This window comes from Lepus europaeus, chromosome 3 (assembly GCF_033115175.1).
Source record: "Lepus europaeus isolate LE1 chromosome 3, mLepTim1.pri, whole genome shotgun sequence".
Taxonomy (NCBI): domain Eukaryota; kingdom Metazoa; phylum Chordata; class Mammalia; order Lagomorpha; family Leporidae; genus Lepus; species Lepus europaeus.
The window spans coordinates 102,974,350-103,262,707 of NC_084829.1; the positions used below are offsets into that span (position 1 = coordinate 102,974,350).

At 41.3% G+C, this 288,358-nt stretch overlaps 3 protein-coding genes across 4 annotated transcripts; 1 reads left to right on the top strand and 2 right to left on the bottom strand.

Moving 5' to 3' along the window:
* Nucleotides 1-762: 762 nt before the first annotated feature.
* On the top strand, nt 763-121,951 carry LIN28B (lin-28 homolog B). The gene is made up of 4 exons (XM_062187640.1): nt 763-796; nt 8,498-8,685; nt 79,890-80,074; nt 121,582-121,951. Exons 1-4 carry the CDS (start codon nt 763-765, stop codon nt 121,949-121,951), a joined length of 777 nt encoding a protein of 258 aa, XP_062043624.1.
* A 14,642-nt stretch (nt 121,952-136,593) lies between these two features.
* On the bottom strand, nt 136,594-174,396 carry BVES (blood vessel epicardial substance). Its single transcript, XM_062186557.1, has 8 exons — nt 174,194-174,396; nt 169,403-169,639; nt 166,543-166,667; nt 164,846-165,033; nt 164,003-164,111; nt 155,493-155,660; nt 154,451-154,592; nt 136,594-140,284 (listed from the first exon to the last, which is right to left on the bottom strand). Exons 2-8 carry the CDS (start codon nt 169,629-169,631, stop codon nt 140,160-140,162), a joined length of 1,086 nt encoding a protein of 361 aa, XP_062042541.1. The 5' UTR covers nt 169,632-169,639; nt 174,194-174,396; the 3' UTR covers nt 136,594-140,159.
* Nucleotides 174,397-203,267: 28,871 nt separating this feature from the next.
* On the bottom strand, nt 203,268-232,025 carry POPDC3 (popeye domain containing 3). 2 transcript variants are annotated; one of them, XM_062187641.1, is made up of 5 exons: nt 231,908-232,025; nt 230,817-230,920; nt 208,619-209,351; nt 207,111-207,219; nt 203,268-203,993 (listed from the first exon to the last, which is right to left on the bottom strand). In XM_062187641.1, exons 3-5 carry the CDS (start codon nt 209,101-209,103, stop codon nt 203,712-203,714), a joined length of 876 nt encoding a protein of 291 aa, XP_062043625.1. In that variant the 5' UTR covers nt 209,104-209,351; nt 230,817-230,920; nt 231,908-232,025; the 3' UTR covers nt 203,268-203,711. The 2 variants fall into 2 exon arrangements, with proteins under 2 accessions (XP_062043625.1, XP_062043626.1); XM_062187642.1 differs by lacking the exon at nt 230,817-230,920.
* Between the last annotated feature and the right edge of the window lie 56,333 nt (nt 232,026-288,358).

The window sequence follows — 288,358 nt, forward strand, 5'->3', positions numbered from 1 at the left end:
CTTAGTAACTGTAACCCAAAGGTAAAAATGATAATTCAGTGCCTTCAAGATATTCTCATCCAGTTGTTGTTACTAGGTGGCCTGTTCATTGTAATTTTTATTGTGTTGTAACATCTGTCAGCAGCAATATCAGAAACAATATTAGAAACATCAGTACTTAAATTTTAAAATGAAAATTGTTTTTGCTTTATAAAATATGAATTAATGTGTACTAGATTATCTTTAAAAATACTTAGTGATCACTATAGCTTTTTCTTAAAAAACATTTAAATACAACAGAAAGGCCCAATATCAATGGTAACAGTACCATAATTAGATGCCCATGAAGTATTTCCTAAAGTATATCTGAAGAGATACAATCAAGTAAGTTCACCAAGAAACAATATTGAAGGCTAGATAGATTAGTATTATGGGTGGAAAAATAATGGGATTCTTGAATTACAGTGTAAAATTAAAAACTTAAAAGTTGCCTTGCTGATGAAATTGGCATCTTTTGACTACATCTTAACAGACTTGTTTTAAATGTTTTTTTAAACTGAAGTCTTTTAATAGAAATCAAAGACAAGTTTATGCCAATTGCTTATCTAATTTTGCTAGGTGAGTTTTAAATTGTGAAAATAAGTTTACAAGTCACTTCACAGAGTCAAAACCTGGGCATTTTATTGCTTTCTAATGAGCCATTAAGCTGAAGAAGAGGCAATTAAATAGGCAAATAATGTAGTACTGACTTGAGCTCTCTGATTTTAGGTTCTTCAGAAGACGATGAGGTCATTCAACCAGGTTTCATCAGCCCCAGGTTAGTCTTTTTTTTTGTTTTTTGATAAATATTTCACTTACCTTATGTTTTAAAGATCACTATAAGCATCTGGGAGAACTTGGTAGCCCTCAAGATTTTTCCATCCTGATTTTCCATTTTGGCAAGATGGTCCTACTGTACGCCATCCAGATTACTGCATCTGTAAAGCTAAATTCCCACCAGAATTGTGTGGATAACGTCTTCTAATTAATTCCTTTCCCCTCTGATTTTAGCAGTATTGGACTTTGTAGTTCCCATCTATAACTCCAGGAACATAGAAAATAGATGAAACAAAAGTATTCATAGCTTGTTCATTTTTGTAATTCCCAAAGTAAAATAGGCATTAGTGAATATATCTTGAATTAAATTAAAAATAGAGGCTTGGTGCCATTTTTAAATAATTCACCATAACATAAATACCACAATGTTTTAGAAATTTTTGGTGGAATTTCTCTAATCCAGGAATCTCCATTTATGTTGCTTTTCATGAACATGTATCAAAATTTGTTCTTCATTATCATACTACAAAAACTGAATCATTTGAACTTCTTCACATTTTAATCTTAGACTTTTCACATATATTTTCCTCTGTCACTGGAATGAACTTAGGTAACTTTTTTGAGTAATCGTTTTATTTAATAATGTACTAACTACCCTGATAGCATTTAATAATGTCTTGGCTCAGCTCTTGACTAGCAACAAAACACACCTAAGAGCTATGATGTGCCAATGTTTATGCACAAGTAAAATGATGTCATTCTGTTATTAAAGTTAGTAGATACAGGATTGTGGATAGCAGGAGGTTAGGAATAAAGATTAAAATGTTTAATGAGAAAACCATGAAAGATTAGCATTTGACACTTTACTATATTTTTTGAGTGAATCCTTTAACGTGGAGATGATGCTCTAATGAGTATCCTAACAATGAAGATTCTCAAAAGTCATTACAATATTATAATACGCCTGGCAGATTCCCTTGATTATTGATACTGGTTTTTCTCTTGGGGCAAACTGGTAACAGTGTAGAGACCTTTTTCTTTTCTGTTGGGAAATAATGTTAACACCAATGTGTTAAGTGACTGCAATAAAGTTTCATGTCTGTGTTTCCTTGTGATTAAAAAAAGGGGGTTGGAGGGGAAAGGCACCTCTTTGACCAAAAGAAAGGTTGTTTCAGGAGATTACATTTTAAATTGAAAGTTTCCACGTGAACAGGTCCAGTCTCCTCATTTTGTAGGTGAGGAAACTTGGGCTCTTCGAAGCTTAGTGATTATCCCAGGGCCACAAGCTTGGTAAGTGGGACCAGAACCCTGGCCTCCAGTAATTTCTAGCTGAATTCCTTTTCTCCACAGATTGGCTTCTCAGATAGGCATCTTTAAAACTGAAGATTTCCCCCTCATTTGTCTCATCCTTTAGTCTTCCTCTCTTCTTTTCCTTCCTAATTCTGATATACCTGTGCTCTACCAGCAAAGAAACCCAAAGTGTAAATATTGAAACAAAATGCCTGACCATCCCCACTTTTATTTCAGTTGATTATTTCTTTTGATATTATTATGGTTTAAAGAACACACTTTTATTCATTGCTTTGGAGGATGAAAAAGGAATTCTGTGTTTACATAGTGTCTTTTCCACAGACTCAGAATATTAACTGCAAAAAGATCTTTAAATTATGGAACATATATGTTCCAAGTAGTTCAGCTGAAAAATACCGACTTTCATTTGTCAAATAAAACAAGAGGTTTTCTTTTGTGTTATTGTGAGCAAAGTAAAACTTATACTAAATGATTTTTCTAACGAAATTTTCTAATAAAATCATTTGAGGAATTTGTTGAGTAGAGTTTGTAAAATATTTGAGATTAATCATAAAATTTTAATTTTTCCTTTTACTTGGGAGAGAAGTATATTAATAAAATAGGGTTATTTTTGCTATTCCAGCTTCTTTTAAAAAATGATACTTTATACAAATGGTGGGCTTAAAATAACCTCCCTTTTCTGAATTATTTTTGTTGCTCTCAATACTTTGCTGAAACATAACTGACCAAAAAAGAAGGAAGCATTTACAAATGGTTGTTTTATTTTACTCTTTTGAAATGTAAAGGTAATCTTCCCGGGAAACTTAAAATTTACGTTAATTCGTTCCTAAGTTTCCAGTTTTGCTGTTATTTCTGGGGGAAATGTGTCAAGAAGGTATTTAAGGAAAAACTCAAGAAATTTTATAACTGCATACAATTTTAGAAGTGGAACAACGGCGTTAACCAGAGCATGTTTGTCCACGGATTTAGAAATTAAATGAGATGAGAACGGAATTTTGCGTTTCGGGAGCTAAAACAAAGCGCCCCCACATTCCGACGGGCCGGTACCCTAAGACCTGCGCCCGGGCGGGGACCCCTTTCGTGGGGCCTCCACGTACTGAGAAGTGGAGAAGGCGGCCAGCCGATGGCCTGCAGCTCGCCCGACGTGCGCGCCCGCCGCTTTTGCGCGGGAAAGATCGCGCGGGGGGCCGAGGGGGTTCCCGAAAATCGTCGCGCCCGCACGGCCACCCCCGCCCGCCGACGGCCCCCTGACCCTCAGGCTCCAGGCGACGTTTCCGTGCCTTCCCGATAGGACGGCGCCGGGGTCCGTTTGCAGACGGCTCCATTTTGGGCAGGGCCTGGTGGGGGCGGGAGCGGTCATTTCCTGGGGTCCTCCAGCTTCTCTCCCTGGGACCACACTTACCTTACTCTGAGGAGCTTCTCGCATCTCCTAGATCAAGGGGTCAAACTCTAAATGACACATGTCTGGCAGTACAATACACGCGGAGGGTCTGCGCCTAGTGTTTTTGCCATCGTAGCTGAAGGCAAGGGTTCCTTTTGTTTGTGCTTGGGGACAAGATGACAGATATAAAATCCCTCCTAATGAGTTTGAAATCACCGGCCTCCCTCGGAAGGGTCTGGACCTCCACGGAGGGGGTGGTGATGCGATGACTAAAGGGAGAGGTGAGTGAAGAGAGGTGAGAGGAAGTTGTAGGGACGGAGGTGCACGCTGAGCGCGAGTTCGCGGGGCTGCCCCGGCCGGCGGCGCTGGCGTGCAGCTCCGACCCCAGCTGCGGGGAGCAGAGGGCGGCTCGGACGGCGGCTCGGCGCGGTGCCGCTGCTCCTCCTCCCAAGTTTAAGAAGAACCGAAGCATTGTTTCTGCTTTAATAGAAGTCACTCGTTGCTTGTAGTTGAAAGCAGCGGTGGTAGGCTCCCCGCATTGTACTGTTGGGGGCTGGGGGCGGGGGCAGGCTGAGAAAATGCGTAATGTGTACCTGTTTTTCAAACGGGGGGAAACCTGATTGTGCGAACCACGGGCCTCCTGGATCTGCACCACCACCATCCCCCCGCCCCCGAGTCTTTGTAGCTACTTGAACTCATTTTAAAGACATTCTGAAAGAACTATGATAAATCAAGCTATAAAACATTGAGTTTTCACAGGTACAAACCATGCGTTTTGAGTCAAACACAGATCTTTGTGGCACTAAAAACAAGTAGGAAATGAGAAAAAAATTAAAACCAGAAGACTTCAGGAAGGTGACAAATTGGAAAGCATTCTGGGAGACTCAGGACCATTTTATGTGGAAGAAGCACTCTGCGAGCTTTAAGAGCTTATGAGCGGTTTATAAAAGGATCTTAGGCTCAAAAGATTTGGGAACAGGGCAGAAAAAGATGAATGTATTTAAAAGAAGCGCCATATCCGTGAATTGGGACTGATGGTTTCTGCGTCTTCCTCCTTCCTCCTCCCTCTGCTCTCCCCTCGCCTCTTTTCCCCCTCTCGTTTTACCCTTCCCACCCCCAAGGTATGTAAATGCATTTGCCTGAAATTCTTTGTGAATGAATTTTGGAGGATTTCTCAGGGTTCCCAGTTGGAAAAAGCCTTCCACACAACTTGAAAGGCTGATGTCCCTCTCAGGAAATGAATGAGTCGATAACCTCTGACACCAGTGACCAGTCCAGTGAACCCTACCTTAATTCCACTAATACTGGAGGCCCCCAATCAGGCAAGACTTTGAGTCTCCTAACTGTGCCATCCAGCATAGCTCAGTTATGAACCCTCACACTCTTTCATTTGCGTGGTGATAGGTTCGAATTTCATCAGACTTAATAGTGATTCTGAAACCACCCACTTACTGGCTCTGATTTTATAGTGAGTAAACTTCTCTGATTAAAAACAAACTTATTAAAGATAAAATGGTGCTTACCATAAATATTTAACAAAACCAAGCTATGCTGGCTTGTGAGATTATTATAATTACATAAATAACAACCGGTCACCTCAATTTACATGAAAATCTTTCAAATTATGTTTCTGATATGCGATGTTCATTTTTAAATATAATTTTTATTAAAACTAGTTTTTCATATGACATGAAATGTTTAACCTGTAATGCTTTTGTTAAAGGTACTTCCTTAGAAGTTTATGTAATCTGTAATAGTAATAATCAGTGTCTGTTAAAATAATGCCTTGTAGGTTTTGTTAGCAAATAATTTCTTCAGAGTTCAGAGCTTTTGTTGTATTTCCTAAATCATTTGTATTTTTAGTTTTTCTTTCCTCCTCACCCTCTGTTACCAAGGTTATTCCTTCCAAAATAAATGGAATGAAAAAGCTTGCCCTTTTCCCTGAGAATCAACAGAAAGAAACAGATGAAAAAAATCTTTCCGAATTGATCAGTTTTGATTGATGCCTTTATCACAAACAGCTGAAAATAACTTCTCCTCTTGAATACATCCATTTCTTTCAGACCTGAGCCAATTAGTTTGAATTTCGGTTTAGTTGTTGAGTCTGGGGAGGAGGTGCAACCAGGGGTGTGTGTGTATGTGAGAGAGATAGAATGAGTGTGTGTGTGTGTGTGTGTGTGTGGTGATTTCTGAGGAGGAGGTGCAACCAGGGATGTGTGTGTGTGTGTGTTGATTTCTGGGGAGAAGGTGCAACCAGGGGCGTGTGTGTGTGTGTATCTGTGGTGATTTCTGGGGAGAAGGTGCATCCAGGTGTGTGTGTGTGTGTGTGGTGATTTCTGGGGAGGAGGTGCAACCAGGGGTGTGTGTGTGAGAGAATGAGTGTGTGTGTGTGTGTGGTGCTTTCTGGGAGGAGGTACAACCAGGGGTGTGTGTGTGAGAGAGAGAGAGAGAGAGAATGAGTGAGTGTGTGGTAATTTCTGTGCCTTTTCGGTTCGGATCGCCCCCGTTTGAGGTGCAACTAGGGGTGTACGTGTGTGTGTGTGTGTGTGTGTCTGTGGTGATTTCTGTGCCTTTTCCTTTCGCCCCCGTTGGAGTCCCAGAGAGGCAGAGCTGGAGAGCCTGCAGACTCGGTCGCCGGCGGGGAGGGGTGGCGGGCACGGTGGGGGAGGGTCAGCCCGGCAGCTTCGCCGAGGGGAAGTGGTATTTGTACAGTTAGTTTTTCCGTAAACTGCTTGTTTAAGAAAACGGGGAGGGTGGGGGTAGGGGACAAGGACTGCTGACACCTTTTAGGGCTCAAAACAGAGATGTTTCATGTTTTCAACGGAAAAAAAAAAAGCGTCTGGAGCTGGAGTGTGTTTACTGTGGTGTTCGGTGAGGCCGGTAATCTTGTCAGTATCTAGTTAGTAACCAACAATGTTCTGAACTGGGTAAACAGAAGAGAGGGGTGGAGGGCGGGGAAGGGACGAGCCTAATCCGTTACTGCGCGTTCGATTATCCGGCTCTGCCGCGGCGGGCAGTGGACCCCCCAAACGTGAGGGGGTTCGGGGACCAGCACCCCTCCCCCGCCCGCCCGCCCCGTCCGCTCGTGGGGAACAATCGCGCCTGATTGAGGTTCACTCCATGGAAGGCTGGAGAACCGGGCTGCTATTTAGGAAGTCGTTAATCACATCTCCTCCCCCGGAAAGAGATGGCGGGGAAACCTGTGAAGTCCAATTCCTTCCCAACCCCTCCTCTCCCTCCCACCCCCGACCCCCGCCGCAAAACGTCCAGAAATGATAAACCCAAACGCAAGGGGATGGCGCTTCCCCCCCCCCCCCGTAGCATTTTTCTTTTAAATTGGAATAAAAAAAAAAAATCAGGGTGCACAATTCAGGTAATTGTGTGTTTTTGCTCTCGCTTTTTATTGTGTGGGGGGAAGGGAGGGAGGTGTGTGTCACCTTTATTAAAAGTTTCATGGGAATGTAATTAGGTTTCCTTCGATTTTGTACAAATCCTAAGAAGCAAAGACGCGGGGAGCATGCCGGGCAGGCTTGCCGCCGCGGAGGGGCTGCGAGCTTCGGGGAGAACCGCCCCACGCGCCGCCGGGTGCGGGCGACCCCCTCCCCCACGAGCCGCTGCGCCGGGCTGGGGTGTCGGGCACGCGCGTGCACACGCGGGGCCGTGCCGGTCTCCTAAACCGGCGATTCACCGGGACCCTCCATTGTGTTTATGTGGAAGCACGAAATCGGCATTCTGATTTATCGTGAGGAAGCGTCCCAAATTGTCTTTCAAGATAACGTGTCTGGGTTTTTTTTTTTTTTCCGCGTTCATTCATAAATTATTTTGATGTCAGCACAGATGAAATGGCGATTGGTTATCTCTTCCTCTTGCCAGCCCCTTAAGGATCCGAGGTGAAATTAGTAGCAAGAAAGCATGTAATTGACAAAGTCACGTGTGCTCAGGGGGCCAGAAACTGGAGAGAGAAGAGGAAAAAAAAATCAAAAGAAGGAAAGCACATTAGACCATGCGAGCTAAATTTGTGATCGCACAAAATCAAGATGTTAGATTGATGCAGAAGATCACTCCGTTCCAAAGGGAAAGTTTTCATCTCACGAGTTTGGAGCTGAGGGCCCGTGGGGCAACATGGCCGAAGGTTAATTTTCTTTTCTATTGTTTTACTGTGATTTTCTTTCTTCTTTCCTCTCCCCTCAACCCCCTCGCCCACCCTTCCTTGCCCGTCCCCCCCTTCCTCTTTTACCCCAATACTGAGCATTACCTCCCTGCCCCCCATTGCGCTGAGGGGCTTTCTGCAAACCTATTGTTATAGATCTCCAAAAATGTTTTGTACCGCCCACCCTGATTCACAACTTGAAAAGCTTTCAGGGGGCTATTGTTTGAATTGTGTGAGTGTGATTAAGCGCAGTTTCAGTTAGTGAGCCCTAGAAAACTTTCATACACCTGCCCCCTCCCCCCTTCCACCCCAACTTTAATTGAAAGTTATGGTGAGGGGGGGAGGGGAGGGGAACGCACATTGCAAATAAGCCTGGATTCACGGCCGCCGCATGTGCATTAACTGGTAGTGCTAACCATCTTCCCGATTTCTCTTTCCTCCTCGTGCCCGACGGAGGGACTGACTGGGCTACAAATCTGTCTTTGTAAATGGGATCAGTGTGAAATCAGCAGTATGCGAGCCAAGTATGGAATGCCGTACTGTAGTATCTGGCTGAAAAGCGGAGTTAAATGAAAAAGTACGCGCGTATGTACAGAAACGTGGAAGTTGGCGTGATCGATAGAACAGTGTGGCTTCCCCCTCCCCCGCTTCCCTTTTAACCCTTTTCGTGTTAGACATTTTCTGTAGAAGAAAAGGAGGCAGACCATTTATTGGTGTGTTTTCTGTCTTTCCTCCCTCTTCCTGCGCCCCCCCCCCCAGCAGTTTTCTTTTTAATCCGCTCGTTGAATGGGCACAGTATGAGAAAATACACTAACTGACTTTTTTTTTTTTTTTTTTTTTTTTGTCCTGTTCCGTCTCAGGCGGGGCAAGCAGAGGTGGCGGAGAAGAACTCGGGAAGCTGCCGGAGCCGGCAGAGGAGGAATCCCAGGTTTTGCACGGAACTGGCCACTGTAAGTGGTTCAATGTGCGCATGGGATTTGGATTCATCTCCATGATAAACCGAGAGGGAAGCCCCTTGGATATTCCAGTCGATGTGTTTGTACACCAAGTAAGGCAAACTTTTTCCCCCCCTCTTACCTTTTTCCGGGTTGAGTTGATCTGCAGTGAAGTCAATAGATAGGCAATAATGTGTCCTTGTGTATACTGAGAGACAAAAACCTTCCTCTGAAATCACGAGGTGATCCAGTTTTGGGCAGACTTGTGTGAGCCCCTTCCTAGGTATCTTTCCCTAAACAGAAAATGAAGCCTTTGAAATTCCACTCTTTGGAATGGGGTTGATTTTGCTAGCGTTTCCCCCTCCCTCCATTCCTCAGCAAAATTGCCTTCCTGCAGCTTCCGGTGTTATCGGTTACAATATTCCGTCGCCCATGGCGCGTGGATGGGTGGGAAAATGAATGAAGAAACAGTGATCACTTTAAAGTTTAAAAAAAAAAAAGGAAAAGCAAATTGTTGTTGTACGAAATGGTATAGGTCCCCTTATTTTAGTTACCTCCAGGCACAGCAGCTCCTTCTGTTATCATCACTGCTTGCTCTGTAGTCATTTGTAGATTCCGATCAAAATTTGATTTCATAGTATAATAAAATAAAGCACTTGTTGGCCCAGGATGGATTTGAAGAAATGCCGCCGAGGATGCTTGATAACCACACATTTTAGAAATAGGCTCCACAGAGCGTTGGTCCAAGGATTCTGTCTCTTTAAGAGACTGAATTAAAAAAAAAAAAAAAAAAAACATGTGGCCAAGGGCGGCTCTGGCTTGTGTGTTTAAAATTTGACTGCTATCCTGGGTAAATTTCCACCATTGCTTGTGTTGGGTTGTAGTTTGTTCAGTTACTTAAATACCAAATACTGTCATTGCCTCCTCCTGTATTCGAATTCTGCCCCAAACGTAATGAATTAATAATCTCTTCCCCTTCCATTCCTTCCTATTGCTTAATCTCTTTACAGTTAAAAAAGATATTTATAGTTTGCAAGCCTGATTGTTTCATCCACAGAAGCTAAGGAAATGTATATTCTCTGTAGTGAATTCAGAGTTAGAAATAAAGAGGCTTAGGAGTAAAGAGGTTTATTTTGGCTTGACATCTAAGTTAAAAAGAAGTGAATGAATGGCTTTAATAATACAGGTTGATTGACAGAGATGAATGCCTGAAATGCTTAGTATCTATGCATGAACATTGTGTATTTTATTTGATTTTGTGTTACGTATTCCTGGTAATATTTGCGCCCTCCCTCCCCAACCCAGCCCTGCTAAGGAATATCATCTTCAAATTAAGTGTATAAACAATAGAAACATATGAAACCGTTCTGTTTTGATCTGTTGTCCTGTGGTGCTTGGTAGCTGCCTGACCTTGCTGGGCGGTGTGTGTTCCTTTTCCAAAAGCCTGGCCGTCATTATTGGCTGTTTACATGCGGCAGGATCAGCATAATCTGTGAATTGATACAGGGTTTAAACACATAAATATGAGTCCACTTACAGGCTACTGGGTTTTATGCTTCCTATTTTGTGTTGTAAAATGAAGCTACATTTTCTGAATTTTCTTCTTTCTCCTCAGACTGAATAACTAAAATCATTGACAAATCCATTTTCTCTCTGGCTCTTGCTTTCCCCTTTGAACCTTCTTTAGGTTGTTAAATTGTTCTTTACGATCTCATAAATTTGTTTTATAGATGAATGAAAAAAATAGCACTTTTCTTCTTTGTCTGATCACACCTTGTTATAATTTGTTTTTTTATGTTTACCTTTAAAATATTAAAATATTAGATATTTTATTAATGCTAATATTTAGAACCACAAGACACCAGGTTTAGCCTGTTTAACACTTATATGTCGATAAATATATCTGCTGAATTAAAAATACATTGCTGGTGACTTTTTTTTAATATATAGCTAACAGTTTCTAGATTATAAATATTGGTTTTTGATATTTGGCTTGCCTTGATCTTTTACACATCACTTATGTAAGAAAAGGAGAATCTTAAATGATGCCTAGTTATGGTTTTCTGTCATACTTTGACATTTGTGTAAATTCCATATAAACTGTATGAATAATTGTTTGAAGAGGAAAGGAACCCTACTGATTTAGCCAGGCAGCTACAAGTAATAATTAGGATATATGTAGTAGTATCATGTGAGCATCCCCTTGCAGTCAGGTTGAAATTCAGGTCCATTTTATGAACTTCTAAAGACATTACTATTTTAGTTGCCATTTTTACTATTTGTACATTTTTTGAAAACATACCAGGTTTTGTGTATATATTACTTTTTAAAATTATGTCTGTGTACTACTTTGTTATCAAAGGAAATGCCTTATAGATATTAGGAATTTTAAATGATCAACTGGATCAGTATAAACTCTAAATACTTTAAATATATGTCATCTTTTTTTTGAGTGTTAGAATTACATGTCATTCGATTTTTTTTAAGTATTCTTAAACACATTTTAATACTATATGATTGAGGAAATAGGAAAAAATATTGATTTTAACTTTTTGAAAAAATAATTAGAAAGTTATACAAGGCGTTCAGATTTTTTTTCTCTTTTAAAAATATTGACTGCTAAAAATTAACAATTCATTTGTTACAAAGTAGAAGACTAGTGTGTGTTCGAATAGAACTGCACATTTGTAGTTGCATAACTGTATTTAAAATTAGTCAGCATTAACATGACCAGACTTTCTTGTCCTTTCTTTGATGTTACCAAATCCTCAAGTTTAAACACATGCCCAGGTGCTGTACTTTCCCTATCTTTAGAGGTGTTGATAGATAACAGTAAGAGTCTACCATTTGTGGGTGGTGTGTGGCCATTGCTGGTTTAAAGTGATAGTCTTCATATGATTTTCTAAAGTTAATTTGTACTTTACATGATAATATTTCTATGGCTTGGAAACAAATAGTGTTTTGACCCTTGTTAGTGGTGAAATATTGAATTCAATATGAATAGTTTTACAAGTTAGCAAAAATATGTGTTACACTAGTGAATTTTGTTACATTTCACTGTTTTTGAGATGTTCCTTAAAGTATTTAAGTGGATTTTGATTGTGACTTGGTTTGTAAAATAGGTTAACTCTTCAGGGATGTCTTAAGACTCCAGTGCAAAACGTGGAAATTTGTCTCAGTTGAAGTAACTGTGTGTGTGTGTGTATGTGTGTTTAGTATATGTTTGTAAATCTAAGTTCTTAACTAAGGTGATTTCATCAATTAGGATATAGCTGCTTTGTGTCAATGATTAATACTTGTTTTTTCTAAAATTAGTAACAATAAAACACATCTGTAGCCATGGTTAGATTGTAGGAAAGCTTATTTAAACTGCCTAGGAAAAAGTCACTGGCAATTTTTAAAATATTATGAATTTTTAATAGGACTTACCTTGATGGCACTTTAGAGGAAATGCATAGTAACTGGATATTAGATCTTTTTTAGACAAGGACAGTAACAACCTGTTGATGTTTGTTATCATCTAAATTTTTTTTTCAATAGATTTCTATGCTTAAATTCATTATCATAGCTTCACCTAAGAAGATAAAGTGATTGTTTGAATTTTATTTTGTTTGTGGTGGTACAGAATCCCTTTTCCTTACTGCCCTATCTTCAGTTTATTAGCATAATAATAACTTCACATAATGAGTTTATATATGTATAGAATTATTTGCCATGAAAAGTGATGCATTTCATTTATTTAATAATTTATGCATGATTTCTTTTCCAAAGACAGTAATTTCAAAAGAGCCACAGTGAAACTATTATTACTCAGTAGGTTTGAATATTTATTAATAATTTGGTTTTGAAATCTTTATTTATCTTTGAATGTTGGCATTTTCTTTTTAGGCTTTTTATTTCTCATTTATTTTGAGTTTTATGAATAATCAAAATGTGCAATATTGAAGAGTTTATATATTTTATGTTCTTTTTATTTTATTTAGGAAATATCTCAAGGAGTAATGGAAATAGAATAAATAATTATTGCAATTGAGATAAATTTAAAGTATTAATAACTGTAATATGAAAACATTTGGGTATGACTATTTAAATGTATGAAAATGTTGAGGAGTATACACAGTTCAATCACTTGATTGAGCATAGAGATCATATCTGTGTTTTCAATAATAAGTATATAACTTATGACAAGTTTATCCCTGTATGTTCATATGTAAGGATTTACCATAATATTTCATTGCTTATTAATTAGATGTATTTACTTCTATCTTAGTTTAGCATGATAGCATTTTTCAAAATAGAATATAAGTGATTATTATTGTCAGGGCCATTTAAAATCCCAGCTAAAAATATTCAGAAAGAGAAATCTCAGAAAATTAAGAATATAGGCCGGCGTCGTGGCTTAACAGGCTAATCCTCCACCTTGCTGCACCAGCACACCAGGATCTAGTCCCAGTTGGGGCGCTGTATTCTGTCCCAGTTGCCCCTCTTCCAGGCCAGCTCTCTGGTATGGCCCAGGAAGGCAGAGGAGGATGGCCCAAGTCTTTGGGCCCTGCACCCGCATGGGAGAACAGGAGAAGCACCTGGCTTCTGGCTTCGGATCAGCGTGATGCACCGGTCGCAGTGCGCTGGCTGCAGCGGCCATTGGAGGGTGAACCAACGGCAAAAAGAAAGACCTTTCACTCTCTCTCTCTCTCTCACTGTCCACTCTGCCTGTCAAAAAAAAGAGAGAGAAGAAAATTAAGAATATAATCATGAGCCGGCGCCGCGGCTCACTGGGCTAATCCTCCGCCTTGCGGCGCCGGCACACCGGGTTCTAGTCCCGGTCGGGGCACCGATCCTGTCCTGGTTGCCCCTCTTCCAGGCCAGCTCTCTGCTGTGGCCAGGGAGTGCAGTGGAGGATGGCCCAAGTGCTTGGGCCCTGCACCCCATGGGAGACCAGGAGAAGCACCTGGCTCCTGCCATCGGATCAGCGCGGTGCGCCGCCCGCAGCATGCCTACCGCGGCGGCCATTGGAGGGTGAACCAACGGCAAAGGAAGACCTTTCTTTTTTTTTTTTTTTTTTCTTTTATTTTTTTTGACAGGCAGAGTGGACAGTGAGAGAGAGACAGAGAGAAAGGTCTTCCTTTTGCCGTTGGTTCACCCTCCAATGGCCGCCGCGGTAGCGCGCTGCGGCCGGCGCACCGCGCTGTTCCGATGGCAGGAGCCAGGTGCTTCTCCTGGTCTCCCATGGGGTGCAGAGCCCAAACACTTGGGCCATCCTCCACTGCACTCCCTGGCCACAGCAGAGAGCTGGCCTGGAAGAGGGGCAACCGGGACAGGACCGGTGCCCCGACCGGGACTAGAACCCGGTGTGCCGGCGCCGCAAGGCGGAGGATTAGCCTGTTGAGCCACAGCGCCGGCCTTTTTTTTTTTTTTTATTTTTTTTGACAGGCAGAGTGGACAGTGAGAGAGAGACAGAGAGAAAGGTCTTCTTTTTTTTTTTTTTTTTTTTTTTTATTTTTTTTGACAAGGAAGACCTTTCTCTCTGTCTCTCTCTCACTGTCCACTCTGCCTGTCAAAAAAAAAAAAAAAAAAAAAAAAGAATATAATCATGAACTGTTACAGCTCATTTATACAATGGATTATATATTTTAATATTTTTAAAATAGTTTCTTATATACCATATTTTTAAGATTTTTTTGCCCAGGTGATATTCAAAAGACTCCCAAACCAAATGCTCTAAAGCTGTTTAATCATAAAACCACATTTGTAAAATATTTCAATCAAAATTTTATGACTTTATTGTAGCCCTAAAGATATTGCTTACTTCCCTTTTGATTTTCAAATGATAACACATCTTCCAAACTCTTTTTTTGGTACTAATTAAAAGATATTCCCCCCATAAATTTAAACTCGAAGTGAAAATTGGTATGTATCTTAGACATAGTTATTGCTATACATCTTCAATATTTTTGTCTCTCTTCTTTTTAAGACTTCAATTTTTTCCAAGCAGTTTAGGTTCACAGAATTAAGAAGAAAAGTACAGAGATTTCCCTTACAGCGCCCCTTAATGTACAGATGCATAGCCTCCCCCACTGTCACCATCCACTGCCAGGGTAGTACATTTATTAAAATTGTTGAAACTATAGTTGTCTGTAATCACCTGAAGTCCATAGTTTACATTAGGGTTAGCTCTTAGTGTTGCATACCTTATGTATGTATGTATATTTGAGAGGCAGCAAGAGAAGGAAAGGTAGAGAGAGAAAGAGAAGGAGAGGGAGAAGAGAGAGAAGAGAGAGAAAGCTCCCATTTGCTGGTTGCCTGCCACAGCCAAGATTGGGCTAGGCCAAAGCCAGGAGTGGGGAACTCAGTCCAGTTCTCTGACTTGGGTGGGAACCATCGATTTTTGCCCCTGAGGGTCTACATCAGGAGGAAGCTGGAGTCAGGTCCTGGAGCCAATCCTCAAATCCAGGTACTGTAATGTGGGTCTAGGAGTGCCTTAACGCATCTTAACTGCTAAGCCAAATGGCTGCCCCTCTTACTTATTTTTGATTATTTTTAAAGACATTTATATGAAATGAAGGCAAGAAATCAAAGAATTATTTTCTAAATAAATATGTAAGCGGCAAACCACTTAGCACTTATTCAGTTTTATATCTTCAACCTCTCTTTAACTTATTTCGGAGTTCTTGGGCTTTGTGAGAAGTTAAAAATCTGTTAAGCTAAACTTATGATGGTAGGTCAAAAGTGAGAACTTCATTGTAGTTTTTGTTACTTTTGGGCAGCAGTGAAACTTTTTATTTGGATTTGGTTTAATTCTTCCTATTCAGAAATTACAGAAATATGGCAGATAATTTTGTATATCTTAACTGAGCTGTGCTTTTGATATGGTGATTAACTTAAAAGTTGCTAGTTAAAAATAGGATATGTTATTTTATTTCTAAATCAAATGTAACCTAAATAAAGTGAAGACATTTCTAACAAATCTGAAAGTTATCCTAAATGTGATATTCTATAGACTTGATTTGCAGCTAAACAGGAAATAAGTATTTGTGTCATTATCAAAGTTGTTACTACTTCTTCACATCTTGAAATATTTTCTCCTCAATTTTAAGTGACAGGAAATTTACCTGTGGCACCACACCCTATACAGTGAGTAACTTGCATAAGTTAAGGAAACTTAAATGACTCATATTCCTTTCTAAAAATAATTTGGTTATAACATCTTCCAACATCATAAAAGTTGATAACAGTATTATGTCTAAGCTAGAACTTTGCAGATTAATGGGGTGTATTGGAAACGATATTGAAATGAGTAGTCTATTGAAGGAGTTACAAAAGTGGTTTTTTTGAGTTTTGATACATCAGGATTCATCTTATTTAGCAACAAATCCAAGGACTATGATAATTGCTTCCCCTTAATATGTTAATATTTGGCAATTTGACAGTGCCTTCTAAATAAGATTTACAGATAATTGGTAGATTTAGTCTTATGTTGTCAGCTGAAAATTGGAATAATAATAACTAAATTTTAGGTTGTTTTGATGAATAAAGATAAATGCCATATGAACTGCCTAGTAAGTATTTGTTGAATAAACTAAAATGTAAACTGACCTTCCTTTGTCAGAATAAAATCATGGACATTTCCCATGGTATATACTCAGAATGGAAAAATATATTGGTTTGTTCTTTTATGAACTTTCCTTGTAATTGGACAGAATGTGTAGTACATCAGTAGCTTAGTTTTCATTGCTGTCTACTCTGAATTATTTATTTTATTTTATTTTATTTATTTTTTATTTTTTGATAGGAAGAGTGGACAGTGAGAGAGAGAGAGAGAGAGACAGAAAGAAAAGTCTTCCTTTACTGTTGGTCCACCCTCCAATGGCTGCTGCAGCTGGCGCACTGCGCTGATCTGAAGTGAGGAGCCAGGTGCTTCTCCTGGTCTCCCATGTGGGTGCAGGGCCCAAGGACTTGTGCACTCCCGGGCCACAGCAGAGAGCTGAACTGGAAGAGGGGCTACTGGGACAGAATCCGGCACCCCGACCGGGACTAGAACCCGGTGTGCTGGCGCCGTAGGCGGAGGATTAGCCTATTGAGCCACGGTGCCAGCCTACTCTGAGGTTTTTAATTACAGTTTTATGGTCTAAAATATTGCTTAATGTTGTTTAAAATATCAGTATATAGACTGAGGCTTGGAAATGATTTTGCTGTATAGATATTTTTGTTTTATTTAATAGTTTGTTGTACCATGAAATATTTGTTTATGTATTCAGGTATAATTATCAAGTTTGTGTATTTTTCATTATAGGCTAAGGAAAAAATTCTGTTTTTTAAACAAAAATGTTATTTATTTTTACTTTATTTGAAAGGCAAAGGGAGTGACACACACAGATGGAGGGAGATCCTCCCATTTGCTGGTTCACTGTCCAAATGTCCACAAAAGCCAGGGCTGACCCAGGTCAAAGCCAGGAGCCAGTAAATCAATCCAGTTCTTCCATAAGAGTCTTCCACAGGGACCAAGTACTTGTACCATCACTGTTGCCCCCAACCCTCCAGGGTGCACATTAGCTGGAAGCTGGATCAGAAACAAAATGGTGTCCCAAACTAGGCCCTCTGATATGGGATGTGGGCATGGCAAGCATCGAGTTAACTGCTATGCCAAGCACTACCACCCAAAAACATAGTTTTAAGTGGACCTGCTGTGATAACATTACCTATTGCTCTATTCATAATTATTTAATCTTTGCAGGATTGGAATGTGTGAATATGTTATGGCATGGTGTATAGACTCAGGTCAAATAAATCCAGTATTCAAATACCAATTTACTAGAAGTATGTGGGGAAAGCAGATTACTTTGTCAGTATCTTAAATGTCCTATAAAAAGACTGACAAAAATAGCATTCACTTTCTATAGGGTTATTATGAGGATTAAATATTACACATGTAGGGGTTGGCACTGTGGGGTAGCAGGTAAAGCTGCCACCTGCAGTGCTGTCATTCCATACGGGCACCTGTTCATCACCCAGCTGCTCCACTTCTCATCTTGCTCTCTGCTATGACCTGGGAAAGCAGTAGAAAATGGCCTAAGTGCTTGGATCCTGGCATTCATGTGAGAGACCTGGAAGAAGCTCCAGACTCCTACCTTTGGGTTGGCCCAGCTCTGGCCATTGCAGCAATTTGGGGAGTAAACCAACGAATGGAAGATCTCTCTCTTCTCTCTCTCTGCCTCTGCCTCTACCTCTCTGTAACTCTGCCTTTTAAATAAATAAAAATCCAGATTTTTTTTTTAATTACATGTGTAAAGCACTTAACAAAGAGCTTGGCAGATAGCAAGGATTCACTTTGACAGACAGCAAGAACTTAAGAGTTTGTTGTACATAGTTACTCCTGCAAAAGAGAAGTTGTGTGGTTTGGTGAGAGAAGTAATGTTGGAGATGGGGCTTTGGATTTGGCTTTTACTGTTGGGGACTTTACTTTGGCTCATAACTTTGTCATAGCTTCAGTGTTCTAATAACTATAATGTGGTCAGTGTAATATCTTTCCTCTTGTCTTGGAGGGCTGAGGTAAGGGTTTGTTGAACTAATACTTGTGAAAGTAAGTTAAACACTATAACAGTCTTGGGTTTGAGTCTCAGTCTTTATTTTGAACAGTTTATTTTTTATTTAAATATTTATTTATTTACTTGAGGGGCATAGCCACAGAGAGAGGGAGAGACAGAGAAGTCTTCCATCCACTGGTTTACTCCCGAAAGGGCCACAACAGCTGGGGCTGGACCAGGCCAAAGCCAGGAGCTAGGAGCTTCCTCCCAGTCTCCTATGTAGGTGCAGGGGCCCAAGCACTTGGGGCATCTTCTACTGCTTTCCCAGGCCATCAACAGGGAACTGGATTGGAAGTGGAGCAGCCAGGACTTGAACAGGGGCCCATATGGGATGCCAGTGCAACAGGCAGATGCCCAACCTACTACACCACAGTGCCAGCCTCAAGCAGTTTGTTTATATTAATACTATCACCACATAAATGGTTGCCAGAATTTTAAAAAGATAATAGGCTGATATGATTTATTTTATTGTCTTTTTGCCTTATCAGTGTTAGTGAGGTATTATGTTTACAATAAAACTCAGCACATAAGTATATATAGTTAGGTGAATTTTGACTAGTTATATAACCACCAGTGCCATCATGATAGAAAACATCATCCCCAGCTCAAAAAGTTCTGGTTCTGTCTTCGTTGTTGAGTTGTGATAACTGTGCAGTTAATTGGTTTGTCATATTTATTGTTTCCTTCTAATTGTGTGTCATTAGACATGGGCTATAGTCCAGTATTTATCAAATAAGATCCACATTTGTGGGCCGGCGCTGTGGCTCATTAGGCTAATCCTCCACCTGCGGCGCTGGCACCCCGGGTTCTAGTCCCAGTTGGGGTGCCGGATTCTGTCCCGGTTGATCCTCTTCCAGTCCAGCTCTCTGCTGTGGCCCAGGAAGGCAGTAGAGGATGGCCCAAGTGCTTGGGCCCTGCACCCAAGTGGGAGACTAGGAGGAAGCACCTGGCTCCTGGCTTTGGATCAGCGCTGGCTGTAGCAGCCACTTGAGGGGTGAACCAACGGAAAAAGGAAGACCTTTCTCTGTGCCTCTCTTTCTCACTGTCTAACTCTGCCTGTCAAAAAAAATTTTTTAAAAAATCCACATTTGTTTCCAGCAGTTCTGGGCTTGGAGATTTGTATCCCATCAATCTTTAATTTTAATTTCATTTATCCTTATGGTACTTTTTCATAAAATACACTCACTGCTTAGCTAAAGGACATAATTATTTTTATTGATATTCATTTTTCTTATAGGAAATATTTTTTGAATTTTTGTCTGAACCATATTTTTATATAAACATTCTTAGAGGTGGGAATCAACAAGATGGCTCATTGTAGACAAGTGTTAATTTTTAAGAAACTGGTTACTCTAGAAAAAGTGTGGTTAAATAATTTACCCAACTAATGCTTATTTGTTACATACTCTGTGTGAAGCATTGTATTGGATGAAGCATTCTGCTCTCCAGCTCCCTATATATTTTTTAGTTTTTCATTTCAACAACTTTTTTTTAAAGATTTATTTATTTATTTGAAAGTCAGAGTTACACCAAGAGAGAAGGAGAGGCAGAGATAGAAGTCTTCCATCTGCTGGTTAACTCTCCAGTTGGGTGCAACTGCCGGAGCTGGGCCGATCTGAAGCCAGGAGCTTCTTCTCTGTCTCCGACTCAGGTGCAGGAGCCCAAGGACCTGGGCCATCTTCTACTGCTTTCCCAGGCCATAGCAGAGAGCTGGATAGGAAGTAGAGCAGCTGGGACTCGAACCAGTGCCCATTTGGGATGCTAGCACTGCAGGCGGTGGCTTTACCTGCTACGCCACAGCCCTGGCCGCTTAACGTAGTTTTTAATAAGATTTCTTCAGGTATTTCTCATTCTTTAAATACAAAACATAAAATCAAAAGATAATTGTTCCTAGGTACTACCATTTTCTTTTTATAGATTTAATTATATAGCCTCTATCCACTTAATTTGGGGATACCTATGATAGAAATATTTTCCAGCCAGCGCTGCGGCTCACTGGGCTAATCCTCCGCCTTGCGGCGCCAGCACAGCGGGTTCTAGTCCCGGTCGGGGCACCAGATTCTGTCCTGGTTGCCCCTCTTCCAGGCCAGCTCTCTGCTGTGGCCAGGGAGTGCAGTGGAGGATGGCTCAAGTGCTTGGGCCCTGCACCCCATGGGAGACCAGGAGAAGCACCTGGCTCCTGCCATCGGATCAGCGCAGTGTGCCGGCCGCAGCGCGCCAGCCGCGGCGGCCATGGGAGGGTGAACCAACGGCAAAAGGAAGACCTCTCTCTCTGTCTCTCTCTCTAAAAAAAAAAGAAAAGAAATATTTTCCAGCTAAATTTGAGCTAATTTTAGTGATTTCTCAACAGTGTTAACATCTATGTTTTTCAGATTTCATGCAGAAAACTGCCTCTGCCAGTGCTTAGAATCCTACTAATTTATTATGCTATTAATAATGTACTTAATTTTTACCAGCTGCTTTAAATCTTTTGTTTAGGTCTATTTTTTAAAAGCAAAAGTTGTTTAAATTTGTTACTTTTGTTAATCTTAAAGGTAGACTTTGCTTTAAAATGTTGTACATTCAATTTGCTAATTACTGTTTTTTGTTTAGTTTATTGGGCTATATGAAAAAAAGGATGCCATGTTAAGTTCAAATTACCTTTACTTTGGCCAGGATTTGTTGCTGTTCTTTGCTTTTTCTAAGCTGTGTGAGCAATTCTCAAGGCCATTAGACATAGTGACCAGGAAGTTCTCAGACTGTATCATGCCTAAATTATTTTACCTGAACTTTTTTTCATTCAAATGAGTTATTTTTAAGTTTGTAACAAAAGTTTGGTGATATAGGTTATATCTTTATGTACTTTATAAATCATTGATATGTTGTAAAGTTTAGGATGAATTATATCAACTTTTTTTTTCCAAAGTATGGTTTTAAAACACATGATTTTGCTTATAATTAGAAACACTGGAGCTTGGAAATTATTTATATTTTCAGCAGTGTCTTTAAATAGATAAAATGGTATTAAAGAAACATACCCCCACACACTTTAGTGTAAGCCATACGTTTAAAAAAGATGAATGAGTGTTTTTCAGGTTTTTTTTGAAGTTCAGTAAATTTTTTTTTAAATTTTACCAAGGATAAAAAGCTTTACTCTTTCAGGATTGGTTAAAACTATGCATCAGAAATTTAATTACCCCTCCCCCCCCCCAAAAAAAAGAAATTCAATCACAGTAAATTTTGAGCTAATCAAAAATTTTATTTTTGAACTAATCAAAATTTTTGGTTGAATAGTAAATCTAGGGATAGTTGGATTTGCATGTTTGCCCCTTTCACTGTTTCTTCCTCCTGCCATTGAAGAATTTTGAATGGTGAGGAATTTGCGCCCTTTGGCTCAGGTTGCAGGCCCACTTGATCAAGCCAGAGAAGCCAGGCCAAACTATTCATTGCTTATCTTTTCTGTGGGCTACTTGCAAGTCCTGCTTTCTCTTCTGGGAGGTGGGGGTGGGGGTTGGCAAAAAGCAACAGAAAAACTAAAAAAAAACTTATTTTGAACTTTATCAAACCTGAGGTATAGAAATGAACATGATAATTGATGCTTTGCTGGGATTCCACATGGGTTGATTTAATTATCTTTAGAAATTTTGAATTACACTGCATTGCAACTTATCCGATGTGTATAATTTTACTTAAATACATATTGTTCTGTGTAATTTTATAAAAGTATTTTGTTGGTATGGTGTTATGATAATCTCCCTTGGTTTGAGATTTTACACTTTCAAAGTGTGGTGATTACTTTTAAGTAAATTGAATTAGTTAATTTGAATCAGATCTATAAAAACGCCCAAAGTGTTTTATTTTGGTGTTCTTATTTTCTAACATTTATGCTGAAACTTAAAACTTGGCCTGAATCAATAATAACACAAGTTTATGAGCTGTACCAATAACAGCTTAAGGACTTTACATCTAGACCCAGGTTTAAACAAACACAAAACACTTTGTTCTTATCTCAGTATCCCTTAAAAGTATACAGCTCTGGTTCAGGACCTCGAGACCACCCAGCACCCTGGACACTGGATACTCCTATTTATTCAAGAGGCTTGTGAAGTGCCTGTGTGCCAGTGGGGGATGGTGTGTATCTGTGTAGGGAATCACAGTTAGGTGATTTTACCCCCAGCAAAAGCAGCAATATTGTTTATAAATTGAAATAAGTCCTGGGCAGAATTTTCTAGTTGTAAAACCTAACTTACATTCAACACTTGTTGTTTTATCTTTGTACTGGTTGCAGTCTTCACATTTCTGATACTTTCAGAAAGTTAAGTGGGCCCCTATTTACCATTAACCTCCATCCATTACAGCTTTTTGGCCTGCAGGCCCCACCCATTGGCTTTGGATAGCTAATACCAAGCTTTTGTTTCTTTCTGTAGAAAGGAAAGGAAAGAAAACTTCATTACTGAAGTCATGTGACTTCCCTTTTACTTCACAGATAGGGCTGAAGTAAATCTCGGAATGAATGAGATGTCACAGTGTTACATGTTTAGGAAATATTTATTGAAATGTGCCTCTTAATTCATGTGTTTAATTCCTTAAGAATTTGGTTTGGAATGGCTATCTTTTCTTTTACATCCATGGTGTGTTTAAAAGGCAAAAAAGTTTATTACTAAGTAGAGTTTTGAAAAGAATCCTTATCTTTACATCTACACCATGGTAACTTCTTGGTGTGTGTATTTTTCATCAGTTATCTTTTAACATCATTTGAAGTTTCTAAACTGTAGCTTATTTCTCAGAACTGATATTGTGAAGGAAGTCAGGGTGATAGTAGGAACGGCTTTAGCAAGAAAAAATTGCTGGTAGAGAAAAAAGAAACTTGTTACAGGACTGCATGTAAATATGAGAAGGGATCAATTAGATATATTTGTTCTTGCTCCTCTTCCCACCTCTTAATAATGATTAACATAGTGTAATGAGCTGTTTGGGAGAAAGCAGTATCCAACTTTTACAATATTTTTATCAACCGACTTAATACTTACAAAGTTAAATGAGTATAAATGTTGGATCCTTTGTTCTAAAATTATATAATTTACTATGAACTATTAAATATTTAATCTTTAAGTTATTCTAATTTGTCCTTAAGCTACTTTTCAGACATTTAAGCTCTATTCAGTAACAGTATTGGTATCTGCAAATAAATTACATGTTTAAAACAATATAAGTTTCAAAGGAAGTATCCTCTCTGTCGCTGATTTTTAACACATACTGATTTTGGGCTTATGGTATTTCCATGCAAGGAACTCTTTTGAAGGACAGCTAAGAAAAATGCTATTTTAAAGTTGATTATACGTTTTTATTTAATGCATCTTATTTTAATAAAATGTTCCAGAATATTGTTATACTTAAAAATATGTTCCTTGCATTTTCACTCTTAAAGATCTTAAAAAGCAACACTGTGTGATTATATAATTTTGTGATAAATCTGATATAAATTGGTTAACTAGATTTGTAAGTATCTTATAATCCTTTAGGGTGAATATGAGAGAAATAAAGCACTTAACTTTTAGGAATGTTTTTTATAAGTTGTTTTACCTGTAAAAGTTGAATGAAAGATCTGTTGAGCTACATAGAAAGACTTCTTAAATTTCTGTTAATACAGTGGGAAATTCTCAAAACTAGGATCTGATATGAAGTCTGTAATTAATGTGCTGGTCCATGTTTTCATTAACAATTAACATTTATAGTAGATGATCTAATTTTTTGTGTTCTTTACAATTGAATGTTTCAGCTTCTGTTTACTTAATACAGTTTTATTTTTTGAATGATATTTTAATTAGTGTTTATCATGAAAATGTTGCTTTTGAGAAAGGCTTAGAATACTAAATATTTGAATCTATGATTCCCATTCTTTTACCATGTGGTTAGCAAGGTATTAATAAAGTACTAACATTTATTGTGAAATAATTCTTTTAGTAACCTAGTGTCACTGTTGAGTTTAAAATAAAGATTAACAAACAAGCAAAAGCCTACTTTTAAAAAGTTAGTACAGGTCCTAACTTATAAAGGAACATTCCTTTATAACTATGTTTTCTTTAACTCTTGTTGGTAAAAGTCATTTTCAAAATGAACGTGTTGCCTTAAAGTATCTTCATTTTTGTCACATGTAAAAGGCTCATTGTGGCTAGGGGGAGGCATGTAACACCATGATGTGTTTATTGTCCCTTGTTTTCATGTGGGTTATTATATACAAATATAAGGTTGATGAATGATTTGGTTTCTGAATTTTCTTTCTTAAACCTAATAGTAAATAGAAAATAATTTTTATGTTGTTGGAATATATGAAGAAGTAATTAAATGTTTCTGCTTCTGTTCATTAGGGTTGGATATAAGATATTCTGATATTAAAAAAAATCTTAATGTGCTACTTGGGAAATTATTTTGTTCGGTGATGGCTGCTTTTCCACCCTCTTTGCCTTTAGTTTTGAAAATATTTGCTCACTATTAAACCATTGGTAGTCTTAAAGATAATTCAGAATTCAGTGTTCAATAGATTTTTAGAAATCTAATAAGACATGCGATAAGATGTTCAGAGTGAGATTTTAATAAAATAGAATTCTTTATTTTGATTTATATTTTTAAATTTTCAGCTATAAATTGCAAAAAAGAAATTACCCAAATCGCTACTTCATTATGGTGTTCCTAAGTTATCCACCAGGAATGATCACATCCCTAAGTGATCTTTCTTTAGTCCCCTTTTTTTCTCTTCCCCCATCGCCCTACCCCCACCTAGGGAAGGAAGCCTGAGGCTCCAGCTCTAGAGATACCAGGAAAAACCACTCACTCAGCAAGCAGAAAGCGTGCCTGCAGCGCAAATGTCATTCCTTAGAGAACAGCTTCATGGGGAAGAAGTTAATGACAGATAAGTGTTTTAGAGTTTATTTTGAATTAGTTTAGAATTTATTTTTGATACAGTTGGGTATTGCCATCCTTATGAAAAAGGAAGTCTACTCTATGTGCAGACATTAGCAAAGTGAAATCAAGTCACTTTCCATTTTTGTCTTTTTAGTTATATGAATTTAAATCTTTTATACTTTTTCGCAGACTATTGTTGTTGATTTTCCTAATAATGACAGGGTTATGTTCTTATCAAGAGCATGAGATGGTTAAGTAATTTTTAAGTTTCTACACATTTGCTGATCCTACACCAATTTCTGAAGAAAATATATATGAGAATCTGTTTAGCTTATTTTTACCTAGAAGGCTGACCCATAAAATAGGCTAACAAGGTAAAACAGTTAATACTGATAGACCTATGAATGCTTTCTTAAAAATGTTTGTTTATGTATTTGAAAGGCAGAGCTAGAGAGAGAAAGAAATTTATATGGGATGTGGGCATCCCAAGCTGGGACTTAACCTGCTTTACCACAGTGCCGGCCCTAGAAATGTTTTTCTTAAGATATACTTCCGTGATCCAATTTTTATTTTTATTTTTGAAAAGATTTATTTATTTATTTGAAAGGCAGAGTGACAGAGAAACAAATACAAAGACTATCTTCTGTCTGCTGGTTCACTTTCCAAATGGATACAGCAGCCAGGTCTGGGCCAGGCTAAACCAGGATCAAGGAACTACATCTTAGTCTTGGGTCACCTTCCACTGCCTTCCACAAAGCAGGCAAGACACAAACACCAGCACTCCAATACAGGATGCCAGCACTGGCCCCTAGTTTAATTTTTTTTTAAATTTTATTTATTTTCATTTTATTTGAAAGGCAGAGATAAAGTCAAAGAGACAGAGAGATCTTCCATTCTCTGGTTTACTTCCGAAATGCCTGCAGGGCTGGGCCAGGCTGCAAGCCCATCTGGGTCTCCCATTTGGGTAACAAGGACCTAAGCCATCCATCACCTGCTGCTTCCCAGGTTGTGCATTAGCAGGAAGCTGGAATCTGAAGCAGACCTGCAGCCTCGACTCAGACCCAGTGCACTTTTCTGATATGGGATACAGAAATGTCTTTTTTTTTTTTTTTTTTTACAGGCAGAGTGGACAGTGAGAGAGAGAGAGAGAGAGAGAGAAAGGTCTTCATTTTGCTGTTGGTTCACCCTCCAATGGCCGCCATGGCCAGCGCGCTGCACCGGCGCACTGCACCAATCCGAAGCCAGGAGCCAGGCGCCTCTCCTGGTCTCCCATGCAGGTGCAGGGCCTGAGAACCTGGGCCATCCTCCACTGCCTTCCCGGGCCACAGCAAAGAGCTGGCCTGGAAGAGGGGCAACTGGGACAGAATCTGGCGCCCCGACCGGGACTAGAACCCCGTGTGCCGGCGCCACAGGCGGAGGATTAGCCTATTGAGCCGTGACGCCGGCCCAGAAATGTCTTTCTTTAAGATCTGTTTATTTTATTTGAAGATTTTATTTATTTATTTATTTTTAAGATTTATTTGAAAGTCAGAGTTAGAGAGAGAGGCAGAGCCAAAGAGAGAGAGAGAGAGAGAAAGAAGTAGGTCTTCCATCGCTGGTTCATTCCCCAGATGAATGGCCAGAGCAATGGCCAGAGCTGAGCTGATCCGAAGCCAGGAGCCAGGAGCTTATTCCAGGTTTCCCATGTGGGTGTAGGGGCCCAAGGATTTGGGCCATCTTCTACTGCCTTCCCAGGCCATAGCAGAGAACTGGATCGGAAGCAGAGCAGCTGGAACTCGAACCGGCTCCCATATGGGATGCCGGCACTGCAGGCAGTGGCTTTACCCACTACGCCACAGCACCAGCCCCCAGACATGTCTTATCCCCATACCCACTCCTAGAAATGTTTTGTTTCCTTGCTATTGTTCACCTCTCCCCCAAGAGCAAGATAAAACAGATTCAGTGACATAAACATTACATAGTGTAATATTGCTGAAAGGCCCATGTTTCTTCAACTGTGTGGTAGCTATATTTACTATTATTTCTTCAGCTTAAAGGGTGACCTCTATATTTAGCTCCACATGCATTTGGTTGAGCCTGTAATACTTGAGCCTAGTTTTAAAAACTTAAGCAATTGTGGTCATAAGACCCTTACAAACAGGACTTCAGAAGTCATGGTTTAGATCTGAAAGACAATAAAAACGAATATCACATGATATTTATGCTTCGTGGAGTGAACTAAAAATATTTTGAAATTTTTGAAAATTTTTTGTTGAATGGGCAAGTAAAAATAGTACTAAGTAGATTTCAGGTAATATAAAAATTGAAAAAGTTTGTAAGTAATCTTCTGAGTAATTTTTAAAATATATCTAGTTTATAATCCTATATTCCTCCCTATTGGTCTCAAACCCTGTCCAGACTAACATTGATATTTACTTTGTTTTAGCTGCCCGTAACGTTAAGTTCTCATAGCTGCCAGTCCATTGGCATAGGTCTCAGTTTTCCAGCATTTGTTCCCACTGATCATCCAAGGCACTTCTGGTGTAACTCTCCTCTACCAAGGCCTCTAACTCAGGAAAACTCTTATGCTACAGCCAGTCAATATTAGAGTAATAATCGTAAACGTGTTGAAGTTCATGGAAAATGAGATCAAAAGATAATTTTATTTCAGTGCAAAAAAAATTTGAAATCCATACATGCAAGTAGTGTCACATAACTTACATAGAGGCCGGTGCCGTGGCTCAATAGGCTAATCCTCCGCCTTGCGGCGCCTGCACACCGGGTTCTAGTCCCGGTCGGTGTGCCGGATTCTGTCCCGGTTGCCAGCTCTCTGCTGTGGCCCGGAGTACAGTGGAGGATGGCCCAAGTGCTTGGGCCCTGCACCCCATGGGAGACCAGGAGAAGCACCTGGCTCCTGCCTTTGGATCAGCGCGGTGCACTGGTCGCAGCGGCCATTGGAAGGTGAACCAACGGCAAACGAAGACCTTTCTCTCTGTCTCTCTCTTTCACTGTCCACTCTGCTGTCAAAAAAAAAAAAAAGCATAACTTACATAGAATACATAGAGTTATGTCAAGTGCTGTGCATCTTATATCAATTAAATTACTACAACTCTAATTGTATGATTATTGTCCTACTTTTCTTTTTAAAGATTTATTTTATTTATTTGAAAGACAGAGTTACAGAGAAAGGTAGAGACAGAGAGAGAGAGGTCTTCCATCCGCTGGTTCACTCCCCAGATGGCAGCAACAGCCGGAGTTGCACCAATCCAAAGCCAGGAGCCAGGAGCTTCTTCCAGGTCTCCCACGTGGGTGCAGGGGCCCAAGGACCTGGGTCATCTTCTAGTGCTTTCCCAGGCCTTAGCAGAGAGCTGGATGGGAAAGGAGCAGTTGGGAATAGAACCGTCGCCCATTTGGGATGCCGGTGCTTCAGGCCAAGGCTTTAACCCACTGCACCACAGCGCCGGTCCCGATTATTGTCCTACTTTTACAGATGAAAAAAAGATCATAGAGTGAATGTCACTTTGAGGCAACTAAGCCAGCCGTGTGATTCCAGACCAGAGTTCTTAAATTTGGGTTACAGCCACACTTAGGTGTTTTGAGATTATATGAACATGCTTTGTGCTCAGTGCTGTAGATCTGGTTTTTAACAAAAAGCAAGGTTGGATTCTGACCTAATGAGCTTAAAGAACCAGGCGACTGACGTCTGATCACACGTAAGAAAGAAGAAGTGACTGCCTGCCTTGTGACAGAGCAGGTTAAGCCTGCAATGCTGGCATACCATATGGGCACTGGTTCGATACCTGGCTGCTCCTCTTCTGATCCAGCTCCCTGCTGATGCACCTGGGAAAACAGCAGGAGATGACCCAGGTGCTTGGGCCCTTGCACCCATTTGGGAGACCCAGAGGAAGCTCTGGGCTTCTGACTTTGGCCTGGCCCAGTCCTGGCCATTGCAGCCATTTAGGGAGTGAACCAAGAATAGGATGAATCTCTCCTCTCCCTATTCCTCCTCTCCTTATTCCTCCCCTCCCCTATAACTCTGCCTTTCAAACAAAACAGAAATCTTTATAAAAAAAAGAAGACTGCTGTGAGTTCAGTGAAGAAAAGATACACAGGACTATGTGTAATGATGAGAGATCTGACCTATTCTTGGGCTGGGAAATCTTCAGGGCAGTAGTTCTATGATGAGGGATGATCACTGAGTAGGCAGAGAGTAAGGGAAAACCAGGAAAAGAGTGTTCTAACAAGGAAGGATTTGTGTTTACAGGCTTTGAGGCAGGAGAGAAAATGGAACTTTACAAAGACAAGTAATATCTTTGTTTTTTAAAAATTTATTTTTATTTATTTGAAAGAAAGGCAGAGAGAGAGAGGGCTTCCATCCGCTGATTCACTCCCCAAATGGCTGCAATGGCAAGAGCCGAGCCAATCTGAAGCTGGGAGCCAGGAGTTTCTTCCCAGTCTCCCACTTGGATGCAAGCACCCTAGTACTTGGACCATCCTCTGCTGCTTTTCCAGGGGCATTAGCAGAGAGCTAGAATGGAAGTGGAGCAGCTGGGACTCAAACCAGTGCCCATAAGCAATACCGGCACTGCAGGCCAAGGCTTTAACCTGCTGCGCCACATTGCCGGCCCCAAGACTAATAATATCTGATCGCAGTCTTTGAGAGTTTAAGTTACGTGTGTATGTGCATGCACAGACATGTAGCTAATGGCTGCCACAGAATAGGCGCTAGAGTAACAGCGTTGTAGTAGGAGTTACTCATGCTTTGGGTAGCAGAGATGACAGTACAGAGGAAGAGACCATTTGAGACAGACCTTGGAAATACCTAGGAATTTGTTGGCCCGAAAAGACTTTCTGTAGGATGAATGTGCAAGAATGTGGGGAGGTGAAAGAGCCTCTTGGAAAGGCCAGGGTGAGGGAGCTTCATAGGTGGAGGGAGCAGGGCAAAGATCAGTGGAGGAGGAGCAGTTGAAGGTGAAGCTGCTGTCAAGATGGGCCAATTTGTGGACTGGCAGCTTCAACCTTTGTAGTGGTCGACAACCTGGACATTAATGTTTATGAATTATCACCCAAAAGCTTCATTGGCAGTTTGATTTTTAGCCAGACAGCTAAGCTCTTCATGATCTAATCAGATCAACTTTCCCAATCCATTCTTTCTACCCGTAGTTCTTATTTAAATTGTTTGCTTTGACAGGAAGTAACTGCAGTTTTGTAAACATGCCCTATACTTTTTTTTGCCTCTTCCCTTTGCTGGGGCAGTACTGCTTTCTCCCCAGATCCTTCCTGCATTACATTTGGAAGTTACACCATGCTTCAGAACCCAGCCCCAGAGGCAGAGCCCTTGTTACCCCAGGCCTTTCCTCATCTTGTAGCTAGAGTTGTTCTCTTCTGTCTTGTAAATTCCACAACCTTATAAATAATGAGTCACTTGTCACAGACTATCTGATGTTTTGTTTTATTTCCTTGTTTATGCTACTAAATTATAAACTCTTCAGTGAAAATTGTTTTACCAAATTTTGTATTACTATAAGATGTGTTTTTCTTATGATTCCTACTTTAAAAGGATTTCTTGAACAATGAGTACATTAGCACTTTTTTTTCCTGTCTTCCACTGGATAAAATGGTAAGGATTATAAGAAACTAGCTGGATTCATATTGTCCAAGAAAGCATATGTGAACTCTCACGAAAATCTTTTTCACTTCTCTTTTAAGATAACTCTTGCATGTTCATTATGCATTAAGTGGTGTATGCTAAACTCTATCTGAAGGCCCAGGAAGCTTTTGGACTTCTTGTTTTTAACAGAAAAGATAGTGGCGTCTGTTACGTTTATCACTACTTTACTGTTAAGTCTAAAGTATCTGCAGTTTATTGGTGGGGAGGTAGTTACCTGTCTAGTTCTCTTTTTAGATGCAGAAAACATGTACTGGTAGATTATTCTAATTCTTTTTAAAGTTTCAATTATTTGATAGAGAAAGAGAGAAGAGGGGGAGAGCACGTGTTCCCGTCAGTTAACTCACTCCCTCAGTGACTAGGGGGCTGGGCCAAGACTGAAGCCAGGGTCCTGGAACTCAGTCCACATCCACGTCTCCCATATGTATGGTAGGAACTCAGATACCTCAGCCTCCTAGGGTCTGTGCCAGCAGGCACTTCAGTCAGGAGTCAGAGGTGGATAATAGACCCAGGCACTCCATTGTAGGAGATGTGGGTCTGTGAACTAGTATCTTAACCATGAGGCCATACCCTTACCGTTGAGAGTTAATGTGTTTTAAGTGTCTAAGTCCAGTGACTACAGGGAATTAAAGGTTTCCTGACTATCCTTTGTAGCAGCTACTGTTGATTGCACACCCAGCTCTTCCCTTCTAAAGATCAGAATCCCAGTTGTTTTGATCATGTATCCATATCTACCCACAAATCCCTTGTGAAAGGTGCCTGACTTCATCTGTAACACTGGAGTGGCTCCTCATCAGTCTCCTGTCAACTATTGTAAATCCAGGAGCAGGAATCAAATTCCCCACATGGCTGAAAGGAAGGCCAAAGTCAGGAGCTGGGAACTCTCCCAGGATCTCACACATGGGAATGAAATAAGCAGATCATCATCTGCTGCCCTCTCAGGTGCATTAGTAGGAAGCTGGATTGGAAATGGAGCGGCCAGACTGGAACCAGCACTCCAGTTTGTATGAGATACCTGTGCTGCAATCAGCAATTTAACTTGCTGCACCACAGTGATGGCCCCTGTTTCTGACTTTTGACTCTTCTTTATTGCTCATGTCCAGTCAGTAACTAAGTTCTCCTATTTTAAAATATTGAAATGCCACACAGCTTCATATCACCTGTACTTGAGATCTTAATAATCAGAGTAGAATCTTGACTGGCTGCTCTAGGGTCTCTGTGTAGACAAATGAGAACCTGAAAATTAGACAAATAAGATAAAGGAGTATTGAGATTAAAGGCAGGCACATGATAGGACTTGATACCAGTGTCTTCCAGTAATGAGCAGATAGATCGCTTTCCAAAGGGAACCTGATGACAGCTAGTCAGGGTTTAAGCTCCATCAATTCATTCAGCATATAATTAATTGGACACCTAATGTGTGAGATTCAAGGAACAATGAACAAAAAGGAGTTAGTGAAATTACCTGCCCTCATGTACCAATTCCCACCCCCTCATCTCTTTTTTGTCATTTTCTTTAAATTTTTTATTTAATTTTTTTTTCTTTTTTTTGAAAGGCAGGGAGAGAGACATCTTCTGTCTGCTGGTTCACTCCCCAAATGCCCACAGTAGTTAGGACTGGGCCAGGATGAAGCCAGGAGGCTGGAACTCATCCCAGGTCTCCCACATGGGTGGTAGGGACCCAATAAATTGACCCATCGTCTGCTGTCTCCTGTGGTGTACATCAGCAGGAAGCTGTATCAAAAGTGGAATAGCCAGATGCTCAGATAGGTGATGCAGACATCCCAAACAATGATTTACTTCTGTGCCAAACACCCACCCATCTTTTTTTTCCTATCTCTAATGTGAAAAATAGAAGAAACTAACAATCTTTAGTACAAAATGCAGCATCTTTTAAAAAAATCTCATATTAGCATTTGAAGTCTAGAAGATAGTATCAGAAGAATTCAATTACGAGGGGCATAAAATAGAAACATGTTTTATTTGGGGGAAAATAAAATAAAAATAATATATAATATCATATAAAATATATATGTGATGTCATGTATATAAAAATAATATATATATGATCACATCGAGAGAGAGAGAGATCATCCATCCCTGAGTTTATTCCCCAAATGCCTACAGTAACCAGGACCCAACTGGGACTGAAGCAAAGAGTACAGAACTCCATCAGGTCTCGTTTGAGTGGCAGAGACCCAAGGATTTGAGCCATCACTTGCTTTCTCCCATGGTGCACATTATCAAGAAGCTGGAATTGGGGGTGGAGCAGGGTCTCAAACCCAGGCACTCAGATATGGAATGTGGGCATCCTAATCAACAGCTTAACCTTTGTGCCACAGCACCTGCCCAACATTTTTATTTTCAAGATGTACTGTATTGTTCTTTTTATAAATGTAGCACATATTGATTGTAGGAAATTTGGAGGCAAAGAAAGAATATAAAAACAGTAGTAAAAATCAACCATTATTCCATCATCCAGTGATAACTAGTGGTTACTGTGTGTATTTTCTTTTATTCTTTTTCTCTTTATAATTTAAAAACAAATGCTGTTTCTGAATTACTTTATTTATGCTAGTTGCTTACAACTTTTTGCATAAATGAAGAAAATACCTTTCAGTTTCATTTGTTAAATGATGTCCAGTTACAAATTATTGTATTAATCAAATATAATAAGAAAAGAGGTATGTTTGGAAAATGAGAAAAGAACATATGTACTATGCACTTAAATACAGTTGCTGTCTGAATCTGTTGAAGTGTATTTGAAGAGTGTACTTTTTGAAAATAAGAGTAAATCTAATTATATTTTTTCTTAATTTAATCTGCTTTACTGTAACCTGCATATGTAAGCCATTAAAAAAAATGAGTATGTCTTTTGGGAAGTTTTGTCACCTGGCTAAAGAGAAAAGCTATAGAACTATGTTATTTTGCCTTTATCTACATATGAAAAATATAAAAAGGATTGGCCTATTTTATATAAAATTTAGGTCATCATTAAATCTTTAGCTAATTTTTGTTTTATATGTAAGTTAATGTTTTATTCTAAGTAATATGGAATTTAATTCTTCTGTTTGGAAATTACGTTTTGTTTAATATTCTATAATTTATGTGTCTTAAATTTAACAAAATGGCATGCAATAATGTCAAAATTTGTAGGTTTTTTTACAAGTTTGGATAAATCTATATATGTAGTATATGTATAATGTAATCAAAAGCATATTAAAGCATACCTTTTGCATATTGAATTAAATATAAAGCATATCAAGTACCATTTACAGTTGAGAGAAGTGCAGTTTTATTTCTCTGAGAAAGCAAGAGGTTTTGTCGGGCTGTAGAACAGGAGGAGGAAAGCCTTCCAGGGAGGAAAAAGGAGGTCAGTGTTAAGAGACAGAAACAGCCCTTTGACTTTCAAAGTTTTGTGTGATGGAGGAGTTCCCAGGAGTCTCACTCAACTTTATCTTCCTAAACTGATTTCAGAGATGCAAAAATGTACATATTCATTTTATAACCAGGATATCAAATACTAACTGAAATTAAAGAAGCAAATGTACTTAAGTTCTGCCTTACTAATGTTAATAGGAGAAAAAATGGTCGTTATACCCTCTTTAAACATGTTTTTCTCTGTAAAGATCAGTTCATTCTGTGCTCATCCACATAATTTTTAGTTGTCACTCATATGTCTTTTCTATACACCGAGATTTCCTCCCTGCACAAAAGCTGAATTAATCTTTTCATATCTTTTCTGCTTAAATTGTTAAATACCTTATTCATCTTCTCAAAACAGCCACTATGAATACACCTTATTTATTAATAATTTATTTCCCTTATATTTTAAAATGTATGCCAAATACTGTCATCTTATATTATTTTTCATCTACTTGAAGGTGGAGAGGAAAGAGAGAAGAAAAAGAGAGAAAGGAGGGAGAGAAAGTATGAATGAATTAATATCTTCTATCTGCCTGCTGGTTTACTCCCCAGGTTTGGGCCCAGGGGGAAGTCGGGAGCTCGGATCTCCATCTATCCAAGTCTCTCATGTGGTTTGCAGGGGCTCAACCATCACCTACCTGCTGCCTCCCAGAAAGCCATGTTGGAAGTGGAGTAGGCTGGACTCGAACCAGGCACTCCAGTATGGGATTTGGGCATTCCAACAGGCAGCTTAACCTTCTGTGCCACAATGCCTGCCTATTCTTAAAGTAGTGCCAGGCAGAATTGAGGCTGGATACCACAAGTTGTAGAATATTTTGTTTTAGCTAATAAAAATACAGCACCACAAAAGATGCAGAACACAGCTTCCATGTTGTAAATTCACCTTAGTGTTGGTTTCCTTTGTGTTATTTCCTGCCTTTACTGAGAAACTACCATGTAAAAAGTCTTCCCACTCAGTTTTGCTCCTCTCACCACTTTGTCTCAACTCCCACCCCAACTCCCTCTTCCTGGTATAAAAAGCTTCTGTAGGAAATTGATAATCTTTGTCTTTGTGCTTCAAAGTCTTTAACACATGGAGCTAGCTGTTAAGAGAAATTGACCAGGTTCCTGTGATCCTTGTCAGTTTCTCTGATCAATTTTACTTTACTGGAGAAGCTGTGCTTAACAGAAGAAAAGTAACATAAAATTGCAGTCTCGTATCCATTGCTGCTCAGCTTGTACCCTTTTATTATATGAACTTTTAATTCTACACTTTCCGCTGTCTCATTTTTGTAGAGACTGAAGAGCTATTTTCATGTAATTCATATACCCTCAGTGAGTCCAATGAATTCAGTTGATTGCACAATTCAATTTGTAAAGCTGTTGGCTACTCAAAAGACAATAATTACAAATTATGAGTAGTATGAGTATATTTGTTACTTTTTCAGCTCTTTGTTGACTTCCCAGCAAAAACAAAGGAAAAGCAATTCCAACATGCTTTTAAAATGGAATTATGCTGTTATAGAAACTAAAGCAAAGAGATGTAGAAAAACAAAGGAGAGTTATTTGTTGCTGTTTTTATAGGCGTGTTTCTTTAAACAGGTCCAGCACTGTTATACTTAGATACAGAGTTAAAGGAATTTGTCATTAGGTCATGGACAAGTTTAAGCAGCCAAATTAGCCTGAAAATAAGATAGTAAGAGCTGATAGAATTTTGCAAAATGACCAGGATGTATTTGGAATATTATTTAGGCATTACATGTAGGTATTTGTATGTACTTGTAATACATATAGACAAGATTATCAGAAGGAATTAATGTGATTGACGTTTACTGGTGAGATTGAATGTTGGCTAATGCTCCACAGCATGTTTTGCAAACAAGTTCAAGTAGTTCTGTAGTGTATGAGAATTCATTTTAGAATTCAGAAATTCTTTTAAGCAAAATCAACCTGTTTTTTCTTCATTTTAATATATGATTTCTCCATGTCTTTTTATACTATGGTATACTGTCAATCTCCAAGGAAGGAAAATAAGATGTAGTATTTTCCATACTTATTAAACATTAACACTCCCCTCCCCTTTTTACCTACTTTTAAAAAAACATTTATTTATTTATTTGACGGAGGTAGAAGGAGAGACAGGAAGAAAGATCTTTCATCTGCTGGTACACTCCCCAAATGGTTGCAGTGGCCGGGGCTGAGTCAGGAGCTTCCCCAGGGGTCTCTAATGTGGAGAGCAGGGGCCCAAGTACTTGGGCCATCTTCTACTGCTTTTTCCAGGATACTAGCAGAGAGCTGGATTGGAAGTGGAGCAGCCAGGAATTGAACCAGCACCCATAGGGGATGCCAGCGTTGCAAGTGATCACAACACCAGCCCCTATAAAAATTTTTTAAAGCAAACTTGTTTTCTGATCAAATTAAGATGTTTACTAAAATAGGATAGTGTGGTGGTTAAGAATTTGGCCTTTGGGATTATACTAGGTGTGAATCCTGGCTCTGTCCTTTCTGGTATGATCTCAGGTGCCCATATGGGTTCCCAGCACTGCAGGCTGGGGCTTTAACCCTCTGTGCCACAGCGCCAGCCCCTATTTATCAAATTTATATCATTACTGTTTAGCTCATAATTAAGTTAAAAATTTAAAGGTTCTAGAAGCATCCTCAAAGCATAATTAACAATATGTTTTTGTTTTACAAAACCAGAGACATAAATAAGATTCAGAGCATCTAGAAAAGCCAGGAAGAGTGTAGTTCACCATATATAAGTAGTGTAACAGATGAGCTAAAATCAAGCGAGTAATTAGAAAACATCAACCTTGCATCTGCCTTTTTTTTTTTTTTATCATCTATTTATTTATTTGAAAGGCAGAGGGAGAGAAAAAGACAAAGAAGACAGAGATGTTCCATTTCCTGGTTCACTCCCTCAAATTTCTGTAACAATCAGTTCTGGACTAGGCCAAAGTCAGAAGCCAGGAACTCCAACTAGGTGTACCGCATTGGTGGCAGGGAAACAAGTACTTGGGCCACCATGCTAGCAGGAAGCAGGAGCAGAAGGGGATTAACCGGCACTCAAACCTTCACTCCAATATGGGATGCAGGCATCCCAAGTGGCAACCTACTAGGAGATTGGACATCTTAAAATAGGAATGAAGATAGTTTAAGACTGCCAAATGGCGGTGGTGTTATAGGGAAGCTGAAATTTGGCCTTAATCTTCAATCTGTCAGATTAAAACAAAAACAGTAAGTGATACACATTCCTGTTTCACTAGCAACTTTTGAGAATGGCCAGTGGCTGGCTTTTCTTGAGTAGCAGCCAAATTTGCGTGAAGACAGCTCTCCCAGTTATTTAACAGGATAGTGTCAGGTTACTCTCGGGGCTAGTCTTGGTGCACTACAGCAGTGCCTCTCAAGCTTTTTTTTTTTTTTTTTTTTTTAAAGTTTCTGGTCTGTGGCAGACCAAATACTTGTGTGCAAATGCCTATTCTCAGTTTATGTATTTGTCATGATCCAAGGATGACCATCTCACTGACCTGCACTGTACTGGAGTGTCATTTCTTCTACCCAGCTCCCAAATTGAAGATGTCCTAGCTTGAACAACAGCCTAAAGTTTCTCCTACTGAGGGCACTATCTTTTATTTCATAAATAGAAAAGAAAGGTGATTTAAAAATTATAAATAGCTTCTCTGAATCAATGTTTATAAATTTAAAATATATGCTTGGGGCCGGTGTTGTGGAGTAGGTTAAGCCACTACCTGCAACACTGGCATCCCATATGAGCATTGATTTGAGTCCTCACTGCTCCAGTTCTGATCCAGCTGCCTGCTAATGCTCTTGGGAAAACAGCATAAGATGATCCAAATGCTTGGACACCTGCTTCCCACGTGAGAGACCTGGTTGGAAGTTCAGTATCCTAGCTTTGGCCTATCATAGCCTAGCCCTGGCTGGCCATTGCAGCCATTTGGAGAGTGAACCAGCAGTTGGAAGATCTGTTTTCTCTCTCTTTCTGTAATGCTGCCATTCAAATAAATAAATATATCTAGTCTTAATTTATTTCCATTTTATTTGAAAAGCATAGTGAGAGAGACATATTTTCCATTCACTGGTTCACTCTCCAAATGCCCACAGCTGTGAGGACTGGGCCAGGCTGAAGCTAAGTGCCTAGAACCAAGTCTGGATCTCTCATGTGGATAGTAGAGACTGAGTATTTGAGCCCTTACTGCTGCCTGCCAGGGTACCCAGCAAGCAGGAAGCCAAATCAGAAACAGAGGAGAAAGACCTCAAACCTGGCACTCCAATATGGCATGCAGACATCACAAGCAGTATGTTAACCATTGTACCAATGATAGATCATCTTAACCTGCCCCCAGTAATTATAATTTTGGGCCCATTAAACTTATTTTTTTCCAATAGATGACTTGGCCATAAATTTTTAATAATTGATCTTGAAAAAAAATTGTGTGTATGTTATGAAAACTTACTGATATGAAGGATATAGCACACAATTTACAAATGATAATGGATATACAATATCCCTTATAAATTCCAGATAGCCAATTAACTTTCATGAATGCTTTTGTTGATTTTTTCTGAATTATTGTATTTCTAGCCAAACTCACAATATTTTGATACACAAAAGAAAAACAATAGGGGCCAGCATTGTGGTGTAATGGGTTAAGCCTCTCCCTGTGATGCCAGCATCCCATCTGGGTGCCCATTTGAGGCCTGGCTGTTTCACTTCCGATCCATACCTAGGAAAGCAATGGAAAATGGCCCAAGTTCTAGAGCCCCTGTGCCATCATGGGCGACCCAGATGAAGTTTCTGGCTCCTAGATTTGGCCTGGTCCATCCTCAACCGTTGCAGCCATTTGGGAAGTGAACTAGCAGATGGAAAGATCTCCTTGTCTGTCTCTCCCTCTCTCTGTCTGTAACTCTGCCTTTCAAATAAATAAATCTTTTTCTTAAAAAAGAAAAACAACACAGATTTATGCCAGAACTTTGAGACTGAGCATTTTTTTCTGAATTTATTAGCAATTTTTTAAAAAAGATTTTATTTATTTATCTGAGAGGTAGAATTACAGACAGAGAGAGGGAGAGACAGAGAGAAAGGTCTTCCATCCACTATTTCACTCCCCTAAATGATCGCAGTGGCCAGAACTGGGCTGAGCTGAAGCCAGGAGCTTCCTCCCGGTCTCTCACATGGGCGCAGGGGCCCAGTGACTTCGGCCATCTTCTGCTGCTTTCCCAGGCCATTGCAGAGAGCTAGGACTAGAACCGGCACCCATATGGGATGCCAGCACCGTAGGCGGAGGCTTAGCCCACTACACCATAGTGCTGGCCTCACAACATTTTCTTAATTTGGAGGCTATTTACAATGTAATGGCTTAGATGACACATTGTTCAATTTAATGTGTGTTAAAATTTTCTCAGTCACTTTTCCTAAATGTTTAGTTAGTCAAGAAAACAAAGCAAGCCAAGACTTGCACCATTTGCCAATTTCCATGCTATAAATACTTCTACCGTGGCCAGTTTCAAGCTGTTCATGTGATGTCAGTGAGTATGGATTTGGGAAGAAAATGCACAGCAAGTAACAGTAAGGTAGAGAGAAAAATCTTTTCCTCTTACACTTCTTAATTCTTTGACTGAGATTCTGTTAGTGCGACCAAGAGAAGACAGAATAACAAGAGAAAAACCTACTAATTTATGTGCTACAGGAGGCTTTGTAAGGAAATAAATACATCAGGAAATAATTAGATGTGTTTTTATAGTGGATGTGATGACCAGTGGAAAGTTGTAGAAAGATAGGGGGCCGGCTCTGTGGCACAGAGGGTTAAAGCCCTGGCCTGCAGTGCCAGCATCCCATATGGGCTGGCCTTTGGGGTCGTTTGGGGAGTGAACCAGCAGAATGGAAGACTTTTCTCTCTCTGTAACTCTTTCAAATAAATAATTCTTTTTTTAAAAAAAAAAAAAGAAGAAAAGATATTATTGGATAAAGGAGTACAAGCTAAGCATGGTAAGCTAGGGGACACATAGCAAGACCTGTTTGTTCATAGTTCTGTTAAAGCTTTATTATTGTCCTTTGGTGAATTATAGGAGTTCTTTATGTGTTATTGAGTGTCCATACCTTGCTGTGGGCTTTTCATTATGTACATGTTCAGAAAATATCTTGCCCCAGTCTGTGGCTTGTCTTTTTTACTTTCTTTATGGTGTCTTTGAATGAACAGAAGTTTTAATTTTTCATTAAAGTCCAGGTTGTTAAATTTTTTTTTTCATGGTTAGTGTTTCGTTGTTGTTGTTGTTGTGGTCCTGTTTAAGATATCTTTATGGATAGGATTAAGTGTTAAAGGGATCACATAAATAAGACCAAGTGTCTGCTGATAATAACTGATAGAATTAAAAAGGAGAGAAGATCCAACATGGGAAGCAGGACACACAACAGACTCATAGAAGGACAAATACCCTAAACAGCACTCTTGTCTCAGAATTAGCCTTTAAGGCATTCGGATCTGATTAGAGCATTTCAGGCATGGAAAGCCAAGACACTGTGGCAACAAATGACCTACATGAAAGACTCTGTGAGTGAGATCCCGGTGGAAAGAAGTGGCCGTCATAGAAGGAGGTACCTTTCTCTGAAGGGAAGTGAAAACTTCCACTTTAAGTTCTGGTCTAAATAATGTCGGAGTTTGTGAACTCAAGAGACTTCCATAGCCTTGGCAGCTCATAAAAAGAGCCAGGTACTCTGATGTAGGATGCTGGTGTTTTAACTGCTAGACTAAATGTCCACTTGTGAACAGTTGATTTTTTCAATATTGCCTTTGGATCTTGCAACCTGGCTGAATTTTCTTATTCTAATAATTTATAGATTTCAAAGGTTTTTTCTTGTGTATAAGACCTTGTAATTTTCAAATAGTAGTAATTTTGTTTATTTCATCTTAACTCCTATTTTTATTGTTTTCCTTCACTTATTAGGACATTGGCTAACAGCAATAATAGTATACTTGTCAATGGAAAAAATGTTTAATAACCGATCATTAAGCATAATGTTAGCTGTAGGATTTTTGTAAATATATCAAATTATATTGGTTCCCTTTTATCCCTGGATTTCTGGTATGTTTTTATTATCAAACAGATACCTTAACAATGCTTTTTCTGCATATGTAATTTTTAAAAAATTTATTAGAGACAGAGTAAAAGAGAGAGAGCACACTGTCATCCATTGAATTGTTCCCCAAATGCCCACAGTGGCCAGGGGACTGAAACTGAGAGCCAAATCTCTCACATGCATGATAGGGACCCAATTTCTTGAGTCATTATTGCTTTCTCCCAGGGTCCACATTACCTAGAATCAGGAGCCCCAGTGAAGAATTGAACCCAGGTACTCCATTGTGGATACTAATCACTAAGCCAAACACTTAGCTCCTGGTATTCTCTTTTGTTACTATGATAACTTGTTTTGATTGGTTTTCAAACATAAAAGCTGACATGACTTTCCAGGAGAAAATCATACTTGGTTATGATGCACCACTGTACTTTAAAAAGTTAACAGAAAAATGTAATTGAAAGATAAGTTAATTTTTATACCAAAATGTTTGAATTCTCTGCATAGTTTTTTCATACTATACATTGTCCACGAACTTTTTGAAGATCTTTCATACTACTTTCATACTTATATGTCATCGGATCTAATTTGCCAATATTTTCTTTAGAATATTTATGTCCATGTTTATGACATAATTGTTAATTTTCTTTGCTGTTTTCTATCATATTTTATTATAAAAGTAAGTTCTAATAATAAGATTCATTAGTCTTTCCTCTTTCCTTGAAAGCGTTTTTGTGAGATTTGTATTATTTTGTCATTAACTGTTTGGAAGAATTCACTAGTATAGCCATATGGTCTGGAGTTTTCTTTGCAGAAAGATTTTAAATTATTGATTCAGTATTTTAAATAGATGATTGTTTAGATTTTTTAAAATTTTCATGTCAGTGTTTCCAAGTGGCATTTTAAATGAATTTCTGTATTTCATATACATTTTAAAATTTATTGTGGAAAATAGCACCTAATTGTCACCTCTCATTTTCCTCATAATTTTTGCATGATATGCAGTGATGTTTCTCACTTTGATTACTTATATTAGAAATTTCTGTTTCCTCTGTTTGGGATAATCTTGTGAGGATATATTTTTTTTTAAAGATTGATTTATTTGAGAGGCAGAGTTACAGAGAGAGAGAGGGAGAGAAACAGAGAAAGATCTTCCATCTGCTGGTTCACTCCCACAAGTGGTGCAATGGCCAGAGCCACACCAATCCAAAGCCAGGAGCCAGGAGCTTCTTCTGGGTCTCCCATGTTGGTGCAGGGGCCCAAGGATTTGGGCCATTCTCTACTGCTTTCCTAGGCCACAGCAGAGAGCTGGATCGGAAATGGAGCAGCCAGGTCTCAATCAGCGCTCATAAGGGATGCCAGCACTGCTGGTGGCAGCTTTACCTGTTGTGCCACAGTGCCAGCCCTGTAGAGTTTGTGTTGATTTTGTTGATTTTTTTCCTAATGCATGTCTTCTTTCCGTTCCATCGATTTCTGTTCTTGTTTATTTCCTTTTTTTCCAGTTTCTGATTGTTTAATTTATTCTTTCTCAGCTTCTTGAGATGAAATTTAAGATTATGGGCTTTTAATTTTTCTTTCCTATAAATATATTTAAAGTTCTGCATTGCTCTCTGAAGTTACTGCATTTCATCTTGGCTGTGTCATGTTTTTATTACCATTCAGTTCAAAATGTTTTCTGATTTTCATGGTGATTTTTTTCTTTGACACATGGGCTATTTGGAAGTATGAGGTATCTTCAGAAATGGTATTTAAAATTCATATTATGAAAAAACTAAGCATGATTTCAAAAGTTCTTTGTGCCAAAATAAACTTAAATTTTAATTAGATTTTTTCAAAGACTTTTTAAAGTACTCGTATGTTGAATTTATAATTATTTGTAGATTTTGTTTGTAGTTTTCTCTAATAGACTTACCTTTAATTCCACAGTGATCAGTGAATATGTTCTATATAATTTTATTTTTTTAAAGATTTATTTATTTGAAAGGCAGAATTACAACAAGGCAGAAAGAGAGAGAGAGGTCTCCCATCTGCTGGTTCACTCCCCAAATGACCACAATGGCCAGAGCTGTGCCGACCCAAAGCCAGGAGCTTCTTCCGGGTCTCCCCTGTGAGTGCAGGGTCCCAAGGACTTTTACCTTCTTCCATTGCTTTCCCAGGCCATAGCAGAGAGCTGGTTTGGAAGTGGAGCAGCTGGGACTTGAACTAGCACTCCTATGGGATGCTGGCATTGCAGGCGGCGGCTTTACCTGCTGCGCCACAGCACCGGCCCCTGTTCTATGTACTTTTAGTCCTTTCAGATTCACTGTGACCTGATTTGTGACTTAGGAAGTGGTCTATTGTATAAATACTTGAATTTGTATTCTGCAGTTTAGAGAGATAGTATTTTATATATCCTCTAAGACAAGCTGTATAATCATGCTGTTCAAATCTATATCCTTCCTGATTTGTTTTTTACTAAAAACATGTGTTAACATTTCCAACAACAATTAAGGACGTTTTCTTTTTTTTTTTTTTTAGTTGCATCACTTCTGGTTCTGGTTTTAAGCCATGTTACTAGGTCTGTACACATTAAGATTGTTATGTCTTCCTTTTCAACTAATACTGAAAGAATTTTTAGATTATTATTATTTTTCATTTTAAAGGCAAAGAGAGAGAAACAAAGACCATCCATCTGCTGGTTCACTCTCCAAATGCCTGCAAGGCTGGGCTAGGCCAAAGCCAGGAGATGGGAACTTAATTCAGATCTCCCACATTGGTGGCAGGAACCCTGGTACTTGAGCCATCGTCACTGCCTGTCTATATTAGGATGCTAGCGTCTTGAGCGTGATTTGGGTATCAAACCCAAGCACTGTGATATGGAAAGTGAGCATCTTAACTAGTGTCTTACTTGCTAGGCTAAACAACTCTCTTTTGAGTTCCGTGACTGTTCATTTGGATATGTCTGTGTGCGTCTTTGAAGAGAAGTCTGGGTTCCAGTCATAGATTTGGGAGTAATCAGATTTTGGTAGTGGTGAAACTGAAGTGGATAGCATTGCACAAGCAGAAGATGTAGGGTTAAAAGAAAAAGATCCAGAAAACACCAGCATTGATGACATATCTATGGTCTTTTATTGAGGTTTGGATCCACAAGAAAATTGTCTTTTTTTTTTTTAAATAGAAATAGGGGACAAATATGCATGTGTTTATAATACGGAAAAAATTTTACTTCATGATAGATAGGAATATATTGAAATGTTCATGGAAAATACAATTAAAATTATTTGGGTATAAAAATGTTTTGAGATCCATGAATATTAGGGGTCTTCATAAAGTTTGTGGGAAAGGTATGTTACAGAAAAACTGGGTTTAAAGTATTTTTGCATCAAAATTAATTTATATTTTGATGTCCATTTGGGGACTGAGTCTTTTCTGCAGTGGTTAAGACATTGCTTAGAATGCTCATATCCTATAAATGAGCGTCTCCGTCCTTTCTGTGCTCTGGATTCCAGTTTGCTGCTAATCCACAACCTGGGAAACAGCAGATGATGGCCCAAGTGTTAGGTCCCAGCCATCCATATGGGAGAATTGGATGGAGTTCCTAGCTCCTGACTTTGGCCTTACCCAGAGAGATCTCCCACCTGCTTGTTCACTCCTCCCCAAATGGCTGCAATGGCTGTAGCTGGGCTGACTCGAAGCCAGGAGCCAGGAGCTTTTTCCAGGTCTCCCACATGGTGCTGCTTTCCCAGGCCTTAGCAGAGAGCTGAATAGGAAGTGGAACAGCCAGGACTTGAACTGGTGCGCATATGGGATGCCAGCACTGCAGATGGTGGCCTTACCTGTTACACCACAGCACTGACCCCATTTGTCTAATAAATTTTTAAACATTTCCAGCTTTTTACTAACTGTCCCTTGTATAAGGAAACATATGAAAGACAACAAGGATTATAAAAGCATATGACAAACTAAATATAAACTAAAAATTAAAAATTAGGGTCATCATTGTGGTGCAAAAGATTAAGCAATCCCATATGGTTGTCTTGGCTGTTCCACTTCCAATCCAACTCTCTGCTAGTGCACCTGAGAAAGCAGTGGAGGATGGCACATGTGCTTAGGCCCCTGGAATCACATGGGAGACCCAGATGGAGTTCCAGGCTCCTGGCTTTGGCCTGGCCCAGTCTTAGTGGATGGAGGATCCCTCTTTCTCTGTCCCTCCCCATTTGTCTGTAACTCTGCCTTTCAAATAAATAACATTTTCAAAAAAATTTATAAAAATTCTGCTAAAAATAGTTTAGCTGAAGCCAAACTAAAAGTAACTTCAGCTTAGATAGTGAAAGATTTCTTAGATAATATTGTTTTGAGTCAGTATTAAAAATAACTACACACACACAAGAAAGATAACTGAATCCAACAAAATAAAGTTTTTAAATTTGTTGCAATGAGGGACAGAGCACATACAGAATCTTGGAGCATCTCACAAGAGGGTGTTAGGGGGCCCGGTGCTGTGGTGCAGTGGGTAAAGCCTCCGCCTCCAGTGCCAGCATCCCATATGGGTACTGGTTCAAGTCCAGGCTGCTCCACTTCTAATCCAGCTCTCTGCTAGGGCCTGGGAAAGCAGTAGAAGATGGCCCAAGTCCTTGGGCTCCTGCACCCGTGTGGGAGACCCAGAAGCTCCTGGCTCTGGCTTCAGGTCAGCGCAGTTCCAGCCGTTGCAGCCAGTTGGGGAGTGAACCAGTGAATGGAAGACCTTTCTTTCTCTCTGCCTCTCCTTCTCTCTCTGTGTAACTCTGACTTTCAAATAAATAAATAAATCTTAAAAAAAAACACAATAGGATGTTAGGAAGGATTTGACTAATTAAGATGTGAGTTTATGTTGGATGATCTGGGAGAGGTGATTTGGGGGAGTGTCAAGGGAACAGGCTTGTGCAGGATTGTGCTGTCAAAAAGCAGGGGAATGGATGGGTGTTTGGTGTAGTGGTTAAGAGACCCATACCCCATGCTGATGTGCCCGAGTTTGAGTTCTGGCTCTGCTTCTGATTCCATCTGTCTGCTCATGTGCTTCCTGGGAGGCAGCAGGCGATGGCTCCAGGTTTTGGGTCCCTTTCACCTTGGTGGGAGACCTAGATTGGAATTCCTGGCTCTGTGACCTAGGCTTGGCCCCGTTTTGGCTGTTGCATGTATTTTGGGAGTGAACCACTGGATGAGAGTTCCCTTTTTCTCTCTGCCTGTCTCTCATATAAATATAAATAAGTAAAAATTTAAAGAAAAAAAAGAAAGCAGGAATAGTCCTATGATTGGATATTGTAATAATTCTTACTCAGAAAGCAAGCGGAATGCACCAGGGCTGAAACAGGAATTGTTAAAAAAGCAGCCGTATTAGGAAAGGGGAGTGCTTGGTTTTTTTGGTTTAGACAATGTTCTTGTTTTTGTGTCTGTGCAGACAAGGTCACAGAGTAGCTTTTTTTAATGTTGGTATTCTCTGAAATTATTTATGTTCATCAGGCGAACACCCTGACCTAACTGATAGTGCCAGGCCAGCTCCTTGCTGTCAGGGGCTGCTTTGTGTTTCTCAGGATGTGAGGGTGATAAGGGAAGGAGAATTGAGCAAACACTTGGTGGCAGAGACAAGTGTTGGGTGGTGTTAGGAAGTGCTCTGGTGGTTCTCTCATGAGATACAGCATGGAGAGTCACTAAGGGAAGTTTGGAGGAGTAGTAAGATAAGAAACAAACAATTGGTGCATGGTTTTAATTGATAAACTCAGAATATTGTTCAGGTAGTTTCTTTTTTTAAATATTTATTTGAAAAGCAGAGTTACAGAGAGAGAGGAAAAATAAGTCTTCCATCTACTGCTCCACTCCCCAAGAGACTGTAATGGTCAGGGCCAGGACAGGTAGGACAGGAGCCTGGAACTCCATCCAGGTCTCCCACGTGGGTGGCAGGGACCCAGGCACTTGAGCCATCTTCTGCTGTTTTCCTTGGCACATTAGCAGGGAGCTGGATGGGAAGTAGAGCAGTTGGGACTGGAACCAGTGCCCATGTGGGATGCCAACATTGCAGGTGGCGAACTTAATCCACTGTGCCACAATGCTGGACCTCAGGTTCTTGAATCAGGTTGTGATGTGATGAGGTTAATGAACCTAGCTGTCTTCTAAAAATTTTCAGGATCTAAAAATTATTTTATCGAACATTTTCTTATGTAAATCTCTACTTCAGATGACTTTGTTTTTCTTAAAAGTACTCATTTACATACATTTTTACATTGTTTTTGTAGTTTTATGCTCTGAAATATGTGTATATCAGAATATTGTGACTTACATATATTGAGAGGATGGAGTAAAACAATAAAAAATTCTGAGCCCTCAATAGTGACAACATTGAACTATGTCTATATACAGTTTCTTAGATGATGAATTATCAGTATCAAAAGTATATAATAACTGTCAACTTAATCTCTGTGAGATATCCTGAAAGTTGCTATAATGACCTAACTGCTAAAATGAGAAAATGTTGTTCAGGTTGAAATGTCTGACATTTGGTAGAGAATGATGGTAAGGATAGAATTTCTAATGTTCAGTTTATACTCATGCTGAAATAAAAATTCATAATCCGCACGTGGCTCGTTTCATATCCCTTAAAAATTAGCCTGAGTACATTAGTTGAAGGCTGGCACTTCTGGATGTGATTTCCAGCATCCCCATTAGTGTTGCTGGTACTGATCAGAAGGAGCAGAGAAGCCTTTCATCCTTAATTTATTCCCTTGTGCCTTTTTGATGAGGTTGTCTTCTTTTAGATGCTTTTGAAAAAACACTGTCTTAATTTATACATGGTAATAAACTGAGGAGAGAGAGTTTCCATTATTGGAGAAGTGTGATTGTTGGGATACTGTTTTAAGTTTATGTTAATAAATTTAAAAACTTGTGTTATCAATTTGTTTTAATCATAAATATAATAGTTTTAGAGAGAATAGATAACACCAATCAAATCATACTGTTACAGACTGTTAAAGTATACACACTTACTGATGGTCCTCTTCCCCACTTAATGCTGTATAATTGTTCAGACCTGGTTAATGCCACTCTTAGGATCATTGGTTACTATCCTCACCCTGTCTTTTATGACCTTGTCTAAATATGATCAGAGTCGGCGAACTTGGAAGGCTTCCATAGCCTTGGCAACTCATGACGAGAACCTAGGGTGGTTACTGGCGCCATAAACTAGAGTGTCAATTTGTTAAGTCAACAACAGGAGTCACTGTGCACTTGCTCCTCATGTGGGATCTCTGTCCTTAATGTGCTGTACATTGTGATTTAATGCTATAACTAGTACTCAAACAGTATGTTTCACTTTGTGTTTCTATGTGGGTGCAAACTGTTGAAATCTTTACTTAATATATACTAAATTGATCTTCTGTATATAAAGAGAATTGAAAATGAATCTTGATGTGAATGGAAGGGGAGAGGGAGCGGGAGAGGGGAGGGTTGCGGGTGGGAGGGAAGTTATGGGAGGGGGAAGCCATTGTAATCCATAAACTATACATTGGAAATTTATATTCATTAAATAAAAGTTAAAAAAATTTAGGTCTTTTTTTTTTTTTTCCATGATATCTTGGCTTTCCATGCCTACTATACTCTCATGGGCTCTTCAGCCAGATCCGATTGCCTTGAGGGCTGATTCTGAGGCCAGAGTGTTGTTTAGGACATCTGCCATTCTATGAGTCTGCTGTGTATCCCGCTTCCCATGTTGGATCTTTCTCTCCCTTTTTGATTCTATCAGTTAGTATTAGCAGACACTTGTCTTGTTTGTGTGATCCCTTTGACTCTTAGACCTATCAGAGCCATCAATTGTGAGCTGAAATTGATCACTTGGACTAGTGCGATGGCATTGGTACATGCCACCTTGGGGGATTGTGTTGGAATCCCCTGGCACATTTCTAACTCCACCATTTGCGGCAAGTCCGATTGAGCATGTTCTAAATTGTACATCTCCTCCCTCTCTTTTTCCACTCTTAAATTTAACAGGGATCACTTTTCAGTTAAAATTTAAACACCTAAGAATAATTGTGTGATAATTACAGAGTTCAACCACTAGTACTAGAACAACAACAACAACAACAAATACTAAAAAGGATAAAGTATTACATTGTACATCTAGAGTCAGGACAAGAGCTGATCAGGTGAATGATCTCTGTGAGTGAGATCCCAGTGGAAAGAACGGGGCCATCAAAGAAGGAGGTACCTTTCTCCGAAGGGAGGAGAGAACTTCCACTTTGACTATGACCCTATCGGAATAAGATCAAAGTCAGCGAACTCTAAAGGCTTCCATAGCCATAGCCATGACTAGAGCCTAGGGAGATTACTGACGCCATGAACAGGAGTGTCAAATTGTTAAGTCAGCAACAGGAGTCACTGTGCACTTACACCCCATGTGGGATCTGTCCTTAACATGTTGTCTAATGTGAAGTGATGCTATAACTAGTACTGAAACAGTATTTTTTATACTTTGTGTTTCTGTGTGGGTACAAACTGATGAGGTCTTCACTAATTATATACTGAATCGATCTACTGTATATAAAGAGAATTGGAAATAAAAAAAAAAAACCTGGTGTTAAATTGGAAATGGCATAGAAAATTAATTAATTTTTAAAAAAAACTATTATGTAGGATCTCTGTCTTTAATGTGCTGTACATTGTTATTTAATGCTATAATTAGTACTCCAATGGTAGTTTTTTCACTTTATGTTGCTATATGGGGGCAAACTGTTGAAATCTTTACCTAATATGTACTAAACTGATCTTCTGTATATAAAGAGAATTGAAAATGAATCTTTATGTGATTGGAAGGGAAGAGGGAGCGAGAAAGGGGAGGGTTGCCGGTGGGAGGGAAGTTATGGGAGGGGGGAAGCCATTGTAACCCATAAGCTGTACTTTGGAAATTTATATTCATTAAATAAAAGTTAAAAAAAAAAGTTAAAATAATTTAAAAAAATAAAATATACACACTTAATTCATGACCCATGTTTTTAAAAAGTGCCTCATGTTAAATAACCCCATATGGAAAAGTCCTTTTAGGAATAATTGAAGTTGCTTGCAGTAGAATTTAACTTACCATATTAAGACTATATTTGACTCATAAAGCATGAAGTTCAAACTAAAAGAGGGATATAAAATTAGTTCACGTTTTATTATTTCACTTAGATTTTTCAGTGTTAAACTCTTAGTGTAGCTAAGTTTAGCTATATGTTTAGCTCATTGTTTTAAATTAAGAGAGATGGAGGGAGGGAGAAAGAGAATATCATTATGTTCTTAGAATTGTATCTATGAATGACATTGAATCTGTTAAAAACTAATTAAAAATTAAAATAAAAAAATTAAAGAAACATACATACAATAGTAAGCAAATTATTTTAAAAATTTATTTTAAAAATTTCTTGAACTTCACCACTTACATCTAACTGCCTTTTCCTCTCCAAACTTGCCATCTGCATCATGTTAAAATTGCTTGTATAAAAAGTTAATTTCCTCTTGTCCATACATTTCCTCTTAGAATCCAATATCATTAATCATTCACTGATATGACAATGTCAATTTTTATAACCTATTATAAAAATAATGATTGCTCTCTATTTAGTATGTGAATTCTTTAGTTCATATATATTTAATTCCATAAATATAGTTTACCTAACTCATTGGCAGTCTTATACATTTGAATAAAGTGAATAGATCATGTATAAATTAAAAATATGTATATCTGAAAACTAGGATATGCCAGATACTTTGTTGAATATTGTGGATAACCTGTATCTTTGTCATTTTAACTGTATTTTATTATTAATTAGACTTAAGTAGCTTGTTCAGAAATGGAAAGTCAAATTGCAATGTGAGAAAATTACAAGACATTGGCAAAGAGTTGCAGTATGAAGAACCCTTGTGAATTAATAAGACAGATCAAACATCCTTGTAGGACATGGACAAATAACAAAAACTTAGAAATTCAAGAAAATATAAATATAGAAATTAAAGAAATATAATTCAAAATATCATTTATTAGGTGAAAATTTGACACAGTTATTATGTTACTAATGATGTATAATGTTGGCAGTGTTGTGGAGATATAGCAGTCACACATACCTCTGGCAGAGGTATATGGATAAAAGTGTCTTGAGTAGAATTTGGCTGTCTATTGTCAAAAACATGTAAATAAGGGGCCGGCACTGTGGCGTAGTGGGTAAAGCTGCTGCCTGCCATGCCGGTGCCCCCCATATGGGAACCAGTTGGAGACCTGGCTGCCCCACTTCTGATCCAGCTCTCTGGTATGGCCTGGGAAAGCAGTAGAAAGGCCCAAAGTCCTTGGGGCCCTGCACCCACGTGGGAGACCTGGAAGAAGATCCTGGCTCCTGACTTTGATCGATGCAGCCATTGTAGCTATCTGGGGCGTGAACCAGCAGATGGAAGACTTTCTCTCTCTCTCTGTGTAACTGTGATTTTCAAGTAAAATAAACAAATCTTTATTTAAAAAATGAAAATAACATAGATATACAAAGATATATATTCAGCAATTTTATAAAAAAAACAAATGTTTATCATTAGGTGATTTATTAAGTTAGGAGCATCAGTGTAGTGGAATACTGTGTAGTCAATTTAAACAAATGAAATTTTGACCTTAGATTGTTGACTGATGTTCAGAAATTCACTTGATTTCCTTGGTGATATGTTGAGAACTACTGAGAGAGGAAAAGACTGAACATATTGCGATTCTGTTTCAACCACAGAGGCTTTGTCTTTTTTTTTTTTTTTAAGATTTTATTTATTTATTTATTTGAAAGGCACAGTCACAGAGAAAGAAGAGAGATCTTCTACCCGCAGGTTCACTCCCCAAATGGCCGCAATGGCCGGGCTGGGCCAGCCAAAGCTAGGAGCTAGGAGCTTCTTCCAGGTCTCCTATGTGGATAGAGGGGCCCAAGGATTTGGGCCATCTCCCACTGCTTTTCCAAGCACATTAGCAGGGAGCTTGATCTGAAATAGAGCTGCCAAGACTCATCTTATGTGGGCACTGCACACGGCGGCTTAACCCACTCTGCCACAGAGCCAGCCCCTTCTATTTGTCTTTTACATAGAAGTTTTAAATACGAGTTTACCTGGAAAAAGGGCAAGGGTGGGGAAATATTTGGCTTCTAAAACCATGATCTTAAAATGTTCATTGCAGTGGGAAGATTTTCATGTTACCTGACAAAAAGAGAAAAAGTAGAGTGCAAAACATTGGATATAGCAGGAGCCCAGTGTTGTAGAAAAAGTTATATCTCGGGACTGGCCGTGGCTTACTTGGTTAATCCTCCACCTGAGGCACTGGCATCCCATATGGGCACCGGGTTCTAGTCCCGGTTACTCCTCTTCCAGTAGTCCAGCTCTCTGCTGTGGCCCGGGAAGGCAGTGGAGGATGGCCCAGGTGCTTGGGCGCCTGCACCTGTGTCGGAGACCAGGAGGAAGCACCTGGCTCCTGGCTTTGGATTGGCATGGCTCTGGCCATAGTGGCCACAGAAGGAAGACCTTTCTGTTTGTCTCTCTCACTGTCTAACTCTATCCGTCAAATAAAAACAAAAACAAAACACAAAGCAGTCATTATATCCCTAAAAAAAAAAAAATTACATCTTTATTTGTCTATATATATGATAAAAGGTAATAGTAGTAACAAATTTTCTTTTAAAAAAAGATAATGGAGCTGGCATTGTGGCACATAGGGCTAAATTACCATCTCCATTGCTGGCATCCGGGACGTTCCACCTCTAATCCAGCTCTCTGCTAATGTGCCTGGAAGAGCAGTAGAAGATGGTCCAAGACGATGGGGCTCTGCATCCACATGAGAGACCTAAAAGAAGCTTTTGGCTCCTGGCTTTGGTCTGGCCCAGTCCTGGCTGTTGTGGCCGTTTGATGAATGAACCAATGGTTGGATGATCTCTTTCTCTCTCTCTTGTTCTCGCTCTCACTCTTACTCTCTCTCTTCTTCTCTCGCTGTAACACTGCCTTACAAATAAAATAATAAACATTTAAAACATTGTAAAAGGTCTTAGTGGTGTGGTGAGATTTTAGATGATTTTACCCTTTTTTTTTTGGGGGGGGGGTGGGGGGACAGGCAGAGTGGATAGTGAGAGAGAGAGACAGAGTGTAAGGTCTTCCTTTTTGCCGTTGGTTCACCCTCCAATGGCTGCTGCGGCCGGCGCACTGCGACTGGTGCATCGCGCTGATCCTAAGCCAGGAGCCAGGTGCTTCTCCTGGCCTCCCATGCGGGTGCAGGGCCCAAAGACTTGGGCCATCCTCCACTGCCTTCCTGGGCCATAGCAGAGAGCTGGCCTGGAAGAGGGGCAACCGGGATAGAATCCGGCACCCCAACCGGGACTAGAACCCGGTGTGCCGGCGCCGCAAGGCCGAGGATTAGCCTGTTAAGCCACGGTGCTGGCCCCCTGTTTTTATTATTTGTAATTTTCTAAAGTAAGCAGCTGCTACTTATTATAAGGGTAAAAAGCAGTCACAGTCACTTAAAAATACTTTTACGTGCAGAGATCCCTTGTGATGCTGGTTTGGTCAGAACTCATTTCACCCTTACAGGGCAACTGTTCAGGAGACCTTTATCTAACAAATAACTGTGTTGTAACTTTTTTCTTCTTGCACTAATGTTTTTAATTTAAGAGGTAAAATTATTTATTAAAAGACCATGAAAAGGGCTGGTGCTGTGGCTCACTTTGCTAATCCTCCGCCTGAGGCTCCAACACCCCCGGTTCTAGTCCCGATTGGGGCGCTGGATTCTGTCCCTTTTGCTCCTCTTCTAGCCCAGCTCTCTGCTGTGGCCCCAGAAGGCAGTGGCAGATGGCCCAAGTGCTTGGACCCTGCACCCGTATGGGACCAGGAGGAAGCACCTGGCTCCTGACTTTGGATCGGCACAGCACGCTAGCCATAGCGGCCATTTGGGGGGTGAGCCAACGGAAAAAGGTAGACCTTTCTCTCTCTCTAACTCTGCCTTCTGCCTGTCCAAAAAAAAAAAAAAAAAAAAAAAAAGAGCATGAAAAGAGAAGAAGTAGAACTTGGATTAAAAATATTTATTAAACTTAAAAAAATAGAAAATGCTTCCTTAACCTAGTATAATAAAGGCCAAGTATAAGATTTACTATATTCCAGACACAGTTATATTAATTTAGCTAATTCTTTTCTTTGTTTTAAAGTTAGTTTTTTATTTGGAAGGCATAATTACAGAGGAAAAGGCAGAGACAGATCTTCCATCCACTGGTCCACTCTTCAAATGGCCACAACAGCCGGGGCTGGGCCAAACCAAAATCAGGAGCTTCTGAGTCTCTCACAATAAGTGACAGTGGCCTAAGCACGTGGGCCATCCTGGGCTTTCCCAGGAGCATTATCAAGGAGCTTGATACTAAACAGAACAGTTGGGACTTGAATCAGCACTTCTAAGAGTTGCTGCATTGCAGGCGTAAGCTTAATCCCCTATACCACAATTCTGGCCCCAACTCATCTAATTCTTAGAACAACACTATGTTAGATATTACTGTTACATACAGAGAGCTTAAATAATACCATCAAGGTCATGCTACTATTTTAAACTCCCCAAAAGTTTGGCTGTTGTGTTTAAAGCGTTCTGTCTCTTTGACTACAATTTATAATCCTAATTTCATTCAATGTCAGAAGTAGTTCCCGGATGGTAGGTGAGGAAACATAAATATATTGATATGTATGTTTCTATTTTACTGGTATTTTCTGGGGTTGTTTCTTTTAAGATCTCTTCTGAGCCGGTGCCGTGGCTTAACAGGCTAATCCTCCGCCTTGCGGCACCGGCACACCGGGTTCTAGTCCCTGTTGGGGCGCCAGATTCTATCCCGGTTGCCCCTCTTCCAGGCCAGCTCTCTGCTATGGCCCGGGAAGGCAGTGGAGGATGGCCCAAGTCCTTGGGCCCTGCACCCGCATGGGAGACCAGGAGAAGCACCTGGCTCCTGGCTTTGGATCAGCGAGATGCACCGTCCGCAGTGGCCATTGGAGGGTGAACCAACGGCAAAAAGGAAGACCTTTCTCTCTGTCTCTCTCTCTCACAATCCACTTTGCCTGTCAAAAAAAAAAAAAAAAGATCTCTTCTGTTTGAAGTCTTTGACTTGGTGCTGCTATTATTTCACTCATTGCCACTGTAGTATGCAAATAGTAAACAAGAGGAGAATTTTGGTTAATCAGAGATACCCATTCTTGTTCAAATGTTTTAGAAGCCTGTCTGTGGTAGATACTATGTATTTATTTTTTAAAGCAAGCTGAGTGTAACTATGCGCAGTATCTACATGCTATGCCTATGGAATACATATAAGTTATTTGTCTTTGGGCTGTAAAAGAGCATACTTCTTTTATATTTGAGGATGGCATTTTTTTGGGCATTTATATCCTAATCCAAACTTCCCATGGTCAGCAGTGTCCACACCTGACTTACTTATGGTGGTAACTGACAGTACTGAACCAGCCATGTATTCTCTTACCCATGACCTGTGGCTTTCGCAGAGCTGGTAGAAAAAGCTAGTAGGGAAGAGTTCATTTAGAAGTTAGTAATCCCCATGTATTTGTGTATGCTCTTTTTCCAACACTAGCTACTGCATTTCTGAAGTACTGTTCAGGTTTGATGAGTGTCAGAAAAAAACTTAGAATTATACAGGAAAAGAGACATGTAAAAACAGTGAAAATGATTAGTAAGGTTAATGAAATATGAACAAATAGAGAACATACAGAAAATATCATAGAAATGAAAACAGTATGGAAGGATTATGAGTTAATTAAGGAGATATTCTGATATCTCTAGGAATAAATGAGCCCTTCTCTAGGATTTTCTTGATATTAGAAAAAAAATCTTTTTCCCTAGGTCATATATTAGAGGAGGAAGAAAGAAAGTACAGTAAAATCATAAATTAATGCAGGTTGAGAAGCAATGACTTGAATAGCCCTTGTCTTGACTGTCGAGGAACAATTTTTTTTGTTTGTTTTCTTCATACTATTTGTTGAACTCTTAACATAGAGTTAATCATACATGTGTACAGTCAGTTGAAAATATATCTCAGTAAAAAATAAGAGTGAGAATAAGAGAGGGAGGAGGAAGTTTGTAACTGTAAAGCTGTTTAGTTCTGCATACATTCCTACAGACCTACTTCTAAGGATACAGTTTAAAATTTTGCTTGGGACCCCAAATATCATGAATCTGGGTGATAAAAATGTCATCCTAAGTGTTAAAGTGATCATTCTAAATGTTAAAGTGAATATATAGATAGGATTAAGTGTTAAAGTAATCATATAAATAGGATCAAATGTCTGGTAATAAAAATAGATAGAATTAAAAAGGAGACAATGTTCCAACACAGGAAGCAATCCACACAGCATACTCATAGAATGACAATTGCTTTAAGCAGCACTCTGACCTCAGAATCATCCCTTAAGGCATCCTGGTCTGGCTGAAAAGCCTCTGAGAACATTTCAGGCATGGAAAGCCAAGACAATGTGGCAAAAAATATTCTACATGAAGGATCTCTGTGAGTGAGACCCCAGCAGAAAGAAGTGGCCATCAAAGAAGGATGTACTTTTCCTTGAAGGGTGGAGAGAACTTCTATTTTGCTTATGGCCTTATCTAAATACTAACGAAGTTTGTGGATTCAAAAGGCTTCCATAGCCTAGGCCACTCATGTCAAGAGCCTCAGGTGGTCACTGACATCCTACAAAAGAGTGTTCATAGTTAAATTAACAACAGGAGTCACTGTGCACTAACTTCCCATGCAGGACCTCTGTCCTCAATGTGTTGTATTATGAGAGTTAACTGTAAAACTTGTTCTCAGTTTTTATGTGTGTGTGTATGTGCACATGTGTGCAAATTTTCAAAATCTTTACTTAGTATAGAGTTGATCTTCAGTGTATAGAGTTAATTGAAAATGAATCTTAATGGATAATGAGACTGGGAATGGGAAAGGGAGGAGGAGGAGGTATGGGAGTATGGGTCCCATACAGGGCAGGTATGGTGGGAAGAATCACTATATTCCTAAGTTGTACTTATGAAATTTGTATCCCTTAAATAGAAAGTTTCTTTGGGAAAAAATAAATTAATTAATGAAGGCCTTGTTGAAAATTAGAATTCTTCTTTTCTGTCTGGTTATTTGGAACTGTTTGTAGTAATATGATAGGCCTGGGCCATTGCCTTACATGTATCCAATGACTTACTCTGTCAAAGAATTAGAGCAGAGTTGTGGAACTTGTTTCATGCCTGGAAAGATTCCCTGGGGCTTTGTGACCCCTCTGTGATCATTGGAGCAATCTGGGCACTTGAAGAGATCTGATTTTGTTTTAGAGGAGGGAAGTTTGTTCATTTTTTACCCAACCTTGCAATAGTCACAAGGGTTTTCTCCCATGGCATATAACATCCTACACAGATTTTAAGAGAAAGGTGTTCAGGTGGATAAAAACATTTCGATACAATATGACATAGTCACTACCTGTGTTGTCTTACATTATTAGGATTGAACAGTGGAGAGATGGAATTTATTTTCAAACCTGCTTTGTAGAGAATCTCAGATTATGACATAATTCTAGAACTATACTGTGCAAGATGGTAATCACTTATCCCATATGGCTATTTAAATTGAAATTAATGAACAAATAAAGTGTTTAACTTTTCATTTGCACTGGCAGTATTTTTTTTAAGATTTATTTATTTTATTTGAAAGGCAGAGTTACAGAGAGGCAGAGGCAGAGAGTGAGGTCTTCCATCCACTGGTTCACTCCCCAGATGGCCATGACTGCCAGAGCTGCGTTGATAGGAAGCCAGGGGCCAGGAGATTCTAATGGGTCTCCCAAGTGGGTACAGGGGCCCAAGGACTTGGGCCATCTTCACTGCTTTCCCAGGCCAGAGCAGAGAGCTGGATCAGAAATGGAGCAGCCAGGTTTCGAACTAGTGCTCATATGGGATGCCGGCACTGCAGGCAGCGGCTTTACTTGCTACACCACAGTGCTGGCTCCCGCAATGACAGTATTTCTAATGTTCAGTAACCACGTGGCTGGTTAGTAGTTACCACCTTGGACAGAGCAAGTATAGGACATTTCTGTCTATCATTGCATAAAGTTCTATTGATCAGCACTCCTCTGCAGCATATCTTCTCAGGAAGTCATCAATACTGACTCATTGATGGCTTTTAAAGTGTAGGTTTATTGAAGAAACACTGTTGTGGTTTTTTTTTTTTTTTAAATTGAACAGATGTTCTTATAACTTTGACAGTATATTGCAATGACACAGATTTGTGAGTTAGCTAACTATACTACTATAGCGGAAAGTTTCATTCAGGTTAATCAGTAGTAGAAGCTACTCAGCCTGTGAAGCTGGGCTTGTGGGTAATAGCATGGTAGTAAAAAGGATTCTAACTTTGAAGTCAGGAAGCATGTAATCGTGTCTTAGCTTGTCACTAGCCAGTTATAAGACTTTGGGCATGTTAATCTGTGATTTAATTTCTTCTTCTCTAGATTGCAGATTTAAATGCCATCCTTTTTAAAAATCCCTTCTGTCAGGGTGGGCATTTGGCACAGACACCACTTGGGTCACCCACATCCCCTATTCCAGATCAGATTGTCTGGCTCAGCCCTGGCTCCTCTGTTCCCAATCCAGCTTCCTGCTAATACACACCCTGGAAGACAACGGATAATTCAAGGACTTGGGTCCTTTCCACACACATGGGAGACCCAGATGGAGTTCTGAACTCCTGATTTTGGTCTGCCCAGCTATTGTGGGCATTTTGAGGGAATGATCCAACAGTTGGAAGATATTGCTCTGGCTCTCCATGTTTCAAATAAAATGAAAATAAGTAAATAATAGTATGAAACAAAATTTCCTCTTGTTATAATAGTTAATTCTGGGCATTTTATCCCACCAAGTACAACTGTTAAAAAAGACCTATGAATAGGGCCAGCGCTGTGGCGTAGTGGGTAAAGCCACTGCCTGTAGTGCCAGCATCCTATATGGGCACTCCACTTCTAATCTGGCTCTCTGCTATGGCCTGGGAAAGCAGTAGAAGATGGCCCAAGTCCTTGGGCCCCTGTACCCACGTGGGAGACCCGGAAGAAGCTCTTGGCTCCTGGCTTCAGATCAGCACAGCTCCAGCCATTGCAGACAATTAGGGAGAGAACCAGCAAATGGAAGACTCTCTCTCTCTCTCTCTCTCTCTCTCTCTCTCTCTCTCTCTCTCTCCCTCTTTCTCCCCCCTCCTTCCCTCCCTCCCTCCCTCTCTCTCCCTTTCCCTTCCCCCCCCTCCCTCTCTCCTTCTCTCCCTTCCCTGCCCCCGCCTCTCCTTCTCTCTCTGTATAACTCTGACTTTCAAATAAATCTAAAAAAAAAAGATCTATGATTTTAAATGACAAAGATAATACAAAGAGAAGGAAAAAAATGTTGATCAAATTACTAAGAGAATCATACCCTTATGAAAATCAGTTTAAGATAGAGCAGTTAACTCTGGAAACCATAAACCACTGCCCAAGAATACAAGAAGGACTCTGTTGGTCTTAAATTGTAGCAGCGTAGGGCCAGAGCTGTGGCAAAGCAGTAAAGCTGCCACCTGCAGTGCCGGCATCCCATATGGACACCAGTTCAAGTCCCCTCTGCTCCACTTCCAATCCAGCTCTCAGCTATGGCCTGGAAAAGCAGTGGAAGATGGCCCAAATCCTTGGGCCTCTGCACCCATGTGGGAGACCTGGAGGAAGCTCCTGACTCCTGGCTTCAGATTGGCACAGCTCCAGCCATCACGGCCATCTGGGGAGTGAACCATTGGATAGAAGACCTCTCTCTCTCTCTGCCTCTCTGTAACTCTGCCTTTCCAAAAAAGAAAAAGACTTCAAGAATTTAAAAAAGACCTATAAAAAATTGTAGCAGCTTTTCATAAATACTGTTTTCATCATATTCACTTATGCATAAAATTCTTTACTTACTTTGGAATCCTATTTTAGTATTACTTCTGTTCCCTAGCCCTGAGACCTTCAGCAAATTACATAACCTACTGCTTCAGTTTTCCTATTAGATGAATGAAATAATGTAGTCTGTTGTCATGTCAGAGAAAAAGACATGATTATAACAATAGGGGAGTTCTGTCTCTTGTGTACCAGATATTATGAAAACAGAAAGAGGGGCCAGGGCTGTGGCGCAGCAGGTTAAAGCCATGGCCTGCAGCACTGGCAACCAATATGGGTGCCAGTTCAAGTCCCTGCTGCTCCACTTCTAATCTAGCTCCCTGCGCCTGGGAAAGCAGTGGAAGGTGGTCCAAGTGCTTGGGCCTCTGTACCCATGTAGGAGACCCAGAAGAAGCTGCTGGCTCTTGACTTCAGCCTGGTCTAGCCCCAGCTGTTGGGGCCATTTGGAGAGTGAACCAGAGATGGAAAATCTCTGTCTCTTTCTCTTTCTCTGTTATCTCTGCCTTTCAAATAAATAAATAAATAAATAAATCTTCAAAAAAAAGAATTAAGCCTTGGAATATTTGCAGGATGTAGAAAATAATGATCAACAAGAATTTAAACTTCACCTTGAACACTGTGGAAATGCATTCAAAAGATTTTGAGCCAGTATGTTTGAGTGGTGGCTACATGAAGAAATGGGGAGCAGATGAGCACATTGTGCTGAAGAGTGATCACTGTAGCAACAATGTGGAGAATGGATTAAAGGCTGAGACACCAGTGGGAAGCTAGTCGTACACTGTGGAATGGTGAAGAATTGTACTGGGAACTTGAAGGAAGGAAACAGATTCTGCAGTTAAGGAAGTAAAATCAGTATTAACTGAACTTGGTGGCCAGTTGAAATGGGAATAAAGGAGATGGAGGTTTCTGTCTCAAGCATTGGAATTGTGGCTTTTCACTGGGAAAGGAACACATTAAGAAAAATTGACTTGAGAGGTAAGCAGTGTGTGAGATCAAGTCGGAGCCCGACTTCCTAGTTCAAATCCTGACTGCCGTGTGTTAGCTCTGTGGCCCTGGGCGTGTTGCTGCTTTGTGCCTCAGAGTCCTACATCAGCTTCATTTGTACATGGGCTAACAGGCTGGAAATTCATAAAACAGTTACTGGTGTACAAGACACTGGGTGTGCTTGCTGTTACTCTTAGTGGAGGATATGAATTAGTTATATTTTAGATGTAATGAGAAAGAGTCATGGGGAAATACATGTAAGCAATGAAATACACAAGGCCTCGGAGCTGCTTGGTAGAGAAGGCTGGGCTGGAGGAATGAAGTTATAAGGTATGGGAGTTAATGAATAGCAGATGAAACCAAGGAAATATTGAAAATACCCTAGAGGAAGTGGGTACAGTGGGAAGGCGGCCAAGAGGGAACACTAGTGAACCGTAATTTAAGAGTTGAGGAAAACAAGGGGGAGTGGACAGACATGAGGAAGAGAGTTAGGCCTTTGGGTCCCAGATAGCAGGGGGAGTGAGGGAGTAAGTGATGATATGAAATGCGTAAAGCTGATGAGTGTGATAAAGAGTGAAAAATTCACTGAACTTGTATCACAGAGTTCACAGGATGACCTTAGAACATTTTGGTTTTATAGAGATTTGGGGACACATGTCACATTACCAAGGACTGAGGGATAAACAGGTGAAAGGGTCTCCTCCACTAAGATTTCATTTTTTATTTAATTTTACAAAGTATAATTGAAAAAATATAGTTAAAAAATCAAATAAAAGGAAAAAATAAAATATTCCTGCGCCCTCTTCCTCTTCCTTTACTCCCTATTTTTTGATACAAACAACCAAATTTAAAGTGTGTCTCTGTTTCTTTAGGAATTACTGTCATGTTTCATACTGTTAGTTTTCTTTTTCTCACCAGATACTATCTGTACCCTTTACTATAGAAGATAAGAATTTAGATTATTTATTACATCGCCTTTTCTGCTATTCCTCTAAAAAATGTTTAGCACATTTGGATAAATAATAGTTTATTGCTATATAAATATTATTCACAGTAGAATTACAGTATACTGTGATTGCTTTTCATTTATTAATAAGAATAGCCATTGCAGATAAAGTTGCTTTTTTCTTTGAATTCTCTGTATGTATCATCTTCAACAGAATGGGAAATCTGTTTTCAATGACATCTGCCATTTCTTTTTCTTTTTTTTTTTTTCTTGTTGGAGAGTCCTTGCTGTAGCTTGCCGCAGTCTTGCTTGGTCTAAATAGTAAATTACTTAATTTTCATTTTATTTTAAAGGCAGAGAGAGGGAGGGAGAAAGAGAGAAATCTTCCATCCACTGATTCACTCACCATGTGACAACAACAGCCCAGGTTGGGCCAGACTGAAGCCAGGAGTCCAGGTCTCAATCCAGGTTTCCCACATGTGTGGTAGGGCCTTAAGTATTTGAGCCATCACCTGCTGCCTCCTAGGGTGCACATTAACAAGAAGTTGGTATTGGAAGCAAAGCCAAGTTTACTTCCCAAAAGGCCACAATAGCCACAGCTGAGCCAACAAAGAGCCAGGAGCCAGGAGCTTCCTTAGGGTCTCCCAGGTGGATGCAGGGGCTCAAGGACTCAGACCATCTTCCACTGCTTTCCCAGGTGCATTAGCAGGGAGCTGGATAGGAGTAGAGCAACTGGGATTTGAACCGTATTGGATGGTGGTGCTGCAGGTGGCAGCTTAATTTGCAGCACCATAACACTGGGCCTCCTGCCTTACCCCCACCAAGCGGAATCTTAACTGATACACCAAATGCCCCCTCTTGTTTTCACATTGCTTAAAGTCAAAAAGTTTAGATTTTTTTTTAAAAGATTTATTTTATTTATTTGAAAGACAGAGTTAAAAAGGAAACTTGTTGAAGTGAAATGGACACTATGAGAAACAATGACTTGATCAACCCTTGTCCTGACTGTTGATGAACAACTTAATACTTTATCCCTTTTAGTATTTTGTTGTTGTTGTTCTACTTAGTGCTATTGGTTGAACTCTTTAACTAACACACAATTATTCTTAGGTGTTTAAATTTAACTGCAAAGTGATCCCTGTTAAATACAAGAGTAGGAATAAGAAAGGGAAGAGATGTTTAGCACATGCTCAATCAGAATTGCCCCGAATGGTAGAGTTAGAAACGTGCCTGGGGATTCCAGTTCAATCCCAACAAGGTGGCATGTACCAATGCCATCTCACTAGTCAAAGTGATCAGTTTCAGTTCATAATTGATCATAATGATAGGATTAAGAGTCAAAGGGATCACATAAACAAGACTAGTGTCTGCTAATACTAACTGATAGAATTAAAAAGGAGAGAACGATCCAACATGGGAAGCAGGATACACAGCAGACTCATAGAATGGCAGATGTCCTAAACAGCACTCTGACCTCAGAATCAGCCCTTAAGGCATTCGGATCTGGCTAAAAAGCCCATGAGAGTATTTCAGGCATGGAAAGCCAAGACACTCTGGCAAAACAAACAAACAAACAAACAAAAAAACAACTGAAAGATCTCTGTGAGTGAGATCCCAGCAGAAAGAATGGGCCATCAAAGAAGGAGGTACCTTTCTCTGAAGGGAGGAGAAAACTTACACTTTGACTATGGCCTTGTCTAAATAAGATTGGAGTTGGTGAACTCAAAAAGCTTCCATAGCCTTGACAACTCATGACAAGAGCCTAGGGTGATTACTGACACCATAAACAAGAGTGTCAATTATTAAATCAACAACAAGAGTCACTGTGCACTTACTCCCCATGTGGGATCTCTGTCCTTACTGTGTTGTACTATGTGAATCAATGGTATAACTAGTACGCAAACAGTACTTTACACTTTGTGTTTCTGTGTGGGTGCAAACTGTTGAAATCTTTACTTAATATATACTAAATTGATCTTCTGTATATAAAGATAATTGAAAATGAATTTTGATGTGAATGGGATGGGAGAGGGAGCAGGAGATGGGAGGGTTGCAGGTGGGAGGGAAGTTATTGGAGGGGAAAGCTATTGTAATCCATAAACTGTACTTTGGAAATTTATATTTATTAAATAAAAATTTTAAAAAAGAAAAAAACAATTAAAAAAAAGAGTTACAGAGAGAGGTAGAGACAGAGAGAAAGGTCTTCCATCCACTGGTTCACTACCCAGATGGCCACAACGGCCGGAGCTGCGCCAATCCAAAGCCAGGAGCCAGGAGCTTCCTCTGGGTCTCCCAAATGGGTACAGGGGCCCAAGGACTTGGGCCATCTTCTACTGCTTTCTCAGGCCATAGCAGAGAGCTGGATCAGAAGAGGAGCAGCCGGGACTAGAACCGGCACCCATATGGGATGCCAGCACTTCAGGTCAGGGCTTTAAACCACTGTGCCACAGCGCCAACCCCTAGATGTGTTTTTATTACTTGTGCAGCTTGAGAAGTTCCTGTTATTTCCTTAACCTGCAGGTAAAGTGGTTACACTTGTTGATTCATTTATTGATAGTGTTCAATATATTATCATATGCATGCCAGTCTTAATACTTTATAAAGATAAGAATGATGATATCTTTAGGCTGGCGCTGTGGCTCACTTGGCTAATCCTCTGTCTGTGGCGCCGGTACCCTGGGTTCTAGTCCCAGTTGGGGCGTCGGGTTCTGTCCCGGTTGCTCCTCTTCCAGTCCAGTTCTCTGCTGTGGCCTGGGAAGGCAGTGGAGGATGGCTCAAGTGCTTAGCCCTGCACCCGCGTGGGAGACCAGGGGGAAGCACCTGGCTCCTAGCTTTGGATCGGCGCAGCACGCTGGCCTTAGCAGCCATTTGGGGGGTGAACCAACAGAAGGAAGACCTTTCTCTCTGTCTAACTCTGCCTGTCAAAAAAAAAAAAAAAAAGAATGATGATATCTTTAAATTATAATTTAAAGTAAACATAACATCTCATAAAATTTCTTGTGTTAAAGATGTATTTTTAAAAATACTTTTAAATGAAATAGTTGAAACATAGAAAAAAGTGGAAAGAATTTTAACAGTGAGTGCCATTACACACAATATGTAGATTATGTAATTAACATTTTTCTAAACTTTTTTCCTTATATGACTCTACATCTATTATTCCTTTATGGATCCATCTGTCTTCCTTTTGATGAATTTTAAAAGAAGCTGCAGACATCAATACACTCTTCCCTCTCAGTCATTAGGCAGTCCTATCATTCGCTAGAATTCAATATCTTTTTAGAGATAAAATTGATGGACATTGAAATGTGTGAATTGTAAGTGCATCATTCAATAACTTTGGCAATTGCCTACTCTTTTGTAACCCTAACTGCTCTTAACATTGTATATTTTGTATATTACTGTCACTCCAGAAAGATCCTTGTGTGTCCTTCTTCAATCTATACATCCACTAACAGGAAACAGCTATGTAATTTTTTTCCCGAGCATAGCTTAGTTTTGTCTTTCATAGAACTTCACAGAAATGGAATCATGCACTCTCTACTGATGTTTTTCTAAAACTTCCTTCACTTTATATTGTTGGGAGATAATTTTCTTTGGATCTGTCACTCAAGATTGCTGCATGTCCTGTGAGTGAAGCTCTTACTGCTCTTTGTCCAGTCTTTCTTTTCACAGATGTTTATGTAGTTAATGCTTTGGAACATAGAGATTGCATTTCCTTCCAGAATAAAGGGCAAGCTTGCTTACTGCCCATTATAAAAAATTCAGGTTTCCTAAGGTCAGGGTTCCTGTCTTGTAATGCAACCCACTGGATATATAGGTTTCATCTGACCTTCTTCCTGTCATCATGTGGGAATTGGAGCCTCTAAAACCAACACAAAAATGCTGATACTTGGGCTTCAACTACTGTTGCTCTGAATACTAAACTATACTTTCTTTCTGATGCTGTAGTATCATGCCTTCACAGTACTAGCATCTGTGAAATTGTGGCAGCCTAGGTTGTGAGCTTGCACTGGAGGCAAAACTCCAAGACCCATTGTCTTTTTTTTACCTTTATTTATGTTGTATATACCAGCAATAAGTATTTATTACTGAGTAATATTCTATTATATGTATATAAAAATTTGCTTATCTTTACTTTTGTTTAAGGTAGCTCTGTTGCTTACAATTTTTGCCTATTAAGGATAAACATATTATAAACATTTGCACAGAAGTCTTTAGACATGTGTTTTAATTTCTCTTGGATAAATACTTAGGAGTAGAACCCAGGGTCATATGGCAAGTACATGTTTAATTCTGTTAGCAATTGAAGAACTTTTTCCACAGTAGATCAGTCATTTCATATCTCTGGCAACAGTGTGTATGAGTTCTAGTTACTCCACATCCTCAGCAACTTGTAAACCATTTTAGTAGATGTGGACTATATTGTGGTTTTTTATTTATTTATTTTTTTGGAAGACTACCAATGTTGAGCAACTTTTTTGTGCTTATTTTTATACATATATCTTTTCCCATAGGCATATCTATTCGAGTCTTTTGCCTACTTTTAAAAATACAGTTACATTTTGCTAGCCTTCTTATAAAAGACTTTATCCAGCTTGAGCAACCTAGTTTTTTCTTTTAAAGATTTGTTTTTTTTATTTGAAAGGCAGAGTTACAGAGATAGAGGGAGAGACAGAGCGAAATCTTCCATCCAGTGGTTCACTCCCCAGATGGCCACAACAGCCAGGGCTGGGCCAGGCCAAAGCTAAGAGCCAGGAGCTTCTTCCGGGTCTTCCACATGGGTGCAGGGGCCCAAGCACTCGGACCATCTCCGTCTGCTTTCCCAGGTGCATTAGGAGGGAACAAGATTCAAAGTGAAGCAGCCAGGACTTGAACCAGTGCCCATATGGGATGTTGGCACTGCAGGCAGAGGCTTAACCTTCTGTGCCACAGCGCAGCCCAGCTAACCTAGTTTTTAAGAGACCCTTTGCTTCTGGAAGGTGATCCAAAAGTCTGGATTAAATGGTGTTTTTTCCATAAGGCTGACAGTACCCTGAGCATAACCCTGGGAAGGGGTGCTGGGATGGATAAAGCAAAGAGCCACAGGTCAAGTCTTTGGAAGACAAATACAAGTTAATATATGGAATGATGTGTCAGGAAAATGAATATATATATGGCATTTATGAAGAGATACAAGAACTCCCATGCCAAATATTGTTTAAAGGTTTATTTATTTATTTGAAAGTTAAGGTTACACAGAGAGAGAAGGAGAGGCAGAGAGAGAAAGGTCTTCCATCTGCTGGTTCACTCCCCAATTGGCCACAATGGCTGGAGCTGAGCCAATCCAAAGCCACGAGCAAGGGTCTTCTGGATTTCCCACATGGGTGCAGGGGCCCAAGGACTTGAGTTATCTTCTGCTTTCCCAGGCCATAGCAGAGAGCTGGATTGGAAGTGGAGCAGCCAGGGCTCGAACTGGCACCCATACGGGATGCTGGCACTGTAGGCGGCAGCTTTACCCACTATGCCACAGTGCTGGCCTTCCCCATGTCAAATTAATTTGTTTTTGATGTGGAGTAGGGACTGAGAGATTGTGGATATTCAGGAATTTCCTATCTAAGAAGATCATCTCAAACAGGGAAAGATAGTTAAATTCAGTGTGATCTTCAGCAAGTAGTTTTGTCAAAGTAATTTCTTTTCTCTTTTAAAATTCTTTCTCTGAATAGCTGATAAGAACATTTATCAGAGATTTGATTGTCACATTATTCTGTAGAGCAGGAGTCAGAACACCATGGCCAAATCCAGCCCACTGTCTTTTTTTTTTTTTCCTTCACAGGAAGTTGTAAATGTATATATGTTTCTGTGTAACTTTTACTCTTCCTCCGAATGATAAAACCATGAAATTGGGATTGGTAAAATCCCCTCTTAGTCACTTTGCATTGCTATATATAACACATACCATAGCCCAGGGGACTTTAAAAACATACATCCGCACCCCCCACCCCTACCCCCGCAGTTCTGGAGGCTGGGACGTTCAAGATGAAGGAGCCGAGGGATTCTGTGTCTGTCCAGGGCTGTCTTGCTGATTTGTAGACAGCCCCCCTTTTTCTGTAGCCTAGACTGAAAGAGAGAGAGAGATTGAGAACATGTCTCTGGTGTTTCCTTTTTTAAGGGAATGAATGCTCCATCCGCATGGCTGAATTACTTCCTGCCCCGTAACACTATCATATCAAGAATTAGGGCTTTAACACATGAATTCTGGAGGGGCACAAACATTCAGGCCATAGTAAATCTGCAGAATTTATTGAGATGTCAGCAGTTACATATCTATTCATTTGAATGTGTATGTGTGCTGCCCATTGTTGTTGGACTCTTTTTCTATTATTGAGTTGTAAGAGTTCTTTATATATCCAGAAAACCAGTCCATTATCAGATGTGTTTTGTGAATATTTTCTCCCGATTCTGTCTTTCCTATATATTTTCAACAGTGTCTTTTGATGTGTACAAGTGATGAAATCTCATTGTAGCTATTGCTTTATATGTCCCAAGAAATGTTTGCCTACCCCAGTCCTCAGAAGCTTTTTCCTCTAAAAGCTTCATGGTTTTGGTTTTTTTGACTAGGTCTGTGATCAGCACTACTTATTGAAAAGACCTCTTCTCCTTAATGGAGTGCTTTCACATCTTTGCCAGAAGTCGGATTACCAATGCTCAAACCTGGCTATTGGAGTCATTTGAAGAACGAAATAGTGGGTGGAAGATCACTGTACCTGCTCCTACTCCCTGCCATTCTGCTTTGAAATAAATAAATAATTAAATTTTTGAGGGAAAAATAAAAGGAAGTTCAGGGATGTAAAAATACTAATCAGGTGAAGGTAAAGGACAAAGGTAGGTTGGATCCAAGGAAATAGCAGGTGAAAACGTTCAACACAATGTCTGCCTTTGAATAGATTCTCGTCACATCTTTGCTTTTTCCAGTGAGTAGTGGAACACACTGTATACTTCTAAAAATAGGATAGGGGCCTGTGTTGTGGCATAGTGGGTGAAGCTGCCACCTGTGCCACCTGTATCCCATATGGATGCCAGATTGTGTCCCAGCTGCCCTACTTCTAATCCAGCTCCCTGCTAGTGGCCTGGGAAAACCAGTGGAAGAAGGCCCAAGTGCTTGGAGAGACTTGGAGACTTGGATGACTCTCCTGGCTTTTGGCTTCAGGTTGGCTCAGTCTGGTCATTGTGACCAATTGGGGAGCGAACCAGAAAGTGGAGAACCTCTCTTTGTCTCTCCCTCTCTCTCTGTAACTCTGACTTACAAATAAGTAAATACATTTTTTTAAAAAGTGGTACAGACTGTTTTTTAACTTACTTTCATGTGTCCTCAGTTTTGAAGTACAAGCCGGAGGGCAGTACTTAACTAATAGTTCCTGTAACATTTTCCTTTAATATTCAAGACAAGTAAGGTGGCTAGGTGTTTGGCTCAGCAGTTAAGACACTTACATCCTGTGTCAGAGCACCTGGTTTTTTTTTTTTTTTTTTTTTTCCCTTCTTAAAATATTTATTTATTTGAAAGGTAGAGTGACAAAGAAAGGGTTGGGGGAAAGCAGGAGATCTTCCATCCTCTGGGTCACTCATCAAATGGCTACAACATGCTCAGCCATGCTGAAGCCAGGAGCCTGCAACTACATCTAGTTCTCCAACATGGGTGTCAGGATTGCTGTACTTGGGCCATCTTCTTCTGCTTTCCTAGGTATATTAGCAGGGAGCAGGACCAGAGGCAGAGCAGCTAAAACTCCAGCTGTCTCCAATATGGGATGCTGCTGTTACAAGCAGCAGCTTAAGTCCCTGCCTGACAACACCAGCCCCAGAGTACCTGGTTTTGTTTCCTGGCTTCAACTCCTGATTCCAGCTACCTAATAATGAGGATCCATGGAGGTAGTCATGATGGCTCAAATAATCGGGTTCCTTCCACCCCACATTGGAGACCTGGATTGAGTTCTTGGCTTTAGTTCAGCCCAGACCCAGGCACTGAGAGCTTGGTGAGTGAATCAGCAGATGGGAGTGCTTGTACACTTGTGTTCTCTCTCTCTCTCTCTCTCTCTGTTTTTCTCTCTCTCTCTGCCAAATAAATAAATAAATGAAAGTTGTTTTTCATCCTATTATGTGAAATTTAATGATTAAATTGAATTAGATAGATAGATTTAAACTCTTAGTAAACATGGACTTTTACACTGGCATCATACTTCTTTTAACTTTTATTTTCTTAAGGTATGTGAATAAAGAACTAAAATCTTCCTTTTCTTGGGTGAACTGGGCAATACAAAGAATGCATAATACCCATTCATTTCCATCTGTGTCCATATAGACAAAATGAAGTCATATGATTAAAAAAATTCCTACCATTCGTGATAGTGATCCTACATTTTTTTTTAACAGAAATGAGGGAAACCTGCCCAGTGGCAAGCAGCTTATCCACAGTTGTGGGATACACAGTGGTTGTGGCACCAGAGCTGGAGCCCAAAGATCTTGACTCAGTCCTGAGCTCTTCTGTCGTGCTCTTCTGGGTGCCTCAGGCTTAAGGGTTCCTGGAGTATCAGGCTGTTAATTGACTTTTTCAAGGAGTGGTGATAAAGAAGGCCAGATTTGGCCAACTGCATTAGATGATCATTTCTGACTTGGCGTTGTCTTCCAAAGATTTGTGTATACTATTACATCAGTGTCTCTATCCGTACTAACAATACATTGTTATGTGGGACACATAATAATTTATAGTAGGAAATATGTATAACTCTGAAATGTTTTACAAAATCAGTTTCTCCTGTCTTTTTTTTAAAAACTATTTGTAATAATCTTTTGCTAAGATTATTATGGTTACCTTTTAACAGGCTTCCCACATATATTCTTCCTGTTTTCTAACATCTACATTATTGCCAAAGCAGTTATATGTTTTAAAACACTGATTTGATCTTGCAACCTCTAAAAGAAAAAAAAGTGAGTAGATATGGTAGTAGACCTCATCAAATACTTAAGAAATCAATCATAAGTTTTCATCATCTGTCTCTAGCTTACTGTTTTCCAACCTCATTTTTGGTGACCCTCTTCAAAGGAATACCCTTAAACTATTCTAGTTGCCATCCTCAAACTTACACTAACTATCCTGAACAAGCATATGGGTAAACCTTTAATTTAATTTGGATTGCTGTCTTTCATCTCCATTAATATCCATTGAAACCACTCTCTTTTTAAAAAGATATATTTATTTATTTAAAAGGCAGAGTTATAGAGAGGAAGGCAGAGAGAAGAAAAGGGATCTTCTGTCCACTGGTTCACTCCCCAAATTGCCACAGCGGGCAGAGCTGGGCTGATCTGAACCTGGTCCAATATAAAGCCAGGAGCCAGGAACTTCTTCCCAGTCTCCCATGTGGGTGCAGGGGCTCAGGATGGACTTGGACCATCTACTTGTTGCTTTTTCAGGTGCATTAACAGAGCGTTGAATCAGAAGAGGAGCAGCCCTGACTTGAACTGGCACCTATAAGAGATGCTGGCACTGCATACAGCAGCTTTACCCACCACACACAGCGCCAGCCCTTTGCTCTCTATGCACTCAAAAACGTTCCTTGTATCTAAAAGGTTCCATAATGCCTCTACCTGGTATAGACCTCTGCTTGGTATTATTTCTGTTAGTTTAGAGAAACTTCCTTATATTACTCATTTAATAATTTTCCCCCTATTTTTTATATTCTCTCTCCCCAGAACTCAAGTTAAATTTGAATCTTTATCTTTTTGGGTTCCTCCTCTGCATTTATTGTTTTTTCTCTCATGCAATCCTTCCTTCCTTCCATTTGCCTATGTATAGTTAGTTTATATCCTGAGAAATTTTCTACTCTTTTACTTCCAACCCACCTAATCTTAGCAATCATTTTAATTTTCTTAGAATGTTTTTTTCAATTTCCTGGCCTTTTAATCTTGTTTTATTAGTGTTATATCTCTCATATCTCTGGATATTGAATTTAACATTTCTTTTGTTCTCTCATTTGTTTTTGCCTTTGTTATGCTGCAATTTAAAAAAAAATTGTTTATTTAAAATGCAGAGTAACAGAGGAGGAAAGGGAAAGAAAGAGGGGGAGCAAGAGAGAGAAAGAGAGCTATCTTCTTCCTGCTGGCTCACTCTGCAAATGCCCACTAGAGCCAGGGCTGGGCCAGGCCAAAGCCAGGATCCAGGAACTCCATTCAAGTCTTCCTTGTGGACGGCAAGGACTCAAGTTCTTAAGCCATCATCTCCTTCTTTCCCAGGCGCATTAGCAGGAAGCTGAATCAGAAGTGGAGCAGCTGGAACTTGGACTGGTGCTTAGATATAGCGTGCAAACTCCCAAGTAGCAGCTTAACCTGTCGCACTACAATACCATTCCCAGCCATGCTGCACACTTTGAGATTCTTGGGTGGCTCCTCAGATAATGTGAAGGAGTGATAAGAATAAGGGATGGCCGGCGCCGTGGCTCAACAGGCTAATCCTCCGCCTTGCGGCGCTGGCACACCGGGTTCTAGTCCCGGTCAGGGCACCGATCCTGTCCCGGTTGCCCCTCTTCCAGGCCAGCTCTCTGCTGTGGCCAGGGAGTGCAGTGGAGGATGGCCCAAGTCCTTGGGCCCTGCACCCCATGGGAGACCAGGAGAAGCACCTGGCTCCTGCCATCGGAACAGCGCGGTGCGCTGGCCGCAGCGCGCTACCGCGGCGGCCATTAGAGGGTGAACCAACGGCAAAGGAAGACCTTTCTCTCTCTCTCTCTCTCTCTCTCTCTCACTGTCCACTCTGCCTGTCAAAAAAAAAAAAAAAAAAAAAGAATAAGGGATGAGTATGATGTAAGATTGAGTGTGTAGGGATTCAGTGGCTTCTTTACTGAGAAAATGAATTTTAGCTATATGTAGTATCAAATATTTCATTGGTTCCCTAGATATTTCTTCCCAGTTTCTTTAGAGAAAGGCCCATATTGTTTCCCTTGAGGCACTGTTTGACTGTTTTCATGTGTTGTAGGTAGGTATAGGGATGAGAGGATGAAATGGACATCTTGTTCTTGTTCATGGATTCCCCACCAAGCCCGCAGCTTGCTTCTGCCCTTTGTCCATGTTCAATCTGAGCATAGTCTCAGCGTTCTTTAGGAATTCGAGTCTCTACTTCTGCTGCAGTTTTCAGTCAGCACTCCCAACTTACAGAAGCTTGTTGAATTATATTTTCTGTTGATGGCACCATTCTCATTCTCTTACTTATTCTGTTAAAAATTTTTTTGACTGTCATTCTGATGACTTTTAAAGTGTAACATGAGACCTCTGTCAGTCTGTCATTTCGACCTGGAAGGCAGTTTATGCTTTCTAGAGAAGAAAATCTCCTGCCTCTAAGGAGAACCAGGGATTACAGTTTAGAAACATTTCTGAATTTTCACAGTCCACTTAGAAAGAAATAATATGTGCCAAGAGAGATCATTACTATCTGTATAGATATCTTAGTAGAAATACTTGGCAAATAAAGTATAATATTTGGACTGCTTTCACATGCCTCCATCTACATGTTACTATTCTTTGCAATTTGTTTTTAAACAGATGGAAATAGGGAAAGGAGTATAACAAGGAAATTAAAAGCAAATAAAAGCAAATATTTTTAATTGTGAGCCAGAATGCATTTTAAAAATTGGAATTAAGGGAAATGAGAAACAGGAAACCTTGTTTGGTTGAAAGAAGAGCACAAATGAGAAGTGTTTGATGTGCTACTTAATATATGCACATTTAGAATTGGCCTTTTCAATAATAAGTATATAGTATTGTGGTAGGTATGACAGCAGTTTCTTCTAAATACTTCATTCATTTTGTCATTCCTTTGTTCACTGAATTATTGAATGAATATTCAGTAACTGTGATTCTCTTCTATAGAGAATAAACTTCTAACTTGTTAAAAAGGTGGGGGGGGGGGGCACAGATGAAAATGAAAGCCCAAACACCGAAAGTTCTACCTTATGTAACTCTTAGTATAGATTAAACAAAAATGTACATGAAGTTGTTCAGGTAAGTGGTTGTTCATGGTAGGTAGCTCTTCATAGATCACATCAAATTTGGATATTTCCTTAGAAAATTTGAGTAGGGGAAGGCAGTTGGCTCAGTGGTGAAAACACTGCTTAGACTGCCTTCATGCCACACCAGACTGCTCAAGTTCCAGCTACCCGACTTGTGATCCTGCTTCCTGCTAACGTGTACCCTGGGAGGCAGCAGTGGTGGCTCAAGTCCTTGGGTCTCTGATACCCACATGGGAGACCCAGATTCATTTCGGAGTTTCTGAAATGATTCAGCCTGGCTCACTCCTACCTATTGCAGGCATTTGGGGAGTGAATAAGTGGATGGAAGTTCTCTCTCTTTTTCCATGTCTCACATAAAGAGAGACTAAGGAAGAACAAGGAAAATAGGTTTATATCAACTTCTAAGTAGAGTCATATGACAGTGTTATCACCCTCAACCATGATAATCCTTTCAGTGCATTCCAGATGTGCTATATACTGTGTCACTTTGACATTAAAATTAAGAAAGTTTATATAGTAGAAGTATGAGCCAGCAAACTGATTTTGCATGAATAACTCATTTAAAGGAATTCAGTCAATGTTTTCCTCTCCTCCTCCAACATGAGAGTCCCACTAATAATCCTTAAGGATTTTCCTGATGCCAAATCTAAAATTCTTTTAAGTACTTATTGAGTGATGGCTATTTGCAGGCATTATGCTAAGCCTTTTGGGAAGTACTAAGATATACATTGCAATCCCTGGCCTTCAGTAAAAGATAAATCCAAAAGAGTAAAGAAAATGGGAGGATAGTATACAAATATTTACCTTATACAGCAGAGTACTATAAAAACCACACAGAATAATCAGTTAAGAGAATGAGAATTCCCAATTTGGCACAATTGAGGATCATTATATAAAGGATTATTTGAGCTATTCCATGAGATTTGCCTAGGATTTTGGTAGACTGCTGTGAGTAGAAAAGTGCATCCTCACCCAGAGTAAACTATAATACAGAGTTAATAAAATCTACAAGGAAATGTAGATTTACTGATGGAGAGGTGTGGGTTAGATTGCGGGACAGGAAGTGGAATGTAAGTAGAGTAGGACTATAAAGGATCTCACCTGCAAACTAAGAGCAGTGTTGTCGATTTCCGAGAAAGGCTGAGATTTATTCAGAGAAAATAAACAGATGTAGGAGAAGCTGTGGAATATAGAGGGGAACTCGTTGCCAAAAATATCTGTGATGAGACTATCAGAAGATAGTGAGGACCTGTGGTAGGATTATGCAGATCAACAAAATAGATGAAAGAGAGATTATTTTTTGGGGGTTTATTAAACTTTTATTTAATGAATATAAATTTCCAAAGTACAGCTTATGGGTTACAATGGCTTCCCTCTCCCAAAACTTCCCTCCCACCCGCAACCCTCCCCTTTCCCGCTCCCTCTCCCCTTCCAATCACATCATGATTCATTTTCAATTCTCTTTATATACAGAAGATCAGTTTAGTATATATTAAGTAACGATTTCAACAGTTTGCCCCCATATAGCAACACAAAGTGAAAAAAAATACTGTTGGAGTACTAGTTATAGCATTAAATAAGAGTGTACAGCACATTAAAGACAGAGATCCTACATAATATTTTTTTTAAAAAATTAATTAATTTTCTATGCCATTTCCAATTTAACACCAGGTTTTTTTTTTTTTCATTTCCAATTATCTTTATATACAGAAGATCGATTCAGTATATAATTAGTAAAGATCACATCAGTTTGTACCCACGCAGAAACACAAAGAGTAAATATACTGTTTCAGTACTAGTTATAGCATCACTGCACATTAGACAACACATTAAGGACAGATCCCACATGGGATGTAAGCACACAGTGACTCCTGTTGCTGACTTAACAATTTGACACTCCTGTTCATGGCGTCAGTCATCTCCCTAGGCTCTAGTCATGAGTTGCCAGGGCTATGGAAGCCTTTAGAATTCACCGACTTCGATCTTATTCTGATAGGGTCATAGTCAAAGTGGAAGTTCTCTCCTCCCTTCAGAGAAAGGTACCTCCTTCTTTGATGGCCCCGTTGAAAGAGAGATTTTGAAGTTACAGATGCACAAGATTCAGCACATGGTTTGGATAAAATTAAGGATTGTAACCGATGTGACTGGGAAAATGGAGGAAACTTGCATAAAAATTGACAAGTAGAGAGGAGAAATTTGAATTTTGTGAACTAATATAGTGAGCTAAGTATCTATTTTCCAACGAGTCTTTTGCTATTTTATAGCTTTTTTGATCTGATAACATAGAGTGAACATTCTCTGTGAACCCTCAGCTTTTTGTTGCAGAGCCTTTATAATTTCTTAAGGATATTTATTATTTTTTTGCCAAGTAGTATAGCTCTAGTGTTATATATACTATCTTGTCTCATATATATATATATATGCGCAAGATATATATATATCTTGTCTCATATATATATATATACACACACACACACACACACACATATATATATATAAAATTTGAGAAGGGAGGCATATATAACAAAACTTTAAAAAGTGCTCTTTCAGAATATCATGATAAATAGCCAGAATTTTGTTGTCCATAAGAATAGAATTTTTCTTAAGATTTGGCAAAGCAGTTTTATTTACAAGTGATACTTAACAAAAATTAAAACAGTGGAAGATGAACTCAAGTTAGTAAAAGTGAACCCATACACTAGGAACTATGAGAAATTAATAAATGATAGAATTTTTGTTACAGAAAAATAACTCTGATTAAAACTGTCCCTTTATTCTCCTCATTTCAGCAGCTGAACTATGCTCTCCTTCATCTAGTTTAAAAGAAATAACCTACATTTTCTTAGTAGGAAGGAAGAAGAAAGGGAATTGAAAGCAAAAGAACTATTTATAGGGGCCAGCGCTGTGGCTTAGCGGGTAAAGCCACTGCCTGGGACACCGGCATCCCATTTGGGCACCAGTTCAGATCCCGGCTGCTCCACTACCGATCCAGCTCTCTACTATGGCCTGGGAAAGCAGTAGAAGATGGCCCAAATGCTTGGGCCCCTGCACCCTCGTGGGAGATCCAGGGGAAGCTCCTGGCTCTTGGCTTCAGATGAACCCAGCTCCAGCCTTTGCAGCCATTTGAGGAGTGAACCAGCGGAAGGAAGACCTTTTCTCTCTGGCTCTGCCTCTCCTTCTCTCTCTCTCTCTCTCTCTCTGCCTCTGCCTCTCTGTAACTCTGCCTTTCAAATACAATAAATAAATCCTTTAAAAATAAATAAATAAGAACTATTTATAGTTAGTGAGAACACTTGGGAGAAAAAAATGAAAAGATGCTTTAGAAATGTGAAAATAACTTCAAAAATACTAATTTGTTATTTCAGAATGTGTAAACAGAATTTTTTTTCTACATACCATCAGACAGCTGCAAAGGCTTCATCAATTTGTAGACTTCAGCATGAAGAGTTTCATTATGTCAGGTGACCTGCACTAGAAACAGGTTAATAAGTCTGTTTTCATGTGTCATATCACTTTCACAATAAATAGCTTCCTTTTGCTTGAATTTCGAAGTGTTTTTATTTGTTCCATGAAATGTTTTGGTTATTTATAACAATAGTAGTCCATTTTATCTGCAGGTTTTATGTTCTAAGACCCCCAGTGGATGTCTGAAACTGAAAATAGTGCTGAACCCTACATTTAATGCGTTTTCCATCTTAACTAAACATTTATGTCTCTGTAGCTTTGATAGTTGAGGTGCAACAGCAACACCAGCACAAATTTCTTTTTCTTTCACAATTTCACAGATAGAAGATTCACTATAGCTATAAATATCAGCATTCTTAACTTAGAATTCTTTCCACTCAACAGGAAGCATTTTATAGCTTTTCTTTGTTATATCTGAGTTGCCAGTGTTGCTGCTTTTGTGCTTTGGGGCCATTAATAATTAAAATAGGAATACTTGAACACAAGTACTGTGGCACCACAGCACTTGATCTAACACATCTTATCTAATAAGATCTTATCTAAGATCTAGCACATCTTATAAGATGACTTCTGAGTGACTAGTGAGTAGGTAGAGTATACAGTGAAGATACACTGGATAAAATGTTGATTCACTATAGCTGGGATGGTGAGAAATTCCATCATAGTCCTCAGAACTGTGTGAAGTTAAAAACTTATAAATTGCTTATTTCTGACACATCCCACTTAGTATTTTTATATTTTGGTTGTTCTCAGGTAGCCCAAACCTTGGAAAGAGGAACTGTGGACAAAGGGAGACTGTTGTATTTACTGATTTTGAAATCTGACAGAGGCAGAGAGTTCCCAATCACTGGTTCACTCCCCACATACCTGCAGTGGCTGAAGCCAGGAGTGGGGATCTCAGTACAGGTCTTTCACATGAATGGCAGGGACTCAAGTACTTGAGCCATCACCTGCTACCTTCCCAGAGTGTGCATTAACGGGAACCTGGAATTGGAAACAGAACCCAGATGTGAACCCTGGCACTGTGATATGGGATGTGTGTGTCCCAAATGGCATCTGAACTGCTGTGCCAAACATCTGCCTGGAATTGCTGTATTTAGCTGCCTTTAGAAGCATGGACTTGAGAGGGGGTTACATGTAATTGAACAAGATTTTTTGTTTTATTGATTATGTAGGAACCTTTTAATGTGCTAATTTGTGAACCCATGGAGAAACAACACACATAGCATTTCACAAACTTAATTTGGCTAGGAACTCCTCTCTAGGCTTTTTCCCCCATGGAGTCTTTTTCAGAAGCACTGTTATTCAGAAATCAGATCACTTGCATTTACAAATAAACAGAAAAGAGATTAAATGACTCATTCAAAACTATGTAGTTATTTATATAAGGATGTGGACTTGAACTAAGGTCCTCCACCATACTGTGTTTCTTTTCTTCTGCCCCACAACTTCAGAAAAGTATTTAAAAATAATATATTTTAAATTATATCTGTAAAATATTCACAGAGGTTTTGAAGAAATAAGTAAAACTAATTATTTTTAGTATATTTTGAATTGGCTGTCTGATGAAAAGAGTACTACTGAAAGAGCCAATGAATAATTAAAGCCATGGTTACAATTTTATAATTAGGAAACTGGGGGGGGGGTGCAGAAAAATCAACTGTCTTTCAAATTGTAAAAATCAATTTCCTCTCAAGTTATAAAAAGCTCAGACAATGCAGTGAAGTGTATACCAGAAAGCTTCCCCACTTTCCCAGAACAGGACTGGAAAAAATGACTATCGTTCACTATCTATAATTCTAACTCTACATAAAGACATAGATACCTTTCAGAAATCTTAATGTTGATGGCTATATGATAGTCACATTGTTCTTTGAGCTTCATTTTTTCAATTAAATGCATACAGATCTAAATATAAATCTTCTCTTAGAAGCTTAATAATATAATACTACTTGGCTCTATTATAATTTAAACAATTTTCAGTCGATAGACATTAGATAATTGTAATTTTTTTAACTAGTCAGTACTGTGGTGTGTTTTGTATTGAAACTTTGTGTGAATATGTCTTCAGTAAAGTCTTTGAAGTAGAATTGCTTGTTAAGAGAACAGATACATTGTATAAGGATTACCAAATTGCCTTAAAAATGGTATTAGTTTATTCTCTCACTGCAGATAGGAAACCTTAAAATGGTATAAATTTCACTAAACTTAAAAGAAAAAAAACCATGACTTTATACTTTTGTAATGGGTAACAGAATATCTTGCTTTGCTAATCTTAAAATTATAGAGATAATTTATAAAACAGTGACGATAATCATGTTCTCACTTTCTCTGCTCCTCCCTTTACAGAGCAAACTATTCATGGAAGGATTTAGAAGCCTAAAAGAAGGAGAACCAGTGGAGTTCACATTTAAAAAATCTTCCAAAGGCCTTGAATCAATACGGGTAACAGGACCTGGTGGGAGCCCCTGTTTAGGAAGTGAAAGAAGACCCAAAGGGAAGACACTACAAAAAAGAAAACCAAAGGGAGATAGGTAAGCATTTTCCTTTGCCAAATGTATGAGCTTATTCTGCTTGGGGAAGATGTTTGAAAATTTATTTGTTTTATTATGTTAATGGACTTTATATAACCTAGCCAAAAGAAAATGCCACCACTGTGGTGAGCTGGATGAAGCTGTCTTGCCACTGGCATTATCTATAAAGTGTACTGAACTGAGCACTCAGCATCAAGTGTTAAATAGTGCCTTGACTTCCATTTCTACCAAATAGCTGAGACCCCCAGGTGAGGGGCGGAAGTTCCCAAAAGAGGTGCCTCTGTATGTGCAGAATTTGCCAGCATACCACCTATTCTTTCAAATTAAAATATATGTATTGTTCTGACTGATTTTAAAAATTCAATGCAAAAACACTAAAAAAAAGAAAAGAAAGAAAAATCACTTGAAATTTGAGGTCAAAATCAAATAAATGTGTATGCTATTTTGAAACTTGTAATTTTGTTTTTTCACTGGAAAGTATACCACAGAATATTTTATTTTAATCAGTGACACTTGTATATATTCTCACTATATGAATGAATCAAAATTTAATTTTTTTAAAGATTTATTTATTTATTTGAAAGAGTTACAGAGAGAAAGGGAAAGACAGAGAGAGATCTTCCATCTGCTGTTTTACTCCCCAGATGGCCACAATAGCCCATAAAGACTCCTATACTGAAACTGGAAACAGGGGAAATGAAATTTGTTAGTATGGTTGTCAGAAACAGATCTTTGTCAACTGATAGTAAGCACAGTTACCAAGGCAATGATTTACTATCTTAGTGTTTAAAAGACTTAAAGATTTTTGATGACTTTCTTGATTTCTTTCTTTCTTTTTTTTTTTTTTTTTTGACAGGCAGTTAGACAGTGAGAGAGAGAGACAGAGAGAAAGGTCTTCCTTTTTCTGTTGGTTCACCCCCCAAATGGCTGCTATGGCCTGCATGCCACACCAATCCGAAGCCGGGAGCCAGGTGCTTCCTCCTGGTCTCCCATGCAGGTGCAGGGCCCAAGCACTTGGGCCATCCTCCACTGCCTTCCCAGGCCACAGCAGAGAGCTGGACTGGAAGAGGAGCAACCGGGACTAGAACCCGAGTGCCGGTGCCGCAGGCAGAGGATTAGCCTAGTGAGCCGCGGCGCCAGCCTCTTTCTTGGTTATTAATCAAGTCTGCTTCCTAAGACAGTTTTAATAATGAGAATAAAATTGTTCCTTGATCCAGATTTCATGTTTTATTAATGTAGTTATAGAAAGTAGCTTTAAAAGTCTTATAAAATATTCTGCAGTCTGCATTTCAAAGTGCCTGTTTTCCCTTGATTAGGTATTTATGCTGGTTTAAATTATTCCTACTTCCTTCCATTTTACTTTATTTTTACTTTTTATATTCTGCAAATTTTCATAATACAAGATAGAAGGAACACAGTCAACACCCATATATCCTCACTTGTAATATTTCAATTATTATAGATATTTTGTGGAATTGTTTTAAAGTATGTTACAGATGCCATGGCATTTATCCCTATTTATTCCTATCAAATTAACTTTGATTTTCCAGTTCCTGGCTCCTGGCTTTGGCCTGGCCCAGGCTTCATTTACACAGGCATTTGGGGAGTGAACCAGCAGATGGCAAATCAGTCAATCAATAAATCAGTCACTCCGTTTCTTTCTCTTTCAAGTAGATGAAAAGAAAATACATTTTTTAAAAATTGTATTTCTGTATATTTTGTTTGGAGTATTGTTTAAAATTCATATTCAAATTGACATATGGTAAAATTGACTTTTTTTTTTTTTTTTTTTTTGGTGTACAGTTCAATGAATCTTAACGTGTGTATATACCTGTGGTCACCACCACAGTCTGAATTCAAAAGAGTTATCCCACCAAAAATGTCCCTCTTATTATCTATTATAGTTACCCCTCCCCCACCTATGATCTCCGGCAACCAGAGGCTTACTGTAGTCTTTTAGTGGACAGCATATAAATGGAACAAAATATGATACAAGCTTTTGAAGTTAGATTTTTTCACTTAGCATAATGTCTGTGAAATTCGTCCAAGCTGTTGGATATACCAATAGTTGATTCCTTTTTTTAATATTTTTTAATTGATTCCTTTTTATTGTTGAGTAGTATTCCATTATGTGGATGTAGTTATCCACCCATTTATCTGCTGAAAAGCATTTAGGTAATTTCTAGTTGTGGCAGTTAGGAATAGAGAAGCTATAAACATTTGTGTACAGATTTTTGTGTGAACATTAGTTTTCATTTTTGGAGTGATATTGCTGGATGATATGGTTATAGGTGTAGATTTAACTTTGTTAGAAACCACCACATTATTTTGCATTCCTGCCAGTAATATACAGGAGTGTCAACTGCTATGGATGTTTGCCAGCATTTGAGTTTGTCAGTTATTTTAACCTTTCTAATGGGAATGTAATGATAGCTCACCATGGTTTTAATTTTCATTTCCCTAATGGCTACTGATATTGAACATCTTATGTTTCTTTGTGTCATTTCCTTCTTGGTGAAGTGTCTGTGTCTTTTGCCTGTTTTTTACTGGGCCATTTGTTTTCTTATTGTTGCACTTGGAGAGCTCCTTATATTCTGGATACCAGACCTTTGTTAGCTGTATGATTTGCCACTATTTTCTGTCAGTTGGTGGCTTGCCTTTCCAATTTCTCAGTAACTCTTACAGAGCAGAAGTTTCTGATTTTGTTAAAGGCAGTTTATCGATTGTCTATTTCATACCATGTTTAAAAGAATTCTGTGCTTAACTCTCGTCCACAAAGATTTCCTCTATTGTTTGCCTTATTTGTTTTATTGGTTTATTTTTTACAAGTATGTCAGTGATCCATTTAGAGTTACTTCTTGTATAAAGTATGAGTGTTACATCAAGGTTCATGTTTGCCTGTGAATAATAGATACTGTTTGAACACCATTTGTTGAAATGATTATCCTTTCTCTTTAAATGCTTTTTAGATTACAAAATTTAACAATGTAACTAATTTCTGTTCTTTCTATTACATGGAGTTAATGTGGTTAACAAATTGAAAATTTGATTTTATCACTCAAGAAAGCTTATTAATTCTATTATTTATATGTAGAATAGAATCATATTTTATGAAGAATTTTGTCTTTGTGACAAAAAGCATAAACTAATTTTGAAAATTCTACCATAAATGAGTTTACTATTTTTTAACAGAAAACTTTTATTTAATAAATATAAATTTCAAAAGTATAACTTTTGGATTATAGCGGTTCTTCCCCCCATAACCACCCTCCCACCCACAAACCATCCCATTTCCTTCTCCCTCTCCCATCCCATTCTTCGTTAAGATTCATTTCTAATTATATACAGATCAGTGAGTTTACTATTTACAAAAGACAATGAGTTTTTTTTTCATTCTGTCTTAAAATTTTGATGAATTTAGTGGCCAGTTACTTGTGTCCAGGCACTGAATAACAGTAAATATTGTGTAATTTTGTTTTAAACCCACCACATTTTTTGAAAAATTCTATTAAAATTTCACATTAAATAACTTCAGATTTTTTTTTAAATTTAGTTTTTCTTATGTTCATTTTCAAAATATTTAAATGATGCTATAGAACTTTTTATAATAAGATGAAGATTATGTTAATAAATGACTAAGAAACTCTGTTTCTTTTAATAAACTAGCCTATGCTTGGTACCTTTTTATTCTCTTAGAAAATACAGTGTACTATCAGGAAAAGGAAGCAACTTCCACAATGTGAAATTGTGAGGGTAGGGTGATGGAATGATGATTTTGTTTCTATTATTGATTTTAGTGTTTATATGACATATGCCAGCCAATAACATAGAATTGAATATTTTATATAATAAAATTTTAGTTTGTGCTACCAGATATTTTAAATGAATAAAAAGGCTTTGGACTGAAACTGCTGCTCTGGACATCTTTCTATATAGGTTAAATGATTTTAATGCTTATTAGTGATTACAATATATGTAACCTTGAAGAATATTTGAAGTGCTGCATATGTGGTAGATGTATATATTGAGTGTATACATGCATCTTTGTACTTTTTTTATTGTTTATGCTTTCTCTTTTAACTGTTTCTTAATTTTATTTTTCCCCAGGGTAGTGGCTATTGTCTTTGTTCTCCTTAACCTTCCACATCTTTTGACTCAACCACAGAACTTAAAGTTTTATTTATAATAATACAAGTTCTCTTTTCAGCAATATTGATAGGAGATCTTTAAAATAACTTAGAAAATTATATTAATATCCTGATTTTTTTTTTCATTTGGTGCAGTATTTAATTTGCACAATAGCATTAGCACATGAGTAAGATTTTAGATTTTTCTACATGAGTTGAAACAGTGATATATTTTGTTTGGAAAGATGGTTAATTTTAAAAATGTTTGATATTACTACTTTTGGCATGAAAGTATAAGAAATTGTTTTCATTTTATCACATTAGAGAGACTTGTTAATTCCTGATTTTAACACACCCTTTGTTTAGAATTAAGAATTGATTATAAGATTTGGCATTATTTGTAGTGTAATATTAAAATGGGATGTCATGATATGTTTATCATTCATGATCAGAAAGGCCAGGGTGTGCATAAACAAGCTGTTCAATGTCTGATTTACTCTCAGCTCAGAAGAGTTAACTTGCCTTCTTTTTTTTTAATTTAAGAAAGTGGAGATGTATGATAGTAAAGTTATTTTTATAGGGCCATAATTTCTCAAGTTTAAATTTTTTTCTAATTTTTAAGGTTTTGGAGGCCTTAAGATTTTTGGTTTGAGGGTTTTAAAAACAAACTTTTAGGCTTTCTTCATTGAAGTGCTATATATTTTCATTTACTTTATGTATTTAAAACATTTATTTATTGTCTGCATTCACCTTTAAGCAAGTGAGCTCCAAACTAGTGTGATACCCAACACCAGCTTACCTACAACAGTGGTGTAACCTCTTCCACTCATGATATCTGGTGTATGTGAAATTTTCTGGGGACTTACCCTTGGGAAATCTAGTAGTATACTTTTAGAGAAATCTTCATAGCATTCCTGAATATAAGAAACCTATACTTCAGTTTAGGATGCTATTTTATTAGGGAATATAGGTTTTACTTTAAAAGTTCTTTCAGTGATGTGATTGTTCATGTTTATGATGTCCCAGAACCTGTTCTCCAAAGAAAAATGAAAATTTTCTTTAGGTCCTAGAGATATTTGAAAAATGTAAATCAACAAATTCCAATAAATAACTGTTTCACCCTGATACTTGTGTGATTAGATTTAGGAATTTGCTGTTTAGTGGATTCCTATTGTGGCAGAGAAATCTTTCAGGCATGAATTGATAGTCCAGATCCTTTGAGGTCTGTCTATTCTGACCTATGACCCCTATTCTTACAAGGTCAACATCTGAGGGCAGGAGATTAAGGCAGTTTAAAGACCAGAATGGTAAATGGAATGGAAAAATTAGCCAGCACATTTTGGGTGCAAAACATCAAAGTCATCAAATAGTTTGCTTATTTTAAACCTGACTTATGGGACTAGCAAGCTAATTTTAATGTGTATATTGGCATAATAAATTTAATAATCATAACTTACTTTATGATATTATTTAAACTGTATCACACAATTTAAACTGATACAACTTAATCTCAAAATATCAGGAAATGCAAAAGTAGTTTGCCATAGTTGTCAGTCCATCTGTACAGTTTTAGAAAACATTTTCCTTAGCTTTTACTATCAAATATTTTAATTTATCAAGAATGTTTAATAGAATGAAATATATGGACCTATACTGGCTGATAATTTTAAGTGGCAGGGAATTAAGTTTTAGTTCTATACTGTTGACTTTAAGAAATGCATATTTTTAAAAGATGGAGATAGAAAATAGGAGAAGGTAAGAGGCAATTTGTCTTTCTTCCTTCCCTGCCTTTTTGAGTCTTTGCTCTTTTAAATTTTTCATCTTTACCTCTGAAAATAATCCTTATGCCTTTTAATTATGTGCTTTTCATTGTAATTCTAAAATGCAGACCATAGATTTTCCTCCTTAGTTCCTGTGTTTCATTTCCTTGTAAGAAATTGTCCACAACCTTTTATTTTACATTTGTTTGTATCCTGGACAGCTGTGAATTTGCATCTTCTGCTTCCTACTAATGACTGGCAAGGGCTAGAGTTGAATAACTGAGCTGTTGCATCCAAATTTTCATTCATCCATATAGTGACTAAGGAAATTAGTAAAACCAATACAATACCAGAGTCTCCTCAATCTTCTGCATTTTTTATTGTATCGTAAATTTTCCATTTTATAGTCCTAATTTTAGGGTAGTTTTCCATGTCCTTTCTTTTTGTGATTATTTGACCAGCGATCTCTTAATGAGGCAATTATAGTTGTTTCCTTCTTTCACATTATCTTAGCAGATGCTCCCCCTGCTGTGACCTCTGTTCAGGCTGGGCAGACAATGTGCCATTCTCATCACCCTCTGCCAGACATTGTGTAAGGCTGAGCTTCACTGGGCGCTGCATAGGTCTCCCAAGATGCTGATGGAATGGTCAGAAGCCAAGTGGGAGTTCATTAGAATTTTAGGCTGATTTTCAGATTGTTATTTTATCCTAGGAATAATAGATAGTAAAATAATGTATACGGGGGGAAAAAGCTCCAGGAGCAACTTTACTTCACTTTCTTCCTTTAGACTTCCTTTAGCCTTGCTAAAATGAGGTCAAATATTTAATGTATGGTTTCAGCATAAGGTATTATGAATTGGATAATTTTGTAAGATTTTGAGATCCTTTGAAAAGAAGATATTAATTTAGCCATTTAACCTCTAATTTAAAATACGTTTATTTTTAAATGAATATTTGACATTGTTCAGAATTTCACTTAAGTTTTAGTGTTGTTTTTAAATCTTAAAATTTGTGTTAATTATCTTAAATATAAATTCACATGTTTTCTATCTCCTACTCATGATGTCAAATCTGTTCCCATATGAATAGAATAAGAACTGATTAAGATGAAAGCTAATTAACAGAAAATATCTATATATGAACTACTAAATCCCTCCACTGAAGAGTTAGGTCTATCTGCCAACCCCAAGTAGTCATCCAAGTGAATCACGAAGTTGTCAGTAGCCCTTATTCTCCATTAACAAGGACTATGAATCAAATTCTATTCTGAGAAATTTGAAGAGCCTGTGCAAACTTTCTTCCAAATTTACACTGCAATTTTAATTTTTGAAACTTGGTTATAATAAACAGATTAAGAGCTATGACTTGAGCTGTTCTCCTATATAGGTTTTTATTTTTGTTGGTATAATAGGTTTACCTTATTTATATTGTAATTGATAATATAAAATATAATAATATGTAAGTTATAATCCATTGCACTTACCAATAAGAAATAGTAATGTAGTAAAGCAGGTTTAATATAAGCTATGTAAGTCAGTCATCTGCAATGCTTGGGACTGGAAATGTTTTGGATTGTAGATTTTTTCTTAGATTTTAGAATATTTGTATATAACAATGAGATGTCTTAAGGATGGAACCTAAGTCTTAATATGAAATATTTGTTTCGTATATGCTTTATACATAAAGCCTGAAGACAGTTTTATATGTTTTTAATGCACTAACATTTTGACTGCAAGCCATCACATGAGGCTAAATATTGAATTTTCCACTTATGGGCATTTTGGTGCTCAAAAGGTTTTGGACTGGGGCAGGCATTTGCCTAGGAATGTCCATGTCCATATCATAGTACCTGAGTTCAATTCCTGATTCTAGCCCCAGATTCCAGCTCTGCCGATGCAGACCCTAGGGGGCAAGTAATTGGGTCCCTGCCACCCATGTGGGAGACTTGGATTGAGTTTCTCACTCCTGACTGTGGCCCTGGAACAGTCCTGGTGATTGGAAGGCATTTGTGGGATAGAGTGGCAGATGGGAACTCTCTCCTGTCTTTCTGTCTTTCTCTCTCTCTCTCTGTCTCTCTTTCTCTCTCTCTCTCTCTCTTTCTCTCTCTCTCTGCCTGTTGCAAAAAGCTTTTGGGGTGTGAATGTTTGGCACAGCAATTGAATCACCACATAGGGTACCAACATACTATATCTGAATGCCTGGTTTGAGTCCCTACTAATGTGCTCCTGGCGGGCAACAGGCGATAGATAGCTCAAGTACTTGGGTCCCTTCCATGCACAATAGGATGCTTGGATCGAGTTCAGTCTGGCTCAGCCATGGCTTTTGAGGAGTGAACCAGCAAATGGAAAATCTCTCCATCTGTCTCTCTATTTGCCTTTCAAATAAAATGAAATAAATACGTTTGAAATTGTTTTTAAATTTTTGATTTTGGAGCATTTCAAATTTCTGGTTTTTGGATTAGAGATCCTCAACATATATATATATATGGAAGTGAAAAATGAAATGTTGGTCCATTGAAAGGAAGATAGACCATTAGGAAAGAGAATGTATATTTCTCTATATAAATATATACAAAAGAGCTTCAAGTTTTGTGAAAAATGGAAATAAAAGATTTTGATGCAAAACTATTTTTAAATTCATGAATAGTCTTTTCATAATACATATTTTTCATAAACTTTTTTAAGAACTCCTCTATGTGTGAATTTCAGTTTTTTCCACAAAATAAGCTTATATTTATATTTATATAAATTTTATATTTATATAAGCTTATAATTCCACTTTCTGTGGACTTTTTTTTAAAAGGTTTTATTTATTTATCTGAGAGGTAGAGTTACACAGTGAGAGGGAGAGATAGAGAGAAAGGTCTTCCTTCCATTGGTTCACTCCCCAAATGACCGCAATGGCCAGAACTGCTCCGATCTGAAGCCAGAGGCCAGGAGCCAGGTGCTTCTTTTTGGTCTCTCATGTGGGTGCAGGGGCCCAAGCACTTGGGCCATCTTCTGCTGCTTTCCCAGGCCACAGCATAGACGGATTGGAAGAGTAGCAGCCAGGACTAGAACTGGCACCAAATGGGATGCCGGCTCCACAGGTGGGGGATTAATCCACAGTGCCACAGTGCCGCCCCCATCTATGAACATTTTGAAATACTATCATTCAAGGCCAGCGCCGCGGCTCACTAGGCTAATCCTCCGCCTAGCGGCGCTGGCACACCGGGTTCTAGTCCCAGTCGGGGCACCGATCCTGTCCTGGTTGCCCCTCTTCCAGGCCAGCTCTCTGCTGTGACCAGGGAGTGCAGTGGAGAATGGCCCAAGTGCTTGGGCCCTGCACCCCATGGGAGACCAGGAGAAGCACCTGGCTTCTGCCATCGGATCAGCGCGGTGCGCCGGCTGCAGCGCGCTACCGTGGCGGCCATTGGAGGGTGAACCAACGGCAAAGGAAGACCTTTCTCTCTGTCTCTCTCTCACTGTCCACTCTGCCTGTCAAAAAAAAAAAAGAAATACTATCATTGATATATGTATCTTGATATGACAGAAGTGGAAGATGGGCCTAGGAAAATTATCTGTTTATAGAGGAAAAAATAAACTTGAGCTCACACCATATTTAACTTTACAACTATATTAGAAAAAAATATAGGAGAGTAAATTTATCAGTTTAGGTTTAGGAAAGACTTTTTTTAATTAAATAAATTTCATAATCTTTATTGTTAACTTTAAAATGGATACATAATACACATACAAAGTATGCACTAATCAGAAACACACAGATCAATGCATTGTTGCAAAATACACACATCCATGTAAACATCACGAAGGTCAAGATGCAGATACCACGGGCATCTCCACAGTCTTCCTCCTGCTCCCTCCCAGTCACTGCTACTTTATAGAAAAGACTTTTAAAGCAACAGACAAAAACATGAATCATAAGGGATAGGATTTATAAATTGACAGCTTTAGAATTTAAACTCCTACCTGGTAAAGGCTTCATTCAGGAAGATAGAACCCCTCAAAGTATTATAGGATTTAGGAATTTAATATTGTACAAATGTGGGGACTTGGGGGTAGTGGAAGAGTCAGAGCATTAGAGAAATAGCCACTCATGAGTCTCAGAAGCACTGGACGGGGTGAACAAATAGGAGTTTGCAGAGAATTGAAAAAGCCCAGCACATCAACTATTGAAGGGGAAGTAGAACAGGGAATTCCTGGAGAGACTTTTGCAAATGACTGCCTCCATGTGGCTCAGCCTCTGAGTTGAGGAAGAGGGCCTGTACTGTGTCGTAGTAAGCTAAGTCTCCGCCCTTGGCACTAGCATCCCATATGGGCACCGGTTTGTGCCCTGGCTGCTCCTCTTCTGATCCAGCTCTCTGCTTATGATCTGGGAAAGCAGTAGAAGGCGGCCCATGTGGGAGATCCAAAGGATGCTCCTGGCCCCTGACTTGGGATTGTCTCAGCTCTGGCCATTGCAGCCACTGGGGGAGTGACCCAGTGGATGAAGACCTTTCTCTCTGTCTCTCTGCCTGTAACTCTGCCTCTCAAATAAATAAATAAAATCTTTAAAATAAAAAGTTGGGGAAGAAGGATTCTCCAAAAGAAAATAAAAATGCTGTTTGTTATGAGAAGAGAAGTGGAATGTGAGGAGGCAGATGCAACTAATACTTGTAAAACAGCACTACTCAGAATAGCCCTTCTCCAAACTATTACTGATTTTCAGGCTTGTAATGTAAGTCAACATGCCTGTTCTTCATCAGAAGGCCTCCCTACTACAAAACCAGTGTTGCTTGCATTAAATCCCATTTCTTCATGTGTTCAGATATTTTCTTCGATTATTTGCTTACATGCTTTGTTTTTCATCGTTTCCTGTTTCTCTTTTTAGAAGTCCTATTGCTCAGCTGTTAGCATTCATGAATTTGTCTTCCAGGTTTCCCATCTTTTCTCTCAGCATTCGCATCTCCCGTCTTGCTGTAGTTGTTGGCTTGTTATTTTTGTACAATGAGTTATTCCAGAACATTGATTGAGATCTCAAGTGTGACCATTTTCTTTCACTGTAATTTTCTATTTAATTTTAAGATTTGAACCAGGTCTTTAGTTACAGGAAGGCTTTTGTTTGGTTGGTTTTGAACTGATTGGTTTACATAAAAATTCTCATCAGATGTCAGTGGAAGCCATATTTTCTAAAAGTGTAGTTCTGTCCCTCACGTTGCTCAGTCCTAATGAGTAACTGTATTTTTCCATCCGATCGTTGTTTTTTCTTTCCTTAACATGAGTGCAGAGTTGACTTTTCATGTCTATTTATTTATTTATTTATTTGAGATTTATTTTATTTATTTGAAAGACAGAGAGAGATGTAGAGACAGAGAGAGAGCTCTTCCATCCGCTGTTTCACTCCCCAGATGGCCGCAACATCTGGAGTTGCGCTGATCTGGAGCCAGTGGCCAGGAGCCAGGAGCTTCTTCCTGGTCTCCCACATGGGTGCAGGGGCCCAAGCACTTGGCCCATCTTCTACTGCTATCCCAGGCCATAGTAGAGAGCTGGATTGGAAGAGGAGCAGCCAGGACTAGAACTGGCGCCCATATGGGATGCTGGCACTTCAGGCCAGGGCTTTAACCTGCTGCGCCACAGCACCGGCCTCTATTTTATATTTATTTGGAGGGCAGGGTTACAGAAAATTTCTCTCTCTTTTCTGGGGGGGGGGGGAAGCAAGAGAGAGAGGGAGAGGCCTTCTACCTACTGGTTCATTCCCCAAATGGCCACCAAAGCCAGGGCTGGGCCAGACCAAAGCTAGGAGCCAGGAGCTTCTTCCAGATCTCCCATGTGGGTAGCAGGGGCCCAGGGTCTTGGACCATGCCCCACTGCTTTCCCAGACATATTATTAGAGAGCCAGATTGGAAGTGGAGCAGGCGGGACACAAACTGGGATGCTGGTATTGCAGGTAGCGACTTAACACGGTATGCCACAATGCCAGTCCTTTTCTTGTCTCTTGGGTAGAGGCAGAATGTAGCTGTGGAAGGTGTAGTTTCAACTTCTGTGGGCTGGCACCAGACAAACTATCATTTTATAACCCTGATGTAAGGAAGATGGTGGGAAGGTAAAAAGGTGACCGGCCAATGAAAGAACCTCTCTGCACCTTACTCTAGTCTCTGGAAGAATATGTTCCACTTATCAAAGGCACAAAAGAACTGCAAATACTTAGGGTTGAAGCTTAAAAAGAGACATTCGGGGTCTAAAGGAAGAAAACTAAAAACTGACAGCAATTCAAAAAATTCATTTAAAAATAGAATTTTTTAAAAGGTGAGTTTATTTTTAATGCAAAATATTGAAATCCATGTACAGTGGTTTTTTTTTTTAAAGCAAAAATATCCTCGTTTACAGCTATAAACAATAATTGAATGGAAAAAATGACCATTTCACCCATATACAGTAAATCTTAAAGTAATCACAGATCATTAAAACTATTAGTATAGGGGCCAGCGCTGTGTCGTAACAGGTCCCAGATGGATGCGGGTTTGCGTCCCGGCTGCTCCACTTCTGATCTGGCTCTCTCTGCTATGGCCTGGGTAGGCAGTGGAGGATGGCTTAAGTCCTTGGGCCTCTGCACCTGCATGAGTGACCCGAGGAAGCTCCTGACTCCTGGCTTCGGATCGACACAGCTCCTGCTGTCGTGGCCATCTGGAGAATGAACCAGCAGATGGAAGACCTCTCTCTCTTTCTCTCTTTCTCTCTTTCTCTCTGCCTCTGCCTCTCTGTAACTCTGCCTTTCAAATAAATAAATAAATCTTTAGGAAAAAAACCATATTAGTATAATATTCTTTTTTTTTTTTTTACCTAGTAAAAAAGTACACAAACTTCATGCATTTCATATATACAAATTTAGGAACATAGTGATTCTTCCTACCCTACCTTCCCTCCCACCTGCACTTCCACCCTTCTTTCATCTCCCTCTCTTATTCCCATTCTTATTTTTTACTAAGATCTATTTTCAATTAATTTTGTACCCATAAGATTAACCCTACACTAAGTAAGTACAGTGTTTCAAAATATGAATTCTCCATGAACTTTTTGAATTCTCTGCTATGCTTGGTTTTAATTCAACTTTTCATGAACTTTTTGAAGTATTCTCATATACTGACTTAACATAGGAGTGGCAGCATGTTAATGTCTTATTTATATTTATTTAAAATTTTGCCTCTGACATTTAATCTCTACAGCTGTAAAGTAAGCAAAATTTGGATTTATAATAAATTAGCATGATATTGTCAAAGATAGAAGGAAAAACTGTGTTACAGGCTTAACAGTTAAACTGTTAGAAGCAGTAATAGAAAAAGGAAATAGGGACTGGCGCTGTGGCTTAGCAGGTAAAGCCACTGCCTGCTGTGCTGGCATCACATATGGACGCCGGTTCAAGTCCTGTCTGCTCCACTTCCGATCCAGCTCTCTGCTATGGCCTAGGAAAGCAGTAGAAGATGGCCCAAGTTCTTGGGCCCCTGCACCTGCGTGGGGGACCCAGAGGAAGCTCCTGGCTCCTGGCTTCATATTCGCGCAGCTCCGGCCATTGCAGCCATTTGGGGAGTGAACCAGCGGATGGAAAACATCTTTCTCTCTCTCTCTGCCGCTCCTTCTCTATGTAACTCTAAGTTTCAAATAAATAAATAAAATCTTTTAAAAAAAAGAAAAAGAAAATAAATGATTATATAGCAGACTGAGAAAAATTCTAAGAGTGCCTGAGAGTGTTTTTTACTGTTAATTTTTTTAAAGATTTTATTTATTTATTTATTTGAGAGGTAGAGTTACAGACAGAAAGGTCTTCCATCTGCGTGTTCACTCTCCAATTGGCTGCAACGGCTGGAGATGCGCCAATCCAAAGCCAGGAGCCAGAAGCTTCTTCTGGGTCTACCACACTGCTTTCCCAGACCATAGCAGAGAGCTAGATGGGAAAAGGAGTAGCCAGGACCAGAACTGGCACTCATTTCTTTTTTTTTTTTTTTTGACAGGCAGAGTGGCCAGTGAGAGAGAGAGAGACAGAGAGAAAGGTCTTCTTTTTCCGTTGGTTCACCCGCTAATGGCCGCTCCGGCGGCGTGCTGCGGCTGGCTCACCACGCCAATCCAAAGCCAAGAGCCAGGTGCTTATCCTGGTCTCCCATGCAGGTGCAGGGCCCAAGCACTTGGGCCATCCTCCACTGCCCTCCTGGGCCACAGCAGAGAGCTGGCCTGGAAGAGGAGCAACCGGGACAGAATCCGGCGCCCCAACCAGGACTAGAACCCGAGGTGCCGGCGCCACAGGCAGAGGATTAGCCTAGTGAGCTGCAGCGCCGGCCTAGAACTGGCACTCATATGGGAAGCTGGTGCCACAGGTGGAGGCTTAGCCCACTTCGCCACAGTGTTAGCTCCACTTTTAATGTACCTTACAGAGGTAAATCTGTTGAATTAAATTCTGAGTGCCTTTATATCCACTCAAAAAAAATAAAAGCAATAATGTCAGTATATACTTATATAATAGTAAAAAAATTTACTAATTTTTTGCCTAGGAAGGAAGTCTTGCAGTGTATGTTCTGCCTGTTCTTCAAAATCTGATGCATAAAAAGCTGAGAAAACCTTACTAGAACTCAGACCTGTAAACTTGACCATATCACTCTCTAAATGATCGATACATGGTTTTCTTCCTAATATCACTTTTTTAAAAAAAATCTAAAACTTCGATATTCTTTCATCTACATGCTATTTTTGTTCTATTTTGTGAAATCGTATCCATATGTTTATAGTTTCCAATGGTAATTTAATAATAATTTTAAAAGGTTTTAAAATCACCCTATGTTTATGTGTTATTAGAACAGTAAGTTGCCTCATAAGTGTTCTTAAATTTTTCTCTTAAGTCAGAGATCACCAAAATATCTGAAAACTGTTAATTTTGGTACTTTGTTTTATTAGGAAATTCCAGACATGGTATAAATGTATCACTCTGTTTTACAAGTGATGCTTAAATGGTATGTAGGGTTAACTATGCTTAAGTAAATAAAAGTTGAAAGAAAAATAATGCTATTATTAATGAATGAGAGAAGTAGGCATGAAGAGACAAGTAGTTGTAATTAAAATTGCTGAAGAATGCTGTATACAAGCTTTGTTCAGTGCTCTCAAGGGATTTTTAAAAATTTCAAAAAAGTGAGGAGGGGTGCGACGCTGTGGTGTAGTGGGCTAGCCTCTGCCTGTGGTGCTGGCATCCTGTATGGTTGGTTCTAGTCCTGGCTGCTCCTTTTCTAATCCAGCCCTCTGCTATGGCCTGGGAAAGCCGCAGAAGATGGTACAAGTGCTTGGGATACTGCACCTGTGTGGGCCTAGAGGAAACTCCTGGCTTCTGGCTTTGGATGGGCTCAGCCGTTGCAGCCATATGGGGAGTGAACCAGTGGATGGAAGACCTTTCTCTGTCTCTCCCTCTCAGTGTCTGCAATGCTACCTCTCAAAGAAATAAATAAAAATCCTAAAAAAAAAAAAAAAAAAAAAAAAAAAAGAGGTGTGTGTAATAGAAAGACCTGCAATCTGAGATTTTTTTCCAGTGTAATTTCCTTAAGGACAGGGCCTCCTCTGCCTTAGTTGTCATTGCTGGATGGCAGGGGTGAGGAACATCTGGTCCACAGGCCATGTTAAGTCCTGTGAGATCATTTGGCCTAGCCCTGCCGAGGCAACTTCAGGCCGGACTTGATAATCAATAGCAGGCTAACTATTCAGTTGATAATTTTGTGAATGATGTTAGAAATATTCAGATGACCCTGGGCAGAATAAAAGATTCCCAGGCCTGCTAAGAAGTGCATAATAAGTTCTGAGTAAATATTTAGTAAGTGAAATAGCTGTGACCTTGGCAGGTAACTTCCCCAGCACCTCAGGTTTCTCGTATGTGAATTCTTGCTTTTATTTCAGAAGCTTGTGTTGAATGCCTACCATATGCCAGGAAACTAGCACAGAGCAGAGAAAGGGATATCTTAGGGTCCTGCTACTGTATAGCAACCATTTGGGAATATGAGTCAAATAGACAAAAACAGATGTACAGGGGCCAGCGCTGTGGCACAGCAGGTTAATGCTCTGGTCTGAAGCGCTGCCATCCCATATGGGTGCCGGTTTGAGACGCTGCCATCCCATATGGGTGCCGGTTTGAGACCTGGCTGCTCCACTTCCAAACCAGCTCTCTGCTATGGCCTGGGAAAGCAATGGGAGATGGCCCAAGGCCTCGGGCCCCTGCACCCGTGTGGGAGACCTGGAAGAGGCTCCTGGCTCTTGGCTTCAGATCGGCGCAGCTCCGTCCGTTGCGGCCAATTGGGGAGTGAACCATCAGATGGAGGACCTCTCTCTCGCTCTCTCTCTCTCTCTCTCTCTGCCTCTCCTCTCTCTGTGTAACTCTGACTTTCAAATAAATAAATAAATCTTTAAAAAAAATGTACAAATAAATGTATACTATGATGTCAGGTAGTAGAAACTCTCATGAAGAAAAATACAGCAGGGTAAAGGGACAGAGGGTACAGTTTGACTGAGGTTGGATGAGGAAATGCCTCAGGGGTCTAATGTCTGAGCAGAGACCTGGCTGTAGTGAGAGTCCAAACCTTGTCAAGATCTGAGGGAAGTGATTTCTAGAACAAATCCATGCAAATATTCTAAGGCAATCATGGGTTGAGCAGGAATGAGGAGCTGTAGGCCAGCAGGTGTGACCAGGTTGGATTAGCTGATGAGAGAGGTTCAGGATCAGAGAAACGGGCCATGTATTGGCCATGGTTGTTTATGGAATTTAATTTTATTCTTGTTGAGCTAGGTAAGTGTTGAAGGGTGTCCTACATTTTGTTTTGCAAAATCACTCTGGCTGCTAGTGGAAAACAGTATGGTGAGGTAAGAATAAAAGCAGAGAGACAAATTTGGAAGATGTTACATCAGTGCAGGTAGGTGAGAGATGATGATGGTATGGAGCATGGATTTGGCTGTAAATGTGGGAAGTAGTTGTCAAATTCTGTTTATATATATATATATATATATATATATATATATAATTATTTATTTATTTATTTATTTATTTATTTGAAAGGCAGAGTTACAGAGAGATCTTACACTCACTGGTTCACTCCCCAAATGAGCACCAAGGCCAGAGCTGGAATGAAGCCAGGAGCTTCTTCTGGGTCTGCCACATGGGTGCAAGGACCCAAGCATTTGAGCCATCTTCTACTGCTTCCCCAGGCCATTAACAGAGAGCTGGATGGGAAGTGGAGCAGCTGGGACTCGAACCAGTTCCCATATGGGACTGCAGGAGGCTTTACCTGCTAAGCCACAGAGCTGGACCTCTGGAGATGTTTTTAATGAGTCAGCAAGAGTTGCTGATGGATTGTGATTTGGCAAGGGAAGGAGAGGAAGAGATTCAGATGATTCCTGGGGCTGGCGGTGTGGCGTAGCAGGTAAAGCTGCTGCCTGCAGTGCTGGCATCCCATATGGCTGCCAGTTCAAGCCCCAACTGCTCCACTTCCTATCCAGCTCTCTGCTAAGGCCTGGGGAAGCAGTAGAAGATGGCCCAAGAGCTTGGGCCCCTGCACCCACGTGGGAGACCTAGCAAAACCTGGCTTCTGGCTTCAGAACAGCGCAGCTCCGTCCACTGCAGCCATTTGGGGAGTGAAGATCTCTCTCCCTCTGCCTCTGCCTCTCTGTAACTTTGCTTTTCAAATAAGTAAATAAATAAAAAAGATGACTCCTAATTTCTGGTGTGAGCCTGAAGGATTATGCAATGTATGATGACACCGCTTGGCTGAAGGCTGGTGCAGTTGACTGAGATAAGGATGAGAACAAGAATGGTTGGAGAATCAAGAGTCCTGTTTTGGATGTGTAAATCTGAGCTGCCTCTAGAACAGATTGTCAAATAAGCATTTGGATGTCTCACCTGAATTTAAAGGTAGAAGTAGGGTTGGCGATACACATTTGGGAACCATCCATATACTGAACATCTTTAAAGCCACGGGAATGGATAAACTCACTATGAGGCCGAAGGATTGAGAAAAATTTAAAAGTTGCAATTAGAAGATGTCGTTAAGAAAGAGTAGGCAATGGGCGAGGAAAACAAGGAGAGAATGATTCCTTGTATGCCAAATTAAAAAAAAAAAAGTCTCAAGGGAAGAGTGATGAAGTGCTGAGAAGGCGAAATGAAATTCAGTCACTTGGTTTCATAGGGTGGGGAATGACTGGTGAGTTTAACAAGGGAGGGGGGAGTTTCTACTACATGTAGTAAGAGGGTTAGATGACTGCTTCCTCATCTCAAAAGAAAAATCATTTCCATATTGATTTTTACATACAGGCTATGTAGTTCTTTTTGTTTTGACCTTGGGGGGAAAAAAGGAGACATTGATTCTTCCTATGCCTCAGATGTTTAGTGTTAATATTTAACATTTTTGAAGTAATTTATTGAACATATAACACTTTTTTTTAAAACAACTGTTTTTCAGGTCATGTGTATATATATATAAATATATTTTATGTTTAATATACAAATATATACATAATATATAAAATGTAAATATGTACTTATAAATATATACAAATATATATAAAGGTTTGTTTATTTATTTGAAAGGCTGAGCCAGACCAAACCCAGGAGCCAGGAACTCCATCCATGTGGATCCATTTGAGTGGCAGGAAACCAAGTACTTGAGTTATCTGTCCTCTGCTTTCCCAGGCACATTAGCAGGGAGCTAGATCAGAAGCAGAGGAGGCCAGAGCCGTGGCTCAATAGGCTAATCCTCCGCCTTATGGCGCCAGCACACCGGGTTCTAGTCCCAGTCGGGGCGCCGGGTACTAGTCCTGGTTGCTCCTCTTCCAGTCCAGCTCTCTGCTGTGGCCCGGGAAGGCAGTGGAGGATGGCCCAAGTGCTTGGGCCCTGCACCCGCATGGGAGACCAGGAGAAGCACCTGGCTCCTGCCTTCTTATCAGCGCGGTACACCGGCCGTGGTGGCCATTGGAGGGTGAACCAATGGCAAAGTAAGACCTTTCTCTCTCTCTCTCTCTCTCTCTCTCTCTCTCACTATCCACTCTGCCTGTCAAAAAAAAAAAAAAAAGAAGCAGAGACGCCAGGACTCAGACCAGCACCAACACTCTGATGCAGGATGCTGGTATCTTAAGCAGCAGCTTAACCTACTGCACCACAATACCAGCCCCTAGATAGCAATTTCATTAGGGCTGATATTTGGTGATTATACTCTTGGTATAGTTATGCTGGTTTTTTTTTTTTTTTTTTAACAGGCAGAGTGGATAGTGAGAGAGAGAGAGACAGAGAGAAAGGTCTTCCTTTGCCGTTGGTTCACCCTCTAATGGCCGCCGCGGTAGCGCGCTGCGGCCGGCGCACCGCGCTGTTCCGATGGCAGGAGCCAGGTGCTTCTCCTGGTCTCCCATGGGGTGCAGAGCCCAAACACTTGGGCCATCCTCCACTGCACTCCCTGGCCACAGCAGAGAGCTGGCCTGGAAGAGGGGCAACCGGGACAGGATCGGTGCCCCGACCGGGACTAGAACCCGGTGTGCCGGCGCCGCAAGGCGGAGGATTAGCCTGTTGAGCCACGGCGCCGGCCTGGTTTTTTTTTTTTAAAGATTTATTTATGTATTTGAAAGGCAGAGTTACAGAGAGGCAGAGGCAGAGAGAGAGAGAGTTTCTTCTGCTGGTTCACTATCCAGATGGCCATAAAGGCTGGAGCTGGGCCCATCTGAAGCTAGAAGCCAGGAGCTTCTTCCGGGTCTCCCTCATCAGTGCAGGGGCCCAAGGGCTTGGGTCATCTTCTGGTCCAGGCCATAGCAGAGAACTGGATTGGAAGATCAGCAGCCAGAACTCAAACCGGTGCCCATATGGGATGCCGGCACTGCAGGTAGTGGCTTTACCCGCTGTGCCACAGTGCTGGCCCTTATGCTGTTTATTTTACTGACCATTTTGATTGGTGTCCAAGGATAACAGTTCTGTTCTTGACTGCTCCTCATCAGACAGTAATACTTCCGGTACTTTAAAGGCCTTACAGATGATGATTTTTGTTATAATGAGTCGTTTCTATTTATGTGCTTAAACAATGGTATACTCACAATCCTTTTTCCATCTCTGATGTTTCTTCTGGGATCGTTCTACTTTTTCCTATGTAAAAATCTTCTAGATTTCTCCTGATACAAATATTTTATATTTTTCTATTGCTGCATTTGTCTTGTATCCTACTTTTTAAGTCTGAATATATGATTTTTAAATTCATTTAAGGTGTTTTCTCTCAGCATTTTTTTTTTCACTTTTTTTTTTTTGACAGGTAGAGTTATAGACAGTGAGAGAGACAGAGAGAAAGGTCTTCCTTCTGTTGGTTCACTCCCCTAATGGCCGCCACGGCCGGTGCTGCGCCAATCCAAAGCCAGGAGCCAGGTGCTTCTTCCTGGTCTCCCATGCGGGTGCAGGGACCCAAGCGCTTGGGCCATCCTCCACTGCCCTCCCGGGCCACAGCAGAGAGCTGGACTGGAAGAGGAGCAACCAGGACTAGTACCCGGCGCCCCAACCGGGACTAGAACCGGGGTGCTGGCGCCGCAGGCGGAAGATTAGCCAAGTGAGCCATGGCGCCGGCCTTCTCTTAGCATTTAAAATTATCTTGCTGATTTGATTTCCATTGTTATAGTTAAGATAGTAACCATCAGTATAATAGCTGTTTCTTTGCAGGTGATCTTTCTTTACTCTGTAGCTGTTGGGGAAAAAGGTACGCTAATCCACTGTTGGTGTGAATGTGAACTGATGCATCCAATGTGGAAGACAGTATGGAGATACCTCAGAAATCTGGATATAGACCTACCATATGACTCAGCCATCCCACTCGTGGGAATTTACCCAAGGGAAATGAAATCAGCATATGAAAGAGTTACCTGTACCCCCATGTTCATTGCAGCTCAATTCACAATAGCTAAGATATGGAATCAACCTAAGTGTCTGTCAACTGAAGACTGGATAATGAAATTAGGGGATATGTACACCATGGAATATTACACAGAGGAAAAAACAAATGAACCGGAGCTGCGGCTCACTAGGCTAATCCTCCACCTGCAGCATCGGCACCCCGGGTTCTAGTCCCAGTTGGGGCACCAGATTCTGTCCCAGTTACTCCTTTTCCAGTCCAGCTCTCTGCTGTGGCCTGGGAAGGCAGTGGAGGATTGCTTGAGCCCTGCACCTGCATGGGAGACCAGGAGGAAGCACCTGGCTCCTGGCTTCGGATTGGTGCAGCGCGCTGGCCATTGCAGCCATTTGAGGGGTGAACCAACGGAAGGAAGACCTTTCTCTGTCTCTCTCTCACTGTCTAACTCTGCCTGTCAAAAAGAAAAAAAGTTAAAAATCCAAATTAAATCCAAAGTGAATGAAACTGGAAAACATCATATTTAGTGAAATAAGCCAGTCCCAAAAGGACAAATATCATATGTTCTCCCTGATCTGGGATAACTAGCAGAAGTGAAATTGACATTTTGAGATGCAAGGACTTTGAACAGCCCTTGCCTGAACTGTTGAGGAACAGTTTTTCTTTTCATACTATTTGTTGAACATTTACTTAGTATAATCTTATGTGTATAAAGTTAATTGAAAAGAGATCTTAGTAAAAAATAAGAATGGGAATAGGAGAGGGAGGAGGAAGAAGGTTGGGAGTGTGGGTGGGAGGGCGAGTATGGGGGGAAGAATCACTACGTTCTTAAAGTTGTGTTTATGAAATACATGAAGTTTGTATACTTTAAGTAAATGTTCCAAGGGGGAAAAACCCAAAGAACATGGAATAGAAATTAAAATTACAGAGCATCTACAAGATACACATAGTCATATGCTATTTTGTTCTCTTTGCTGTTCTTCTAAGGAGAAAAATACTTTAAGCTTTTCATGTTATTTATTTTTGCTCTTGTACTTTCTAATTCATGAGGCTGTTGGATCTTCCATGAATTATGTTACCACTAATGTGGTGAAGTTGCTTCAGGAATATCCAAGATTAGGAAAAGAAATCTCACCTACCTTTATATGATTTACAAAGTGTTTTAAAATATATCACTTGAGAGCAACAGCAACCAGGTGAAATAAGAGGGAATTTGGTTTATCTTTAAAAACAGATTCTGGAGGATTAAATTTATTTATGGATGAAGAAACTCTTGAGAGAGTAGGTGGTTTTATCACAGATCACCTGAGGTGTACAGACTGAAATCCTAAATTCTGCATTAGTAGATTTGCAGTCACAAATAATGTACACATGAACTACGAAACCCAATTATTTTGAACTATACGATAAAGTTTAAATATTAGGCTGAAAGTATATGTAATACTTCCTTTAGTGATCTTGGATTCTGTTTTCTTTCTGAAGCCAGTCAACTTACCTTCTTAAACCTGTCATCCAGTTTTCCATGTGTCTTCTTTTACATGCCATTTGTTCACCATGTTTTTTTTTTCTTCTGATCTATGCATCTATATAAGCCTGAGGCACTTTTTCTTTCATTTTAAAAAATTTGAGTGACAGAAACACAGACACAGAACTCTCATCCCCTGGTTCATTCCCCAAATGCCTGCAATAGCCAGGGCTGAGTGAGACAGAAACCAGGAGCCAGGAACTCAATCTAAGTTTCCCACCTGGGTAGCAGGGACCCAACTACTTGAGCCTTCATCTGTGACCTCCTGGGGTATGCATTATTGGGAAGCTAATCCTGAGTGGACTTGAACTTGACCCTCATCCCAACTGGCAGCTTAACCGCCAAGCTAAACACCCACCTCCTTTAATCACTTTTTTAAAATATATTTTTTATTTATTTGAAAGGCAGAGTTACAGAGAGAAAGGGTGAGACAGAGAAAGTTACTGAAGGAGAAAGTGAGAGAGAGATCTTCCATCTGCTAGTTCACTCCCCAAATGGCCACAATGGCTGGCACTGGGCCAGGCTGAAGCCAGGAGCCTAGAACTCCCTATGGGTCTCCCATGTGGGTGGCACTCCTTGGGCCATTTTTGGCTGTTTTACCAGGCTCATTAGCAAGGAGCTAGATAGGAAATGGAGCTTCCAGTACTCTAACCAGGGCTTACATGGAATGCTGGCCACTGCAGCTCAACCCTCAAGGCAACATGCCAGCCCCTAATTTTTAATAACTTCTAACACCATTATTACAGCCAAGCTGATTCCTTTACAAAGCTATCCCAACTGTTCCCATTAATTGTTGTTAAATCTTCTTTTTGTTCTTTAAATTTTTATTGGGACCAGCTTTATGGCATAATGGGTAAAATGCTGCCTGTAATGCCAGCATCCCATATGGGCACCTGTTCAAGTCCTGGCTTTCCACTTCTGATCTAGCTCCCTATTAATGGCCTGGTAAGAGCAATGGAGATGGCCCAAGTGCTTGGGCACCTGCCACCAACTTGGGAAACCCAAATGAGCTTCCTGGTTCTTGGTTTAGGCCCTGACTCAGCCCTTGCCATTGTAGCCACTTGGGGAATGAACCAGCAGATGGAAAACCTCTCTCTCTGTGGCTTTCCCTCTCTATATAATTCTTCCAAATAAATAAATTTTTATTGATTGTGTTTGAAAGCCAGAGAGAGACAGACAGACAGAGACAAAGAGCTCTCCCATCTGCTGATTCATTCTTCAAATGCCTACAACAGCTGGGGCTGAAGTAGACCAAAGCTAGGAGCTTGAAACTCAATCTGGTCTCCCATACGGGTAGCAGGGGCCTAAGTACTTGAGCTTTTACCTGCTGCCTCCAAAGGTGTATATCAGCAGCAACCTGGAATTGAGAGTGGAGTTGGGACTCAAACCCAAGGACTGGGATATACAATGCAAATATCCCAAGTAGTATCTGCTGTGCCAAAAACCCATCCATCCCCTGTCTTCTTTTGACAAAGCCATCACCAGGAGGAATAGGCCACCATTTTCCATTAGAATCCAAAGGGGCCTTTAAAAATGTTTTTAAAATTAATATTATGGCTCACTAGGCTAATCCTCTGCCTGCGGCACCAGCATTCTGGGCTCTAGTCCCAATTGGGGCGCCAGATTCTATCCCGGTTGCTCCTTTTCCAGTCCAGCTCTCTGCTGTGGCCCAGGAGGGCAGTGGAGGATGGCCCAAGTCCTTGGGCCCTGTACCCGCATGGGAGACCAGGAGGAAGCACCTGGCTCCTGGCTTCGGATTGGCGGCCATTTGAGGGGTGAACCAACGGAAGGAAGACCTTTCTCTCTGTCTCTCTCTCTCACTGTCTAACTCTGCTGTCAAAAAAAAAAAAAGTAATATTACAAATGGCTTACAGATGTATAAATAAAGAGATGATCAAAAGAAATCCCATCACTATAGTGGGGATTCATGTGAATTTTTATGTATCTCAGATTTTTACCCATTTTTCATTGTGAAGATAACACATGGGTACCTCAAGAACTTTGCATAAAGTTAAAATTGAAAGATTTTGTTTTGGTGCAGATTTTCCATTATACATGTTTTTATGAACTTTCTGAAGATCCCTTATGCATGGATTTCAAATTTTCTTTTGCAGCAAAATAAATTCATCTTTTAATTCCATTTTCCATGAATATTTTGAAGTCTCTTTATACATGACCAGGTCGGACAGTAGCTTTTGAATGCCTGGAACTGCACATGGGCTATCCTAGAACATACCTATCTTAAAAATACTGATGTGATTTCAGATACGTTTCTAATAGATTCCAGTGTATTATTGCTTTTGGTTGTTCTGTTATTAATATCCACAAAATGTAAAACTTTAAAAATTTTTCATAGCTCATAATTTTGTTGAAGAGAGTTGCCATTTTCTTTAGCCTATAATTACAAAACATTTTCAATTTTAGATTGGAATGATCAATTATATAGATTTTTAAAAATTTCTATGCTGTTTTCTTTTGGCTGCTTTCTTTAGCACTTGTCCACTTCCAAACCATATTAAGTAAATTTCTTAATGTAGACCTCATAAAAGGTAAAAGAATACTGTCACATATCCTTTCAGCAAATACTTTTTTTGTCCAAAATATTCCATGATGACATCATCTGTATAGAATGACTGACTAGATAAAAAATTCCTTTGGGGTCAGTGTTGTTTTGCGGCAGGTTAAGCTGCTGCCTAGGACAGTGGTGTCCCATGTGAACACTGGTCTGAGACCCAGCTGCTCTGCCTCCCATCCAGCTCCCTGCTAATGTGCCTAGGAAATTCGTGGGTGCTTGGCTCAAGTTCTTGGGTTCCTGCACCTTTGTGGGAGACCAGATGGAATTCCTGGCTCCTGGATTTGTCCTAGCCCAGCCTGGATTTTGCAACCATTTGGAAAGTGAACCAGTAGGTAAAAGAAGTTTTTCTCTCTCTCTCCTTCTCTTTCTGTGACTCTGCCTTTTAAATAAATAAAATAAAAATTAAAAAAAGAAAAAGTGCATTTTTGTCCTTAGAAGTATATTGTTCGCTCATTGATTCTTGAGTTTGGCAAAATTTTTGAAGGATATTACTTTATGCAATGACTCATCATCTGAAGTTTAGCTGATATAATTAATTTTACCATCATTATTAGAATCTGGAATGCTATTACCTGCCTTTTTGTATTTGTGGTCCACAAGACACTTTGTCTTTTCTCTGCTATTATAGCCAGAAAATAAAATAATCTGAATTTTTTTTTAAATCTGAGTTTTTAACTGTGTTCAATGAAAGATTTTATTTTTATTTTTATTTTATTTATTTATTTTTTTATTTTTTTGACAGGCAGAGTGGATAGTGAGAGAGAGAGAAGAGAGAAAGGTCTTCCTTTTTGCCACTGGTTCACCCTCCAATGGCCGCTGCAGCCGGCGCATCACACTGATCCGAAGGCAGGAGCCAGGTGCTTCTCCTGGTCTCCCATGTGGGTGCAGGGCCCAAGGACTTGGGCCATCCTCCACTGCCTTCCCGGGCCATAGCAGAGAGCTGGCCTGGAAGAGGGGCAACCGGGATAGAATCCGGCGCCCCAACCGGGACTAGAACCCCTGTGTGCCGGTGCCGCAAGGCGGAGCATTAGCCTGTTAAGCCACGGCGCCGGCCTCAATGAAAGATTTTTTAAAAAAGACAAAATGCTACCTTATGATGTCATTTATTTTCTTGGAAATCAGAAAATACTTTCAGAAATGCAATGAGAAAACAAAGATGATGAGATAGTAATAAATTATTTCATTAATTTATTATTCCTCTAGGTGATTACCTCATTCTTTTTCTTACTGTTTCAGTACCCCTCTCTTAGCATTTTATTAATTTAATCAATTCCTTTAGGACGATTTTAACATTAAAAATACTAAGTGTATAAGAATTATAATTATTCTCTTTTAATTTCCTTTTAGCTTAGTTAAAAGTAATTCTCAGGATTACAAAAAGAAGAAATATTTCAAGATATAGGAAAACTAATATCACTGGAAAAAAGCATGAAAACTAAATTTGGGTCCAATAATCCTGTTTAGTTGGTTGTCCATTTGTCTTATCTCCTTTAGGAGTCTCTGTGCTTAAAAGTGCAAGACCTGTGTCCATTATGATTTCCATCTTGTGCAGTGGCTTCGATGGTGCATATTTAATGTATGTTAAAGGATAATTTTCAAAGAAGGTAATATTGTGACTCTTAGATATAAAATGAACCAAGTGTTAAAGGTTTTATATATAGTTCAAAGGAGAATCCCAAGACATATTTATAATCAGGAATATTTAATATGTAAATAGAGACAAAACTAGCTTCTTCCACAGTGAGGAAAGAAAGTCAATTGCACCTGTGTCTATCAGGAAAGAACTTAACTCTTCTAGGAGAAGAATAACTTTGAGTTGCTCTGAGTGATCAGGCATGTCAGAAGCCATACTGTAGCCCTGATAGAACCACAACCACGTCGTCCAGAGGGGTGCTGTGAACCTGGGCAAGGCAGTTTTCCAGTGAAGCACAACTTTCCCCTTGCACATGTTGCATTCAATCAAATTACAGAAATCAGACATAAAGAAAGCTTCATGTTCAATGTGATAAATAAATAGCATTTTGCAATTTGCAGCTCTCATATTTTTAAATGTTTGTGAGTTTTGAAACATACATTTTTAGAGCATAAAGATATTGTCCAAACAAGTTTATCCCCTTTTCTGTACCCACTAAAATATTTTAAAAGATTCTCCTTTCTTAGAAAAACAGAAAGAAAAAAAATTAGCATCTTGCTTTCTTTTGTTCCACTAGGAGAAGTAGTCAAGTTCTTCATGTAAACTTCTACCAGTCAAATCCAAAGAGTGACCATACTTAAAGGAATTGTCCTCAGCAGAAAGCTATTGGGGGGAGGGACTTAACAGAATAAATAAACAAACAAATCTCTTAACACACAGCTTCTAGTCCTAACAAGAAGCAGTTATTCAGAGTATGTGTAAACAGTTTGGCTCCATGCAAGGATGTAGCTGTCCTGCAGGTGCTTACCTTCAGTTTTTACCTTCATCCTTGACTTGACAGCTGTCTCTTAGTGGCCGTGTGTTTGCAGGGTCACATCCTTGAAGTGTTCAAATGGGGAGACCAGATTCCTTAGGGGATCAGTGGTCAGAGAAAAGATCTGTAGGGATATTTTAGCAGTTGGACCATCAGGCTTTCATTGTACAAAAAGCTTCAACCAGTGAGGAGAAAAAGCAGCAGCCAGGAGACCAAGCATACCTTACCTGACTTTAACTTCAGTTCTCATCTTCAAGATCCAACTTGCACAAGAGGAAATAATACTACTACATTTTTCAGAGTTATATGAACATGGTAGCAATTTTCACCTGCCTGCCTACGTAGTGAACAATTTAACTGCTGATTCTTAGTGAAGGGCAATATATGGTCAGTCACAAGAAGACCACTTGGACTAAAGGAAGAAATGGACACAGGTCATTTACCTCTCATCTGTACCACATCATTTTCATCAGCAGTAACTGGTGCCAGAATGAGATGAAAATTATTGATCATTAGAAACCTTTCCTTGGTCATTTCAGCAAAATAGTCTAACTCCTCCTGATTACTGTGTAGCTATTCACATAGGAGATGGCTTGGTACAATCTCCTTTTGCCTCTTGCACATGTGAGTTAGTCCTGAGGCATTTTTTCGGTAATTGATACGAGGCACTGTGCCTTGAAACAGCTGGTCCACAAAATATTTTTAAATGATGTACTATAAATATTGTCAGAATGGAAAGTGTATTAATATTTCTTACTGTTTCAGCAATATAGGAATAATTCAGTGTTAGTAATTCAGTATTCAGTAATACAGCAGCAGTAGGAAGGTATTGTAATGCTCTATCTTCATTAAAACCCAAATGCTGCCAACATTATTAATTGTGTCAGAGGTAACTCGGTCATTAACCTAATAAATATTCATTCTGCTAAAACTAGGATAACGTCTTTTAATCTAGCCCTCTTTGTCCCTCTGGCTTGTACACAACCAGTATAAATCTGGAACTGTTATCTGGCCTGCATTACTGTTCGTCAGTCATGCCACCACAATGGATTCTTGACCTCTCCACATCTTTCTTGTATTTGGAATTCGTCATGCCGTGTCTTCCTCTGTTTTTAACGGAGAAGTACGTGATAGAATACGAGCCAGTCACTCTGTTTATTTTGTAGTCCTTATTTTGTATACCTAAGGTGCTTTGAAAGGTGTTTAAATCCATCACATCTTGTTTGGTTGTTTACATTCACTTCACTAGATAACAGATTATTGTTTTACTTACACATAATCATGCTGAAATTTGTCTTTTGAAATGTTTTGTTGTCTTGTCAAACGTTTTAATAGTAAAATAACTTTCAACGTACATATAGAAGATTCCCAGCATACACATTTGACTTCGGAGTAACTTGTGAAAAAATGTTGTAGATAAAAAGGTAATACTGCTTTACAGAGCCAAAGCCTAAAAGAAATCTTATGATGAGCAAGGAAAAAAAGCGTTATAAAAGTTGACACAGAGCACCAGTGGAATGGTATCTCTTCAGGCTGAGCCGATGTGTTTATAGCAGATGTCCACCTCTGACACTGGTGAATTTGAAATGGTCTGCTGAGAAGCAAGCAGCCCTTGGGGGTTTTCAGTTTTCAGCAAGGCTGCTGTACTACATAAATGAACAAACATTTTCAGACCTTATATTATAATCTGATTCTTCTATCTAAGCAAACACCTAATTTTCACCATTTCAAGATGTTAAATATTAAATGTCATCTCTCTCAGATTTAGTAGTAGCACCAACCTTCTAAAACATTCTGTACCTAAGGGTCAACATGACCAAATATGGGAGATAAACTGTAAACTTTCAACAAGGATGAAAGTTACAGTTTGGATGGTTCCAGTGCTGCCACCACAAGTGTGCGTTTGGATTTTATTGATTTTGTGTGTGTGCATGTGTGAGCACACATATGTATGTTGCTCCTGACCGGAATACTCCTCCTTCATTGTCTTGGATTGTGAAAGCAGTGCTGGCAGAGTGCCCACTGCATGTAGGATTGGCTCCTATTTCATAACAAACTGCTTTTACTCCCAAGAAATTGGAAAGCATTAAGCTATCAGTGTTTGAGTACATATTTCTCCTTGTTTTTTCAACTTTTCCATTAGCCAGGACAGATTACCTGTCTGGGATGTTGTCTGTCACCTAGAAGAGAGATAACATTTCTGTTTCAAATAAAGATTTAACTTATGACCTAGAATTCATTATTATGTGCCTTCTCAAATTATGGTACAAAGCAAGACACTCTGAACAAACGATAGCTATGCCAATGGATTGCTTCAGATTCTACCACGTATTTTTAAACCCAATGGAATGACATATAAAAACGTCTGGTTTATAACTACCCCTGATTGAAGTGTGCTTACATAAGAAAGGTTCCTCTTGTCCCCAGGCCTCTGGTGATTGCCCTCCCCTTCTGTGGCCTCTTGTCTTTTAAAACTGTCCCATGTTCCATCGCTGCTTAATGATCTGCACTGCCATTTATTACATACCTGTCCCCCCTACATTTTCCATCTTCCTGTTTTTATAAGATGATGAAAGGTGATGGATGGAGCCATTACTGTATTTTAGCTGTTCCTCGAGATACTTTGGTGTATTTTTATTTGGTGTTACAAGGTAGACCATGGCATTAGTCACAGAGAGCATTCAAACACTGAAAAACGTAAAACAGTCCAAAAATCCGTCAGTAGTAGACATCAAAGATAAAGCAGATAAATATATATATATATATATGTTTGTTTTATTATCCAGACAACTGTTCACATACCTTTCATTGGCATCTGTTAGAAAGTTGTGCACACAGTAAATGTTATTAAATGTTTGCTTTTCATTTGATTTTATGCAAATGATTAGATGTTACGGGTAGTTGAGTCCACTAAAGGGCAAAGTATCTAATTTCCCACTGTATGACCAGGTGATAAAAGAGATTAGAAGAGTAGTTGGTAAGTAAAAAAATGCTTTTTCAACTCTATAAAACCCCAACTCAATTTAATTGGTCTGAATACTGGGGCTTGGGGTGTTCATTGTAGAATATTCATTTCCAAGGTCAGCAATTTGGGGGTTTTGAATTCACTTTGGTTCTATGCCAGCACGGACAGCCTCTGACTTACTGCTTTGCCTAGGACTAGGTAATACCAAGCCATCCAAAAACTGAATGGCAATGATATTAACTAAATTTCCCCTTTTATTTAATAGTATTGAGACCCACCCTTATGTTGAACTTCTTTTTCTCTTAAAAATGGAAAACAGAGTAGTTATCTTATTAATGATACTATTTTAGGTAAATTGTAATTTAAGTGTTAGAGGTTTTGAAAATTACATGACTAACCACTTATATAAAACAGAAATACTGTCATTATATTTATATGCATGAAATAATAATCTTCTATTTAAGACAGCAGACTTTGGCCTTTAGGAGAGATGTACGCAAGAATATATTCTCACTAAACAAACTTACATGCTTGTCAAAATTAATTTAGATGTAGGCACTAGAAGATGGAATATTAAAGTTATGGGAAATCAGCAAATATTAATTGTTAATGATGGTGAAATTTAAGGAAAGTAACAACTGATTAAAGAGCTATAAATTGCCATCTATTTTGGTAACATATGTGCCTATATATTGAACCTATTCTTGATCGATAAACTAAAATAATGGCCTCAGAACAAAGAAACCACTTCTGAAGTGAAACTCAGTTGGAGTTTGCAGTCTTTTCCTTCCAAAGTCATCAGGGATCGGTGATGGTAGAAGGTTGCAGGCTTTTCTGCCATCACAACCCGAAATTTCTGGGAATCATTTTTAGTTCCCAGTAAGGAAGTAAGATAAACACACACACTTACCCTCCCTCCCTTGTTCCCTCCCTTCCCTCCCCTTCCCTTTTCCTTTCTGAGGCATCAGTGACATGTTGAAAACAGTGTTTGGAGAGATTTATTCTGTTTTGACCCATGGTTCTTAAGTAGCTACACACTGTTATCTCCTGGAAAGCTTTTAAAAAGTACTGGGACTTTGCCCTCAAAGACTCTGATTTAATTGGTTTGGAGTAGGACCCACGCAAGGCTTTTTTTTAAAAATACTTTATTAAGATTCTAGAGCCACAGGTATACAAGTTCATTGTTAGATGACTAACAATAATAATGAAAGTCAAGATAGGTATGGAGTTTCATAGGTATGATTACTCCTTTAAATTATACAAATATATTCTTATTATTTAAAAAAGAAACTATATAAAAATTTGTGCAGTAAAAATGAAATGCCCCTTCACTGTACTAACTGTTCTTGTCCCCACATGTAACCACTGTTAATTTGTGAATTTACTGTGTGTGTTTTTCTGTGCATTAACAATTACCTATAATCATATATAGTGTTTTTGAAACAAATATACAATTATACTATATTTATGGATGAGGATGCTTCAAAAAGTTCATAGAAAATACAAATTTGAGAAAACTATGCATCAATTTAAAAAAAATTTTTTGCATCAAATTAATAATCATTTAGTTCCATTTTCCACAAACTGTTTGAGAAACTCTTGAATTATCCCATGGTTTGCTTTTAAAGATTTATTTATTTATTTATTCATTTGAAAGGCAGAAAAACAGAGAAAGAGGGAGACAGAGAGAGATCTTCCATTAGCTGGTTCATTCACCTAAATGACTGCAACAGCCAGGGCTGAGCTAGACCAAAGCCAGGAGCCAGGAGTTTCATCCCAGTCTCCCACGTGGGTGCAGGGCCCCAAGCACTTGGGCCATCATCTGCTGCTTTCCCAGGCACATTTACAGGAATCTGGATCTGAAGTGGAGGTCCTGGACTCTGCCACAATGCCAGCCCTTACCTCAAATTTTTTAAAAGTTCTTTTACTTTGTTCCTTTTAGTATCTGCACAGTATTTCATGGTATATGTGGGCTCTAATTTATTTTGCACTTTAACATATTTATAGCTTAGTGGTAAGGAGTGTGAACTCTAAAACCAGACTACCTAGGTTTAATTTAAGTATTTATTAGCATTTAATTTTTTCTTTTTTCCTGTATGAACAATACTTTAGTTATTATCTTAGTACCCAGATCATTGTGAGTATTCTTATAGGGCAAGTTCCTAGAGTTGGAGTTGCTGGGTCAAAGGATATGTGTGTTAATATTTTGAAATATGCTGTCAGGTTGTCCCCTAAGAGAGAGGGGGCAGTTCATTGGTTGTGTTCAGTCTAACCAGTAGGATCTGATTGCAGTAATCAAAGTCTGACTCATTCATATCACAGTATGATTTCATGAGCTAACTAAATGTCAGGCTTCTCTCTCTTGATTAGCATTTTATTGAGTCAGTTTGATAGCCCTGATTATAGCATGTCAACCTTAAGTTCTGACTCAGTCTTAAACACAGGATTAAAAAAAGAAGGGGAAGATTACTTTTGAATTTTCTTGGACAAAATTTATCAATATATAAAGTACAGGAGGAATAAAAATACAACCCAGCCTTAGTAGTAAAACAAAGCTGGACTGGAGAAGACCCAACTTTATGTTTGTTAGTTGGGATAACTCAGAGAGAGAAGCTAACCTCCCCCTAGCATAGTGACTGAACAGCAACCCAAATCTCAGGAAAAATCTACTTCAAATTTTGTATGTCTGTGTGGGTATGCTCATGTATCTTGATGTTTTAAGTTCAAAATCCTGTATAGTTTTAGGCTTATATATAATGATATTACATCAATATTATTGATTACAATAATTTTATATGATAAAATGATAGTGATACTTATTAAAATTTCCTTCTAGGTAATCTTTCTGAATCTTAATTTAATCATCAATATGATATAGATATTGTAGTACCCACTTTCTAGGGCTTGGGGGAAGATTGATTTATATAACACATACCAAAAAAAAAAAAAAGCTTATAAATAGACATTTAGCCTGGAGTTAAGACACAAATTTAGAAACCTGCATCTCTGGGGCCGGCACCCTGGCGTAGTAGGTTAATCCTCTGCCTGCGGCACCAGCATCCCATATGGATGCTGGTTCTAGTCCCGGCTGCTCCTCTTCCAACCCAGCTCTCTGCTGTGGCTTGGGAAAGCAGTGGAGGATGGCCCAAGTACTTGGGTCCCTGCCGGGAAGAAGCACCTGGCTCCTAGCTTTGGATCATTGCAGCTCCGGCCGTTGTGGCCATCTGGGGAGTGATCCAACAGAAGGAAGACCTCTCTCTCTACCTCTCCCTCTCACTGTCTGTAACTCTACCTCTCAAAGAAAGAAAGAACCTAAAGAAACCTGCATCTCACATTCCATGTCAGAGTTGCTAGGGTCAATATCCGGCTATGCTCTCAACTCCAGCTTCTTGCTCATGTGGGACCCTGGGAGGCAGCAGGTGATGGTTCGACTGATAGGATTCTAGCCACTCACCTGAGATACCTGTATTGAGTTTCTCATTCCTGAGTTCAGTGACTTTGGCTTCAATGGCTTCACTTCGACTTCAGTTTGGCTGGGCCCACCCACTGCCATTGCAGCCATTTGAACCAGTGGATGCAGCACTCACTGTCATTCTCTGTTTTTCCATCACTGTTTGTCTCTCTGCCTCTTAAATGAATAATAATAAATAGATTTAGCATAGTGTATGAACCTATTTATTATTTCTATTACTATCATTTTAATTCTGCTTACAGTATGTTTAGCCCTACTGTGCATGGATTATTTTATTTTTAGCATGAATTGAGGTATTCGAGGGGGTGATGTTGGCTTTTATATTTCAAAAGGTACAAATGAAAACTTCACTGCTGCTAAGCATATATGTGTTCTCTGAGAAGCTTTTTTTTTTTTAACGGATTTATTTATTTGGGAGGCGGAGAGAGACAGAGAGATGATTCACTCCCTAGATGGCAGCAATGTCCAGGCCTGGGATAAGCCAAAGTCAGGAGCCAGGAACTTCATCCGGGTCTCCCACGTGGGTGCAGGGGCCCAAGGAGTCGGGTTACCTTCTGCTGCTTTCCCAGGTGTATTAGCACGGAGCTAGATTGAAAGTGGAGCAGCTGGGACACGAACTGGTGCCCCTATGGGATGTTGGCATCACAGATGTTGGCTTTACCCACTATACCAAATGCTGGCCCCTCTAGGAAACCTTAAAAGAACATAATCAGCCGGCGCCGTGGCTCATCGGGCTAATCCTCTGCCTGCAGCGCCGGCACACCGGGTTCTAGTTCCGTTCAGGGCGCCAGATTCTGTCCTGGTTTCCCCTCTTCCAGGCCAGCTCTCTGCTGTGGCCCAGGAGAGCAGTGGAGGATGGCCCAAGTGCTTGGGCCCTGCATCCCATGGGAGACCAGGAGAAGCACCTGGCTCCTGCCTTCGGATCAGCACGGTGCGCCGGCCGCGGCAGCCATTGGAAGGTGAACCAATGGCAAACGAAGACCTTTCTCTCTCTCTCTCTCACTGTCCACTCTGCCTGCCAAAAAAAAAAAAAGAACATAATCATCACCAGACAAGGTTTTTGAAAAGCCTGGTATTTTTATTTACCACTGTACTTACGAGGAATATATAAAAGTTAACTTTATTAAAATATTTTATTGTTTAATTGGCATGCAGTGTTAGAGATTTGGATATAAGCAGTAAAGAAGCAAATTCTTAGGGCCGGCGCTGTGGCACAGTGGGTTAATACCCTGGCCTGAAGCACCAGCATCCCATATGGGCGCTGGTTGGAGACCCAGGTGCTCCACTTCTGATCCAGCTCTCTGCTATGGCCTGGGAAAGCAGTAGAAGGTGGCCCAAGTCCTTAGACCCCTGCACCCATGTGGGAGACCCGGAAGAAGCTCCTGGCTCCTGGCTCGGATCGGCACAGCTCTGACCGTTGCAGCCAATTGGGGAGTGAACCAGCAGATGGAAGACCTCTCTCTCTCTCTCTCTCTGCCTATCTCTCTCTCTCTGTAACTTTGACTTTCAAATAAATAAATCTTTTAAAAAACAAAATAAAAAAGAAGCAAATTCTTTAAATTTTAGGTTGACTTGATAGAGATTTTAAAACGCCACTTAAAGGGCCTTTCTAGTTCTGTGATTCATCAGTTTCCTAACTCTCCTCTTGGTATTTTGGGACAGATGTTGTGGAGAGAAAAAACTATCTTCACGTTTATATTTAGGGGCTGCCAGAACAGAGTGGGCTTTTCTGGAAGGATGGTCTCAGAATCTGTGTGTGTTGCTCACAGGATGTGCATAGTGAGGGGAGACAACTTTCGCCATCAAAGCCACACCCTGGATCCTTCCCTTTTCCACTCTCGTGGGTTTTCTGATAACATTTCTTTCTTTTTTTTTTTTTTTTGACAGAGTGGACAGTGAGAGAGAGAGACAGAGAGAAAGGTCTTCCTTTGCCATTGGTTCACCCTCCAATGGCCGCCGCGGTAGCGCGCTGCGGCCGGTGCACCGCGCTGATCCGCTGGCAGGAGCCAGGTGCTTATCCTGGTCTCCCATGGGATGCAGGGCCCAAGCACTTGGGCCATCCTCCACTGCACTCCCTGGCCACAGCAGAGAGCTGGCCTGGAAGAGGGGCAACCGGGACAGAATCTGGTGCCCCGACCGGGACTAGAACCCGCTGTGCCGGCGCTGCAAGGCGGAGGATTAGCCTGTTGAGCCGCGGTGCCGGCTCTTTTTTTTTTTTTTTTTTTTTTTTAAACAATTTATATATTTATTGGAAAGGCAGAGTTGTAGACAGAAGGAGAGAAAGATCTTTCAGCCCCCATTGGCCGCAAGGCTGGAGCTGGGCCAGGCTGAAGCCAGGAGCCTGGAACTCCATCTGGGTCTCCCACAGGGGTGCAGGGGCCCAAGACTGGGCGATCTTCTACTGCTTTCCCAAATACGTTAGGAAGGAGCTGGATGGGAAGCACAGCAGCCAGGAGTTGAACCTGCACTCATATTGAGTCCACCATGCCACTACACTGACACCCTCTTAAAATATTTCTGTCCACTCCACCTCTTACTAACACCAGCCTGGGATCCACTCCTATGTCTTGGGTTGACTGACACACAACTGAATTAAATAGCACGTGTTAACACATGAAAGAATAAAAAATTATAGAGTTGAGTAATTTTATTAGTATCATTTCTGAGTTTTACTTGGACTGTATCAAAGTTAAATCTCTTCAAGGAATCAGTTACCTTTTCTTCAATTTAGTTCCTGAAAATTTTTTTTACCCCTCCCATTTGGAAACTTCACTGATTCTTTTTCTCATCTTTTATTTTCCCCCAGGAATTTTTATATACTCTCTCCTTCTGTTCTTAATCTTCTTCCTGCCCAAAGTTGGCAAGTCTCTTTTCCCACCGTGTTCATTCTCTCTCTCTCTCTTGTTCGTCTTTGATACTACTGTTGTTTCTTTTTATTTTATTTAATTAATTAATTAATTTATTTTTTGACAGGCAGAGTGGGTAGTGAGAGAGAGAGAGAGAAAGGTCTTCCTTTTTGCCGTTGGTTCACCCTCCAATGGCCGCTGTGACCGGCGCATCGCACTGATCTGAAGCCAGGAGCCAGGTGCTTCTCCTGGCCTCCCATGCAGGTGCAGGACCCAAGGACTTGGGCCATCCTCCACTGCCTTCTCGGGCCGTAGCAGAGAGCTGGCTTGGAAGAGGGGCAACCGGGATAGAATCCGGCACCCCAACCGGGACTAGAACCCGGTGTGCCAGCGCCGCAAGGCGGAGGATTAGCCTGTTAAACCACGGCGCCGGCCATACTACTATCATTTCTAGTCTTTCAGCATTTTCTTCCTCTTGAGAAGCTTACAGATCATTCTGTCGTTATTCTTAATGCCCCCGTTCAGGCCCTCAGTATCTGGAATTGAGTTTACATGTAAATTCTTATGAACTAACTCTACCTAATTCAGAGAAGCAACCTAAGGTACATTTTTTTTTCATGGCATTTTAAAAAGAGGCCAATCCAGCTCAGTATCTGTGGTATCACCCCTCTCCCAGGTTTTTAATCACTTGATCAAGGGGAATATACAATGAATAAATGAATTCTTCCACTTAAACCATTGGAGTATCTCTTAAAATTCAACCTCTATGGATATTTTACTCAGTGATCCTCAGTTAATCTCAGTTCTGTTATTGCTGCATTCATTTGAAAATACAGTCTACTCAACCAGTTATGTAAATCAAAAAATGAGAAAGTCTCTAAAGGTCATAGCAAATCTAAATTCTTATTTCTTATTTTTATTTATTTATTTATTTATTTTTTTTTATTTTTGACAGGCAGAGTGGACAGTGAGAGAGAGAGAGAGACAGAGAGAAAGGTCTTCCTTTTGCCATTGGTTCACCCTCCAATGGCCGCCGCGGTAGCGCGCTGCGGCCGGCGCACCGCGCTGATCCGATGGCAGGAGCCAGGTGCTTATCCTGGTCTCCCATGGGGTGCAGGGCCCAAGCACTTGGGCCATCCTCCACTGCACTCCCTGGCCACAGCAGAGAGCTGGCCTGGAAGAGGGGCAACCGGGACAGGATCGGTGCCCCGACCGGGACTAGAACCCGGTGTGCCGGCGCCGCAAGGCGGAGGATTAGCCTAGTGAGCCGCGGCGCCGGCCTAAATTCTTATTTCTAAATCAGGGTTTCTGTTTTTCCAGTGAGATCCTCAGAAATTTGGGTATGTTTTGAGGAGCTTATTAACTAATGTTAATATGTTGGACTTGATTTATAAAAACTTACATCATTTATTTCAGAACTTAAATAGTTCTTAGAATCTAAAAGAGTTAGTTTTACTTATTTAGCCATTCATTTATATTTATATATTTAGTTGCTATTTCTATTCTATTATGGGCATCCACCTTTCATTTAAAAATTTGAATCCTATTTTTATAGTCAAATTGACTGCAGTTTGATTGTTATTTATCTTTCATCCTTAAACATTTCTTAAATGAGAGGTAATACTTTTTAGGATGTGCTTATTAGAATTAAAGTATAAAGTAATTTTATGAAGAACTTGATAACACTCTATGATTAAACTGGACATCTTATTTTACCTTTGTGCTTAATATGAGAAAGCACACTGTGTCAGCATTTTACAAAACATTTAACATAAGTCATTTTATTCTTTATGTGGTGCAGTTGGAATACATTAACACATGATCATGGTTCCTTGTGTAGTCTTTCTGCTGGGAGACTGTTATATTTCTTAAGCATGTAGCTGTACATGGAAACACATACCATTTCTAGGCTCACATCCTTGTACAATGCATTCAAGCTGACAAAAACAAACTCACTTGGAGAAGTGCGGGAAATAAACAAAGGGCATGAGATAGGACCATGTATGGCTCAGGTGGAGTATGAGGTTGTGAGTCGAAAGGTAGCTGAACATTTCCATCTTGGTGTGAGTCCCTTGGGAGGAAGGGGTTTTCATAAAAGGGGTGAAACGTACACTCTTACTAAGAGTGATTGACAGTGAATGATTAAATAGGAGAATAACTAGCACTCTCTGCCTCTTAAGGCTAAGCACATGTACACTGAATGCAGATCTTTTCAGTGCGGCTGGCCGTCTGGCCTAATGATAGCATGTATCTGAAAAAGCTGGTGCTGGGGTGGATTACCTGTACAGATAAAAATGCAAGGCAACCCAATCATACAGTATCCTTAAAAATAAGTTTTATAACCCAAATGCATTGTTAAGTGCATATACAGAAATGGATGGAAGACCCTGTTTGTGAAAGTAGATTCCTGACATCAGGCCCTTGGTCAGTGTGTAGGCAGAATGGCTCCCTGAATTGGATAACGCAGTGCACAGCACAGTGGCTGATGAGATTGATGTGTCCGCAGGAGAGCGGCTCTATTACTGAAGCCTTTAACCTATTTTCTCTCTCTTCAAAAATGAGCTCCTGAGTGGATGTGATCCTCAAGGAAGTGAATTTAATTCACAGGGAGATAGTTTATAGATGAGCAAATTTAATTTAAGAATTTACCATAGAAGAGAACTATGTGGGAAAACATTATTATAAATCATGCAGTTACATTTTTCAAAGATGCCATTTTTTTCGTGTATTGCTTCGGGCACTTGTGTTTCAAAAGCATTAGTAATTGTTCTTTAATTTTGCCCTGCCTCATAGAACACACAGCTAAAACTATTGAATCTGCATTGTATTGTTTATCAATTTATTATATTAAAGAATGTCATTGTACTTGCATTTGAAAACATTAGTTCTTGACTGTTTCCTTTAATTCTTGAAAATATGATCCAGTCTGCCCTAAGTTAAATACTTGGTAATTATTACAAAGAGTAAAAGCCTATCTCATGAATCCATTATTCTGAAATCTGTGCAGTAATATTGATAACTATTGGAAGAGGCAATACTTGGGCTAGTTTTTGCCAATTAAGAAAATTGACCCTTTATAACAACTCAGAAGATGAAATACAAAGTGTGCTACCTATACTGCTTAGCTTACTATTAATAGTAAATTAGTAGTTTCTCTTTGAAATATAAGGTAGTATAAGTTTATTAAGCTTGTTCTCTCACACAAATACAAATGTGCTTAATTATAATTATTTTTGTTGTCATTTTAGTCTTAAACTAACTCCTACACTTAGCACATATTTTGCTATTTTTTAAACACTGTAGCCCATTATTATTTGTGTTTTGTAATTAGAATTAAGGGGTCATAAATATGTATTTGGAAAATACATTGAACACCAATCTGGTAAATATAAATATGTGTATTTTCTTAATTTCTTCACTGTATGGTCTTTTGATATTTTCTGTATGTATATGTATTTTTTCATTTGAAAGGCAGACAGACAGATCTAGAGACTGAGCTCCCATCTACTGGTTTGCGCCCCAAATGCTGTGTTGTAACTCAGTCCAGGTTTCCCACGTGGGTGGCAGGGACTTAATTATTTTAGCCGTCACCTGCTGCCTCTCAAAGTATGCATAAGCTGGAAGCTGGAATCAGGAGCAGAGCCAGGACTCAAACCCAGATGCCCTGAAGATGTATTATGTGAGCATTACAACACCCAAATACCCACACCTAATAGAAAATGTTAAAATCTGATTGAAATTAAGTAAATAAAGTACAGATGATTTCCTTGCTTAGCTCTTAAGAAGTCAGAGTTTCACACAGTTAGTACAAAGTCCTGTCCCTCAGTGTGCAGTTATTAGGAATGGATTTATGTTCATTCAATTTAGAAAATTCACACCAAAGGAAAACTAATTTCTTACAGAAAAGAAAGTGTGTCTTGTCATGAGCAAGCTTCCAGCTTTACTAACTTTTTAGAGACCTTCCATAGCAGTGTTCTGATGCATTTAATATATTGCTCTGAAATTACTTGATAATTTGCCAGATATCATTCGGATTTTCTGACTAGATATCTTATATATCAAATTACACTTGCACTACTTAATTTTGTATAAGGGAGGAAAAAAAATCCTTTTCAGTTCAACTGGTTCCCACAACCATAATTAACGCTCAAGGATGTGTTAAACTCATAAAATTTAATTTGGTCTATAATTTTCCCAATTGCTAAGTGAATTGCCATTTCCTATCCTATGTCAACAGCGGTATTTTTAAAGCTAGCTGGTGGGTTTTTGTTGACTATTGACTGCCCTCTAGTGGACTAACCTGTTCTTTTCCAATAACCTGTCAAATTTAAATGAGAAATCATTTCTATATGGAAGTAAGTATTCCTTCATGGATTTGTACTCCTGTTTTCCACTGGCTACCAAGTGTAAGACAACTAATTTTACAGCTTTTCTGGAGCATTGCTAATGATAGTCCTTGAAACAACTAGCATAAACAGAATAAATAAATAACATTATACACTTTTAAGAAGTTATGTGAGGGGCCAGCATTGGCATCCCATATCAAAATGCTGGTTCAAGTTCCAGATGTTATGCTTCCAAAACAGCTTCCTGATAATGTGCCTGGAAAAGCAGCAGATGATGGCCCAAGTACTACAGTCCCTGCCAACCTATGAGAGACCAGGATGGAGTTCCTGACTCCTGGTTTGAGCCTATCTGAGATCTGGCTGTTGTGGCTAATTCGGGAGTGAACCAGTAGATGGAAGATATGCCTCCCACCACCCCCGTCACTCTGCCTTTCAGATCTTTTGTTTTTAAATGTCACATGAGAAAGTATGCTGATCTCATTGACAATTCTATGCATTTTAGTTTGTTTTTTCTTTCTCATTTATTATGTGTTTCCTGATGCATGCACCCACTTTTAAGATGTCTCTGTGACTCTCACTTGCAGATGCTACAACTGTGGTGGTCTTGATCATCATGCTAAGGAATGCAGTCTACCTCCTCAGCCAAAGAAGTGCCATTGCTGTCAGAGCATCCTGCACATGGTGGCAAACTGCCCACATAAAACTGCAGCACAGCCACCTGCCAGTTCTCAGGGAAGACAGGAAGCAGAGTCCCAGCCGTGCACTTCGATGTTCCCTAGAGAAGCAGGAGGAGGGCAGGGCTGCACGTCACCACCGTTTGCTCAGGAGGCAAGGCCAGAGGTCCTAGAGCGGCCAGGCAGGTCCCCTCCAGAAGCTTCCTCCACGAAGTCATCGGCAGCACCAGAAGAACCAAACAAAAAGGGGCCTTCAGTTCAAAAAAGGAAAAAGACATAACCCTTGCTAGTGTCTCATGTTCTTTACCCGGTTGGGAAGTCTACCTCACGCACGCACAGGGGAACCGTATTTCACCAACAGCAGCTGGCATGGGATGTTAACTACTGTTGAAGAACTGTGAATTTTTAAAACAGACAAATCACTCTAAGCAAATTACACTTGAGCAGGGTGTCCCGTTTTACATTCTTCAGAGAATGAGATGCTGTGTGTATCAGTATGTGCAGGTGTGAGAGGGAGAGAGCCTGACCGTGTGTGTGTGTGTGCGTGTGCGTGCGCACACGTGCGTGTGTATGTTTCATAGAGGAATGTAGACATCTATGTAAAGAGGCTTTGTCTTTACATGTGTGTGCACGTAGAAACAAGCACACACCCTCCCTCCCATAATTGGACATGTCCAAGGGTTGATAACCCACGTGAAGAATTTACATTGGTTTTGGAAATAACCCCCAGAGTTTTTCTTGAAATGCCACCTTTTTTATATTGCATAAAAACAAAATCATGCCTGTTAACCATTTGTGTGAACCAAAGGATACTTCAGATCTCAGAGCTGCCAATTATATGGTACTAAAGGTTTTTAAGACACCCAGTTCCCCTGGAGTTTGGGTTTGCCTCTTTTTCTCAATAGCTACAGAGTGTTTGAAGGCAGTACCTTAACTCCATATGCCTCTGACTGCCATAGATTATTTTTTATTCTGGGACATTGAACTCCAGAAAAGACAATGAATGTGTAATTTCTGTGCCGATATTTCCATGTTTTTAATTCCATGTTTTGATTGTAAATTAGATGCCTATTTAGAGAAATGAAGGCGAGGGTCATCTATAAATGTAGCGACTTGATTATTTTCGGTGGTATCATGATACCAGTTCATTGTGACCTTTAATGTTAGGAGGTTTTCAAGGGGTCGTGGCAACAGCAGCTTCCCTTGACCAAGTCAGTCTTGCAACCCTGGCACAGAGCAGGGAGCCCTCCTTACTTACTACTGAAGACCTTAGAGGAAAACTTGGGTCCTTTGTGTATATTTTCAGTGGCTGTTTTTGTTCCCCCTGGAGAGTTACCTAACTTGTTTTTCAAGCAAACAAAAGCATCACAGAAAGGAATAACATGCTGGAGTTGAGAACAGAAATTAAGTAAATGCTCACGACTGCCCAGTCTGTATGACCTGTCCGTGAGGTGTAAATGCGCAGTGTTCAGTGGCAGGCTTTAAGAGTGACAAGCCTGGGGCAGGGGTACTGAAACCTCTCCCTCCAGACAGCTTGAAGTATTTTATGTATAACACTGATCTTCTAGAAGTTACCTTCAGTGCTTACCCTGAAGTAACCCGTAGGCTAGGTTCAGGATGAACGAACATTCTGTGCTGGGAATCAGGAGTTGCTCAGTCGGTGCTCAGCTTTAGGAATAAACTTACTGGGGATCGGTTATAGTACTGGTCTCTTTAGGATACAGTCATGGGAAAAAAAATAATTTTGGAGTCATCTTGGTTCCAGATGTTACAGGCAAATTTCTGAAACATCTCCAAGAAGATACCAATTAATTCTACTTAATATTGGCAATAAATATAGTTTTTTATGGGCCTGTTGGTATAAGCTCAGATAATCAAAAAGAGAGAGTAGCATGACTCAAGAGAGACATATTCTGCAAAACAGTTTCTGCTCCCTCTCCCCTTGTCCTGTCACGGGAGACTGGTATAGCTGCTGCTGTTTCAGCAGGCTGCCAGAGAAGAAAATGCCTGCGGCTGGGCTGCCAGTCCTTACAACTCAGCTTGAATTTTGCAACAGTGCTTGTGAGAGTTTCCATGGCGTCTGCTGGAGTATCAGTGTGCCGTGATGCAAAGCTCATCTTTGACGATATTGAATGTGATGTAGCTGTAGAGAAGTTACTTCCTTGCCTTACGTGAGGATTTCAAGCTTATTTAAATTATGTAGACAAATCAAAGTGGCATTGCTTAATTTTTTAGCAGGTATAATAAACAGGTTATTAACAGTAAAAAATGCAAAACAGTAAGTCACTTTGAAAATTCAAACCAAAGTTTCTTGACCTTATAGAAATAGGAAATTATGGACTTGAAAATTGGACATTCCCTGTTTACATTTACAGGTTCAGAGCTGAGATCATGATGAAAAACAAAGACACAGAAACACTTGAGAACTGTGGACCCTATGGGTGCAATTTAAAATCTTTTCCAGCATCTCACCAGACTGAACTAAGCACATACCAAACATATCTTGTGGTTAGAAGTTGGGGTTTATTTTTTATATGAGAAGATTATCACTATTACATAACATACTCAGGACAAAGAACTTTGCTCAGGGAACATACCATATAATGTTGTTGTTGTGTTTCTTTACAGACTAGACTACAGTCCTGCTTACTCAAAACAAACCAAATAACTTTGACCTTTATGTAAGTACCTGTACTGATGTTAGTAACTACCTCTGAGTTTGACATACATCAGAATTTCTGAATATCAGATACCAGTTCTCTTGTTTTTATTCATGTGAAAAAACAAATCCTCTAAAGCAGAAGTCCTCAGCTCCTTGCATATGTGAATATCACTGATGTAAGCACATTGTTCATTTACATGGGTGAACTATTCTGTTTACAGCAAAAGGCTACCTCATAGTTGACGCATAGCACACCTCTATGCTGCTCCAGCCTTACAGGTGGCTGATAATTCTCTGGTACAGAACCTTTCTATCTGTATTATAGATAGCAATTCACAACTGCATGTTTCTTGCAAACACTTCTGAATAATGAAGCATCTTGTTTTAGTTAGCAGTCTCCAAGCATTTCCTTAAAACCCATCATGTATTTAGTTTAAAGACTTATGGGCACCCTTCCAATTTAAGCAAAACAGAACACAGGACATAGCTACTTTTGCCCAGGAGTGGAGGGACAGGAAAGGGGTAGCAGGAAGGAGGAAGGGTTGGTATAAGTGCATTCATGCTGGGCAAAGAACTATAAAAGATGCCCATCTCCTTCATTTACATGTCTATGCTACCCTTAAACCAAGTGTATTGCCGCATAATAACCCTGGGCACATAAGCAAGCAGCATCAACATGCCAAGAGCGAACATGAAACAGGATGCCATTCCGAGCTACTGGCGGGGAAAGGGCCTGTGTAAGCATCTGTTTGCAGGGTTACTAATTGTGGGGCAGCATGTCTGTGAATTATGCTGTCTCGTGACCCCCACCATCATGTTGACCCCAATGTAATTCCTATAAAAAGATGCACGACCAGGCACCTAACCCTATGAGCTATTCATTAGCTATGTGGCTGATTATAATGGAAATATTTTTATGCTTGCTTTTTTAGTTTTTATTAGACTAAATTACAATGGAAAGATTTTTTTACCTGCTTATAACTTGGAAGTTTAGCGTGCAATGTAAGAAAGATCAAGAAGTACCATGCTGTTAGCATCAGTCCAACTCCAAATATAGGATGTTTTTATTGCCAATATTTTTGTGTGTATGTTCTGGCTCACTTTCATTTTGCACCAGTGTGGCCCCAAGTTACTGCTGGTTGTATTTAGTTTGTGAATAGAAGCCCATAAGTGTTAATAGACTGTAACATTCACTGTAAGATGAATTATACAGGACATGGGAAATCTCATTAAGTCTTGAAGTTAATTTAAATTAATTTATCTGTTTTCTCTAAGAAATGTTTATCATAAAATATATATGTGTATTTTCCCTTTGGTTATAAAATTTGGGAAAGTATATACAAGTGCGGCTGCACTGACTTTAATTTTCTAGGTGTCTTAATGAGATTTATTTGTTTTAGAGAAGAACAACTTGTCGAAAGCATCAAATTTTGTCTTACGTAATGGTCAACAGCCTCTTCCAGATGTGCTGGTTGTGTGATCTGTGTCCTAGTTGTTCAGTTAGAGTAAGAGGTTGACCTACTGACTCATTTTTAAAAAATTTCTATATTTGGAATGAAACTGCAAAGTTAAGGTGAAGTACTGTACTGTGAGAAAATATGATACTACATCTGTGGCTTAACACTTATGAGAGTTGCCAGCTTGAAAATGATGGTGTTGACTACCTCTTGAATCACTTCTGTCTATCAACCACTGGCACCTACCACCAAGCTGGCTGTCATTAGTATGTGTGCTTTTTGGTATTAACAACTCTAACCATACTAGAGACCAAAGTGAACCCTGATTCTATATGTCTTTAATACAGTGTTTTATCTAGTGTTTTTTAAATTATCCTGTGTAGTATTTAGATTACCTCATTGTCCATTTTGACTTGTGTTGTTTACAAGTGAAAATTAAAAAAACGCTTGAACTGTATGTTTTTGAAGAACAAGGAAGGAGTAGATGTTTGGAATGGCATTTCACTCATGTACAGTCGGTCATCTTGATGGACTAAAGCACTGTTTGCCTTTTCTGCAGACCATGGATTTTATCTTCGCATTTCATGCTGTCTTATTCTGTCAATTATGGATATTTTGAGGCTTAAAAAAATTACTTGATTGAAAATAAAACATATAACGTTGGCATTAATGATGAGTTTTGGAGATTATTCCTGATCTGTGTGATTGTTGAATTAAATGAATAGATAAAAGGCCATTTAAGCAGTATTTATAGCAATTTGAGAAAAGCCTAACTGATTCTAATGTATACCCGCACAGGTGATTATTAACAGTTTGTTTATGACAACGCAAATGATGAATAATGCTGGCTGAGTGGATAAAGCAGGAAAAGTGGTCCTGTCATTATTAGGGATTATTCTTTGTTACTTTGTGAAATTTGTGAATAAAAACACACATTTTGGATGCCCAGCAAAAGTGACCTGAAACAAGATGTTTTAAGCCTTTTTTTAAATTAAAAAAAAATTTTTTTTGACAGGCAGAGTTAGACAGAGAGAGAGAGAGACAAAGGTCTTCTTTTTCCATTGGTTCACCCCCCAGTGGCTGCTACGGCCAGTGCCGATCTGAAGCCGGGCGCCAGGTGCTTCCTCCTGGTCTCCTATATGGGTGCAGGGTCCAAACACTTGGGCCATCCTCCACTGTACTCCCGGGCCACAGCAGAGAGCTGGACAGGAAGAGGGGCAACCGGGAAAGAACCAGCACCCAACCAGGACTAGAACTTGGGGTGATGGTGCCACAGGCGGAGGATTAGCCTAGTGAGCCGTGGCGCCAGCCTTAAGCCTTTTTAAGAAATCATTTAAAAAGTTTTCCAATGAGTTTTTCATAATAATTATATTGAATTTCAGAAGAATAAATCAAAGTCAGGAGTTACACAGGTACCAGATATTTAAAATGAGAATATATATTTATCAAATTACCTATGTGGTAGTAATACAGTATAAAATCAATTTGATAAAACTGTTGAGTTCTATATATTGGTCAACCGCACAGTTAAACTCATTTTCCACTCTATACTCGTCATTGTAGACATTTGGGGAGTGAATTATGCATGGCAACTCTTTCACTCTCTCTGCCTATCTCTCAAATAAATAAAAATCATTTAAAAATTTTTCACATCCTAATAAAAGTGATACATTCATTGCTGCACAAGAATGTGAATACGCTTAACGTTACTGAACTGCACACTTCAAATAAAAATGGTTAGGATACTAAATGTTATGTTTTCTTAGCAGTTTAAAGAAAAAGAAAATAGGAGTCATAGTAGACCACAAAAAAAGGCTAAAGAGCAAAACCGACACTGGCCAACCCTAACAAAGCCTAAACACCCTGAATGCGTCTAAGATGATCAATGGGTGTGTTATCTGCCAAAAGAAAATTTCAGTTTCCATGGAAGATTCCAACATCATTCAGAGACTAAAAATTTCCATCTCTAATGTCTGGCATCCCATCAGAAAGTATGAAGATGGCTGAAAACAGAAACAACAGCAACAGAAAGACATGCATGGGTGATTCAGATGTTGCCATGATGGCAAAAGGACATTAAGAATTAACTGACAAATAAGTACAGGAGAAGATGATGTGAAACAGATCCTAGAGGCCAGCACCGTGGCTCACTAGGCTAATCCTCCACCTGCGGCACCTGCACCCTGAGTTCTAGTCCTGGTTGCTCCTCTTCCAGTCCAGCTCTCTGCTGTGGCCTGGGAGGGCAGTGGAGGATGGCTCAGGTCCTTGGGCCCTGCATCCGCGTGGGAGACCAGGAGGAAGCACCTGGCTCCTGGCTTCGGATCGGCACAGTGCGCCGGCCATAGTGGCCACTTGGGGGATGAACCAACAGAAAAAGGAAGACCTTTCTCTCTCTGTCTCTATCTCACTGTCTAACTCTGCCTGCCAAAAAACAAAAAAACAAAAAAAAAAAAAAAAAAAAAAAAAAAAGAAACAGATCATAGAACTAAAAATTATAATACTTGGAAGAAATTCAACAGATGGAGTCAACATCAGGTTAGAGGCAACAGAACAAATGATTAGTTAACAAGAAACAGGCCAATGGAAAGTAGAGGGATGGAAAAATTTTATGGTGTTGATATGTGTGAAACCAAATTGCAAAAGTTTAAAAAAATATAACAACACAGCCTCTACTACTTGTTTGAAATGGGAGTTAAGATGGTAAATGTAATGCAGCAACTAGAAAAGGTAAGAATGAAAAAAATTGCTCTTTGTTTAGTGTTTTTTTAATTTCATCATTGGAAAAATACATAAACAAGCAGAAATATTAAGTGTAAAAAGCTACAAGTGTTAACAAGTTATAATTCTTATGCAGTTGTTTCCTTAACAAACTTAACACAGTCTTGCTTTGCAACTTCCTTACTAAAATAGCAGCTGGAAGCCCTTACTGAATTTCTGCTTGCTTTTTGACTGTGCATTGTGAGTATAATTCCCAAAATCTTGTTGTGGGTTTGACATCCTAGTGAATGTGTTAGTAAAGCAAATGGGGCAGGGAGATGCTAAAGCCAAAGAAAGATAAGCCTGTGTCCTCTCCTCAGTGGTGTCCTCTTGTGAGCTTGTCCTTTGCTCCCTTGGCTCCCTAGCACATGTTTGAAGACAGAAGGGAATGGAACCAATGGGCAGAGTCTGAAGTTACTAGAAGAGTGGCTAAGTATGGAACTAGTTTCACTTAAGAACAAAGGGCTAGGGACTTATCACTTCTCATGGTAGCTTTCTAAGTGGCTATTTTGGGAGGACACAAGGTAAATATCAGACTGTGTGTGTATGAACTATGAGAAAGATATGACTTTGGTGTTTTGATGAAGCTGTCTGGACCGTCATTGAAAAGTTGGGAGTTTGGGGAATCTAAATGTTTAGAAATACATAATGATATTATACTGCTGTACCCCCATGCTGATTTGGAGAAGCAGAGTTTACCCTATTTGTCCTTTCCAGGGAACTCTACTGGGGAAAAAGATGAAGTTGTAGTACATAAATGATAGGAGACTTTCATACCTGAAATAGAGGTAATCCAATTAATGTTTCTTTTTTCTCTAATATAAAGAAGAAATGTAAGGCCCACTGAGGAGAAGAGAGAAGGGAGATGCAGAGTCCTAGGCGTTACCTCTGCCAACACAGAGCAGCACGTTTGCATGACCTACTGTGTTTGCACCTCCCGTATAAAGAGGTGTTCATAAGAGCTTTTCTGTGAAGCTCTTGCTTGTTGGGCTGTTTAGCTGAAACACTGCCAGGAGACACCCACCATTTTGTGATGGATTTTGCTTCTGCTTCCTTACTATTTTTGTGACATACTCCCTCAAAAAATTTTTATAGGTTCTTTTGTTTGCTTTACTTTCTAGAAACAATTGAAACTTAAAAGCTTTTACTGTTACTAAAATACAATTTTTGTCTTCCAAAATTTATAAATCAGCATGTTACTCTCTTTTTTTTTTCTTTTAAAGATTTACTTGTTTATTTGGGAGGCGGAGTTACAGACAGAGGGAGAGAGAGAGAGGTCTTCCATCTGCTGCTTCACTCCCCAAATGGCTCCAACAGCCGGAGCTGGGCTGATCTGAAGCCAGGAGCCAGGAACTTCTTCCAGGTCTGCCACATGGGTACAGGGGCCGGCGCACTTGGGCCATCTTCCGCTGCTTTCTTAGGCCATTAGCAGGAAGCTGGATCAGAAGTAGAGCAGCCAGGACACTAATTGGCACCCATAAAGGATGCCAGAGCCACAGGCGGAGGCTTAGCCTGCTACACCACAACATGTTACTGTTTCCAAACCCCTCTCCCATCTCACATAACACACACACACACACACACTGAATTGGTTTGGGGTACCCTAGGAAATGGTACCTGTTTCTCAGGCTGCATATCAGGGATGATTCTTAACACCATATTTTTCACTTTTAAAATGTGTCCTGTATCTACGGTGTATGTGTGTGTGTTTTCTAAAATTACTAAACCTTTTTTGAAGATGTGAACTGTTTTCTGAAGGTCAAAGTCCTCAACTTCCATTTAATTTCTAAGCTTTTCAGCCTCTGTAGCTGTCTGCCTGCTTCTATCTGTAAATGTTCTTTAAAGTAGCATCTCCAACTGTGGGCTTTTGCTTAAATCCCAAATTACATGGTTTGTCCTCTTTTGTCAAGATGAGTGAGCAGACTGGACTCACACCTACCTATTACAGGCAGGGCAGGGCTGCAAAGGAAAGCCAATTTAGCACTTAGGAAGCAATGGCTTGGTTCCAACAGAGCTGTTATTGACACGTGGACCTTTCTTACCGCTTTTGCACAAATTCTCCAGAAGTATGGGCTTCCCCTCACTACTGGCATGTCACGTATGACCAGGGTTACGTGTCACTGGCGCGTATGGCCAGGGTTATGTGTCACCACCTGTGTTGAGACCATCAGGTCACATACATAGTCAAGCTCTTGCCATTATCTCCATGTTGTCTCTTCAAGTTCTCTCATTTCTTCACAAAAGCAATTCTTTACAATTAAATTTTCATTAACCAGTCCAGATATTAGTTTGGGTAGTGGCTTCTGCCACTCACCCAAAGGAATTCATTTAAAACTACATCAGTAGATTCTAATGATGTTCATAATAAATTTTCCACTGGTTTGGAAAATAGGCAGAGAAGGTGCTCTGGTGTGAGAGGCTGCTGTTGAATGTTGAATGTTGAACGAGAAGGTACCATGTCTCACTCTATTTTCTTGGGGGGCAAGAGGCTCATTTCTGTTCATACTGCACAGCATTAAAGGGGAAACTTAGCAGATTACTGGGGATAAGTTAACATAGAGCAAAGTGGCTGGAAGAGACCCTGGGTTGGCATCATACCCAACCATCCCCAATGGTGATTTCTAAAACCTGCTGGAGAATATTCAACACGATTCTGTATAATGCCACTGCAGTGTCCAAATGTCCCAATACAATCCCCAAACAGTGTCCCATCTCCAAACCAAACAGACATTTGGAAACTATAACCCAAGTTTAGATAATTTAGGAAATCCTATTTGGAAGCACCATATGGACAACCTACAGTGTTTCTTAATAGTAAAAAATATTTCTTAATGGAACACTATCCCCACTAAAATTTTCTCCCGGATTATATAAGAGAGGAACCAAATAATGTAATACAATATAAACAGCATGTCCTAATGTAGGACATTTGGGCCTTTGGAAGTGTAACTTTTTCCTTCTCGAGGTGAAAGTTGGACTTCAAGGACTTCAGAGTTGAATTCTGTGATTAAACCCTGAGCATGAGGTGTTTCAGTTGCTGCTTGGTGCCAGCAGAGGGCACTCTTTACTCGCTTGCTGAAACTTTTTCAACACCTCATAGCTACTTGAATATGAGTATTTCCTATGATTGACAAACTTACCTAGGAAAATTTTTACTGGAGAAGTGTGTAATTATAAGTCATGACTTCGTGGAATCTTAACAGAACACAGTCTGCTCAAGGGATCCTGATAGTGGTAACTTGCCGACAACAAGTATCCCTGGGTATTCCTAAGTCTGCTTGCAGTAAGAAACTTCAACACTGTAAAACCCACATTGTGTAACATCCTCCTGTTGCATGACTGCCCCATACATTTGTCTTCTATCTTTCAACCTATATGAAGCACAGGCTTCTAAAATGCTTGGTTGTGATTTTACTGTCTAGAATTTGGATGTTCTTTTCAGTTAGATGCCTTCATAAGTCTGCTTATGCTTGCACTGAGAAGACATGATACCTTGTTGAAATGCTAATGCTATCACATCCTGGGGTTCTGGGTGTTGGTCTTTTTTTAAGATTTATTTAAGTCGGGGTTACATAGAGAGAGGGGAGAGAGAGAGACAGATCGATCTTCCATCCGCTGGTTCACTCCCCAATTGGCCGCAACTGCCAGAGCTGCGCCGATCCTAAGCCAGGAGCCAAGAGCTCCCCCAGGGTCTCCCCACATGGGTGCAGGAGCCCAAGGACTTGGGCCATCTCCTACTGCTTTCCCAGGCCACAGCAGAGAGCTGGATCGGAAGTGGAGCAGCTGGGTCTCAAACCGGCGCCCATATGGGATGCCGGCACTTCAAGCCAGGGTGTTAACCTGCTGCGCCACTGCACCGGCCCCTGATGTTGGTCTTAAAAGTGAACACTTAGAAGCAAGGAAAATTAGATACAAGTTCCAAAAAGAATTTCCACATATAATTTAGTGAATGGGTAATTTATGTGTCACTGATTAATATAATAATAGTGTCTGCTTTGATAGTGCTTTATAATTTACATGGTGCTTTGAAATTTGGTTCTCACAAAACCCTCCTAAGCATATGTATTACAAAGGAATGTATGACTCGGCTCAGAGAGATTACATTAACTGCTCAGGTCACATAATGAGACTTGGAGCAAGAAAACACAGCTCAAAATTCTGATTCCATATTCTCCCAGTCACCACAGCCGGGCTGTAATCTTACTGACTCTGTAAGCAGCTCTAGAAACCCAAAGAAAGTGACCGAGAGAATTGAAAAGATCAAGATCACACATGAGTGAGATGCCCTAGCCATTGCAGCAGGGAAGGCAAATCTTTGTCTCTCTGCCTCTCAAAATAAGAGGGAGGTGGGAGAGGAAGAGGAGGGAGAGAATGAGAGAAAAGAAGTGAATGAAAGCAAAACAAGAACATGGTTGGAAATAAGTAGGTTTTGCAGAGTTTTATGATGGAACTAGGAAAGTGCCCAGACCGTCTATTTGGGTCTTGGCATTGTCTCATACCGGCAGTGAGACCTGGGACTGGTCCTATGTCTTCTTTACACTCTCCCTCCCCTTCTATAAAGGGGCCATTAATGCCTGTCCTGCCACCTTCATATTATTGTATTCACCATGAAGGGTTAGAGAGCTTTGTTCAAGCCAAAAATGATCTGAAGGGACTTTGAGAGCCTAAACCTATGTCCCTGCCCTGGCTAGTATAGCAGCCACACCGAGAGCATGCACCGGTGGTAGCAGAGGGCAGCACTGGAGGAGAGCTGGCTCCACAGAGGGTCTGGCACTTCCACAGGGAGGTGCTGGAGCTTATCTCGGGGGCACCATTGGGGGCAGATGCATGTGATGAACGTAGCATGGTGCAGTCACTACTCTGGCTGAGATGCAGGGCGCGGAGTGACTGGACATGGGCAGGGCCTCGCCAGAATGAAGTCTTCTCCCTGCGGATGAGGAGGGCTTTTCAACTCTACTGGCAAAGTTTCCAGTTACTCTAACAGCAGACTGGAAAACCTGAGGCTGGAGGCAGAGAAGCAAGCTGGGGTTGGTTTTACTGCAGGGACCAGGGGAGAGCTGCAGAGGCCAGGAAGAGAGAGAGTGAGAATATTTATTATTCACTTGAAAATGATAAAAACCATTTCAAGCTAACATAATGGTAAGTTTCTCGGGCCAGTGCTGTGGCGTAGTGGGCTGAGCCTCTGCCTGCAGTGCCGGAGTCCCATATGGGCAAGTGTTCGAGTCCCAGCTGCTCCTCTTTTGATCCAGCTCTCTTCTATGGCCTGGGAAAACAGTGGAAGACGGCCTAAGTACTTGGGCCCCTGCACCCACGTGGGAGACCCAGAAGAAGTTCCTGGCTCCTGACTCAGCTCCAGCTATTGCAGCCATCTGGGAGTGAACCAGCAGATGGAAGATCTTTCTGTCTTTCTCTCTCTATGTCTGTAACTCTACCTCTCAAATAAGTAAATAAAATCTTAAAAAAAATAATGATTCTTGGGGAAAAAGGCTATTTTAGAAAACAGAAAAAATGGTAAAAAGAGTGGCACTGTTTTGTACTTTTGCAAATTTTTTAAGAGTCTGGCTTCGGGGGCTGGCGCCATGGCTCACTTGGCTAAACCTCCACCTGCGACACCGGCATCCCATGTGGGCGCCGAGTTCTAGTCCTGGCTGCTCCTTTTCCAGTCCAGCTCTCTGCTGTGACCATGGAGGGCAGTGGAGGATGGCCCAAGTGCTTGGGCCCCTGCATCCGCATGGGAGACCAGGAAAAAGCACCTGGCTCCGGGCTTCAGGCCGGCATAGTGCCGGCTGTAGTGGCCATTTGGAGAGTGAACCAACGGAAGGAAGACGTTTCTCTCTGTCTCTCTCACTGTCTATAACTCTACCTACCAAAATAAATAAAAAAATAAAAATTAAAAAAAGAACCATGCTGTACCATTAAAAAAAAAACAAACAAACAGAGTCTGGCTTCATGGAAGATAGGGGTGGATTCTCTGCTTCTGTATTCGTATGTTGCAATATAGTTTTGGTTGAAGTATATGACCCCACACAGATTTTTGAAAAATGGAGGAGTATTTTAATAGCCTTCAAAGATAATTGTTGATATTCTTGATACTACAACAAAACTCTACAAGTAATAGTTTTTTTAAGATTTATTTTATTTGAAAAGCAGAGTTAGAGAGAGAGAGAGAGATCTTCTAGCTGCTAGTTCACTCCTCAAATGGCCACAATAGGTAGGGCTAGGCCAGACCAAAGTCAGGAGTCAGGAGCTTCATCTGGGTTTCCCATGTGGATAGCAAGGGCCCCTCCACTGCTTTCCCAGGAGTATTAGCTGGACCAGAAGTGGAACAGGTAGGATTCGAACTGGCACCCACATGAGATACCAGCACTGCAGGCAGAAACTTTATCCACTATGCCACCATGCTGGCCTCAAGTAATTGTTTCCTAAAGGTTAGTTCAAATGTGGAATTTGCAACAGCACCAGTGATCTTTTTGCTTCATTGGTCTAGCTTGCACTTGGATTGGATCTTATACATGAAGCTTGATCATGCACTGGCCATTTAAAAAAATACTGGCTTATTGAGTTAGGTAAATTTCCCAGTGTTAACATATTTCAAAATAAAATATCAAAAGTCACTAATTCACTGGAGAAACAAAACAGTTACCAACAAAATGTATTAGAGAGCTGTCAAACTCATGGTCATCTTCAACTCAGATCCTTCCATGAGTCCCAGACTTATTGATCCAATTCCCTCCCTGGCATCTGTCCACTAGGAAGACCCTTTGAACATTGCTTAAAGAAAACATCACCAGGGCTGGCACTGTGGGGTAGGGGGTAAAGAGGCTACCTGCAGTGCTGGCATCCCATATGGGCACTGGTTTGGGTCCCAGCAGCTCCACTTCCAATTCAGCTCTGCTGTGGCCTGGGAAAGCAGTAGAAGATGACCCAAGTGTTTGGACCACTGCCCCCACATGGGATACCTGGAAGAAGGTCCTGGCTCCTGGCTTCAGATTGGCTGCAGCTCCAGCTGTTGTGGCCAACTGGGAAATGAACCAGCAGATAAAAGACCTCTCTTTCTGCCTCTCCTCTCTGAGTACTTTTTAAAAAAGAAAACATCACCAGGCTTTCCACTCCCACCTGGTCCTCCACCTTGTCCCTAGCCAGGAATGACAGCAATTATCTGAGCCAGAAACTTTTGTCATAGTCATCTTCCTCACCACTACCTCTGCTCCCTCAAGTCCCTATCTAAATCCTGTCAACTTGACTGGCTGGGGTCATGTCTGTCCACAGAAAACCCCCAAGTGAACAATGATGGGAACTCTCAGATCTTACATCACAGGCTTATGTATGGGGAGGTTGCCCTGTTGTTGGCTCGGCAAGAAGTTCAGGGTGAGCACTCAGACATCAGCCTGGGTGACATTCCTTACTGAGCCATCAAATCGCTTCCCTTTTGGGGAGTATAGGATGCCTCTTTCATTTGGGTCCAGATGTGGGGCTGACTGGGGAAAACAGGTCAGGTGCCAAGGATTTGCTATGAAAAACCCAGGGAGGGGCTGTCCAGTTCCCATCCCAATACCTAGCACAGATGATAGAAGAAAACGTGGGTTTCTCCGGGAACAGAAACTCTTCCCCCTTGCCCATCACAGAACAGATCTAGGGGAGGTTTTCTGACTCTTTCGTGCGTCACCTTAGAATGTGGAATGCAAGGATGTTCAGAAGAGTGAAAGAAGTGTTGAAATCCCTCCGTTCCCACAGTGAAACTCTGAAGGCTTCTCAGTTGCAGCATCCAGTCACTGCTCTGTACACACCCTGTGGCCCCTTCTTTCCATGGCCAACAGCAGCCGAAGTGGCAAACCCAGGGCTTCTGAAATTAAAAGAAAGGCACCCAAGAGCACAACCTCTTACAACCTGTTCAGACCACCTAATAAACCAGGATTCTGATTACCTCTGAAAGTAACTGAACCAACTGGGCATGGAGTGAGGGCAAACCAGCTATATCGAAGTGGGGAAAGCAACAACAGCAAGCAGGCATTCCTAAGTAAGAAATTTATTTCTTCAAATGGCAATATATATTTTAAACTATAAGGCTCTAGTCAGACATAATGTATCTTTATTCTAGAGGAAATGATATCAATGTAAATGGCACCTAAAAACAGAATGAGTTTCCTATAACTCATGTGTCATATAAATCCTTATAGACTTTAAAACTAGGTTACAAGTGCAACATAAAAACCTAATTTGTACTTAAAAGTGAGTTTCTTAGATTTATGACATCTACATTATGCTACTATGCACAGGTATTTGGGGGATTCTGTGACAATCAAAAAGGGCTACTATCAGTGAGAAAATGTTGCTCCATGATGGGCAGAATCAAAAGCAGTGATGGTGCCTCAACCTCAGGTTCCATGTATGGCATCCCACATTCCAAATCCTTGGAATTCAGAGTTGAATAGGTGGAGATTCCCAATCACTCCAGTTGGAAATATTGAAAAAGGAAGTTGGGAAACCAGGGTTCAAGAGGGAAGGGAAAGGAAACAAAGGCATGGCAGGATCCAACTAGCCACAGCACAGCTTTAGAAATGACCAAGAAAATATATTTTTTTAAAAAAGGTAGATTCATGGAGTTGTACCCCAGGGAGGGGGCAGCTGGGAGGAGAGCACCGACCCCCACAGGTAGGGACTGACCAGCAAGACTTGGGCTCGGCTGGGAGCCACCACACGTTAGCATGACATTTGCTGGACGGACAAGTTACTACATGGTGCACTGGGGAAAGGGCACTGTGTAGGTGACATCAGGTTTCCTGGCATCCAAGTGATTCAGCTGTTGGGGCCATGAGGGGACCTGGGAGGCAGGAACTGGCAGCTCCAAGTTATAAAATCAGAAAAGCTTCACATATGTGGAAGGAGGACCCGATACAAAGAAGGTGATGTCCCCTGGTGCACACGGTTCGCAGCAAAGCACAAAGGTGTCCAATGATTAAAGTGCAATTGAGTTGACAAGGAGGAATGGAAGATTCCAGAAAGTTAAGGATGAGGACTGAAAATTATATAGCACCCATTCTTACTAATTTCAGATATGTAAATACCATTGAGGATTTACGCCGTGTCTGTACTATTATTTTTATAAATACAAATATTTTAAAGGACACATACATTCTAGTATGAACATTACAATTGGATTCATACAACTGAGTAGGTGTTAAGCCCAGTTCACTTGGGGTCCTATCTAGAACAATGTTTGCAGAACACTTTCTGAACCTTAGTCACACAGCTAAGTGAACGCCAAAGGACCTAAGAGACATCTTCTCGGGGGCTTGGTAGCAAATGTGTTTTTATCTATGGGCGAATGCATTACACACAGATACACTTGTTCAATTGTATAAATGGAGTTAAAGTCATCTATGGGCGCTCTCACACTTACAGCCTGTCTGTTTTCTTCTCTGCTGCTTTGTGATCCAGTCTACGTGGGAGGGCTGCTCCATGGCTTTCAGCTCCTTTTCTGAGTCTCACTGTCTTTCTTAGAGGTGTGTGTTTAAAAACAGTTTCAAGTTTCTCATTCAGGTTGAGTGCCTCTTTTAAGATTCCTAACGTTGAGATTAGAATCTTCAAAAGCATTGACAGATATACACAAACTCTCCTAAAAACAATAAATGCTTTTCTATCACCTGCATTTAGCAGTGTGCTTTTCAAACAGGTTTGTTCCCAGGGCTACAGAAATAACCTCCAAACACAATCAGGCTTATCATTGCACACGACCTCCTACAGGGAAAAAGTGAAATGACCCTAAAGATGGGATGGTACAAGAATTCCATTCTTCTCTGGATCCACAGAACCTGAGAAACATCAGAGACGTAGCCATCGCAGGACCCAAAGTGCCTTTCTACTCAGGGGAGGTCGTCTTGACTACTCTGCAGAGTGACTCCGGAAATTGGTCTTCTGTGGGCTGCCTGACCTCACCTGATGGTTGAGAGGAAACAAGGCTGGCGCTCCCCGATCAGCGATGCAGGTGCTGTCCAGCACAGAGCCTTACGGTCCCTAACCCTGAGGCTAAGTCATTCCCCTTTGCTTCATTTCTCCTCAATAAGTTCCTAACTTAGCACACTGAAGAGCATTAAGGAGTAAAGTGAAGCCGGCCTTCTTTCGGGGGTTGGGGGGGGGATGTTAGGGAGCCAAGCTTTGAGACTGACAGCAGAGCCACAGGCCCAGTCTGTGTACATTTTCCCAGAGAAGTCCGACTTAGAAAGTCTGACTCAGGTGAAATTCCTAAAATAACTGTCACCAAGAAATGGATTTGGGAAAATGAGGTGACCCCAGCTTAGGATGTTTCCATACTTCAACAGAAATGATCTCATAGCAAGAGAAAGCTTCTCTGGGCTCAGTCCACCTGGACATCATTTCATCTGGAACTTTTCCTGTACCAGGGACTCACTCAAAGTTGCTTCTAGCGATGAAATAAAATCAACAACGAGGCACAAGAAGCACAGCCAACCAAAGGGCTCCACTCAAACGTGTGGCTGCCCAAGTGCCAGCCAGCCACGCTGCCTAGAGCTGGACAATTTCCGTTTCACTTCCCACCAAATACTGCTGTCTCTGAGAATGGGATTCTAGCGGGGCAGACGGACAAGGCCAGGCCCTCAGAGCGCCACTGGGCTGGGTGTTCACAGCACTGCCCGAGCTGACCTGTGTGGCCTACCGCTGGGTTTGTGCCTTCCACCATGGCACTGTGATATCTGGCACATCCTTTGAAGACACACTTATGCCCCTTGGGGAACAGTCTGGAACTTCAAAACACAGCCCCGGGGATGCAGCTGACCTCTCGGCCATTGGACTTCCCGACCTTCCACCCTAAGTAAAGCGTTTCCCACACCAGGGAAATGGGAAAAGATGGCGCCAACCCACCGGCCCCTTACAGTTTGCTGAAGGCTGACACCAAGCTCAGAGATGCTTCCGTTCCTTATCTTTCTAGCATCAGGTTGCAGACCAGTTTACAAACCGGCATAATATGAGGGTAACATGAGTTAAGTCTATTGAGCCTGGATCATTATCAAACCATCTACCCAAAGCCCAGAGAAGTAAGGTGAGCTGTGAGAAACCATCCTGGCATGAAAGAAAAACGAAAGTAGTCAAATCCCATCTTTCTCTCCAATCCCCACCTCCCACCCCCTCAACTGAATGCAGCTTGAGATTCCTTGCTTTTTACTATCATCTTAGCTTTCATCTCCAACTGAGATGGTTGTTAAAATTAAACAGCTAACCCCGTTGCCATGGGAGAGAAAAACATCGTGAGGAAAAAGAATCACAACTTGGAAAAATAAGTAAAAAGGCATTTGCATTGACAGAGCGCCAAGGTGTTTTTTTTTTTTTTTTAACTTGAATAATATATCTAGAAAATACTGTGAAATATGTATCTCAAAATAGAATGAGGTCTAGTCAAAAGGCTCAGTAAAACAACTGCTTAAAATCAACAGACCAATAAAAAAAGGACAGGAGGATGAGCTTCCCGCCTCGACCCCACCCCCAGACCCTGCCAGTCTGGATGTGCTAAAGCAGAAGAACCTAAAAGCCATGAGGAAGTGCTGGTAGTTGTTGTGATCTCTGCAAGCCATTTCCGTCCCAATCCCTTCAGCTCTGGGTCAAGGCAGCTGATGGGCTCTGCGTGTATTCGGAGACACGGGTTCAAAGACCTCATCATCATCTTCCACCCCCTCTTCGATTGGCTTCATCTTGGCAGAGGCTCGCTGGTGTGGGGAGGACACATCTGTGAAAGACAGGGGAAGGAGAACCGCTTAGTGTGCAACCTGCCCTGATACTGGTGTCATGTGGGAACCCCAACAGGAAAAGAAAAACGCTATGGGCATCTATGGCTACGACCAAGAATGCCATTTCCCTCAACGCCGTCTTCTATACAGCATCTCAAGAAATAGGAAAACAACAATCAAGCCATAGGATGCATGAGCTTCCTAAACACTCACAGTTCCGAGCCACCCCAGAGTCTGTGTAGGTCTCAGGGTGCATGTGCCTACATTAACATATTATGAACAATTCCTACCCCACACAGTTATTATGAGGATTAAATGACTCAAAACTTGTAAAGTTCTTACATCAATGCCTGAGATATTATCACTTTATAAATGCTTTTAAGACAATAGATAGCATTAGTTAACATGGTCTTGGGAAGGTACTGGCTTAAATGATGAGAAAACTGGTTAAAATTCATCATTGCCCATGGTAATGGCCACGGAAAGGAACAGGGGCAGGTGTTTGGTGCAGTGGTTAAGCAATTGCTTGGGGTACCCACAACCCATATCAGAATGCTAGAGGCTGAGACCTCATTTCGCTCTCCATCCCAGCTTCCTGTTAACGTACACTCTGCAAGATAAGCAGTAAGGGTTCATGTATTGGGACCCTGCCACCCATGTGTGAAACCCACATTGAGTTCCTGGCTTTCGCCTGGCCCAGTCCTGGCTGTTGCAGGCATTTGGTAAGTGAACTAGAGGATGGAAGGGGTGTGCGTGTGTGTTTCTAATGAGTAAAAAGAAAGAAAATTTTTAATAGGACTTATGCTGAAACAAAGATTTGTGTTTCTCAATCTAAGCTGTTCTGAGTATAGCAAAATTGTCTTTTTAACAACAGCAATTGCTGTGGCTTCTATCATATTTTTAGTCTCGTTGTGACTGAGTGTCATAAAATATTAAGTTAGGCTGAGTATCTGTGATCAGATAAAATCCTTAGAATAAACAACAAGACAGCATGTCTGAGAGCATTAAACCAAGTCAATAATACATAGCATTCAGACATAACTGTATAATACACATAACAGAAACACATCCAGTCCATTCTGACTGAGGAGATGGGATTACTTGGTTTCCAATTTTCGAGCCCATCTGTGAAACCAGGACTGCCATTCCATGGTTTACTGATGCTGGTGCCCATAGAGGAGCCAAAATGCTACCCCACCCTCTCAACTGTCTCACTCCTCACTGCATTTTTTTCAGAAAGAAAAATGCAACTGCCAGTTAAACATTCCCATATCACTGGAGGCGGCTGAGTGATCACTTCCCAAGAACTTGCAGTCTTTTTATGAAAGCCTTCATTCTGTTTCTACTGCATTTGCCTGGGCAAAAGAACAGTTGAAGTGTGTGCCATGTAACATTAAAAGGATAAATTCTAAGTAGCCACAATCCTAGGATGGCACTCAGGAGTCCCCACATGGGGTCTCGTCTACCTTCTAGTCTGTGTCTCAGGAACTCACCACCTCCAAATCCAACCCACCTTTTCCTCTTGCTTTCCTTTTCTAAGATTTACATATTTATTTGAAAGTCAGAGTTATAGAGAGAGAGGGAGGGAGAGATCTTCCATCCGCTGGTTCACTCCCCAAGTGATTGTGGTGGCCAGGGCTGAGCCAGGCTGAATCCAGGAACCAGGCACTTCATCTGGGTCTCCCACTTGGGTGGCAGGGGCCCAAACACTTGGGCCATCTTCTGCTGCTCTTTTCAGGCCATTTTCAAGGAGCTGGATTGGAAGAGGAGCAGCCAGGACTTGAACCCGTGTCCATATGGGATGCTGGTGTCGCAGGTGGTGGCTTTACCCGCTATGCCACAATGCCAGTCCTGTCTCGCTCTTCTCTTCCCCTGGAGTGGTCTCTCCATTCCCATCCCTACCCATCATATTCCCTCCTATGCCTCAGGGTGAGGCTCAAATCCTGAGCTCTTCCACATAGAATCTTCCCTCGCTCTCCTTTGGGAAGGTCTGCCCTCTCCTCGTCTCAGCAACCACAGGCTGTACATGCCAGGCTCAGAGCATCTTAGCGGAGGGCGAGCAGGTTGCAGGTGGGAGATTTGGCCTCTTCTCTCCTACAGCCTTGCAGAAGTGCCCCACACAGCCGGGGCTGTCACAATCACTTACACACGTACACTGTGATGAAAAAGCCCTCCTCGGAAGCACACCTGAGGAGCTTCCAGGATGTTTGTTCTCTGACAGGTCAGGCCCCCACCCTTCCGAGGGGCACCACCCACCTTCCTCAAGGGCAGACTGGTCTCAGGTGATGGTGAAACCTCACTAGGAAAAGGGACCAGCATCACTCTATTCCATATCGTTACTTTTATGTAACTGATTTGACACTGCTCACCGCATAAAGGGCAAGGCTGTCCTCTAAAGCCGATGTCAGTATGGCTTCATAGTAGCAGGTGTTTGGCACCAAGTGGGTTAAGACCTGTTTGGGATGCCTGCATCCCATATCAAAGTGTCTGGGCTGGAGTCCTTATTCAATTCCAGCTCCCTGCTGATGCGCACCCTGGGAGGCAGGAGGGGAGTGGCTCAAGGACTTGGGTCCTTGCCAAGGGAAACCCAGACTGAGTTCCCAGCTCCTGACTTCAGCTTGGCCCAGCTGCAGTTGTTACAGGCATCTGGGGAATAAACCAGCAGAAGGAAGACCTGTTCTCTCCGTTTCTGTCTCTCCCTTGTCCTCTCTACCCTCCCTCCCCCACAGTCTCTGCTTCTCAATTAAATACAAAATAAAAACTAAAATAAAGCCTAGTAGTAGGACTGTTTACCTGCTACATTTTCATGCAATCAGTAAAAAGATGCAGAGGGTAACTACAAGGTATCAGTTGCAATGTTAAATGTTGGGGAAATAAAAATCAATCACAAGTCTCCTACTCTCTGTTAATTAGATTTCTCAGAAACTCAGAGCACTTTTTAGAGCAATCCATCCTCACTATATCCATACTATTATTTTTTCCTTTTCACTCAGAAGCTAAAATAAAGGCAAACTGAACCACCAGTGAAAGAAAACAGAGGGGTAAGGGCTGGCGCCGTACGGTAGCACCTACAACATCAGCATCCCATATGGGTGCTGGTTTGAGTCCTGGTTGCTGCACTTCCTATCTAGCTCCCTGCTAATGTGCCTGGGAAAGCAGAAGATGGCCCAAGTCCCACCCAGGTGGTAGATCTGGAAGAAGCTCCTGGCTCCTAGCCCCAGGCCATTGTGGCCATCTGGGGAGTAAACCAGCAGATAGGAGATCTCTCTGTTACACAGACTTTAAAATAAAATAAGTCTTAAGAAAAAGAGAACAGAAGGGTGGCTGTTGCTGCTACTGTCAAGTTCATTTCTCACCTAGGAGTGAACTTCTGAGGCAAAAACATAACCTCGCAGCATAAACTTGGTGGCTCCAACATTCTGTTCAGATTTACTTGTTTTGAAAAATGCTTTTTACTCCAAGGATACTCCAGCAGTCCTACCTCACTGCTCCTTCTCCTCAGGGCGGATGAGAGGACCATGGCCTGCCTCACACCCTGCCAGGAGCTACAGTGCCAGCTACCTGGCTCCTCCCTAGGAATTGGTCCTCAAGGTGCCCACTCTGTACCTGCCTCAGTTAGCCAGAGCCTCCTGTAACTCTGAGGGCCAGGGGTGATGCTCACAGCCAGGGAAACGAAAGGGTCACCTGGACTGACCTAACAATCCAGGGCCAGGAGAAGGGGTGGTTTGGGGAGAGAGGCGCCCAGACAGAGTGCTGTGCAACCTCCCCAGGAGACCTCCTGCGGCCCTGGAACCACCCTGGGCCGTCGCTGCGCAGCAGGAAATGACTGTCCCCTAATAAATCCAAACCTTATCTGGAGTAAAAACAAAAGATGATGAAATAGCAGACTTCAGGGGAACTGTCTTGCACTTTACAAGTTGAACATTAATTCTTTCTACAAGTTTCTCTGGGTTTTCATTAGTTTTATGCACTGAAGCATTATCAGAAATCTGCCCTGAGGCTCAACCCAGCATCCTTAGATGCGAGAGCAGGAGAGGATAGTGGGAGGAATGGAGCTGATCTTTAGTCAAGTGCTTTTCAAGCTACTTTTGCCCTTCAAGGATGAGCCCGCTTTACGACCTGGGCTTTTCATGTTGGGCTTTTCATTTATCTCGGGCTCTAGAGGGGCAAATCAACCCATCCCCATACACTTCCCAGAAAAACTGGATTTCATTCTTCTATTAAACCATTTTTTATAGTTGGGAGACAGAGTGGTTAACTAAATCCCATGGTATTTATTACAACCAAGAAGACATAATTATAAACATTTTTTTTTTTGCCACTTGCTATAATAACCTTCTAATTTTCTGGACTCTCTGGCTACCAATTAACACAGCTTATTACAAAAGTATATTAAGCAAGTTATCTCATATTGAACTGCAATGCAGACCTAACAGGTGTGAAATTGTCGAACAGGTATGGCAAGAGTTACTGTTGCTGGCCAAGCTGCCCGCCTCCCATGCTGCAGTGGCTAGGTTCAGCTCGCCCCTCCAGTACCTGACTCCAGCTCCTGCTGGATCCTGGAAGGCATGAGTGAGGTCTGAATGACCGCATTTCTGACACCCATGTGGGAAAGCTCAATGGTACTCCTAGCTCCTGGCCTTGGCCCTGGCCCACCCTGGCCATTGCAGGCACTCATGAAGTGAATCAGCAGATGGGAGCGCTATGTGTGTGTGTATGCGTGCATGCGTGTGTGTGAGTGTGTGTGTGTATGTGTGCGTGTGTAAAGCAGAAGTAAAACACTCTGGTATGAAACGCAGAAAAAAAGGTCAAAGGGTTTCCCTTTATCAGAATTCTGTCCCTGGTCAGCTTGCTCTATTTCAGTGTGCTTCCAATTACGTGAAGGCCTGAGGGCCTCTCCCAGGAAGCAGCAGACAGACAGACAGACACACTCAGACTTGCTAGTCTTGATCGGGAGCAAAGGGGTGCTTGTTCCAGAGGATGAGTGAGTGACCTCGCGTCTGAGCTTCGAGGAAGCAGAGCACCGTGATGTGAAGCTTGTCTGGGGACTTTTTCCTTAAGCTGCATCCTTTTGTAAAGTCTCCAGTCTTTTGTGCTCTAAGATGTTTTTCCCTCTTCCGCTGACTTTGATGGCATTTTCTTCATTCCTTGCAAAGTGTTATTATTTTTATTATGTTTAGCCATCTGGCCAACTGCTTTAGCAAGTAATTAAAAACCTTACCGGGGCTTAGAATTTTAATTAGATTATACAATTTTTTGATGAATGGTGATGGGGAAGGATTTAATGGCTTCTTTGCTACAAAGAATTATCCAGCCTTCCCCTGCCTTTGCCTATTTATAGCACACAATTTTTTTTCTAATTGAGGAGACCAAGTTTGAATTAAAGCTTTCTGAATGATAACGCTGAGAAGTAGCTGTGGCTTTTGTACTTACATTTCCCTCAGATGGACTCAGCAGCAGCACTGAGAAACTCAAGCAAAAAGTGTGCGACATTAGGTAAATGGGGAGGCTGAGCAGGTTAGCAGCTCCTGAGAGGGCTTCCTCCTGACCACGCACATCGGTCATCAGGGCCCTGACCTGCAATGTGCCAGGCGTGAGCGGCCCAGGGACAGCCAAGGTCCTGAGCCCTCTCCTGCCCTGTGGGAGGAAGCTGGCGGGTGGAGGAGGTGGCGGACAGGCCCGGGAGGAGTGAAGGCCGGCTCCAGAACAGCCAGTCCACGAAGATGGGGCGGCTCGGGCAGGAAGGTCTTTGGCAGGAGGGCTGAGAGCGGGGCCGTCAGGACAGACAAGGCAAGGGTCACCTGCACACGCCCACAGAAACAAAAGGCGGGGTGAAGGCAGGGTTCAAACAGAGGACAGCCACCCCGAGACCTGCAGAAGGAATAAATGGGTTTCAGCCATAAGACGGAAGAAGCAGCTGGAAGAAACAGGGGACGGGGGAATAAGATGTTTCCTGGCAGCCAACAAAGGCGATAAAAACCTAACAGGGGACAACAGGGCTTAACCTGGTACATGACAGGCGTACAGATGCAGTTAGGAGCACTGAGCTCTGATGCTCTACCGCAGAGAGGCGCAAGAGCAGTTACCAATAACGTGCTAATTACCCTGGTTCGACCCTGTACAATATATCCATTATCAAAATAAAACATTGTACCCATAAATACGTACCATTATTACATGTCAATCAAAATAAAAGCTTTTTTTAAAAGTATCCAGATATTTTTTAAAAAGAAAAAAACCTGCTTTTTTATATTGTAAATGAAAGGAAATAATCTTTTTGAATTTGGTATCAGGAACAGTGTTTTTTATTTATTTATTTTGCAAGCAGAGTGGATAGTGAGAGAGAGAGAGAGAGAAAGACAGAGAGAAAGGTTTTCCTTTACTGTTGGTTCACCCTCCAATAGCCGCCGCAGCCGGCGCATCTCACTAATCCGAAGGCAGGAGCCAGGTGCTTCTCCTGGTCTCCCATGGGGTGCAGGACCCAAGCACTTGGGCCATCCTCCACCGCACTCCCTGACCACAGCAGAGAGCTGGCCTGGAAGAGGGGCAACCGGGACAGGATCGGTGCTCCGACCGGGACTAGAACCCGGTGTGCCGGCGCCGCAAGGCGGAGGATTAGCCTAGTGAGCCGCGGCGCCGGCCTATTTATTTTTTTGACAGGCAGAGTGGATAGTGAGAGAGAGAGAGAGAGAGAGACAGAGAGAAAGGTCTTCCTTTTTGCCGTTGGTTCACCCTCCTATGGCCGCTGCAGCCGGCGCATAGCGCTGATCCGAAGGCAGGAGCCAGGTGCTTATCCTGGTCTCCCATGGGGTGCAGGGCCCAAGCACTTGGGCCATCCTCCACTGTACTCCCAGGCCACAGCAGAGAGCTGGCCTGAAAGAGGGGCAACTGGGATAGAATCCGGCGCCCCTACCGGGACTAGAACCCGGTGTGCCGGCGCCGCAAGGCAGAGGATTAGCCTGTTAAGCCATGGCGCCGGTCAAAAGATGTATTTATTTATTTGAAAGGTGAAGAAATAGAGAGAGATCTAGCTGCTGGTTCGCTCCCCAAATGCCCATAATAGCTGGAGCAAGGAGCCAGGAACTCTAATTGGGTTCTCCTACCTGAGTGGCAAGGACCCAAAGTACTTGGGTCCTCCCTGGCACATTGGCAGGAAGTTGGATTGAAAAGGGAGTAGCCAGGGCTTGAACCAGCACTCCGCTTGGGATCTGGGCATCCCAAGTGGTGGTTTAAGCTGCTGCACCACAACACCCACCCCAGGAACAATTTCTCTTGAGCTGGAGTCATGCATGATATTGGAACTGAAAAGAAATAAAGTAGGTGGAGCTCACTATTCGATTCTGCATAAAGCATAATACTGTACAACACTGTTTCATTTGCATTACACTTTTAAGCAAGGATGCTGTAATTTTAGTTACAAAAGAAGGCAAAACAACTTTGATAATTTCCATTTAAGAGCATTATTTAATATTACAAAAATATATACTATGAGAGCAAAACTAGCAACATCACTTTCTTGAGCAGAAGTGGGAAGAGAACTCAGAAGTGAACTAAGTAGATAAAGGAAAAGGGGATAAATCAGTGTCAGCACTTCATTTATTTAGCATTGTAGAGGAAAAGGCTTCTAACTGATGTTCCTTGGGAGTGGGATGAAAATTACACTGGAGGGGTCAGTTTAAGACGTTCTTTTCATTACCGTATTTGATATCTACATATTTAACTGGATAATTCAGTCTTCTGTTAAAAATGTACAACTATATAAATCCCTTCACTGTCATCTTATGCATGGGAAAGTGCTGGGTGAGGGCAGAGCTTATCCAGTGGAATGCCGAGGACAGGGGACCCTACTGGCTGGAGGACCAGGAACATGCAGCAGATAAATGTCACATTCTTCAACCCTAAAGGGGAAAATGCAACACCTGCCCGGCAGGGTGACTGTGAAGACGTCACAGAATGGGTCAGGCCATGACAGCGACCCCAGCAGGTGAATTCTCTCCCAAGCAATTTGATGCTTATGTTGATACAGCTAAAGCCAATTGAGATCATACAACAAATGGAACCTGTCTTTATTTAAAGGCTAGGCAAGTGACCTTGACCAAGTTATTGAATCTTCCTGGGCAACAGTTTAGTCAGCTACGAAATGGGGACACTGCTTTTCCCTTGCCTGATCACACCTCCTTTCTTCTTCTCTGTAAAATTCATGCAAAGCTTGTTGTTTGTTACGTCTACCGCTGTTCACAGGGGGAATGAAAGGCAAATTGAGCTAAACAGATTATTTCATAAAACCAGCCTCAAAATGAAGAATGCGGCATTGGCTTTTTGTATCTCTCCATGTAAATCAATCCAGAAGAGATCTGAGAGAAGCTCATTATGTCAGACATGTTGTTTGTCTTTGCAGACAAGCATATTAACCAGATGCAAGCTAACCAGGCTGAAGCCTATTTGTAGAAATTAGTAGATTGGCTAGAGCACCATCTTGATCCCAATAACAAAAAAGTTTCTTTCCTAGTAAGAAATATATCTAAATATTTCATGGTATTTTTAATAATACCATAAATTTTAATTACTATTTCATACACCAAAAACACCCTCATGGTTTAACAAACACAAAGACGGGTTCCAACTGACTGCATTGCCTACTATATTGGCTCATGACTTAAGAAACATAAACAACCCAAAGGAGGTTATTTGACCCCAATTAACTAAAATAAAATCCTGCAACTTTCAAGGAAACATAATATGCCATGCCTGTTGCCATGGCAATGCCTGGCTCAGCATCACTTATTAGTGATGGAACTGCCAAGTACAATCAATCTGTGTGTGTGACAGAGTGTGGATGTGTGTTTGTGCGTGTGTGTTTTTATTAAGCACATTTAGGGAGCTAAACCTCATAAGGAGAGAAGATGGTAATATGACAGGGTGCCCTGATGAGCAAGCACCCTGGTCCAGAACAGAGAGAAGACAACATACAGACTAAATCCTTCTCACTTGTCTTGGCCATCCTGGCCGGCCCCGCCCCCTCCCTGTCTCGCCATCACACATGCACACACAAAACCCAGTGAGTGAAGCAACGGGTGAGTGAAAAGAGTTAACTAGATTATGAATTACAGAACAAACAAATAGGATTGGATTTCTCACAGGCTAGCTCCTTGCTTTCTTCCCTTTAAATGACAGTTGGAAGAGGAATATGGCATCTGTGTGATGAAGAGTAGAGATCTTGCTGTGGAGAGGGGATCGTGTGACATGGGTAAAAATAGAGCTCAATGTGAGAAAGGGGAGTGGCAGAGATTTCACGGAAACAGTTCACATAAAGTTCCCCTTCACCTTCTTGTGAACTGCATTTTTAACTGAACACTTGCTGTATAATGTTATGAAATATGAGAGGAGTTCAAAAAAAGTTTCTGGAAAATACACGGCATGAAAATTTTTTGCACCAAAATAAATATATCTTTTAATTCCATTTTCCACAAATGTTTTGAATTTCCCTCATGCGTTTGTAGCATTCTATCCCACACACCATAATCAGCAGGACAGGAAGCCATCAGCACAAACACAGAACGCAGGGAATTCCACAGTCTCCCTGCTCACAGTGTAGCTCACCCACCAGCCACATTGGCATCATCTGGGATCCTATTAAACCCCTGGGCTCTCAGGTCCCACTCCAGACCAGGATCCTTAATAAGAGCTCCAAGAGATTCACATGCACATTCAAGACCCAATGTTGTACAGGACAGAGGACAACTGAAAGCACAAAACTACACAAAATGCAGAAATACAAACAGACAGAGGGAGAGGTGGAAGGGAAGCTACAAAGTGAAAGAGACTTGAAAAATGTCAACCCAACACAATGTGCATGTGCTACTCAGAACTGGATTGAAAAATAATGGGCAATATTGATATGTATATCTATGCTTTAGCTGACTTGTGTATGTGAGCTAATGAATAGGTGAAATAATGTGAAAAATGGTTAACTAGGAAAATATATGATGTTAATTTTTAAAGAGTTGGATTGTTTTAAATCCACTAAGTGCACACCAGAGTGAAAGTTAACCAAAAGTTAAATGACTTTGGGGAATACTCGATAATTTTAAAGATTCCTATGTCGGGGCAGGCATTTGGTGAAGTGGCTCAGATACCACTTGTGATGACTGCATCCTACATCATCAGAGTGCCTGGGTTTGGGTCCTGGATCAGCTTCAGATTCCAGCTTTCTACCAATGTGCACCCTGGGAAGCAGCAGGTGATAGCTCAAGTACCTGGGCTCTTACTACCCACATGGGAGACCTGGGGTGAGTTCCTGGCTCCTGGCTTCAGCCTGGCCCAGCCCTGGCTGTTGTGGCATTCGGGAAGTCAACCAACTGATGGAAGATTTCTCCCTCTCCATCTCCCTTTTTCTCTCCCTCTCCCTCCTCCTCTGCCTCCTGCCTTCTTAGTGATTCATCTGCAATGGGCAAAGGCTAACAGCTGCTGTGACCACTGTACAGAGATGTCAAGTTCAAGTGTAATACTGGGTATAAAAAGGACCTGTAAATTACAAAGCACCAACCAAATGTCACTTGCATTTTTTCCTTCCTTTTTATAATGCAGAGTGTTAGCTTTACAATTAGACAGGATCCCTACATTTGGATCCCAGCACCAACCCCTGTGGACCGGAAATGAGTGAATGAGCATCTATCATATCTTCGGTTCCCCAATCTATCAAATGGAATAAAGCCCACTGTGGTGGATTACATCAGTGCCATCCTTCCTGCTCTGTAGTCCTGCCTCGTGCACAACTTCTGCACATCTCCCATTCCCATTTCCCCCTTCATGTGGCTATTTCAGGCTCACTGTCTGTCTTTTTAAAATTAGCAATCCTTCCTGTTACTCCCAATAACAATTATTAGTGTAGGTTCTTAACTCTCAGCCCAATTGTTACTCAGTTCAACATGTTACGCGGACATTGTTTTGTTCTAAATTCACTGCTCCCCTGAATTCTTCATATCAAATTAAAAATATGGGCATATTAATTTACTCAGTCTAAGTCTGAAGATCACCACCTTACTGCCCTTAAAATTGTATGTTCTCCTCTCTGCCTCCTTCCTTTGCTTTCTCTCACCAGGCCCTTGCTGCACAGCTGGAAGATTAAATGAATGACCTCCCAAATGATGTCAGTTCGAGCTGGGTGACTTCTCTGGCCCAGTGAGCATGACTGGAAGTGGCCTGTGCCACTTCACAGGAGGAGCTTTAAAAGTCTTCGTGTGAATCGGCCACCATGGCCTTCCCTCTGTCATGACCATGGCAACAGCCCTGCTGCTCCTCTGGCTGAGTCTCAGAGCGAGAAGGACAAGGCCCAGGGCAACACTTGACCCTGTGAGTTGTAGCCAGCACCTTCAATAAGCTACTATGGAATAAAATACAACCAGTTTCAATTTCTCATTTGTGGTGCTCATAAAATCCCTTTCGGGGCCATAATGGATTTCTCTGTCTAGATTGGAAGCTTTGAAATCTTCCATGAGAAAGAGCTAAAATTCTGCCACTATTGACTATTTTGAGTTAAAGGTATTAAAAAAAAAATAACAGGAAATAAGGGGGCTGGTGTTGTAGTGTATTGTGGCACAGTGAATTAAGCCACCACTTGTGATGCCAGAATCTCATATGAGTGCCGGTTCGAGTCCTGGCTGCTCTGAGCCCTATCCAGCTGTTTGCTAATGCCCCTGGGAAAGCAGCGGAAGATGGCCCAAGTACTTGTGGGAAACCTGGATAAAGTTCTTGGCTCCTGGCTTCAGGGGAGCCTAGCCCCGGCTTGTTGTGGTCATTTACAAAGTGAACCAGCAGACAGAAGAACTCTGTCTCTCCCTCTTTCTATGTAACTCCAACTTTCAAATAAATAACATAAGTCTTTAAACAAAAACAAAAACAAAAACAAAAACAAAAACCAGCAAATGTAAGATCACTCTCAGGCTGATGCTGTGGTGCAGCAGGTTAAGATGCCATCTGCAGTGCCAGCATCCCATATGGGCACCAGTTCGAGCCCTGGCTGCTCCACTTCTGGTCCAGCTCCCTGCTAATGCACCTGGAAAAGCAGCAGAGGATGGCCCAGGTCTTGGGCCCCTCTATCCACGTGGGAAACTAGGAAGACAATCCGGGTCCCTAACTTTAGCTCAGCCCAGCCCTGGCCATTGTGGCTATTTGGGGAGTGAACCAGTGGATGGAAGATCTCTCTGTCTCTGTAATTTTGACTTTTCAAATACATAAATAAAACTTAAAAAAGAAAAACAGATCACTCTGACCTTCCTTCTGTTAATAAAAACAGATGAAATTCCCATGCAAAAGATGCCACCCTCCCCATACCAGAAGGAAAACAGCATTCTTATCGCTAAGGACAGGAAGCGGAGATGGAAAGAATTTTGTACAAAGCTTATTAAAATAATGCTTACAGTCTTTCCACAAGACTTGGTTGTGGAGCCAGCACTGTGGCATAGCAGGTAAAGCAGCCGCCTTTAGTGCCGGCATCCCATAAGGGTGCCCATTTGAGTCCCAGCTGCTCTACTTCTGATCCAGCTCTCTGCTATGGCCTGGGAAAGCAGTGGAAGATGGCCCAAATCCTTGGGCTCCTGCACCCGCGTGGGAGACCTGGAAGAAGTTCTTGGCTCCTGGCTTCGCTCCAACCGTTGCAGTCATCTAGGGAGTGAACCAGCAGATGGAAGACCTCTCTCTCTGCCTCTACCTCTCTGTAACTCTGCCTTTCAAATAAATAAATAAATCTTTTTTTTTTAAAAAAAAAGACTTAGTTGCTTTTTCACAACTTACTATTCTTTGTCCAATTGAGTAACAAGTGCTTTACTCTGTTCCTGGGGTCTTCATTTCCCTAAGAAGACTCTGATGTCACATAAAACTGGAATGCAATGTGTACATTTTTCTCCTGTTAACCTGACTTATGTCAAAGAAGTTCTCAGGCCCAGTGAAAACAAGAAACAAAAAACGCTGAAAGGGAAGCAGTAAAGTTTTGCCTCCTCCACACATCAATCATATGGGCTCAGAATTCCCAGTCTCTCCCAACTATATGATACTTAAAAGTCCTTAATCTGATTTATCTAAAGCATACAAAGTTCCAAGACCATTTACATAAACACTTAGGATTGTTAAATGTGTGCTTACATTTTAAAAAAGTTATTTGGTTTAAAACACTACTGGAAATATGAATAGTTCTTGGTTTATGCAATGGAAGAATTTGCCTTTTTACGATTTCCCATGAATCTGTTCTAAGTACATATGCTCTCTTTCTTAGAATTCTTAAAACAATTTAGTTTATCTCATTTTACTTACTAATCTTCAATATGTGTCATTAGTGTTATTTGTATGCATAGAAACAATCTGGGGGTGGCTGTTCGGCACAGTAGGCAAGGCGCCACTTGGGATGCTCCCATCCCGTATCAGAGAGCCTGCATTTGCATCCCCACTTGGTTTATGATCCAGCTGTCTGCTAATGTGCACCCTGGAAAGCAGCAGCAATGACTCAAGCACCTGGGTCCCTGCCATCTACGTGGGAGCCCAGGATGGAGCGCTAGGTTCCTAGCTTTGGCCTGGCCCAGTGCCAGCTATGCAACATTTGAGAAGTGAACCAATGGATGGAAGATTCTCTTTCTCTTTCCCTTTCTCTCTCTGTTGCTCTTTCAAATGAGTAAAAATAAGTACAATTTTTTACAAAAAGCATCTGAGGAATCTTGGAAAACCTGTGTGTTGGTAGGAATGTGAATGAGGTACCTCGCAGTAGTGTGAGTAGCCTCCTTCCTCTTCGGGAAAGTCCTAGCACCCCATTGCTTTTTAACTCCTTGTGCTCACACTGGGATGTGCAGACAGCAATCAGCATTCAGCAGGTTTTTCCTATGTCTAAACATTGCTGGGTCTAGGCTTTCATTCTAACTAAAATCATGAAAACAAGAACGTCAAAGATCCTACCAGTGACGCAGACCCTAATCCAGTGAGCCGGGGTTTAAGCAGAGTACTTGGCAAAAGCAAGTGAACAAATGGATGCACTAAACTGAATTAAAAGCTTGCTTTTATTGCCTCCTTTAGATCGTCAAATACTTGCTGGGTAACTTCTCTGATCATAGTTGTCATCTGTCTAACCCCAGTGCCGCCCAGCAGAGCCCTGCGGTGTTACCCGTTCAGAAGTAACTTACGAAGCGAGGACACGCTGGAGGAGCCCCGAAGAAACTGGTGTAGGCCGTCTTCACTGTCGCTGGAGCTGGCAATGCTGTTCCTCATCTCCAGCATGGAGATCTGCGTGCACAGGCTGAGCTGGTGCTCCAGCTTCTTGGCCTTCTACAATGCAAAGTGTTAGGATTTCTAAGATCACATAGTCCCTGTAAGTAGCACATGCTTCTTCTTGAAACAAGTTAGGGTTTTCAAAGGGGTACCTGGCACCTATTAAGTGCAATATAAATTTAATCTATGATCTTTATTATTCCTTTATTATTATACAAAATTAATATACTCAATAACCTCTTTATTAATCTGAAATAATAAGCACCAAATTAATTTGATACATATCCTGGACAAGAGGACAGACAGACACCCATGCTCATTATTCCTGGAGAATAGGGCAATGTATCCTAGAAACAATGTTTCCCAAGCTGTCTTCTGCAATCATTTTAATTTCCTTCTGAACAAATGTGGGGAAATTAAGATGAAATCCCAAGTTGTTGAAGACCAAGACAGACTTGCAATCCCATACTCCTTTAGTAATCTAAGGGCTTCCTGGGAAGAGGTCTGAGCAGGAAGATGTGTGAGGTTGGAGGACATCAGCATTAAAATAGGACTTTTCTGCTTCCTGGGGTCGGTCAGCCTTTGTCCGTCTGCACCCTCCCCACTATCTGCCCCATCCTGGCCTCCTCCAGCCCCACTCCCACCCACACCCTTCCTGTCTTCCTGAGATTGCTTAAAAGGCTCTCTTGAAGGAGGCAGCACCTCATCACCACCAGTGCTGGGTCCTGACTCTTGGAGACCCCTCACTAAGTACTGGCAAAAACAGTAACCACAAAATCCTTCCTCACTCGCAAGAAAAGGATTCTCTGATGGATCTCCACACTGTAAGTGTCCCCACTCCACTTAACATATGACCAGTTAGTGAATATCCAGGAAGACATTCATTCAGGTAAAATACAGTATAGCTCACTGTGCATATTTATTTAACAAAATAGACAGCCTCAGAAAAACACTTACTTTATCATTTAAGGTGGGATCATTCAAGGAGTAGAGCTTATTTGTAATGTCTTTTCCTATAAGATACCTAAATATCTCATACAGGAAAGGTTCTGATTCCAGAAAGTAGGTTAATCTTTCTCTTGACCAGCACAAAAATCTGCAGTTATCATCTGCAACAATGGTGACCTGCAAAAGACACAAATGTACAAAGAAAAAACTATTCTATTAACTCTTTCATTTTTAATGTAGTTTCTTTAAAAAAGATTGATTGATTGATTGACTGATTTCAGAGAGGGAGGGAAAGGAGAGACAGAGATCTTTCATTTTTTGGTACATTCCCTAAATGGCTGCAACAGCCAGGTCTGACCCAGGAACCCCATCCGTGTCTCCCACATGAGTAGCAGAGACCTAAGTACTTGGGCCATGCTCCACAGACTTCCCAAGTGTATTAGCAGGAAGATGGGTAGGAAATGAGCAGCCAGGACTTGAACCAGCGCTCTAATATGGGACGCCAGCATCCCAAGTGGTGACTTGGCCCGCTACACCACAAGGCCAGACTCCTATGAATTCTGGTTATAGTAATTTGGAGTAAGGATAGAGTAGAATAATTTAGTGGATACTATCATCGTCATGATTTGTCCAATTAGTTAAAATAAAATCCAATGCACATCAGCTCCTATAATTATGCATAAAATTACGTTTAAATACATGACCTCTGCAGAATGAACAAAAGCAAATTCTGCTGAGTTTTGTGGGGTTTTGTTTTGTGAGGTCTGGTGAGGGGCCACTGTGTGAATACCACTACTGAGGAGCATGCTAGGCGAGGCTGCAGTTGGATGCGTTTACCACTACAGATTCCTTTATCAGGGCTGGGAACCTTTTCCTGCCAACGATCATTTGCACATTTATAACATCATTCTTGGGCCATACCAAACTATTAACTTAAAACGCCAGCTTTCGATTTATTGAATGGCTTTTTTAAAACAAAGATTTATTTATTTATTTTGAAAGAGTTACAGAGAGAAGGAGACAGAGAGAAAGATATCTTTTATCAGCTGTTTCCATTTCCCAGATGGCTACAATGGCTAACAGTGGGCCAGGCTGAAGCCAGGAGCCAGGAGCTTCATCTGGGCCTCCCATGTTGGCGGCAGAGAACCAAGCACTTGGGCTGTCTTCTGCTGCTGTCCCAGGCCATTAGCAGGGAGCTGGATCAGAGTAGAGCAGCGCCACTAGCCACTCATATGGGATGCCAGTATCAAAGGCAGTGGCTTTACCCACTAAGCCAAACCATTGGCCCCAGGTTTATTGAATTTCAAGTCCCAGCTGCAGTTGCCTTGCAGAGCCAAAATGATTTTGTAGGCCTTACGTGGCTCACAGGCAGGATCTTTCCATCCCTGCTACCCTCTTGATTATCATAGGAAGCTTAAGAACACAGCTTCAAGCAAGTGAACTGAGGTCAGAATTGCCAGGTGGATTGTGGACGCAACGCCTCTGCCCAGCCAGCACTGCAAGTACGCACGGGAGGCTGACAGCTCCAGGGCCCAGACCCGATGCACATGGTGGGCGAGGTGCTTCTGTCCTGTGTTTCTCTAGTGTGTCCTTTCAACGGTAGCCCGCTGGGGATACACACAGGACCCCTCCTCCCCCCACCCAGGGTAGCTCAGGACTGGGAAGGCATTTCTTTTCCTTAAGTATTGTTAAGTGGGAGAGCAAGAGGGCACTGTAACTGTACACAGCTAAAGGATTTCTCACATCAACCCCTCCTCCAGGGGCAGGGCCATGGCCTCACAGCTCAGTGTCCAGAGCCCTCCTTCCCATGCAGGGCTTCTTCCAGCTCCTCCTCCTCCTCCTCCTCCCTTCATTGTAGCACTCATATCACCACATCCACACTCATCTGTTGACAATCCATGTCTCCTGAGCTCTCTGATGGCCGGGACTGCATGTCTCCTGCTTGAATGCCTAGAGTCCAGCACACAGTGGTGCTCCATGTCTGTTTATTGTATGAAGGAATTAACAAACGGACACAAATAGCGCTGAAGGCAAAAGCAACTTTTATATATGCAACATTAAACCCGATGCCCATCCTCATGGGAGATTAATAAAGGCTTGTTAACTCGACACAAAGTCCTATCTGGGCCTAGGAGCAAATGTTTCCAAAGGAGCTAGTTTTTCTTTGTTACTCACAAAATTAATCACGTATCAGAGGACAAAGGGTATATCTAGAGAGAAAATGAAAAACCCAGCACCAACAGGTTGAATCAAAGCAAATCAGAGGCTTTGGCTATTTTAAAAATAGATCAATGTTCCCAGAAAAAAGTAAGTTTGCATTTATTTTTGACATTACAAGTAGGAATCTAAAAACCAATAAATGCATTAGCAGTTCAAAGACTCCATAAAACATGAAATTTCATTCTTTCAATATACATTGTCATGCACGCACTTTATGCCAGAAACGATTCAAAGTTGAATCGTTTCAATGCTGAACAAGACGGGTAAGACATCTGCCCTGTGAAGCTTGCATTCTACCAGAGGGGTTGAGAATAAAGACAGAAATGAAATATGACTACTCAGATGGCAGCGTTTTGAAAAATACAAGAGAGGAAGTGGGAAAATAACTAGGATGTGACAATTGCACATCATGCCTCTAACTGTGTATATATTATATTTTTTAACAATTAAGAGGTGATTTTACATCCATCAAGTAAAACACACTTCCAAAGTGTGTTTTAAAGATTATTTATTGGGGCCGGCACTGTGGTGCAGCAGGTTAACGTCCTAGTCTGTAGTGCTGGCATCCCACATGGGCGCCAGTTTGAGACCTGTCTGCTCCACTTCCGATCCAGCTCTCTGCTATGGCCTGGGAAAGCAGTAGAAGATGGCCCAAGTCCTTGGGCCCCTGCACCCATGTGGGAGACCCAGAAGAAGCTCCTGGCTCCTGGCTTCGATTGGCACAGCTCCAGCAGGTATAGCCAATTGGGGAGTGAACCAATGGATGGAAGACCTCTCTCTCTCTGCCTCTCCTCTCTCTGTGTAACACTGACTTTCAAATAAATAAATAAATCTTTTCAAAAAAACATCATTTATTTAATAAATAAATCTTTTCAAAAATTATTTATTTATTTTAAAGTCAGAGTTACACAAAGAAAACACAAAGATCTTCACTCCCTAGAAGGCTGCAATGGCCAGAGCTGAGCCAAGCCAAGCCAAGCCGAAGTTAAGGAGCTTCATCCAGGTCTCCCATGTGGGTAGCAAGGAACCAAGCACTGGGACCACTTTCCATTGCTTTTCCAAGGCCATTCGCAGTGAGCTGAATCTGAAGTGGAGCAGCTGGGACATGTACCAGTGCCCATATGGAATGCTGGCTTTACCCACTATACAATACCGGCTTCCAAAAGTACATTTTAGATTCTTCCCCATTTTTCAGACAAAATGAGAAGCACCATAAAACTTACTGACAAACACATGTTAATGAGTGACAGAGTGATCTCTTTCCACTTCTAGCACAGACAGATTTTCGCACCAGGCCAAATTTTACCCAATGTGTCCAAAATTCATCAAGACAACCACCCAGAATTCTTTGGCCTAGTGGCAACAAGGTGTGCCGCATAGCACATCAAGATGCACTCTTTAGAGAAGAGCTCAATACCAGGTATTGAAGTCTACATTCTACAGTAGAGAAAGTGAAAAATAATTTTTTTTAAATGGATGAGGACGGAGAGGAGGAGGAGGATCCTCCAGGTTACAGTGCCCTCTCGCTTTCCCACTTAACAATACTTGAGGAGAAGGGGGAAGAAGAAAAAGAAAAAAACAGGTGAGATTTGCAGCAAGAGGAATATAAAGTCAAATCAGCCCTGGGGAATTCGAAGAAACAGGAGGGCACAGCTAAGTCAACAGGAGGCGACAGAGTGGTAACAGAAAGGTGAGAAATGGGTACCTACGGTGGCCCAACCGTGTTCTCAAGTGTTAAACTGAGGTCTCTTCACTGTGCAAAGATGTCATCCTTGACTTTGGAAAACACAGTTAACATGCAATAGGAAAAGGTGTTAGAAGAGGAGTTGAAAATTGTCTTGGGCCGGCGCCGCGGCTCACTAGGCTAATCCTCCACCTTGCGGCGCTGGCACACCGGGTTCTAGTCCCGGTTGCCCCTCTTCCAGGCCAGCTCTCTGCTGTGGCCAGGGAATGCAGTGGAGGATGGCCCAAGTGCTTGGGCCCTGCACCCCATGGGAGACCAGGATAAACCCCTGGCTCCTGCCATCGGATCAGCAAGATGCGCTGGCCGCGACGGCCACTGGAGGGTGAACCAACGGCAAAGGAAGACCTTTCTCTCTGTCTCTCTCTCACTGTCCACTCTGCCTGTCAAAAAAAAAACAAAAAGAAAATCGTCTTGGAGAAAAGTCATTTCACTTAGGTGATACGTAAAGCATCGAGCCTTCAACTATTTGCATTACCTCAAGTTTCCACTGAGGCAATGATATTTCTATTGTGAGACTATAATGTGCTTAGCAACGGCATTTTTAATTGACAGTTGAAAATGACGTTCAACCTGTTTATATGATTACCAACTATAACTGTAATTACAGTCTTCAAATACAAGCTACACCTACAGTACACGTCAGTACTTCACAGGTCCTTAAGAGCAGGCCTTGAGTGGGAAGCCAGTAGTCAGCACGTTGACCAAGGTCATTTTGCTTGATAGCTCATGCTTCGTTTCTGCTGTACAGCTCAAGTTAATGACTTCTAGACGAGTGGAATGTATTTTAATGAGTATTTTTATAATGCGATATAAGAACTTTTAAAGCTTGGGTAGACTAAATTCATTTCTTACATTATCTGGAAACTTCAGCAGTGCCATGCTTGAACTCCTGTGAGGAATTTTACTGAAGCGACAAAAGCAAAGATAGCAAAGGAAGACAAAAAAAGGGTATCTTTCAGGTAAAGAATTACACTAAGCATTGGCAGCCAGGTTCGCCCTGAGCACCTAAAGACAGTGGAGCAGTCCCTCACTTTGGACCCAGGTGTTCTACACCCTGCCAAGGAGAGAAAATGATGGGCTCCAACATAGGGGGACGAGGGGACTCGAGGGAATTCCTGGTGTGCCGGAATCAGAAGCCGCAGTCTGACAAAGAGGACTGGCAGCCTGTCCTGTAGGGAGAACTGATTTCTGCCATGCATCCTACAGCTTCCCGGACACCAGCAACATGAAAATGTCCTAGGAGTGGTCTGTTCCACTAACGTTTATTGAGTTCTCATAAGCACAAACATACAGGGCAAACAGGCTGCTTAACTGACTTCAGAGCTTCACCAGAATATGACTTCATATTAAGAGAACGTTAACTTTAAAGGTTTGCTTTTATTTACTTGAAGGGCGGAGCTACAGAGGAAGAAAGAGGGAGAAAGGGACAGAGAAGGAGAGAGAGGAATTTTTTATTCACTGCTGCACTCCTCAGATAGCCACAACAGCCAGGCTGGTCCAGGCCAAAGCCAGGAGCCAGGAGCATCATCCAGGGCTCTTGCATGGGTGCAAGGGCCCAAACACCTGGACCATCTTCCATTGCTTTCCCAGGCACATTAGCAGGGAGCTGGATCAAAAGTGGAACATATGGGACTTGAACCAATGCTCATATGGGATGCTGGCATTGCAAGTGCCCCTTTTTTATTTTAATTTTTTTAAAGATGTATTTTATTACTTGAAAGGCAGAGTAAAGAGGGAGAGAGGGGATGCTAACTTTAAATATCAGCTAAAACTTAATGTTCAGTTATTTCGCAAGAACATGGACATAAGTCTCTAAGACCTTCCTCTTCCCCTGAAGTCAATAAAACTTTCGTCTTTGGGCTCTGTGCCACCAGAACAAGACTAAGAGCATGTGACAGAATGCAAAAGAAAAACGTCTAAAGCTCACTTGATATAAAATTGCACAAAGAAGAAGAAATGGGACACAAAGCACTATTACTTTTTGTAAAAATGATTCTCGAGCTTCTATCAATAGTTAAAAGCAGCAGCTATCTGAGTACCCAAACGACTGTGTGCACTGAGGGAGAATGAACTGTGAATTCAGACTTTTCTCAGCAGTAGCACTCCGCCTGTTTTCACTGTAATTACCACACATTTACCTGTGCAATACTCTGTCGCTGTGCAATCTGAAGGGACGGGCACTGAGTCCTCTTGCCTACCTTTTCCTCCTACTGTACAATTTATTAGCACCCCAACCACAGAATGAATTTAAAGAAATACAAATTCACAGGAAGTACCTCCTTATGAGAACACCTGTAACAGGCCAGAGTTGGAGAAGAAGCGATTAGCAGGTGAAAAGCATGTGTGGGGTGAAGTCTGACTCCTGCCATCTGGCTTAGTTGGCCCTGGAAGCATGCAGCATTTTCATCTGGGAACTTGGTTCCCTAAGAGGCAATGGGTGTCCTGCTCCTACACAGATGTGCAACAGCTATTTTTTACTCTGGCATATCCTGCCAAGAGGAACATTTTATAAACAATGAAAGCAAAATTTTTCCCAAGAGTTTTTTTCAGATGGACTTGGCTCCCATGGCACAGGACACAGGCTTGATAATGTGAGGGTAGTTTTTATCCACTGACCAGTCCTGAAATGCCACACCAGAATCTTTGGGAAACGCTGCTCTATCCAGCTAGGGGGTCCCAACACTGGTCATGGGTTCTGGAATCTTCGTTAGTAGTTTATCAGCAATAATTCCTATCTACTGAAATCCAATTTCTGAAATCCAACCTCCAGTCCCCAAGAAAAAACAGTGCTGTAGCTAGTGGTGGAAATTCCTTTTTTGTTCAGTTAATTATAAATATACTTTGAAGTCTGCTTCCCAAGGATGACTTGCTCCAGGAAACAAACAAGGTTGAGTTTTCACCCTATCCCCAAATCCTGGGCTTTTCAGGATAAGATGAGACTGAGTTACCATATAAAAAACCACCTGCTACCTAATACAGAGAAACATATACAAGAGATAAATGTTGGGCTTTGGAAGAAGAAACTGTCAGGAGGTCCAAGGGAAGAAGGAGACAAGAAAGAAGTGGCTTTGCACTAGTTTGTAGATGGTAGTGATACAAAATACAATTCAGAGCACAAATCCCAGGGTGCAGCTGACCCTCACAATAGCAAAGTGAAGGGTGTGAACTGGAAGAGCCAGGACATTAGCCTTCTCCTTCTGTATCTTCAATCTAGCCAGCTTGGGAACAGTGCTGCCCACCGTCAGTGAACTTGGTGAGACCTCCTAGTCAACGCACAGAACTTTAACAGGTTTTACTCGGGCAGAGTAGGAGCAGGGTATGGCTGAAACCATCGAAAACAAAATAAACTGAATTGTGTGCCTATAAATAATTTTCTACTTTATCTCTATTCTATGGCATCCCAAATTGTATTACATCTCAAAATGATACTCTAAAATAAGATTCTGCCATCAAGATACACTGACATTGCTCACCCCGCAGATGGGAACACGCCTTCAAGCCCATTTCCTACCTAAACAGATTTGCCCACTTGCTTATAAGCAATCCTGTCCTCAGGATATTTCTGCAATGTTGTTTATCCAGAGGCTGGGACTCTAGGAAACCCTCACTCATCTTTTTGGTTACCTTCCTACTAACACACCAGGTGAATAAAACAGTAGGATAGGGCTGGGAAGAAACAGAGGGCTGGGAAGAAACAGGACAAAGTACCAAGTAATAGACAACTTTTTTTTTTTTAATACAAAAAGAATCACACTGAGCAGTCCATGCTTAAACTAATGAAGAATTTAATTTGGGGCCGGCGCCATGGTGCAGGTTAATCCTCTGTCTTTGGCGCTGGTAGCCCATATGGGCGCCGGTTCTAGTCCCAGCTGCTCCTCTTCCAATCCAGCTCTCTGCTATGGCATGGGAGGGCAGTAGAGGATGGCCCAAGTCCTTGAGCCCCTGCACCCACGTGGGAGACCCGGAGAAAGCTCCTGGCTCTTGGCTTCAGATTGGTGCAGCTCCATCCATTACAGCCATTTGGGAAGTGAACCAATGGAAGGAAGACCTTTCTCTCTGTCTCTCCCTTTCACTGTCTGTAACTCTGCCTCTCAAATAAAATAAATAAAATCTTTTAAAAAAAAGAATTTAATTTTTTCCTTTAAACATATTCATTAAGTATAAAGCAATAAGGTGATTTGATTTTTTTCATAAGGATTAACAAAATAAATTTTCTAGGGCAAAATCAATTACATGTTTTTAGGAACACTGACATTTTTGTATGTTTTCTATGGCAAAATTATAAAAATTCAAATAAGCAAAATGAAAATAAAAAAGCAATTGAAATCACAACCCAGAAATAAGAGAATTATAATTATGGCCAAATTAAAAAATATCTATCTTTCTAGACCTCTTTTTGTATACTACCCACTATTTTAAGTTTTTTAAAAAATGAGGTCATGCATACATGCCATATGGTAGCCTGTTTTCCCAGTAAATCATGGTTACTTTACTATTAATATCTTTTGAATTTTGAATGAGACATAAACTAGCTTCAATCTTCTTAAAAACATACCTGGAATTTTTCACCTTTGTGCATCTGAGTTGATCTAAATTCTGGAGAATCTATAAAGGCACAGGGGTAAATGTTATGCAGAAAATGTCCTCGATAGGAGACCTTCATTCTGACAACAAAAATCAATGTTAGTAAACACATCACATGTTACAATTCCTCAACATCATTGTAATCTGACAGAACTATATTTTCTACAGTACTGAAGTTTAAAAAATTCCACAGAGGATGGGCATAATTAAAAGTAATCCTGAGGCACAAGCATTTAATTAAAAAAATAATGTAAGAACAAGAAAACCCAGCATTCAGTACTGAACCAGACACGAGCCTTCTGATGGCTGTCATCTCTCTTACAAACGGAACAACCACGCAATCTGCTATTCAAACTGAGAGACTTTTGAGAAAGAAGGGGGAGCTATTAATAGCTTTGCTAGCACTACATACACTGGCTCTCTCCCTAGAGGTCTGATATTCCTAGAAATTATATTTTTGATACTCAAAAAATAAACAAATTGCCTCTGAAGCATGCATAAGCATGGGTTTGAATGTCTGATTTAAACCTACTTCAAATTTTTCTCGTTAACTTTAAATAAAAGATCAAAATTAGTCAAAGTATTTACAATGGAAAATTCTGGTATCAACAGGATTCAGAGCAGTGAATTCTTCTATGTAGCAGGTTGTTCTATTGCACTCTACAGAAAAGTTGCAAAGTGAAATTTCACCAGCACCACAACCTGTGACTGCTTCTTCCATGGGTCGGCAACATTTCCTTCCACTGGTTCCTTCCCCGAGGCCACAATACAATTCAAGGCAAACTAGGCCTTTCTGTTTCCACAGAGCACTTACTTTCCCTTCAGGAGAATACTCAGACGGTCATCAACTGAGGTTTTATCCTCTGCAGCATAAGTTTGGCCCTTTTTCAGGGTCTGGATCATGCAAAACTGTCCGGTCAACCTTCTGAACAAGTCTGGAGGCACCCGCAGTGGTTCGAACAATCGCCGGTAGATGCCACTGAGCTCCTTTTCGATCTTTACCTGAAAGGCAGCAATGACTTCATGCAGCAGCCTCCAAACATTGCCTCTCGTGGCTAAATACAGTTTTGAGAACAAACATAAACCTGTGATATGTATCATCGCCCTCCTGTGGTTAGGTTAATGGAATCTTCCAGCAAGAGTAAGTGGTGATGTAAGTTTATATTTTAGATGCTAAAAGGGCACCTTTGTAGTTAAACTGAATTCTTGAGAGCATAAGGGGAAGATGTGCACTACTGATCACATCTCTTCCTATGGGCTATAAAGCAACTGTCGAGGTTTTGAATGTTGTCACAGCATTCACCTTCCCAATCTTAGCACCTTCTATAAGTGACATAAAACCTTTTGTTCCACATAAAGAAATTACATTAAATATTATGGAAAAAACCCACACAAACAACATAGGAATCAGTGTGGAATAAAATCTACAAAAAAAAAAAATCAGTATATAAAGCATTTTATCTTCATGTAATTCTAACGTACCAATATAAGAAAACACACATGCACAGCTGTGACCACTACTTCTTACTTATGTATTCTCAAGCAAAGTGGAAGAAAGGAAGAGGGTGTGAAAGCGTCTCAGTGTAGCAGTTTCATGCTAAGCTGAAATAAACTCTGAGGCATGGAGAAGCCACTGGTAAGTAAGACTGGCTAGTGGAAGAAAAAAAAAAAAGCAAACTAGCTTCATCGTCTTTGTTGTCAGAGTCTCCAAGGCCCAGATCACATCCCAGAGGCTCCAGGCCCAGCATTCATTTCTGGAAGCCACGCTAACGGGGTAGATGGAAACCTACACTGCACTGTGAACAAACTCTGTCCCAGTGAAACCCCTGGCAGATGTCCGCGGAAGCCTGTGGTCCTGGATCATGAGAGCTGCTCCAACCTGACGTCACTCTAGTGTCTGTGATGCTCCTGCTTGTCCTGCTGTTTCATTCTGATGGAGACATCATTTATATTTTCCCAAAGCAGGTTGATGGTCCCAGGAAAAAGAAAAGCACAGACCCTAAATGTTTTCTCTACTGTCATAGTACGATCACATCAGTAACTTCTGAACCTTGAATTTTAGGGTTCCAGCAAGTTCTGACATTCAGGAACTGTACTCCTCATCATTCCTCTCACCTGTGTCCCCCACTCCAGAGCTCTGGTAACAAGTGTGTAAAGCCATTCCTTCACAAACACTTCCTGCTTCTAGCCGGTATACCAGCCATCGTGGCACAATCATGAACAAATGATCTGACAACCCACTGGCACATATAAATAATCTGCTCACCCCACAACTCTCAGCTCAAGCCCAGTTTCTCACGAAGCCCTCTTGATTCTTCTCTTTGGAAAACATTCATTCATCAAATGTTTCCGTGAGCCCCTAGTGTGTGCCAGTCATGGCTGATAGGAACAAGGGGATGCAGGAGTAAGTGTTAAAGGGACTAAAGGTGTTAGACATTCATTCTTGAGTCAGGACAAAGTAATTTTAAAAAACTTCCAACTTTAAAATCACTTATTCATTGGAATAGTTACCGGTCTCTTCTTGTACAAAAGGTATGAAAGATGTAAAACGTTCACACCCAAAAATACCGAGTTCCAGATCATTATATCCAAGGCACAGCGGTAGAGTGTGGCCCACACGATATAAAGGGCACAACCTGTTGAATGACAGAGTTAATGTGTTAGATGTCTGGAAGAGCTTCAGCAGGGAGCTTTGTACATTCTTTATCTGCAGTATTCTAATCACATATTAGCAATAACTCACATCAAATTGAGTTTTTGAGTATTAGAAAAACACATGCATGGTAGCAGGAAATTTGTAAAGTATAGAAAATAATTTTCAAAGGGGGAAAAATCCATTAATTCTACCACTGGAAGAAAATCACTATTGTTATTTAATGCTCTCTTACAGTTTTCATACAAGGTTTACTTGATGGCAAAAGATTTTGTATGTATAATCAAAAGCCCCACTTTTTTATTTATTGCAATGGTTTTCCCATTTTATTAAGACTCTCTGTAAAGATAGTTTTTAATTACTGTAAGTGATCAAACTGTCGTTTAACCATCTCCCTAGTGCTGGATAGATGAGCATTTGGTTACAATTTTTGCTAATTAGCCAAAAATCTCTTGTATATAAAAAATCTTTGTTTTTGTTTATTTGCACTGGATTACTGCAAATGAATCAAAGAACAAACTTTACAGCTTTTAATGACACTAAAGAATTGTTTTCCAAAAAATCTGTGCAAATTTTCAGTCCTATTAACTGAGAATGCTAGTATCAAGTTGTCAACATCGTAAAACAGAAAAAATTTCATTTGATAGTGAAGAATTCTGTATTTTATTTGCATTTCCATGATTGCTGGTAGGCCTAAATATTTTATCAAAATTTTTTAGCTATCTACATTTTCACTTGATGATTTTTCATTTACCTATGGGAATCTTCCTGTTTCTCCTTACCAATTCTCTTACCTTATAAAAAATATCTCTAGTTGTTTTTGTGTCAATTTGATGGTGTGAGAGTTAACATTTTTAATTTAAAATAAAATTATCACTAAGGTACAAATACATCAACATACACATGCACACAAAAATCAACATCCTATATAAAAAAGTTATCATTTGCAAATTTTAAATTTTATTATTTATTTGAGAGGCAACGAGAGAGAGGACAGAGAGCTTCCGTCCACTGGTTCACTACACCAAATGCTCTTAATGGCCAGTTCTGGCCAGGCTGAAGCTGAGAGCTGGAAACTCAGTCCACCTCTCCCATGTGGGTGGTAGGAACTCAATCACTTGAGCACCACACTCATCTGCAATATTTTGTTTCATCAGAATGATTTAAAGCATCTGAATAAAGTCTAAAATATAAAAATTAAAGTGTTTTTAAATAATATTTCATAGCAAATATTAGAGTGATTTAAAATATTATAACCTAAAGGAGACAGGGTAATAGAAGGACCAAGAGACAGGGGAGAACCTGAATTATAGCCCTGGTAGGGCCATTCTGTCCTTATGTTAATTTTGAGTAGCTCATTCTACTTGTTTAAGCCTCCACTTTCTGCATTTAAGCCACAGAGTGTTAGACCAGGTGATCGCTTTTGTATAGTACTCCTCTAAAACTCTGTTCTAAAATTCATGACTGGGCAGACATTGTGGTTAGTGGTTAAGTCGCTCTTTGAGATGGCCACAGCCCATATTGGTCCTAGCTCTGCTCTGCGCTCTCCCAGCTCCCACAGGAGTCAAGAAGGAGACCACCTTCTTCCATCTGAGTCTGACACGTTACAGGTATGCAAAACTGCACCTGAGTAAGTGGACAAACAGGGAAATAATCACATAGAGAATAATTCAGCAAGAATCACTGGCCGTAACAGAGATTCAATTGTTTCAATATTTTGATGTAAATCAATTTAACTTGCTTCATTAAGGTTAACTGGAGCCAAAAATAGTATTATCCCTTAACTATTGTATCTGGTAATTTTTTTTTTCTTTTTTCTTTTTTTTGACAGGCAGAGTGGATAGTGAGAGAGAGAGACACAGAGAGAAAGGTCTTCCTTTTTGCCGTTGGTTCACCCTCCAATGGCCGCTGCGGATGGCGCATAGTGCTGATCCAAAGCCAGGAGCCAGGTGCTTCTCCTGGTCTCCCATGTGGGTGCAGGGCCCAAGGTCTTGGGCCATCCTCCACTGCCTTCCCGGGCCATAGCAGAGAGCTGGCCTGGAAGAGGGGCAACTGGGATAGAATTCGGCGCCCCAACCGGGACTAGAACCCGGTGTGCCGGCGCCGCAAGGTGGAGGATTAGCCTGTTAAACCACGGCGCTGGCCGGTAATTATTTTTATTTTCCATTTTGCCTTATTGGCCACAACAAGTATGTGTCCTTTCAAATTATTAGTTAAGACCATAGTACTTACTGCATTCCAGACACTATTCTAAGGCAAATTCTCTCTCTCTCTCTTTCTCTCTCTCATGTGCGTGCCACACACATACACACAACTCATTTAATTATCACAACAACTCTAAGAGGTTATATTATATTATCTGACACATGGAGATAGAACCTTAAATCCCTTGCCCAAATTACACAATAAGGTAAGGAGTGGAATCAGGATTTGAATCCCAGTCTGGCTCTAAAGTTCTCACTCTTGCATCTGAATGGATTTTCTGATATACAGAAAATCTGAGCAATATATGAAAACCATAGTTTTATCCAAAGTAAGTAAGCAAGCGATATGGCATGTGAAGGCCTGTGTCCTAAGTCACTGGGCAGACTAACTGAGCAACAGTGACATCTGTTTTGGCAGCTACGGACCTGACCAGGCATACTCTGAAGCCCAGTACAAAGCCCATCTGCTGCCCGTTCCAGAAGAGTTATGCAAAACCTTCATCAGGTCTCTTACCCATAGTCATCATTCCCCTAAGAAGTATCATATGCAGGTGAAGAGTGGTTGGAATAAGCAACCCAATTGCAAAGCAAACATTTGCTACATGAAAAACTAGATGATGTATCTCTCTCCAGTTTTCACAAGTGGTTGTATTGGAAGGCACAGGTATGATACTTTCCAACTCGGGTATAAAACCTGTTGCAGCCGATTCTGCCAATGGGCTGGACTCTGTATAATTCATCATGAAAATTCCTGTTAAAAACAAATCAACAAAAAGAGAGTCATAAAAATGGCAACTGTATCTTATCACCACTATAGGTTTTACACCAAAATTATGTGTATACATTAAGTGTTGGTAAACAGACATCTCTAAGTGCTTACGAATTACATATACTCAGCTGTACATCCCAGCTCTGCATATATTAAATGTATTTATTTCTTTATCTATTAGATACTTTTTCATTTACCTTATGCTGAAATGAAATTAAATACTAAAAGCATTTAGCATAGTATAACAATTATTCCCTGACATACATATGTGTGTATTTACATGTGTATGCAGGTGTATGAATATGAAGGTACTTCAAAAAGTTCATGGACATGAAATTAAAATGCATTTGGGGGCTGGCGCTGTGGCTCACGTGGCTAATCCTCCACCTGCAGCACCGGAATCCCATATGGGCGTTGGGTTCTAGTTCTGGTTGCTCCTCTTCCAGTCTAGCTCTCTGCTGTGGCCCGGGAGGGCAGTGGAAGATGGCCCAAGTGCTTGGGCCCTGCACCTGCGTGGGAGACCAGGAAGAAGCACCTGGCTCCTGGCTTCCAATTGGCATAGCTCCAGCTATAGCAGCCATTTGATGGGGCGAACCAATGGAAAGAAGACCTTTCTCTCTGTCTCTCTCATTGTCTAATTCTATCTATCAAAAAAAAAAAAAAAAAGAAAAGAAAAAGAAAAAATGCATTTGGGTGCAAAAAATTGAAAACCATAAATATTTTTTATAATTTGCATTTTCATGAATTTTTAAAGACCACATATATGAATAAATTTCAAATTTTTTCACACCAAACTAAATATCTTTTAATTATTTTTTAAAGATTTATTTATTTATTTGAAAGAGTTACAGAGAGAAAGAGAGGTCTTCCATCTGATGGTTTACTTCCCAAATGGCTGCAATGGCCGGAGCTGTGCTGATCCGAAGCCAGGAACCAGGAGCTTCTTCTGGGTATCCCACATGGGTGCAGGGGCTCGAGGACTCAGGCCATCTTCTACTGCTTTCCCAGACCATAGCAGAGAGCTGGATCAGAATTGGAGCAGCCAAGTCTCGAACCGGTGCCCACATGGGTTGCTGGCGCTTCAGGCCAGGGTGTTAACCCACTGTGCCATGGCACTGGCCCCAACATCTTTTAATTATATTTCCCACAAACTTACTGAGGTTCTACATACTTGGGTGGAGGAGGCAGGAGGAGGCAATTAGCTAGTCTAAAAGACAATCAGAACAACTAGTTATCAACCAATGTTCATAAACCACAGCAAATTACAAAGTTAGTATATTCCACCATAGTTCCACTGGCAATACTGAATGGAAGCACAGGAAAGATAACCAGAAAAAAGACTTTTTTGAATATTTTCAAAGGCAACAATACCCTTATATTTACTAGTTGAAAGCTTAGGATATTTATTTAAAGATTTACTTACTTATTTACTTGAATGGCAGAATGACACAGAGAGAGAAAGAAAGAGACAGAAAGAGAACGAACTTCTATCCACTGATTCATGGCCCAAATGCCCACAACAGCTAGGACTGGGCCAGGTTGACCTCACGAGCCTTGAACTCAATCCAGGTCTTTCATGTGAGTGGAAGAACTCAAGGGCTTGAGCCGTCATTAGCAGAAAGCTAGACGGGAAGCAGGTACAAGATTCAATCCAGGCACTCCCATATAGAATATAGGGGTCCAAAGCACTGGCTTAACCCACTGTACCACATTGCCTGCCCTAGCAAAGGATATTTAAAAGAATCTACTTTTGTAGCATCATTAAATCATTGTATCATTTTGTAGCATCACTAAATCATTGCATTATCATATATATACATACAATATATAATCATATACAGTACCATACCTAGGTATAACATTTAGGCTTTCTTTTATTATCTAGTTTAAATCCCTACTTTTGTCCCATTATCATTTTAGATGGCAGCATCTAACTACCCTCCACCCTCTGTGAGGCTGGGACAATGTTTACTCATCTATGTACTTCTAGTTTACTTATATATAGGTGGGGTCATGAATACACATTTGGCTATTTAATATTAAAATCCATAGCAAACACATTTCAAGAATACACATTGACACATGCATGCTTATGTAAAATAACACACAGTGGCACTATTTTCTGCCTATATTACCCGTCCTCTGCTTCTGGTCCTTAAAAAGACTTTTTCTAGTATTATTTATACAAATTTGGTACTTGACAAAAGCTCTGCAGGTTTACAGAATATGTGTTTTTCTGTTTCAGGAAAGTATTCCAAATGTTGGCCCACTTTTGAATTTAATTTAGAAGTAATGCATTTCTTTGAAAATAAGATTAGGCAACTGACCTTACTTTTCTGTTCATTATTTTCAACATACTAACAGTTTTAGGTTGTAGAATAATTGGTACTGCGTGAACATTTTGAAAGGATGTTATCAGACAAATATTAAAGGATTCAATTCCTCTTCAGATCACAAAAAACCTCACAAATTCACACACTGTGAAATGATCAAATCAATTAAATATCTCTACATAATATATAACAGTAACGGTTGATTTAGTTATTGATTTGCTGCAAAAAAGGAAAGCAGCATAAAAATCCAACTGCTTTCCAAATGTCTGAATCAACAAGCTTATTGGGATGAGGGGGTCATTATTTTAAAAATTCCATTTATACAAAGTGTGCTTTTGAGGTCAAATCAAAATTATTCCTCTCCTAGTTTCTGTAGGAGACAGAATGGTAAACGCCCTCTGTCTCTCCTAAACTAGTGTCAGCTACACTAGCATGCCACCATAATAATTGCCACTCCAGGGGCACTTTGGAACCTGCTTGCATTCCCATTGTCTTCCGTGTGCTCTTCTAACTATAGGCAGGTCCGAGGTTTACCCATCTGCGTACTTCCAAAGCTCACCCTCAGTAGAGAACACCCCTGAGGTAGGAACGGAAGTCACAGCACAGGGATAGAAACCCGACAAAACGTGCGGGAATCACCTTTCAGCCTGCCGGAGCGTGGAGAGCAAACAAGGAGAGGGCCTCGCCTTCCTGAGCTGAGTCAAGTTCTAATCACAAGCCACCAGGGAGCCACATAAGCCAGGGAAAGTCACTTCTGCTCCTTGGGTCTGTTTTTCCCTTGGAATGGAGGCCCCTGTACTAGACCGTCTTTAAATCTGCCCAAGTTTCCATAGCCTGTCTCTCTATGACACATTTACACAGTAAAGAACCAACACATATCTCACCTCCCATCCAACTGATTACACCCTACTGCCTGCTAATCCACTGTAGTTCAATTTCTGGTTTACAGAAGTGGTTAAGGTGGCACTAAAAGCGACTGCTGATCCAAGGAAAAAAAAAAGATAGGAAAACCACAATCTGCTAACCCAAGAACCAGAAAACAGGAATAGCCATTTTTAAAAGGTGGGATCATCTTACAACATATTTTGGCACCACACCTTACTGAATATGTCTAATTGTCAATAAATATTCATCATTTAACCGCTTTAACTAACTTTGATTACCAAAGGGATTTATGCGGCTTACCTACCCTGCTACAGAGAATGAATGTGTCTAAGGAAAGTCAGACTTTGGTAAATTGGTAAACTTTCACATTAATTTTTATAAAATCAAGAGAAACGTTTTCATCAGCTCCTCAAAGCCCAATTCCTTAAATTACCTGGTCTGATAAAGTCCTGTTTGTTATTTTTCAAACAGGTGCTGCTGGGCTAAAGAGCTAAGTGGTGAAACTCACACCAAACAATCACCAAACCACAAAAACCAAACTAACACAACCATGAGGAAAAGTCGTGCTCGAAGACTCAATTCAATCCGTAATTCTAACTGAATCTTGCACATCTTCCGAACAGCAAACGGCATTCAGATCCTAAGAGTCTTGGCACTCAACGCTACAAAGCAGGCCATTCCTGGGGCTTGTCTGGCCAACAACCCGTTTCCTAAGGCTCGGGGAGCGAGGGCTCCTGCGGGTGGCGAGCACCTGGGATCCCCCGCCGCCGGCGCTCCCCCGGGGACTCCGCTCACCCTGCTCCCGAAAGCAGGCGCGGGGGGGGGGGGGTCAGCCGCAACCGTTCTCCTTGACCACGCACCGGGAGCGGCGAGCGCTGACACCCGACCTGTCCAGCGCCGCACCCGCCTTGAACCCGGGCGCAGAGCCGGGGCGCGCGCACCTCGGTGCCGGACTGGCCGGGCACTACGCGGGGCAGAGCGGGAGCCCAGCGGATGGGAGCGCGGACCTCACCGAGAAGCTGGCCCAGCGCACAGCGCGGGAGCCGGCGCGCGGTGAGAACGAGCACCCGAGGGCACGGGCACTGTCCGACCCTCCTGACCCCTTAGAGCGTCCAAGGCCAGGGCGCCACCGGAGGGCGCGGCCGGCGAGGAGGGGCAGAGCGCGGCGACCAGGCAGCTGCAGCCGGAGCCGCCAAAGTTGCTCCAGCGGAGCCAGATCCAACTTTCGCTTCCCGATTTAGCCCGGAGAGCACTAGGCTGCGAGGAGCCCGGCGCGCGGCGGGCAGAGCGGGAAGCGGCTGCGCCCCGAGTTCCTTACCCGGCTTGTTCCCGGCACGGAGCCCGAGCGGCGCCGGTCAAAGTTTGGGGGTGTCCGCGGCGGGCTACGGGCGCGGCGGCTCGACGCGCTCCCGACGGGCGATCCTCGGGCGGCGGGCGGGTCCGGAGGCTCTGCGGCCGAGGCTGGGTCCCCGCGCCCGCAGCGGCTTTGACTAAAATAGGCATCGCCGTGCCGGCGGCGGCGGCGGCGGCGGCGGCCGGGCAGGGGCCGCACTGCGCACGCGCCCGCCGCCCCGGCGCCCCCCCCCCCCCCACCACACACGAGGGCGGAGTTTGCGCCCCGCCCCGCTCCTCCGCACGCCCAGGCGCTCAGTTCGAAACGCCCGCTGGTTTTTCGCCTGGCTTCCTCCGCGCCTCGGGAGTCTGCCCTTGTTTGGGCGTGCGTGGAGGGCGGACGGCCTTGAGGGGCCGGCGGCGTCGGTCGCGCGCCCCCAAGGCGGTCCCTGGAGAAGCGGAATTCCCCACAGGGAGACCCCCGGCAGGGACCGCGCAAACCGGAGCCCTCCGTCGCCCGTCGCACGTGCGCGGCCCGCTGGCTTCTCTCCTCTCGTGCGCTCGTCCGCGACTCTGCCCCGCGGGGACGGGCACGGAGAGCGCGCGGCTCCGAGCCGGAGCTGGCGGCGGAGGCCCGAGCCTGGTCCCCCAGGACGCAGGACGCTGCCGTCGGGGGCCGGCCAGGGACCACAGCGGGACCGGAGGCTTGATAACGTGCCGCTGCGCTTGCACGCCCCTCTGTAGCAGGCGAAGTTCGCCACGTAGATTTGCTGGACCGGGACTCTAAATGGGAAATAAGATAGGCGAGGATGCTCCAGACGTCACCGTTTTACTGGACAGCTGTTTGGGTGTGAGGAATGCAAGGGAAAATAATGAAGAGTTGGCGTGAGGAAGGAAGTTGTAGGACAAAAAAGAGTTGAGTCTATTATTATTTTAGTTTTATTTGAGAGAGCGCCCATTGGCTGGGTCACTCCTCAGGTGCTACCCCATCCCCCGCGCTGGCTCACTGGTACCCTAAAAGCCTGCAGCCCAGAGCGTAGGTGCCCAGTTTCCACCCAGGTGGTCCACTGTGGGATCGAATTTGCCCTGGTTATTACGGAATGAGATTGTTCCTGCTTGCCAAAGGTGACGGAAATAGAAACAAGACTTCCACGGATGGTAGAAAGGCACATCATAAAGTGAGTACCTGCTGGGTCAACTTTCTCTAGTGACGGTGCGGGGCAGCCTGGTGTTCAAGACCACGGGCTGCGGTGGCACACAGATCCCAGCTCGCTGGGTGACGTTGGGGAAGTCACTGAGCCTTTCTGTGCTTTGTGGTATGAGGAAGGCGATATTGATGACAACCACTGCACCCGTACCGCAGAGGATTGTTTTGTGTAGTAAATGCTATAACATGTAAAGGACTAAGGGTGGAGTTTGGGACAACATTCTGTGCATGGGAATATGTGTTATATTTACAGATCTCTACCAGGTCTGCCACTTGCTAAAGACTGCCCACGATTAGCATTCAAGGCCAAGTCTTTCTAGATACTCCACTGCCGGTTTTGGGGACTACCACTACATACACTTGAAGATACAGGTTTAGTAAAACAAGAAGTCTTCAAAAAGTTCATGGAAAATGTATATTATGAAGAATTGTGCATAGATTTCAAAAATGTATGTGCCAAAGTAAACCTACCTTTTAATTCCATTTCCATGGAATTTTTGAAGTTTCTTGCTGTATGAGCACAGAGATTTCACTGTATGACTGCTAATTGGAGAGTGACATAATTAATGAACACGGGAAGTAATCCAAGTTCTAACCATGAAGGATTAAGTAAATTATGGTATACTCCATCTTGTTCTAAGGGGCCATTAAAGATGATTTATGGAGAGATTGTAGACATGGTAATACTATCTATTGATTTCAGTATATAGGATAAAGGTCAGCCGACTGTGGCCCAAAGGCCTATTTTTATACAGCCTGAGAGCTTTTACATGGTTTAATAATTGAAAAATATCAGAATAATATTTCATAATATGTGAAAATTATATGGAATTAGAATGCAGTGTTTTATAAAGTTTTATTGGAACCCAGCCTAGTCATACACATGCGGCAGTGAGTAGTTGCAACAGTAACCATGAGACCTGAATAGTCACTGAGTTTACTGACCCCAATTCCGAGTATACTTTGAGCCAGATACATGACTTGGATACATGAAATTACTTAATCCTCACAAAGGATCTATGACGAAGTATTCAATATTTATTATCTCCTTTTTACAGATGGGCAACAGAAATAACAGAGAGGTTGGGTAACCTTCTCAGAGTCACACAAGAGGGAGAAGCTGAGCTGGAATGGGAACCAGGTGGTCTGGTTCTGGGGATTGCCCCCTCATCCACTAGCAACACAGTCTTTGCCATCTTCCACTTGTAGCTACACTGCCTCCATGGAAAGATTTTAAATAAACAGCATAAAAAGACAAGTCCAGGATTGTGTTACAAGAATATCACACATCGTCTTCAAAGGTAAGCTAGAAAGATGCAGTGTAATGTTTGTTTTCCTTCTCCCACCCTCACTTCTTTTCATTTATTTGTGGAGGGGATTTACTATCTTTCTTCTTCCTCTACCTTTTGTTCCTCCTCTTCCTCTTCCTCCTTCTGTGATCTAGAAAGTCAGGCTGCAAGGGCATGGTCGTGGAGTCACCTGTGACGGGACGCATTCAGTCCTTACCTATCAAGATAGGATATTGGTAGGCATTTGCATCATACTGCAGATTGCATACTTTTATGAAAAGAGCACTGACTTAGATATTGTAAGACTTGTGTTCTAGCCGTTAACATGGTCTGTGTATTCCGAGGCTGTTCTTTTGAAAGGGAAGGTTGGGGGAAAAAAAAAAAAACCACCTCATCCCTTTCCTATAACCCATCTAAAGAATACAGCCATAATTTGTAAAGCCTGTCTTACTGTATTTTACTGCACATATATGAATAACAACTATAAAATTTGAAATAATTGGTAGATGGGCTAGTGCTGTGGCATAGTGAGTAAAGAGCCACCGCCTGCAGTGGTGGCATTCCATATGAGCGCCAGTTCGAGTCCCAGCTGCTCCACTTCTGATCCAGCTCTCTGCTGTGGCCTGGGAAAGCAGTAGAAAATGGCCCAAGTTAGGCCAGTGCCGTGGCTCACTTGGCTAATCCTCCACCTGCAGCGCCAGCACCCCGGGTTCTAGTCCCAGTTGGGGCACTGGATTCTGTCCCGGTTGCCCCTCTTCCAGGCCAGCTCTCTGCTGTGGCCCGGGAAGGCAGTGGAGGATGGCCCAAGTGCTTGGGCCCTGCACCCGCATGGAGACCAGGAGAAGCACCTGGCTCCTGGCTTCGGATCAGCACAGCGCGCCAGCCGTAGCAGCCATTTGGGGGGTAAACCAACAGAAAAGGAAGACCTTTCTCTAACTCTGCCTGTCAAAAAGAAAGAAAGAGAGAGAGAGAGAAAGAAAGAGAGAGAGAGAGGGAGAGAAAGAGAGAGAGAGAAAGAAAGAGAGAGAGAGAGAGAAAGAAGAAAGAAAATGGCTCAAGTTCTTAGGCCCCTGCACCTGCGTGGGAGACCTGGAAAAAGCTCCTGGCCTCTAGCTTCGGATTGGCACAGCTCCAGCTGTTGCAGCCATCTGAGGAGTGAAGCAGCAGATAGAAGACCTCTCTCTCTCTCTCTCTCTTTCTTTCTCTCTGCCTCTGCCTCTTTGTAGTTCTGCCTTTCAAATGAATGGATAAATCTTAAAAAAAAAAAAAAAAGAATAAAAGAATCAGTAGACACACTTCTTGGGTTTGGGGATGCCTTAGGCTCGCAGGTCTCTGCCTACTGACCTGGGAAAGGTCAGATTAGAAGATTCTGAGCAGTGTGTGCAAACCAATGTAAAGCAGAGGTGGGTGCACAGACAGAGGGAATGAAAGGGTGAGAGGCATGAATAGCAAAATACAGGACAACCTGTCTCTTGGAGAAACTGGCTAGTACAGCTCAGACTGACCTAAAGAAGTGTTTCTACCTTTAGTTCTCTTTGGACATTCTTGCCTGCTTTTACCAATTGGACAAAACCTTGATGAGACTTCAAAATTCAGAGGGAATAAATGTTACAATAAAACAACATTGGAGGAGTCACTAGTTTAAAACTATTTCTGGCATGTTAAGTAGCATTATCTTCCTTATCTGTAACTATCCATGGTTTTCATCAATGCAGACTTTATTTTGACTGTCACTCCCAACTGCATGGGGAACCAGAACTGCTTCTGATACAGTCTCATAACACACAGTTCTGATCAAAGATGAGTTATTAAATGATTTAATTAGATTATTTTCCAATCCCAGTTCTTCTCATTAAATATTTCATTCACTTTTTCATTGACTAATTTGACAACTAATGTAATTGACTGGTTTAAATTTCTTTCACTTTTGTTAAAAAATTAATAGGGTTTTTATAGAGCCGGTTAGGTTTACAGATTGAACAGATAGTACAGTAAGTTTCCATATACCTTATCTTCCCTGCTAAGTTCCCCCTGTTATTAACATCTTACATTAGTGAAGTATATTTGTCAAAATTGGAGGACAAATATTGGTCTGTCATTTTTAACAAAAGTCCATAGTTTATACCAGGGTTCATTCTTTCCCCCCCAATTTTATTTAGTTAGTTTATTTGAAAGGCAGAGACAGCAGGTGGGATCTGCCACTCACTGGTTCATTCCCCAAATGCCTGTAATAGTCAAGGCTGGCCTTATCTGAAGTCAGGAGCCTGGAACACAATCCAGGTCTCCAATGTGGGTGCCAGGGACCCAACTGCTTGAGCCATTATCTGCTGCCTCCCAGGGCCTGTGTTAGCAGTAAGCTGTAATAAAGAGCAGAGCTGGGACTTAAAGACTGGCACTGTTATAGGATGTAGGGGTCCCAAGCAGTAGCTTAACCACTGTACCAAATATCCCACCCTGGCATTCACTGTTTGCTTTATAGTTTGAGTTTTGTCGGATCTGTAATGTCCTGTGTCCCCCATTATGGGATCATAAAGGATGATTTCAATCCCCTGTTTTCCACCTCTTCACTGTTTTACATGTCTCCCTCTTAAATCCCTGAAAACCAATGATCCATAATTTCGTTTTTCCAAAGTGTTGTACAGTTGACGTGATATAGTACATTGTCGTTTTGTAGCAATTCCTTTCACTAAACACTATGCCTTTAAGTTCCTCCATGTCATTTCTTTCTTTCCTTTTGTAAAACCTTTGATGCAAGTATATATTATGAAATGGTTATCACAATCAAATCAGTTCATCCATCACCTCACATTACCTTTTTCTGTATGTGTCGTGAGAACAACTCTCTGAGCAAATTTCAGTACAGTATAGACTATAGTCATCAGGCTGTGTATCATATTCCCAGAATGTATTCCTCTTGTAACTTGTAACCAACTTTCCCCATTTTACCACCCCCAACTCCTGAAAATCATGATTCTAGTTTTGCTTCAGAGTCTGATTTTTTTGATTCCACATATAACTGAGATTATACATATATTTCCTTATGCATTTATCCATTGATAGACACTTAGGTTGTGTCCATGTCTTAGCTATTGCAAATACTGCTACAAAGAACATAGGAGTGCAGATGTCTCTTCAGGATATAGATTTGGGACCAGTGCTGTGGCGCAGTGGGTTAAAGCCTCAGCCTGCAGCAGCGGCATCCCATATGGGCACCGGTTCGAGTCCTGGCTGCTCCTCTTCCAATATAGCTTTCTGCTATGGCCTGGGAAAGCAGTGGAGGATGGCCTAACCCCTTGGGCTCCTGCACCCATGTGGGAGACCCGGAGGAATCTCCTGCTAGCTTCAGATCAGCTCAGTTCTGGCCATTGCAGTCATTTGGGGAGTGAACCAGCAGAATGAAAGACCTCTCTCTGGCTCTACCTCTCTGTAATTCTGTCTTTCAGATAAATAAAATAAATCTTTAAAAAAAGATATAGATTTGTTTCCTTCAGATGCACATGCAAAAATGGAAAGGCATCACCCCTCCTGATTTCAAACTGTATTATAAAGCTATAGTAATCGGAAGAGAATAAAAATGGACCCATAGACCCATGGAACAGAATGGACAGCCTAGAAATAAACCTAAACATATATGGTCAACTAATATTTGATAGTGGCACCAAGAATATATAGTGGAAAAATTGTCATTCTTCAGTAAATGGTATTGGGAAAACTGGATATACACATAGAAAAAGAATGAAACTGGACTTGCATCTTACACCACTCACAAAAATTAGCCAACAGATTAAAAACCTAAAATGTAAAACTTGAAAACTATAAAACTCTTAGAAGAGGAAATAGGAAAGTTTCTTGATACTTGTCTTGGCAATGATATTTTAGATATGGCACCAAAAGTACAAGCAACAAAAGCAAAAATAAAGAAATAGAAGTACGTAATACTGAAAGTTCTGCACAGTAAAGAGACAACAAAAAGGCAACCTATGAATTAAGAGAAAATATTTGCAAGTCATATATCTGACAAAGGGTTAATATCCAAAGTATAAGGAACTCATACAAAAATTAAAACCTAATTTTAAAATGGACAAAGAACATGATTAGACATTGCCCCAAAGATACACCAATGGCAGGTATGTGACAAAGTGTTTCATATTACAAATCATCAGGGAAATGCAAATTAAAGCTACAGGGAAACAGTTACCTCACTCTTGTTAGCATGGCTGTTATCAAAAAGATAAAGAGATAACAAACAGCCAGGATATGGAGAAAAGGGGATTTTTAGACAATATTAGTGGAAATGTAAATTGATACAGGCATTATGGAAAATAGCATGGAAGTTTCTCAAAAAATTAAGATAGAATTATCATGGGATTCTGTGTGTTAACTGCTAACACAAAATTTTCCTTCTTCCTTTTGACTTGGAGACCTTTTATTTCTCTTTCTTGCTCCAATGGTCTGTTAGCACTTCCACCATGAAGTCCAGTAGAAGTGTTGACCGTAGGCATTCGTCTCTTGTCCCTGATCTTAGAGGGAAAGCGTCCAGCTTTTCACTATTGAGTATGATTTTTACTGTGTATGGCCTTCTGTATCTAATTTGTTGAGTTTTTATGATGAAAGTATGCTGAATTGTTTTTTTTTTTTTTTTGGACAGGCAGAGTGGACAGTAGAGGGAGACAGAGAGAAAGGTCTTCCTTTTTGCCGCTGGTTCACCCTCCAGTGGCCGCCGCGGTAGGCGTGCTGCGGCCGGCGCACCGCACTGTTCCGATGGCAGGAGCCAGGTGCTTCTCCTGGTCTCCCATGGGGTGCAGGACCCAAGGACCTGGGCCATCCTCCACTGCACTCCCTGGCCACAGCAGAGAGCTGGCCTGGAAAAGGGGCAACCGGGACAGGATCGGTGCCCCGACCGGGACTAGAACCCGGTGTGCCGGCGCTGCCAGGCAGAGGATTAGCCTGTTAAGCCACGGCGCCAGCTTGAAAGTATGCTGAATTGTATCATATATTTTTTCTGTAACTATTGAGAGTTTTTAGTGCTTCATTCTGTTAATGTGTTTTATCTTATTGATTTGCAAAATATTAAACGATTTTTGTATTCCTGAGGAAATTCCACTTGATCAAGGTGAAAAATCTGTTGGATTTGACTTGGTGGTATTTTGTTGAGGACTTTTGCATCCATGTTTATCATAGATATTGAGTTTTAATTTTCTTTTCTTATAGTGTCCTTGTCTTGCTTTGGTATCAGAATAAAGCTGATCGCATAAAATGAATTAGGAAGTGTTGCCTCCTTCCTTTTTGGAAGTTTTGAGAAAAATTGGTGTTAATTCTTAAAATATTTGGTGGAATTCATAAATGAAGCCATCTGGTCCTAGGCTTTTTTTTTTTTGTTGAGAGATTTTTTAAAAGTTTATTATTTTTTATTCATTTGAGAGGGAGATAGAGACAGGGATAGAGAAAGAGAAAAGGAAAGAGAGAAGGAGAAGGAGAAATAGAGACAGAGACAGGGACAGGGACAGGGACAGAGATGGAGATCACTCCCATCCACTGGTTCACTCCTCAATTGCCCAGAACTACTGGGAACTGGCACATGATCCAGGACCCCTACATGGGTAACAAGAATCCAGCTACTTAAATCAGTACTGCTGCCTCCCAGAGTCTACATCAATCAGAAACTAGAGTCAGGAACCAGAGCCAGGAACCAGAGCCGGGCACTGCAATGTGAGATACGGGACTTCTGTAACCACTAGGATAAACACTCACTCCTTTTTGGGTGATTTTTGATTACCAATTCTTTCCTTCTACTAATTTTGTATTTAGTTTGTTCTTATTTTCCAGGTCTTTGAGATACACTGTTAGATTATTTATTTTATGTCTTTCCATATTTTTTGACATAGACACTTATTGCTATAAACTTTTCTCTGAATACTGCTTTTTTCTATTTGATATAGTGTTTTTTTCATTTTCATCAGTTTTAAGGAATTTTTTTGAGTTCCCTTTGAGTTCTTCTGTGACACACTAGTCACGCAGGATCATGTTCAGTCTCCACATGTTTCTATATTTTCTGGAGTTTCTTATGTTAATTTCTATCTCTTCCATTATGGTCAAAAAAGTTACATGGTAAGATTTCAATTTTTTTGAATTTGAGTCTTGGTTTATGGTCTATTGTATGATATATCCTAGAGAATGTTCCATGCACTGGTGAAAAGAACGTGTATTCTGCAGCTGTGGGATAGAATGTTCTGTAGCTACCTCTTAGGTCCATTTGGTCTGTAGTGCAGATTAGCTCTGTTGTTTCTTTGTTGATTTTTTTTGTCTTGTTGTTCTGTCCATTGATGAGAGTGTGGTATTGAAGTCCCCTAGTATTATTGTATTGGAGCCTGTATCTCTCTTTTAACATTTGTTTCATAAAACTGGCTGTCCTTGCATTTTGGTGCATATACATTTATAATAGTCACAGCTTCTTGTTAAATTGATACCTTAGTCACTATATACTGACCTTGTCTCTTTGGGCAGTTTTTGTCTTAAAGTCTATTTTGTCTTATATGAGTATGGCTACTCCTGCTCACTGTTGATTTCCATTTCTATGGAATATCTTTTTCCATCCTTTCACTTTCAGTCTATGGGTATCTTTATTTGTGAAATGTGTTACTTGTAGGCACCATATAGTTGACTCTTTTTTAAAAAAAAATCCATTCAGCCAGTCTGTATCTTTTGTTTTTTAAAGATTTTATTTATTTATTTGTGAGGTGGAGTTACAGACAGTGAGAGAGACAGACAGAAGGTCTTCCTTCCGTTGGTTCACTCCCCAAATGGCCACAACGGCTGGAGCTGTGCCGACCTGAAACCAGGAGCCAGGTGCTTCTTCCTGGTCCCCCACGTGGGTACAGGGGCCCAAGGACTAGGGCCATCTTCTACTGCTTTCCTAGGCTACTACAGAGAGCTGGATTAGAAGAGGAGCAGCCAGGACTAGAACCAGCACCCATATGGGATGCCAGTGCCACAGGTGGAGGATTAACCTACTGCGCATGGCACTGGCCCCTGTATCTTTTTTTTTTTTTTTTTTTTCAATTTGAGAGGCAGAGCTACAGGCAGAGAGAGGGAGAGACAGAGAGAGAGAAGTCTTCCATCCAATGGTTCACTCCCCAAATGGCTGTAATGGCTGGAGCTGGACCAATCCAAAGCCAGGAGCCAGGAGCTTCTTCTGGGTCTCCCACGTGGGTGTAGGGGCCCAAGTATTTGTACCATCTTTTGCTGCTTTCCCAGGTGCATAGTAGAGAGCTGGATCAGAGTAGAGCAGCTAGGGCTTGAACTCATAAGGGATGCTGACACTGCAGGTGGTGGCTTTACTCACTACGCCACAGTGCTGGCTCCTGTAGTTTTTATTTGACTTATTGAGTACTTCATTTCTAATATTTCTGTTTGTTTCTTCTTTAATATCTCTATCTCTTTGCTGAATCTCTCATCCATGTTGTGTACTGATCTCCTAATTTCATTAAATTGTTCCTCTGTATTTTTTTGTAAACTTACAGTCATTCTTTTCAATTATTTTTCAGGGATTTAATCGGTCTCCCTTTCTTCACAGTCCAAAATTGATACATTATTGTCTTCCTTTTGGGGAGTTATACTGCCTTGGTTATTCAATTTCTTGTATTTCTGCATTGATTTTTGCACATCTGGGGAATCTCTTGTTTCTATTACTTGTAGAAGTTTTTCTTGCTTGAAGGCTTTACTACTGGAGATGTCATCTTGGTATTGGTTTGGTAGAGTGCTTTAGTTTTAGTTCTGGTTAGATTTTGTAGGAGAGTCTCCCTATGCCTTTGTTTGTGATGGTTGATGGTAGCCATAGTAGGGATTTGGGCTGTTGCTGTGGTCCAATGTGGTCACTGAGATTTCTGTTATGCAGATCTCCAGCGGTCTCTCAAGGAAGGGGCTAGCGTAATGAGCCTCTTAGGTGTTGGGAGCAGGCCTTGCTGGTGTTATGATTGTAGTTGGTGCATAGATTCCCAGCTAGTGTCCAAGTCAGGCACTAGAGTTATGAGATCAGTGCTGGCTCTAGGAGCTGGTTGGACTTAGAGACTCCTAGCCACTGCCCAGACCCAGAGCTCTAAAAGCTGCGCTAATGCTAGGTGGATGAGACAGGACCCACAGATGCTGTCCGAGAGACTGGTTGGATCCATAACATTGCTTTTGGCTCTGTAACAGTTAGATAAGGTATCTTGGGTCACACTCTGTGTGTTGCTTCCTAGGTTGGGTTGGTGCAGTTACCTCAGGCCCAAGCATCAAGTGACCAGAAGTACACTACATCAAGCAGCTTCCATGGGATAGGCTGGAACCCAGAGCCCTGAGCCCCACACTGGACCTGGGCAGAGCCTAAATCCCAGTAAGCCGTAGTATTGTACTATGCTGGGCTCAGCACAAAGAGCCCAGTTATAAGTTCCAGTGAGTAGCGTGTTTCTGGACTGGGTGGAGTGTGTAAGACTTTCACAAGAGCTCCAGGAGCATGTTGTGGGTGAGGCCAGGGAGCTCTGGGCACTGTTCATGGGATGGGCAAGAATTTTAGAGTGGTACCTGAGATGGGCATGTTGCAGCACCTCTGGCTACTGTCAGTGTGGGTGGGGCTATGAGATTCTGCTGGTGCGCTCAGTCTCCCAGCCCATTTTTATGTGAGGGTCCACCCAGCTTATTCCCTTCTCAAGGTGAGCACACAGTGGCAACACCCTTCACCAACCCAAACGTGCATTCCATGCAGAGCACTGACAGGCTGTAATGTACCTTTTGACCCCACTGCAAGATCTGTCCCTAGTGTGCAGGGAGCTCTGAACCTCTACAGGCAGACTGGGTAGATATGCAGGACCCCAGCTGTAACATGCACTTTTTCCAGTAGCTAGGGCATGGGAGGCAGTAGGGAAGAAGATGATCCCCAATTCTTATAGGGCAGATTCCCTTTATCCAGTGTCCTAGGGGCTGTCTGTCCCAGCTGTCCTGCCCTACCATGTGCTACAGTGCAGAGTGCTGTGTGGACCATTTATTTGCCCCGCCCAGTTGTACCCTTCCGACTCAGTCTGCCTCACTAGAATGAAGGAATGTCTGGAGTCCCTGGGAAGATGATAGGCATGGGCTTCTGCCTCCCAGCACAGTGTGGAAGGACACAGTGACTTCCCCTCTCAAGATAGTGCCTCCCTGCTCTTAGGGGTGAGGGAGAAAAGTGTGCAGGTCCCTTCTCTGAAGTCAGGGAGACCTGAGTTCTCCAGGAATCACTCCTTACTGAGCTGCTGCTCTGAGGAGGTTGGTTTCCTCTCTGGAGATGATCGCCTGGGTGAGGGGTTTGTACAGATGGGTTGCCTTTAATGCTTTCCTCCTCACCCTTTCCCCTGAGAATCCCCAGCCATGGGGCTAGGGCTTCAGCCACCAACAGTTTGGCTTTGTTGCCCTTTCTCCACTCTCTTAATTGTCACACCAGTTATCAGTTCCCACTGTTCTGCTTCAGGTGCTCTTCATCTGGCACTTACCTCCAAGCACAAGTGCCCTGGGTTTTTTCCATGGAGGAGGAGGTAAACACTGGACTTCTCCATATGAACATATTGAACTCCCTGTGATGTGAGAGTCTTAACTGCTAGTCTAAATGCTTGCCCCCTTTTTAAAAAACTACGGGGCTGGCACTGTGGTGTAGCAAGTAAAGCCACCATCTGCAGCACTGGCATCTCATGTGGGTGCTGGTTTGTGTCCTGGCTGCTTCACTTCCAGTCCAGCTCCCTGCTAATACCCCCTGGGAATGCAGAAGATAGCCCAAGTGCCTCGGTCCCTGCACCTACATGGGAGACCCAGAAGAAACTCCTGGCTCCTGGCTTTCTATCAGCCCAGGACCGGCCATTGTGGCCATTTGGGGAGTGAACTAGTGGATGGACAATTCTCTATCTTCCTTTCTCTATGTGTAACACTGCCTTTCAAATAAATAAATAAATAAGTCTTTGAAAAATTATTATTTTTTTAATTGAGGGGCCAATAGAGTAAACAGTAGGTTCACAATGCATAAGCTGGTGAATTCATGTAATTTATTTAACATTCCTATTCTGTTTACTTTCTGTAAAATCAGAAAAATAATGATTAATGGGATTATTTCAACCTTTATAGATAATTTTTTAAAGATTTATTTATTATTTACATATTTGAAAGGCAGAGTTACAGAGAGAGGAGAAGAGACAGGGACAGAGAAAGAGAGATCTTCATTTGCTGGTTCACTCAATAAGTAACTGCAACAGCTGGGGCTGGGCTGGGCTGAAGTGAGGAGCCAGGAGCTTCTTCTGGGTCTCCCATATGAGTGCAGGGGCCCAAGCACTTGTGCCATCTTCTGCTGCTTTCCCAGGCACATCAGCAGGGAACTGAATTTAAAGTGGAGCAGCAGGGTTTCAAACTGGCGCCTATAAGGGATACCAGCATTGCAGGCAAAGGCTTAACCTGCTATGCTACAATGCCAGCCCCTTAGACCGTTTTTAAAAATGCCTAATATCTAGCTCTTGGTAGTTTAATTGTCTTCTCATGTGTCCTCATGATAAGCCTGCTTATGGTACATAATCAATAAAATTTAGTTGAATTTCAGTTTACTTTTTTAATTGAAATGAGTATCAATTGTCAAAATTCTTTAGTATGAAGAAATAATTGAATTGTCATGTGAATATATGAAAGCTGAGATGTAGTTTCATTTTCTAAGTTTTTACCTGTTTTAAATATATGGAATACAACATACCTAAGATATTTCAAATAAAACTTGTTTATAAATTATAAGACTTCTGTGCACGCTAAAATTTCCAGTGGTTTGGGAGTTCCCTGGAGTAGCCAAAAATGAGATATTGGTTTCAAAAGCAAACTCATGAAATATGCAACAGCATAGATTCTAGAAACTGGACAGTTGGCAGAGCTAAGTTACAGTAATTCGCCATCCTGGGATTGGCAGAGATGTGCATACAGTGACTAGAGGCCCAATATTCTCCCCTTTCTCCCATCTCTTTCCTTCTAAAAGAGTTACATTTATGCATTATTTGTTCTAAATATTAATAATAGCAAAGGTCACAGATGAAACATTTAATAGCATTTATTAATTTTTTGCAAAAATATTTCAGCAGGAAGGAATTTATTGTAAGCAACCAGGCATAGGAGAAGCATGCTTTTGTTTTTTTAAAGATAATTTTGAAAAGAGGATCAAAGTGGCTCTGAATATTCCATTCAATAGCCTCAAAGTCAAGGAGAGGAGGATGAATCCTCTAAACAAAACCAGGAGTGGGCATTTGACCTAGTGTTTAGGATGCCAGTTGAGATACCTGTATCCCATATCTGAGTGCCTAGGTTCAGGACCTGGCTCTGATCCCCATTCCAGGTTCCTGATAGTATAGACCCTGAGAAGCAGCAGGTGATAGCTCAAATCATTGAGTCCTAGCCACCTATGTGGGAGACATAGATTGAGTTCCTGTGCAGGCTTCAGCCTGGCCCAGCCCAACGTGTTGTGGGCGTCTGGGAGTGAATCAGTGAATGAACACTCCATCTGTGTGTCTCTGTTTCTCTCCCTATCAGATAAATAAAAATTTTAAAGCAACAAAACAATACTGGGTCTGAGGCCCCTGATCCAAGGGCAGATTCATAGCTCCAGTAACAACTATTGTGGCAACCCCTCTTGTCTTTTATTCTTTGCCTTTGGGGAATTTCTAGGAATTTGCAGATCCTGAAGCCCATCTAAGAATCCCAAGTTAAGCACTTCCCCTTTGCAAGAGGAGAAATGTAACAAGCATTTAGATTCTTTTAAAAATATATGTATATATTTTTACCATAGAAGCAACTTACTTATATGAGCTATTTAATGATTAGAAAGGAAAATTTGTCATAGTAGAAAAACACCTTTTGGCAATTCTTATTAGCACATACTTTGATAGTATGCATAAGATATCTTAAGATTTATTTATTAGTCCAGCTCTCTACTGTGGCCCGGGAGGGCAGTGGAGGATGGCCCAAGTGCTTGGGCCCCTGCACCCGCATGGGAGACCAGGAGGAAGCACCTGGCTCCTGGCTTCGGATCAGTGCACTGCTGGCCATGGCGTCTATTTGGGGAGTGAACCAACGGAAGGAAGACCTTTCTCTCTGTCTCTCTCTCTCACTGTCTGGAACTCTACCTATCAAATAAAAGAAAAAGATTTATTTATTTGAAAGGCAGAGTGAAAGAGAAAGGAGTAGGAGAGGGAAAGGGTCAGGGGAGAGAAAAAAAGAGAGACATCCATCCACTGGTTTACTCCCCAAATGGCCCCAAAAGCCAGGGCTGGACTAGGCTGAAGCAAAGAGCCAGAAACTCTATCATGTCTCTCACATGGGTGGAAGGGGTCATAGTACTTGAGCCACCTTTCATTGCTTTCCCAGTGCTTTAGCATGGAGCTGAATTGGAAGTGGAGCAGCCAGGATTCGAATTGACGCTTCAATATGGGATTTGCAGGCAGCAATTTAAACCCATTGCATCATAGTGCCAGTCTGGTATGGATAAGATTTAGATGGAAAGTGAAGCCATGGAATGATTTTTTTAAACCTATATCTGGTGGAGGCAGACATTCTATTATGCAGTATCATTCTGTTATACAATTAATCCTCAAAAAGGGCTGACTAGGCCAGCGCTGTGGCTTAACAGGCTAATCCTCTGCCTTGCGGCGCCGGCACACCGGGTTCTAGTCCCGGTCGGGGTGCTGGATTCTATCCCAGTTGCCCCTCTTCCAGGCCAGCTCTCTGCTATGACCCGGGAAGGCAGTGGAGGATGGCCCAAGTGCTTGGGCCCTGCACCCGCACGGGAGACCAGGAGAAGCACCTGGCTCCTGGCTTCGGATCAGTGAGATGCGCTGGCCGCAGCGGCCATTGGAGGGTGAACCAACGGCAAAAAGGAAGACCTTTCTCTCAAAGACCTTTCTCTCTGTCTCTCTCACTATCCACTCTGCCTGTAAAAAAAAAAAAAAAAGGGCTGACTGTGGAGGCAAATGGGAGGCCTGTTAGCCAACCAAGTAACTGACATTGGACTAGAAACAAAAGCCCAAAGCAACACATTGAAAGGAAGGAATCACCAACTGAAGCTGGGAATCCATGCTGCTGTCCAGCACTAATTGGTGTTCAAAAGCACTCAGAGTTCCCAGGAGAAGAGAATATTTAAATGCAAATTTTTATTTTTACAACTACTTAAATAGTTGTAATAAATTCATGAAAATAAGACATCTTTCTAGCTTAACGCATATGTAAAACCTAATGAAATGTTTATGAGCCACTATCAGCAGTTTTATTGTTTTGCATAAAATATGGTAAACACCATGAAACATTTCTTTTGTTCCAGATCAAACATATTGAGCCTCGTTTAGAACTACACAAAATGGTTTGAAAACTACAGAGACCCTCATGCAGTATCATAAAAGGAAAAAGGTTGTCCTTTGACAATACAGGCATTGTAGAGTCATTGAGTCTCTCTTTAGAGTAAGGGAAGAGTAGAAGCACATTGGGCAAACCAGTTTTTGACAGAAGATAATTTTGGTTTATATGCCAAATGCAAAACAAATACTCCTAGGCAGTTTCACTGCTCACCACCACTGAGGGAACCCTGCTATTTTTTGCATCAGTTCTCCCACTTTATCGGATGAGAAGTGTATGAATACATTATAAACTCAGAAAATGGCACCTAAAAGCAACAAAGCATCTGCAAGTCAGGAAATCTTGCAGATGACTTGAAGGTTTCATATCACTTAGTTTAATGAATAAGTAAAACTTCTCATACCTAGGAAATTGATGTTGATTGGGAAAAAATCGAGTAGGGAGTTTTACTACTACTGACTTGGCACTCTGTACTTATATTGTTGTTAATTATTTAACATGTTGGCATGTGCTGCCTACTTTTTTTTTTTAAAGTGATGTTGCAGTTGTGTGGTTGCCCAGAGTACTTTCTCTCTGTTTCTCTTATGACCTTTATCATTGGCTACCTTCTACAGATTTATGTAAAAGTCTTATTTCTCTTTCTAGGTTGTAAGTTTCCAGAGGGTAAGAAGTGTGTCTGATTCATCTTTAATATCTCCAGGGTGCCTATCACATGATTTACATAAACTTGGAACCCAGTACATTTTAGTTGATTGAATAATTGAGTGCATTTTTAATAGAAGAAATAATGATTATTTCACCAATAGAAAAACTGGTGTGTGTTTTTTAAAGATTGTGTTTTATAACTTAAATTGTTGTGAATGAGCAAAATAAAAGAAGCAATATACCAACATGTTAATAGAAGTTAGGTTAGGGGGGACTAGTGTTGTGGCAGAGTGGGTAAAGCCACTGCCTGTAATACTGGCATCTCATATGGGTGCCAGTTCATGTCCTGGCTGCTCCACTTCCAATCCAGCTCCCTGCTAATGGCCTAGGAAAAGCAGTATAAGATGGCCCAAGTGCTTGTGCCCCTGCCACCCATGTGGCATGAAGCTCCTGGCTCCTGGCTTTGGCCTAGCCCAGTGCTGGCTATTTTGGCCATCTGGGAGTGAATAGCAGATGGAAGATATCTCACACTCGCTCTCTGTCTCCCTCTGTAACTCCGACTTTCTAAATAAATTAATCTTTTTTAAAAAAGAAACTGAGTTAGGATAGTGAAATTGCTTTTCTTTATTTTATTCCAACTTGTTTATAATATGGTAATATTATCTTCTAGTGGAAAGAGTAAATACAACAAAATGCAACTTAATTTTCTATCACGTTCAATCATTTTTTACAATAATGGTGACCTCCCTCACCATGATGATGGCATTCTACTCCCCAGTCAAACCTCATACTTCTCCTCTCCCTTCTATCTAATCAATAAAGGAACAGAAGCAAGATAGTAAAGATAAGTTTGTAATGAGGGCACAGTGACAGCTGAGCACAGAGAAGATTTGACCTTGAGCTCCATTGAGAATTCATTTGCTCCTTCAGAAGACTGAGTGGTCTGATGGGTGGAAAATGCCTGGCCTCAGCCTGCAACAGCAGGAGAAAGACACAGGAACCTCAGCGTCCGAGACCACACTCTAGTGACATCAGTCCAGGTGCCCAGGGACCAAGTTCAGTTGATCCAGGGAGGACTGAGAGGACAGGGAGAGGCCCAGATGCCTCTCCAGCTGTGCTATGATGTCCCCAAAGAAACAACACAGAAAGATGAGGAATTCATTTTAAGTACTTCTTTAAAACGGAAAGAAACTTACATGGTAGGATCAAGTGTTTTCTGCCCTCACTGTGAAGAGGATGTGGCCATAGGGTGAGAGATCAAGGTCAACTTAAAAGAGAGGAGTGCTTTGCATATGTTTGATCAATGTCTCTTCAATTTATACCTGATGTATATTATATTAACATTTTTCAAAAATTATTTAATGAGCACTTGTTAAATAATAAGCACTAGACCAAAAGTGATTTTTGCACAGAAAAATATAATCATAAACATAATGTCAAGGAGGGATGGAGATTGGCTTTATGTAAGCTCAGAGGAGATCCAAACTGTTTATGTCTGAAAAGAAAATGAATTTAAAAACCAGTCATGGGGCTGGTGCTGTAGCGCTGCAGGTTAATGCCCTGGCCTGAAGCACCGGCATCCAGTATGGGCGCTGGTTTGAGACCCTGCTGCTCCACTTCCGATCCAGCTCTCTGCTATGGCCTGGGATAGCAGTAGAAGACGGCCCAAGTCCTTGGACCTCTGCACCCACATGGGAGACCTGGAGGAAGCTCCTGGCTCCTGGCTTTGGATTGGCGCAGCTCCGGCCGTTGTGGCCAATTGGGGAGTGAACCATTGGATGGAAGAACTCTCTCTCTCTGTCTCTGCCTCTCCTCTCTCTGTGTAACTCTTTCAAATAAAATAAATAAATCTTTAATTTTTTTTTAAAACCCAGTCATTATTTATCATTTAAAATGGAATTACAGGGGCTGGCTCAGTGGTGTAGTGGGTAAAGCCGCCACCTGCAGTGCCAGCATTCCACGTGGGCGCCAGTTCAAGTCCCGGCTGCTCCACTTCTGATCCAGCTCTCTGCTATAAGCTGGGAAAGTAGCATAGGATGGCCCAAGTCCTTGGGCCCCTGCACCCACTTGGAAGATGCAGAAGAAGCTCCTGGCTCCTGGCTTCAGATCGGCACAGCTCTGGCCGTTGTGGCCTCCTGGAAAGTGAACCAGAGGATGGAAGACCTCTCTCTCTCTGCCTGTCCTTCTCTATCTGTGTAAATCTGACTTTCAAATAAATAAACACATCTTTTAAAAAGTGGAATTACAGTAGATGCAATTACCTGTCACATATTTCTATAAAAATTAATAATAATGAATTAGGAGGCTATTAACTGAGAGAGCTGCAGTGCCTTGGGTTCCTAAGTAAGCATACTAAAACCAGTTGTAGAGTAAAATGAAGATTAAGTTTAATCAATCAGAAATCACCAGCCAACATCTAACCAGAAACATTACTACTCAGAGACCATCACCTATGATCTAAGTAGGGACTTTCTATTTTTCTTAAAGATTTTTTTTTTTCTTTGAAAGGCAAAGTTATGGAGAGGGAGAGACAGAGAAAGAAAGAGATCTTCTTGGGCTAGCACTGTGGCATAGCAGGTAAAGCCACCGCCTGCAGTACCAGCATCCCATTGGGGTGCTGGTTCAAGTCCCGGCTGCTCCACTTCCAATCCAGCTCTCCGCTATGGCCTGGGAAAGCAGTAGAGGATGGCCCAACTCCTTGGGCCCCTGCACCCACGTGGGAGACCCAGAAGAAGCTCCTGGGTTCCCATCAGTGCAGCTCCGGCCATTGCAGCCAATTGGGGAGTGAACCAATGGATGGAAGACCTCTCTCTCTCTCTCTCTCTCTCTGATTCTTCTTCTCTCTCTGTGTGTAACTCTGACTTTCAAACAAATAAGTAAATCTCTAAAAAAGAGAGAGAAAGAGAGAGAGAGAGAAAGAGATCTTCCATGCACAGGTTCACTCCCCAAATGGCCACAGGATCCTGGAACTCCATTTGGGCTTTCTACATGGGTGGCAGAGGCCCATGTACTTGGATCATTTTCTGCTGCTATCCCAGGTGCCTTAGTAAGGAACTAGATTGAAAGTGGCACATCCAGGACTGGAACTGGTGTTCCAATGTGTGATGCCAGTGTCCTAAGTGGCAGCTTAACCTTGCAGCACAACACCAGCCACTGGGGACCCCTCACTTTTTTTAAAAAAAAATATTTATTTATTTATTTATTTGAAAGGCAGAGTTACACAGAGGTGTTGGGGGAGAGAAAGAGAGAGAGAGAGAGGTCTTCCATACTTTGGTTCACTCCCCAGATGACCTCAAGGCGGCTGAAGCTGTGCCGCCCATCCAAAGCTAGGAGCCAGGAGCTTCTTCCCAGTCTCCCACACAGGTGCAGGAGCCCAAGGACTTGGGCCATCATCTACTGCTTTCCCAGGACATAGCAGGGAGCTGGATCAGAAGTGGAGCATCTGGGACTCGAACCAGCGTGCCCATATGGGATGCCAGCAGTACAGATGGTGGCTTTACCCACTATGCCACAGCGCCAGCCCCCTGGACTCTTCACTTTTACCAATACAATATATCTTCTTTGTCCTGCTTCTCTGAGTATATTATGTACATTATAAAAGTTTCTCTCTCACCAGCCCTTTTCATTGGAGCAGTGCTCCCCTTGTGGTTTGGTGCTGCCTGATTCATTAATTGCTGTCTGCTCAAAAAAACTCTTCAAAATTTTAATGTGCCTAAGTGTATCTTTTAATTCCAGCATAAAGAGTCTCTAAACAAAACAAAGAATAATCTTGGAACCTAAAAAACAATTAACTGTGCATTCTTTTTAAAAATGTTATTTTCATTTAACAATTTTGAGAAGTAGAGAAAAGGAGATAGAAAGAGACAGAGATAGGGAGAGTGCTCCATCTGCTGGTTCACTCCCCAGACTTCTGTAATAGCTGGGACTGGCCTGGGCCAAAGCCAGCAGCCAAGAACTCAGTCCAGGTCTCCCACATGGGTGGTAGCAATCCGATCACTTGGGCTAAAACTGCTGCTTCCCAGGGTCTGCACTGGTGTGAGAGGAGTCAGGAGCAGGAGCCAGGAATCAAATCCAGGCACTATGATGTGGGACATGGGCCTCTTAGCTGGTGTCTTAACCAGTAGGCTAAATGCCCACTCCCTACTTGTACATTCTGAACGAATGTTATTCAATTCACTTGAGAAGTATCATCAAGAAAAACACAGCTTTGAGATTCATTTACAGACATTATAATTGTGCACCATGCATTTTATTTCATGATAAAATTTCCAATGGCTCTGCACAATTAAATCAAATTGTAGGGGAATTCAATGTTAAAATCCAGATAATGGATTCAAGAACAGATGAAATTTCTTTCTTTCTCTGTAACAAATATTTACAAAGCAGCTGCCATGTGCCAGGCACTATTCCCAAATGGTGAACAAAATAAAGACTAGTGGAACATTAAAAAAGAAAATTCCCTTTCTCAGAAAAACAAATCCTGTGCTGTGCATTGGCTCAACTTGGATTTCAAAGGCACCAGTGTATATCTCACAACCACACCCCGTTCTACAGAAGCTTCACTTATATCACACCAAAAATACCATCCTTGTCTTAGAGCCCACAAAGTTTCTTTTCACATAACATTTTATTCTACCTGAGATCAAAAAGAGAAGCAGCACTACAAGTGGCACTGAATTAATGTTCCTAAATTAGAATGAGGCAGGAGATGGCACATAAAGCATGGTGGGCTGGGGTGATGAAAGCTTCTCAACAAATATCTCAGGAGATTGAAAACGAGCTGTGGAAATATCACAAATGAAATTACATGGATCCAAAATGTACAGAATTGATTGAAACCACATTAAAGAAACCGGGCCCTTCCCTTTCATTTTATAAACTTATAGCCCTGTAAATAGTGCTCCACTTAATGACAGTTTACTTGTAGACCACATTTGAGCTCAAGCTAGTAACTAGTGATTTCAAAGAAGAAAGGTTTGGGCTTGGATAATGCTACTGCGGCTGTTACTAACAAAAGACGTGTAATTAGCATTTTGGCATTGGATTTTGCTTCACTTAGGATTGGGGACATGTTGATACTCTCCAGCCAGGAGCACAACCAGGAACACAGTTAGGATACCATGAAAAAGACAAGGATGATGATTTGGAAGAACTGGATATAAGGTGAGTGTCACCATTTACTAAGAGTGATTCAGCCTTTCTAATCTTTTTTTTTTTTTTTTGAAAGATTTGTTTAATTGAAAGGTGGAGTTAGAGAGAGAGAGAGAGAGAGAGAGAGAGAGATAGAGACAAAGAAAGAGAGAGAGAGATAGATCTTTCATTTGCTGGTTCACTCCACAAATGGCTGCAATGACTGGAGCTGGGCCGATCCCTGAAGCCAGGAGCCAAGAGTTTCTTCTGGGTCTCCCACATGGACCATCTTCCACTACTTTCCCAGGTACATTAGCTTGGAGCTGGATCAAAAGCTAAGCACCCAGGACTTAAACTGGCATCCATATGGGATGCTGGTGCTGCAGGTGGTAGCTAAACCCAATATACCACAGCACCAGCTCTGAACTTTTCTAATCTTAATTTGTAATATGGGATTCTTGAGCTTTGGGCACAACAGTTAAAATACTATCTGGAATGCATACATCCCATTATCAGAGTACCTTGGTTAAAGTCCCTGCTCCTTTTGTGATCCAGCTTCCTGCTAATGCACACCCTGGGAGGCTGCAGGTGATGGCTCAAGTTCTTAGTTCCCTGCCATTCACATGGGAGGCCCGGATTGAGTTCCAGGCTCCTAACTTTGGCCTGGCCCAACCCTGGCTGTTGTGGGCAGTTGGGGAGTGAACCTGCCAAAGGGAGCTCTCTCTGTCTCTGTCTATCTCTGTCTCTGTTGCTGTGCTTTTCAAATAAATAATCATAAGCAAGACTTTAAAAAAAAAAGATTCTTCCAAGGAACAAGCAAATGAAATCACAAATACTTTGTAAACTGTAAATATGCACTTTGTTAACTATAAAGTATTAAGTAGCTATAAGACATTATTTTGGAATTATATAATGTGGAAGATAATTTTACATTTAAGGAGTGGTAACCTTAGTTTTTTATTTTTTAAGATTTTATTTTATTTATTTGAAAGTAAGAATTGTAGAGAAAGAGAGACTTTCCACCCACTGGTTCACTCCCCAGATGGCTGCAACAGCCAGCATGGGCCAGGCCAAAGCCAGGAGCTAGGAGCTTCAGCTGGGTCTCCCACGTGTGTGGCAGGGACCCAAACACTTGGGCCATCCTCTGCAGCTTTTCCCAGGCCAACAGCTGAATCAGAAGTAGAGCAGAATCAGAAGTAGAGTCCCGGCTAGGACACTAACAGGTGGCCATGTGGGATGCCTGCATCGAAGGCAGCAGCTTAATGGTAATTAAGCCAGCCCTGGTAATTTTTGTTTTGATGACCCAAAACATCCTGTATTATTATCAAATGGAACTAAAGTCCTATGAAATTATGTGAAAACAAATATTATGGAATCCTATCAATAAAACAAAATCACATCTATTAAGATCACCAAAGTTAAACTGAAAAGAGTAATGGGGAAAATTATAGCTCATGGGGCAGATTGTCAGTTCTTAAAGAGAAAAAAATCCTTTTAAAAATTGCCTGTCAATCTTTAATAGCTAACAGGTTTTAAAACTAGTCAAATTTAGCATAATAATTAAACTTCAAATTATGTTCAAGCCATGCTGATATTATATGCAAATGTATAATTCAGCATTAACATGATGGTAATACTCAGGGTGCAGTGAATAAGAGCTAAAGTAACTGATGTTTGATTCTTGCTGCATCCTTTCATGACTGTAAGATTTTTGACCTTGAAAATATACATATTAAACCAGTCTTTTATTATAATAGGCCTATATTATGATATTTATTTGCACTTTTTAAAAAAATTATGTATTTGAGAGGTAGAATTACAGACACAGAGAGGGGGATAAGAGACAAAGGTCTTCCAACCACTGATTCACTCCCCAAATGGCTGCAACAGCCAGAGCTGAGCCAATTTGAAGCCAGGAGCCAGGAGCTTCTTCTGGGTCTCCCATTAGGTCATTTTCTACTGCTTTCCTGTGCCATAACAGGGCACTGGATAGGAAGAGGAGCAGCTGGGACATGATCTGGCGCCCATATGGGATGCGTGCAGCGCAGGTGGAAGCTTAGCCTACTGCACCATAGTGCCGGCTCCTATTTGTACTTTATTGATTGTGTTAAATTTTAGTACAATGAAGAAATTAATTCAGTCCATTGATCTCTTTAATTTGTATGGAAACTATCTGTTACTAAAAATAATATTAAGTTGGGAACATCATTTCTTTTTTTACATTAAAAAATTTATTCGTGAGGCAGAGACAGATAAAGAGATATTCTATCTACTGGTTCACTCCCCAAATGCCTGCGAGAGCCGGAGCTGAATCAGGCCAAAACTGGGTGCCAAGTCTCCCATGTGGGTGGCAGGAAACCAAGTTGTTGAACCATCACTTGCTGCCATGCTGAGCAGAACCAGAACTCAAACCTACTCTGACTTGGGATGGCAGGTGTCTCAAGCAGGATTTTAATTGCTGTACCAAATGCCCACCACAGGGAACATCATTTCTAAAAGTTAATGTCTTTAACAATGTGTGACACAAAGAGAAGCATGGAACCAATTAGAAAGTGCCATTCATGGGTGGGTGTCTGGCACAGTGGTGAAACCAGCACTTGGGCACCACATCAGAGTACCTGGGTTCAAGTCCTAGCTCGCTCCCAATTCCAGTTTTCTGCTAATGCACATCTGGAAAGCAGTATCACTCAAATACCTGGATTCCTGCTACCCAAGAAGGCATGGGAATTGAGTTCCAGGCTCTTGGCTTTGGCCTGACCCAGCCCTTGCTGTTGTGGGCATCTGGGGAGTAAAAAAGTGGGTGGAAAATCTGTCTCTCTGCTTTTCAAATAAATAGCAATAATTTTTTTAAAAAAGAAAGTGCCATTCAGCGCCACATATATATTTATGCCCTTGATCAAACCAGACATCTTGTGTTCATAATACTGTGCAATGAATTGCTTTTACAATAACATGTACTATCTGCTGGCTTGTTTTTCTTTTGGCTTTTGTCAGCTCAGTCAGATTTCACTTGGTAACTGCTCTGTCAAATCAATTGTGTCCTTCTGGGCCTGTGCGTTGTAACAATGTGACACTCAGAGCTTATCCAGATGAGCAGAGAGTAAATGAATCGCTTTTGCTCCTGTTGAAGAAGAGAGAAAAATTCTTTCATTGCAAGGGCTCAGAGAGCATCCTACTACTTCTTTATGGTGGATTAATTCCAGGAGCATGAGGGTGCACAGTCCAGAGTAAAGCCCACTTTCCCTTCTCACTTTTGCACAGGGTCAAATCAGGTATACAGGAAGAGCCCTGAAGGGACTTGGGGGAAGGGGAGGAGGGGAAGGGACGCCCAGCAACAACCAAGTGCAGTGAAGGCAGAGCAGGAGACGCCTGCAGCCTTCGGAAACAAGCCTCACCGACTGGGACAGTGTTGTTCATGGGCTGGCTTGGTGCCAAAGCCACTTCCTTTCTCTGTCATGGTACTTGTGTCCCTCCTGACCACAAAGTTAAACACAGAAAATCATAAGGCAATTGCCTAGATATCTTCAAAGGCATAGGGACAACTCTTGGCCAGGACCAGCATCCTGGGCATGCTACCTGTGCTGTCATATAGGGCGCAGGTGTACAAGGGCTCCGCTCTGCTGCCTCTGTCTTGAAATTCTTAATACTTTTTGAACAAGGAACTCCATTATTTATGAATATCCAGATAGTGCATGCAAAGCTATTAAGTGTTTTGTTTTTGTTTTTGACAGGCAGAGTGGACAGTGAGAGAGAGAGACAGAGAGACAGAGAGAAAGGTCTTCCTTTTATTCTGTTGGTTCACCCACCAATGGCCGCTGCTGCTGGCGTGCTGCGGCCGGCACACCGCACTGATCCAAAGCCAGGAGCCTGGTGCTTCTCCTGGTCTCCCATGCGGGTGCAGGGCCCAACCACTTGGGCCATCCTCCACTGTACTCCCGGGCCACAGCAGAGAGCTGGCCTGGAAGAGGAGCAACCGGGACAGAATCCAGTGCCCTGACCAGGACTAGAACCCAGGGTGCCGGCACCGCAGGCGGAGGATTAGCCTAGTGAACCGCAGCGCCGGCCTGTTAAGTGTTTTTAACACAAGAACATGACCTATTCTTTTTCTTATTGCATTCTTACCAATAGTAAGAGAACCAAAGGAATTTAGGATTGAAAACAATTAGGCTGAGACGGAAACAGACCCAGTTTTTAATAAAAATTGAATTTTGAGTACATTATATTACAATGCTAGGATATCCATCATTTCTGCTTTCTGTCTGGATTGATTAGAGTATTTTACAAAATGTGGTTTGCTAGACATGGTAAACTAGATATAGTGTTGCCACATAGAGGTCACTCTAAGATTTTTGAGAAAACCTTGGTACCAACCAAGGTATTGGGAAATATAGCATACCTGTTAATAGCTACAGTGCTAGCTCTGTTGAAAAATGAAGACTGTGAGGTTTCAAAGCATCCCTTACCCTTCCTTTGTCTCTTTATGCTTGTATCCCCTCCTTGCCACATTTAAAATAGCTATGTTTTGGGGAAGGTTCTCATTCTCCCTCTGTCATGTGATTGGATAAAAAAAGTTCTACCTTCCATTTTCATGTGGCTTTGTTCTTAGTTGACTTTCCTGATTAGAAAGCAATCTAAGCCTTTGCACCAAGATGGCGCCCAAGGAGAAGGCAGCTCCTGCCCCTCCCAAATCAAAGTCAAAGCAAAGGCTTTCAAGGCCAAGAAAGCAGTGCTCAAAGGTGTCCACAGCCACAAAAAGAAAAGATCTACACATCACCTACATTCTGGTGGCCCCAGACACTATTCCTCTAGCAGCAGCCCAGATATCCTCAGAAGAGCACCTCCAGGTCTGCGGTGAAGAAGACAGAAGATAACAACACACTGGTGGTCATTGTGGATGCTGAGGCCAACAAGCACCAGATCCAACAGGCTGTGAAGAAACTCTGTGACATCGATGTGGCCAAATTCCCTGGTCAGGTCTGACAGAGAGAAGAAGGCGTGTGTTGGACTCGCTCCTCATTATGAAGGCTTGGGTGTCACCAACAAAACTGGAAACACCCAAACTGAGTCCAGCTGGCTAATTCAAAGCATATGTTTATTTCACCATTTAAAAGAAAGAAGATAATCTGATCATTAATAATATCTGTTAAAGTATTACCTGGTACTAACTTGAGATGTGACTTCTACCTGGAGTGCCCTGCATCTTCATACTCAATAACACAGTCTTAAGACTCAAAGAAATAAATCTGTCTGAGAGCCACTGTGAAGCCATGATAATCCAGCAGGTGCATCCTGAAGGCCTTTTATTGCACCAGGTAGATAGCTGCCTTTATGTGTGCTTCTAAGTGCTGCCCAAGGTGGCCTTGTGTAGTCAGGAGACAGAAGAAAGCATCCCAATTTTCCTTTCATTTGTCCTGAACTTGAATAGCTCAATAGCTCATCCAGAATAATGATTCAGAGCTTGTCACTCTGTCCTACTTAATGGCAGAGGCTAACTTACAGAAAAAAGTAGATGTTTTTATACAATCTCATCCTCCTCGCTGGTGCTGCTCTCCAAGCCACTGAGAAAACAGAAGTCATCACTGGAGAACTGTCACAAGCTCCCCACATTTTGTTACCAACAACCTCTCACCCATATATTCTGCCTCCTCTTGACACTCATGGTGAATTGTCCACATTTCTGTGTAAGGCTGTCAGATCCCTTTGTCACTCACCTGAAGCACTCCAGTGGTTCATCCTTTGCTTCTGGATCATTCCATTATTACTTCCCTTATCTTAAAAACAATCACAACTACCTCTCTTGATTTCACTTCCAGCTCAGGCTACTGTCCATTTCTATTTCCTTTCACATCAAAACTCCTTTTAAGAAAACTTCCCTATTCTTGTCCCAAAGTCTTGTCTCCCATTCTTGAACCTGCTTCATTCAAGTTCTTGTCCCTAACAACTCCCAAAACTGTTCTAGTTAAGTTCACCAGTGACTTCCACATTGCTCAGCCCAACCAACGGTTTATTCTCAGACCTCTTGACACCTGACTTCTCAGCCACATTTGAGACAGTTCATCACACCTGATCTTAGCCAAAAGGCTGAGAAGCTATAGCTCATCACTCTCTTCTTCATACTTCCTTTGCTTGGCTTCCTGAATCCCACACTTTCCTGATACTTTTTCCACCTCACTGGCCATTCCTTTTCATGTTCTTTGCTGGTTCTTTCCCCTTCTCCATATCCTCTTTAACTATAGAAGGCCTACCCAAGAAAAGATCCTTGGACCATTTTTCTTCTGAATCTATATTCTATTCTTTGGTGATCTTATCTGGACTTAGGGCTTTCAATGCTATCAGTATCCAAATATTCCCAAAACACTAATGCCAGCCCAGGCCTTTCTCTGAAACTCGATTCAAATATCCAACCATCTCCTTCAGTGTGGATGACATCACTCTTCTACTTCAAACCCCACAAGGCTTCTGCTCACTCTCAGGACACAAATCAGAAGTCTTCACTATGACTTATGAGGTCTCACCCCATCTATCCCTCCTTACTATTCATTCTGTTACGCCTCTGTCCCTCTCTAGTGCTCATTCTGCTGTAGCCACGCCACCTTCTAGCTGGAACAGGCCAGTCATGTTCATGCCTGAGGGCCCGTCATTTGCGAACCCTGTGCCCAGGTGCCTGTCTCCCAGATATTCCCCAAGATGTTCCTTTGCATCTTTCATGTCTTTGTCCTAAACTATGTTCTTGCTGAGCTCTTCCTGCTTATTAAAACTGCAATGCTGCTTCCTATCCACCTTCTCTGATTGATTTTTCTCCGGTGTGCTATCACCTAGCAATGGGTTTTTCTGATTTTTTTTTTCATTTGTGTCCCTCACACCCATAATAAACTATATGAGGGATGGGATTGCCATCTGATACCTGATGTATCCCCAGGAATCGGGTTAGCAGCTAGAGCCATATAGGATGTTCAATACACAGATGTGAAATGTGTGATAATGTATATTCCTGCCAAGGGACACGGCTTGCACAGGATCTTCAGAAAACCAGTTTCCCAAAGATAGGGATCAGATCTGCAACCAGAGCTCTCTTTTTCACACTCTTCTTCAGAAGCCTGTAAGAATGACTGCAGGGCATATGCCTATGTTTGTGTCGTGAGCTAAGCAAGATTTGCTGTGAGTCCAGTCAGACCACTGACTCTTGCCCTTTGAGCTAAATGTGTGCAATTGAAATGCTGTGCAACATTTTTCTTATTTGTTCATGGCTATTCTTTTTAACTCAGTAATTATGATGTATTGGTTTCCTATGAACTGCTTCTTTTAAAATACTATTATAAAGATTAAGTTTAGGAATCATTTGTAGCAATAAAATAGTATTCAAGGCTGGTATATTATCATCTCTTGCATTTATTCCATTTTTTGGTTATATCGAATAACTTCACATTTAAAATAAATAATTGCTGCCCCCACAGAAGTACATCTTGCTTTCATCAGAGGTTGTAGCAAAACAAGTGAGTTCTGGAAATGCTTATTTGGACAGCAGCAACCTGCTGTCATCTCAGAACACTTGCTGGCAGCTGTTGGAGAACTGGTGCCTAAGCCAAGGGGGCGAGCCGACACACTGAGCAAATGGGAGTTTCAGACTGCCCATACTCGTCCTTCTCCCTCCCCAATTATAACAATAAGACATACAATAAACAATTGTAAAATTTATTTGCAATGCAGGATGTAAGATGCATAAAATATCTGGCAGTGGCGTCTTGCCTCTGAACTTGATTTATAAAAATATTAGTGAGCTCAGTCTTCTGTATTTTTCAGTTTATTTGGGGAATGATGAAGAGAGTCTTTTTAAAATAGATATAAAACTTCAGACTTTGATGTCACTTATCACAGTATCGTCTGGAATTCCGAAAATGTTCTGTCAGCGGTGATTTGGGTCTTTCTGGACTTGACATTTGATAGAAGTTGGGTAACCGAATATCATAATGATATCTTTTTCCTATGTATACCCTGTCATTCAAGGCATAGAGTTTATCTGCGATGTCACTGCCAATTAAAACTGAAAACAGGCGGGAGATGTAACGATGCTGAGCAAAGAGCAAATATAATTTCTTCCTCCTCCAAGACACATATCGACAGTCAGTTTCTGCTGTTAGGGTTACCTAAGAAAACCATGAGACCACATGTAAGCAAACATTAGGAAGTAAGAAAATTGTGCCATACTTTTCCTGTCACCAATTTTAAATGAATTTCATTTGTTTCATTTTTAAGATTAAAAAAGCTTACTAACTCACAAAAATACTGTAAAAATAGAAAAATAAATTATAAATTATTACTATATATAATTTATTTTATGAATAATCACCATGTTTGCCCACCTCTAATTTTTATCTCTTTTCCTAAATTCAAGTATCTATATTTTATATTTTATTGGAGGAAATGCTACTTGATATTCAAAAAATAAGGTTGGCTAATATTAAAGATGTCTAAGGGAGGGTATTGCAGGAAGTTCATGAAAAATGGAATTAATAAATAGGTCTATGTGACCATGAGACATCACCTCACCCCTGTCAGAATGGCTGTTATCCAAAAGACAGAATAACAAGTGCTGGTGACAATGTGGACAAAGGGGAACACTTATACATTGTTGGTGGGAATGTAAATTAGTGCAGCCATTGTGGAAAATAGTGGGAAATCTCTCTCTCTCTCTCTCTCTCTCTCTCTTTCCTTCTAATATTTATTTATTTACTTGAGAGGCAGAGTTACAGACAGAGGGAGACACAGAGAGAGATCTTCCATCCACTGGTTCACTCCCCAAATGGCTGCAACGGCTGGAGCTGGGCTCATCCGAAGCCAGGAGCTTCTTTTGGGCCTCCTCTGAGGGTGCAGGGGCCCAGGGACTTGGGCCATCTTTCACTATTTTCCCAAACCAGAGCTGGATCAGAAGTGGAGCAGCTGGGATTCAAACCGGTGCCCATCTGGGATGCCAGCACTGCAGGCGGATGCTTAGCCTACTACACCACAGCGCTGGCCCTGGTAATTTCTTTAAAAAATAGAAATAGACTTGCCATATGATCCAGCAATTCCACTCCTGGGTAAATACTCAAAAACTTGACCACAATACATCAAAGATACCTGCACCACCATGCAGCACTGTTCATAAAAGCCAAAATACAGAGTATAGAATCAACCAGAGTGTCCATCGTCAGTTGAATAGATGAAGAAAATGTGGTATAAATGCCCAATGGAATATTTTTAAGCTATAAAAAGAATGAAATTCTACCATTTGTATCAAAATTGATGCAACTGAAGGGCATCATGTTGAATGAAATACAAATACCACATGTTCTCCCTTATCTTTTTAATTTTTAATTCTTTTTAATTCTCCCTTATTTTTTTAATTTTAAAAAACTTTTAAAAAAACACAACCAAACAAAAAATGCCTGTGTGTACTAGTATTACTGCAAATATAGTTTTGTCAAACTTTGTTTTATATTTTTGTCAAACCAGTGTCTAGTGCACTTGGGCCTCATTCCTTTGTAACCATAACCTCTACTCTACCACCAATGGCTCTACTCCCAACCTGTGTGTACTGATGGTCCTCTTCCCCACTTCATGCTGTATAATTGTTCAAACCTGGTAAATGCCACTCTTAGGATCATTGGTTACTATCCTCACTCTGTCTTTTATGACCTTGTCTAAATATGATCAGAGTCGGTAAACTTGGAAGGCTTCCATAGCCTTGGCAACTCATGACGACAGCCTAGGATGGTTACTGGCGCCATAAACTAGAGTGTCAATTTGTTGGGTCAACAACAGGAGCCACTGTGCACTTGCTCCCCATGTGGGATCTCTGTCCTTAATGTGCTGTCCATTGTGATTTAATGCTATAACTAGTACTCAAACAGTATGTTTCACTTTGTGTTTCTATGTGGGTGCAAACTGTTGAAATCTTTATACTAAATTGATCTTCTGTATATAAAGATAATTGAAAATGAATCTTGATGTGAATGGGAGGGGAGAGGGAGCGGAAGAGGGAAGGGTTGCGGGTGGGAGGGAAGTTATGGGGGGGGGGGGGGAAGCCATTGTAATCCATAAGCTGTACACTGGAAATTTATATTCATTAAATAAAAGTTAAAAAAAAAAGAATGTTATACAATATAGTTTTAATGATATGTGATTACTTTAAAATTTACTGTATATGGATGAAATGGTCATCTTCCCATTTGATTACTGTTTACAGCTGTTGTTTATATTCCCTCCAAACTAAGGTCTTTTTACATTTTAATTGTTGAACTCTTTATTTAGTGGAGCATTAAGCCTTGGACTGTAATGTAAATTAAAAATGTTATCTCAAAAACTAAAAAAGAAAGGGAAGGAAGAAAGGGAGCCAGGAGGGAGGGAAGGAGGGATGGAAAAGAAGGAAAGAAAGAAGGATGGAAGAAATGGAGGGAGGGTGGATGAGAGAGGAAAGGTGGCAAGGAGATGGAGGGAGGGAGGGAAGAAGGGAATATCATATTGTTAGAATTGTTATCCATGAACTACACTGAATCTGTTCTCTTTGTATTAATACCACATTAACATGAAAAATTATCAGATGGTAAAAATAGGTTTATGTTGGCACAAAAAATATTGAAATTCATATATAATTTTTTTCATTATATGCATTTTCCACAAAATTTTTGAAGTTTCATTGTATTTTCCAAGTCAATTCTGAAGCTATGGGCACTTAACCCTAACTTAACTTTTGTAACACAACAGAATTTATATACGTATTTTGCATGTATGTTGATTTATATCTGCATATGTGTGAATATTTATATATTTATGAATCACAGGAAACCAGTATAACATAATGAATTGATCCTACTGAAATGGTTATCTTTCAAATCTACTAGAAACGGCAGGAGAGAGTGGTGACAATAAATTGTTAATATGCTGTTGCTGGAAAACAACTGATACCCACCCAGCAGAATTTTAAACTTTGAAAAATCTCAATTAGTTTATATGTTAATCCCCATATATGCAATTGCATGAAGAAAAGCTTAAGAACATTCATCACAGACTCCTTACTGTCATATATCACATCTGTTCTCAACATTGCTGTACCTATAGTGACAGCAATCAGCATGAGTTGAACAGAATTGGGAAGCCACATGTGCTCCAAAGTTAAATGCAAATTATTCTTATGTGCGCTGCTGTTCTGTTTGGTTTTTAAACCAACACTGGTCTTCTGTTTGGATGACAGAAGATTAATTGTGTGTCTAGTTATCTCTTACCTGAAAAATGCCTTCCTCTGTGGGTCTCAGTGAATCCCACTCAGGAGAATCCAGGAACTGAAAGGGGAAAATGTAATGCAGAAACTCGCCGTCAACTGTCACTCTGATCCTACCAAAAACAAGAGCATCATTTATGAGGGAAGGAGGAAAACAGCAGATAATTGAGGGAAGGAGCAGGGAAGGAGTGGTTCTGAATACCTCTCTAGAAATATTAAATTTATACATTAAATGGTACAATATCCTACAAGATTTATGTACTGATGTTCCTCACAGGATTCTGGAATATTGAGTGAAATGCATTAGAAAAGTTATCAAGTTATACACTTATATGTCCAATTATGTGTGCATATTATACTTCAATATAAAGTTCCAATGTACTGAGGCAGATGAGAACCTAAAGGAGTTTTGCTACAAAGAGCTTTGTAAACTCAAATTTTGACCTTTCAGAAAACATGAATAATCACATTACTGTTTCCCCACCAAACTTTGTTTCTGAAGCTTAAATTCCTATATATATTCTCGAGGTGTCCTCTCCCCCTGCTTCCAGCAAGTAGGTAACTATTAGAATTTTGATAACTATAAAAATAAAACCTCTATTGCTAGTCATTGACATATTCCATTTTATGAATAACTAAATCTTCTCACAATGAAAAATACTTTAAAATTTAATTCAAAATGCCTTTTAGAATACATTGATAGAGTGTCTACTAGATGCCAGCTACTACAAGAAGAACTACAGATAAGGTATACCCAAAGGCGGGGTATAATCTCTGTCTTAAATTGTGCTACCATAGTCTGCAATCTGAACATGATCCAGAGGTAATAGAAACTGTATTTTACTTTTACAAGGAAGGGGCTTGGGCTGTAAGGGTTTTGCTCTGATTCGACTGTAACTGTTTAATCAAGTTACTTTATGTAAATCACTTTACTTCATTGTTTAATAGAGTAAACTTGATCATACTATTTATTACTTGGCCTGTCATTCTATTGAGAGCGTTATAGCATACATTACATTTCAGATAATATTTAAATTCCAACGTTTGTACTATTCCAATTTTCACATTGTGGGAGTAACTAAAATGGACCTAACAATTAAAAAAAAAAACTCTATTGCTTACAAAAATGTTTGATTAAAGAGTCTATTTTAAATACTTCACATGCCAACATAAACATTCTAATAATTCAAAGTGGCATCATCCTGTCCTTGACTTTCAGTGGTTATGAGGAGAACCATGTCCTACCCAGATAAACAACTTCGTGCTGTCATTTTAAGACCCACATTATTTGATTTCTGAGACGAAGTAATAAGGCTGTCAACTACTGCCTGCTGCAAGTAAAGCATACCATGGACTCTCAATGTCTATGTCTGTGACTCATGTTTCAGAAGATTTTCTCAAGCTTCGGTGGCTAAACACCACCCAGGACTACACTAAGAGGGAAAAATTCAGTGGAACAACACACAGATAATTAATACGGAGAAAAGACATGCAAGCACCAACGGTACAAACCTTCCTGAAACAAGCAGGGAGAGTTTATCAATGGAGGTTTTCCCCTGCATGGCATAACAGTGCTCCTTTTCCAAAGTAACCACTTCAGAGCTCAAAGCAATCGTTCTGAAGACAGGCAAAGAGATCCCCAAAGGCTGGAAAAGGGAGCTGTACAACACCTGGAATTCTCGGGCAAAGGTTATGCTGCGAACTTGATAGGCAATATGAACAAATTGCATGAAGCAGATGACAAACAGTACAAAATTCCAGGAAAATATGTCAGCTGCACACACATCTACCCAAGCCCAGACAGCAGAACAGAGAAAACCCAACCCCAGCAAACTGAAGACATAAAGGAGCCCGAAGAATCCACTGCCACCCATGAAACCTACTACAAATAAAATACTGGCAAGATGATAAATGGCGCCTTCAGCCTCTTGCTTCCAGACTGTGCAGACTGGGTGTTCATCTATCAGGTTCTTCCATAAACTTGAATTTCTTTCCATGGCTGTGCTACTGTCTGCTTCACTTTTCAGTTGACTTTAGATGACATGGGGGCAAGTAATTAAGTCCGTTGTATTTCCATAATCAGAGTTTTGCTCAGTCTTCACAAACCACAAAAAGCCTGGACACAAGTTGTTGTTGATTAAAGGACTGCTGTGTATCTATCTTGAAAAACTAGAAATCTCATGCTAGTTTCTTAAAGTTCATCTGAGTTCCGATTAAGATCCAGTCCACAAAATTTTTCTGTTTCCTGTGCAAGAGAAAAAAAAATAAATGATCTAATTGAACAAAAAGAAAAATTGAAAGGTATATGAAGGTACTTCAGAAAGTATGTGCGGGGCCAGTGCTGTGGTGTAACGGGTAAAGGCGCCACCTGCACTGCTGGCATCCCATGTGGGGCTGGAGTCCCTGCTGCTCCACTTCCGATCAAACTCTCTGCTATGGCCTGGGAAAGCAGTGAAAGATGTTCCAAGTCCTTGGACCCTGCACCCTAATGGGAGACATGGAAAGAAGCTCCTGGCTCCTGGCTTTGGACTGGCACAGCTCTGGCTGTTGTGGCCACCTGGGGAATGAATGAGTGGATGGAAGACCACTCTCTCTCTCTTAGCCTCTCTGCAACTCTTTCAAATAAGAATAATAAAATAAATCTTAAAAAAAAAGGGAACCACTAAGTTTAAAAAAAAAAGTTTGTGGAAGATTGAATTAAAAGATAAGATTATTTTGGTGCAGAAATTTTTGGAAGTTCATGCATATGAGGAGTTCCTTAAAAACTTCATGGAAAATGCTTATTATGAAATTAACAAAATGTGTTTGTTTGAGAGGAAGAGAGACAGAGAAAGAGCTTCCATCCACGGGTTCACTCTTCAGATACCTACAACAGTCATGGACGGGCTAGGATAGAGCCAGGAGCCGGGATCACTATCCAGGTCTCCATGCAAGAGGCAGGAACCCTATTACCTGAGCAATCATAACTGCCTCCCAGGGTCTGCACAGGTGGGAAGCTGGAGCCAGGGCCAGACTCAGGAGTTGCACTCAGGCATTCTGATAGGGCACAAGGGTTCTTAACTGGTAGGCTAAATGTGGACTCCTTCAACATTTTATGGAATAAAACTTATTTTTAATTCCATTTTGTGACAAACTTTTTGAAGTACCTTCACATTTAATGAATCAACAGCATTACCTAAACAAGTTGATCTTCTATTTTTCTATGAAGTTAGAATTTTTTAAGCACAGATATAAAAGCTATTTATTAGCATTAGCTGGCTACATATTGTCAAGGTAGCAAAGTGCTCTTTAATCCTCTAGTCCCTAAAGCAATGGTTCTGTGTACTTCACAGTCACTTGGGACACTGACTAAAAACGCAGATTCCACAACCTGTTCCCCATACACACTGAATCAGACTCTCTGAGGGTGGGACCCCGGGTGTTTGTATGCTGAACGAGCTCCCACATGATTCTGATGTATTAACCGGGGTCCTCCAAGGTCCAGCCTTTGATGGATACTGTCTGAAAACATGTTATTCACTCTACATATGGAAAGATCTGAAGCTCAGAAAGGCTGTGTAATTTATCCCAGGTCACACAGTGGTTAGCAGCAGAGCCAGGCTTTGCCACCTGTGCCCATATGTCAGATCCAGTCATGTAGCCTCTCATGAAACATGTTTTAGATTCAGCACCCTGAGGAGACCAACTAAATCAATAAATTTAACATACCATAATTAGGAGCCATAGTTTAAGAGCACATCATAGACTGTGAAATGTTTAATAAATTAGATTGAATATTATTTGAGAAATATAAATTTAGTTCTATTTTGCTATATTAGCAGTTATTTCAAGCTAAAATTTGCAACCATTCAACTAAATAAACATGGATACTCTTGCTACTTACACATTTATTTACCAGATGGTCAAAAAATGCTACCAACTCTGTTCCAACTCTGCACATATATTATTTCCCCTCTCAGCCATATGGCAGAAATGCTAATATGTGATCAGAGGTAGGAGAGGATCAGCCATGATACCAGAGCTGTAGGACTTACAAGTATGTATCATTTGCCACTAGGTTTTCTAACCAGAATGGCTTCAATGTAAAGCATTCAATAGATTGATTTTTATCATAATATCATTCAAAAGCCTTGATCTATATTTAGTGTTTTATTTTTGAAATAGATTATTTCCAGAACACCTGTTTGTAAAATATCAGATATCACAGATCTTGTCTCAGAAGGAAAAAAAATGCTCACAGAGGTGAAAACGACTTAGCTGGAGTAAAAAAAAGGAGCAGTGTAATCACCAAGAGAACTGGAAAAGGAAATAAAGGAGCTGCTGTGTTGAAGTTCCTGGCTTTTCATCTTGGACAGTGATTCAATTTCTCAAAAAGTAATGCCTTTAAGAACAGTGCCAGGCAAATCATTCAAAAGAAAGAAAAGGAAAAAAATTACTTAGACATACAACCTACAGTCATACTGTTATTTTTGCTTACTTGTTTTCAAATACATTTCAAGTATTCAGCATCTCCCAAGTTGGTCTCCCCTGCCAACCCCCTCCCAGTCAGTCTGTGAAATCCAGGCAGACTGGAGACTGAACATGTTCAATTTCTCTTCTTTTAAAACAAACATACAATCTATACTACTGGATTGACCAACAAGAAAAGTTTTTAAAAATGCAATGAGTGGTGAGAACAGCAAACTACCCCCTACTGATGTCAGTCTCCCTGCTGTTTCACTGTTAAGGCTAGAATACTTTAAAGCAATCAGTTCTTCCAGATACCAAACACAGCCGCAAAACCCAATATTAAACTGAATGACAAGTAGAAGCTCTGAACTTTGGTTTGAACTTCTTTAAAAATGTATAATCCTCAACAAAATCCTGAAAATGATGCTCACAAGACAGAAGCTGTGGCAACTCAGAAGGGAACTCAGAGGCAGTCTTGTCTCCTTAAAAATTTTGATTTGGGGGGTACACAGGGGCTCCCACATTCCAGGAGTGTGACGCATGATTAGGAGAGGAACGGCATTTCCGGTCTTCCGCAGCCTACTTGTTTCATGAGGCTGATACCAAACCATCTTTCTATCCTTGACCCTGTATTGCTCAAGTGTGCTGACTTGCCTGATTAAATTACTGCACACCCCTCCTTTCTTCATGTAGTGTTTGTTCAGTCACCAAAACAGATGTACGTTATTAGAAGAGGAAGAACTGACAGGGCCAGGTGAGGAGGCAGGCGTGTGCCTCTGCTATGTGTCCACAGCACTGTGTGAATGCTGAACATGATTCACCAGCCAGCTGTCCGGCTCACCAGCCTGGAGGCCTTAAGTCATGCTTTGGTGTAAATAAATGTTGAAATGCCAAAGTGGCACAGTGGACTTCTTCCCTAAGCAATTAGTTTATCTTCCCCATGAAAGTTAGCACAGTGAGCTACAAAGGATAAACACAACATTAAATGCAAGTTAACACAAGAGTTCCAATCTCACCCTTTTTTCTCTTTAAATGTTAACACTCTGAGTTAAAAAGGAGTAAGGAAATATAAAAGAAGATACAAGGATGTTCAATGAAATGCAACATAAACCTGATGGCAAATTGATGATAATCTCAGAAACTGCATTGATGGGTTCAGAACAAACGTTTACATTTATTGTGTCATTGCCATCACACTAGGTGCCAAGAGGGAGGCAGAGTCTAAATCTTCATGCCTAGCCTCCAAATCAGAAAAGCAGGGCCCAAAATGAGTGACATCATTGGCTTCAGATAAAAGACCCAGTAAGTGACGCACAGTGAGCAGAGTGGGAGCTTGAGACTTTCTCCATCCAGCCTCACGCCCTCTCCAGGTTGTGAAGCAGATACTAATGTGTTGCGGAACCAACGAAGAATATTCTGAGAGTGGTTTGCTAGGAAAATAAAAATCCTAACTGGATATTTAAGATGTCTTGTATCTGTTTGTAGTGCTCAATCCATAATGCTTAGAATATTTCTGGACACAGAGACGGCCGCTTGTGAAGTAACTTGCTGTGTTGTTATTCAACGCTGACAAGTTTCTTCTCCTAGATTCTGAAATTCTAAAGGGCAGTAGGGCAAACACAGATGATTTTGTATTTCTGACCCTTGGCTTTTGGTGAACATTGATTAAGTATACTGGCACAGAAATACAAGCACCTTGCCTTCTCCATCCCCACACTCGACCCAGACCAGATGTTCTAACATCGTCTGTCACCCAGGGGCATGGAATTGGAGAGCACACAAATATTCAAGCAAAATATGTAAGCACAAGGAACTGAGGAGCTGGGGCATTACTTTTTAAAAAATGCCTGGCACAACCCCAAATCCACAGGGGAATCCTTTTGTCTGCTTACAACCTTGAGTTCCTTAAGAGCAGTTTAATTACTGCTTTGATTAAAAACAACTCAAATAGCCAGTGGCATGGAGTTAGTTTTGGTTGCTAGGCAACAGACAAGTTCAAAATTCTACCAATATTCTACTCATTAATTAGAATCAGATCCCAGCTTTGGTATGTGTTCCATATGCTAAGATCTCATTTTCTTAAGCTGTTTTTTTTTTTTTCTGCTATCCTTGAGGTGGTACATTTACTCAGCAACTATGTGCCAGGCATATTAAAAAAGTTATCTCATTTAACAACCCCCATGAGGAAGGTACTATTATTTCCATTTTACAGATGAGGGAATTGAAATTCAGAGAAGGTAAGTAAGCTGCTTGAGGACAGATTGCTTAGTAACAGAACTAGTATTCCAGCCAGGTCTGCCTGATTCCAAAGCTCGTAGTTTCCACTACATTATTCTGCTTCCACTAACCCAGAATTTAGTAAAAGTAGGCTTTCGTATCTTCTCTGCTACTTAGGTGAACTCGGGCATGTTTATTCATCAGTGGAGCACAGGAAATATCATTCAAGTGAGAAAAACCTATATTGCAAAATTCTTTGCAAAACTGGAAAAATACAGAAATAGCACCGCTATCCTTGTTGCTTGTATGTAACATATCTGGTCCACCAGGAGAGTTTAGTTGTTAAAAATCTTTCTTTCTCCCTAGATGAGTACAACTGGAGACAGAAACACATTCACTCTTGGCTGCTAGCAATCTTTATAAATTTTAAGTGCTCATTCCCGCACAGGGGTGAGCTCTGTGTTATTCTCCCATCCTTGTGTTTGACCTCCAGAGTGCTGGTAGGTATGGATCCACAAGCAACCCACCTAAGTCATGCTTGTCAGAGGCCAAAAAGCTTGTCTCTGGAAGCCAACAATTATCTTCTACCTTGGATTACTATTCAGCGCTTCATAGCAGGTGTCTTCAAATCACTTACATTAGAATAATTTGGGTGGCTTCTTAAAAATGTCTCCTCCACTTGTGACTGCAGCAACTCCTACTGAAATGCTGGTTTGAGTCATGGCCACTTGGCTTCCAATCCAGCTTCCTGCTAATGCACACAGGAAAGCAGCAGAGGATGGCCCAAATGCTTGGGCCCTTGCCATGCACATGGGAGACCCAGATGGAGTTCCAAGCTCTTGGCTTTGGCCTGACCTAGCCCTGTCTGTTGTGACCATCTGAGATGGAAGATCTCCCTCTCTTTCTCTAATTCTTTCAAATACTTTTTTTAAAAGTCCCTTCTCTGGTCCCACCCAGAATAACTGAGCCAGACTCTCTGGGGTAGTACCCAGTAAGATCCTTTTCTAATTAATAAGTTCCCAGGTGATTCTTAAGCAAATTGGAGTTTGAGAGCCATTATTTTCCATTGTTCCTGAATGACCACTGAATTATCTTTGCTTGCTTGTAGGACTTCAGCTTTGTCCATTCCTGGCTGACCCCTGGCTGTCCCTCTGCGTGCTGAATACTTGACCTGATAATCCTTGTTCCCTAGTTTTCTGTCCATGGGAGGAGATGCTGGCATTAACTCACCATTCTGTTCTTCAGTCTATCTAGCTCACACTCCTACTGCAGAGAAGGGTTCTAATCTTAACTGGGCTCCTAAATAGCTGTTTGATTTTAACCTTCCTAGCCTTGTTTACTTGTTGATAAAATGAAAGAAAAGGGGAATTCAATATAAGGTTCTTTTAACTCCAAAATAATATGACTTTTACAAAATGGAATAGATTATTTAAAAAACAAGATTAATTTTATTTGAAAGGCAGAATTACAGAGAGAGAGACAGAGAGGGAGAGAGATTGATCTTCCAACTCTGGTTCACTCCCCAAATAGCTGCAACAGCTGGGGCTGGGAAAGGCTGAAGCCAGGAGCCAGGAGTTTCACCCAGCTCTCCCATGTGAGTGCAGTGCCCCAAGCACTTGGGGCATCTTCTGCTGCTTTCCCAGGCACATTAGCAACAAACTGGATCAGAAGTGGAGCAGCTAGGACTTGAACCAGCATCCATATGGGATGCCAGTGCTGCAGGTGGCAGCTTAAATAACTATGCTACAGTTCCAGCTCTGTAGATTATTCTTAACCTGTGCCAAAATACAGAGCTGAGTGGCAGAGCTGAATTAATACTGCAGGTCTTAATACATGAGGATGACGACGGGGTCCAAATCCAGAGATCATTAGTTAATTGACCTGCTGTGTCACTCAGGTATGAGCAAATGTTTCACAAACTTCCAAGGGATTTTGATGTGCACCCAGGGTTAAGAATTACTAACTAGAGGTGAGTGTTTGGTACAGAATTTAAGTCGCCACCTGGGACATTCACATCCCATATCTGAGTCCCTGGGTGTCAGTCCCAGCTCTGCTTCCAGTTCCACTTCCTGCTAATGTGCACCCTGGAAGGCTGCAGGTGATGACTTAAGTACTTGGGTTCCTTCCACTCATTTGGCATACCCTAGAATGAGTTCCAGATTCCTGGCTTTGGCTTGGCCCAGCCCTGGCTATTGCAAACACTGTGTGTGTGTGTGTGTGTGTACTCTGTGTGTATTTGTGTCTGCCTTTCAAAGAAATAAACTTTTTAAGAAAGAACTCTAATAGGGAAGGGAGGTGGGGTCAACCTGCTGAGGTTCTGGATTTCAATCCTCATTTTTACAGGGCTGGAAAGGCACAGTTTCTTGTGTGTTCTCGTTTCCATCCTAATGCAGAAAAGGAGGCATTCTTTTCCCCTCATACTTATCCCAAGTGGGCTCAAGGCTTATGGATATTTTGCAGCAGTTTGCCCTGACCATGGAGGCCCAAAATGTACCTTGCGGGCTATGAGTTTTTAATGGCCTTCATTATCTGTCTACTTGGCTTCTATCATATATTGTGCTATACTGTCAATTACATATTTTTTTCCTTTTTAAAAAATTTATTTATGTGAAAGGCAGAGTGAGAGACAGAAAAAGAGAAAGAGAGAGAGAGAGAGAGAGAGCGCAAGCGAGTGAGCACTTCCATTTGCTGCTTCCCTCTCCAAATGACTGCAACAGCTGGAACTGTGTTAGGCCGAAGCCAAGAGCCAAGAACTCTATCCTAGTCTCCCACATTGGTAGCAGGGGCCCAAGCACTTGAGCCATCTTCCACTGCCTTTTCAGGTGCATTAGCAGGAAGCTAGACAGGAAGTGGAACAGCAGGGACAGGAACCAGTGTTTGATTGGAATGTGCCATGTTGGCTGCTGCTGTTTGTTTGTTTATTTATTTATTTATTTATTTAAAGCATTGCAATTTGTTTTCTCACGAGGGGTATATATTCAGCATTTTTATAAAGAATTGAACATAGATTGTGTGTGTATGTATATGTGTGTGTATATGTGTGTGTGTATGTTTCAAGTAAGAGTTTTATTGACTATTCATTTTACATATACATTTTACTCTATAGATTTAAAATTCTCCTCTGTCTAGAACAGAATGGGTATTCAATATGTATTTCCTGACTGAGAGATGACAATGCCCAGGGAGAAAAGCTGGTTTTAGACCACAGCTTTATTATTTATTTTATTTTATTATTATTAGACAGAATAAGCAGGTTAATAATCAGGATGCTCAAGTGAGATATGACTTGATACCTTGATACCCGAATTGATGATTCAGGTTGTGAGTTAGAAAAAAAAAAAAAGAATCGGCCGGCGCTGTGGCTCACTTGGCTAATCCTCCGCCTGAGGCGCCGGCACACCAGGTTCTAGTCCTGGTTGGGGCGCCAGATTCTGTCCCGGTTGCCCCTCTTCCAGTCCAGCTCTCTGCTGTGGCCCGGGAAGGCAGTGGAGGATGGCCCAAATGCTTGGGCCCTGCTCCCGCTTGGGAGACCAGGAAGAAGCACCTGGCTCCTGGCTTTGGATCGGTGCAGCACACCGGCCATAGCAGCCATTTGAGGGGTGAACCAACAGAAGGAAGACCTTTCTCTGTGTCTCTCTCTCTCTCACTGTCTAACTCTGCCTGTCAAAAAAAAAAGAAAAAAGAAAAAAGAAAAAAAAAAAGAATCATAAATTAGACAATTGAAGAGAAAGGATCTACTAAGAGGAATAGAGAAGGGCTGAAGACATTTTGAAGTTATACAAGATCTGGAAGTTAGGAAAGGAATCAGAGGAAAAAGGAATGCAGTTTTAGTTGTTTACCATGATGCTTTTGTTGCAGTAGAATTCACAGCAGAAGATAAGGGGCAGGATGGAGGTCTCTCTCCAACCCAATTACTATCACAAAGGACAGCACTGACTTAAGACTGGGGTTGGCAAAATTATCTAGACAGTGAGTGTAGGGAAAAAAGAGGACCAAGGTGAAGGGCCCATGGTCAGAGACTCCAGGTGGGATTTTGAAGTAGTGCTTTACAATATGGAAGCCATTAGCCACATGTGGCAAGGGGCCACTTGGAATGTGCCTGGTCTTTCTGACTTGAGGTGTGTTGTTCACGTGGATTTCAAAGACAATACAAAAAAAATAATAATAAAATAAAATAAACAAAGACAGTATGAAATAAAAAGATGTGTCATTAGTAATTCTTATGTTGACTATATGTTGAGTCAATAGTGTTTTGGAGATAGTGGGTTAAATGAAACCTATTGAAGTAATTTTCACTGGTTATTTTTTCAAGTGTTGCTACTAGAAAATTTAGAACGAAATATGTTGCTTGCATTATGTTTCTATTAGTGCTGATCTAGAACTTCTCAAGTAACAAAAAGGAAATGAAACGACTTGGCATGATGCTGCACACACAGTACATATGCATAATGCATAAATGTATAAATACAGAAAAATTATCCAAGATTAAAAACAGAGAGTTGATATAAATGTAAATGATATTGGCTACAGTATTCATTTGGTACAATTAGTCAGATGTTACTCAAGGCATTGATGTTATCATCTGGGTTTCTGTCTACAGAGGTGGCCAACCCCCTATAGCTCTTCTCCCCTTTATCCTACTAAGGGAAGCATCTCTTTTTACCTTAGGCGAGTTCCTCTTTCCCAAGCAATTATATCACATGGTTTAATTTTATCATTTCATCTTTTGATGATACCTCACATAAAACACTGGAAATCTCAAACAATTGCATAATTTTTATCCTGCCAACTGGATTGTGGCCTTCTGGACTCCAGAGAGTACACACTTGCCTTTGCTTTCGCATAATACATAGAGATTTAGGTACCACCAGTGGCCTAGGTTGGAGTATGCCTTTGATCTTCCTTACCAATGAGATCCTGGAATCTCCTTGAGACTTGCATAGGCTATGCTGGACTTTCCTGATTCTTGTGTCAGCTAATGTCACATTTGATAATCTCTTCCATGACTGATCTTTCACTTTTATCAGACACCTGGTAGACAGAATTCTAAGATGGCCCCTAAGATACCTGTTCCACTGGTGTCCACGGCGTATGGTTTCCTCTGATTGAATGTAGGCAAAACTTGTGACTGGGATGGGATAGATGCTCCCTTGATTAGGAAACATTATATGGCAAATGCTGGTGGACTAGGAACCTCCATGGTTATGTTAAGTTATATAGGACTTCATATAGGACTGAGAAGTACTGGAAGTCAGAGATAGATAAAAGCAAACATCCATGTTGTCAATTGTCTGTGGGGTCCCCAAGGAAAGGAACTGAATGTGGCCTCTCTGAACTAAAAGAAGTCATGAACCAGCAATTTAACTTGCAAGATCACTGGCATCTTAGTTCTGTAACTGCAAGGAACTAAATTCTGTCAACCACCTAAGGAGCTTTGAACAGGACCCCAAACTCCAAAGGAAACATGCAGGGCGCCTGACACCTTGATTGCAGGCTGTGAGGCCCTGGGCTGAAGACCCAGCTCAACAGTGCCTGGCCTCCTGTCCCACAAAAACTGAAATAATAAGTGAATGTTGTTTTAAGCCATTAAGTTTTTACACGGCAACATAAAACTAACTACACATATATAATCATAAGCATTCATGATACATGAAGCTTTTCGTTAATCTAATGGTCTATTTTTTATGATGGACTTACAATATTCGCCTATGAGGCAGAAGACAATCCTTGCAAGATTTAAATCAGAAAAAAACAGATGAGAATGGTTCCTCAGCAGTATCTGGCAAACAAGAGGCCTTAGGAATTATACTTTAGTTCACTATGCAGAACCTTTTAGGCATGGTGGGTAAGATATTGCTGGGGTTCCCAGCCAATGGGAGTGCTTTGGTTCAAGTACCAGCTCCATTCTCATTTCCAGCTTCCTGCTAATGCACACCCTGGGAGGCAGCAGGTGAGGGTTCAAGTAGTTGGGTCCCTGCTACCCAAGCTGGAGGCCTGGATTGAGTTCTGGGATCCTAGCTTTGGGCTGGCTGTCACAGGCATTTAGGGAGTGAACCAGAGGATTCAAGGTCTAAATATGTTTGATTTGAAGAAGCAGCAGTAAACTTCTCCCTCTCAAGCTTGCCATTTGACTGCTTTAAATAATTCCCAGGCTCTGCTCAGTGTCTTCTGACTCCTCCACATCCTGAGACTGGTTAAAGGCACAAGCGGATGCCATCCCATCCTGAGCAGCTGCTATGACATCATGCAGTATGTTTACAAAAGGGAGATTTCTGATGGAAGATGCCATAGAAGCTCAGCACAGCGAGCAGTCTTTCTTGATGCATATCAATGGAAAACACATGTATTTCCCTTTATTACAAATGAACTCATTTTTTGAATTCGATCACATTTTCAGATTCCTTCCTGGTAAACAGCTCCAACAAGGTCATGTATGATATAGGTAATTAGCAACTACCATTTCTTTTTCCTTCTTCTGGCTAAATAACCAAGTAGACCACACACCTGGCCCAGAGGAGCCACTTTAGGCCCTTGGTCTCACTGAACTGCCTTGGTGCACAGAATGCCAGGTGTGGGTATCACCCCTATTTGTCTCAATGATATGACATTTAGTGGCACTTCTATGCTACTTTTAATAAACTACAGTCAATTCTGCTATAACATAACATATGTGATCCTAAAAAATCACTGCACTGTGCAATAAAAACCACAGGGCTTATGGAAAAAAAAAAAGAAGGATATAACACTTAAGATTTTCATCAGTGGCACATTTTTAACAAGATAGGAATTTAATTAAAACATCAGCACAGTTTTACCAAGATTAAGTGTTAGAAAGTTTTTAAGTGAGAATATAATTTTCCTCATGGGCATTGTCTACCTTAGAAAAACTACTACAGAACGTGCCTGTGACTATAGACTTGTAGTTCAGGCCACCGAAGATTAGAGATGGGAAACGGGCACTCCCTTGACTTGCATCCTCTGGTCTGCTTTAACAAAAACCAGGAGGAAAAGAAAGCTAGGCATCAGAAGCAATGGGTGGCAGGCCTATTAATGGCTGATCTGTACAGTGATCTGCCTTCAAGGAGACCCAACAGGCCAGTCCACTGCAGTGGCTTTCAATGTGGTAAGGCTGGGCTTCAGCAGAAGTCAGCTTGTGAAGAGCCCTGGCAGCTCTGCCCAGAGTTGGATCACTGGAAATGGACCTGCCCTGGAGTTGAAGGATGCCCAGGTTAGAGCCACAGATCTTATTGGCTCTAAATGAAATGCCCTTCACTCAGCCCAGCTTCCAAAGTGACCACTGCAGCTGAGGGGACGGCCAAGTAGGGTCAGCAACATTGCAGGCAGAACTGTAAATTTCTTGTTAGAGATGCCACCTGCCTTTACCTGGCCAGCTCTCCTCCCAGGCCAGCCAAGTAATGAAAGTCAACAGAGTGCCTTCCCCTAGGAGATTCACACCTCCCTTATGATGTACCCCATGTGAAGAGATAGATAGGTCTGGGCCTCTTAACTTACAAGGCCTAAAGCCCAACAGATTATTATCAAGCCCCTGTCTAGTGCACTTGGGCCTCATTCATTCATAATCATAACCTCTACTCTACCACCAATGGCTCTACTCCCAACCTGTGTGTACTGATGGTCCTCTTCCCCTCTTAATGCTGGTTAATGCCACTCTTAGGATCATTGGTTACTATCCTCACCCTGCCTTTTATGACCTTGTCTAAATATGATCAGAGTCAGCGAACTTGGAAGGCTTCCATAGCCTTGGCAACTCATGACGAGAGCCTAGGGTGGTTACTGGCACCATAAACTAGAGTGTCAATTTGTTGGGTCAACAACAGGAGCCACTGTGCACTTGCTCCTCATGTGGGATCTCTGTCCTTAATGTGCTGTACATTTTGATTTAATGCTATAACTAATACTCAAACAGTATGTTTCACTTTGTGTTTCTATGTGGGTGCAAACTGTTGAAATCTTTACTTAATATATACTAAATTGATCTTCTGTATATAAAGAGAATTGAAAATGAATCTTGATGTGAATGGAAGGGGAGAGGGAGCGGGAGAGGGGAGGGTCGTGTGTGGGAGGGAAGTTATGGGAGGGGAAAGCCGTTGTAATCCATAAGCTGTACATTGGAAATTTATATTCATTAAATAAAAGTTAAAAAAAAAAAGCAGAAACACAACACTTAGCTTTAGAAAAGACCTAAAGCTTGCTTAGGGGAGTGGCATGGAAGGGTTACAGTTTGTGAATCATTGTGAAGTGCTGGAGAATGGGACAAAAAACCATCACCTTGGCAGGGAGCATTCAGATGTCCACTTCCCACATCACAGTGCCCAGGGTTCAGTTCCCAGCTCTCACTCCTGACTCCAGCTTTCCTGCAACACACACCCTGAGAGGAAGCAGTTGATGGCTTAAGTAATTGAGCTTCTGCCACCTACCTTTTGAAACTTAGATTGTGTTCCTAATTCTTGACACTGGCCATAGCCCAGCCATGGTCTTACCCATCTGGCCCTAGTCCAGCCCAGCCCTACCCATTGGTACTCTGTTTCTCTCTCTTTCAAATAAACAAATTATTTTTAAATTAAGAAAACTATTGGGGCTGGTGCTGTGTCGTAGCGGGTAAAGCCTCTGCCTGCAGTGCCGGCATCCCATATGGGCACCGGTTTGAGTCCCAGCTGCTCCACTTCTGATCCAGCTCTCTGCTATGGCCTGGGAAAGAGGTGAAAGATGGCCCAAGTCCTTGGGCGCCTGCACCCGCGTGGGAGGCCTTAAAGAAGTTCCTGGCTCCTTCTTTCTGGTCAGCACAGCTCTGGCCGTTGCAGCCAACTGGGGAGTGAGCCAGCAGATGGAAGACCTCTTTATCTCTCTCTCTCTCTGACTCTCCTCTCTCTGTGTAACTCTGACTTTCAAATAAATAAATAAATAAATCTTTAAAAAAAAAGAAAAGAAATATTACCCTTCACAGATTTCAATCCCCAGGCATCTTTTTCTCCTTGGAAGTATGCATTTATAATATATAATTGTTTCATCAAAATTGAAATCTTATTTATAAAAATGATTTTATTTATTTATTTGAAAGGCAAAGTGACAGAGAGATGGGGAGAGACAGAGAGATCTTCCATCTGCTGATTCACCATTGCCACAATGGTTGGGACTTGGCCAAGCTGAAGTCAGGAGCCTGGAGCTCTAGCCAGGTCTCCCAGATGGGTGATGGGTCAAAGCACTTGGGCCATCTTTTGCTGCTTCCACAGGTGCATTAGCTGGAAGCTGAATCAGAAGCAGAGCAGGGACCAACACTGTGGCATAGCGGGTAAAGCAGCCTCCTGTACTGTCGGCAACCCATATGGGTGCCTGTTCGAGCTGTTCTACTTCCGATCCAGCTCTCTGCTATGGCCTGGGAAAGCAGCAGAAGATGGCCCAAGTTCTTGGGCCCTTGTACCCGCGTGGGAGACCCAGAAGAAGCTCTTGGCGCCTAGCTTCAGATTGGCCCAGCTCCAGCAGTTGCGGCCATTTGGAGAGTGAACCAGTGGATGGAAGACTTCTCTCTCTCTCTCACACGGCTTCTGCCTCTCTAATAAATAAATAAATCTTAAAAAAGGAAATAAAGAAAAGAAAAAAAGAAAAAAAAAAAGCAGAGCAGCCAGGACTTGACTCAGCACTCAAATATGGGATGCTAGGTTCACAAGCAGCGGCTCAACCCACTGCACTACACCACCATTCCCCACGATTGAAATTTTCATCATGTGTGTAACCTCCCTCTTATTTGGTTGACTTGTGTTATCACTGCTGGGCCAGGCTGAAGCTGGGAGCTGGGAACTCAATCCGGGTCTCCCAAGTAACTGGGCCACCCTCTGCTGTACATTGGCAGGAAGCGGGACTCACAGTGGAGCTGGAACTGGAACCAAGGCACTCAGGATGGGATGTGGATGTCCTAAGCAACATCTTAACTGCTCTGCCAGATACCTGCCCCAGCACATCACATATTAGTGTCTGTTTCTGGATAACAAAGAACAGGTTTAAAGGTTTATCTGGGGATTAACTAATCTATAGGAAGTATTTTTTTTCCTTTTCAATTCCTTAGCAACAAAACTAATCATGCCTAAAAAATAAATCAATATTCTTGTACTTTTCATTAAAAGCTATCATGTTCTTAATGAATTAAATATAAGGACATGTTTCACCAAAATTAAAAAATTCACTGTTTCTTTAAATTATTTGTTACATTAATTAAACAATCACTAAAGTTATTCCTTTTGTTGAGTTATCTCATGTAAAGATTTTTATTAGCACATTGAACTTCCAAGTTCTCACCAGGTTAATATCATTGCACATGTTAATAGTGAATATTTAATATATCTGTCAACAATATCTATTAGAATTTATCTGTAGCTTAAAAATATTTTGATGAACATTAAGGCTTAATATTCAAGCATTTCTTTTCTCATTAGATTTCTTTGATGTACAGACTCCTTGATGTTAGCTGACCATAAAAATGTACATGAAAATCACAGGAACTTGTTTAAAAAAAAGTGTCTCGAGGTTGGGATCAAACAGGTCACAGCACAGTGTAGTAAAAGAACAGAACTAGGGGCTGGAGCTATGGTGCAGTGCCGGCACCCCATATAGGCGCCAGTTTGTATCCCGGGTGCTCCACTTCCGATCCAGCTCTCTGCTTCTGGCCTGGGAAAGCAGTAGAAGATGGCCCAAATTCTTGCACCTGTGTGGGAGACTGGGAGGAAGCTCCTGGCTTCGGACTGACGCAGCTCTAGCCATTGCAGCCATCTGGGGAGTGAACCAGCTGATGGAAGACTCTCTCTCTCTCTCTCTCTCTCTCTCTCTCTTTCTCTGTATCTGACTCTGTAAATCTGCCTTTGAAAAAGTAAATAAATAAATTTTAAAAAAACAAAGAACTAGACACAAAGGAACATGGCATCTCTTCCTGGTCTGACATTTAAATTCATGAAGCATGGGTGTCAGACAGGCACAAGGATGTGTGTGCCCCACTCACACAGGCAACTTAGTTCCAGCTGAGTATTGTGAGCCCAAGGTTGTCAGTTCATTTCATTGTTCAAGAAAAGCCAGAAATTTAGACTTTATGGGGACTCTTCTAATTTTAAAATGCTGGTAACTAATAAGATCAAAGTCAGCGAACTCTAAAGGCTTCCATAGCCCTGGCAACTCATGACTAGAGCCTAGGGAGATTACTGACGCCATGAACAGGAGTGTCAAATTGTTAAGTCAGCAACAGAAGTCACTGTGTACTTACATCCCATGTGGGAACTGTCCTTAATGTGTTGTCTAATGTGCAGTGATGCTATAACTAGAACTGAAACAGTATTTTTACACTTTGTGTTTCTGCGTGGGTACAAACTGATGAGATCTTTACTAATTATATACTGAATCGATCTTCTGTATATAAAGATAATTGGAAATGAAAAAAAAAAACCTGGTGTTAAATTGGAAATGGCATAGAAAATTAGTTAATTTTTAAAAAAATATTATGTAGGATCTCTGTCTTTAATGTGCTGTACGCTCTTATTTAATGCTATAACTAGTACTCCAACAGTATTTTTTTTTTTCACTTTGTGTTGCTATATGGGGGCAAACTGTTGAAATCGTTACCTAATATATACTAAACTGATCTTCTGTATATAAAGAGAATTGAAAATGAATCATGATGTGATTGGAAGGGGAGAGGGAGCGGGAAAGGGGAGGGTTGTGGGTGGGAGGGAAGTTTTGGGAGGGGGAAGCCATTGTAACCCATAAGCTGTACTTTGGAAATTTATATTCATTAAATAAAAGTTTAATAAAAAAAATGCTGGTAACTAACATTTTTGCAAATACTGTTAAGAAGAGCCAAAGGTGGGGGCCGGCGCCATGGCTCACTTGGCTAATCCTCTGCTTGCAGCGCCGGCATCCCATATGGGCGCCGGGTTCTAGTCACTGTTGCTCCTCTTCCAGTCCAGCTCTCTGCTGTGGCCCGGGAAGGCAGTGGAGGATGGCCCAAATGCTTGGGCCCTGCACCTGCATGGGAGACCAGGAGGAAGCACCTGGCTCCTGGCTTTGGTTCGGCGCAGCACGCCGCCCATGGCAGCCATTTGGGGGGTGAACCAACGGAAGGAAGACCTTTCTCTCTCTCTCTCTCTTTCTCTCTCTCTCTCTCACTGTCTATAACTCTACCTGTCCAAAAAAAAAAAAAAAAAATAGAGCTAAAGGTGAGCAGGCAAAGTTTCTGGAGCCATATCTGGCTGAAAGCTGCTAGTCTGCAGCCTTGAGAACTCAGAGCTGCTAAGGTTCCTATCAGAGCTCATAAATCTAGAGTAGATTTGCATCTTTTCATGGTTAGCTTTCTCTGCTGCCAGGCAAACTTTATTAGGAATTATCTACCCCAATGGTGCACTTAGAATCTTCATCTTAAATTCCCTTTCCCATCTGACCAAGTGAAGGAAAATAAATCGACTGATGGTTTTCATAAGTTGCCAAAACTTCATTTAAACTTGAACTCAAAGAACAGAAAACAAAGCTGAGCTCTTATAACAAACAGCAGTTCCAAGAAAATGTTTAAAAAATGTTTTTGTCTTTCTTACTTTTTCCTGTGGAGATTAAATTTCCTTTAACAACAGAGGAAACAAGATACTATCTATCATTCATGCACTGTGGCTTCCAGAACAATTATAATGTAACATGTGTTTGGAACTTGAATTTTAACACAACCCCGCCATCTCAAATGCAGGAAAAAATACAAACAACGACAACCAACATCTGTTACCTACCTGCATGAAGTACTCTATTCATGTGATTTCACAGCTACAAGAATTGGGGCAGGAGGCAATCTCTTTAAGAAAGATTCAGCCCAGTCAAATCCAAGTATTCACTGCTGACCTATTGCTGTGTATACTAAGTTATACTTTCATTTAGGAATCAAGTATATTTTTAAAAAAAATTTATACATAGTGAATGCATAAGAAAACAGAAGAAATCCAAATAGAAGGCAATTGATATGGAAAACAAAGATAAGACAATATAAGAACAATTGGCATCTGAAGTAGACAATTATAAAATAGAAAATAAAAATCATTTATAAGGGGGAATGTTCTTAAGAACAAGAGGTTATTCCAACAGAAATAATATACCAGGTTCCACAGGAAGTCGCATAGTGTCTAATGATGACGTACCCTAGTTAAGTTAGCAAACTTCAAGCAGAAAAAGCAAGCTGACTGTATGGGGGAAAATTCTGAGGCCAACCTTGGACTCCTTTACAGACACATTAGATGCCAGAATATAATGGAGCACGGGTTATGTAGTGTGAGGTGAGGAATTTAGGGATCCAGATGTTACAACCTGCCAAACAGCAACTTAAGTACAGGAATGAAAGGTGGACATTTCAGGCCGGCGCCATGCCTCAGTAGGCTAATCCTCCACCTTGCGGCACTGGCACACCGGGTTCTAGTCCTGGTTGGGGTGCTGGATTCTGTCCCGGTTGCCCCTCTTCCAGGCCAGCTCTCTGCTATGGCCCGGGAAGGCAGTGAAGGATGGCCCAAGTCCTTGGGCCCTGCACCCCATGGGAGACCAGGAGAAGCACCTGGCTCCTGCCTTCGGATCAGCGCAGCATGCCGGCCCTGGCGGCCATTGGAGGGTGAACCAACGGCAAAAAGGAAGACCTTTCTCTCTGTCTCTCTCTCTCACTATCCACTCTGCCTGTCAAAAAAAAAAAAAAAGTGGACATTTCAAACATAAAAACACACAGGAAATGAGCCCTTCCTGGAAACAAACACACAGTGACAAAATCTAGCTAATCAAGCCGGCGCCGCGGCTCACTAGGCTAATCCTCCGCCTTGCGGCGCCGGCACACCGGGTTCTAGTCCCGGTCGGGGCACCGATCCTGTCCCGGTTGCCCCTCTTCCAGGCCAGCTCTCTGCTGTGGCTAGGGAGTGCAGTGGAGGATGGCCCAAGTGCTTGGGTCCTGCACCCCATGGGAGACCAGGAGAAGCACCTGGCTCCTGCCATCGGAACAGCGCGGTGCGCCGGCCGCAGCACGCTACCGCGGCGGCCATTGGAGGGTGAACCAACGGCAAAAGGAAGACCTTTCTCTCTGTCTCTCTCTCTCTCACTGTCCACTCTGCCTGTCAAAAAAAAAAAAAAAATCTAGCTAATCAGAAGAAAGATCCATATGTTTATGTTTACATTGGAGATGCTAGGTAAAAGGACCAGCGATTGACCATGATTCTGTTTAGTTATAAAGCTAAGTCTAAATAATATCCACAAAGAGGGTTATCAGGTTCAGGGCAGATGTTCTGAACCCTCACAACATGAAAACAGATATACGAAAGGAATAGGAAAAGAAGTGAAACTACAGAAACCATGGCCTCAAAATGCCAATGCTTCATCTTCTGTAGCAGGAAGCCACTAACTATCTAAACTAATAAATATTTTAAAGATCTGACCTCAAGATATATTGAGAATCTTTTAATTTGGAAGACCTACTTAAGACCTGCTCTCTCTCAAGATGAAGAACTACGAATGTTAAGTTCAGCAATTCCTTCACTTTTATTACAGTTTCTTGTACATCTGTTAAAATATCATAAAAATTTTCACTAAATAAACATCTCTGGTGTTATCCAATTAAAGGAAAAACTTTAGACAAACCAAATTTAACAGAGCTTATTTGAACAAAGAATGGTTCATGAATCAGGTAGCACTCAAAGCCAGAAGTTCAGAGAGCTCTGCCTGGCTGCCTGAGGAGTGAGATCTTACAAGCTGAACACCAAAGCACAGGAATGACTTGATTGACTTAGCCAGGCCTCTGCCTTATTTGAGCAAGGTGTAATAAATTGGCTGTCTGTGATTGGCTGAAGCTTGGCTGATAGTGATTGGCTCTTAACTGGCTATTTATCTTTAAAATAAATCTTGTATTTTGATTTGTTTACAAATAGAGGTTGCAGTTTGTTACCGGGGAACTCAAAGTAGGGAGACAGCATCTGGCTGATGTCCTCCTGCTCTGCGTTTAAATTTACAACCTTATTATTTATAAATGATTTCTATCTTCTATCAATAAGATCCTATTTTTAGAAATGCCTAGAAAGATAAATGGAATTTTTTTGTTTGTTTTTTGACGGGCAGAGTTAGACAGTGAGAGAGACAGAGAAAGGTCTTCCTTCCGTTGGTTCACCCCCTAAATGGCTGCGCTGATCCGAAGCCAGGAGCCAGGTGCTTCCTCCTGGTCTCCCATACAGGTGCAGGGCACAAGCACTTGGGCCATCCTCCACTGCCTTCCCAGGCCACAGCAGCGAGCAGGACTGGAAGAGGAGCAACCGGGACAGAATCCGGCGCCCTGACCTGGACTGGAACCTGGAATGCCGGCACCACAGGCGGAGGATTAGCCTAGTGAGCCACAGTGCCAACTGAATGGTTTTAACTTAATGTTAAAGAGGAGTATTTCTGGATGCTAGAACACCATTTTTACTTTTTTTATATATCTGTACTGTTTATATTCTTTATAGTGACTTTTATAGAAAACAATGTCATTTTGTATTCATTCAAAACTTTTAATATACAACTGTGAAATAATGTAATAAGAATCCACAAATCCATCAACCAGAATGAACAAATATCAACATTGTCCTATTTTCTTTAGATCTTTTCATAATAAAGAGAAATTCCACAAAAAAATGGAAGATCACCATGGATTGTTCTCCTCTGCCTCGCTCTGTCTACCCATTATCTATACATAATTTATCTTTAACCATATTTAAATATTCATTAATCCAAAAAACTACAGTTTAAAATGAAATGCAGGATTAGGCATATGTTTTTAATTTTTTCCTGATGCATAATTTTAAACATAAACAAAAACAGAGAACATAGTATACAATAAATCCCCTAAAACTCATTACCCAGATTCAACAATTATCAAGATTTTGCTACATATATTTTTTGAAATTAAATGCAAAAACTATAAAGTGCTGTTTAGCCTACTATTTGCTCAGTCAATAAACAAACGCCTTCAAGACAGGGGAACCAGGATTAGCTGTGCTCTCCCTGTATTCAGGCATCACACTGACCCATTTAGGTGTCACAGAAACTCAGCAACCTAAATATAATCAGTATCATTCAGAGTGCAAAACGAGGCTCAGGGAGGTGGGGATTCTTCTGGCAGCTAAGCCCGTCATCCTACCACTACCCCACACCCTCTTCCTTGATGACCCACCCTGGCCAATTTCAGAATGTGAGACAGTCACTGGAGGCTGTAATTCTGTTACACACACGCTGAGATGATCTCACTTGAGATCCGTGTGAATTAATACCTGTATCTCTTGGGGTTGGAGGAGTTGTCATAGGTAATTTAAATCAGCACCTTTGGGTCATTTATTTATTTTAGAAAGTCCTTTTGTAAGTTTCATTTTAAGACCTTTTCCTAGAACTAATTAGAAAAAAGGGAGAAACATTTCTGCTTAAAAAAAAAAAATCTAACCAATGATTCAATATACTCATCTTTTATTAACTGGTGAGAACTTTGTATTCCAATGACCACCATTGCAAAAAAAAAAAAAAAAAATCTCAATTCAATTTGTAGGCTTGCAAATCTGTCATGGGTATTTTCCAAAGCAGTTTTGAAATTTCTTGCCTGCCATGTTGCTTTGGTATACTTATACTCTGTAGCAATTGCTTCCTAGCATTCTTGATCTTTCCAGGAGACTGTTTCAAAATAAACAGGCATGAGTGCTCTACTGTGTCAACCCTAGCAGTCAATTTTGCTGTAAGAAGTATGGGATTCTGGTTTCCCATGGCATTTTTATTTAATAGCATAGAATGTAACCATTTAGAAGCACATACTACACAATGATTCAGCTATTTTGAGAGACTGATAGGATTAAAGAAACTCAGCTATCAAATGTCTCCCCTTGAAACATCTAGAATGTCAAGGGCAGATCCTATGTTTCTCTGGACTTCAACTCATGTGTTTCCACAACTCCTGAAGATACAAGCACGTTCTTTTCAGGATAGGAAAGAAAACAAAACAAAACAAAACAAACACAAGGATCACCTGGGATCTGAAATGAGCCAGATCTCTCCATTTTGCAAATGTGGAAACTGAGATCCGGTTTTTGTTTGAATATTCTGTTCCATGTAGTTCTTAATTGGCTTCTACTGCCAGAAAGAACAAGTAACCAAGTTACTATACTCTCACATGAGGGATATTTTCATGCAACAGTCCCGAGAATTAAAAACAGGAGAACAAACAGCCACTAAACATGAATTGAAGTGGCAGCAATAATTTCTTAAGGCCATATTAAAATCCAATTGCAATTTGCAAGTTTGCAAATTCAAAACACCGAAGTCTTGAAGTCCAGGAAAAGTCAGGAAAGAAGGAAGTAAATTGAAACATGTTCAAAAGTGGGCTTGTAATTCTAATTTTCCATTTATTTACAAACAGAGTCCTTCGTTTTTGCCAAATGTCTGCTGGCTAAAACAGTTTTTGCCCTAGCTGTATTTTGATTCTATGTCTTCCTTTAAACCTCTCCTAAAATACAGATCATTAAAATACCATTTCAACCGACCTGGGCGATAGGCTAATTTAGTGATTTGCAAATTCTCTTTCTTTAAATTTATTTATTTATTTATTGGCAGGGGATCCCCAAACGGAGAAAACGGGTCTGCGTGACCTTTGATGAAGAGCTTTTCGGTGCGCCAACGCCTCCTCCCTGGTCAGACAGCAAAGGGCCTGACTGGGGTCAGGGTTTTCACAAACCCCAGTTGGGCTTTAGGGTGGGGACCTGCGCCCCTCAGACCCGCGTTTCTCCCTCGACTTCTGCTCTCTGTTTGGGGGCTGCGAGGTGCCCGGGGCAAGACAGGGACCCGTGGGCGACCCGGGAGACAGATTCTCCGGGAAGTCTCTCGGGTTCCCTGGCTGACCTGCGAGCCGCGTCGCCCACCCCGAGCGGCTCGGGCAGCGAGCGAAAGCCGGGCGGCTGCGAAGCACCGGCGCCCGGGGGTCGCGGCCTCGCAAGCCCCCACCCCGGGGCGGGGCCCGGGCACAAGCCGCGCCCGCCAAGTTGCCCCGGCCACCGCCAGGTGCGAGGGCGCGCACAGCTCCGGAAGGCGGCGGCCGCGGCGACCCCGCGCTCCTCTCCTTACCTTTCCTCCCCGGCGCTGCGCCGAGCTCCGGCCATGCGCCCGCAGAAGTTTCCCACTAGCGTGCGCCGGGCCCGGCTGGCCGGCGCGGAAGCTCCAGCGCCCGGGCAAGCTGCGTGACCGCAGCCGGCTTCGGAGCGGCGCGGCTGCGCGGGCGGGGGCCGGGCACGGGCGCGCGCCCCAGGGCCCGGCGGAGGCGGGTGGGGGCGGTGGCCGCGCCTCGCTCTGCCCGAGCAACCCCAGCCCCAGAGAGCGGGCGGCGTGGCCGCCGGGGCGCAGGCCTGCTGGGAATCCCGGAGGCCACTGCGGACCAAAGTTTCCAAAGACGCGCTTCCCGTCGTGTGCTCTGCTAAACGATAAGCCCAGTGTAGGCTGTGGTGCCAGGCAGAGAGCGACGCGGCCGAGTAGTGCGGTGCGCAACACCTGCCTGCCCTCCCAGCCCCTGCTCCACGCGCCATCCGCAAAGCCAAGAGACGAAGACCCGGAGGGCAGTGGGAATTTTCGGGTGTGTCGCACGCAGGAAGGTTAATGTCTCAAGAAACAAGTGGCTAAGGGGCATAGACAATCATGAAAGGGGACAAAAGTTTAGAAAGCTCCAGTCGGTAATAAGGACATGTGTGCAATATATAGCATTAATCAAGCGTGTATTTTCTTCCTGTGAAACTAGCAGAATTTTGATTTCGTGATCAAACCGAGTGGACCAGCGAGGAACAGGGTTTACTCACAGATTTCATCTCCTTTCTCGTTCCCTTCCGTTTTGTGTGACCATGTTGGTAAGAATGATTCCAGTAACAAACACTTACTGAGTAATGAATGGCTCTTGAGCCCCGAATAACCACAAAAGCAAAGGATACTGATGGTAAAATTAACTCCCTTTAATTGATACTGGAACTAAGGGTCAAAAATCCTCATACCCCTAACCCCATAAATGGCTGAAACCACTGGACTCCCTGGCCTTTGCTGTAACTCTTCATTCTAGGGATTTGCTCAAATGTTGGGAAGCCAGCTGAATTGGATCTAGTCCATGCAAATACATACATTTGAAAAATGGATAGGGAAGTGAGGAGCTTTGATGCCAGTTGTATTCCACTTTGGGTTTAGATTTTATTCTTTAAAAAATGTCTTAATCTAATTGTTTTTTAAATTTATTTGAGAGACAGACACGCTCCCATCCACTGGTTCCCTCCCCCAAATGCCCAAACATGTCAGGGATGGGCTAGAGTAGAAGGCAGGAGTTGGGAGCTCACTTCGGGTCTCCCCCACAGGTGACTGGAGCCCAGGCACTGGAGCCATCCCTGCTGCCTCCCTGGGTCTGGTTAGCAGGAAGCTGCAGTCAGGAGCGGTAAGGGGAACTGAACATAGGCACTCTGATGTCACTCAGTGTCTTAACTGCTGGACTACGCACACATTCCCTTATTTTCACTTCTTATTTAATAGTGTTCTCCACTAAAAAAAAAAAAAAAAAAAAACAGGAATCCTGATTCTATTCAGGGTTATTTTAAATTAAGAAACTCAAAAGCAGCAAAGATGGGCTCGTGTGACAGATCTTAAGGTAGCCCTGGTGATTTCCAGGACCTCCTAATATTCATGCTGTGATAAATTCTCCTGCTTGAGTGAGTTGGGGCCCAATCTAGCTTCTGCACAGTTAGTATGCCTGGGGGGATGGATGATCCTCCTGCCGTAATGTTATATAAGGCTCCTGCTTGTTAGCAGACTGTAGTGCTGTCTGGCTCAGTGAAGGGAAACACCAGTGTTGGTTAAGTCCCCAAAACTAGGAGATAAAAGGCAACCTCTGGCCAATAGCCAGCAGGGCCCTCCACCCTACACAGCCAACAACGTAAGTTCTCTCCATAGTCTAAGTGACCCCAGAGGAGTTTTGTCACTGTGACCACTCCAAACCATCCGAAAGTACAAAGTTTTTACCTGGTAGCTTGTTTTTCCCCCCTGAATGCTGCTCATGCTTGCAAAGGAAACCAAAGCAGGGAGTTGTTTCTGAGGGCCAAACTGCAGAACCAGGCCAACCTGACTGATTCACCCTGTTTTCCCAATCCTATCAGTCCCTTAGTATAATTCATTTACATGTTAAGACCTCCTCCCTGGTGGCAGGGGAGGGGGCAGCTGACAAATCTGCTGCCCAAAGAAGGAGAGAAAAAAGGAGTTTGAGCTTCTTGGAAAACACCACCCCTTCCAGAGATAAACACCCCCTCCTCAAAGTCCACAGGTGTGGAGAATGCCAGTCCTCTCTTCTTCATTCCATGACCTTGGAAAATTCTCCATCTGCTGGCTGAATCCTGTCTCACCCATTGACTTCTGCAGCACCCAGACCAGGGACCCAAGGAGAGGGTGAGAGCAGGGAACTCAAGGACCCAGCCCCAAGAAGACAGGTGACAGTTTCTTCCCTGGTCAAGTGCCCAGATGAGAACACAGAGAACGACACCTTCATCGCAGCCTCGTGACACTCGAAGCAGAGGACTCAGTTAACACATGCCTCCGCTGACCCATCCCAAAATTGTCAAAGCATCCATAGTGTGAAACCCTTCTTTGGTAAATGTTATGTCACATATTGCTGCCCTGTTGCATTCTGATTTTTCTTTTTCTTACTCTTTCTCAAGCATTTCCCTGTTGCCCTCTTGCATTCTTTCTTTCTTTCTTTTTTTTTTTTTTAAGATTTCTTTATTTGAAAGAGTTACACAGAGAGAGATGAAACAGAGAGAGAGAGCGAGAGCGAGAGAGGTCTTCCATTCGCTGGTTCACTCCCCAGTTGGCCGCAATAGCCGGAGCTGTGCTGATCCGAAGCCAGGAGCCAGAATCTTCTTGCAGGTCTCCCATGCAGGTGCAGGGGCCCTAGGACTTGGACCATCCTCCACTGCTTATAGTAGAGAGCTGGATTGGAAGTGGAGCAGCCAGGATTTGAACCAGTGCCGATGTGGGATGCCAGCACTGCTGCCACCACAGCATCGGCCCCTGACTTTTCTTTTTCTTATGCCTTATGCATTTCCCTGCCTTGATCATGGCAGATTCTCCATGAGATGAAAGTCTGATAGAATGGTGCCCCACAGAGAAGCAAAGGTCTCGGGCTCCCTGGGACTTCCAGATGTGTTCCTGCTTCAGAGATTGTGGGTTGTGAGGTCCACAGCCTTGCTCAATTCAGGTCCTTGGGGATATTCTCTTGACTGAATCTGCTGTGGCTGAACAGGGACACTGTGAAGTCTACCTGTAGCACCCAAGCTGCACAGGAGCAGGTGAAGTGCTAAACCATGTCCAATCTGCTTACCCTCACAAAGTTTCATTGAGGCTCCAGGGGTCTTCCTGTTTTTCTCCCCTTACATCAACTTGTTCCCCCTCCAAGCCTCAACCTTTGGGGTTTGGGTGCTTGCTTGTCAATTGTGCCTCTACTCTCTGATGCAAATCCACCTGGCTTGCCTTCCTCCCTTCCTCTCTTCCTTCCTCTCCCTCCTTTCCACCTTCTTTCCATCCTTCCCTCGTTGTTTCTTTCATTGTTAACCCTTGAATAATCCTCTCCAGTTCTTTCTCCATGTCCCTCATCTTCTTTTTATTATTTTGCCTTTTTTATTCTGTAAGCAACATAACAGTATGATGTCATATACTAATGTATGTTGTGTGGCATTCAACTGCGTTTGTCAATCAAATAACTTGAAGCTCATCTCTTCATATATGTATAAACATTATGTTTAATGCTGTACAAAATTAGTGCATAACAAGATTTCCATCCCCTTAACTATTTAGGTTGTTCCCAGTATTTTGATATGATAAGCCAGGTGTCGTGCCTAACTTCTTGGGCACACATGTGATGACTTCCCTGAAGTATATGTCTAGCAGTAAAGCTTTGATCAGGTCCATTTTCATCTTATTGGCCACTGACAAATTGCTCTACAAAGTGGCCATGCAGGTCACACTACTGCCCACTGTAAGAGACACACCTTGCTGTACCACCCACTGACACTCTGTCACACCCAACTCAGAGTTCCTATTCTGGTTCTCTCTCATATTCATTTTCTTCTCTTTTTTCTCATCCTTCTCTTCTTCTTGTCTTGGTTTCCCTGGCTCTTTACAGAGAAGCAAAGGCAGAGAGAGAGAGGAAATAGAGAGCGGTCTTCCATCCGCTGGTTCACTCCCCAGATGGCTGCAGTGGCTGGAGCTGTGCTGATCTGAAGCCAGGAGCCAGAGGCTTCTTCTGGGTTTCCCATGTAGGTGCAGGGGTCCAAGGACTTGGGCCATCTTCTACTGCTTTCCAATCCAGAGAGCTGGATTGGAAACGGAGCAGCCAGGACTTGAACCAGGGCCCAAATGGGATGCCGGCACTGCAGCAGGCGGCTTTACTCCCTGTGCCACAGCGCCGGACTCCCCTTAGCTCTTGTTCTCTCTTTCACACATACACACAGGTTCTTTTGCTCTTTTCTTCCTCCTCTTCTGTTTGTTTGTTTGTTTTTTAGTTTATAATTTTTAAATTTATAAACTGACTTACATGAAAATATCTGGGTCTGCAAATGTGCATTTACAGAGTAATTGCCAATGCTGCACTGTGTTTTATGTCACCCTCTCCCTGTACTTATTTTATTGGGAGAAAATCCTCGTGACATAAAATGAACTATTTTAAAGTATATAATTCAGTGGCAGTTAGTAATACAAAGTTGTGCAAGCAACACTGCTCTCTAGTTCCAAAATATGTCATCCCCTCCAAAGCAAACTCTATAGCCATAGGGCCTTCACTCCGCAAGTCCCCCTTCTCCCAGCCCCAGGAGCCACTGATCTGCTTTCTCTTTTCATGATTTACCTGTTTTGGATGTTTCCTATAAATGGAGCCATACAATATGTTACATGGTATATCTGGTCTCTTTCATGTAGAATAATGTTTTTGAAATGACTCCATATAGTAGTGTGTTGGAACTTCATTATTTTTGTGCCTGAATAATATTCCATTGCGCCAGTGTGCCACAGTTTGTTCATTCATTCACTTGTTAATGAACAGTTGGATAGATCTGCCTTTTGATCATTGTGAATAATGTGTTGTGAATATCTGTATATGTGCTTTTCTTTGAATAACAGTTTTCAATGCCTTTGTGTATACAACATGAGAGGATTTTGGGAGTCCTACGGTAATTCTCTGTTTAACTTTTTGAGGACCTGCCAAATTATTTTCAATTGGAGCTATACAATTTTATATCCTTACCAGCAGTGAATAAGAGTTTCCATTTCCCTACATCCTTGACAATATTTCTTATTTTCCATTAAAATTATATGAGGGCTGGTGCTGTGGTGCTGTAGGTTAATCCTCCTCCTGTGGCACCAGCATCCCATATGGGTGCCACTTCTAGTCCCCACTGCTCCTCTTCCAATCCAGCTCTCTGCTGTGGCCTGGGAAAGCAGTAGAAGATGGCCCAAGACCTTGGGTCCCTGCACCCACATGGGAGACCGGGAAGAAGCTCCTTTTCCTGGCTTTGAGCAGCTCAGCTCTAGCCATTGTGGCCATTTGAAGAATGAACCAACGGATGGAAGACCTTTCTCTCTGTCTCTCCCTCTCACTGTCTGTAACTCTACCTCTCAAATAAATAAATAAAATCTTTAAAAAATTATATGTAGCTAGCCTAGTGGGTATGAAGTGGTGTCTCTTTGTTTGGATTTGCCTCTCAATAATGATTCACGATGTTAACATCTTTTCATGGGCTTGTTAACATCTTTTCATGAGCAGTAAATATTTTCTTTGGAGAAATGTCTACTCAAGTACTTCGTAATTTTTAACCAAGTTGTTTGTCTTGTTATTGAGGTGTGTGAATTCTTTATATATTTTGGATATCATATCGTATCAGATATGAGTTTCAAATATTTTCTCTCAGTATGTAAGTTGTCTTCATTTTCTTGGTAGTGTCCTTGGATGTAGCTTTTTCTAATATCTGATTTATCTACTTTTTCTTTCACTGTTTGTGCTTTTGGGGGTCATATCTGAAAATTCATTATCAAATCCAAGGTCATGAAGATATACCTCTACGTTTTCTTCTAAATGTTTTAAAGTTTACTGGTTAAACTCTTATATTTATGTCACTGATGTATTTTGAGTTACTTTTTTTATATATTGCCAGGTAGGAAATTTGACTTAATTCTTTTGCATATAGATATCCAGTTGTCCCAACACTATTTGCTCAAGCATCTACCTTTACCATTGAGTGGTCCTGACACCCTTATTAAAGACAATTGACCATAGATGCATGAGTTTATTTCTGGACTTTCAATTATATTTTAGATATTGATCTCTTTGTCTATCCTTATTCCAGTACTATACTGTTTTGATTACTAGTAAGTGTTTTCCTTTTTTCCATCCTTCCTTTCTCTTTTGAAATACATTTTGAAATCAGGAATTTTGAGGTTTCCAACTTTGCTTTTCCCCTTTTGGGATTATTTTTACTATTTGGGATCCCTAGCAGTTCCATATAAATTTTATGATCATCTTTACCATTTCTGCCATGACAGTCATTGAGATTGTGATAGGGTTTACAATGAATCTAGAAGCCACACTGGGTAGTGTTACCATCTTAACAATAGTAAGTCTTCCCATATATAAGCATGGATGACTTTCACCTTATCTCAGGATTCTTTATTTTCTTCAATGTTTTATAGTTTTTAGTGGACAAATCTTATACCTCCTTAGCTGAATTTATTCTTTTACTATTTTGCATTTATTCTCACTCTCCATTTATGTTTGTTCCACTTCTTTATTTTATTTATTTTTTGGTCTCAGAAGTTGAACGTTTTCTTATTTAAATACCAACTCCAGGGCTAGGTATTTGGTGCAGTGACTGAGATACCACTTGAGACACCCACATCCCATAGTAGAGTGCCTGGGTCAAGTCCAGCTCTGTTTCTGATCCACCTTCCTGCTGATGCATATCCCAAGAGGCAGCCAGTGATAGTTCAGGTATTTGGGTTCCTGTAGCGCACAGGGGAGGCTCAGACTAAGTTCCAGGCTCTTGGCTTCAGCCTGGCGGAACCCTTGATGTTGCAGGTTTTTGGGAGAACAAACTGGCAGATGGAGGATATCATCCCCACCACACCCCTTGCCATTCAAATTAGAAAATTTAAGTGCTAAGTCCACTACACAATGTTAGAGTTTAAGACTCTACCTCCTTAGTCTTCCTGTATTCTTGCTTGTAGGAAATCTTTGAGTTTGTTTTTTTTTTGCACATCTCAGAGTCAAGGCTGTCAGCGGAACTGCCAGAAATGAGAATGACATATATATGTCACACACACACACATTTTTTAATGTGAATAGGAGCCCAGCAGGTCTTAGGGCAACAAGACCCAGGTTGGGGATTCAGTCAGAGGAAGAAGAAACCTTATGAGGTGCTCTCCAGCAGAGCATAGTGGCTTCAGTAGGTCTCTATTGGCACCCAGGACAATCCTTAGTCATTTCTGTTGCTGTCTGAAGCAAGTGCTGGGTAGTGTTTCTTATTGTTCTTTATTTGATTTTGATTGTTTTCCTTCACCTTCACAAAGGTTTTTGCATCTTCTCCATTTGAACCTGCTCTTAAAGTTAGCCCCTTGAGAGGTTTGAGAGCTTTGAGATTTTAGGTGAACGTCCCATCTTATGGAAGATGTCTGGACCTCTATCTACCCAGAAGCTCTTGGTCTCTGAATTTAACAGTAAGACTAATTGCTTGGAGTAGATTGGGGGATTTCCACATGTTCAGGATTCTTATGAGCCTCGTAAACACTGATATCTCAGGAGCTTCTAGTTGGTTAAGAATTTCTGTTTGTGAGTATGCATCTTCTTGAGATATTTCCTAAAAGATGAACCATAAACTTCAGAGTATCCCAGTGAGGTCCAGGCAACTTTCAGTGGCTCATTTCTCTTCCTGAGTTGTATTCTTACAGAGGACAATGAGCAAAAGATTTAGATTAGAATAGAATATTGGTTTATATGAAGCAACAATGCCTAAATTCTTACATGATCGAAACTATATCATCATTACTTTTACATAAATTTTGTTCAGAATAAAACATTAATTCACGAAATTCAGAACATAGTTAACTAATAGTTATATCTCAAAATTGTAAATAAAATTGTAAAAATATGTAAAACTTATAGTGGGATCTAGGCAACAGCATTATTGAGGTTATTAAACAAAGATAAATACTAATATATAAAAATGCATAATAAGTGATTGTGAGAAATTCCTATTTTATCTAAACACATACAAAACTATTAATGAGGTAAATGAAAATGGAAAAAATTACAGTTGTCAATATATTGTAGAGTATAAATTTATTCAAACAATCATAAAGAAATTTAAATTCTCATCAAATCAGATTCAATTAAAATATGTAAATATTAGGCAAATACATAATTAAACTTTTTTATGTTGTAACCACTCAAAAATAATATTCTCCTTTACATGCTGTCCAGATGGTGTTGCTATATAAATAGCTATAAAATGAATGCAAATCATGTCTGGGCCATATAAACATTATTGTCTGAGAAAATTGGATGGAGAGCTAACTATTGTCCAACAGCTGTTTTTCTAATTTATGTCAAAGAGGTTCTCAGAAAACATTTGAAGGCCACAAGTCAGCATTTGGAAGAACTCACACTGTATTCCATGGCAGGAACTCGAGCACAGCCAATCTCTGAGGTTCTCAAAGGCATGTGACTAGAACCAAAGCATGGGTATCCACTCTCACTTATTATTCAGTATTGTCCTGGAAGTTTTAGCCAGAACCTATAGGTATGAAAAATAAATAAAAGACATAGAAATATGAAAGAAGAGAGTCAAATTATTCCTTTTTGCATGACAAATTCCTGTATTAAGAAACTTAAAGACTATTAGAACTGATAAGCAAATTCAATAAATTGAATACAAAATCAACACACAAAATCAATAGCTTTTTTTTACACACACACACACAGAGAAAGGAAAAGAACCCCATATTCATGGGTTGGAAGAGTTAATATTATTAAAATATCTATTCTACCCAAACCAATTTATAGACTCAACATAATCCACATCAAAATACCAATGACATTCTTCACAGAATCAGGAAAAGCAATCCTAAAATTCATATGGAGGCACAGAAGCTCCTGGGTAGCTGAAACAATTACGAACAAAAAGAACAAAGCTAGAAGCATCACAATGCCAGATTTCTTTTCTTTTCTTTCTTTCTTTCTTTTTTTTTTTTTTTTTGACAGGCAGAGTGGACAGTGAGAGAGAGAGACAGAGAGAAAGGTCTTCCTTTTTGGTTGGTTCACCCCACAGTGGCCGCTGTGGCTGGTGCGCTGTGGCCGGCGCACTGCACTGATCCGAAGCCAGGAGCCAGGTGCTTCTCCTGGTCTCCCATGTGGGTGCCGGGCCCAAGTACTTGGGCCATCCTCCACTGCCTTCCCGGGCCACAGCAGAGAGCTGGACTGGAAGAGGAGCAACCGGGACTAGAACCCAGTGTGCCAGCGCTGCAGGCGGAGGATTAGCCTATTGAGCCGCGGCTCTGGCCCACAATGCCAGATTTCAAGACATTCTATAGATAATCTAAGTAAACAACATGGTGTTGGCATAAAAGCAGATGCATAGGCAAGTGAAACAGAATAGAATTCTCAGAAATGAATCCACACATCTACAGTCAGCTGATCTTTGACAAAGGTGAGAAAAACATGCAATAGAGAAAAGACAATCTCTTCAGTAAATGGTGCTGAGGAAACTGGATATGTTTATGCAAAAGATTGAAACTCCTCTCCTCCTCCTATCTCTCATTCTATACAGAAGTTAACGCAAAATGGGTCAAAGAACTAACTGTAAGACCTGAAAATATGAAATTGCTAGGAGAAAAAATAAGGGTAAAGGAATTGGAATAGGAAACAATTTTTTGCATAAGACCCCCAAAGCACAGACAACAAAAGCAAACATAAACAAATGGGATTATGTCAAACTAAGAAACTTCTGCACACAAAAGGAACTGATCAACAGAGTCAAAAGACAACTGACAAAATGGGAAAAAATATTTGAGAACTATTCATCTGGCAAAGGATTAATATCCAGAATATGTAAGAGACTCAAGAATCTCAACAACAAAAACCCAAAATATCTAGTTTAGAAATAGGTAGATGAAATAAAAATAGACATTTCTTATAAGAAGAAATACACATGGCCAAACAGATACATGAAAAAAATACACATGGCACAAGTTACTAGCCACCAGGGAAATGAAAATCAAAACCGTAACGAGATATATTTCACTTCAGTTAGGGTGACTGTTATAAAAAAGATAAGATATGACAAATTCTGGCAAGAATGTGGAGAAAAGGGAACTCTGATACGCCTCCAGTATATTGGAATGCAAATTAGTACAGCCATTATGAAGAATAAATAGTATAGAAGCTCCTCAACAACCTAAAAGTATGTCTACCATGTGACCTATCCCACTTCTGGATATATATCAGAAGGAAACTACATCAGCATTCGAAAGAGGTATCTGTACTTCCACGTTCATTGCAGCACTGTTCACAAAAGTCAAGATATGGAATCAGTCTAGGAGTCCACTGATGGATGAATGGATAAAGAAAATGTCACACACACACACATACAATGGAATATTATTCAGTCACAAAAATAATGAAATCTTTTATTACTTTTTAATAGTTTTTTATTTATATAAGGTAAACAAATTTCATGTATTTCATATATATAAATTTAGAAGCAGAGTGATACCTCCCACCCTGTCCTCCCTCCCACCCATAATCCCACCCTACCTCCTCCTTCCTTTTTATTCTCTTTTAATTTTTATAATGACATTTTCAGTTTATTTTATAACCGTGAGATTAACTCTCCACTAAGTAAAGAGAAGAAAAACACTCTTTGTCAACAGTAGAGACAAAGGTTGTAAACAATAATCAGTCCTCAGAATGTGAGTTTCACTCACATGGATTATATTTTAGGTACTCTATTAGTTACCACAGGTCAGGGAAAACATATTTGTCTTTTTGGGACTGGCTTATTTCACTAAGTGTAATGGTTTCCAGTGGCATCTATTTTGTTGTGAAAGACAGACTTTCATTCTTTTTTTTTATGGCTGAGTAGTATTCCGTAGTGTATATATACCAAATTTTTTAAATCCAGTCATCAGTTAATGGCCATCTGGGTTGATTCCATATCTTGGCTATTGTGAATTGTGCTGCTATAAATGTGGGGGTACAGATGACTCTTAAGAATGAAATCTTGACATTTGTAGCAAAATGTTTGAAAGTGGAGATTGTTAAGTGAAATAGGGCAGATGCAAAAAGGCAAATACCACATGTTCTCTCTCATATGTTGAATCAAAAAAAAAAAAAAGAAAGTAGATCTGAAATTAAAAAGTGATTATAGGGGGTGGGGTGAGGGCTGGATAATGAGTACCAAAACACAGTCAAATAGAAATAATACGTTCTAGTGTTCACAGTACATTGAAAGGACTATAGTTCACAATAATATATTATGTACACCATATAAAGAACTGAAGAGAGGAAAGGTAGGGAAATGGAAAGGCTAGTTGCCTGGCTTGATCAATTTTTGCTGTGTGTATGTGTTGGAATATCACACTGTACCCTGTAAGCATGTGCAAGTATTGCATGTTAATGAAAAATTCGAAAAAGTAAAATGATTTTTTTTAAAAAAAGCAAAATGACTGGAATGATCCAACTGCTTATGAAACCTAGGAAGAAATGGGGTTTTCTTGGCTTGGCTGATGGTAGGGGACAGAGAACAGAGGTGCCTATTTCTGTCTGTGCTCCTCAAATCACTGCATCTGATGCAAATTCATTCAATCAGTGAACATTTATAAAGTAACATCATATGTCAAGTGCTGTTCTGGACACAAATGGGCTATTGCCCAAAGCTCTCACTGTGGTCCATTGCTACATCATGGCAAAGATTTAACCTCAGTAGCTCATTGTAAAACCCAAATTCCAAGGAAATTGACTTTAGGAAAGAAAGCACATTGGCCTTTAGATATGTTCTGCCCATAGCTCATATTTTTAATATGATTCCTAAGTGTCTTGACCTGGTTGATTTAATATATGGGAATAGTGGATGGGACTGGGACATGACTAGTTTTTATCACATTGGACCAGCCAGGATGCCCAGTTTCCCTAATACTTGGTGACAATTTCAACTTCAAGGACTATAATTTCTCCAAGAGGGGCAGATTCTTTTACCCTTTAATAAAATGAGGCAAAGATAGTTCCAAAATTAATCAGCTTATTGCAAGGTACATGAAGCAGAACAAGGAAAAATAAGCAAAAGGAATCTCTGAAAAACTAGGGAAAATAGGTAAAAGAAAATTACTGGGGCATAGTGTTAGAAATGAACAAAACAACATATGTGCATGGAAGAAACTTTGTAATGTTCCAGGAAACACTGCCCCTCTGAGTGATGCTGGGTGGTCCAGCTGCTGACAAGGGCTGTTCACTCCAGCACTTGCTGCCTTTGCAGAGCGAGTTCTCACAGGGGATGGAGTCACAGCAGGACATGTCTTAAATGGCAGTTTGAAGATGCTAACATTTATTGTTTCTTCTGAAAGTATATTATCTTAGCTTCCAGATATTTGCCTTGGAGGAAGTCCTGTCTCATCTGTATAGGGTGCATAGTTATTAGTGTGGCTATCAGTGGGCCAGTGTGAAATAACCGGCCTCTTTGCTAACAGCCAGTCACTTGGCTCCATTACAGCTTATATTACAAAAAAAGGCTCAAAATGAAGCTAGTGCTGTCAGTGCATGGTTATATTAATCATAATTAAAATACCAATTTACTTAGATTTATAAGAATCATAACACAGCAAGACCTACATCACAATATCTACCCTATGTGGTAACATTTGGAATTGAGATATAATGCAAAGAGAAAAATATTATGCAAAAGTGTCTCACCATATTAAGCCCTCTATTAGGGCTTGTTGCTAAGATTTTCATTAGGAAAACACATTTTAAAATTCAGTAGCCTTAAAGGATTTTTAAATCACAAATCATCTCTGCGTTCTGGAGGATAAAATTGGTATTCATAGCTAGAAGTGAAATGTAAAGTCACTAGAAAGTAGGACTACAAACCAACTAAAATGAAAAGAAAACAAGAGCTGTGTATTCTTGTATAAGGCCTTTATGATTTCTACTGGTTCTGTTTCAATATTATACTACATTCTAAACACAATTGTATTAAGAAATTGTAGTTGAAACTTTTTGTTTAGAAATGTTGGTCTGGCCGGCACCGTGGCTTAACAGGCTAATCCTCCGCCTTGCGGCGCTGGCACACTGGGTTCTAGTCCCGGTCGGGGCGCCAGATTCTATCCCGGTTGCCCCTCTTCCAGGCCAGCTCTCTGCTATGGCCCGGGAAGGCAGTAGAGGATGGCCCAAGTCCTTGGGCCCTGCACTCGCATGGGAGACCAGGAAGAAGCACCTGGCTCCTGGCTTCGGATCAGCGAGATGCGCCGGCCACAGCGGCCATTGGAGGGTGAACCAACGGCAAAAAGGAAGACCTTTCTCTCTGTCTCTCTCTCTCTCTCACTATCCACTCTGCCTGAAAAAAAAGAAGAAGAAGAAAAAAAGAAATGTTGGTCGTCTTGTTAGTCCTTTCATAAATGTTAGTGGACTATTGGTATCAGCATCATTTTTGGCAGTAGGTGACTAAAGATTACAGAACTGGAAAGAACAGTACACCTCTATGGAAGATCATCAAGATAAGGCACCACTGAAGCACCAGCTCCTAACGGTGGTGAGATCAGACTGCTAAGTCTACCCGTGGCCTGCTGGTTAAGTGGGGTGAGCCATGTTGAATTTTCAGATTAGTGGAGCCCAGGGCCTTAGTGATTCAGAGGCTTATCATTCATGTTCATCTTCATTAATTCTTTTTGGTTTTTTAGTATTACCCATACATCCGAGTTAAAATTGAAATGAACTAGATGTTAAGCATCACTCGATTTTTAGCTTTGTGTGTTTGTTAAAGATGGGGTGAGAAAAGTATCTGACCCATTAAAGCGGAATTGCTGAATTGGACCTGGAGGAAAATCAACACTCGTCTGTAGATTTGCTTCTATTAAGTGACATGATGCAAATGAAGCCCTCAGCACAGTGTCTGGCACATCATTCCTCTTCCTAGGAGCCATATGATGGACTAACGTATACTTGAATTTTGTAAGGAAAGTATGTTACATATATGGATCTTCTAGTAGGAGTGGTGCTTTTCTTCTCTTTTTTGGTATTGAGTTGTGTATGTATGCTTAGAAAAAAGCAAAGGTGAGACCTCTTTAAAAGGAATGAGGCCACATCAAGAATCCTGACTTTATTGTGGACCAGGCAGTTTGCATAATTGGTGTCCTTCACAAGCCTGTTTATACAGAGGGATGGGCTGCTCGGGTGGGCTCAGGGAGCAATGCCCAGTAACCTTTGCCGTGGTCTCACCAACTCATAGTCGGAGGTCAGTAAGTGTCCTCTGTGCACTGTCTCCAGGCCAGGAGGTAGGGCCTGGACATATGGCATGTGGATGGTAATCCATCTCAGGGATGTTCTTTGAGTTCTCCATGGGGAGCCGAAAGGGAAAGCAGGTGCTTTTGGGACCACCTGCCTGGCACAAGAACCCTGGAGCAGTCCCTTTTCCTGGGAATTGTGTCTCTGGTTCTCATTCCCTCATCCTTACACAAGAGGAAGACAGTGATGTGTGTTGGAGAGATCTTTGGAGAGGCATTGTGGGGAGGGAGGGTCTGAGCCCTCTCACTTTGCTGTGCTGATTTGTGGCATCCAAGGTGGGTTCCTAGAACAGTAAGATGGAACGATGTCTCAGGAGGCTGTCTGCCCCATCTCTAAGGAGAGCTGCAACCAATCAAGGAAGACAGCCAGGGCTGGTTCCTCCTCTGCTGCCCTGCATGACTTATGGATGGCTCCAAAGCCAGGAAGCCAGAGATGCCCGCCCAGTTCCTCCCTAAACCTTTCTACTCTCAAAGCAAACCCCCCTTGGGACTTCTGTTGAGCAGGTTCCTTAGTCTTCTCTGGACTACCTCCAGTTTCTGTACACTTTGAATTGCCATTGAGGAACTCAAAACTCAACATTTCCTCTAATAGATATGGAGCAGTCTTGAGAAGAGTAGAAGACAAATTGTATGCCTTGGTACCTTAGAACAGTGATCCTGGGCAGAGGGAGAACATTTTAGAGGGAAAATAGGGCCTCCCCGTGTCCTAGGGATCTGAGATGAGAATTCAGCTCTGCAGTTTGGCTTTCTTAGCTTTGTCTCAGTCCTTCACAGGTAAAGTAGTAATAATAATCCTTAAGGTCATTATGAGGAGTGAGATGGTATATTCAAAGTGCTTGGCTTATGTTGTTCATGGTTTTCATATAAAAAGTCCTCACATAGAAGCCAGTTTTCGCAATGGCAGAAACGTGATCTGTTCCAAAGGTGGAGAAAGAAAACATCTCTAGGAGACTTCCCAAGAATCATAACTGTTCTGAGCCGGCGCCGCGGTTCACTAGGCTAATCCTCCACCTAGCGGCGCCGGCACACCGGGTTCTAGTCCCGGTTGGGGTGCCGGGTTCTGTCCCGGTTGCCTCTCTTCCAGGCCAGCTCTCTGCTGTGGCCAGGGAGTGCAGTGGAGGATGGCCCAAGTCCTTGGGCCCTGCACCCCATGGGAGACCAGGAAGAAGCACCTGGCTCCTGCCATCGGATCAGCGCGGTGCGCCGGCCGCAGCACGCCGGCCGCAGCGGCCATTGGAGGGTGAACCAACGGCAAAGGAAGACCTTTCTCTCTCTTTCTCTCTCTCACTGTCCACTCCGCCTGTCAAAAAATAAATAATAAATAAATAAAAATTAAAAAAAATAACTGTTCTGAACTCTAAGGGATTTAACTCAAAGGGAGTTCTAATTATCTTTAATTTTTACATAAATCCCAACTTCAGAGCCTACCTCCATGACAAAATCCAACTGAGATGAAACTCTTAGAATTTTATGGTTCTCTGGAGTTTACAAAGCACTTCTATAACCCACTTTTTTTTTTTAGGCTGAATGATTTGGGAATCATTGCCCCAAAGATAAATAACATTTATGTCCTCAAGGAGAGAAAACTCGATTTAGAAATATCTCCTTCAGTCCCTGGAAACAGAAGTCCCATGAAATGGAAGAAAAAAAAAAAAAAAAACTTTGATGCAGGCAAATATGAGCAGTGTTTGGAGTAATCAGTGGATAAAAGAGACTTCCCTATGTTTTTAGAATGACATAAAAAAGTCTTGTAAATGAGTCAAACTTCCTTAGATCTAACAACAAACAAAAGAAGCGAAAATATTCCAGAAACTGTAGGATGTTTCCCATATGCCCATCAAGGTAAGTAACAAGTAACAACTACTCATAATAGGTCAGGCGCTATTCTAAGTAGGTTACATGTGTTAAGACCTTTAATCTTCTATGTATTCATAGGAAGATATTGTTTCCATTCTTATTATCCAGACAAAGAAGCACAGGTGGGGAGAGATGAATTTATAGTGACAGAATTGGATTCCGAATCAGGCGGGCACTCCAGGCTGCCTCATCCTTCCCTGCTGTAGCACTTTGCTTTTCTGAAAGCGCTTGCTGGTGGAAGGCTCCTCGCACAGCCCTGTCTTTATCCCTGACTTGGGAAGTAGTTAAGCGCAGGTATTTTGGTATCTAAGTATTTCACCTTTCAATTCTACCTCTACTACTTTCCTGGGGAATGTTGGGGAGGGGCAATTTGATGACCTTCCCTGCTGGCACCCTCTCAAATCCTGGCTGGTAAAGGAACTGAGGTCTGAAGGATTCAGATATTTAAAATAGGAAGCATGTTCCGTACCCAAACACTGAGCTGCTTTGCCACCTTCTGAGTCAGCTTGCTGCCATCAAGTCCTCTTGCTTTCAGAAAGCTTCCTGTGTATCAGCTGTCTCAGATGCACTTAGTGGTGTTTCTTTAAAAATACAAAATCTATGAAGTGTGCATGCATGAGGTCGTGTGAATGATGGGATTATAGTATAGTCACACTTTGAGTTCACCCTGATGTAAGCAAGACGAATTCTCACCATTTCCTGTAATTCTGTGTGTCATCATTATTACCATCTCAGGTATAATTGTAGCAGCCATTGAACAGTGAAGCAGCTAGTCGGGAGAGCTGCCCTTTGTTGAGCTCTTTCTCAGAAAGGTGATTTCATGGGGAGTTGAAGCAGTCCGTTCCTACTGTAACCTAAGGTTATGGGGGCAGTGCTAAAACCGACTTGTTCAGGTCCCCACTGTAAGAGGCAGTTATCTAAGAGACATTTTGTTAACATTTGCTTAGCTGTTGATCCCCCTGAGGACCCTGCATCCCTAAACAAACCTCTAATCAAGCAGATTCTGCACTCTGTTCCTCACCAAAAAATCCTCAAGCTGGAGAAACACGAGGCTTATGTATGACTCTCTCGAAAAACTTGATCCAGAAAGGAAGGGAAATCAACTGACAGCATTCTACAAATGTAGACCAAAGGTTAGCCCTGATTAGCTCAACCTCTGGCTCAGTTATTTCACAGTAGCAAGGGCACAGATTCTTGGCTGTATTAATGGCATTTGGATGAAGCATCGCGTTTTATAGAAATCAGCCCCAGATTGTTGTTTTGTTTCTGGCACGTTAATACAACTAATTCCTCAGCAGAATGAGCAAGCCATTCTTGCAACAGAGCCAGGCTTCCTTTGATGAAACAGTTACCACAAGCTGTTCTCCGGAATCTGGGAAAGGACTGAATGAGCTTTTGCTTTTGAATGCAGTCGGCCACTGACAAGTGTGTGATTGTAAGAGATGTTTAACGCAACAGGAAACCAAATTACAGGACATCAGTTGCAGGTACTCACTGCTTTATTTTTCAAGAATGCTTTCTCTAAATTACCTAAACACCACCCATACATTCACACACGACTTCAGGCTGTATGAATTTCTTCAATGTATGACCTTACATTCCCTAAGCAAAGTGAGTGAGTGAGAGGAGAAACCACAAATGAGCCTATCCGCAGTGGAAATGGAAACCAAAGCAAATGATCACAGGTCATGTGTCTCCTACTTCCACTCCCTCTCAGAGGCACTCACACAAGTGGGTTAGATCTGGTTGCCATGTATGTAGACAACAGTAGCCATTCTCTCTGCCAGCACTGGGTTGACAAAGGAGTGCTGGAGAGCAGGGACAGCTGGAAAGTGGGTGGTAAGAGAGGTTTTCCCTCCCTCCAGTTTTTCAGGAAATACCAATTCCCTACCAAGTAGAGAAATCAAAGCTTGTCAGTGTGCAAGTGGTATCCCTATGACATGTTCCCTCTAAGATATCCCCAACAGCTAGGGAAATTGTACAAAGTATGTGTGGTGCATGATTCTCCTGGTGAATTGGGCTTACTGATTTAAAGAGTGAATTGATCTTTAGGACTATAGGGGGTGGAGAGGTCCTCCCTGGAAACTGTTAGTAGCATTTTAGAGCTACAAGGGTGCACTATTGTCTCCCATGGACTGATGTTAACTAAGTTGGACATTGGTTTTCTGAGAGGGGTGGGAGAACTTGACTAGAGGCTTAGGAAGAAGTGGAGATATCACAAGTGCAGGAAGAAAAGTGGACTAGGGACTTCCATGTATTTAAATGTGAAACAGTCCTTCAGCTGGTCCTGGGTGTGAAACTCTTAAATTAATCTATCTTATTCCATGTAAAAAAAATCAGACAAGGGAGAAATCATAAAAATTCATCTGAACAGCTCAAAAAAGCAGTTTATGTAGCCCACTTCTTAATTGTGGCTTTTAAAAATCCGTCCAATGTGGCTAGCTACTGAGTTCCATTAGCATTCATTCTAAAACCTTCTATTTTTTTTTTTTATCTGCACAGGAGAATCAATTAAAATGACAAGCTGACATGTTAAATGCAACCTCAGACTTAACTGAAATAATTCCATGCCCCTGTGAAATATAATAATGGATTATTTTGTTTTGTCTTTACTATGGAAGGTCAAAGGAAGTAGAGCCACTAGCCAACTTCTCAAACTTTTCTGACTTTGCCAAGAGCAGAGCAGTGGGAGAGGCTGAGATTTTTAGTGTTTCCACATAGTATTTGAGCTACTTAAGAAGCTAGCATAAATTTGGTGAGGCTACAGAGAATACCCCCATCATTCTAAGCCATTTAGTTACAAGGTAGTGCCCTCCCATGTGCTCCCGCTGTGTTCCTTGTGAATTAACCCAAGTGACTGAGTTGAAGCCAGAACATTCTCTGAGACACAGGTCCCCGTGGAGACAGTCTTGGTATGAGTGGCAGGCAGCCGTGCTTGCTGTGTGCCCGTTGGCTTCAGCCTCACTGTTTTAGTCTGGGCTTTCTGTTCCTGGAGTGAAGGAGCACAACCATGGAGGCAAGTGTCTCTGTTTGCTCGTGGTGGTGGGCTTGGATGAGGCAAGGAGCCTCCTCCTCTTCTCCGAGAAGCTTCGTTCAGAAGATGAGAACTGCAGCGTTTCTGTCTTGGACAGAGGTTCAGACACAATTAGACACCAAACTTACAAAGCTTTCCCTTTCATCTCCTTTAAGCCTCACTAGAAGCTGGTGAGGGAATTGTAGGGGCTGGTGTAATAATACAGTATGTAACCTCTCTATTTATCGAGCGTGAACCAGGGGCCAGACACTCTGTTAGGATCATGAATACAAAGATAAATATGAGAGGGCTTCAGGAAGTTCATGGAAAATGGAATTAAAAGATAAATTTGTTCTGGTGCAAAAAAATTGAAATCCATGCATTTGAGAGAATTTCAAAAAGCTCATGGAAAATATGTATTGTAAGAAAAATGTGCATGGATCCCCCCTCCCATTTTTTGCACTAAAAATAAATATATCTTTTAATTCCATTTTCCACAAACATTTGAAAGGACCCTCATACAATGAAGTTCTTGATCTGAAGGGAGTGATGTGCATTCTAGTGGGTATGTAACAGGGAAGTTGAGACAGGAAATTGTACATGAAATTGCTATTAGTGCTGGTATCTATTTTAGGAACAGGCTGGGTTTGGATAAATGGACTTAAGGATTTAGTCTTAGCAAGAAGGTGGGATATTCTGATTTTTCATACCATTAAAATTCTTTGATGCATGATGTTTCAAAAATTAGAACAAATATTTTTTCTTCATATCCACCTCATTTTAATACTACTTGAGGTATATAGGGTCTTCAAAAATGTATCTTATGAAAATGCATAATTCCAAAAACATTTTTAGCCAAAATAAACTTATCTTTTAATTCCACTTTTCCACAAACCTTTTGAAGTATTTCCCTTAAACATTAGATATGGAAAGTATCAAAATTATCTTAGAAGTGGTATCAATGTTATAATGGCAATGTGGAAGCCACTTTTAAACTTTTTAAATTAACTACTGAGTAGATCAAAAGAGTATTTATGAAATATATGTAAGGCATGGTTCTCATCCTTGGAAACTTGAAACAACTTTGTTATGGAAATTTTTAAACTTACATTAAAAAAAATAAAGAGCATGATACAATGATTCCCTATACCTATCACCTATCAATTATGCCCTGCTTTTTAATAATTATTTCTAGAAATTTGTCTTTAGTAAAACTGATTCAGGAAGAAATGGAATACTTCAGCACTCCTAAAGATATTTGATTAATGATTTAAAATGTTCCTCATTGTTTGGCAGAGTATGTATTAATAATTCTACTCCTAGATTTGTACCCCAGGTAAAATCTTGTAAATCTTAACCTGGAACATGAGCAAGTTATATTGTCTGCAATACATAATATGCACAGACAAGACAAAAATGGTATATATTTAAGTTCTGTTCAAAGTCCTCAAAAATACTACCAATGACTCCAAATGACTGCAGCATAACCCTGCATGTTCACCAAAAAGATACAAGGAAGTCTTCGTAGCAGTGCTTTCCCAAACTGTCAAAATCTGAAAGTGACAACAAATGTCTACTAATGGTTGAATGGATAAATTGTGAAATATTATACAGTGAGAATGAGCAAACTACAACCACATGCAACTATATGAAGACTCTCATACCTATGAGGGTACTTTTTAATAGTTCACAGAATGCTGCTGGTGCCGTGGCATAGTGGGTTAAGCCTTCACCTGTGGTGCCAGCATCCAACATGGGCTCTGGTTCGAGACCCAGCTGTTCCACTTCCGATCCAGCTCCCTGCTGATAGCTTGGGAAAACAGTGGAAGATGGCCCCAGTGCTTGGGCTCATGCATCCACGTGTGAAACCTGGAAGAAGGTCTGGCTCCTGGTTTCGGATTGGCCCATCTTCAGCTGTTGCAGCCATTTGGGGAGCAAACCAGCGGATGGAAGACCTCTCTTTCTCTCTCTCTCTCCTCTCACTTTCTGTAACTTTGCCTGTCAAACAAATAAATACATCTTTTAAAAAAAAGTTCATGGGAAAATAGATATTTATTTTGGTGCAAATTATTTTGAAATCCTTGCATAATTGTTTACATAATACACATTTTCCATGAATTTTTTAAGTACCCACATATAATGTTGAATGAGAGATGCACAATACAATAATATATAAATATGTGATTGCATTTAAGTTCATAAACAAACCCAATTTATTATTTTAAAAGTCGAAATGACTGTTACTCTTGAGAGAAGACTAGTGAGGAGGAGCAGGCATGAGGGAACTTCTGTGGACCTATTTCTTTATGTAGAACCTTGTTATGTAGATGTGTTCACTTTGTGAACATTCACTGAATTGCATGCTTTTTAATGTGTGTACTTTCTGTATTGTAATTCAATAAATTTTTCCACTAAAATCCAAATTAAATATAAAAAGCCACAAAATTTGCTTAAGAAATAAAATGCCTACATCATGCTGCTCTTGGTTTAAGAAAAGAAGAGGGGCTGGCGTTGTGACACAGCAGGTAAATCGGCTGCCTCCAGTGCTGGCATCCCATAAGGGTGTCGGTTCAAGTCCCGGCTGCTCCACCTCTGAGCCAGCTCTCTACTATGGCCTGGGAAGGCAGTTGCAGATGGCCCAAATTCTTGGGTCCCTGCACCCGCATGAGAGACCCAAAGAAGCTCCTGGCTCCTGGCTTCGGGTTGGCCCAGCTCCAGCCGTTGTGGCCATTTGGGGAGTGAACCAGTAGATGGAAGACCTCTCTCCCTCTCTCCCTCTCCCTCTCTTTCTCTGCCTCTGCATCTATGTAATCTGCCTTTCAAATAAATAAATCTTAAAAAAAAAAAACAAAAAGAAGAAGAAAGGTTTATGCTAGCAAAAGGTGAAATTGCAGCAGTTTAATGACTTTTTCCAGAAACTCTGAGGCCTAGGATACTGAGAAATGGCAATAGGAAAAGGAGACACTCCTTTCCCTTAAGTTACACTGAAGGATGATGAAGTACTCTGTGCTCTTCTCATTAGGCTGTTGGAAGCCTGGCCCACCTGTTGGTCCTATTCTCTGATAGTAGTCCTCTGAGCCTGTTTCTTCATGCATAGGGAGGGACTATTGGACCCAATTACCACCTTTATGCCACCTGGTACATGATCTTCTGCCTTGATTATTATTGTTTCTAAAACATTGTGGCTAGCAAGTTTCGTTCAAGTTTTATTTCTTGTTACCATGACTCATTATCTATATGCAGCTATTCCCTGGGGAACCCCTAAATTAGTCCTATGCATGTACCAAAAATAAAAACCCATTCCAAGCATCCTCGTCTCACTAAGAAACACAGTGGCCATCTCTAGATCTGTGGGTCGTCTTGTGCTGCAGAAGTCCAAGTTCTCCAGAGAACTATTCCAACTCTGCTTAGTCAGCAAAACTTTTTGGTATATTCTTGAATGCTTTACGAGAAAAATTTTGGCTCTTCATTTTAATTTATGCCCTTACTTTAAACATAGATTATCCATTATTCTGTTGTTTGTCAGGATTCCTACATTTTTCATTTTAACCTCATTTTCTGCATCGTAGGTTTCCATTGTGAGATGGAGATAAATCATGCTGTCCCAGCCTGTTTGTAGGGTATTAATCATCCAGTTCTCTTCAATGGGCTCTTCACTTGGTTGCCCGTTTTACATCTGTTCATTCCTTTCTCAAAGTGCACAGCCTACTCTTATTTCCTTTTAAAATTGGATGTAAAATAGTGCATTTTCCCCATGACTTTTCTATTGGTTGATGACTTATCAAAAACTGTTTGGATGAGAGAGACTCTGTGGCTTCTATTCCCATTATTTCTCTGTGTTTCAACTATTTTATCTCCTCCCTTCCCCCTGAAGGCAGGCAAAGCCTGCAATGACCTTGTGCATGGGTTCTTTGAGCCTTACCTCTTAGAGGGAAACAGATTTCAAATTTCTTCAGGGCAGAGATTACCTGATTTCATTCATCAGCTAATCCATAGATAAACCTAGTGTTCTTTTGCTATGGTAGGTTATAGAGGAATTTATTTGCAAAACAAATAGAAAACACTGAGGAAAACTTTTAAGACAGGATGGTGGGAGAAATTTGTTCTTCAAAAATGGTATAATTTCTTAAAGATTCAGCCATTCCTGAAGTGAACAAAAAATATAATTTTTATTTTAAAATTAGAATTAACATAGAAACTATTATAAACACTTCGTATAGACATTCTCTTAAAAACTATTTATTCTGCCCGGCGCCGTGGCTCAACAGGCTAATGCTCTGCCTTGCGGCGCTGGCACACCGGGTTCTAGTCCCGGTCGGGGCACCGGATTCTGTCCTGGTTGCCCCTCTTCCAGGCCAGCTCTCTGCTGTGGCCAGGGAGTGCAGTGGAGGATGGCCCAAGTGCTTGGGTCCTGCACCCCATGGGAGACCAGGAGAAGCACCTGGCTCCTGCCATCAGATCAGTGCGGTGCGCCGGCCGCAGCGCACCAGCCACAGCGGCCACTGTGGGGTGAACCAACCAAAAAGGAAGACCTTTCTCTCTGTCTCTCTCACTGTCCACTCTGCCTGTCAAAAAAAAAAAAAAAAAAAAAAAAAAAAAAAAACTATTTATTCTCACTCTACTTGAAAGGCAGAGGGATGGAGAATGAGAAGAGAGAAGGAGCTTCTGTCTGCTGGTTCATCCCCAAATGCCTGCAACAACTGGGCCTGGGCGAGTCCAAAGCCAGGAGCCCAGAACCCAATCTGGGACTCACATGTAGGTGGTAGGGACCCAAGTCCCTGAGCCATCATCTGCTGCCTCCTGGGGGTGCCCGTTATCAGGAAGCTAAATCAGAAGCAGAACTGGGACTGGAATTGGGTACTCTGACACTGGATGCAGGCACCCCAAGTGGTGTTTTAACTGCTGAGCTAAATGCTTGTCTCTGGTATAGCTCTGTGTTGCCAGTTACATTAGTCTTATCACGGTACCATTGAGAGAATCCAATAGTCCTTTGCATTTTAGGTTATGTTAATGACAGTGGCCTCTATCTGTCAGTTTGAAAAGATAAGAGATTGCTGAGTTTTCCTCCCCCAGATAAGCATTTGAAGGCTATTGTTGGTATACTTCAAGACTGTGGTGTCTGCTGTCATCGGAGTAGAAATGGAATTATAAAACATTGCCAGCACTCTCAGATAGTGCATCCACAATCCTCTGGCTGTGACACCTTGGGCAGCTTAATTTTCCTGCTCTCTTGCCGTCTCCAGCTGTCCTCTTAAATGCCTGTCTTCCCTGGGCCCCAGCTATAGTCCTTCGCCCGTTACACACTCTCCTCTCCCTCCCATCAGCACCACTGCCCACACCTGGGGGGCTCCCAAGGGCTCCATCTCCGCTGTAGCCTCTTTTTTGAGTCTCCTTTTCTCCATACCCAACTGCGGGTTTTCCCTGGAGACCTCTGTACTCGAGAACAGGTGCTTTCTGAAGCCACTGACTTGATTTTAACCTGGCGTCTCAACAAGCTATGTGTTTGGTGGTGTTTCTGTCATACACTTAATATAGTTGCTGTCTCGGCACCCAGTTTTAGACCTGGTGTTTAGAACCCAGTTTTACCCAATCTCCTCTGGCCTAGTAAGAATGTGGTTGTTTACCGTGTAGCCCATTTGTTCCTCATCCAACTCACATTATACCCAGTAAGCTTCTCAGCTGCTGACCCTGATAAAACCCAATGATCAACAGCAGAGTCAAGCAAATGTATCTCCCCTCTGCACGTGTTTTCTTTAAACCAGCCAATCCACACCTCCCCTGGATAGGCCTAAGGGAGCATGCCCATGGGCTTTAATAAGGGCACAGTGGCACAAGTCCTGTCTCTCGCTCCCTGCCCGCTGGCTGAGATCCGGCTGCGTCCATTCTTCTCAGCAACTTCTGGTCCCCGCTGGCTTCTCCGGCTCTGTAAGTGACCCATTTCTTCTGTTTCATGTGTCTTGACTTTGCCTCCTGATTTTGTCTCCACACACTGGATCCCCAACTTTCTTCCAGTCAAGGCTCCTAGGGAGTGCCTGTCGTGACTCATGACCACTGGCGACCTTAAGAGAAAGCTGGAAAGAGACCCTAAGGATAAGAATCCCAGTCAGCCCCATCTGGTTGCCCTCTGATTTAGGTTTAGGGCAGACTTGGTGACTCATTTGTAGCTGCTGTTTTGTTTGTTTGTTTTTTCTTATTTATTTGACAGAGTTAGAAAGGTCCTTGTTCCATTGGTTCACCCACTAAATGGCTGGAGCTACGCCGATTCAAAGCCAGGAGCCAGGCACTTCCTCCTGGTCTCCCATGTGGGTGCAGGGGCCCAAGTACCTGGGCCATCCTCCACTACCCTCCCAGGCCACAGCAGAGAGCTGGACTGGAAGAGGAGCAACCGGGACTAGAACCCAGCGCCTATATGGGATGCCGGTGCCGCAGGCAGAGGATCAACCAAGTGAGCCATGGCACTGGCTCTGTAGCTGCTGTTTTAAATGCCTGCCTTTGTGTAGTAAACTGATCCATCTTAATTATCTTCACCTCAATCTTGGATATGCTTTTATTTTTTTATCTTGTTGTAGGTATTTATATAACTTTGGTTTGGGACATTACAGGGTATGAAAATAAGTAATGTGATAGGACTTAAAGTATTTTCTATATACACAGAAACACCCTGCTGTGTATCTGCACCCTGATGGTCCGTGTGGGTTAGATTCAACATGTTCGGAATATATTCCCCTCCTAAATTCTCCCCCACAAACTAGTAGTGATTTTTTTTTTCTCTTTATTTATTTGAGAGGCAGAGGTACAGACAGAGACATCAAGAGAGAGCTTCCATCCTCTGATTCACTCCCCAACTGGCCGCAACAGCCTAGCTGAGCCAGTATGAAGCTAGGAGCCTGGGGTTGCTTCTGGGTCTCCCATGTAGGTGTAGGGCCCAAGCACTTGGACCATCTTCCACTGCCTTCCCAAGCTATTAGCAGGGAGCTGAATTGGAAGTGGAACAGCTGGGACTCAAATTGGTGCCTATATGTGATGCTGTCACCCCCAGGTGGAGGCTTAATCTATTACACCACAGCGCCGGCCCCAAACTAGTAGTGATCTTACTCTGACTCTCCTCCTCCTCCATCCTCTTGTTTATCATGGTCTTCCAGCCCCCTGTCACTGTCCCAGCTGGACTGGCACGAGTGTCTCTTGCTGCTCTAGTTTATTCTGTTTCTGCTTCCGGGACAATTTTCCTAAACTGTGTGTCTGATCTTGGTGGTACCCTATGGAAAACTCTTCACTGTGTCTGCCTTGCCCACAAGGTGAATTCCCAGCTACTTTTTGTAATGGACAGGTCATGGTTCCACCTGTGAAGGCTTTTCTCCCAACACTGGGGACTTACCTCCCATCTAGGGCTCCCGAGTCCCCATGTGTGCCGATTGGGTTCCCTTGGAAGCACTCTGAGACAGAGATGGCACACAGGAGTCTCATCAGGGTATGCTCTGAGGAATACCACCTGTCAAAGAGGAAGAAAGCACAAAGGAGTTGAGGGAGAGGTTAGGCTATAGCACATGGAATGCTGGAGCTAGCTTGCATAGAGATGGAGTGCTCTAAATCGCATTCTCCCTGTGGGGAGCCATCTCTAGCTGCAGTGTGCCTCAGTTAAAACCTCAGCTGAACCCACAGAGCTCAGAAGCTGGGCCCGCCCTCAGAGTTGTCCTGAATTTGAAGTGAGGGGTCAAACGTTTGTTTACCCATGCCATCACTCATTTGATATGGCCTTTTCCTTGAAGCAGGTATGACCTTGTGTCTGCTCAATTCTCCTCAGCTGAAGCAATTGCAAAAAATTTAGGCCAGTGTTGTGGAGCAGTGAGTTAAAGCAGCTACTTGCCGTGGCAATATCCCATATAAGAGTGCTGATTGGAGTCCTGGCTGCTCTGTTTTTGATCCAGCACCTGTTATTGATAATGCACCTGGGAAAGCAACAGAAGATGGTCAAGTAGTTGGGCCCCTGCCACTCACATGGGAGACCAGCACAGAGTTTCAGGCTCCTGGTTTCAGGCTGGCCCAGCCCCGGCTGTTATAGCCATTTGGGGAGTAAACCAGTGGATGGAAGATCTCTCTCTCTCTGTATGTCTCTGTGTGTCTCCCTCTCTGATGCTTTACCTTTCAAATAAATAAGTAAATCTTTTTTTGAAAGGTCAGACAGCTGCAGGTTATGTGTTGGTGCCACCACAGCAGTTGGGGCACCAAGTTCTTCAAGAGAGACTTTCCCCAGGTTCCGTATGGCCTCCTTATTTGCAGCTCTCTGTATATTTTTGTGTTATCTCAGGTTGATTCATCAATTTCTGACACTACCATAACTGTTAATTATTTTATACATAAACCTTTCAAATTCGTACCTTTGAACCTCTTAGTTACCATATTCACTTCAGGATAAATATGGGTGCATGTCCCCTAAGGATCTTACCTTTGTGATTCCAGTTCATTTCATCTTGAGTTAGCTGTGCTAAAGTAAACAGCACAGCAAGTAGTTCCCTAATGAAATAAAGGTAGGCAGCATGGCTTTTCATTTGTGACTTTGATTAATTGCGTGCTTGTCTTTCATGGAAGAGAAGTCCACATGTGAAGCTATGGCAAGGCAGAAAGACAATAGACCCTTTTGAAGGGTTCTTAGTTGTAACGTGACATTTTTCTCCTTTATTTTTCTTATTGTCACTTGATGGATCTTTCCATTCACCTTTTCTGACAACAAAGATGAAAAGGCATGTGCTTTATAGATGAGCTGATGATACCCTGACAGGGCTTGGCAGGGGTTTCTGGTAGCACATCTCATAAAATACCAACATTGTTTGGAAGTCTCAGCTTGCCAGTATGGGAAGGCAGTTATTTAAAGCAAACAGTACATGGGGTTAATGAGGCATCTTGAAAAGTATCCACAGGCAGGTGAGTTACGACTTTCATGTGAAGAGTAAGGGAGCCAATTTGCCTATCACTGTTGGAAGTATTTGGCATATGTTGGAAGAACCCAGTCTTACAAGGTAATGAGCCCAAACATAGGATGGCTTCTTCATTGTTGCCTAAGATCTCCTTCTCTACTGCCATCTAGAGCACTTTAATTTTATAGATGAAGAAGCTGAGTTGTAGGAAAAGGAGACCACAGACTCAGAGTTAAAAACCAAATACATAAAAAGAAATGATCAAATTAATACTTGTCCCCTTTCAAACAGGGGTGGGGAATGTCCAGCCTGGGAGCCGTATAAGGTCAGTGAAATCATTCAGTCCGGCCCTGCCAAGGCAACCACAGGTGGAACTTGAAAATTCAGTCTATAGCAGGCTCATTTTGAGGTTGATAATTTTGTATGGCCCACGAATGATGTCATAAATCTCCAAATGGCCCTTGTCAGATAGAAGCTTCCTCACCCTGAAAGACTCCTGCAAGAAAGGGAATCTTGACTGATTAGAAGTTGGAGATAATAGCACCCAGTTTCTTTTTTAAATTAATTTTAAATTTATAAAACAAAGATTGTGAAGTAGTGCTACACCAGTTTCCATATTGCCCCGGTTATTAAATAATGAAAACGGCAGACTTTCTTCTTAAGTAGACTTCTGATACTGGATTTTTTCCCAAGATTTATTTGAAAGGCAGAATTGGGAGTGCTGGAAGCCTCCATCCTCTGCTTTACTCCCCAGATGGCCGCAAAGGCCAGAGCTGCTCCAGACCGAAGCCAGGACCTTCTTCCAGGTCTCCCACATGGATGCAGGGCCCCAAACACCTGGACCGTTCTCTGCTTTCCCAGGCACACCAGCAGGGAGCTGGACTAGAAGTAGAGCAGCCAGGCCTCAAACTAATGTCCATATAGGTTGCTAGCATTGCAGGCAGCAGCTCTACCCAGTGTACCATAATGCCAGCCCTGGAGTAGTTTTTTAGCATACAGAAAACTTGCAATGTTTGTGCAGAGATTTCTTATATAAACCCTGCTGTCCACATCTTACTTTACTATGGCACACTTGTCATAATAATATATTTGTACTGGCTCATTCACTGAAGTTCCTGTAATTTATTCGGGTTTCCTTAGTTTTTACTTCAGGTTCTTTTTCTGCTCTAGGATCCACATTATCCTTAGTCACGTCTTAGGATTTTGTTGGTTGTGGTTATTTCCCAGACTTCCCTTGCTTTCAATAATCTTGACAGTTTAGGTCAGGTATCTTGTACAGTATCCCTCCCCTGCAATTTTTCTTGATTTTTTTTTCTTTTCCAAATAACATGTCAATTTCCTATACTTTTTTGTGAATTCTGTATTAATTACCACATAACAAAAAACATGAAATTGATAAATACACCCTGACATCTCCAGAAATTGACTTGTGTCAGCAAGAGAGGAATCCTTAATATTCAAGAAGGCAAGAGGTGACTTCCCAGCTTGATTCCTCAGCAGAGAAAGAGGGGGAGAACCTTCTAGAATTGAGTTAGAAGACTTCAAGAATCACTGAGAAGGAGGAATACTGACCAGACTCCATGGGGCTTGCAGACATTCATGCTCTATGGGGCTACAACACTTACACTGTAGGACATAATACTGAACATTTCATCATTGGCTAAGCTTTTCAATTTTTGGAACACATGAAATGAAGTTCTGTTGGTATTGGTGGCTGACTCCCTAGCTACCTGAGACTCAAAAGTATTAACTTGCTTTGGTTGTACTTTAGTGTTGAAGCAAGGACTTTGTGACTTTTAAGTAAAATTGAATTAGATCTCAAAAATCCACATAGCTATAAAGTGAGACCAATATTTGGAAGCAAAAAACATGCAAAGCAAATCTGCAAGATTTTCCTTTAAAAATTGTTTTATTTATTTGAGAGCGCAGTTACAGAGATCTTCTATCTGCTGGTTTTCTCCATAAATGGCCACTAGGGCTGGACCAGGCCAAAGCCAGGAGCCAGGAATTCTATCCGGGTCTCAAACATGGGTGACAGGGGCCCAGGTACTTGTGGCATCTTCTGCTGTTCTCCCAGGCACATTTGCAGGGAACTGGATTGGAAGTGAAGCAGCCAGGACTTGAACTGGCACTCATATGGGATGCCAGTTTTGCAGCTGGCGGCTTAACTTGCTGTGCCAAACACCAACCTCAAGATTTTCCTTTAAGTAAAAGAAGAAAGAAGTGAATATCAGGGCCTCCAAGTAATCAACTAAAAGCAAGATGAATTCCAGTAATACAAAAGTTTAAAGAGAAAAGAAACATAGGGTCAATGTTAAAAGATATCCATAGTTGCCTCTGTCTATATAGTAAGAAATACCCTCTTACTATTGTTGCTTGTACTTTATCTTAATACCCAAGATAGTTCCTCAGACCTGTGTATGAGTATATAATCACTGCTTTGCAGAACTTCCTATATAACATGTAGAATAAAAATTTTTGGCACATTCAAATTCAAGGCACAGGCCTTCTTTAAAAAGGCTTTTACTAGAAAGCAAAATCATAAACAGATTATGAAATTAATAGCTATCAAAATGGAGGATAAAAAGTCTGATTATATAGTATTTGTAGGAAAATATTTTGCTTGTGGAGGGTAGGCTTTATCCTTTAGGTTTTTATAATTTAGGGAAATAAGGAGCTTTGAGTAAGACTTGAAGCATCTCAGTTATTGAGAAATTATTTGCAAAAGATTTGGTGCTGGGTATGGGTGTTAGTTTATAACTATGTATTCCTTTACCTCCCTAAACTGTAAGGTTAAAACAAAGCTCCTTGCATTGATGTCATTAAAATTTGATTAGATTTCAGGGTTCAGTGCTATACCTTCAAATAATTTAAGGAAAAATCTATACTCAAAGTTTAAAACTGTCTCTTAAAAGGAGATCTGTGGGGCCAGCTTTGTGGTGTAGCATGTTAAGCTGTGGCCTGCAGGGCCAGTGTCTCATGTGGGTGCCAAGTGGAGTCTGGCTGCTCCACTATCCATCCAGCTCTTAACTGGGCTGCTTTTGCTTTAATTGGACCACTTTCCACATCTTGGTAGCCATTGTTTTGATTGTGCTTTGTTTCCAGGATCATACTGGTAAAGCCCAGTTTCATCTCCTGTGGCAGTTATTTTTTTAAGATTTACTTATTTTACTTGAAAGGCAGAGTTAGAGAGGAATGAGGGAGAGGGGGGAGGGAGCGAGAGAGAGGGAGCGATCTTCTATCTGCTAGTTCACCCTGCAAATGGCCACAAAGGCTGGAACTGCGCTGATCCGCTGATCCGAAGCCAGGAGATTCTTCCAGGTATCCTATGCGGGGGCAGGGGCCCAAGAACTGGGGCCATCTTCCACTGCTTTCCCAGGCCATAGCAGAGAGCTGGATCAGAAGTAGATCAGCCAGGGCTCTAACCAGTGCCCATATGGGATGCCAGCACCGTAGGCAGCGGCTTTACCCGCTACGCCACAGTGCCAGCCCCCTTCTAGCAGTCGATCTGCGTGCAACACTTTTGGTACCCATCAAACAAAGTTTACCCCACCTTAATTTTTAGTGAGAATTGTGTAAGCTAAAAATAATTGAAATATCTATGGTGTTTCGCTATTGTTTCTGCTGTTAATAACTTCAATTAGGGCATGAATAAGATTAATTTTTTTCTTAGAAGTTGTTGTGGATACTCCACTGCTTCTCATTCCTTCTTGAGTTATCTGTTTGTAAACTGCTGCTTTCTTTGGGAAATTGTCCCCATAAACGTTTCATAAAGCATGAATGACTTCATCCTTTTTCCACCCAAGTTTCAACACCCTTTTGATGTTTGTTCTTGCTTCAATTCTAGCAAAATTTGGGCTATTTTCAAATGAATGTCTTATCCTTCTTAGTGCCTCAAACTTGATCCTATCCAGGCGTGCTATAACAAGTTAATACAAGCTGCCGGCGCCGTGGCTCACTTGGTTAATCCGCCTTCAGCGCTGGCATCCCATATGGGCACTGGGTTCTAGTCCCGGTTGCTCCTCTTCCAGTCCAGCTCTCTGCTGTGGCCCGGGAAGGCAGTGGAGGATGGCCCAGGTGCTTGGGCCCCTGCACCTGCATGGGAGACCAGGAGGAAACACCTGGCTCCTGGCTTTGGATTGACTCAGTGCCGGCCATGGTGGACATTAGGGGAGTGAACCAATGGAAGGAAGACCTTTCTCTCTGTCTCTCTCTCTCACTGTCAATAACTCTGCCTATTAAATAAATTTTTAAAAAGTTAATACAAGCTTATTTTGGTGTAAAAATTTGTAGTTTTTTCAGAATATGCATTTTCCATAACCTGTTCTCATACTAGGTCCCCTACATTGTAATACAAGTCAAAACAACTGCTGAAATAGATGTGAGATATTCCCAATGGATAAAGCTTTTAATAATGTATTTTATTGCTAAAGCATGAGAGAATTTTGGACCTTAACTGAACAAAACAAGGTACATTCTGCATATTTGTATGACACCAATTATTTTTGCTTTTTCTATAATTTCATATAATCTAAATTGACAAACATCAGATTATTGGTTGCCAAAGAAAGGTGGATTGAGTGAGTTTGTTTTGGTGTTTTGTTTTTTGTTTTGGTTTTTTTTTTTTTTTTTTTTGGACAGGCAGAGTGGACAGTGAGAGAGACAGAGAGAAAGGTCTTCCTTTGCTGTTGATTCATCCTCCAATGGCCGCTGCGGCCTGCGCACCACGCTGATCCGAAGGCAGGAGCCAGGTGCTTCTCCTGGTCTCCCATGGGGTGCAGGGCCCAAGGACTTGGGCCATCCTCCACTGCACTCCCGGGCCATAGCAGAGAGCTGGCCTGGAAGAGGGGCAACCGGGATAGAATCCGGTGCCCCGACCGGGACTAGAACCTGGTGTGCCGGTGCCGCTAGGCGGAGGATTAGCCTGTGGAGCCACGGCGCCGGCGATTGAGTTTTTGAGGAATCTTTTTGGGGTGATGGAAATGTTTTGTATCTTATGGTTATGGTTATATTGATATGTTTATCAATTTGTCAAATTTGTCAAACTTTATAGTTAAAATGGATATATCTTGCTGTGTGTAAATCATACCATTAAAAAGTTGATTTGGAAAAGATAGTAAGTCCATGCTCTGCCAAATTTTTCATTAATATAACATAATTGGTGGTAGGCATTGTGGCACAATGGGCAAAGCTGCCATTTGGACCTCCTGCATCTCATTTCTGAATGCCAGGGATTGAGTGCTGCCTGCACTTCCCTTCCAACTTCTTCTAAATGCACACCCTATGAGGCAATAGATGATGGCTCAGTACTTGGATCCCTGCTGTCTGTATGGAGACCTGAATGGAATGCCTGGCTCCTGGATTCAACCTGGCCCAGCCCCAACTGTAGTGGGCATTTGCAGAGTGAACAAGAGGATGAAAGCTTTTCTCTGTGACTCTGCCTTTCAAAAAGATAGTTGTACATATTTATGGGATAAAGTTTGATATATGTGTACCATGTGTTATGATCACATCAGTAGTTTACATTTCTATCTTAAACATTTCTTTTCTTTGTGTTAGGAATCTTCAGACTCCTGTCTTCAGTTCTTTATAAAATGTGAAACTGCTGGGAACTATAATCACCCTACTGTGCTGTAGAACATTAAAATTTAGTCCTCCTAGGACACTACAGTTTGGTATCAGTTATCCACTGGCCCTTCATCCTCACTCTCTCTCTACTTCTTAACCTCTAGTCACCACTATTCTGTTCTTTTATGAAATCCATTTTTTAGCTTTCATATGAGTGAAAATGCAGTATTTGTCTTTCTGTGTCTGGCTTATTTCGCTTAGCATAATGCTATCCAAGTCTATCCATGTTGCCACAGAAGTTACAATTTCATTGTTTTTGTGGCTGAATAATAGTTTATTACTCATACATCTCATCTACATTTTGTTTATTCATCTATCCATGGAAGGACATTTTAGTTTATTCGATATATTGGCTATTGTGATAGTGCTACAAAAGACATGGGAGTATAGATACTTCTTTGATATGCTGAATTCATTTTCTTTGTATATATACCTAATAGTAGGATAGCTATGTCATATGGTAGTTGTTTTTTTTTTTTTCCTTTGGAACATCCGTGCTGCCTTCCATAATGGCTACACTAATTTTCATTCTCACCAATAGTATATGAGAGTTCCTCATTCTCTACATCCTTGGAGGTTTTTTTTTTTTTTTTTTTTTTTTTAATTAGTATAGCCATTCTGACTGGGTTGAGATATGTTATCATGAAATTGCTTTGTATTTCCCTGATGATTAGTGATGCTGAACATCTGTTCATCTACTTGTTGGCTATTTGTATGTCTTCATTCGAGATGTCTATTCAGATCCTTTGCCCAGTTTGAAATAAGATGTTTTTTTCTGTTCCCCTCCCAATTTTATCATAACTACTTTTCTAATCAGAAGACTTCCAAGATTCATGAAATTTAATGGTGACCATTGCATTTTCTGTTAAAAATTTGTTCTTATATACTATGAGAGAAAACTCCTGATGGCAATGTTAATGGCCATATTTGGTTAAACCACTATTCATGTTATTGGGCAAACATCCTGCCTGACATAAGCACCCGCATCTGGACATACGTTCCTGGAGGGCTTGAAATAAGGCTTTCTTTATGGTTTATTTTTAACTGCTAGAAATTAGAGATGATGGAGTCTATGTTTTAATATAAACTTAAGTGTGTTCTAAGAGCAAGGCAGATTGGTGAATGCTGATTTCTGTGTTAGTCTCTTTGGTTAAGGGTTTCATAACTTACTGAACTTAAGTTCTTTTTATTACACTTGGGAAATGAAGTTACATTAAAATTGGGCTAATGAGGGAAAATAGAAATATCTGAAATGAAGTTATTTTGTGAGTCTCACAGACAACAATATGAATAAAATAACATTAGTATTTTTGAGAAGTCTTGGAAATAGCAGCCCATTCTAGCTGGTTCTGTATAGTCTGTTAACAAGCCAGTTGCTTTGTGAACTCAGGCTGAGAGTCATTATTTTTCTTTGTTAGCTGTGACTCTGCAGATACTGTCTTATGACAGTCACTCTGCAGTTCATTTGGCTGGAATTGATTTGTAGACTCTGGGTCTTTATTCATAACCCTACTGACCTTGTAAAATTCAGACTTCTCGTTATGGCAAAAGCCCAAAAAGCTTCATGAAACAAAATGTTTTGGCACAAGCATGTGATTGTGTGAATATTGGATGGAAGAGAAGTTGCAATGAGAGACCATGCTATCTAAACCAACATTTTTTCCTTAAAGTTCGGTGTAAAATATGCACACTATGTGTTTAACAGGACACATCTAACTTTATATTCTTGCATCCTTCGTATTCCAAGGAAATAAAGCATGCCTTGAATTCTCATAATGTCTGCATCAATATAAAAACACTAACTCTTGGAAAGATCTGTGTTGATGCAGATTGAGATCCTTTCCAGCTTTTAAGGGAAGATTGAATTCTTGCATAAGAGAATTGTTTCATACAAGAAGATGTAATCTGTTAAATCTTTCACCATTGGTTTCTAATTTGGAGGATGACTTTTTATTGGTCCTGGCAGATTTTTTCCATGTCTTGGTGGTTCAGTTTTGGTAGGTTGTATCCAGGAATTTATCCATTTCTTCTAGGTTTTCTAATTTGTATAGTTCATAACAGTTCTGAGTAATCGTTTGTATGTCTGTTTTATCAGTTGTAATATCTCCTTTTTCATCTCTGGTTTGAGTTTTCTTATTTTGGTTAGTCAAATGAAATGTTCATTAATTTTGTCTTAAAAAATCAATTCTGGGGGATGGTGCTGTGGCATGGCAGGTTAAACTGCCGCCTGAAGCGCTGGCATCCCATGTGGGTGCTGGTTTGAGTCCCAGCTGTTCCACTGCCAATCCAGCTTTCTGCTAACGCACGTGGGAACGCACCCATGTGGGCAACCCAGAAAAAGCTCCAGGCTCCTGGTTTTGGACCAGCCAGCTCTGGCTGTTGTGGCCATCTGGGGAGTGAACCAGCGGAGAGGAAGCTTCTCTCTCTGTAACTCTACCTTTCAAATAAATCTTAAAAGTCAGTTCTTCATTAATTATTTGGTTATTTTTTGTTTTTTCATTAATTTCTGCTCTGATTTTTGTTCTTTGTTTCTACTAACTTTGGTTTGTTCTTTGCTACATTCTGGGAATGTACTACTAAGTTGTTGTTGTTGTTGTTTTTTTTTTCAAAGTAGGTCCTCATTGCTTCAACGTCATTCTTCTGCTTTTATGTTATCCCATAGGTTTTGGCCTGTCATGTTTCTGTTTCAGTTTGAGTTACTTCAGCTCCTTGAAAGTTGGTTTCATGAGATTTAAAATTTTTCCTTTCCTTTTCTTCAATGGCTTATTGTTCATTTAGAAGCATGTTGTTCAGTCACATATTTCTATGATTTTTAAGTTTCTTGATTTCTAGTTTTATTTCACTGTGATAAGAAAAAGTATATAATTGAATTTTTTTTAATAAGTTTTGAGTGTTTTGGCTTAATATTTGGTCTGTTCCAGAGAATATTCCTTGTGCTGATGAAGAATGTGTGTTCTGTAGCTGCTGGATAAAATATTCTGTAACATTTGGTCCACAGTACAGTTTAACTCTAGTGTTTTTTTTCTCCTTTTTTCTTTTTAACTTGGATGATTTGTTCTTTGAAAAAGGTGGGACATTGAAGTCCTCCACTATTACTATATTGGAACTTCTCTCTCTTTATATCTAATGGTTATTTTTATAGAATTGGGTCCTCTGGCATTAGGTGCATATACACTTAAAACATATTTTCTTACAGAGTTGACCCTTTATTGTTATATGGTGACCTTCTTTGTCTCAGTACAGTTTTTGTCTTAAAGTCTGCTTTGTCTGATATAAGCATAGGTTCTCTTGATCAATTTTGGTTTCTGTTTACATGGAATAATTTTTTCCATCCTTTTCACTTTGAGTGTTTTTACTGGTCAAGTGAGTTTCAAATATTCAGCAAACTGTTGGTCCTTATTTTGTATCCGTTTGCCAATTTATGTCCTTTTTTTTTATTTTTTATTTTTTGACAGGCAGAGTGGACAGTAGAGGGAGACAGAGAGAAAGGTCTTCCTTTTTGCAGTTGGTTCACCCTCCAATGGCCGCTGCGGTAGGTGCGCTGCGGCCGGCGCACCGCGCTGTTCCGATGGCAGGAGCCAGGTGCTTATCCTGGTCTCCCATGGGGTGCAGGGCCCAAGAACTTGGGCCATCCTCCACTGCACTCCCTGGCCACAGCAGAGAGCTGGCCTGGAAGAGGGGCAACCGGGACAGGATCGGTGCCCTGACCAGGACTAGAACCCGGTGTGCCGGCGCCGCTAGGCGGAGGATTAGCCTACTGAGCCGCGGCGCCGGCCAATGTCCTTTAATTAGGGATTTAGTTGTACGTTCAGTTAAAAATTTACTTTGAATATTCTTGATTTCCTTTCGTTCATGTTTGTGGTTTGCTAGTTTGTATTGAGGATATTTGATTCCTTTGTATTTTTCATCTGTAACTGTTCATTTAGTAGATCTAACATTTTCACATGTCTTCATGATTCTGGTTCTCTTTCCTTTTCTTAATGTGGAGTTCCTTAGTATCTTTCATAAGACCAGTTTGGAAGTGATGAATTCTCTGTTTTTGCTGGTCTTGGAATGTCCTTTATTCCTGAAGGACAGCTTTGCTGGATATAGTATTATTGACAGGCCGTTTTTTCTTTCAGAACTTGGCCTATGCCATTCTGCTCTTCCTAGCATGGAAGGTTTCTGCTGAAAAATCTGTTAATCTAAAGGGGGATTCCCTTAAGTGTGACTTAATGGTTTTCTCTTACAGATTTTAGAACCCCCCCCCCCACTTGTTGTACACTTTAGAGTTTGAATGTAATATGTCATGCTGAAGATCTTTCCTGGTCATGTCTATTGGGGTCCTATGGCCTTCTTGTACTTGGCTATCCATATCTTTCTCAAAATACAGATTTTTGTTTTTGTTTAAGTACTATTTCATTGAATCGGTTTTCTATTGAGTCTTCTCCTTTTAGAGCTTCCAAAATTTACTTGTATATTGTTTGCTTAACAGTGGTCTGCAGGTCTTGGAAGTGGTTTCCATATTCATTTTCTCTCTCTCGATTATTTTGAGAGAGGGAGACGGAGACCTTCCATCTGCTGGTTTACTCCCTAGTGGTTGCAGTGGCCACAACTGGCCGGATCTCCATGTGGGTGGCAGGGGCCCACACTTAGGACCATCTTCTGTTGCATTTCCAGGTGCATTATCAAGAAGTGGAGCAGCCAGGACTGGAACTGGTGTCCAGTTGTGATCCAGCATTACTTAACCACCTGTGTCACAGATATTTCAAAAGATCAGTCTTCAGATTCAGATTCTTTTTTTGCTTTAGTCTGTTGAGGCTTTCCAATTACATTTTTATATAACTTATTCAGTTCATTTCTAAGACTTGTTGTTCCTTCAAGATCCCTATATTACCTAATTTTCTCATTAATATCATTTTCCTAATCTCATTAAAATGCCTGTCTATTTCCTAATATGTCTTTGAGCATCCTTAAAGTCATTCTTTTGAAGTATTTATCAGGCATTTTGTCAATCTACTTTTTGTTTATTGCTAAAGTGTTACTGTAATCCTTTGGGGATGTTTCAGCAGTAAGATTTTTATTCTTGTGTTCCTATTGACATTGTGCATCTAGTAAGCCACTTTTTTTTTTTTTTCTTGGACAGGCAGAGTGGATAGTGAGAGAGAGACAGAGAAAGGTCTTCCTTTTTGCCGTTGGTTCACCCTCCAATGGCCACTGCGGCCGGCGCATCGCGCTGATCCGAAGCCAGGAGCCAGGTGCCTCTCCTGGTCTCCCATGTGGGTGCAGGGCCCAAGGACTTGGGCCATCCTCCACTGCACTCCCGTGCCATAGCAGAGAGCTGGCCTGGAAGAGGGGCAACCAGGATAGAATCTGGCGCCCCGATTGGGACTAGAACCCTGTGTGCCGGCGCCGCTAGGCGGAGGATTAGCCTGTTAAGCCACGGCGCCGGCCTAGTAAACCACTTTTAAAGAGTAGTTTTTGTGGTGAAAAGGCTTTTTCCTGAAGATGTCTTCAGGCATCATTTCGGCAGACTATTTTGGATTTAACCCAGTTAGTAGTACAGTCTCCCTCTTTCCTCCAGTGTAGTTGATGACGATGGCAGTGGGGGGGGGGGGCACTCCTTTCAGTCCCAGCAAGAGTTTTTGGGTCTCACAGTGGCCTGCAGGGAAGGGCTAGGATCACAGGGCACCAGTGCCTGGGATTGTGGGCGCTCTGGCAGATTCCCAGACAGGTTGCACAGATTCCCAGATTTCTGTGCAGTATCTTGGCACCACCCATCTTTTCTCCTAGGCTGACAATTACTTTACTTCTGTTATAATGCTGGGGACTGGGAGTAGGGAATGGAGTGAGCAGTTCTGCGGCCATAACACCACAGTGCTAGTTCACATCTGTAGTCCACAGCCTGCCAAGTCCAGTGTGTCTTGGGGGCAAAGCCCAGGCTCACATTGCTGTGGGCTGCCTGCTTGCAGAAGTGAACTTGTGGCCCAAGGCCACCCACTTCATCCAGCAATAGGTGATGCTGGTCAGGGAGTAAGTTCAATTTACTAGGGCCATGAATTTCTACTTGGGCCTAGGGCAGGTCCAGAGGCTTCATCTACAAGCACCAACCTGACACCAGGGACTGTTAGGATCTGCCCAGTGATGAGCTACCTTTAACATCTTGTTAAATAAAATGTTTCAGGATAAGAAAGTTAAGGTCTCCTAAATGAAAGATCTCCGCGAGTGAGATCCCAGTGGAAAGAACAGGTCATCAAAGAAAGAGGTACCTTTCTCTGAAGGGAGGAGAGAACTTCCACTTTGACTATGACCTTGGCTAAATATGATCAGAGTCGGTGAACTCAAAAGGCTTCCATAGCCTTGGCAACTCATGACTGGAGCCTAGGGAGATTACTGATGCCATAAACAAGAGTGTCAAATTGTGAAGTCAACAACAGGAGTCGCTGTGCACTTACTCCTCATGTAGGATCTCTGTCCTTAAAGCATTGTACATTGTGATTTAATGCTATAACTAGTACTCAAACAGTATTTTTCACTTTGCTTTTCTATGTGGGTGCAAACTGTTGAAAGCTTTATATACAGAAGATCAGTTCAGTATATATTAAGAGAATTGAAAATGAATCTTGATGTAAATGGAAGGGGAGAGGGAGCGGCAGATGGGAGGGTTGCGGGAGGGAAGGAAGTTGTGTGTGTGTGGGGGGAAGCCATTGTAAACCATAAGCTGTACTTTGGAAATTTATATTCATTAAATAAAAGTTTTTTAAAAAAAGTTAAGGTCTCACCAGGAATCCTAAAATTGACAAATGCCTGGAGGAGGAATGTGTCAACCCATGGAGACAGCAAAGGGAAAGTCCTACTGGAATGGCAAACAGTACTGCATGATGAGCACAGACATAGTGTATGGAGCAGGCCTGGGGTGAGGAGGAAACAGTCTGGAGATGTACCTAGCAGTCAAACTGAGTGTGAGGCTGTAGGCTGGCCTAGCCCGTCTGAGTTGTTGATCATGGAACACGATTGAATTTCTGAACTCATGTGGAAAGTATCATTTGGGAGCACTGCTATGGCATTTCACTCGTAAATGTTGACCTTAGACAACTTTTGGGCTTCATGGGACAGGGCAGACTTCAGTGCCGGGTGGGCCAGGGGATGCTGGACTGCAGGGCGTGGGAATGCAGATGGCTATGAAGATTCCATGGGCTTCCAGAACTGCAGCTCTGACTTTATCTACTGCAGTTTCTCTCTTGGTTTCTAATCTTGGTTCTGATTGGAAACCAATCAGTAGGAAATATCTTCTTCTGCCAGTTGCTTGCTTTACTGATGATTTCTGAGTGGCTGAATCTTCAAGGATGAGGAGCCCTAATTACGAAGGAGAGCTTCGGAGTCCTGAAGCCACACCTGGTAGATCTTGAAGCTAATCAGGGTGCAGGCTTGTGGCAGGGTTTTAAAGTTCCCCTGCTTTGGGGTAGGAATTTCCAGGGGAAGTTTAAAATAAGGTCTGATAAATGAGACCCTGGGAACTGTGTCCTAGTACTTTTATCAGGATAAATCAAAGCCTCAGTAGCAAAGACATTCAAAAATACTGTGACTCAATAACATTTTATTTTCTTTTTCTCACAATGAGGTCTAGAATGAGCACTGAAGGTCACTGGGACAGCACTGTTTATGTGAGCACCCAGATCTTGGCAGTGCCATCCCCTGGCCTATGTGCCTCAGCCATTCCTGTGTATAGGACCCCTCTAAGAACCTTGTAAAAAGGCGGATTATGTTTTAGAAGGGCCTGAATGGGACCTGAGACTCTGGGTTTCCAACAGCTCCCAGATAATGCACTGTAGCCACTCCCTGACCACCCTGTAGAAGACGACCTTGGGATGTTGTATTTGTTCTCATGGTCGAAGCTGGGACTGCTACGTGCAGATTCCAGCCTGCAGGAACAGAAGGCAGAGTGGGGAGGCCCCCACAGCGTGGAGGGGGCATATATCACTTCTGCTCACATTGTCTGGGTGAAAGCTTAGTTACACGACCACACCCAGCTGCAAGGATGTCTGGGAAAGGCAATCATCCTGGACAGCCATGCACGCAGCTATAGTTCTGTGTTGTCAGACGAACTGCAGTCCCTGCCACGTCCCCCTATCTCAAGTCTCCTCACATGCCTTCCCGAGACCTCTGAAGGCCACTCAGTCTGAGGCCTGGTCACACGTGTGCCAGACCTGACCTTACAACATTCTTCCCTTCAGCACATACTTGACAATGGCTGCTGCCAACATCTCCGGAGCACAGAGGTGGCCTCTTTTTTTTTTTTTTTTTTTTTTTTTTTTTTTTTTTTTTTTTTTTTTTTTTTTTGGAGAGCACACGACTCGATTGCTCTTCCCACTTTCATGACTTTGGCAGTGAACAAGATGACCAGATTATGTCCCTTCAATATCTGTGTGTTTAATGATTTCTGTCTTGGGGAGAACAAATTGGTGCTTCAAATCCAATTTCACATAATTCCAGCCAAGACAGTCTTGCTGGGCTGGATCAACGGAGCTGTAGGTTTTCCAACTGATGAGTGAGATAGGATAATAAATGACTGCAGGCAGTTGGCAAGATACACAGGCAGCCTGGGCACTGAACCATCATCGCAGTACATTTACAATAAAGGCCCAGTTTATTCCGTAGACAAGCGGCAACATTAGATGGCCAAATAGCTCAAGGATATTGAATGAAAAACTCATTGTTCGTGAGCGATGGTATTTGCTCTTCTATTTTTATTTACCTGATTGAAAGTGTCTGGCTTATTCACCAAAGGAAATTTTCATTTCCTGATATTCTTCTCAATAGTGAAGCCAATGAAATGGAATTAACGAAAACTGGAATGATATAATCTGCTTTAGCTGAAAGGCTAGAAGGGCATGGGATAATCAAGGAAGCACTCCATGGCTGCTTTAATATGTGCTAAGTACATGAATGTGAGGCAAGAGAATGGGCTTGGGGAAGAATTAAATATGTGTATTCAACTATCAGAATAGAGGCCTAAAGGTTGTGTGGTTTTTTTTTCTCCTCAGCCTGGCATTTTCATGCTTTCACTAAAATAAAAAAAAAAAATCAACAAAAAGACCACCAAATCAAAGGAGCCTACTGTGTCCTTCCATTGGTCTCAACAGTTGTGTGCAATTATCGTGACCAGATTTTTTGCATCTGCGCTCTCTAGAGAAACCATATTTGTGTTTCAGGAGGGAAGCTGGGAGTGGAATCAGTTTATTTGGCTGCTGCAGGCTGTGGCAGCCATGTAGAGAAGTAGGCAAAGTTCCCCCTGGATTCTGAGTCGGAAGCTGCAGATCGAGATCCCTGCTCCTCAGCAGCTGAGCCACCACGGTGTTAAGTTGTGAGGACCAGGAGGAAGCGGGGGAGGGTGCCAATGGCCAGGTTTTCTTGGGCAGTCCCTGAGGACACTGCACTGTTCAAATGCTTTCTGCGTGTCACTCAATCCCCATAAAACCCTCGGAGGCGAGTGATACTGCCGTCTTGGTTTTACAGTTGAGGGAAGAGGAAGGCACAAAGAGTGCGTAGCAGATGTGGGCCATGCAGGAGGTTTCCTTCTGGGCACATCACAGCCGATGTCTCCCAGCCTCTTTGGTAGTAAGCTACAGCCGTTGGACCCGGTACCTCCTGATGGAGGGTGAGCGAGTGTGCCCCCTCCCTGCCAGCTGCATGCAGGTTATGAGGAGGTCTAGACAGGTGACAGGTGGCAAAGCAGGGTCCCCAGATGCTCCTACCAGCCAGGAACACACTCCTTGGGGTATCACATGAGTGAAAAACAAACTTCTACTCTGTCTGAACCATTGCACCTTGGAGGGACTACCAGTTACCACAGTGTAGCCTGCCCTTGCTATCACTGTGGGTAGTGGTGGAGTCTGGATCTGAACCCAGGCACCGTGGCTGCATAGGTCACCTCTATTAAATCACTTCTTCATCTAAAAAATGGGAATGATGGCTTCATCCCATCCCTCCCAGCCTCTAAGCTGGAGATCCTGAGCGCTCTAGAAGACTGACCTCCAGGTTGTGGCACAGGCTCTCTGGGACTGAGTAGGAAGCACCCAAGGCAATCGTTCTGCTATGCTTGGTTAATATTCTGCCCAGCATTAGAACCTTGCCACATCTGGGACCAGAAAATAGTCCCTAAAAATAGTCCCTGGGGACCTCTGTCATTGGTTGGGGCTCGTTGGGCTTCTGATACTCTTTGCAACTTTCCCTGTCAAGCTGAGAAGTTATCTGGCCCAGGCCAGGTCCCAACTTGTCCATTCTCTGTGGTTTGAACCATTAGCTTCTCGAGGGTGTTTGCCCTAGACAACATCCATTCTCTCTGCAGTCCCTCACAATGTAGCTCTTGTCAGTTTCCTACTTGTCGACTGCTGAGAATCCCACCCCTAATAATTTGTGCCAACTTGTCCTGCCCTACCTTAAAGCATTGCTGTGAGGATGTAGTTAGGCATATGGAAATGTGTTGTACATATACAGCATAAAACTAGATATTAACATTTTAAAATCTTGCATACAATGGGAAATTTTGTTCCAATACATATTAGCAAAAGAATATATTTTTTAAAAAATTGACCTTGCAGGTAAAGTTAATCCAAATATTCTGTGCTCTGAGAGAACTTAAGAACAGGAGTGGAAAATGCAGGTGGTGCTGGAGCATAGAGTTAGCAAAGATCACAACTGAGAGGTGTTAATAGCTGCAGAGAACACATTCACTACCGGTTCTTAGTGGCAGAGGCTGCTGGATCCTTCCTGGTTTCTTTTGTGCTGCATCGTGGCACTGATGGGAACTGTTAATTACAGGAGGCAGAGACTATGAAGCCTGACCAGAGCTGACTTGAAATTCTCACTTGCTTAATTATGGCAGATGCTGTCCCAGACTTGTGAGCTCAGCCTTGGGGTGGGGTTGCTGCTGGAATACTCATCGGATTTCAAGAGGAGAGGGCTCTCTTCACACTCCCTTATCCTGGTCAGTTTCAGGAATTCCCTTTCACCTTGCAGGCAAAACAGATCCACAACAAATAAACAACAAGATGGAGAAACACTTGAGAATATTTTTGTGCAGGAATTCCAATGTTTTTTGAACCAAAATAAAGTTAGTTTTAAATTCCAGTTTCTTTTGTTTTTGCTTTTTTTTTTTTTTCTTTTTAAGACTATTTTATTTGACAAGTAGAATCAAAGATAGACAAAGGTCTTCCATCCACTGGTTCACTCCCCAAATGGCAGCAATGGAGCTGAGCCGATCTGAAGCCAGGAGATTCTTCCAGGCCTCCCATGTTGGTTGCAGGGGCCTAAGCGCTTGGCCCATCTTCCATACTTTTCCAGGCCATAGCAGAGAGTTGGATTGGAAGAGGAACAGCTGGGACTAGAACTGGTGCCCATAGGGGATGCTGGTGCCGCAGGCAGAGGATTAGCCTGTGCTACAGCCCTGACCCATTTTTGCTTTTTTAAAAAAAATGTACTTTTTTTTTTTTTTTTTGACAGGCAGAGTTAGTGAGAGAGACAGAGAAAGGTCTTCCTTTTCCATTTGTTTACCCCCCAAATGGCTGCCACGGGCGGCATGCTGCGCCGATCCAAAGCCAGGAGCCAGGTGCTTTCTCCTGGTCTCCCACGTGGGTGCAGGGCCCAAGCACTTGGACCATCCTCCACTGCCTTCCTGGGCCGTAGCAGAGAGTTGGACTGGAAGAGGAGCAACCGGGACAGAATCCGGCACCCCAACCGGGACTAGAACCCGGGGTACTAGACCGCAGGCGGAGGATTAGCCTAGTGAGACGCAGCGCCAGCCAAAAAAAATTGGACTTAAGGTATACAAACTTCATGTATAAAGATCTAGGGACAAAGTAGTTCTTCCCACTCTGCCTTCCCTCCAGCCCTTGTTCCCACCTTCTTCCTCATCCCTCTCCTGTTCAACTCTTAATTTTTTGAAGATCTTATTTTCAGTTTCCTTTATACTCATAAGATTAACCCTATACTAAGTAAAGAATTTGACAAATAGTAAGAAATTGTTCCTCAACAGAGAGAAGGACTATAAACCATTATTGTGTTTCAAAATATCAGTTTCACACCTATATGTTACATCGATATTCTGTTACCACAGATCAGGGAAAACATTTGGTATCTGTCTTTTGGAGACTGGCATAATCGTTTCCTGTTACATCCATCTTGTTGCAAAAGACAGGATAAAAATTTTACCACTGAGTTGTACTCCATAATGTATATATACTGTAATTTCTTTGAGCACTCATCAGTTGATGGACATCTTGTTTGATTCTATATCTTAGCTATTGTGATTTTAGCTGCAATGTGCATGGGGGTACAAATAATGCTTTCATATGCTGATTTCATTTTATTTGGGTAAATTCCCAGGAATGCAATTTGGGGGTCATATGGTATATCTATTTCTAGGTTTCTGAGGGATCTCCACACTGTCTTCCACAATGGCTGTACCAGTTTGCATTCCCATGAGTGGTGGATTAGGGCACCTTTTTTCCACATCCTCACCAGCATTTATTGATTTCTAGATGACAGCAATTTAACTGGGGTGACATGAAACCTCATTGTGGTTTTTTTTTTTAACTTTAATGAATATAAATTTCCAATGTACAGCTTATGGATTACAATGGCTCCCCCCACACATAACTTCCCTCCCTCCTACAACCCTCCCATCTGCCGCTCCCTCTCCCCTTCCATTGACATCAAGATTCATTTTCAATTCTCTTTATATACAGAAGATCAGTCTAGTATATATTAGGTAAAGATTTCAACCATCTGCACCCACAACAAAACACAAAGTGGAAAATACTGTTTGAATACTAGTTATAGCATTAAATCACAATGTACAGCACATCAAGGACAGAGATCCTACATGAGGAGTAAGTGCACAGTGACTCCTGTTGTTGACTTAGCAAATATTGACACTCTTGTTTATGGCATCAGTAATCTCCCTAGGCTCTTGTCATGAGTTGCCAAGGCTATGGAAGCCTTTTGAGTTCACTGACTCTGATCATATTTAGACAAGGTCATAGTCAAAGTGGAAGTTCTCTCCTCCCTTCAGAGAAAGATACCTCCTCCTTTGACCTGTTCGTTCCACTGGGATCTCAGAGATCTTTCATTTAGGTTTTTTTTTTTTCTTTGCTACAGTGTCTTGGCTTTCCATGCCTAAAATACTCTCATGGGTTTTTCAGCCATATCCGAATGCCTTAAGGGCTGATTCTGAGGCCAGAGTGCTGTTTAGGACATCTGCCATTCTATGAGTCTGCTGTGTATCCCGCTTCCCATGTTGGATCGTTCTCTCCCTTTTTAAAATTCTATTGGTTAGTATTTTCAGGCACTAGTCTTGTTTATGTGATCCATTTGACTTAGTCCTATCATTATGATCAATTATGAACAGAAATTGATCACTTGGACTTGTGGGATGGCATTGGTACATGACGCCTTGATGGGATTGAATTGGAATCCCCTGGTATGTTTCTAACTCTACCATTTGGGGCAAGTCCGATTGAGCATGTCCCAAATTGTACATCTCTTCCCTCTCTTATTCCCACTCTTATATTTAACAGGGATCACTTTTCAGTTAAGTTTCAACACTTAAGAATAACTGTATTAATTACTGAATGAGCCTAGTGATCCCTGAGCATTTTTTTCATGTGTTTGTTAGCTATTTGAATTTCCTCTCTTGAAAATGGCTGTTCAAGTCCTTTATCCATTTCTTAATTGGATTGTTTTGTTTCTTGAGCTCTCTATAGATTCTGGATATTAATACTTTATCAGTTGTATAGTTTGCAAATATTTTCTCCATTCTATCAGTTGCCTCTTCACTTTGAGTGTTTCTTTTGCAATGCAGAAGCTTCTCAGCTTGATGTAATTCCATTTGTCAATTTTGGCTTTGATTGTTTGCTTTTGAGGTCTTTCCCAAGAAGTCTTTGCCTATGCCAATGTCTTGCAGAGTTTCCCCAATGTTCTCTAGTAATTTGATGGTATCAGGTCATAGATTGTGATCCTTGATCCATTTTTCGAGTGGATTTTTGAATAAGGTATAAGGTAGGGATCTTGTTTCATACTTCTGCACATGGAGATCCAGTTCTCCCAGCACCATTTGTTGAAGAGACTGTCCTTGCTCCAGCGATTGACTTTTTAGCTCCTTTGCCAAAGATAAGTTGGTTGTATTTGCATGGATTGATTTCTGGAGTTTCTATTCTGTTCCATTGGTCTATAAGTCAGTTTTTTTTTTGCCAGTATCAGGCTGTTGTGATTATAACCTCCCTGTAGTATGTCTTAAAATCTGTATTGTGATGTCCCTGGCTTAATTTTTGTTGTATAAGACTGGTTTAGGGGCTAGAACTGGTGTATCAGGTAAGGTCACCAGCTGCAGTGCCAGCATCCCATATGGGCACTGGTTCAAATCTGGCTGCTCCACTTTTGATTCAGCTCTGATCCAGCTCTCTGCTGTGGCCTGGGAACGCAATAGAGGATGGCCAAGTCCTTGGACCCCCCTATACCTGTGTAGAAGACCTGGAAGAAGCTCCTGGCTTCAGATTGGCCCAGCTCTGGCTGTTGTATCCATTTGGGTTGTGAACCAGCAGATGGAAGATCTCTCTTTCTCTTTCTCTCTGTCGCTGTCTTGTGTCTCTGCCTCTACGTAACTCTGCCTTTTAACTTTTTTTTTTTTTTAAGACTGCTTTAGCTATTCAGGATCTCCTGTGTTTCCTAATGAATTTTAGCATCATTTTCTCTAGATCTGAGAAGAATGTCATTTGTGTTTTGATTGGGATCGTGTTGAATCTGTAAATTGCTTTCAGTAGTACGGACATTTTGATGATATGAATTCTTCCAACCCACGAATATAGGAGATGATTTCCATTTCTTAATGTCTTCTTTCGTTTTCTAATTTTCATTGTAGAGATCTTTGACATCCTTGGTTAAATTTATCCCATTTATGCTCATTTATTCAGTGCCTTTCCAATTTCTTGATGTAGGCACCAATTGCTATAAACTTCCACTTTATGGCATACAGCAAAAGCAGTGTTAGTTTTGATATGTTGTATGTTATTTTAATTCATTTCCAGAAAATTTTTGATTTCTCTTGATTTCTTCTCTGAACCACTATTCATTCAGGAGCATATTGTTCAGTCTCCAAGTGTTTGCAAATGTCTAGAGATTGTCAAGTTGTTAATTTCCTCCATTGTGGTCAGAAAAGATGCACGGTATTATTTTGATTTTTTAATTTGAGACTTGCTTTATGGCCTAGCATATGATCCATTCTAGAGAAGTGCCGTGCACTGATGAAGAGAATGTGTATTCTGCAACTGAGGAATGAAAGGTTCCACAGATACCAGATCCATTTGGTCCATAGTGTCGATTAGCTATATGTTGCTCCTTTTTGATTTTTTTTTAAAAGATTTATTTTATTTATTGGAAAGAGTTAGAGATAGAGACAGAGAGGTATTCTATCAACTGGCCCACATACCAGATGGTTGCAACGGCCGGAGCTGCGCCAATTTGAAGCCAGGAGCCTCCTCCAGGCCTCCCACGTGGGTGCAGGGGCCCAAGGACCTGGGGAATCTTCCACTGCTTTCTCAGGCCACAGCAGAGAGCTGGATCAGAAGAGGAGCAGCCAGGACTAGAATCGGCACCCATATGAGATGCCAGCACTTTAGGCCAGGGCTTTAACCTGCTGCGCCACAGAGCTGGCCCTCTTTTTGGCTTTCTGTCTGATTGATTTGTCCATTGATGAAAGTGGGATGTTGTCCTCCTTATTATTGTATTGGAGTCTGTCTCTCTTTAGGTCCATTATCATTTGTTTAAATAGCCAGGTACCCTGGCATTGGTGCATATACATTTATTAAAATCACATCTTGTTGAATTGATCCCTTAATCATTACATAGTGCCCTCCTTCATCTCTTAATACTTTTTGTGTTAAAGTTTATTTTGTCTGATATTAGGATGGCTACACCAGCTCTTTTTGTTTTCCATTAGTATGGAATATCTTTCCATTCTTTCACTTTCAGTCTTTGGTGAGATGTCTTTCTTGTAGGCAGCAAATGGATGGATCTTGTTTTATTCCATTCATCCAATCTGTATGTTTTAACTGGAAGGTTTAGGCCATTTATATTCAAGGTAACTATTGATAAGTAATGATGTGGCCCTGCCATGTTTCTATAAACATTCCTCTTGCTTGCTTTGGATTTCCTTATTCTTACTGGGAGGTTTTCTACCTTTACATTCTTTCAGAATGATGACTATCTTTCTGTGTTTCTGTGTGTAGAACATCCTTAACTACCTTTTGTAAAGCTGGATAAGTGACAAATGCTTTCAGTTTTTGTTATGAAAGTTCTTAATTTCACCCTTATTCAAAAAAGAGTTTTGCAGGTACAGTATTCTGGGTTGACAGTTTTTTTATCTTTAGACTTGGACTGTTTCTCTCCTGGCCTGTAGGATTTCTGATGAGAAGTCAGATGTGAGTCTAATTGGAGATCCTCAAAGTAACCTGCATTTCTCTCATGCACATTTTAGAATCTTTTCTTTGTGTTTTACTTTTGAAAGTTTGACTGCAATGTGTCATGGTGGAGATCTTTTCTGGTCATATAAAAGGAATTCTATGTGCCTTGTGTACTTGGATATCCCTTTCTCCAAATTAAGGAAATTGACTGTAATTGTTTCACTGAATAGGCCTTCTAATCCATTCTCTTTCCATACCTTCAAGAACTCCTAAGACCTGTTTGTTGGTTCATTAGATAGCAACCCATAAATCCCAAAGATTTGTCTTCTGGCTCAGATATTCTGCCTCACAAGCTCGTTGGGGCTTTCTTTTTCTTTTCTTTTCTTTTCTTTTTTTTTTTTTTTGATCTATTGAATTCTTCATCTCTAATACTTCGTTGCTTCATTGTGATTTGTCTTTAAAATCTCAATTTCATGGGAAAACTTTTCATGTCATGTCATGGATTTCTTTGCTTCATGGATTTGCTTCTCATTGCTTCTGAGTAATCCTTCGATTAAATCTTTTTAATTCCATTTCAGACATTTCTTCAGTCTCTTCACATTCTAATACTGAAGTGTTGTGTTCCTTTAGGGGGGTGTCATACTGTCTTCCTGAATCTTATTTCTTGAATTTCTGCTTTTATTTTTAGGCATTTGTGGAAATACTTGGTCTTTTTTTTTTTTTTCTGATGGCTATTATCTTTGAGCCATGCCTCTGTGGTTTAGTGGAGTGTTGGCTCTTTTAGTAAATACCCAGAGGCATGTGCTGGGTGTGGCCAGGGAGTTCTGGTCAGTGCTTCAGGGTGGGGTGAATATCCAGGCTAACACCCAAGTTGGGCATCATAAAATTTTTTTTTTATAATGCAGAAAGGAGGTATGATTACTTCTGTTGATGAAATCACACCCTTACCTCCTCTCTTCCAAGGTGCCTGGGTGTTAGCCCACTGTGCTGCTGTATGAACTGCATAAAGGATCTATGCAGTCCTCTGTAGAGCATGGGTCCTGTTTCAGTGACTCACCCCAGGCAGTCGGAGCTCTGAGCATGTGGACTGCCTCACATTTATTGCCCAGAGACTCGGCTACACCCTGCACCCTCTCGTGTAGTCAGAGTTCCCAATCTTGGCACACAAGATCACACAGAGGATCTGCTCCACTCCACTAACTTGTCCTGTCCACTGAGAGGTAGAGACAGTCCCTCAACCAGTGCCTGTGGGTGCTCTGCCTAGGTGGTTTGAGCCCTGGAGCCTGTGATGTTGAAAGGTCAGAGTCACATCACAGTCCCACCTGGGTGCCCAGCCTCCTGTCAATCTTCCCAGCCAGATTCAAAGTCAGTGGAGAGCATGGATTTTTCCCTCTAGTAAAATCCCTGGATCACACACATGCACAAGAGCTGCCAGCCACAGCCCCTACTCGTTTCACAATGGTGCCTTCTCCCCACCTGTTGCCAGATGTGAGCTGCTGCTGCCACTACTGACAAGATGGAATCTTGTCCCAGCCAGTTGCTGGGTGCGCACACAAGAGCTGCCACAGCTCTTATGTCCAAAATGGCACTCACCCTCTTTCAGCCAGATGCTGAGTGCCATTGTGGGGGGGAGAGAGAAATGTGCCCCCTCATTTTTTTTTCCACTGGATTAACAGGTACCCTATCCCCTTTAGCACTCCAGGCCAAATTAACACCAAGCCCCCACTCCAGCTATATCACTGTGGCACGGGATGCTATGGTCTGATCTTGCCTCACTCTCCAACCTAGTGCTTTCTGCAGCTCTCGTCTGCTAGGGTCATGTGTTGTCTCCATGCTTGTGCTGCATGTTCACAACTTCACACAGATCAACGGTGTCCCTCTTCCTTCCACAGAATTTCCACTGCTGTTTTCTTTTTCATTCCCCCTGAGAATGTATTTTCTCCACTTTTTAAAATTTTCTCCTTGCATAGATTGGTATGCCCCTTTCTACTTCATCATCTTGAAATCCTTAAATTCCATTTTCTGTGAATTTTTTATGAAGGTCCTTTGTACTTCACAAAATCCATCAATAATTTTCTCAGAATGAGTTCCTCCATGAATGTGAACACTGTGCATGCACGTGTGCAATATATACATACAATTAAAGTATTATTTTTTAATAATTTGATGTATAGAAGATTGCAAATAGGAGGGTACTTCAAGAAGTTCATGGAATAATGGAATTAAAAGATAAACTTGTGGAGCAGGCATTTGGTGCAGTAGTTAAGATGCCACTTGGGATGCCTGCCTGCCATATTGGTATGACTGGATCTGAGTCCTGGCTCTGCTTTGGGTTCCAGCTTCCTGTTGATAGGCACTCAAAGAGGCAGCTGGTGCGGACTCAAGCTGTAGGGTCCCTGCTACCTACATGGGAAACCCAGATTGTTCCATAATCCTGATTTTCCTTGCCTAACCTGGGCTATTGCTGGTATTTGGGGAGTGAACCCATGGATGAAAGATCTGTCTACCTTTCAAATAAAAATAAACATTAAAAAGATTTAGTGCAAATATTTTTTGAAACCCCTGCATAGTTTTTAAGTAATACATTTTCCATGACCATTTTGAATACCAATCATAGCAGGGAGTTCCTAGACACTCCCTGTCAGGTTCCCCTCATGTTAACATGTTACAGAACCTGATAACACTTGTGAAAACTAAGAAATCAACATAGAATACTATTAAGTACAGACTTCCATTCAGATTCTCTAGCTTTCCCTCAACTGTACTTCTGTTCCAGGGCCATAAAAAGGGTGCCACACTACCTGTAGTTTTGTCTCTTTACTCTTTTCTGGTCTCGAACAATTTCTCAGTCATTCCTTGTTCTTCATGACCTTGATGATTTTGACAAGTACTGGTCAAATATTTTTGTAGGTTGCCTATCAACTCTTGGTTTTTGTGACATTTTCTTATGAGTTAACTGTTTGCGGGATAAATGGTACAAAGCGTCATTCTCATATCAAGATGCATATGCAATGAGCAGGACTTGGCACTGATGTTAACGTGGATCACCTGGCCACGGTAGTGTTGGCTTGTTTCTTCACTGTAAATTGCTCTCACCTGCTATGCCATTGACAGCCTGTGCTGTGAACGCTGGTTGCTACATCAAGGGGAGAAGATGAATTTCACCTGCTCCAGGACATGGTCTCCACATCGGTTACTCGGACCTCTTTGTAAAGAGGGCTAGTCTCTTACCTCACCTTTATTTCTTCCTTTATTCATTCCGGAATGGATGTATGGGTACTCGTCATGCCTTGGGTTATAATCCAGTGTGATATTATTCATTTCATTGCTCAGATTGTTCCAGCTTTGTCCATTGGGAGCTATTGCAGATTGTTCTTGTGTCACATTGACATGCCTCATCCCTTATACTTTTGTGTTTGGAGTACTTCCTTTCTGGCTCTAAGAGATGTTCCAAACTTATCTTGTACTTTTGTTGCCCTACAATCAGCTATTGATTCAAGACACTCGTTCCTTACAGTCCATATATTTAATACTACTCTGAGGGCTTTGGCAGTGTTCACTATTGGCACAAGCAGATCCAACTTGGACTCAAACTGAGAATTAAACAACACTAGTACCAAATGGCCCCATAAAGGGTTCCAGGGCCTTGGTCCAGAGGGCTTGATACTATGTGTATGGTAACAGGGTACCACTTCTTAGCTTTCTGTAATTGATACAGATGAACATGAATGCTGTGCCCAGTCTCTCAACACGAATTGAGATGTCAAAGTCCAATATATCTGACTCAAATAGACTCTTGTGGTTGTTACCTGTGATTGTTAGTCTTCTAGAGTATATATTAATATCTCTGGCTAATAGCTGTTTTGGTTCGAAATGGCTTTCCTTAGTAGGAGTTGTCTGGATATTATACATAAAGGATAGACTGGATATTTCTTGAGGATTACATATTGGTGAAAGGTTGAGTAATAGTGAATTGTTAGGAACAGAGATGATTCTGAAAGCATTGTTGACTGGTGTTATAAAGTTTATGACTGATAAGTTTTTTAAAGGAAAAGTTATTACTATTTTCTTAGCAGAATAACTAGTTAAGGTATTATGTTTTATGCATACTCTTATAGAAGATTCTAAAGGTAAAAGGTGACTTATCCTTCCCCTTTCTCGTAGCTTCCTACACACATGCATACACACTCACACTCGCCCCAGCGTACTGCATCTTAGCTCTTTGCTTCTGAATTCTGCAGTTCCTAGCTGTTGGAAGGACTTAACGGTTATCTATGGGGACCAAGTTCTGAGGAACAAGGATGTAAACTATCTGAAAGGGGATGGAGGCTGTGCTCCACAGGAAAGGAAGGGCTGAGATGGAATCTGTGGACAGCCCATCTGGGACTCGATCCATGGGGTGGAGTGGGACATCTAGCACATGAAGAGCTGAAAGGCCCACTATGATGGACACCTGGGCTATAGGGGGAGAAAGGCCACAGCAAAATAATAGAAGCCATAGCCTGAAAGCTTCTCATAGGATGCTTCCACAATTCTAGGGTTTGGAAGGGGCCTTAGAAATGATGACAGTATCTGTCAGCCATGGCAAATGATGGATGTGGACCAGAATTGCTTTGATAAGAAAACTAAAGAAAAATTACAGCATATGAACTGGATGAATGGCATTCTTGACTCACAGGACTCAACGTCTAGTTGTTACTCATGGTTATGATTTATCCTTGTGAAAGGATACCAAACACAGTCAGCAAAGGGAAAAAGCTTATGGCACGGAGTCCAGGCCAAAGCTTCCAAGGGTCCTCTCCCAGTGGAGTCGCACAGGATGTATTCCCCCATACAAGTGGTGTGATATGTGGTGACAAGATTTGTGATATGTCGCAAACATTAGACACTTGGCGTCCAGGATGTGTTTTGGTAGACTTTTCACATGGGCGGCCTCTGCCTGGCATAATTTATATTCCATCCTCCCATAAAGAATGTGTGGCTAATAATCTGCATCTTATTGTACAAATAATTTAGAAACAACGAGCCACTCTCTTGGATTAATAATGGGAACCTCCAGGGCTGGCTCTGCGGTGTAGTGAGTAAGGCCACTGCAGGCAGTGCTGGTATCCCATATGGGCACCGGTTCAAGACCCAGCAGTTCCACTTCCTATCCAGCTCTCTGCTATGGCCTGGGAAAGTAGTAGAAGATGGCCCAAGTCCTTGGGCCCCTGCACCCGCGTGGGAGACCCGGAGGAAGTTCCTGGCTCTTGACTTTGGATCAGTGCAGCTCCGGCCATTGTGGCCAATTGGAGTGAACGAGTGGATGGAAGACCCCTGCCCCACCCTGTGTGTGTGTATGTGTGTGTGGGTGTGTGTAAAACTGACTTTCAAGTAAAATAAATAAATCTTAAAAAAAAAAAATAATGGAAACCTCCTAGCCCCCTCCCACCAAACACTACCACCAAGGGCTGGCCTTAAAGCTCAGCTTTTAGAAAGATAGCATCAGGCCTGCTACATTAACTGTTTTCTGCACAGCATGGCTTTAAATTGTTTGAGAACAAATTGAGAGGACCTGTGCACTATTCTTACCCACCTTCAGGAGACATGGACACCACTGGTAGTTTTGACTCCACCTGCAATGTTTTTAGTTTATGGAGATGAGGTGACTGAGTGACAACATGGAGCCCAAGGCCACCGAATGAAGAACTTGTTATTAACCTCTCCCCAGAGAAGGAGGCCACACATAGCCGTGGGGGAAGCACCAGGTTTGGTCAGGAGGTAGAAGAAGTAAAAGGAAGGTATAAGCCATAGCCTTTATTCTGTCTTCTCTGGGAAAGACAAGGCAGGACATAGGAAACAGCTTAGGATGGGCTAGTTTGAACAGTATTGGTGAGCTCTGGGCCATATGGGTGGTCTCTGGTTATCTGACACCTGGCCTTAAGTTGATATAGGGCAAAGGAAATGACTGGTATGTGAGTTAAAGTGGTGGGAGTTATGGATTTAGAATTGCTTGGTTTGTATATGAAAGGCATAGTTGCATGTGAGTTATTATCTCTAGGAATTAACTAGCTCTGCAGGGAGCTGTCTCTTCCCAGCCAACAAGGCCCCAAAATATCAAAACATCACAAAACAAAAT

What these genes read in the sequence shown, in the direction of transcription:
- BVES (XM_062186557.1), bottom strand. Translation starts at nt 169,631, where the DNA reads ATGATGAATTATACAGAGTCCAGCCCATTGGCAGAATCGGCTGCAACA. An exon ending in TAGGGGAATGATGACTATGG is followed by an intron (nt 166,668 to 169,402) that starts GTAAGAGACCTG and finishes GTCATTCAACAG; the next exon opens with GTTGTGCCCTTTATATCGTG. An exon ending in CTCCAGCGTGTCCTCGCTTC is followed by an intron (nt 140,285 to 154,450) that starts GTAAGTTACTTC and finishes TGTCTTTCACAG; the next exon opens with ATGTGTCCTCCCCACACCAG.
- POPDC3 (XM_062187642.1), bottom strand. Translation starts at nt 209,103, where the DNA reads ATGGAAAGAAATTCAAGTTTATGGAAGAACCTGATAGATGAACACCCA. An exon ending in TCCCTGCTTGTTTCAGGAAG is followed by an intron (nt 207,220 to 208,618) that starts GTTTGTACCGTT and finishes TGTTTTTGGTAG; the next exon opens with GATCAGAGTGACAGTTGACG. An exon ending in CAGAGGAAGGCATTTTTCAG is followed by an intron (nt 203,994 to 207,110) that starts GTAAGAGATAAC and finishes TGGTTTTCTTAG; the next exon opens with GTAACCCTAACAGCAGAAAC.
- LIN28B (XM_062187640.1), top strand. Translation starts at nt 763, where the DNA reads ATGAGGTCATTCAACCAGGTTTCATCAGCCCCAG. An exon ending in CCAGGTTTCATCAGCCCCAG is followed by an intron (nt 797 to 8,497) that starts GTTAGTCTTTTT and finishes GTTCCGTCTCAG; the next exon opens with GCGGGGCAAGCAGAGGTGGC. An exon ending in AGAAAACCAAAGGGAGATAG is followed by an intron (nt 80,075 to 121,581) that starts GTAAGCATTTTC and finishes TCTCACTTGCAG; the next exon opens with ATGCTACAACTGTGGTGGTC.